A 251,209-nucleotide genomic window follows, 5' to 3' on the forward strand; every position below is an offset into this window, starting at 1 on the left:
GACCCACCGCCTTGCTGCTGTTGGAGTTAGGGGGACAGCTTTAAACTGGCTGTCCTCCTTTCTTCACAACCGTGGACAGCGAGTGGAGAGGGGAGGCCTGGTCTCTGAGAGGTCCCCTCTATCTTGTGGGGTTCCTCAGGGGGCCATTCTCTCCCCTCTGTTGTTTAACACCTATATGCGACCACTTGCTCAGCTGGTTCAAGGTTTTGGACTGGAGTGTTACCAGTATGCTGATGACACTCAGCTAGTGCTGAGGATGGAGGGCAGACCTGACTCTGTACCCAATTATTTTCATCAATGCCTCGAGGCCGTTATTGGATGGCTGCGTGCCAGCAGGTTGAGGGTGAATCCAGCAAAGACGGAGATCCTATAGTTGGGTCAACCAGGCAGTGGGGACATCCAGCTGCCTACCCTGGATGGCGAGGCACTACGCCCGTCATCATTGAGAAAGAGTCTGGGAGTCCTTTTGGACCCTCTGCTGACGATGGAGGCCCAGGTCTCCGCCGTTAGCAGAACCGCCTTTTTTCATCTGCGGCAGGCTAGACGGCTGGCCCCCTACCTGTCCAGGGACGACCTAGCTACGGGGATCCAGGCCACGGTCATCTCAAGACTGGACTACTGTAATGCCTTCTACATTGGCCTTCCTCTGTCGGTGATCCAGAAGCTCAAGTTGGTACAAAACGCAGCTGCTCGGCTTCTTGCGGGAATTCCGATGAGATGCCACATAACACCAATCTTACTGCAGCTGCATTGGTTACCAATTGAGCACCAGATCACTTTCAAAGTGATGGTACTCACCTTTAAGGCCTTGCATGGTCTGGGGCCGATGTATCTGAGGGACCGCCTCAGCCCCTACCAACCCCAGAGATCCCTCTGTTCTGAGGACCAAGATCTAATGGAATTTCCCAGTGTCAAGACCTTGCATCTAACAGCAACCAGATGCAGAGCCTTTACAGCAGTGGCACCATCACTCTGGAATACTCTGCCACCTGAAGTCTGTGCCTTGCAGGACTTATCAGCTTTCCGCAGGGCGTGTAAGACATATCTGTTTCGACAGGCTTTTGATCTCTGATATTGTTGTTTTTAAATTGTTTTAAATTGTTTTTAAATTGTGTTAGATTTTAGCCTGTTCTTTTAAGTTGCTCCGAGCCCCAGGGGAGTGGCGGCATATAAGTTTGAATTATAAATAAATAAATAAATATTTCTCCACGCCAAGGGCAGGGATTTTGTGGATGGCTGCTTAATAAAAGTTACTGATGGAGCTAGGGCAGGATTACTTGGGCTCAATGATTACCATTGCCTTGGCTTCCAGGGCTCAGCACAAGAGTGAGTCCAGCATCTGGGTTGATCTCTCTAAGACCTTGATCCTCAACACATTATGTGGAAGTAATGTTCATTTCAACTTAATTTATTTCCATGTAACTTGGCTTGGGATTCAGTTCCACACCTGGCACCAAAGCAAACTTTCTGGCTCAAAGAGAGAGAAAAAGGAAGGTAATTGTACAGTACTTTTCCATGCAACTAATTTGGTTACAAGCCAGCTTCTAAGGAAGTCTACTCTGTTTCACTCAGCTCAGGAGTGAGCAAGTTATGACTCTCCAAAATCTGTATTTACTGTAGTCCCTATTGGCTCTCCCTAGTTTTAACTGTGTCATGATGTTATTGTTTAATGTTTTATTGTTTATTGCTTAATGCTTATTGGTTTGCATGAGTTTTATTATGTATTTGTTATGCTGTTGTTTTATTGAGTGCCTTAGCCTATGTAAGCCACACTGAGTCCTTCAGGAGATGTTAGCGGGGTACAAATAAAGTTAATAATAATAATAATAATAATAATAATAATAACAATAATAATAAGCTTTGATTGTGCTTTTTTAAAAAATCTAGGTGATGGTTAGAGTTTTTACATAGGTATTTGCCCTGAGTCCTCTCGGAGAGAGAGGGCGGGTTATTTAAAAAATATTATTATTATTATCGTTATCTATCAGTGCACGTGGTTTTTCAGTAAACTGTGTGGCCCAATTATTGATTTGGTTTGAGAATAACTAGAACATCTAAAAATACTAGTTTTTCTTGGGTTTTTTTTTCCGTAGTAAATTGGATGTTTGGATGGATGTTGTCAATGTGGTCCAGGAATGTGTTCAGTTCTTCTTCTCCATGGCTCCAAATGATGATGGTGTCATCCACATATCTGAACCATATAGTGGACTTTTTGTTGCTCTTTCCAGGGCTTAATTATCACAGGGACAGAAAGTGAGGTGAAATATTCTGACAGGGGCACAGAAAGCCAAGCAAACACCACAGGGGAATTAACCCTTCCCTATGCTATCCAAAGCTATGTATGTGTGTTAGGCTTGTTTGATTTTTTAAAAATGGTTCAAAACTCATTTCGGATGTAGGGGGTGCTGGTGGTTCAATTCTAAAGTCAATTCGGATTTTCACAGGAAAAAATGTTCAAAACTTTTCAAAACTTCTGAGACTTCCGAATTCTTCCTTAATGGTTTGAAAGTGTTATTTCCTGTTTCATTGGGTGCTCTTTACTTTGAAAGTAGTTGTTTTACTCCAGAAGGGGGGAGGGGAGAAGCAAAGAGACGAAAGTCATCCACTCTGTTTAAAACGCTTCCCAGACTTGAGACACAAGTGAGGGGAGAGGAGAGGGAGGAAATTCATCAATTCTGATTTAAAATGGCTTCCCAGGCTTTAGCTGTGGCCAGGGACCAGAAGCGAGGAAACACTGAATCATTTCTGACTCACTTACTGCTTCATAACAGAAATGGCGGAAAATGCTTCGGAAGGGCAAAGGGACTTCCAGTTTCCTTAAAAACTTTGAAATCGCTTCAAAAAGCAAATCTTTCCAAATTTATTCCGAATTACGAAGATTCCGACTGAACCTAACCATGCCTAACATGTATGTGTGTGTGTGTGTGGCTGGAGTTAAATGTGTCTGTTCTGATTTACAAACAAATCCAACTTAGGAGCAAACTTACAGAACCCATCTTGTTCATAACTTGGGGACTTCCTGTACTCACAATGTTTGGAAATAGAGTTAACCTACTAATGCATAGGATGAATAAGGATTCTTCTGCTCTACCTTCCACCAGTACCACTGTTCACCCAAGAGGCATGATTGAAGCTGGCCTCCTTCCTAGTTCCATCAGAGGTCTCCTGACAGTAGATGGAGCTTTTATTCAACGAAGGCCCTTTCACACTAAATAATTATTACAATATGATCCGGCTAACTGCCATGATCCAATCCTATAGAATCCTAGTATGTACTAGGTTATCCACAAACTCCAAACTCCATAGGGTTCCATAGGACTGGATAGGAAATGTCCTACGATGGGGAAATTTCTCAATGTGATAAGGTGGTCTAATCTGTTTGGAGGCTATCTTTTAGGTTTACCTTCTTTACTATTTAAAAGCAGTGTTGTGTAATCTCTACTAGCTTTAAGGAATGTCATCAAAAGCCAGCACATGAGACTGAACAACACACAGGTGAATGGACATCCGCTTTCTAAATTCTTCAGAGAAACAAAGAGTGCAGAAATCTAGAAGGAGATGAAAGGGGTGAGTTTATACTCACCAGGCTGGAACACTTCCAGAGTTCATTTAGCTGACCAGATTGTAAGACTTTAGGGTTATTTGCCCTGCTACTTCTTAACCATACAGGAACTGGCACTGGTATTTTGTCATCAGGAGCAAAACATGGAGGAATCAGAAGCTATGTGAAAGGGTTTGTGCCATTCTTGAAGTCTATACGTTCAAAGAGCAGCATCCTATGCTTCCATCATAATATGTTGGGTCAGTTTGAAACTTAATTATCACAGCAACCATATAAACCCACCGGATGCGGACCAAAAGGTCATGGGTTCGAAGCCAGCCTGGGCCGGAGTGAGCTTCCAACCAATTTGTGTAGCTTGCTGTCGACTTTTGCAGCCCAAAAGACAGTTGCATCTGTCATGTAGGAAATTTAGGTACTACTTATGTGGGGAGGCTAATTTACGACGCCATAAAAATCTCCAGCAAGCATGCAAAGAATGAGGAAGTACTTCATCAGTGTCACAAATGGATGGTGAAGTGATAGCTCCCATGCTGGCATGAATACTCTCATGAAAAAGCTGGAATGTTAAATAGCCTCTGCATGTCTATTTGTGTGTTGTGTATCTATGGCATTGAATGTTTGCCATGAATATGTATATGGACAGCGTGAGCCAGCCAAGGGCAGCTGCCCCGGGCGAAGCTCCGTGTCTGGCAAGGACAGGCTGCGCGGGGCTGCTCCTGTTATCCTGAATCTATAGGAAATCTAAGTCTTTCTTTATTAAATTTGCATATTTAATTTGGACAAAGCCCTAAACGATTCCGGCCCAGCTTACCTGTCCGAACGTATCTCCTCCTATGAACCATCTAGGACAGTGGTTCTCAACCATCCTAATGCCACAACCCCTTAATACAGTTCCTCATGTTGTGGTGACTCCCAACCATAACATTATTTTCATTGCTACTTCATATCTGTAATTTTGCTTCTGTTGTAAATCGTCATGTAAATATCTGATATGCAGGATGTCTTTTAATTTGCTGGACCTAATTTGGCACAAATACCCAATACACCCAAGTTTGAATACTGGTGGAGTTGGAGGGGATGGATGTTGCCATTTGGGAGTTATAGTTGCTGGGATTTATAGTTCGCCAACAATCAAAAAGCATTCTGAATGCCACCAATGGTGGAAACTGAACCAACCTTGGCACACAGAACTCCCAGGAGGAAGTAGAAAATACTGGAAGGGTTTGGTGGGCATTGACCTTGAGTTTTGGAGTTGTAGTTCACCTACATCCAGAGAGCACTGTGGACTCAAACAATGACGGATATGGACCAAACTCAGCACAGATACTCAATATGCCCAAATGTGGACACTGGTGGAGTTTGGGGAAAACAGATCTTGACATTTGGGAGTTGTAGTTGCTGGGATTTATGTTTGCACTACAAATAAGATATGTGCAATGCACATAGGAATTCATTCATTTTTTTTCCAAATTATAATCCGGCCCTCCAACAGTTTGAGGAACTGTCATCTGGCCCTCTGTTTAAAAAGTTTGAGGACCCCTGCTCTATAGTTTTGGCAGCCTATCAGAACATGAGTCCTGCCACATTTACTTGTTTATATTTCCTTCATGTCTTCATTTGTTGCACACACTTGCCTATCTACACACACACCCATATACTGAATGATGGGCACTGCTATGCTTTGAACATGCTGATATTTGTTTTCTTTGCCTTGGACCTGCGGGGAAAGCTCTCACTAGTTAAGAAATGTTTAACTAAGCTTGGCAGATTTATTATACAGCTGCAACAAGGAGTATTTTTGCCAACCCACCGTCAAGGTCATTCTCACGAGAGAAAAGAATGAGGGGTAGACTAGGAGATGCTTGGGTTTCAGAACCAATGAGGATAAATAAATAATAAATACAAAAACCTGCAGATTGCAAATCACAATTTTTATATTACAGGAAATTCTTCATTAAACGTAACGTGGGAACAGTAACACAACTGATTACTAACTGTTTATAAATGAAAGGTTGCTTATCAATATTCTGTAAACACAATGAAATTTAAGCTTCCAAAATGACAATTACTATATACCAGGAGATTCTTTATTAGTTCATGACCTCAAGAATGGTAACTCAATTATTGTTAAACTAGCTGTACCCGCCACACATTGCTGTGGCCAACCTTCCCTCCCTCTTTCTCTCCTTCCTTCCCTCTTCCCTTCCTTTCCTCTTTTTCTTTCCCTATCTCTCATCTTTCTTCCATCCCTACCTGTTTCTTTCCTCCCTTTCTTTGCTCTTTGGTTACATCCTTCCTTCCCTCCTTCCCTATCTTTTGTTCCTTCTCTCCTTCCTTCCCTTTCTTTTTCCTTTCACTTTTTTATTTCCTTCTCTCCTTCCTTGCTTCTCTTTCTTTCTTTCCCTCCCTGCTTCTCTCCTTCCTTCCTTCCCTTTCCTCCCCTTCTCTCGTTACTTCTTGACTATCCCTTCCAATTAATATTGTATTTATATCTTAGAAAGAAGGAAAGGAAGAAGGAAGGAAGGAAGGAAGGAAGGAAGGAGGGACAGGAAGGAAGGAAAAGAAAGAAGAAAGGACAGGGAGGGAGGGAGGGAGGGAGGTAGGGAGGAGGGAAAGAAAGGAGGGGAGTGAAGAAAGGAGGGAGGGAAGGAAATGAAGGGAAGGAAATGAAGCAAGGGAAAGAAGGAGGAAAGGGAGGGAGGGAGGAAGGAAAAGAAGGAAAGGAAAAAGGAAGGAGGGACAGAAAGGAGGGGAAGGAGGGAGGGAAAGAAGGAAAGGAAGGAGAAGGAAGGAAGGAAGGAAGGAAGGAAGGGAAGGGAGGAAAGAAGGGAAGGGAGGGAGAGAAGGAAGGTCCTTCATTCAAGCACTGTGGACCTTCCTCGCCTCCACCCCTCTCCCCCTCCTCCTCCTCCTCCTCCTCGCCTTCTTCCTTGTGTGGATGCTCCGTTGCTGCTGCCGTTGCTGCTGCTTTCCCAACAGGGAAAGGAGGAGGAGGAGGAGACTACTCTCCTGACATAGGAGGGAAAGAGAAGGGGCTGCATGTGGTGCACCTCCACCTCCACTCGACTCGCTTGTGTGTGTGTGTGTGGCTATGCACATGCGCCTGGCTTTAACGGCTGGCTGTTTCCCCGCGAGGAGCGGGGGGGGGAGGGCGTGGCCATGGGTCTCTGTAGATATGCAGTTTCTCCTTTGTGGACATGCAGTTTAGAAGTCCTTTCTGCTTTTGGTTTTCGTTGGGGTTTTTTGAGTGGAGAACATACATTGGGTTGCTAGGGACATAGTGTCCAAATTTGGTGTCAATTCCCCCAGTGGTTTTTGAGTTCTGATGGTATCACAAATGAACATTACATTTTTATTTATATAGATGCAAGGTTGCTTGTCAATCTTTTTAGAATATAAAGAGATTTCAGTTTCCAAAGTAACAACTATGTTGTAGAAAGTTCTTCATCAATACATAACATCAGGACTAGTAACACAACAAGGTCTCCTGGGTTGTTTCCCTTGTTTCGTAATATCTTCTTCAGATGTCATTCTTATATATGATGCTTGCATTCCCTAAATAAGAAATAAAGCAACATACAGACAATATGGGGACAAGAGAGAGAGCCTTCTCGGTGGTGGCCCCCCGGCTGTGGAACACCATCCCTGTTGACATCAGGCAGGCGCCCTCCCTTATGTCTTTTCGTAAGAGCCTAAAGACATGGCTATTTGAGAAGGCATTTAACTGAGTGTACATCAACTGGTAATGACAACTGGAACGGAATATGGATTACGAGTTTGGTTATGATTCTACGATAAGACGGAGCGGATTATTTTAGTGTAATTATATTAGAGTGTATTAGTGATATGTTGATTTTTCGTTGTGCTTTATTGTAAACTGTCTTTTATATGTTGTACACCGCCGTGAGTCGCCCTAGGGCTGAGAACGGCGGTCAACAAATGCAGCAAATAAATAAATAAATAAATAAATAAATAGATATACTAAAATCCCCAAATTGACAAAGTTTTGAAAAGGTTGTTGATGTACACACTTGACTACTTACATTCTAGTTAGTAGCTATTGGCTCTGTTGTAAATGCCTATCTATCTTTATAGACTTCGGATTCATTAGATAGGAAATAAAACAATATACAAACACAAAATGAAGAATTTCCTGTAATATAGAAATTGTGAATTGCAATCTGCAGTTTTTTGTATTTGTTGTTATAGATATCTGTGCATGTTACACCAATGAGGAGAAAGCCTAGCACAAGAGGGACTGACGTTGCATATGTCAGGGGACATCCCTCTACTCAGAAAAAAGGATGGTTCCCTTTTTTGAAAACAGTTAAGGTACAATGTATTGTCGAAGGCTTTCATGGCTGGAATCACTAAGTTCTTGTGGGTTTTTTCGGGCTATATGGCCATGTTCTAGAGGCATTTCTCCTGACGTTTCGCCTGCATCTATGGCAAGCATCCTCAGAGGTGAGGTGAGGATGCTTGCCATAGATGCAGGCGAAACGTCAGGAGAAATGCCTCTAGAACATGGCCATATAGCCCGAAAAAACCCACAAGAACTTAGTTAAGGTACAGTACTTACATTGATCTGTGTATAAGTCAGCTTAAGTTTTCTGGGTAATTATTTTACTAACATTTCTAGATGTATACATGAGTATATAGAGTAATTGCTTACATTTCTACATTATACAGTTAAATACAGATCTAAACCTTAGCACCAAATAGAATAGAGCCATTGAACCAACTAATAATAATAATAATAATAATAATAATAATAATCTATATAAATAAAAATGTAATGTTAGTTCGTGCTACCATCAGAACTCAAAAACCACTGGGGGAATTGACACCAAATTTGGACACAAGACACCTAACATTCCAATTTATGTCCACCACTAAAAAAAAATTGATTTTGTCATTTGGGAATTGTCGTTGCTGGGATTTATAGTTTACCTACAATCAAAGAGCATTCTGAACTCCACCAATGATGGAATTGGGCCAAACTTAGCACACAGGGCTCCCATGACCAACAGAAAAAACTGGAAGGGTTTGGTGGGCATTGACCTTGAGTTTGGGAGTTGTAGTTCACCTACATCCAGAGAGCACTGTGGACTCAAACAATGATGGATCTGGATCAAACTAGACACAAATATTCCATATGCCCAAATATGAACACAGATGGAGTTCAAGGGAAATAGACCTTGACATTTGGGAGTTGTAGTTGCTGGGATTTATAGTTCAACTACAATCAAAGAGCATTCTGAACTCCACCAATGATGGAATTCAACCAAACATGGCATACAGTACTTCCATGACCAACATAACTCACTGGAAGGGTTTGGTGGGCATTGACCTTGAGTTTGGGAGTTGTAGATCACCTACATCCAGAGAGCACTGTGGACTCAAACAATGATGGATCTAGACCAAACTTGACACAAAAATTCCATATGCCTAAATATGAACACAGATGGAGTTTGGAGGAAATAGACCTTGACGTTTGGGATTTGTAGTTACTGGGATTTATAGTTCACTACAATTAAAGAGCATTCTGAAACCCACAAACGACAGAAATGGGGCAAACTTCCCACACAGAACCCCCCCCCGACCAACAGAAAATACTTAAGGCCATCCAGTCCAACTCTCTTCACCAGGGCAAGAAAATGTAATCAGAGCCCTCCTGACAAAGAGCCATCCAGTCATAAATATAGATAGATAGATAGATAGATAGATAGATAGATAGATAGATATGATTCTCTCTCTCTCACACACACAGATATAGTATCACAGATTTGAAAGAGACCCTTAAAGAAGGACTGTGATGTGTTGCATATTCCAGAGTAGGCAAACCAGACACTCTCCACATCAACACTGACAAAGAAACAATAAGAAATACTGTTTACTCACAAGCATAAAGGAATTACATATATTAGAAACCAACACTTTCTCGTTACTTTATTTTCCAGATCACCAGACTGGGCCACAGCTACGCGTGGCAGGGGACAGCTAGTAGTAGTAGTAATAATAATAATAATAATAATAATAATAATAATAACTTTATATTTATACCCGGCCAACCATCTCCCCTAGGGGACTCGGGGCGGCTTACAAGGGACAAGCCCAAAAATTACAGTTAAAACACAGCTATCAATCAACAATTAAAACACTGAATAAAAACAATACAACACAATTATAAACAACATAGGAACAATATGGCTGAGAAAAAACATAGCTGAGGTGCAATGCAATGAGTGCAATACATTTTAAAGCAGTGCAAGAAAAGTTCAACAGACCAGTAGATTAGGTGAGAAGTGCTGTCATAAAACATGTTGAGGTAGGCCATTTGAGGGTCGAAATAAAGTGCAGAAACTCAATAGGGACAGGAAAATTACTGGTGAGCTGCTCAATCGAATGCACACCGGAACATCCAGGTTTTTAGTTGATTCTGGAGCCCCCGGTGGTGCAGTGGGTTAAACCCTTGTGCCGGCAGACTGAAGACTGACAAGTCACAGGTTCGAATCCGGGGAGAGCACGGATGAGCTCCCTCTATCAGCTCCAGCTCAACATGTGGGGTCATGAGAGAAGCCTCCCACTGATTACATGGATTGACACTCCCCCTCGATGGACTGCCACCTTTTCTAGCATATTTCCGAATGAAGCAGAGAGTGTTTGAGGACCGGGACATCCATAGGGAGACCAAGGTGCTTGTTTATAAAGCTATTGTCCTTCCAACCCTGCTATATGCCTGTGAGATGTGGTCTACAGATGTCACATGCAACTCCTGGAACGATTCCATCAGCGCTGCCTCTGGAAAATCCTGCAAATCTCTTGGGAAGGCAGGCAGACAAACGTCAGCGTGCTGGAAGAAGCAAAGACCACCAGCATTTGGTGGTCTTTGATGGTCCTCCGCCATCAACTCCACTGAACCGGCCACGTTGTCTGGATGCCTGACCACCGTCTCCCAAAGCAGTTGCTCTACTCCGAACTCAAGAATGGAAAACGGAATGTTGGTGGGCAGGAAAAGAGATTTAAAGATGGACTCAAAGTCAACCTTAAAAACTCCGGCATATACACTGAGGACTGGGAAGCCCTGACCCTTGAGTGCTTCAGCTGGAGGTCAGCTGTGACCAGCAGTGCTGCAGAATTTGAAGAGGCACGAATGGAGGGCGAAAGGGAGAAGCGTGCCAAGAGGAAGGCGCGTCAAGCCAACCCCGACCGAGACTGCCTCCCACCTGGAAACCAATGCCCTCACTGCGGAAGAAGATGCAGAGCAAGAATAGGGCTCCACAGTCACCTACGGACCCACAAGAACACTGGAAGACAATCATCCTCGGAAAATGAGGGATCGCCTAAGAAAGAAAGAAGGGATCGACACTAATTAGGATTAACCAACAGGATCACTGCCATACTTTCATTATGTTAGATTAGTACAAAAACAAAAAAGGGAGAAGTGTGAGATCAAATAGAACTCAAATATATCATCACTCCTACAGTGATACTATCATTCCTTACCTGAAGGATCTTTCCTTCATTATGACCTTGCTAGTCTTTGAGATTTTCCAGGCTCTTTCTTTTGTCATGCCAGGATCTGACATGTGTTTGGCAGGGGCCTGGGAGAGGGTTTTATCTGTAGTTCCATCTGGGCTCTGAAGCTTCCTTCCCAGGGAAGCTAATATATCCTCCCCTCTCTTTGATGTCCTCCTTCTGCCAATGAGTACAGTTAAGTTGGCTTGCTTTTTGCTGCTTCTTTTGAATAGGTTTTAATTAGCTATTCAATTTGCATACCATGATAAGTTTTAATATGATTATTCTATTGTATTATGCATATTGCTGTTTGGTCGCTGTGTGGAAAGGCAATATTTATTTCATTTATTTATTTACAATATTTATAGCCCGCCTTTCTCAGCCATACGGCAACTCTAGTTCGGTTATAGATTGGCACAATTCGATGTCAGGCATTCATAATAGTGCTATTAAAAACAATCAACATTACAATATAAAACATATATAAAAACCATTACAGCATATAATCATTGGTGTCATCCTGTTCTGGTACGACTGTATCAGGAGCTCCAACTTTATTTGCTTTGTATTAAATGTTTGCTTGCAGCCCTAGGTTTCAGGGACTCTGCAGATAGGTAGCTTCCTTTGGTTGCAGTCATAGGGCAAGTCACCTGTCCATCATTGTTTAGTTTTGGTCCCGCCCCTTGCTCAGGGCAATTGGGAAGGGAAGGAAGCCATTTTTAGTTAGTCTCAGCAAGGAAAGCTAATGTACAGGACGTGTGCAAGCTTCCCCTGTACAAAAGCTTCAATCCTCAAGATTTCCGGGGGGGTGGAGGGGGAAACAGTTTAAAGAGCATCTAAGACTTTCCGCAGGAAAACAGCCCTAAAGAACTCCAGCTGGAGAACATCTAAGCCTTTACTGGTAGGTCCACTCGGCATTCGAGAAGCAGTTCGACCCGGTAGCGGAGCCCACATCAGTAAGGCTAGATTACAGTCAGCCTGGGAGAAGTTAAAAAGGGGATTTTCCATTTAAAGTAAAGAAGAAGTTATTGAAGACAGTTGCCTGTCCTTTGTGGGCAAGTTTAGGAAGCTACCAGTTGCATAAAAGCTTGGAATTCATTTGTTTATCTTTACTGAAGACAAGAGAAGTTTCTGTTTGTTTGTTCATTAATAAAGAACTTTGTTATACTTCACAAGCCATCTAAAGATCATTTGTGGTGGAAAACCTCTGAGAACTTCTCCTTGGGCCCCCTCGCTGGGCAAAGGTTACACGTCCTGTTCTAAAGGAAATTCTTTACAGGCCCAGTGCGCGACAGAATATATACTGTTAAAAATGTTATCCTAGTAACATCATCTGACCATTCCATGTTCATCATTCATAGTTCGGGACCTGCTTATCTTCGCGATCGCATCCTTCCCTATGAACCAGTGCGTACCTTGAGATCTTCTGGGGAGGCACTGCTCTCTCTCCCCCCACCGTCACATGCACGGTTGATGGGGACGAAGGAGAGATCCTTCTCGGTGGTGGCCCCCCCAGCTCTGTAACTCCCTCCCTAGGGAGGTCAGACAGGCCCCCACCTTGTCCTCCTTTTGTAGTCAACTAAAAACCTGGATATTCCGGTGCGCTTTTGACTAAGCAGCTCATCAGTAACTTTCTTGTCCCTACTTGAAGTTCCGCACTTTACACCGGCTCGCATTTTACACTGGTATACGTCCTACCTCAACATCTGTTTGATAGTATTTCCTGCCCAGTTTACTGTATTGTTGCATTTTCCTGTGCTCCTGTAAAAATGTATTACTCATTGATTCTGTACCTCAGCTAAGTTTCATTCAGCCGTATTGTTTTTATATTGCTTTCAATTGTGTTGTTATTTGTTTTATCTGATATTTTAATAGGTTAAAGTGTTTTACATGTGTGTTTTAATTGTAATCATGGCCGTGTCCCTTGTAAGCCGCCCCAAGTCTCCTAGGGGAGATGGTTGGTGGGGTATAAAAATGAAGTTGTTGTTGTTGTTGTTATTATTATTATCTATTCCGCTCCATTCTCAAAAGCTTGCTCAAAGAGCCAGGTCTTTACTTTTTTTTGGAAAGTCAGGAGGGAGGGGGCTGATCTAATATCCCTGGGGAGGGAGTTCCATATCCAGGGGGCCACCACTGAGAAGGCCCTGTCCTTCGTCTCTGCCAATCACACTTGCGAGGCAGGCAGGATCGAGAGCAGAGCCTCCCCAGATGGTCTTAAGCTCCTAGATGGTTCATAGGAGGAGATACGTTCAGACAGGTAAGCTGGTCTGGAATCGTTTAGGGCTTTGTGCAAATTAAATATGCAAATTTAATAAAGAAAGCCTTAGATTTCCTATAGATTCAGGACAACAGAAGATTTTGATGCTTTTTCATTAAGTGGTAGTTTAAAAGGAAACATCAAAGCAAAGCAAGTTTGTGCTGGTACAGCTGTACCAGGAGCTCCAAATTTATTTGCTTTGTATTATATGTTTGCTTGCAGCCCTGGGTTTCAGGGACTCTGCAGATAGGTGGCTTCGTTTGGTTGCAGTCATAGGGCAAGTCACCTGTCCATCATCATTAAGATTTGGTCCCGCCCCTTGCTCAGGGCAATTGGGAAGGGAAGGGAGCCATTTTTAGTTAGTCTCAGCAAGGAAAGTTAATGTACAGGACATGTGCAAGCTTCCTCTGTACAAAAGCTTCAACCCTTAGGATTTTCCGGGGGGGAAACAGTCTTAAGAGCATTAAGACTTTCCGGGGGGAAACAGTCTTAAGAGTCTCCAAAGATTTCCAGGAAAACAGTCCTAAAGACCAAAGAACTCCAGCTGGAGAATATCTAAGCCTCTACTGATAGGTCCTCTCGGTGCTTCGAGACGCAGTTCGACCTGGTAGCGGAGCCCACATCAGTAAGGGTTAGATTACAGTCAGCCTGGGAGAAGTTAAAAAGGGGATTTTCCATTTAAAGTAAAGAAGTTATTGAAGACAGTTGCCTGTCCTTCGTGGGCAAGATTAAGAAGTCACCAGTTGCATAAAGCTTGGAAGCATTTGATTAGCTTTATTGAAGACAAGAGAAGTTACTGTTTGATTGTTCATAAATAAAAGACTTTGTTATACTTCACAAGCCATCTAAAGATCATTTGTGGTGGAAAACCTCTGAGAACTTCTCCTTGGGCCCCCTGGCTTCCCGCTGGGCAAAGGTTGCACGTCCTGTTCTAAAGGAAATTATTTACAGGCCCAGCGCGCGACAGAACAAAGTTGATTCTCAGTTCCTCTCAAACTGCTCAACCATTGTACATTGGACAATCTATGTTTTAATATTCTTGTTATGGTTTTATATTATGTGTTAATGTTTTAAAATGTTTTATGGTGATTTTGGGCATCGAATCATTGCCATTGTAAATCTGCCCTGAGTCGCCTGAGGGCTGAGAACTGAGGTATACAAATTTAGTAAATAAAATAAATAATAAAATAAATAAAGTTATGTCTTATTAGGTCTTTTGACCCCAGAGGTGATTTTTTAACATACATCCGACCCCATTTTTCAATTTTCTGAAAAGCAGCATAGCTATTCCACAGCAGAATAGCTTGTTGCTATAGGAATGGAATCGGATTCATGTTAGTACTGCCTAAGAAATAACATCTAGTCCATGTGTGTTTGAATCACCTGGAAAGTTTAACACAGACTCAAATATGGTCAGAGTATTTTTGAAAGAATTAAACAATTATAATAGCTTGTTTTACAACAGCAGCTAGTTTTTCTTATTTTGTATGAAACAGAGCCAGTTGTCTTCCTAGTAACATCTGTATTTTCAATTACAAGGACTGGAATGAGGAAGAAGCGACAAAAAACATGATTGACAGCTCCCCTGTGATGCATTGCTACAATGCATAGCTAATAATTGTCTCACACTGAGGCCAAATACTCAATGTCTCAATGATTCCCTCCAGATGAGAATATGAGACAGCAGGTGTTCCTCTGTTATGTTGTCCCACTTCTTAGAACATTGTAACATGACTGCCAATTTATTTAGATCCAAGAATAATGAGTAAGAACATGTTCAACTATGTCATTTTTAGTGAAACAGGAAAAAGCTACAGCGAAAAAATGAAAAAATAAAATAAAAAAAGATCTAGAAAACTGGAAGAATTTGAAACTATCCCTACTCGGAAGAATAGCGACGATGAAGATGACTATACTCCCGAAATTGATATTTTTATTCTAAAACATACCAATAATTAGAAACCATTATTATTATTATTATTTATTATTTGCTGCATTTGTTGACCGCTGTTCTCAGCCCTAGGGTGACTCACGGCGGTGTACAACATATAAAAGACAATTTACAATAAAGCAATAACGAAAAATCAACATATCACTAATACACAATAATATAATTACACTAAAATAATCCGCTCCGTCTTATCGTAGAATCATAACCTTAATATATTAAACGAATGGAAAAGAGACATAATGAAATTTATTTGGCAGAAAAAGAAACCTAGAATAAATTACAGAAACATGATAGAAGGGAAAAACAGAGGCAGATTAACAACACCAGATTTCAAAACATACCATGACTCATGTGCTCTCATTTGGATAAGAAATTGGGCAAAATTGGAAAAAGAAACAATTCTAAATGTAGAAGGGACAGGATTAAGATTGGGCTGGGACTCGTACATATGGTATGTGCTGGTACGGCTGTACCAGGAGCTCCAACTTTATTTTCTTTCTGTTGTCTGTTTGCAGTCATAGGGCAGGCCATCTGTCCATCATAATTAAGCTTTGGTTCCATCCCTTGTTCAGGGCTCTGGGAGGGAAAGGAGCCATTTTTGGGGCTGTCTCACATAAGGAAGCTAAACTATAGGACGTAGACCAGCTCATCCCGTAGAAAAGCTTCTTTTCTCAAGAACATACGGGGAAACAGAAACAGAAATTCCAGGGGAAAGGTCCCAAGGCTCTGGCTGAGAGCTCACAGCCTCTCAGCCTCACAGCAATCAGAGGGAAAACAGCCCTGAAGTTTTAAAGAATTCTCGGAGGGAGGACAGCATTACAGATCCACGGAACTCCAGCTGAAATATCTACAAACCTTGGCTGGTAGGTCTACTTGATATCCAGACGCATTTGGAATCTGTAGTAGGACCCACACCGATGAGGCATAGATAGTAAACAGCCTGGGAGAGGTTAAATAGGGGTTTTTTTCTTACAGAGAAAGTACAGTTAATCAAAGTCAGGTACCAGTCCATTGAGGACTAGACTAAGAAAGCCTTGAAGTGTTGTTTGAACCATTGAAGATTTGTTGTTTGTTCCATAATAAAGACTTTGTTGTATCATTAAAGACTCTAAAGACCATCACTTCAGAAAAATCCCTGAGAACCTCTCTTTGAGGCCCCCTGGCTTGCTGCTGGCCTTAAAGTATACGTCCTATAGAAATAACAGCTGTTACAGGCCCAGCGTGCGACAGAACATGGTACGAGAAGGCCAAGGCTGAGAAAAATTTCGGAAACCACTTTATTCGATCTTCTCTACTGAGAGTATGGGAAAGATACAAGGACAGTTTCTATAAGAAAACACCAATGTGGCTATCCCACTTGAGGTCTCTCAAAGAAGGATAACAGGCTGGAACATCTGGCCAAAATATAAAGACATATTGAAAAAAGAAGGAGAAATCAGATTTAAAACACAACAGGAATTAAATGAAATAAATAAAATGATATCTTGGTACCAATATTGGCAGATAAAAGAACATTTCAAAAAAGACAAAGAAAAAAGATTCCAAGACAAGGAAAATTTCTGGGACAAAATAATGCAAACGGAGAACAAATTGATTTCTAAATTATATAAAAAAAACTTCTAGAAGAGACAAGAAGCAAAGAAGAAGAGAAAACTTACATGAAGAGATGGAGAGAAAATATAGGAAGAACAATAAAAAAGAGGAATCGGAAGAGATATGGAACAGGAAATTAAAATACACAAGCGCAAAGGGATTAAGAGAAAACTGGATTAAAGTGGCCCACAGATGGCATATAACTCCAAATAAGCTAGGAAAATATTATAAAAATATCTATACGAAGTGTTGGAAATGTGGAGAAATTGAAGGAACATACTACCATCTATGGTGGACATGTAATAAAGCAATAAACTTTTGGACGAAGATCCAAAAAGCGCTGCAAGAAATGTTGGAAATAGATATTCCTAGAAAACCAGAAACCTTCCTACTTGGAATTCATGAATATGAAATTTAAAAAAAGAATATGAAAATATACAACTTATTAAAGGTTTAGGTATTATATAGTTCACAGAGTACAGCTGCTGCTGATCTTCTAAAGCTTTGAACCTGCGTAATGCTGGACCACCAGGAAAACATCATATATTTATATGTAGTCTTTTAAGTGAACTATAAATCATTTGGGGGGAAGAGGTAAAGGTGGTACTCCTCACTATTCACCCCTGTAGAGGAGGGAAATAGCTGATAGAGGAGGGAAGAGATAGATCCAGGATAGGACTACCTGTACTGCTTTAGAATTACTGTCAGAGAAGCAATCCTGTTAGTATTCCTGTTAGTATTTCCGTGGAGGGTATTTCTTGTGTAACTATGTAACTATGTAACTATGTCTGAACTGCTTTATGTAACCACACATTTTTAAGTCAGTATTTTTGAAACAGCTAAGCTTTATACCTGAATTGTTCCTGTTCTTTTAAATAAACATTATTAATTTGTTGTTCACAACAACTGCCTCACGTGTACCTCTGTGGGTGAAGTTTTAAAAGCAGATTCCTGCAGTAATCAAGAGCTTAATGGTGGCAGCATGGATTTTAAAGAACAATCTTTAGTGTTACCTCAGAATATAAGCCTGAGGGCTAACCCAACACACTCTTGCCTAAGATTCCTCGAGTAAGCCAAGGGCTTACCAGTATTTTTAAGTTGGTGGCGGCCAGTGGGCTTTTAAAAAGAGGTTTTCGGCCAGAAGAAAGTTCCAGCTTTCTTTAAATCTTTTTAAAGAAGGGGGGAGGGGGGAGGCTTTTAATCACTGAAGCCAAATCCAATCTTAAGTGGTGTTCGGTTGGGTTTGGGGATTTTTATTATCAAATAATTCCCTATTTGTTATACTTCCTTTCTTAACTATGAATCATATGTAAGATGGATATTTGTGACCTGGGGACTGCCTGTATTCAGGTAAGAATATGAATCACTACATACTACACAAAACACTAGTAGTGCTTTAGTGTGCTTCTCAGCAAACATATAACATGTAAAGGATAAGGTGTGCTTTAACTCCCAAAACATTTGGGATCTCGGGCAGATACATTCCCCTGGACTGCATCTGTTTGTATTCAAAGATGAGTCCTTCTGTGACACTATCTGAACAAGGAGGGAAACATCAGAGTCAACTTGCAGCTGCCAGAGCTGCTGAGGGCTATTTCACATATTTTCGGATGGGAATATGTGAACCACGAACAGATTAAACATGCCTGCATCAGCGGGAAGATATGACTGATTACAACAGTCTGTTGAAACCAGATTCCAGACCAGAAGACTGGAGGTTATTTTGGATTAATGGTTTCCGACTCAGGGTGACCATAAGGCCATCATGGGGTTATTGTTTTTTTTTTGGTGCAAGATTTGCTCAGAGAAGATTTGCCTTTGCCTTCTTCTGGATGTATGCTTCCAGAATCCCCCAGACCAGAACTTTCCAAACTGTGTGTTGCGACGTGTTAAGTGTGTTGGCTGCAGTGTGTAGATGTAGCATGAATGTAATGAGAAATCTCTAGTCTAAATAAAATAAACAATATATCATTGTTTTTTAAAAAAAATATGAAAGGTTTCCACGAGATATTTTATGTCCCCATGAAGGGGCAAGTTTAGGAGTCCCCTTAACGGCCCAATGTAGCCATGCAAGGAGGAAGCCATAAATTGGATTCTTACTACAAATACGTATCAATATTGACAAACAAACATACAGGAATGCAATCAGTTTACTTGCAACCCCCAAATGGGGCTCCAGCGTTTTTATTATTTCTGGCAGTAAATTGAATACACCTTCTCATTGGTTTCCAAAGACAAATCATTTCATTGGTCTAAGCTAGCTGTACAGTTGCTCATTGGTTGTTTATGATTTTGATTGACATTATAGCACACGTGGGACCCTAACAATGGCATAACTATAACACAACTGCTTCCTCTCTGTTGTTGTGCTGTTGCAATTTTAGAGTTTTTAAAATACTGGTAGCCAGATTTTGTTCATTTTCATGGTTTTCTCCTTTCTGTTGAAATTGTCCACATGCTTGTGTATTTCAATGGCTTCTCTAAAATTGCAACAGCACAGCAGAGAGGAAGCAGGCAGGGACATCTAATTACCTCTCAACAAAAGTTTGCTCCAGGCACAGTCAGCCCATTGTATGCTAATCAAGGTGGTCAGTTGAAACATTCACACCTAGCTCCAGCAGAGTCCTTTGTCTCACCCTGGTCATTCCACAGATATATAAACCCATTTTCCTAGTTCCAACAGACCTCACTACCTCTGAGGATGCTTGCCATAGATGCAGGCAAAACGTCAGGAGTGAATGCCTCTAGTCTAGACCATGGCCATACAGCCTGAAAAAACCTACAACAGCTCTGTGATTCCGGCCATGAAAGCCTTCGACAATACACTACTTAGATTGTTTTGTTGATAGCAGGGACCACAAGGTTCAAGAATTAGAGATCAGAACTGCCCCCTCCCTCATGACGTTCAGGAAACTAACAAAGACCTGGTTGTGGAACGCGGCATTTGACAACTGATTTAATTCTTTGCCCACATGAAAGGAGGATGATGAATGGGATTGTGATGGTGTCGGACGATTTGGCTCTTTTAACTGGGATGATAATGTTTTAATGTGTATGGTGCTGATATTTTAATCGTGTAATGAAGTGGCATTGTGTTGTTATTGTATATTTTTTGTATGTTAACACATGTTGTGAACCGGTCCGAATCCCTCTTTGAAGGTGAGAGGGTTGGTATATAAAACATTTTAACAACATTTTAACAACATTTTAAATAGAAAATTAAATACTGTTTGCATCAATGGGATTTTGAGCTTGCATCTTCTTTACAAGTTGGGTAAGACTGGGGCTCAGTCTGGTGATCTGGAAAATAAAATAACGAGAAAGTGTTGGTTTCTAATATATGTAATTTCTTGATGCTTGTGGGTAAACAGTATTTCTTGTTATTTCTGGTGTGAGAGAATTAGCCACCTGCAAGGGCGTTGCCCAGGGGACGCCAGGATGATTTGATGTTTTTATCATCCTTGTGGGAGGTTTCTCTCATGTCCCCGCATGAGGAGCTGGAGCTGATAGAGGGAGCTTTTCCGCCTGTCCTCGGATTCGAACCTGAGACCTGTCGGTCTTCAGTCCTGCCGGGACCCACTGCACCCTGGGGGCTCACATCCGTAGGTGACTACAGGGAATACCATGGCTTTGACTATGCGGATCTTTGTTGCCAGTGTGATGTCTCTACTCTTTACTATTTTATCGAGACTGGACATTGCTCTCCTCCCAAGAAGTAAGCGTCTCCTGATTTCCTGGCCACAGTCTGCATCTGCAGTAATCTTTGCACCTAGAAATACAAAGTCTGTCACGGCCTCCGCGTTTTCTCCCTCTATTTCCCAGTTGTCAATCATTCTTGTTGCCATAATCTTGGTTTTTTTGATGTTTAGCTGCAACCCGGCTTTTGCGCTTTCTTCTTTCACCTTGATTAGAAGGCTCCTCAGCTCCTCCTCGCTTTCGGCCATCAAAGTGGTATCATCTGCACATCTAAGGTTGTTAATATTTCGTCTAGCAATTTTCACCCCAGCCTTGCATTCCTCAAGCCGCGTACATCGCATACAAGTTTAATAGATTGGGTGAGTATACAACCCTGCCGTACGTCTTTCCCAATCTTGAACCAGGTAGATATTTGAACCAGATAGATAATTTTTTTAAATTTGCTTTAGGTATTGTATTGTTGTATTGTGTTTTGAGGCCTTGGCCGATGTAAGCCGCATCGAGTCCTTCAGGAGATATAAATAAAGTTATAATAATAATAATAATTTAAAATTGCCTATATTGAGAAGAAAAAAACAGTTGTGTTTTGTAAGATAATAAGTACTTCTTTCTCTAGCTCTGGGCATCAAATCCATGCAATTCACTTCCATTATGTGCTCAAATAAGTAGGAAGAAACAGCGCCTAACTCGCGCAACACTTTCAGAGATATTATACTGGAACTATTTTATATCCGAGGCGGAAGAAGACAGGCGGTAACGAGCCTCCTGAAGGGTTAGCGGCGCTTTGTGACGCGCACGGCGCGCGCCCTACCGCCGCCCCCATTGGCCGCATGAGACAGGCCAAGAAGTAGTCCCTGGAGCGGATGGAGACGTACTTTTTAAGGGACCGCGTGTCTGCGGCGAGGTGCAAAAAGGCGCGCGCGTGGCTGAGGCGATGGCGTCGAGCGGCGCTGAGGCGAAAGAAGAGGCGCCCGGCCCGAATGGTCCGCCTCGAAGCGCAAGGCCTCGCAGCCTCTCTGTCGCGGGCGCCGCGGAGGGCAGCGGGGTGGAGGAAGAGGCCGGCCCTCTGCCAGACCAGTTCCCGTCCTACCTGGCAGCCCTGACCGGCCGGGAGAAGGTGGCGCTGTACTGCGACGGGCTCCTCAAGGACTGCAAGGTGGGCCCCTGAGCGCAGAGAAGGCCTGAAGGGAGTTGACGTCACAGCCCGGGAGGGGGGAAGGGAGGAAGGAGGAGGAAGAAGTAGTAATAATGTATTGTCAAAGGCTTTCATGGCCGGAATCACTGGGTTGTTGTAGGTTTCTCCAGCCTATAGGGCCATGGTCTAGAGGCATTCTCTCCTGACGTTTCTCCTGCATCTATGGCAAGCATCCTCAGAAGTAGTGAGGTCTGTTGGAACTAGGAAAATCGGGTTTATATATCTGTGGAATGACCAGGGTGAGACAAAGGACTCTTGTCTGCTGGAGCTAGGTGTGAATGTTTCAACTAACCATCGTAATTAGCATTTGATGACTTGGCAGTGCCTGGGGGAATCTTTTGTTGAGAGATGATTAGATGTGCCTGATTGTTTCCTCTCTGTTGTTTTGCTGTTGTAATTTTACAGTTTTTTAATACTGGTAGCCAGATCAGATCAGATGGAGACTGTGGCCAGGAAATCAGAAGAGACTTACTTCTTGGGAGGAGAGCAATGTCCAAACTCGATAAAATAGTAAAGAGCAGAGACATCACACTGGCAACAAAGATCCGCCTAGTCAAAGCCATGGTATTCCCTGTGGTAACCTACGGATGTGAGAGCTGCACCTTAGGGAAGGCTGAGCGAAGGAAGATTGAAGCTTTTGAACTGTGGTGTTGGAGGAAAGTTCTGAGAGTGCCTTGGACTGCGAGAAGATCCAACCAGTCCATCCTCCAGGAAATAAAGCCCGACTGCTCACTGGAGGGAAGGATACTAGAGACAAAGTTGAAGTACTTTGGCCACATCATGAGGAGACAGCAAAGCCTAGAGAAGACAATTATGCTGGGGAAAGTGGAAGGCAAAAGGAAGAGGGGCCAACCAAGGGCAAGATGGATGGATGGTATCCTTGAAGTGACTGGACTGACCTTGAAGGAGCTGGGGGTGGTGACGGCCGACAGGGAGCTCTGGTATGGGCTGGTCCATGAGGTCACGAAGAGTCAGAGACGACTGAATGAATGAACAACAAGCCAGATTTTGTTCATTTTCATGGTTTCCTCCTTTCTGTTGAAATTGTCCACATGGATATTTCAGTGGCTTCTCTGTGTAGTCTGACATGGTGGTTGTGAGAGTGGTCCAGCATTTCTGTGTTCTCAAATAAAATGCTGTGTCCAGGTTGGTTCATCAGGTGCTCTGCTATGGCTGACTTCTCTGGTTGAAGTAGTCTGCAGTAGCTTTCAAACTATCTACAGACCCACCAAGAAAATCCAACAATTGCTACGTTCAGCAAAGGACAAGAGGGATCCTCTCGCTTCTACAGGAGTCTACCGTATACCATGCAGCTGTGGACAAGTCTACATAGGGACCACCAAACGCAGCGTTGCCCAAACACAAATCAAGGGACATGAAAGGCACTGCAGACTACTTCAACCAGAGAAGTCAGCCGTAGCAGAGCACCTGATGAACCAGCCTGGACACAGCATATTATTTGAGAACACAGAAATGCTGGACCACTCTCACAACCACCATGTCAGACTACACAGAGAAGCCACTGAAATATACAACCATGTGGACAATTGCAAGGGTCTGGAGAACAAGCCCTATGAGGAGCGGCTTAAGGAGCTGGGCATGTTTAGCCTGAAGAAGAGAAGGCTGAGAGAAGATATGATAGCCATGTATAAATATGTGAGAGGAAGCCACAGGGAAGAGGGAGCAAGCTTGTTTTCTGCTTCCTAGGAGACTAGGACGCAAAACAATGGCTTCAAACTACAAGAAAGGAGATTCCATCTGAACATGAGGAAGAACTTCCTGACTGTGAGAGCCGTTCAGCAGTGGAACTCTCTGCCCCGGAGTGTGGTGGAGGCTCCTTCTTTGGAGGTTTTTAAACAGAGGCTGGATGACCATCTGTCAGGGGTGCTTTGAATGCAATATTCCTGCTTCTTGGCAGGGGGTTAGACTTGATAGCCCATGAGGTCTCTTCCAACTCTTTGATTCTATGATACTATGAACAATGAAATTGAACCAAACTTGGTACACAGAACTCCCATGATCAACAAAATACTGGAAGGGTTTGGTGGGCATTGACCTTGAGTTTTGGAATTGTAGTTCACCTCCATCCAGAGAACACTGTAGTCTCAAACAGTGATGGATCTGGACCAAAATTGGCCAAATGTGAACACAGATGGAGTTAGTCCTTGATATTTAGGAGTTGTTGTTACTAGGATGTATAGTTCACCTACAATAAAAGAGCATTCCGGGTTTTAACCTGCCACTTTTGAACTCTCGCTTGCAGAGGTGTTTTTGCGAGTATCTCCGTAGATCTTAGGAAGCTGTTTCTTGATTTAAGTCGTTGGTATGCTGGCTGAAGTCTGAACAGAGATGGGCGAGAGAGATGTCACTGCCTTGGTCCTTTCCTTACAGGCTGCTACTTCCCAGCGGATATCAGGTGGTGCAATACTGGCTGAACAATATAATTTCTCCAATAGTGTGGGGTGTAGGTATCCTGTGATAATGCAGCATGTCTCATTAAGAGCCACATTCACTGTTTTAATGTGGTGAGATGTATTCCATATTGGGCATGCGTACTCGACAGTAGAGCAGCAAAGCATAAGGGCAGACGACTTCACTGTATCTGGTTGTGATCCCTAGGTTGTGACAGTCAGCTTTCGTATATTATTTGTAACACCCACTTTTTGCTTGATAGTCAAGCAATGGTTCTTGTAAGTCAGAGTACATTCCAGAGTGACTCCCAGGTATTTTGGTGTGGTGCAAAGCTCCAGTGTGATTCCTTCCCAGGTAATCCTCAGAGCTGGAGATGCTTGCTTGTTCTTAAGATGAAAAGCACATGTCTGCATTTTAGATGGATTAGGAATTTGTTGATTTTCCTTGTAATAGGCAGTAAGTGCGCCTAAAGCTTCGGAGAGCTTCTGTTCAACCATTTCAAAGCTTCCTGCTTGAGCAGTGTATGGCACGGTCATCAGCATAGATAAAACTCTCTGTCCCTTCTGGCAGTGGCTGATCATTTGTGTTAAACACTGATAGACCACGCTTCGCTGAGGCAGGCTGTTCTGTTTTCTCCATCTTTTCTGATTCTGGAACTCACCAGAAAAGTTTGGAAGGATTGTTCCGAACTGTGTTTGTGTCATATCTGCTTTTAGACTTCCATGTTTAGCACAGTTATTCATTGGGATTTTGAAGAAAAAGTGGACAAGTTGAACATAAGCCAACAGTGTAATGCAGCTGCTAAAAAAGCCAACGGGATCAGAAGGAGTCTAGTGTCTAGATTGAGGAAAGTCATGGTTCCTCGCCATTCTTTGAACTTTGAATATGTTCTGATGCATTTTAACTATTCTTTAGTGCTGTTTGTGTTTAATTCTGTTTTAATTAACATATGTTTGTATGTTTTAAATTCACTACTAATGCTTTTATGTTAAGCCACTTTGAGTCCCCTTTGGGGAGATAAAGTAGGGTATAAATAAATATATTATGCTTATACTGACACAAAAACACAGTATGACACAGCAAACGATACATATGTGCTGGATTTTGTATCACAAAATAACAAGTCAAACACCTCCCAAGCGTTTAGGACTGTGTGATGTATTTATTATTATTAATTATTTATTATTATTATTATTATTATTATTATTATTTATCCCACTTTTCTCCCATGAGTGGAATTCAAAGCGGGGCACAAGGCTAAAAACAGCAAAAATAAACATAACATAAAACTCAACAAAAAATCATGAACCACATAAACAGATTTCTCGAGGATGAAAGGAGTGTTAGCTTGTTTGGTTTGTTGCTTTTGAGCCCCAAGCTTCAGAGAGCTTCAGTTCAATTATTTCAAAGCTCTCTCCTTGAGCGGTGATGGCACTGTCATAAGCATAGATAAAACTCTGTCCCTTCTGGCAGTGGCTGATCATTTGTGTTAAACACTGATAGAGCACACACTCTCCTCTGAGGCAGGCTGCTCTGTTTTCTCCATCTTCTTCTCTGACCCTCGAACTCAACAGAAAAGCTCAGAAGCATCTGAAATGAATTGAGAGATTGCAGCAACAATATGAGAGCTACACCATTGTGTTCCTTCCCCTGTTGCATTGCCATTTTGTGTTTTTGTACAACTCTTCAGTTTTTGCCACCTCACTTAAATTAGGAAGCCAGTCCATTCTCGTGCCATTCAGAAAAAACTTTATTGAGTACTATAATCTGACAATTTTGAATATCACAGCACTTTAAAAAAAAACACTAGAGAAAAGGTAGGCAAGTTGGGCACCACTTACCCAAAATGCTTGGGACCAGAAGCATTTTGGATTTCAGATTTTTGGGGGATTTTGGAATACCATATTTCTATGTAGATATGATATGGAGATGGGACCCAGGTCTAAACATAAAATTCATTTATGTTTCATAAACATGCTACTATTATGCACCTAGCCTGAAGGTAATTTAAGGGAATTTTTAAATAATTATGTACATGAAACAAAATATTGTACATTGAACCATCAGTAAGCAAAGGTTTCATTATAGTCTCATCTACTCTGAGCATTTAATGCAGTTCAAAACTAGTTCAAACTGGCAGCTAGACAACAAAAGCACTCAAAAGAAAATCCTGCAATGTGCATCAGTACTCTGTGGTTTGCGTGATCACCATTCAGTTCTCAAATTGATTCCAGGATTTCCTGTATATCCTGTATATCTGTGTAGCAAAAATGCTTTCTTCAGAGCCGATTTGGAACTGCATTAAATGGTCAGTGTGGATGACCCCTGTCTCAGCAACCCTTATGGATGCAGTATTTCAGAGTTCCTGATGTGGGATATGTAACCTGTATTTGACACAAAGTATGCCTTCCACAATCAAAAGGAATGACTATTTAGCCAGATGCATTTATAATTCAGGGGAAGAAAAAAAAAGCAATGGGACCCTGGCAACTTAGATCATACAATTTAGCATATTGAGCCTAGCTAATAGTATAAATCCCCTTTTGAATTTATTCCTTTTACCTGAAAAATATCTTAAGTAATTTCTAAACCTGAATAAAGCGGCTAATTTGGATATTGTACATTCCTCCCTTCTATCCTGCAAAAGGCAGAAGATGTCAATGAAGCCATTAGCAAATACCTTTTGGAAAAATTGAAGCAGAAGGAAAAATGGTTTGGAATCTGGAAGACTAATCCAGACTTTTTTTTTGTCAGTTCTGAAGAAATTCCCATACCATATGTCGGTGTGTTCGTTGAGGTAACTAAACTGATGTTTACCATTAATTTCATTACTAAGATCAATAACAAATGTGTTATTTTTAAAAATATATTCGTCTAGAATTTTGGAAAATAATTTTAAATATTGCAAAGAATAGTAGTGCTAATTTTCTGTCCCCTTTTATTTGAAAACTTGTTGGCAGCCTTTGTTTTGGAATGTTGCAGTAGATAGATCTCTTTCTACTTGTAATTTGTGGCTCATTTTATGTTTTGATTTAGGCACTTTGAGCCATCTGTAAGCCGCCTTGAGAATAAAGAATAAAATTATTGTTGTTATTATTAGTCCACTAACAATATCAACAATAAAAGACAAAAATACACAAATAGACACCAATCACAATCCTAACACCCCTGTAATAGTTAACTAAAATAAATTAAAACACAATAAAACTTGATTAAATTATACACTTGGTAAAATGGGATTAAATTATAAGATGAAAGCAGAGGGAAATAGAGTGACAAGGGTAAAAGAATCAGTAGGAGAATTTACGTAAGTTCATGACAAGGGATTCGATTTTGTGAGATAAAAGAGCTCTCTCATGTTCCAGTATTTTCATTACTGAGCTCAGCATGTAGTAGGATGGTTGTTAAATTCTCCAGTGGTCTAACTAAGCAAGCTTAATTGTCAATACCCAAACCTAATTATGAGTAAACCATGATATTATTACATTATATGTATTTTGTTTTTATTAACAGAATTCAGATCTGAACTTACTTACAAAGCTTTCTTATCTGTAAAATTCAAAGTATGTATGTTTTGTTGATCTTTTGTCTGTTTGCACTACAAAAGCTCCTAAACGGTTGGATGGATCTGGACCAAACTTACCACACATATCCTTCATTCTCTAACTTGAAATAATTGAGGGATTTAAACCCATCCCTTTTGGCCCCAGAGTTGAGGGAAACCGGATTTACTCTGGCAAGGTTAAGGGGTCCTCTATGATGTTACTGGGAAATAAAGGGAATGAGGTAGTTTGACATTTAGCTGTTCCTAGGTGGTGGCCCTTTGTGATGTCACTGAGAAAGGGAGTGTACTGGCTTGACTGGTGCTAGGTGACATGTATGAGGGAAGGAAGGCATGAAGGAGGAAAGGGAGGGGAAAAAGGGAAATGAAGGGAGGAAGAAAAAGGAGGGAAGGAAGAGAAAGAAAATTTTATAAGGGGAAGGAAAGAAAGAAGGGATGAAGGGAGAAGGTGTATGGGGAAAGGGGAGAAGGGAAGAAAGAAAAGAGGGGGGAAGGTATGTGAGTGAAGTTGAGAATGTAAAGGAGAGTTGGCAGACAGTTGCCATGGAGGCATTGTGAGGGAAGCAAGGGGGCAGAAGCCCCTGAACAATGCCAGGTACTATATAAAATGCTCTGTGACTCAACAATCTTGCTTGCCATGGTGGCGCAATGTGCTTCTGAGGTGCTGACCTGAAGGGTGGCAGTTCAAATCCGCAGGATGGAGTGAGCTCCCATTGTTAGCACTAGCTCCTGCCAACCTAGCACTTCGAAAACATGCAAATGTGAATAGATAAATAGGTACCACCTCGGTGGGAAAGGCATAAGACGCTCCAAGCAGTCATACTAGTCACATGACCAGGAGGCGACAACCAGGCTTCTCGGCTTGGAAATGGACAACAGCACATCACCCAGCGCTGAGCAAAACCTCCAAAGCTGGAAATGAAAGGAGAATCCTTTGCTTTTGTTTGAATTTGTGTGTTTCATTGCATTGTTAACAAGGCATTGAATGTTTGCCAGTATTTCGACAAGGTCCTCCATGACCTTCTGGCAAGCAAACTAGTCCAATGTGGGCTAGGCAAAACTATGGTTAGGTGGATCTGTAATTGGTTAAGCAGTGCTCGCCAATGCTTCCTCTTCAAACTGGAAAGAAGTGACGAGCGGAGTGCTGCAAGGTTTCGTCTTGGGCCCGGTCCTGTTCAACATCTTTATTAATGACTTAGATGAAGGGTTAAAAGGTGTGATCATCAAGTTTGCAGATGACACCAAATTGGGAGGGATAGCCAATACTCCAGAAGATAGGAGCAGAATTCAAAACGATCTTGACAGATTAGAGAGAGGGACCAAAACTAACAAAATGAAGTTCAACAGTGACAAATGCAAGATACTCCACTGAGGCAGAAAAAAATGAAATGCAAAGATACAGAATGGGAGCCACATGGCTCGAGAGCAGTACATGTGAAAAAGATCTTGGAGTCCTCGTGGACAACAAGTTAAACATGAGCCAACAATGTGATGCGGCGGCAAAAAAAGGCAATGGGGTTTTGGCCTGCATCAATAGGAGTATAGTGTTTAGATCCAGAGAAGTCATGCTTCCCCTCTATTCTGCCTTGGTTAGACCACACCTGGAATACTGTGCCCAATTCTGGGCACCACAATTGAAGAGAGATATTGACAAGCTGGAATGTGTCCAGAGGAGGGCGACTAAAATGATCAAGGGTCTGGAGAACAAGCCCTATGAGGAGCGGCTTAAAGAGCTGGGCGTGTTTAGCCTTCAGAAGAGAAACTGAGAGGAGACATGATAGTCATGTATAAAATGCGCGAGAGGAAGTCACAGGGAGGAGGGAGCAAGCTTGTTTTCTGTTTCCCTGGAGACTAGGACGCGGAACAATGGCTTCAAACTACAAGAGAGGAGATTCCATCTGAACATGAGGAAGAACTTCCTGACTGTGAGAGCCGTTCAGCGGTGGTGCTCTCTGCCCCGAAGTGTGATAGAGGCTCCTTCTTTGGAAGCTTTTAAACAGAGGCTGGATGGCCATCTGTCAGGAGTGCTTTGAATGCAGTTTTCCTGCTTCTTGGCAGAGGGTCGGACTGGATGGCCCATGAGGTCTCTTCCAACTCTATGATTCTATGATCCTATGATTCTATCTGTTTACACTGACTCCCCATGGCAGAAGGATGGAATATAAATAAAGTGTAATTATTATTATCCTGTTTGCATTTTGAGAAGAAGTACTCTTGAACTCCTAAAGCAAGATGGAATTTGCACGGCACTCCAGAAGTTGTTGATGTGGCACTCCCTGAATTCTTCATCATTAGCTATTGTAGTGTATGTAGCACAGTAATATTGAATGAAACCTCTGTCCAGTTGTGGTCATATTTATCATGATGCTCTCAAATTGCAGAACTGACATTTTAGGTTTCCACATAACAGAGTGTTTCATGAGATTAGTCCAGTCATGTGGCTTTTAATTGGTAAATTTGGCAGTGTCATAAATAGCATAATCTCAAAGGCTGGCATCCTATTCGTGACAAAATGCGGGCATAAGTCTGCTTCTTGCCTGCAGATGCCTTTTCTTTTGTCATTGCAGAGGTCTGTATTCTATATTTCCCTTCACAACCATAACTGCCTGAAAACCCACTTTTTTATACTTTCTGTAACCACACAATAGTTGGAGCTAAGTGGTAGGAGGGCCGGAAACCATTTGGCTATGTGCCTAGAGCCAGATGTACAGTGCTGAAGGTATTTTCATAAGTGTCCTCCAGAAATCCTGGCAAATGCTGTAGTCACAGAGCCAAATGTTGTTTAGTCATCTTCCACTGGCTGCTACATGGCAATGAAAGTGACAGGCACAGAAAAAAGATAGGAGAAAAAGCAATGTATCATAGTTCTTCAGAAATAGTTTTTAATCAATATTCTTGTTTTTAAAGTTTTCAATACAAAATAAATGATGTTGTCTCACTAATTTTATCTCATGCTAAGAATCATATCTTGTGATGGTTCCAAGAAATTGCAATTTTCACCCAGTGGTCACTATCTGTAGGATAACTTGCTCTAATGTAGAATCGCATGCTTAATATTGTAATTATATCTGTTCATTAAGGAGCCCCCGGTGGCGCAGTGGGTTAAAGTACTGAGCTGCTGAACTTGCTGACCGAAAGGTTGCAGGTTTGAATCCGGGGAGCGGCGTGAGCTCTCGCTGTTAGCCTCAGCTTCTTCCAACCTAGCAGTTCGAAAACATGCAAATGTGAGTAGATCAATAGGTACCGCTCTGGCGGGAAGGTAACAGCACTCCATGAATTCATGCTGGCCACATGATGTTGGAAGTGTCTATGGACAACGCTGGCTCTTCGGCTTAGAAATGGAGATGAGCACCAACCCCCAGTCGGACACGACTGGACTTAATGTCAGGGGAAAACCTTTACCTTTACCTATCTATTCATTATTAGAATAAATATTACAAAACCACAGATTTTTAGAAATATATTTTTTTCTGTTCAATAATAATACCCACTTATATATAACCTTTTCTCTTAAAGAGACTTAAAGCAGTAATTAAGATTTTTAGTTTTTCATATAGCAAGTAAAACGGTGCTGAATATACTGACTAATACACATTTTCATTGTAATGTTTCTTTCTTTGTAACATTTTTAGGTTACTTTCAAACTACTTGAGAATCCCTCTGCTAACTTTAAAGTTTCTGTTTCTGTTGCTGAACCCTTCTCCTCTAATATTGCCAATATTCCAAGACCTTTAGTTGATGAAGTTCTGAAGGAAATGGATCATTGTGTGCCTCTTTTGGAAATCTATCCTGTAGAGGGGCAGGATACTGTAGTGTCTGATATAGCCAGTGCTTTAGAAATTGTGAGGTAAGCTTTTAAAAAAAGTAATATTCAACAGAGTAATAATGTTGAAGAATCTCTTTCAAAATAGAAACAACTCAGGTACATAACTAAATGTCAAAAAATGATTTTGATTAATGGTTGAAGATATTTCAGGGGAATTCAAATACTATGCATACTCAGTTACTACACTTTGGGAGGAATAATAGCTCTGCGAGAAAGCATATATTTTCACCCTTCTTTCTGTTGGGAAATGCCCAAGCCTTTGCTGATCTGATGTCTAGGCTGACCAGGGCTTTGAAACTCCCAAGTGAAGAAGGTGGAAGAACCATTAAGTGATCCTATCTATAATGCTATATCTTCCACTGCTTCGGTGACAGCATTCTTGTCATGTTTCCTCTGGATGCCTCATATACGCTGGGCTAATCCATCATTGGTGCCTCTGAGTCATGCAAGTTGGGCACCTGTTACAGCATCCAGGAGGATGGAGGAGCTCCCTTAGTTTACACATCATCCTAAGGCAAATTCGGCTTTTGTCGAGAATGCTCAATCCAAGGCCTCTTAAAGAATTGAATTCTCTTCTTCCGAGAAAGAAGGACGGATGCAGCCTATACAAAGATTTATTCCACCTATAGCCACATAAAGAATAACCTGTTTCTGAAATGTTATATTTATTTTCCCTATTTTTCTCTCTCCTACTAAGTTGTTAGTCTTTTAACAATTAATGCTTGCAAACTGAGTTACAGTCTATATATTATTTGATACATTAAAATAACAAACACATCAAGGTCATGTTATTTTAAATCCCATTTAGGTTTTTCTATGATTTCCTTTGGAGAGATTGGGATGATGATGAAACTAGCGAGACTTATGCTGCACTGATAGAAGAAAGAATTAAAATGTAAGTGTACTTGTCAGGCTTCGTTTTTATAAGAAGTAGAGCAAATGGAAATTCTATGGCCGATTGCTCAAATGCTGGAATATTTCCAACAAAACAAAAACAAAGTCACCAAATAACATCATCACTGCTTTGAGTCACCTGAAGGCTGAGAAAAGCGGTATATAAAGTAAATAAATAATCATAATAATTTTATTTCTTACCTGCCTCTCCTTATGATTTGAGGCAGGTTCCAACATAGCTAAAACACATAATCATCTTAAACATTCTATAAAATGCATATTAAAATACATAGAACAAAGATTACAACACTAAATGCGAATTTAAAAATCATGATCAAACCTGATTGGGTAGGCCCGCTGGAAGAAATAGGTCTTCTGGCAGCTCATTTAGCCGTTGGAGCTCTTCTGGCAGGTCATTCCACAGTCTTGGGGCAGCCGATGAAAAGGTCCTCTAGGTGACATTACCTTGAGTGCTAACATGATGGTTAGGCTAGAAGCCTGCTTCCTGACGTTCTTATATTGTGTGTGTGTGTATATATGTATATTCATAGAAGAACAACATATTATGTGGATTTTAAGTTTGAAGTACAGTTCAAAGTCAGGATTAGGATCTCAGAGAAATGTGGAAGCCTGTGGGGGAAAAAACCCTTGGAAAATGGAAAAGGATGGGTTGGTATTGTTCTGAAGCCTTTTCCTGAAAAGTTGAAAATCTTCTTGTTTAGAATTATGATAAATATTTAAGACACAGTTTTCATACATTTACTGTCACAAATCACTTCTTAAAACCATGTAAGAAGTATTTTATGTAAGATTTTGTGCATTTGAGAAAAATGCAACTCCTTGTCTAGGTTTGCTTTTCTCATGGTATTTGTGGCTATAATTGTCTTTGTTTGACATTATTACGAAGAACCAGTAGAGAGAACTACTTTTGTGAGGTTGACTTTTGAGGATTTCATTATTTGTAGATTTTATTAAAATGGTTTCTCTAGGAATCCTTAGGGCCTCCAGTGTGACTCTGTTGCCAAATTAATCATAGAGTCACACTGGAGGACCGAGATTTCTAGAGAGCTGTTCTCATGTAAACAAAATAGTGTTGTTTTTTGTGTGTGATTTTTGCTAAGGTCCTGCACTCCTAATCCCAGCTAATGTGGAAGGCTGACTGTAATTTACTTTGTGTTGGCAGTTTCTTCTGCTTTTTGGGGATTCTTTGCTTGCCTTTCATGAATTGGCAAAACCAAGGAATCAAGTGATTTTCAGTCTTTAAAGGTGCTGGTATTGTACTGGTTTTCCTCCTCATCAGTTTCTTTGAAATCACTGTCCCTTTCTCTGGGGAAAAAAGTATTTTTCCCCATAGCTTCTACATTGCAATACATTTTACATTTGGGCCACCTCATCTGCAGTTAGTGAGAACAAAGGCTCAATTTTCTTATATTCAGCTTCAAAAGGAAATGTTCTAATTTTCTTAACTCTTCATAGTTGGTGTGATATTCAAAATGGGATTATTCCTCCGCCAATTGCGCATCGTTTTAGAAGACATCTGGAAAAGTACAAGAGCATGCATTTAGAATTGATTAATTACCAAAGCAATATTAAGGAAGAACCCACAGCAGAAGAAGCAATTGAATGTTGGAAAAAATACTATGAATTAATAATGTTGTGTGGATTGTTAAAAATATGGGAAGATTTACGCCTAAGGTAATATCATTTGTCATGTGTTTTTTTAAAAAAGTCTCTGAAAGGAAAATGATGTTGGCTGTTAATCAGCTATTTGCTTTTAATATCTATCATTTTGCTAATATTGTAACTATAGTCACCTTGGTACTGAATTATATCGCAGTCCTATGTATGTGTTCACTTGTAGTTAATGAAGTTAATTCCAAGGTAAATGTCTACGATTGCAGCCTTGTATCTTATATGTGTTAAGATTAGAATCATAGCATTAGGTTCTGAGAGTAATATATACTTAAATAACTGTTTCCTTCTGATGCTTTCCAAATCAATATATGGAAAGATCATACTTTAAATTTCACTTTAAGCTGAAAATGTATTAAAATGTATTTGAAATAACATCTGCTTTGTTGTGTCTGTAACTCAACAAATGCATTCTCTACACTGCATTATTTGAAACCTTCTAGAACTATTTACATAAGCCTTATAGTGATTACTCTTCCCAATCCTGGGGATTTTATCCCCTCACCTCCCACCTAAACACTCCACCCGTGTTGACCTTCCCTTTGGTTGCCAATTCTTTATACTGGTGGCTTCCTCCAGTTCTTTTAAGAAATATTTAGCCTGTGGGGGCCAAAATTCGTGAGCGGGATGAACATACACAATTCCTTTTGTACCTTGGCGAAGGCTATGAATGGGACCTAATGTCCATTGCAAAGTTTCACCCCAGGCAAAAGAACACAGTGTTATTATACCAGCAAATCTTGGTGTCTAGTAAGCTGTCCATTTTGGGCCCTGAATCTTGATCATCCTTTGCTCTGATTGCACCTGGCTCATTGATTCGGGTTAAATGATTTTTGCAAGAGGTTGGAAATCAAAAGAAAACAACCCAGGGGCACCTTGAAACACCCCGCTTCCACCTCAGTCTCTCAATCCAAGACCTTTTTTGTGTCTACCTCTAAGCACTGGGGTGAGAAATGACAGCATAAGGAAAAGATGTCAAGACATGCAAAGGTTTCAGAAAGGGTGCCATTTTCCTCATGTCAGAACCACAATTGACCCAGGTTGACTGTGTGCCTGACAGAGGCCATGACTATTGAGCTGATTCAGTTAATTCTTCCCCTGCACATCAAGAACAAGCTTGGCCTTCCCAAGTATCCTACTAAGTTGTTTCCGCTTCTATGGCAAGCATCTTCAGAGGTTGTGAGGTCTGTTGAAAACGAGGAAATTTGAGTTTATATCTGTGGAATGTCCAGGGTGGGAGAAAGAACTCTTATCTGTTGGAGCTAGGCGTGACTGTTTCAGTTGGCCACTTTGATTAGCATTTGATGGCCTGGAAGTTTTTAGGTGTGGCTTGTTAGTGCCTGGGGGAATCTTTTGTTGAGAAATGATTTGCTGTCCTTGAATGTTTCCCCTCTGATGTTCTCCTGTGTTTGAGTGTTGTTTTACTGTTATAATTTTAGAGTTTTTTGAAATACTGGTAGCCAGATTTTGTTCATTTTCATGCTTTCCTCCTTTCTGTTGAAATTGTCCACATGCTTATGGATTTCAATGGCTTCTCTGTGTAGTCTGACATGGTGGTTGTTAGAGTAGTCCAGCATTTCCCTGTACTCAAATAGTAGGCTGTATCCAGGTTGGTTCATCAGGTGTTCTGCTATGGCTGACTTCTCTGGTTGAAGTAGTCTGCAGTGCCTTGCATGTTCCTTGATTCGTGTTTGGGCAATGCTGCGTTTGGTGGTCCCTATGTAGACTTGCCCACCACAGCTGCATGGATACGGTAGACTCTTGCAAAGGTGAGAGGATCCCTCTTGTCCTTTGCTGAACGTAGCATTTGTTGGATTTTCTTAGTGGCTTGTTCTTAGTCTTGCAGCTCTTCTGATGTCTGAGGTGGAGCAAGACAGAGAACAAGCCACGAGAGTAAAGACAAAGATCCACCCAGAGGGAAAAGTGTTCTTGCCATACATCAAGGAAACCACTGACTGCATGGGGAACCTAATGAGGAAACACAACATACAAACTATCTACAGACCCACTAAGAAAATCCAATAAATGCTACTTTCAGCAAAGGACAAGAGGGATCCTCTCACCTTTGCAGGAGAATGCTTCTAGAACATGGCCATATAACCCAATACACGCATATGTTCTCAGTTTGACCTTGTGTTGGTGAGGAATCACTTCCTGCTCTGACTTATTTACAGGCGTAGTGTCACTGTGCTCTCCTTAACAACATTCATCAGGGCAAAGTGATGCATCTGGTGTTCCCCTGCTCCTTTTCCTCTTCGGATTCTGCAGACTTCACATATTTGACACTCTTCCACATCTGAATTCTCAGATTCTGACACTCCTCATATGTACTCTTCCTCGAAAGTCTTGAGTGAGTGTGACTTAAGGCCTATCTATACATATCCCAAATTGAACTAGAAGTAACATCTGGATGTCCACATGACATTCAGGGACTTCCAGCCCCTAGGGTCATATAAAAGTGGTCAGCAGTGATGGCCAGGAGCTTGTCCAGAGCTCCATGGTCATTGCTGTGATGACAAACAACAGAAAAGTTAAAGGTGACAATCCAGTGAGATAGGGGTGGGTCAGATAGCTGCCTGGACACCTAATCAGAGTATGGTCTCCATTTTGTGGCCCATGTAACTAGACCCTCAGACTGTGATCAATGATGTTCATGTCTTTGCACATGCCTTGGACCTGGAGTGTAAGCAACCTTAGGCTGAGCCAGTTGATCTGGTGTAATGACAGGATTCAAAACATGATGCTCCGCATGCATAATGCAGGATTTAGCTTACATGTGTATATCTTATATTTGTGGGATTAAAATTGACCTTACATGTATAATATATTTTGTAAAAAATTAAGGTGAATGAATTAGTTGAGGACATGGAACATAAGAACTGAGATAAGTTACTTACTAACTACTTTAAAATTTAAGTGTGATAATTCTAATAACCTAATTTTCTAGGCTCTGTCTTTGAAGAATTCAGCTCTTCTTGTGGTTTGTAGAATGCTGCTTAAAAGCTTCATCACATTATCCTTTACATGTTTTAAACTTTTTAAAATACTGTTTAAAGCTAAATAATTGCAACTCACCTTTTTTCTTCTCAAGGCGTCAAATCAAAAATCATGATTGATGACATGGTTCTTTGATGTCTACAATACATTGTTTCAGTTACTGTATAAGAGAATTGTCTTGGAAAAAGTAAAAACTAGTGAATACAGACAGTTCCCAAGTTACAATTTCATCTCATTTTCTGTCCCTGCTATAAGATTTGGATTTTGAGAAACGTGGCTTGTCGTGGATACAAGGATTGGTAACAAAGCTTTAGTGGAGATACCTTTTCGGGGACTGCCCGTACTTCATATTTTGTTTGCTTTACATTTTTAAAGGGTTAATAGTATCACACATTTCTAGCATAATCATTTTGCCTATAGATATTGTTCAGGACTAAATATCCACATTGAATTAAAACTGAAACAAATAATATGTATACTTTAAGTCAGTATGGTTAACATGCATCCAGAGAATGCTTTGTTTAATAATAATTGTAGTTCACTTTCGATTTCAGGGCTCATGGACCTCTGACACCACGAATATTGAAACGAAGGAAAGGATACAGAGAAGACAGAAAAAGTGTAACTTATATTATTGCCAAAACAGTTACACCAGAAATGGTAAGGAAATATTCATTTGTCTGTTTGGCCCTTCTCTTCACTGTTGCAGCTTCTTCAAGTCTTTATTTCTATTTCTTCCGTCTTCAAATCCATATGCTGCCTCTGTTTCTTAAGCTAAACTGTGCAGAATTGTTCTATCTTACTTTAATGTAGACTCAGTTAATTTATTCTCCCCATGTGTTTTTGGGTGTGTTAGTAGTAAGGCTATATTTACATTGTTCAACTGTCTAGCAAATGATATAAATATCAATATTTTTGTGTTTTGTTGCCACAATCAGTGATTTCAAAATGTCTTTATTTCTGACTCACTTTTGCTTGTTTTTGAAGACTTAGATTAATTTTTCATTTAATTGTATTTGTTTTTAAAATAACTCTCTTTCATTCATTCTTTATGATGGGAATTGCAACAGTTGCAGCAATTGATGTTGACCCACTTCCTATTTTTCATACTGTGCTTCTCTCATTTCCAGGTTAAAGACTTATCTTCTAACACGCTTATTCAACAACATGATAACTTAAACTCTGCTTTAGGCAGCTGTTACAGTGGAGATAATGTGCTTCTCTTTCCTGGAGAATATAAGGCAGCAAACCTTGCAATGCTAACTGAAGATATTATTATTAAAGGTAATTAGAATATGTATCCTCTTCTTTTGTGTTTACAATTCCCAGATTAGAAGCAAGATATAAGATTTAATAACTGGATTACCAAAATGTAAAAGAAAATTTAACAGACTAGAAATGGATTAAAATAGGAATATTTCTCTGATTTTCAGAATTTACAGAATAATGATTTGTTTATATAGTTTTCTATCAAGGCAGTTCTTTTTAAAGAGAAATATCACTCAAATGGTAGAAATGGTAGATATGCACAGTTCATGGGGCAATTATATGCATGTGCAGCATTGGTGAATCATTTATAACATCACCTAATTATTTGGAGTGGGGTGCAGACTTGTCTTTAATAACGAAAATATCCTATTTTATTTAGGAGTTGGAAGACCAGAGGAAACAGTAATTGTTTCAGAGCCTGCCCACGAGAGCTTTGTAGTATCCAGGGCCCAAAATGTGAAATTAATGAATATTACCTTACTACAGGAAGGGACTGTTGATGGTATTGTTGTAGTTGAATCCGGACACACAGTTTTGGAGAATTGTATTCTGAAATGTGAAGGAACTGGCATCTGTGTACTTGTTGGAGCTTCTTTGACAGTTATAAACAGTGAGATTACTGGAGCACAGGTACTTTTTCGGTTCAGGTTGTGATGCAATATATATATATGTGTGTGTGTGTGAATGTAAAGTATTTGCATGAAAACAGGATATTTACAAAGAAATGCCTGTTCTCGAAGTCTATTTAGAAGCAGGTCCTATTTTGTCGAAGGCTTTCATGGCCGGAATCACTGGGGTGTTGTAGGTTTTTTCGGGCTATATGACCATGTTCTAGTTCCAACAGACCTCACTACCTCTGAGGATGCTTGCCATAGATGCAGGCGAAACGTCAGGAGAAATGCCTCTAGAACATAGCCATATAGCCCGAAAAAACCTACAACAACCCAGGTCCTATTTTATTCCAAGTAAGTATAGATGTTATATTTATTTCCCACTTTTTTCCTCAAAAAAGCAAGCCAAAGTGCCAACAACACTAAAAACAATATACAATTTAAAACCTAAAAACAATTAAACATGGAAGCTACTAAAATAGTTACTACGATTAAAAACCTATATGAAAATATAAATATATAAATAACATATAACTAAATGCTAAACCCTACACAGCACCCCTGGCTCAGCTTTTGAAAGTTTCTTCTTTAAAACCCTTCCTGAATAAAAGCTTCAATCTGCTGCTGTAATGACATCTTGGTTCCCTAGACAGAGAAGGGAGTTCGAGATGAGAAGGCCCTCTCTTGTCTTCTCAACAACCGAGCTTGTGATATGGGTGGTACCGAGAGAAGGGTGTCTCCTGAGAATCTCTGTACCTTGGAAATGCGATCTGCCAAATTACTTAATTAGTTAGGTGATCCCTCGTCTGAGTAGGATAAGCCTCCAGGGTGGGTCCATAGGCGACTATGGAGCCCTATTCTTGATCTGCATCGTCTCCCACAGTGAGGGCATTGGTTTCCAGTTGGCTTGACAGGCCTTCCTCTTGGCACATTTCTCTCTTTTGCCCTCCATTTGTGCCTCTTTGAATTCTGCAGCACTGCTGGTCACAGCTGACCTCCAACTGGAGCGCTCACAGGCCAGGGCTTCCCTGTTCTCAGTGTCTATGCCAGAGTTTTTAAGGTTGGCTTTGAGCCCATCTTTAAATCTCTTTTCCTGCCCACAAACATTCTGTTTTCCATTCCTGAGTTCAGAGTAGAGCAACTGCTTTGGGAGACGGTGGTCGGGCATCCAGACAACGTGGTTGGTCCAGCGGAGTTGATGGCAGAGGACCATCACTTCAATGCTGGTGGTCTTTGCTTCTTCCAAATAGCCTCAACCTGAGCCATATAGGAGTTTGTGTCATAATAAGCACTTCAAATTGTTCTTAGAAAACAAACTGGCAGTCAGTTTGCAACAGGAAAGTTGTGTTGTTTCCCAGTGGAGATTTTGTTACTGCTGTAATGTTATACACTTAATTAATATAGGGATCCATTTTACCTTTTCCACCCTCCTTAAAGCTTTTGAGTTTTTAAAATTTGATTATCACATTTTTTTTCTGGTAAGTTGTGCCTTTTTTCTTCCTTTTTCTTTCCATTTACTATTACTTTTGTGTCCACTTCTTTGCTCTTGCTCAATCTTATACTCTTCTAAAATTACTTTCCAAAACTCACTGGTTTATGACTATCCAGATATTTGTTTTGTTTTTTTTCCCATTTTACATGGGCCTCATGTAAGCCTCCTCTGTCAAGCAGTCGTCTTTAACTTCCATGTTTTTGGCTTCAAATTCATTTCTACTAGTTTACTTTGTTAAGTCTAAACTAATTGTTTTGCCTACTTCTTTCTAGAAAGCAAAAACAAAACAAACACGTGTCTGGTTTGTTAGAATCATAGAATCAAAGAGTTGCAAGAGACCTCATGGGCCATCCAGTCCAACCCCCTGCCAAGAAGCAGGAATATTGCATTCAAATCACCCCTGACAGATGGCCATCCAGCCCCTGTTTAAAAGCTTCAAAAGAAGGAGCCTCCACCACACTCCGGGGCAGAGAGTTCCACTGCTGAACGGCTCTCACAGTCAGGAAGTTCTTCATGTTCAGATGGAATCTCCTCTCTTGAAGTTTGAAGCCATTGTTCTGCGTCCTAGTCTCCAAGGAAGCAGAAAGCAAGCTTGCTCCCTCCTCCCTGTGGCTTCCTCTCACATATTTATACATGGCTATCATATCTCCTCTCAGCCTTCTCTTCTTCAGGCTAAACATGCCCAGCTCCTTAAGCCGCTCCTCATAGGGCTTGTTCTCCAGATCCTTGATCATTTTAGTCGCCCTCCTCGGGACACATCCCAGCTTGTCAATATCTCTTGAATTGTGGTGCCCAGAATTTTAAAAACTGCTAGGACAGTAAAGGCTCAGTGGGAAAAAATGAAAAAGGAACATGTGCTCCAGACATTGTGGATTGGTCCTCCCATACATCCCAAGAATGGTGACTGTTAAAGTCCACTTTGCACCTTGACAGTGAAGATCAATCTCTGTGCTTAAAGGAAGCCATTTTCTAAGGTGTTAATCACAGTGCTAAATGTGTTTCTTTTTATTCATGCAAAACTTTGATATACTGTAGTGAACAAATTATTCTTGGCTTTCATGTGAACATTAAACTAAACGTTTTGTTTTGTTTTGTTTGCATTCAGGGCGCTGGCGTTGAATTATATCCAGGAAGCACAGCTGTTTTGGAGGGTAATAAAATTCATCACTGCAACAACTTAAGAACCATTGACTCCTCACGAGGTAGTCTTGGTGGGATTAACATTAAGGTAAATCATTGCCACACTTAATAATGTTTTAGAGGGTAAGTGGAAGCAGGAAATGTTTTTAAGATTAATCACTTCCGAGTAAAGAATTGAATAAATATTCTGACTAAAGACTAAATTCATAAACAAAATGTTGATTCCCAAACAGGTACTTCCTGCTCCTAAATTAAGGATGAAAAACAATCATATCCACAGTAACAATGGCTATGGAGTGACTATTATTAAGCCTTCTTCTGAACAGCTCGGTGCCACAACTGAAGGAACAGTGGAAAGTGCTGCAGCAGGAGATGGAGAAGATTCGGTTTCCAAACTAATGCAGGAACTGAGTCTTGAGATAAAAACGAATATACTAGAAGACAGTGATAAAGGCATCAGCATAGTAAACTGAACTTGCAGTTTGCTTTGATAAATTTAGTACTGTATTAAATAAGACCCGACTACATGTTTTTTTTTAAAACTGGGGATACTGTTAAAACATGGAATGTTTGCATCATACTTTCTGATTCTAAGTAAAGAGAAAGCTCTATAACTCACTGTGTTTAGAGAACGTAATTTTCATTAGCAGATATCTGCACTATAAACTAAAATTATACTTTCTAATTATATTCATTTATTTAATCTCAAGAGTGGGTGTTAATTACACATTGGCCACCCCAGAGTATTCTCTGGATGGCTGAAGGAGTAAACATCTATTGTTGGAATGTTCCTCAAGCCTCAATATTGGGGTGTGTGTTTAAAGAAAAATCCATTACTGTTCTCCCCAAATCTGCATATTTTTCTTGCTTGTATCTTACAAATGTTGTTCAATCCTTCCGTTGGCGTGCAGCCTTGCAAACATCTTTGAAATAATTAAGACATCTCATGCTGCTGTTGTTGACACTGACCTTATCAAATTGGCCACACATCATGTGGATGAAGCTGATTTAATAAACCATTACATAAACTAATATGCTTTTAACCATTTGCTATGACCTCTTTGGATGCTCTTTGTCCCAAATGTTCCAGGGTTATAAGAAATAAACAAGGCTTTGGTCCTCCTTATTTTACTTGTTCTCTATATATACAGGGTGTTTCAAAATGATGGGCCCAGTTTTAAATCTATTACAATTAGACGAAGAGTTACAAATGGTTTAAAAGAAAGTAAAAACATGGCTATGGGACCAAGCCTTTGGCAAGTTGTACAATGCATTAGATGAAGTTGGAATATGTATAATAACTGGAACGGCTTTTGACTACGACTTCGGATTGCGTGGTTTTGATAAATGATGGTTGCTTACCTGTAACCATGTTTCTTGGAGTGGTGATCTGTGAAATTAGCACATATGGTAGTTGATGCATCTGTGCAGCAATTATTGGAAATCTCTGTAAAGCTGTAAAGCTTGTGGCTATGGCTCAACTCACGTTTCCCAGAAGGCATATATGCTGTGTGAGGCCCGAGGCATGATTTGTGGGGAGGATGGCTGGGATATGCTAATTTCAGATTGCCACTCAAAGAAACATGTTTACAGGTAAGCAACCATCATTTCTCCCTTGTGGTGTGTGGTGAAGTAAGTGCATATGGTAGAGTAGCAAGCCACAAACCTTGGCTGATGGGCATAGGCTGCACACCTCGCTGGCATGTGAATACGGAGAAGTGATTCCATTTAGCTTAATAAGAATTCTGCGTTGATGGCTGATTCGCAGCATCAAGGAAGTCCGTAACTTTGTGGGAGAAGTGCAGCTAGACCCACCACACCATGAGGTGCAAGAGGCTGAGGTCCAGGTGGCATACACAGGTATCTTGAGTCATGAGATTTGACTGGCTACCAAGCGGAAGACACTCCCCTGGGGCCATTGCCTTGAGGAGGGTGAACCACAGCTGCCTTGGCCACTGTGGTGTTATGAGAATGCTGTGTCATCTGCATCTGCCTTGGCAACTACTCTGTTGAGAGACGCCCGCAGATGTACAATGGGCTCATGCCAACTATATAGGAAAGCATTGCCGAGGCAGCCCTGACTCATGTCCACTGGCATCTTGGCACAGTAGCGATTACACTTGGCATTAGATGGTGCTACAAACAGGTTGATGTCTGGATGTCCCCACCTCCGGAACAGGTGAGCCGCGTCATGGGGATGCAGAGACCACTTGTGGTTGGTGGGCTCTGTCCTGCTGAGGTGGCTGCCACTGTATTCTGGCCAGGAAGATGTAATGCAACAAGGTGTATTCCCCTAGGGATGCACCAATGCCAAGTGTCGAGCGTCAGGTGGAGAAGTGAGTGGGACTGCGTGCCTCCCTGTTATCTGTACATATCTGGACTATGCGGCGTCGGAGGGAGTGCTTGAATGACCAAAAGGTGTTCTGAATCACTGTGAGCTCCAGGACATTGATGTGGAGCTTGGCCTCGACCAGCAACTACAAACCCTGCACTGCCATGGGGCCAGAGTGGGTTCCCCAGTCTTGGGAGGAAAGCATCAGTGGTGACAACTGCTGAGGGCCCTGGGGGGCGGAACAGCACGCCACTTCAATGACCGACAGATTGCCAGCAAATGACCGTTGTGAAGGTCATATGCCTGAATGTGGACTGGACATGCCTGGCCTGCACAGATGGTGCAGGCAAAATGTGCTGAACTGCTCTATGGAGGCCGATTCGTGAAATCTGTCCTCGTTGCAAATGGGGGGTCCTGACCACCAACCTATCAATGTAAGGGAACACGGTGATTCCCTGTAACCTCAAGTGAGCCACCACCACTGCTAAAGGATGAGGTGCAGTGCAGAATCCAAAATAGAGGGCCCTGAAAAAAAACTACCCTCTTCCCTATCTTAAAGGACAAGTACTTGTGGTGTGGTGCGATGGCTATGTGGAAATAGGCATCTTTCAAATCTAGTGCAGTGAACCATGCCCCAGGGGGGAGAGGGAGGATAGTTTGAAGGGTTAACATCCAGAATCTACATGGCCAGATATATCGATTAAAACCCCGATGAAAACAGGGACAGATGAAAACTGGGAGGGGTTGAGTCGTATGATTGCTCCTTTCTGGAGGAGGGTGCAAACCTCATCCAAAAGAACAGCCAAAAGTGGCGTTCTGATAGACCCAAGGTGCAGCGGCCTCTCACACATGAATTAGCTGTGATGAACCATGTCAAGCGACCATCTGTTGGTGGTGATAGGCTGCCATGCCACATAAAGCACGTGCCAAAATGAACGAGTGGTGTTTGCTGGGTGGAAGGTAGCCCAGGGAGTGACATTGGCTTGTCTACCAGACCATGGTGGAGTGAGGGAACACCATGAAGGAGTGGAGGAGTCACCTATGCAGGAGAGGGAGTGGAGGTGTCACTAAAAGCGAAGCTTTGTCTTGGCCTGATACTTCCCCTACGCTGCTGACGTGTTGTAGACTGCATCTGCTGCTTCGGAGACTAGGCCTCTGCTGAGCAGTAGCACATGACGAAGGGATGTATGACTTGCAAGAGTAGGAAGATGCCTGCTGGCCTCTTGGCCAAGATCAATAGCTGGGCTGCTATAGATCACCAAGGCACAGTTCTATCATACCCTGACAGCTCTGCTGTTAGTGAACTTCATTTTCCCTCCTCTACATCCCTTATACTGTTTTGCACATGAGGAAGCGCTGAGGCAGGTGTGTCTTAAGCATGAACATTGGAGATGTACAGATGGAGCTCCAATTAAAGGTTATTCAGCTCTAAAATTTCCCAGCATTGCTTTTCATTGCACAAGACAAATATATACGTAAATCAAAAATTAACCTGTTTGCTTTTGTAAAGGACTGCAAGAGCTAACCTTTTCATTGGCTTTTGAATTGATTGGCTATTGCAAAATCTGCAGGTATCTACTAAAAAGCATTTTTTTGAAAAGTCATTTCACAATTTTATTTAAGTCCTAACTTCTGGTCAAATACAGAAGGCTTAATCAAGATCATACAGATTGAAAAGAACAGACCAAACTCACTGAAGTCTCAGCTGAGTGATTTATAACATTTTCTATAAGTTTTAAAATAACAGCATTTAAATCACTGTCAAAATAAAGCATGGTCCCAGTGCATTATCAATCCATGAAAAAAATGTGTATTACTAGGATCAAAATGAAGACATGGAACACCATTTTAAGAATTGAAATATTTTACATACATAGCAAAATTTAAATAAATGCTTCAATCTACTGTTAACTCTAGGACTATGCATAGTTGCACAATACAAGCAAAGGAAATATATGGGGAAAATTAACTCATACATCATGTTATACTGGAGTACTGTTTGTTTTTTCAGTAGCCACCTCTACCACCCCAACCACCTCCAAAACCACCACCTCTGTTTCCACCACTTTGAAATCCACCACCAGAACCTTGAAAGCCTCCAGCACCCTGAAAACCACCACCTCTTCCTGAATAACCCCCTCCCCCAGAGCCGCCGCGATAAGAATTATATCCGCTTCCATAACCACTTCCATATCCACTTCCATAGCCACCTCCATAACCACTTCCGTATCCCCCCCTTCCATATCCACCCCTGTAGCCACCGCCACCTCTTCCTCTGTAGCCGCCGCCGCCTCCATTGTCATATCTGGCCATCTTGGGTGGACGAGGTCCATCTCCATACCTAGGGATAGAAATTATTTTAAACAAGCAATAAATGTAATCTCTAAAATATACAATAATAGCCTTTAAAAAGCCTGACAACACAGGTAATTTGAAGTAACAAATCTTAAAATTTTAAGCGTTAAAGATGAAAAATAACTTGTTTTCTAAAATCTATTTTGTTTCTTCGTCTAAGAGCGTTGTTATAAAGTGAGAATAACACAACTGCCTTGTTGGTTATTTTCTCCTGTTTTTTTGAATTGGGGTAATAAGTACCGTATATACTCGAATATAAGCCGAGGTTTTCAGCCTTTTTTTCAGGTTGAAAAACCTCCCCTCGGCTTATATTTGGGTCAGGGAACGACGGAGGAGGAGGGAAAGGCAAGCCTTCCTCGGCGGTGGCAAAGAAAAAGAAAGCCCCTGTGGCAGGCTTTTCCGCAGGCTTGCTCTCCTTCTTCCTGGTCCCATGCACGGCCCCGCGGTGGTGGGGGCAGCGGCGGGAGGAAGCAGAAAAGCCGCGCATGGGTGAGGGGAAAGTGCTCACTGCTCCCCTTCCTCTCTTGCCGTACACACACCTTCTTCCTTGTCCCATGCGCAGCCACGGTGGCGGGGGGGGGGGGCAGCGGTGGGAGGATGCAGGAAAGCCGCGTATGGGGCGAGGGGGGCGGGGCAAGTGTGCGCCACTCCCCTTCCTCTCTTGCCGCGCACACACCTTCAGCGGCGGAGGCAGGGAAGATGCACGAGGGAGAAGGGAAAGGTACGCGCCTTTCTCTCCTCCCTTGCCCTGTGTGCGCCTTTACCACCACTGCGTCTTCCTCGGCAGCGGCGGTAAAGGCGCGCCTTCAGTTGAATGTTTCAACTGACCACCTTGATTAACATTTAATGGCTTGGAAGTGCCTGGGGAAATCTTTCTTTGAGAGGTGATTTGATGTGCCTGATTGTTTACTCTCTGTTGTTTTGCTGTTGTAATTTTTGAGTTTTTTAATACTGGTAGCCAGATTTTGTACCCCTCCTCCTGTCTCAGAGGTAAGGCAGTTAATTTTTTTTTTAAAAAAAACAGAATCAAAAGCAGATTTTTTTTTCATTGTGTAATAGTCACACACCCCTTTGATTTAAAAAGGGGGGGGGAGTGGGACTATTATGCGATGAAATATAGTATTTGCTTACCGAAAAAGACTATCAGATTACTGATGAAATACATTCAGTAGTTTATACACTGGAAATGCAAGATTTATTTCCCGTGAAGACTACGTTCACATCTTAAATTAACCTGCTAAGTAAGACACCATGATCACTAGAGCATCTCTGATTTTTTAAAAGTAATTACTCATCACTCAGGTAACAAACGAAGGAAAGCAAGCTTTTCATTCTCAATCAAAAATTAAGGCACAGCACAAACCTCATATTGCCCACTGTGAGATTGATGCCAGCTGCTTCTGGCTTTGAGATTTCCCCAATAACATTCAGCATATTTTTGTTCACTGGATCTAGGTCACTAATGATTTCTGGATTTTTGGTTACTTCCACCACAAGGGCTTCCATTGCTGCTCGCAGGGCAGCAATACAGGCAGCGGAATTGTGAGGTATCTGTAGTTTGATCCTAAAAGAGACAAATCAAGTTTATTAAATACATCCCACATATATAACATGGTTCTGTTCTAGAAAAGAGGTTGCTACAGAATATGTGGAATGTTTTGTGTTGTATTCAATGTGAGTGCTATTTAAGAAACCAATTGTATTAGAACAGGGGTCCTCAAACTAAGGCCCAGGGGCCGGATACGGCCCTCCAAGGTCATTTGCCCGGCCCTCGCTCAGGGTCAACCTAAGTCTGAAACGACTTGGAAGCACACAACAACAATAATCCTATCTCATCAGCCAAAAGCAGGCCCACACTTTCCATTGAAATACTAATAAGTTTATATTTGTTAAAATTGTTCATTTTAATTATTGTATTGTTCTAAAGGAGTGGTCCTCAACCTCCCTAATGCTGCGACCCCTTAAAACAGTTCCACATGTTGTGGTGACCCCCAAACATAACTTTATCTTTGTTGGGTTGTTGTAGGTTTTCCGGGCTATATGGCCATGTTCTAGAGGCATTTTCTCCTGACGTTTTGCCTGCATCTATGGCAAGCATCCACCACCTCTGAGGAGAAAATGCCTCTAGAACATGGCCATATAGCCCGGAAAACCTACAACAACCCAGTGATTCCGGCCATGAAAGCCTTCGACAATACATTTATCTTCGTTGCTAATTGATCACTAATTTTGCTACTATTATGAATCGTCATGATATGCAGGATGTCTTTTCATTCACTGGACTGAATTTGGCACAAATACACAATGCGCCCAAATTTGAATACTGGTGGGGTTGGGAGGGGGGATTGATTTTGTCATTTGGGAGTTAGTTGCTGGGATTTATAGTTCATCTAGAGTCTAAAAGCATTCTGAACTCCACCAACAATGGAATTGGGCCAAACTTCCCGCACCAAACTCTCATGACCAACAGAAAGTACTGGAAGGGTTTTGTGGGCATTGATCTCGAGTTTTGGAGTTGTAGTTCACCCACATCCAGAGAGCATTGTGGACTGAAACAATGAAAGATGTGGACCAAACTTGGCACAAATACTCAATATGCCACACCTGGATTATGGCACAAATACTCAATATGCCACACCGGGATTGTGGCGCAGCTGCCTGAGTGTCAGACGCATTAAGATCACCCTGACCAAAAGGTCATGAGTTCGAAGCCAGCCCGGGTTGGAGTGGGTTTCCAACCAATTGTGTGTAGCCTGTTGTCTACCTTTGCAACCCAAAAGACAGTTGCATCTGTCAAGTAGGAAAATTAGGTACCACCTTAAAGTGTGGGGAGGCTAAATTAACTGATTTATGAGGCTCCAGCAAAGCATTCCAGCGGGGAAGCATGCGGGGAATGCGGAAGTGCTTCATCAGCGTTGCAGATGGACGATGAAAGCGACAGCTCCCCTGGCGGCCAGAAAAAGTTAAATAGCCTCTGTCTATGTCTGTATATGTTTGTATGTCAAAAATTGGGGCATTGAGTATTTGCCATATATGTACACTGTAATCTACCCTGAGTCCCCTGCAGGGTGAGAAGGGTGGAATATAAAAGCTGCAAATAAAAATAAATAAATAAATAAATAAGAGTGCTGGAGTTTGGGGGAAATAGACTTTGACATTTGGGAGTTACAGTTGCTGGGATTTGTAGTTCATCTACAATAAAAGCGCATTCTGAACCCCATCCATGATAGAATTGGGCAAACTTCCCATATAGAACCCCCATGACCAATAGAAAATACTGTGTTTTCTGATGGTCTTTGGTGACCCCTCTGACACCACCACACGACCCCTCCAGGGGTCCTGACCCCCAGATTGAGAAACACTGTTTTAAAGTGATTTCTCGCACTATTCCCTTCCACTGGAGATCAGAACTGCCCCTTCTATCTTAACGTTCAGGAAACAGGTGAAAACTTGGATTTGGGGATTGGCATTCGACGAATGAGCAATGATCCTGTGATATGGATGGATGACGATGAATAATGATTTTTGATGATGACTGACCACTGCAATTATATGATTGTATTTTGCTATTTTTATGTTTTAGTGTGATTTAGAATATGATGTTTTAATGACTGTCTGTAATATTCATGTTGGAAACCGGCCTGTAATATTCATGTTGGAACCCTCTAATGGAGGTGAGAAGACCGGTATACAAAACTGCTAAATAAATAAATATGTGCAGTGTGCATAGGAATTCATTCATTTTTTTTTTCAAATTATAATCCGGCCCTCCAACAGTTTGAGGGACTGTGACCTGGCCCTCTGTTTAAAAGTTTGAGGACCCCTGTATTAGAACATGAAGAACAGGAACTTTTAGGCATCCTTTTTCCTATGGAACTCTAGTAACTGTAACTGCAAAAAAAAAAAAAAATACCATGCATCTACAGGAAGAATCATAGAATCTAAAAAACTACAAAGTCACCCCCAAGATCGGAGCATAATTGCTCTTGATAAGTCTCTTCCTATATTTCATTACCCCCCCCCCAATATATATATATATATATATATATATATATATATATATATATATATATATATTGTATCCCTATGATCATTTTCTTACAAACATGTGCTTTGTTTACACTTGAGGGACTGCTTCCAACTCTGGCCATGAGAATTCCCAAGCATCATGCATGGCCTTAAGATTTGGAGGGTGCAAAATAAAAAAGCAATAGGTCTTAAAGGAGAACGTTTTGAGCAGTAGGGCAATGGATTTGGCTTTATATGTTACACCTAAAAGAGAAAAATGGGACAAATTGTGCCTACAACTCTTCAAAGTTTTCATAGAATGAATTAACACTTGCAGATTAACAAGGTTACATATACACAGAAAAGTAACAAAATAAAAAATCATTTTACTTTTAACACAGAATTCTAATCCTAACAACTCACTTCAGCCCTTTCCAGCTACAAAATCAGTTGTATCTCAAAATCCTTTCTCTATGCATTTAATATCTAGTTAGCCAAATGTTCATACCAGTCATCCAACATAATAATCTCTCCATCAGACGTAACTTTCTTGGAGCCAAAGAGAAGCAGCTGCAAAGGGCTCACTAAGGTCATTGCTTTGGCAGAAATTGCTCGTGTCCGGATCTGCAAAGAGAAAAATGTCCAGAGGATAGTGTGGATCAAGCTGACATAGTATCTGATATATTAAACAAAATCAAGTTTTAAAAAATGCACATTTCTGGTTCCTATGCAGTAACAAAGTACTGAACATCACCCAATACTGCTTAAATGTTTAGAAAGCAAAGAAGAATAGAAGCAAAGTCTACAGTGTATTTTGCATTGTTTTATTGTATTCTTATGTTTTATTTATTTTTTATTTTGTGTTTTTATTTTATTTTGTTGTAATGTATCGCTGGGCTTGGCCTCATGTAAGTTGCCCTGAGTCCCCTTTGGGGAGATGGTGGTGGGGTATAAATAAAGTTTTATTATAATATTATTATTATTACATGCTAAAGGCAATTCTCCTTTACAATTATCATTGTGATTGTGCCTATTGTAATTTTATATTGCTATGTATTCACATGTTTTATGTAATTATGTTGTTGTTTATTGTTTGCGTTTTCAGTTTTACTTTATTGTAAACTAGCCGTCCCCTGCCACGTGTTGCTGTGGCTCACATGGGGGTTTTGTGTGGGAGGTTTGGCCCAATTCTATCATTGGTGGAGGTTTGGCCCAATTCTATCATTGGTGGGAGAAAAGCCTCCCACAAAGATGGTAAAAAATCAAAACATCCGGGCGTCCCTGGGCAACGTCCTTGCAGACGGCCAGTTCTCTCACACAAGAAGCGACTTGCAGTTTCTTGTCACTCCTGACCAAAAAAAAAAAAAAACTTTCAGAAGGTGGTCAGTAGTGCTGAATTATGGAAACTGTAGTCCCAAATATTGAGAGGATATATGACTACAACAACCAGCATTACATGTTAAGAAAGAAATGGTGATCACAAAAAATGTTGGTTTTTTTTTCCGTGTCAGGAGTGACTTGAGAAACTGCAAGTCTTTTCTGGTGTGAGGTAATTGGCTGTCTGCAAGGATATGTGGGAGGCTTTTCTCATGTCCTCATATGGGGAGCTGGAGCTGACAGAGAAAGCTCAACCTGCTCTCCCCGGATTCAAACTGCTGACCTATTGGTCAGCAGTCCTGGCAGTACAAAGTTTTAACCCACTGCTCCACCAAGGGCTCCGCATTTCTGTGTACGAACCCACATGATCTCTTCGATCATCTGGAGAGGCCCTGCTCGCGTTCCCACCTCCTTCGCAAGCGCGATTGGTGGGGACGAGGGAGAGAGCCTTCTTGGTGGTGGCCCCCCGACTCTGGAACTCACTTCTCAAGGACATCAGACATGCCCCAATGCTGGCAGTCTTTAGGAGGAGCCTGAAAACATGGTTGCTCCAGTGTGCCTTCCCAGAATAAGGAAAACTCAGCAATATTCCCTCAGAATGCACTTTACCATTGATTTAGGATTGACTGCGTTCCCTCATCTCTTTTTGAAAAACCCTATCCCAGTTATATCCTACCTTGTTCATGCCCAGCATTATTTTTTAAATTTTAAATTATTACATTTGGCCCGGCCATAGGTTTTTTTTAAATGCTTGTGTGTTACTGTTATTGTTTATTTTTGTTTATTTTATTTATATTAATTGTTTTGTATTGATTGTTTTTGTTATTGCCTTTGTTTACTGATGTGCTGTGGGCTTGACCTCATGTAAGCCGCACCGAGTCCCTTGGGGAGATGGTAGCGGGATATAAATAAAGTTTTTATAATAATAATAATTATTATTATAACAGCTGGATCACAAAAAATGGGGCTCCAACTATACTGCTCAGCTATACAAATATAGATTTTTCTGTTACACAAAGCAAGTCTTCTAAGCATAAGAAAAGAGATAGAATTATAGAATCAAAGAGTTGGAAGAGACCTCATGGGCCATCCAGTCCAACCCCATTCTGCCAAGAAGCAGGAATATTGCATTCAAATCAGCCCTGACAGATGGCCATCCAGCCTCTGTTTAAAACCTTCCGAAGAAGGAGCCTCCACCACACTCTGGGGCAGAGAGTTCCACTGCTGAACAGCTCTCACAGTCAGGAAGTTCTTCCTCATGTTCAGATGGAACCTCCTTTCTTGTAGTTTGAAGCCATTGTTTTGCGTCCTAGTCTCCAGGGAAGCAGAAAACAAGCTTGCTCTCTCCTCCCTGTGGCTTCCTCTCACATATTTATACATGGCTATCATATCTCCTCTCAGCCTTCTCTTCTTCAGGCTAAACATGCCCAGCTCCTTAAGCCGCTCCTCATAGGGCTTGTTCTCCAGACCCTTGATCATTTTAGTCGCCCTCCTCTGGACACATTCTAGCTTGTCAATATCTCTCTTGAATTGTGGTGCCCAGAATTGGACACAATATTCCAGGTGTGGTCTAACCAAAGCGGAATAGAGGGGTAGCATGACTTCCCTAGATCTAGACACTATGCTCCTATTGATGCAGGCCAAAATCCCATTGGCTTTTTTTGCCGCCACATCACATTGTTGGCTCATGTTTAACTTGTTGTCCAAGAGGACTCCAAGATCTTTTTCACACGTACTGCTCTCAGTACGTGAGATAGCAGAGTGTCACGTTCTTAAATTAGAACAGCAACATTTTTGGTTAAAAAAGCCCCCATGAATTAGTATCTTAGACTTGAAAAGGTAATTTGGTAACCAAATATTTATTCTACCCTGAAGCGTGATAGAGGCTCCTATGGAGGCTTTTAAACAGAGGCTGGATGCTCATCTGTTGGGGGTGCTTTGAAAAGATTTTCCTGCTTCTTGGCAGGGGGTTGGATTTAATGGCCCACAAGGTCTCTTCCAACTCTGTGAGTCTAACGTGCTTACCTTTTCACCAAAAACGAAGAATGGACAGGGGTATTTCATGTCCTGATTGCTGAAAGGGCAGTTAACAGAAGACTTGTGAATAAGTGCGTTGCGTCCCTCCGTGGTAAGAATCTTCCTTTTCTCCTTGTGGAAACAGACATTTGGATACAAGCCAAAGGCCAGCAGGGAGATAACGATATCCAGACTGTTGTCTGGTCCACTGTTGTTAAAATTCTGTGTCGCCAAACACTCTGGGAAGAAAACAGAAGGCTATGTATGCTGCAAACGGGGAAGCTATGTACATTTCATGGACCACCCATTCAGTATATAGCCACAAGTTTACAACTCAAGGCCCACAGGCCGACTTCAGTCCGCCATGTCATCTTATGAGGCCCTCCAGGTGCTGAATTACAACTCCTGTATTCCACATTATTAGACATCATGACTAGAGCTAATGGGAGGTGTGATATATAGTAGGGTTCGAATTTAGATAAAATGTCCTGTAATCTTTTTCCCAACCTCAGAGGCACAAGTGATGTTGGACTGTTATTCCCATCATCCCCACTCCGCATGACGGATAACACTATGTAACACAAATTTTGTTCCTGGGTTATGAATGTCATTTCCTAATTGGTGCCATCATAAAAACATGGGGAAAGTTTATTAAACTGCAAAAACTTTTGTTTCTGCAAACATCCTGCAGCACCTATTGCTACAGTTCAGGGGTCCTCAAACTTTTTAAACAGAGGGCCAGATCACAGTCCCTCAAACTGTTGGAGGGCCGGATTATAATTTGAAAAAAAAACCCATGAATTCGTATGCACACTGTACATACCTTATTTGTAGTGCAAAAAACACTTTAAAACAATACAATAATTAAATATAAACTTATTAGTATTTCAATGGGAAGTGTGGAACTGCTTTTGGCTGATGAGATAGGGTTGTTGTTGTTTGTTTGTTTATTTATTTATTTATTTATTGAACTTATATGCCGCCACTCCCCTGGGGCTCAGAGCGGCTTACAAGAATGGCTAAAATCTAACACAATTTAAAAACAGCAATATCAAAAGTCAAAGGCCTGTCGAAACAGATATGTCTTACATGCCCTGCGGAAAGCTGGTAAGTCCCACAAGGCACGGACTTCAGGTGGCAGAATATTTCAGAGTGATGGTGCCACTGCTGTAAAGGCTCTGCGTCTGGTTGCTGTTAGACGCAAGGTCTTGACATTGGGAATTTCCAACAAATCTTGGTCCTCAGAATGGAGGGATCTCTGGGGTTGGTAAGGGGTGAGGCGGTCCCTCAGATACATCGGCCCCAGACCATGCAAGGCCTTAAAGGTGAGTACCATTACTTTGAAAGTGATCCGGTGCTAAATTGGTAACCAATGCAGCTGTAGTAAGATTGGTGTCATGTGGCATCTCATCAGAATTCCCGCAAGAAGCCGAGCAACTACAAGGTTGATGTGGCCCTTGAGAAAAATGAGTTTGACACCCCGATCTAGCTCTTATAATGTGACAAATACATTCACGGGGCATTTTACCTTCTGGGAATCCAGAGTTAACAAGAATGTCTTTCAACTGCACTTTGGCTTCCCAGGTCATTCTGAGTGTTGCCATGTTGAGTCGTTTATGCTCACAAAAACGTATCTCCGCAGTTTCCCCACCAACTCTGCCAAAAGAAAAAGGGCAACACTGACTTCCTGTGTTTTTCACAGGAAACATCCAGGTGTAAAAATAGTCAACTTTAAGTCCAACATGTTGTCTTGAATCCATTTACCTTGCATGATCCCAGGCTTGAAAAACAGACAGCAGGGCCACATGATCAGAAAACCGGTTACCAGCAAAATTTCTGTGGACATACCCCAACCTCCTTCCTTCACTGATGAAGGGCTCAGGGAAGCAGGTAGCTGCAGAGATGGTACACACAGCATCTCCCACACTACAATACAAAAGAACGACTCACCGATTAAATGGGCTGCCTATGCTATTACCACAGATGAAAAAAATTCATTTCAAGTGCATATTAAGAAGCTGTATGTTGGTGGAAGCAGCTATTATTTTCACCAAACATAGGTAAAAACAATACCTCCACCTTTCAAGTACATATACGTAAGTCAAATTTAATTCATGTTTTCTTAAATTTATTACCAAACCTAAGAGGTCATATCTCCACCATTATCAGTCTCAAAAGTACCCATTTCTAGTCTTATTAAAATGCACTTACTAGAAAATGCATCCCATTATCATCATCTTCCCAAGACGAGGTTCAATGGGGAGTCTTGCTAAAATTCTCCCAAGAGGTGTTAGCTCATCATTGCAGTCGAGTGCATCAAGCTCTGAAATAGAAGCAACATATCACCAAAATCTATCAGGGTTTAATACAGTAAAAATACCATATTTCATTGCAGAATAGTCGCACTCTTTTTATCCCCTTTTTGGATAAAAAGGTGAAATATGGGTTGCTTACCTGTAACTGTAGTTCCCTGAGTGGTCACCTGTGAATTCGCACATATGGTAGTTTCTGTGCCTGAGTTCTCTTCATCCGAAGCTGTTTGCTCAGGCACAGAAACTACCATGTGTGCAATTCACAGGGACCACGATGGGGAACTGCCTTACCGGTGACAGGATGAGGAGGAGGGAAGATCCAGCCTCAAACAAGTCAAATTCTGTTTGTTTTTCAAAGCTGCTTTGACTTTCTCCAAAGGCAAGGTATTTTTTACAAAATCTAAAATGGAGCTTTACTGAGGAAGGAGGGAAGAGCAGAGCTCTAGATAACTCTATTTATTTTATTTTTTTAAACTGCCTTCCTTTGGGAAAAAAAGGGGGAATCAGTTCCAAATGGCACTGTGACTATTATGTGAGGAACACAAATATATGTATTTGTATATTTGTATACATATATGTATTTATTTATTTATTGTTCTTATACCCCGCTACCATTTCCTGCATGACTCGGTGCGGCTTACAAAAATACCAATTCTGCCATCCCAAAAATGGGGGTCCAATTATTGTGTGGTGGTGACTATTGTGAGATGAAATATGGTATCAACAGCCACTGTGGTAAATTACCAGAAGCACAGGTTAACCAAAATCCATCTAGATCAGTGGTTCTCAACCTGGGGTCCCCAGATGTTTTTGGCCTTCAACTCCCAGAAATCCTAACAGCTGACTCGGATTTCTGGGAGTTGTAGGCCAAAAACATCTAGGGACCCCAAATTGAGAACCACTGATCTAGATGGTACCAATCATCCAATTTCAGACCCGCTCTAACTGTTGTTCCCCATATAAGTTGGAAGTGAATTACGTGAGGTTCTGTTAACAACCTGGCACTGGTGTTACAAATCAACAATATTTTTCAGAGGCAGAACCATGTATCAACTGATTGCAGAAATCAAGTTACACATACTGTAATTATGAAAATCTTTTCCTTTCACCAAACAAACTATTCCTTTTTCTTAATACATACCCTCATTCATCTGCAATGTAGATACATACAGACCATTAATTAATCATGCTGTTTTTTAATGCTTATGTATGTGTATTTTTTGGAGCCCAGTGGGTTAAAGCACTGAGCTGCTGTACTTGTTGACCGAAAGGTCACAGGTTCAAACCCGGGGAGCGGGCATGAGCACCCGCTGTCAGCCCCAGCTTCTGCCAACCTAGCAATTCAAAAACATGCAAATGTGAGTAGATCAATAGGTACCGCTCCGGCGGGAAGGTAACGGCACTCCTTGCAGTCATGTTGGCCACATGACCTTGGAGGTGTCTACAGACAACGCCGGCTCTTCAGTTTAGAAATGGAGATGATCATCACACCTCAGAGTTGGACACCTTTACCTATGTGTATATTTATGTCACAGCATTGAATGTCTGCCGTTTGTATGTTGTGCTCCACCCTAAGTCCCCTTCAGGGTGTAAAGGGCAGAATATACAGTTATATAAATAAAAATGTAATGTTCGTTTGAGGGATTAACATAACTCAAAAACCACTGGGCGAATTGACACCAAATTTGGACACAAGACACCTCTCAGGACAACAAGTGACCACCCCTCATAAAAACAGTGGAAGAGACTTAAAAAGACAAGAAATAAAAAATACATTGCAACACATGCACAAAACCATATATATATACACACACACACACACACGCAAACACATACACACACACATGCACACATATACACAGACTGGGCCACAGCAACATGTAGCAGGGGACGGCTAGTGCTTTAAACAAATAAATAAAAGTGTCCCAAGTACCTCTGAGGGTGTGTTCTGCTTCAATGACTGCATCCAGGGGAGGTGGCTCTATAGCTTTCGCAAGGAACTGCCCAATTCCTCCCAGACGAAGCAGTTTGATGCTCAAAGCAATTTCGTGCAGTGGGGTTCGGAACATCTCCGGAGTCATATGAGTCTCAAGCCTGGAGAGATAATGAAGGGAGGACGGGAAATGTTTTGAACATCTTCAGCTCCTCTGCAAGGATATCACTACTCCTGCCAGCTGCGTCACCAAGGCACTCTACAATCACACTACACATGCTCACATTCAAGCTTCAGTTGTTCAATGGATGTTCTTAGGCTCCTCCCAAAATCTGAAAATTCGATCTCTTTTTCTAACTTACTCTTCTGCTGTTCTTGTCCTAGGAGTTCACCCCCCCCCCCCACCCTTGTACAAAGGTCTGTTTGGGTTGTAGGTTTTTTCGGGCTATATGGCCATGTTCTAGAGGCATTCTCTCCTGACATTTCGCTTGCATCTATGGCAAGCATCCTCAGAGGTAGTGAGGTCTGTTGGAACTAGGAAAATGGGTTTATATATCTGTGGAATAACCAGGGTGGGACAAAGGACTCTTGTCTGTTGGAGCTAGGTGTGAATGTTTCAACTGACCACCTTGATTAGCATTTGATGGCCTGGCAGTGCTTGGGTCAATCTTTTGTTGAGGGGTGATTAGATGTGCCTGATTGTTTCCTCTCTGTTGTGTTGTTGTTGTAATTTTAGAGTTTTTTAAAAAATACTGGTAGCCAGATTTTGTTCATTTTCATGGTTTCCTGCTTTTTGTTGAAAGCCTTCGACAATACATCAAAAGGCTTTTTGCCTCAATTGTATTGTAGATTTTTTTTATAACACTGGGGGGAAAAAGAGGACAAACAGCTTTCCTGAAGTTAGATGGAAAGAAGAAATAAAGTCAGGTGCCAGCAGCATAAATGGGCCCTTAGATTAGCCAGTCTGCACTCTCTGATGGGAATGCAAAAGTTCCTATTAAAAATGGAACAGAATTGATCAAGTTCTTATTAAAAAAGAAGGTAGTGGAGGCAAGGAGCCACAGTCCCGTACCTAATATTATTGTTGCCTGACATAGCATTGCACTTAATTCTCGGGCCCCCTATAATTTTTCGGCTTGCACCAAACTTGGCCCGGCCTTGTAAATTTTTTAATTGCCTTGAACCTGCAGGATTACTTTTAATATATGTGTGTTATGGCGACAATTTTTATGCTTATATTGTTTTGTTAATCTTATGGTTATGTTGTTTTGCTTTGTATGTTTTGTGATGTTACCTGGGAACTGCTCTGAGTCCCCTTGGGGAGATAGATATAAATAACAATATAAATTATATTATTATTATTATTATTATTATTATTATTATTATTATTATTATTATTAGGAGCTCCATGGCTGCAGCTTGCTATGTCCTTGAAGTAAAGCAGAGCATTGCCCTGCGACTGGCAGCAGCATTCCTGCTTGTTCTTTCACCAATCACATGGTGGCAAGCAGCTTCCACAGGGAAATACTGAGCAACAGAAGAGGCGCTCCAAAATGTGTTGAATCTGCAGATAGGACTCCTACAAATACTGTTGCTGGCAGATCAAATCTTTTCCAGCAGTTTCATATATACATTAAATGGCATAGCGAACAAATCCTTCAGCTCTGAGGGAAGCAAAACAGCACTACCTTCTCTGTTCCCAGTACTTCAGGAAAGAAGAGAGACTTTGGAAAGGGACGCCCCCAAGTCCCAACCCAGCAAAACGACCAGGCGTATATCAGCAGTAGTAGTACTGAAACCACTGAAAAATTCAACCCGCAGAGACACTGTCCATTTCTCAGTGCAGGTGAACCACTAAATAGCAGCAGAGTTCAAGCTACCTATCAAATCGAGCTCTGCTGCAGAGGTGGAAGCAGAACCCAGCGCGAACACGGCCCGCTCGTCCTTTCCGCTGCTCCAAGTTTGTTTTCGAGGCCCAGACGGTGGCATAGTTGGTCATGTTGTTGTGAGCAGTGAACAGCTTCACTTTTTGTCTGCAAAGTAAATTGGGGAAATGGCTATTAAAACCATTTGCATTCAATGGTGGTATCAAATTGTTCCAAGCTCTCAAATGTTGGGAGTGAGGATAGGAAGGGGGTAGCAAAAGGATAATATCTCGAAGGAGGATTAGAAAGCAATACAAAACCAATTTTGCAGCTCAATAAACAAGAGAATCAAGAACTCACTTGCAAGAATCAATAACATAGACGACATCATTGATGGTAATGCTGGTCTCTGCAATGTTGGTGGATAAAATTACCTGGAAGAGAACCATAATTCTTTCCTGAATACAATGATGGACTTTAACAAAACCAAATACCATATTTAAAGACACAATTGATTGTAACCACCACCAACAAAAATATATAAGGTACACCTGCAATTCTAAGATGCACCCCATTTTAAAAGATGTTTATATATGGGGGAGGGGGAGTGCATCTTAGAATTGAAGCGATACAATATTAGGTAAAGACTGTCCCCTGACATTAAGTCCAGTTATGTCTGACTCTGGGATGTGGTGCTCATCTCCATTTCTAAGCCGAAGAGCCGGCACTGTCCATAGACATATCCAAAGTCATGCGGCCGGCATGACTGCATGGAGCGCTGTTACAGTATCACATCTGTTATATTTCACTGAATTAACAGTTGCCACTGCACCAGTACTGTGGCACAGCTGGCTGGGAGTCAGCTGCATTAAGATCACTACTGACCGAAAGGTCGAGTTCGAAGCCAGCCAGGGTCAGAGTGAGCTTTCAACCAAAATTGTGTAGCTTATTGTCGACCTTTGTAGCCCGAAAGACAGTTGCATCTGTCAAGTAGGAAATTTATGTATCACTTATGCAGGGAGGCTATTTTAACTGATTTATGAGGCCATAAAAATCTCCAGGAAGTATGCAAAGAATGAGGAAGTGCTGGTGTTGACCTATAAAGCCCTAAACTACTCCGGCCCAATTTACCTGTCCGAACCATCAAGGTTATTAAGATCTTCTGGAGGGGCCCTACTCTCGGTCCCACCACCCTCACAATCGCGTCTGGTGGGGACGAGGGACAGGGCCTTCTCCATGGTGGCCCCTCGGCTCTGGAACTCTCTCCCACTGGAGATTAGAACTGCCCCTTCTCTCCTAACTTTTAGAAAGCTGGTGAAAACTTGGCTCTGGAATTTAGCATTCGATGAGTGAGTCAATAACTCTTGACCACACGCACAGATGGTGATGAATTGTGATTTCATTCTGATGACTTGGCCTTATGTAATGATATGATTGTATTTTAAGTATTAGTGCATTATGTGATTGTGATGTGATATTTTAAACTATTGTTTATGAATTTTTTGTTGTGAACCAGCCTGAGTCCCTCTGCGGAGGTTGAGAAGACCGGTATATAAAAGTTCTAAATAAATAATAAATAAATTCATCATATGTATATTGTAATCTGCCATGAGTCCCCTGTGGGGTGAGAAGGTCTGAATATAAATACTCTAAATAAATAAAAATAAATAAATAATCATCACATCTCCTTTTTGGGGTCGCCAAAAGTTTTTTCCTCATGTCATCACAGGGCTCCCCCCCCCCCCCCCAAAAAAAAACAAACCAGTTTAAACAAATGTGGAGCTTTTCTTACTCCTCCTCATCTCTGAGATAAGTCATGGTTGTTTTGGTTTTTTTAAAAATAGAAACTGGCAAACATAAGGCACCCATTTTATTTCACTGTGTAAAGCAGGGGTCCTCAAACTTTTAAAACAGAGGGCCAGGTCAGAGTCCCTCAAACTGTTGGAGGGCCGGATTATAATTTGAAAAAAATATATGAATGAATTCCTATGCACACTGCACATACCTTATTTGTAGTGCAAATAAAACACTTTAAAACAATACAATAATTAAAATGAAGAACAATTTTAACAAAAATAAACCTATTAGTATTTCAGTAGGAAGCGTGGGCCTGCTTTTGGCTGATGAGATAGGATTGTTGTTGTTGTTATGTGCTTTCAAGTAGTTTCAGACTTAGGTTGATCCTGAGCGAGGGTCAGGTATATGGGCTTGGAGGGCCGTATCCGGCCCCCGGGCCTTAGTTTGAGGACCCCTGGTGTAAAGCTTGGACTAATCTAAAAATGGGGGAGGGGGATATAATAAAAAGAGCTAGCCTTCTACAGTGATATATAGTATTCTTCTACTTGCCAAAAGGTACAGAAGCAACGCTCACCTTGGTAATTCCAGGTGGAACTGGATCAAACACTTTGCGTTGCTCTTCACGGGGAATCTGGGAATGCAGAGGAAGAATCCTGTATCGCTGACATCCTACAATAAGAACAAAGAAATGAAAAGTCAACTAAGGGAGGCTCTCTTCCTCTTATGCACACTTTACAAAAGGAGGCAAAGATGGAAAGTACTTGTACCAAAGTGCGGATTCATTTCCAGGTACTTCTGCATCGTGTAGATCAGATTCCAGCCAGGCAAGAAGACAAGGACTGCCCCCGGGACATTCAAGGTCTCAATATACTTCAGGAGGGCCTCAATGAGTTCAAAGGGTGTTTCTTTCTCATTCAGCTGGGCCATGTGACGCTTTGTGTCTGGGCCATATTCATTGGTACAGATAAGGTTACAATTGGTCTGCAAAAGAAAATGTAGCCCATGGAAAACGTGTTTTCCAAAAATGGAAAATACACAGATTGCCATCAAGACATTGGCTAAACACATTAACACAAATAGGAAAGACTGCAGTAATTGGCTCAGATCTCACTCCTAAGAATCAGAAACCTACTTTGACTCAATTTTCTCTGTGGCTGGACTCCAACACCTATCATTCTTTATCAAGGCCCCACAAACAGCATCAGTATTTTGAGTGGGATCCTGGCGGGTATATGTCCCAAGTTTAGTCCAGATCATCTTGAGTGGGAACTACACAGCTCTCTGGTTGTGGCCAGGACTACAACTCCCGCCATTCTCTATTAGTCCCACCCAAACCCTAACCAGTATTTTTCTTTGGATCATGGTCTTGGTCCAGAGCCATCAAGCCGTGTAGGAGTCTTTGTGAATCATATAAAGATGCATACTATCTATAAAAATAAAAATGTAATGTTCGTTTGTGGGATTAACATAACCAAACCACTGGATGAATTGACACCAAATTTGGACACAATACACCCATCAGGCCAACGGGTGACCATCACTCAAAAACACTGAAAAACAGCAGAAGAGACTTAAAAAGCCAAAACATAAAAAATATATTACAACGTATGCACAAAACCACACACACACACACATATATATGCAAACATACATACACATATACACAAATATATACACACACACATATATACACAGACTGGGCCACAGCAACACATGGTAGGGGACGGTTAGTCTATATAAATAAAAATGGGACTAACATAACTCAAAAACCCCTGGATGAATTGACACCAAATTTGGACACAATACACCTATCAGGCCAACAAGTGACCATCACTCATAAAAAACACTGAAAAACACAGCAGAAGAGGTTTAAAAAGTCAAATATGAAAATAATACATTACAATGCATACACAAAACCACATATATACACATATACACAAAAATATACACACACAGAACCCCCATGACCAACAGAAAATACTTAAGGCCATCCAGTCCAACTCCCTTCACAAGAGCAAGAAAACGTAATCAAAGCCCTCACACAGAGAGAGGTATAATAGATTTGAAAGGGACCCCTAGAGAAGGACAATTATATATTGCATGTTCCAGAGTAGGCAAACCAGACAATCTCCACATCAACACTGACAAAGAAACAGCAAGAAAGTGTGCTTACCCACAAGCATAAAGACATTACATATATTAGAAACCAACACTTTCTAATTACTTTATTTTCCAGATCACCAGACTGGGCCATAGCAACGCGTGGCAGGGGATGGCTAGTTATTTAATAAAATCAAAACTGAAAAACACAATCCATTTAATATCCTTCTTATTCATTCAAATAATACTATAAAGAAAGTGTTATTTATCAATGCATCACCACAATTAGCTTGTTTCTTATTAGCACTCATGAAATTTTATATGAGGGAGAACCCCAGCCTACATACATCTTCATCTTCACCACCTTCTTCATCCTTATCTTTTTTCTTCTTGTCCTTCGGCGGAGGAATGAATTTAGTCATCTGGATGCAATCTTCCAGAAAATACTCTGAAACAGAGAGAACAGATTACTGTGGGAATTATTTTATCAACTGACCATTTAAAAATAACCTAGCAGGATGACCCATTAAATCAGGGTTCCTCAAACTAAGGCCCGAGGGCCAGATACGGCCCTTCAAGGTCATTTACTTGGCCCTCGCTCAGGGTCAAGCTAAGTCTGAAATGACTTGAAATCACACAGTAACAACAACAATCCTATCTCATCAGCCACACACTTCCCATTAAAATACTAATAAGTTTATATTTGTTAAAATTGTTCTTCATTTTAATTATTGTATTGTTTGTGTTTTTTGCACAACAAATAAGATATGTGCAGTGTGCATAGGAATTCATTCATGTTTTTTTTTCAAATTATAATCCGATCCTCCAATCGTTTGAGGGACTGTGACCTCGCCCTCTGTTTAAAAAGTTTGAGGACCCCTGCTCTAGATCTTAAAGATCAATTCCTAAAAGGACTAGAAAAAGCTGTAAAAGTGATATTCCAAAAACTCAAGTCTGTGGTGTGTCCCCCCCCCACAACAAACCCCCTAAAAAGTGCCACGAGAGTCATGCCACAAATATTTAGATGTGTCATTATTGTTTTCAACACAGATACAATCTTTCTTGCTCTTTTCTGGCATTAGTAACACAACAATACAACTCTTTTAATTCATGTCAGTGTAGAATACTGCAATAAGATCTGAACAAGAAATGACAGTGTCTTTTCAGTCACCTTGAACAGGAAACGTTCTGCCAAAGACCTCAATGATGGGACAATTAAAGTAGTATTCACAGAACATGCTGGTATCAATAGTTGCAGACATGAGAATGACTCTAACTTCAGGGTAGGCCTGAACTACATCCCGCAGAACCACCAACAGGAAGTCAGTCTGTAGAGAAAAAGACAATCCTTTGAAAAATACTATTCAGATTCAACAATTATACTTAGGACAGTTATGGACTTGGGAAAATGTTACATTATTGTACTTTGGGATCCTGCTGTGATTTGCCATCAATTCAACTTTGACTTATAGTGGTCCACAAATGAAGGACCTCCAAGACTCCTGGTTATGAACAAGTTTGATCACTAAAGCAGACACGTAGCTAACACAATAATTTTACAATGGTTCCAATTACTTTGAATTGTTATCTTAAAATAACAGAGATTAAGATCTTCTGGGGAGGACCTGCTCACCTACTAACCCAAGAAGTGACCATCACTCAAAAAATTGATTTTGTCATTTGGGAGTTGTAGTTGCTGGGATTTATAGTTCACCTGCAATCAAAGAGCATTCTGAACTCCACAAATGATGGAACCGAACCAAATGTGACACACAGGACTCCCATGACCAACAGAAAAATACTAGAAGGGTTTGGTGGGCACCGACGTTGAGTTTGGGAGTCGTAGTGCATCTATATCCAGAGAGCACTGTGGACTCAAACAATGATGGATCTGGATCAACCTTGGCACGAATATTCCATATGCCCAACTAGGAACACAGAGGGAGCAACTAGGAACACAGAGGGAGCAAGGAAATAAATCTTGACATTTGGGAGTTGTAGTTCACCTACAATCAAACAGCATTCTGAACCCCATGAATGATAGAATTGGGGCAAACGTCTCACACAGAACCCCTATGACCAATAGAAAATACTTAAGGCCCACCAGTCCAACTCCCTTCACCAGGGCAAGAAAATGTAATCAAATATTGTATATCCAAAAATAAAGAAATTACATATATTAGAAACCAAAACTTTCTTATTACTTTATTTTCCAGATCACCAGACTGGGCCACAGCAACACGTGGCAGGGGACAGCCAGTGTTTTAAATAAATAAATAAGTGCTTCACTGGTATCGAACCCAGATGTTGGAATTACACAGACATATAGACCCAAGTAAATTCACTGCCAATGTTTCAGCTAAGTAGTGTACGGTGACCCAAAACCCTAAAATTGTACTAAATATTAAGCCACAGACTTGTCCACACAAATAAAGATTAAGTGTTAAGTGTATTCAACTCACATTGATGTCTCTCTCATGGATTTCATCCACAATGACATGACTGATTCCACGAATGCCAGCTTCCAGCTTCCTCAGGAGAACACCTTGAAAAAAAAAGTCCACATCAATGCAGATGATGTGCTATGCCAGGAGTACTACAGGGTTAGTTCCCTGATGGTGCTTTGGTATCAATTAAGACAGATTATTTGCTGGAATTATCGTGCATATGTGTATTAGCATATATACTCAGTGTTGCCTGGGTGTTTGAGGGATCATTGTCCCCCACTTCCATTTTCCCTGTCTTTCTCTTTCCCTCCCCTCATCCTTTTCCTCTTCCTTCCTTCCTTCTTCCTCTACCACATTTCCTTTCGTCCCCACATTTCCTTCCTGCCAAGAAGGCATTTCGTCCTCTTCTCTTGCTCTCCCTGCCAAGGCAGGATAGAGCCAATGAGGAGCTTCTGTCGCTGCCATTTTCCTGCCTCCGTATTTGAAAAGTACAAAAGCAGTGCTGTAGCAGACAAAGGTGCCACAATGACCCCTGTATAAGTCAACTTGGATTTTAGGGTTCTTTTCTGGCATATTTTGACTTACAGACATACATGGCAATACCGAATTTAGTGACATCTGGGGTTATATTGTGCATTTTAAAAGTTTTCCCCTTTTAAAACTTTATTTTCATCTTTTACAAAAATGTGCACCACTCAAAATCTTCTTGGGAGTCTATTACCCCTTATCATGTATAAGCATAGAAATTTTAAGTACACTGTCTGCTCCACTGGCTGCCAGTCCATCTCCGAGCCCAATTCAAAGTGCTGGTTTTGACCTATAAAGCTCTATGTGGTTCTGGCCCAGCTTACTTGTCCGAATGCATCCACCCCTACATCCCACCTTGTAATTTCACATCATCCGGGGAGGCTCTGCTCTCGCTCCTGTCAACATCACAAATGCGTCTGGCAGGGACGAGAGACAGGGCCTTCTCGGCGGTGGCCCCCCGTCTATGGAACACACTCCCAAATGAAATAAGATCGGCTTCTTCCTTCCTGGCTTTCAGGAAGAAATTAAAATCGCGGTTTTGGAACCAGGCTTTTGGTCAGCAGACGTAAGAAGCCCTTAAATGGACATTAACTGGAACAGCAACAAGACTAATGAGACTGTTCTTACTGGTTTTTTAACTGTTTTTAATTACTGCTTATGTACTGTTTTAATTATGACTTATGTTTAATTGTGGTTGTCATGTATCGGCATCATATTGGTGCCGTCCTGAGTCTCCCCTTGGGTTTAGAGAAGTGTCCAAGGTCAGGGTAGGAGAAGGTTGCGTTGTCAAAAGGGAAACAGTCCAAGTCAAATTAGTCAGAGATAGAAGTTCGTCTTGCTGCTGTCGCGCGGAAAAAGGAACTGAGTTGAAGCCCTGCCCGGGCTTATATATCCTGCGGGAGGATGGGTGGGGCTTCCATCAAAAATTGATTAAATAAACTCTAGAATGTTCTGATTTGCTGCGCATGCACAGGAAAGTACCCATATGTGCACATTTCACGGAGGACACGACGAAGAAATGAATAAATAAAACTTATTCACAGATCACTGTGAGTACTGCACTTTTTATCAAAAAACCCCGAAAACATCCCCTTTCCGAGAAGAGTGGCAAAGGGCAAGAGAAGCACGGCCATACAGCCCAGAAAATTCACAGCAACCCAGTGATTCTGGCCATGAAAGCCTTCAACAACACCAAAGGCAAGAGCTTAGTTCATCTCCAGAGAACCTAAAAGAAGCACCTACCCCTTCTACTATCATCTGCCATAGTGCGAATTCTGGCCTTTTCAAATGCCTGGGAAGGGAAATAACAGCACAGCCAGGAGTGGCCCTGAGAGAGGGGAAAGCACTGGTGCTTTCTAGGCCCGTAGCCAGGATTTTGATTCGGGGGGGGGGGGGGGGGGGCTGAGTCTGAGTGAAAGAGGGTCTACCCTAGCAAACCTTTTGTATCGTTACCCCAACACCCCCATGCATATGGGATATATTGAGCATGGTGATCAGTTCGTGATATGAATAAACATAACAATTTAAATAATGTTCGAGTAAGGCCTTTTCACAGACCATCATGAGAATTTCGGGGGGGGGGGTTAAGCCCCCAAAGCCCCCCCACGCCCCTGGGCTACATGCCTGGTGCTTTCCTATCACAGCAGAAAGACTCCTAACCTATCATATAAAAATACAAAATCTGTCCTAGATGTATACATGCATACATAAGATAAGTTCTGTAAATAATTAAACAATTTAAACAAAATAAATGTCTATATAGGGTTCCAACAGAGGAAAACTGTCCAATGTTTCAAATGTTCTCCTATTCTCTGAAATACTACTGTAGGAAAGAACCCTCTATTTTTGCTTAGACCAGGTTCATTCTCTTCTGTTTCCAATCTCGCATAGGAATTAGCAACTTATAACCAGCACACACCTACAGTGCAGAACAGCATACTGGCATGGGGCCGGGGAAGCACTGATTCAAAGCGGACACTGTAGCCACAGCTATTCCCAGGTTCTTCTCCTCTCTCGTAGGCGACTCTTTCTGCCACCGAAACAGCACTGATCCTCCTGGGCTATATGGAAAAGAAACTGGTTAGAGTTCAAATGTAAATTGAGAAGGGGTCGTATACCATTTTGAAATTATTTTATTTTGTGTTTCTTTTATTCTTAGATGTTTAATTTTTTGGCTTTTATCGATCCAGGAGTTTACTAAGTTTTCATTGAAGTTTATATCCTATTTCCAGGCCTCCACTAAAGTATGTTTTGTATTATAGGATAAGGCTATTAGTTCCTTATATATTTCCCCTATAATGCCTTTCTCTTTTTCTATTTTCCAGCCAGTTATTCTATCCAATGGGGCATCTGATGTTTCTTTTTTATTTCCTGTGCTCTTTGTGACAAGCCTAACTAAGCTATCCAATACTTTAAGCCACATTGGTCCTTTATCTTATCCCATTTTTTAATATCTCCATTAGGTTCCAAGAGGTCTCCTACCTTCTTTACTCCATTCTCTTTCAGGGACCTGATTAAATTCTTAAATGTTTTATCTTTATTTTCCATTTCTAACAAATGCTGGCATAAATGCGGGGAGATTAGTACTTTTTCGCACATGTGGTGGGACTGTTCTGAAATTCAAAAATACTATAATACTGTTAGAGAAGTAATAGAGGAAATAACAGAGCAAAAACTACATTGGAATAAAGCTCAATTTTTGACCCTCAACATAGAGGTCAAGGAGGGGAACAACGAATATTAAAATTTATGATAGCCGCTATACATGCCACAATCGCCAGAGGTTGGAAAGATAAAACAAGGTGGGACCTGAAAACCTGGTGGTCGTATCTTTCTGACTATTTGATTAATGATTTCATCCATGAAAAGAAAAATAAATATTTGAATATTCAGTCAAGACAAGATTGGTTTAGGAAATGGTCTTGTTTAATCGACAAAATGGAAGGAAAAGATAGGTACAGAACTTTAAATCAGGCCTTCCGTACAATTAAATCAATGAACTGATTCAAATAACCCAGATAGGGGGTGGGAGGGAGGTGGGAAGAGGGTGGTAAGGGTGGGTGGGTGGGGTTTAAAGGGGTAATTAATTAAGATATACGGTAAAGGGAGTCACAACTGGAACCTGTATCCTAGCCATAAAGATTGTAAACAGTTTTTATGTTATCTTTTAAGTGGCTAAGGTTCATATTGTATTGTTTTGTTATCTGTATGAAGAAATTAATTAAAAAAAAAGAGAACAAATGTAAATGTAGCATCACCAGATCCACAACAGTGGAGAAAAATCCCTACCATTTTGTCCACAACCTCAGCCGGTCTGGATGAGCTAAGCACCACTTCTTGTCTGCTGACTCCCCAACGGACTCATAGACCTAGTAAAAAAATACTCTTCAGAGAAGGTGGCTTTCATGTTTCTTCACATTCAGAAGTCATCTTGTCTGCATGAGTCTTTTTTACTAAGTCTATGGGCCTGTTGGGGGAGGCAGAAGCAGGAAGTGGCACTTAGCTTAGTTAAACTGGCTGAGGACAAAAGGTGAGGGGCTGCAGAGTTGTTGGGGATGGGGCCTTCCCTCCTCCTCTCTTGGAGGCAAGACCATTGGTAAGACAAATGGTATTTGGACTTATAAAAACTTTAAGAAAATTCTTTAAAAAAACAACAACAAAGTTTTAAAAGGCATTAATTCATGCTGCTTTACATTTGATGTAATACAGTTTTCATTCTTTTAATTTCATTATTTCTATTTCAAATACACTCTACTTCAAACCTCTTTAAAAGAAAAACTAATGGTAATAATAATAATAATACTAGGTTCTTGTGGGTTTTTTCGGGCTATATGGCCATGTTCTAGAGGCATTTCTCCTGACGTTTCGCCTGCATCTATGGCAAGCATCTTCAGAGGTAGTGAGGTCTGTTGAAATAATAATAATAATAATACTGTTTATGCTTGAAGCAATATTCACTATTATAAAGAGCTGGCAACAAATTTTAGATGGAATCCTTGTACAGAAGAGGGAAAGTTCAAAAATTACCACAAACAATATGCATGTTCAGTTCTTGTGGGTTTTTTCGGGCTATATGGCCATGTTCTAGAGGCATTTCTCCTGACGTTTCGCCTGCATCTATGGCAAGCTTCCTCAGAGGTGAGGAAGCTTGCCATAGATGCAGGCGAAACGTCAGGAGAAATGCCTCTAGAACATGGCCATATAGCCCGAAAAAACCCACAAGAACTGAGTGATTCCGGCCATGAAAGCCTTCGACAATACAATATGCATGTTATCTGCAACAGAACAAATAGGAAACTATTTGTACTAAGGTTTGGTCAACCAACTTTTGGGCATTGCCACAAAGAAAGATATTGGCAAGTGGAACATGTCCAGAGAGGGGCAATCTAAATGATCCAAGATGTGGAAGCAAAGGCCCATGAGGAGCGGCTGAGGGAGCTGAGCATGTTCAGCCTGGTGCAAAGAAGGCCAAGAGGAGATGTGATAGCCAAGTTTAAATATCTGAAAAGACCTCACACTGAGGAGGGTGCAAGCTTGTTTTCTGCTGCTCTGGAGACTAAGACAAGAAGCAATGCATTCACCAATTCATATAATTTTGTGAATGTTAGTTGGCCCCTGTAAATCTATTGCAGTTGTTTTATATTCAATTTTATGTCAATAGATAATTTTTGTTTTTATTATTATTCAAATGGCAGGAAAAGAGATTCCACTTTAAGATTAGAAAAAAAACCTTCCTGATAATAAGAGTTAATCAACTGTGGAACTCTGACTTAAGAGTGTGGTGGAAGGGCCTTCTTTGGAGATTTTAAGTAGATGCTGGCTAGCTATCTGCCAGGGATACTTTGATTGTGTATTCCTACATGGCAGGGGTTGGACTGGATGGCCCATGGGGTCTCCTCCAGTCTCCAATTAAATATAATCCTCCTTTAGGATTATATTTAATTATCTCTAAAGTGTATCTATGGACATCAGACTGGCAACAAAGATCCGCCTAGTCAAAGCCATGGTACTCCCTGTAGTAACCTACAGATGTGAGAGCTGGACCTTAGGGAAGGCTGAGCAAAGGAAGATCGATCCTTTTGAACTGTGGTGTTGGAGGAAAGTGCTGAGAGTGCCTTGGACTGTGAGAAGATCCAACCAGTCCATCCTCCAGGAAATAAAGCCCGACTGCTCATTGGAGGGAAGGATACTAGAGACAAAGTTGAAGTACTTTGGCTACATCATGAGGAGACAGGAAAGCCTAAAGAAGACAATTATGCTGGGGAAAGTGGAAGGCAAAAGGAAGAGGGGCCGACCAAGGGCAAGATGGATGGATGGCATCCTTGAAGTGACTGGACTGACCTTGAAGGAGCTGGGGTGGTGACGGCCGACAGGGAGCTCTGGCGTGGGCTGGTCCATGAGGTCACGAAGAGTCGGAGGCGACTGAACGAATGAACAACAACAAAGTGTATCTAAAACAAATGCTGTTACAATCATTCACCTGAGTCACAACAATGTTACATTCAGCAGCTCTTCCACTGTGAATGAATTCATCCAGGATGTATTGTGGAACCTGAGTGGTTTTGCCACAGCCTGTGGCCCCACGGATTATAACAACAGAATTTCTATGGATGGCATCCATAATGGTTTGTTCAAATCCCTTCACAGGCAGAGTCTCTCTCTCTTGAAGAATCTAGGACAGAAAGAAGTTCACTATCAATACCTCAATCAATGGCTGATACCAAATGAGAGACTCCCCCCTGGGCACACAGAAAACTGGGCGACTTGGAAGGCACTGAACAGACTGCGCTCTGGCACCACGAGCCAATCTTAAGAAATGGGGCTACAAAGTGGAATCCACGACATGCGAGTGTGGAGAAGAGCAAACCACAGACCACCTGCTGCAATGCAACCTGAGCCCTGCCACATGCACAATGGAGGACCTTCCTGCGGCAACACCAGAGGCACTCCAAATGGCCAGCTACTGGTCAAAGGACATTTAATAGAATACCAAGTCTGCAAACTTTGTGGTTTGTTTGTTTGTCTGTTTTTTAATGCAATACAACTGTTTTGGTTTGCTCCTGCCATGATAAAAAAAAAAACTATCAATATTCCGCAATTATATCCAGCTTAACTGCTAACAATTGGCAGTTTCATAGCTAAAATTATCTCTTTAGAAAATAGGTCATTATCCAGCCACTGATTTCTGTACTCTAAGGGCCCTCCCACACAGCCATATAACCCAGAGTATCAAGGCAGATAATCCACAATATCTACTTTGAATGGGACTGTCTGAGTCCACACTGCCTTATAATCCAATTGAATGAGGATTTTATACAGCTGTGTGGATCAAGAGTTTGAAATAAATCTAAATGTGCCTTTCACTGCTTCTCTTTTACTGACATTCTTTGTATGTATGAAAATGAACACGCACATAGATCATACTAGTGGATGGACTTCAGTTACATCACAGATGAAATTGACATCCATCCATTTACTGAATATACTCGAGTATAAGCCTAGTTTTTCAGCTCTTTTTTTAGGCTGAAAAAGTCCCCCTCAGCTTATACTCGAGTCAAGGTTATTTATTATTTTACTCTCTTATTATTATTATTTGTACTACATTTATTATTTTACTTTATTATTGTGATTACATCTATTATTTACATTTATTATTTTACTCTATTATAACTCTTATTACTATATTTCCATTACTTTAATCAATAATAATAATAATAATAATAATAATAAATGTAATAATTTATTTTTAGTAATAAATTATTACATTTATTATCTTATTCTCTTTATTATTATTGCAAGGATACATAAGCACATTTACAATGAAGAAGATGAAAATAATGGTTTCATCCGAGTTGGACAGTTATGTTAAATTACAGTTTTATGTAAATATTCAAAAACATTGGACCTACTGATACCTCAATTAATGTAATTTTATTGGTATCTATTTTCATTTTGAAATTGACCAGTACATGCTTCATTTCCCACCCTCGGCTTATACTTGAGTCAACACGTTTTCCCAGTTTTTTGGGGTAAAATTAGATACCTCGGCTTATATTCGGGTTGGCTTATACTTGAGTATATACAGTATTTATTTATTTATGACATTTATATGCCGCCCTTCTCACCCCGAAGGGGACTCAGAGCGGCTTGCAAGATATATATACACATACAATATATTATTAGTCTAGTACAATATCAGTATTATATATTACTATATTGTAATATGGATATTGGACTGACCTTGAGGGAGCTGGGGGTGGTAACGGCCGACAGGGAGCTCTGGTGTGGGCTGGTCCATGAGGTCACGAAGAGTCGGAGACGACTGAACGAATGAACAACAACAACAATATGGATATGCAATATATTATATTTATATTATATTACTAAAATAGCACAGGAGACAAGGTGAAACTGTCCCCTGGCCCCCTCTTTCTTCACTCTGACCCAGAGCAGAAGTTGGTACTGGGGGAGAGGCGGGTCACCAACTGATGCCCACCCTTGCCCCCCCCCCCAACCTCACTCTGGCCCAGAAAGAAGATTGGCTCTAGGGAAGAAATGTCTAAATACACCTTCAGACAAATCTATCTCCCAATATGTTCTCTAATAAATTGAAAAAGAGTATCCAGTACAGCAATGGGAGATGTAGTAAAGACAGAAGGCGCTGCATAAGGAATATGGCCCTCTGTCCCACCATTATCTAGGTCTTTTGGCATGCTGGCATCAAATATTCAATATGCACACTGCTGTGCCATCAAGTCAACACATATTCTAACAATCACCCTTCACAACCTTCTACAAAATAAAAGTCCAGCAGACTTACCTTCTGCAGCCCCTGATCATTCTCCATCTGATACATGAGATTGCTTTTTATGTCCAGGCTTATCTGCTCTGGTGTGGCCTTGAATAAAGAACACAGGATTTGAAGACACACCTTTCTTTAACATTGCTACGACTAAATCCAATAAGCTAAAACTAAGGCAGTTAACATGTTTCATGTGAAAATTCTATAAAAAGGGAAACTAATTTAAATTAAATTAAAGGGTAAGAATCAAAACATAATGTACAACTATTTGAAAACTGCAGACTTACATATGCCAAAGGACCCTCGTCAATATTGGAGCTGGTCCATGGATTCCAGTTTGACTGTGGCGGTGACCATGGCACAACTCCCATTTGATTTGGGCATTGGGATGGCTCAAAGTGGGCCAGCTTCCCAAGATTGAGTACAACGGGAACGCTGGGATCTTCAGGCTGCAAATTAGGAAAATAAGAAGTTGCTTTGTGAAAATAAAAGAAATAATCCATCCAAGAAAGAAAGAATGAAAGCTTATATATACTCACTGGTGGAATGACTTCAAGACCCATCTCGTCTACAATACTGTGAAGCTCATTTTCCAATTGAGAAGTGAGTTTGACTTCATAAGCCTCTATCTGTGGATAATTCCAATGTTCGCAAGTAAGAATCCAAAACCACCTCAAAAGCAAAGGCTCAGAGTAAACAAGTAAACTGGTGCTTCAAAATATATACTGGATTAGTGAAATCCCATTTGCACAAAAGAAAGTTATGAAATATTTTTGGCTTAAAAAATGAAATTAAGCAAGATCAAATTTATTGTCGAAGGCTTTCATGGCCAGAATCACTGGGTTGTTGTAAGTTTTTTCGGGCTGTATGGCCATGTTCTAGAGGCATTCTCTCCTGACTTTTCGCCTGCATCTATGGCAAGCATCCTCAGAGGTAGTGAGGTCTGTTGGAACTAGGAAAAAGGGTTTATATGTCTGTGGAATGACCAGGGTGAGACAAAGGACTCTTGTCTGCTGCTGGAGCTAGGTGTGAATGTTTCAACTGACCACCTTGATTAGCATTGTCAGCCCATTGTTATTATTATTACTATTACTATTATTATTATGGCCACGTTCCAGAAGCCTGCCCAAATCTATGTGAAGATGCCTGGCATAGATGTGGGCGAAACATCAGGCGATAACACTTCTGGAACATGGCCATATAGTCCGGAAAGCTCACAGCAACCCAGTGATTCCGGCCATGAAAGCCTTCGGCAACACACAGTCCTTGTTCTGTTTTCAAGCTAACAACATCTCCTGTGTCCAAATCAACATGAAATCTGCTGGATGTTAAGACTGCAAGTTATTGCAGTTCTAATTATGACTAGATATGATGATCTTCTAGAAGAAATCACTAACTAAATAATCTAACTGTTTTATGCACTGAGATAAATCTATTTAAACACATTAACATATTGCAAAGTTCAGCAAGGATCTCAGACTGAAATCAAAAGAAACACGTAGTGCATAATTTTTACAGAGTAATAATCATAATAACACTTTATTTGTACCCCGCTACCATCTCCTCAAGGGACTCGGTGCGGCTTACATGAGGCCGAGCCCAAATACAACAATACAAGCAATAAAACAACAATACAAATAATTAAAATAAAAAACACAGACAATAAAATATACAACATTATCAATGAGACAGCACACAATTAAAAACAGTGGGAAGGCCAAATGTAGAATTAAAATTGGAAGTGATGCTGAGACACGGACGAAAAGGAGATAGTGGTGTTTGTGGAAAGGCATACGAGCAGACCTAAAGAAATGTAAAGTGCTTTGGAGGACAAAGTGCTTGTTGTTGTTGTTCATTCGTTCAGTCGTCTCCGACTCTTCGTGACCTCATGGACCAGCCCACGCCAGAGCTCCCTGTCGGCCGTCACTACCCCCAGCTCCTTCAAGGTCAGTCCAGTCACTTAAAGGATGCCATCCATCCATCTTGCCCTTGGTCGGCCCCTCTTCCTTTTGCCTTCCACTTTCCCCAGCATAATTGTCTTCTCTAGGCTTTCCTGTCTCCTCATGATGTGACCAAAGTACTTCAACTTTGTCTCTAGTATCTTTCCCTCCAGTGAGCAGTCGGGCTTTATTTCCTGGAGGATGGACTGGTTGGATCTTCTCGCAGTCCAAGGCACTCTCAGAACTTTCCTCCAGCACCACAGTTCAAAAGCATCTATCTTCCTTCGTTCAGCCTTCCCTAAGGTCCAGCTCTCACATCCGTAGGTTACTACAGGGAATACCATGGCTTTGACTAGGCGGATCTTTGTTGCCATTCTGATGTCTCTACTCTTTACTATTTTATCGAGATTGGACATTGCTCTCCTCCCAAGAAGTAAGCGTCTTCTGATTTCCTGGCCACAGTCTGCATCTGCAGTAATCTTTGCGCCTAGAAATACAAAGTCTGTCACGGCCTCCACGGTTTCTCCCTCTATTTTCCAGTTGTCAATCATTCTTGTTGCCATAATCTTAGTTTTTTTGACATTTAGCTGCAACCCGGCTTTTGCGCTTTCTTCTTTCACCTTGATTAGAAGGCTCCTCAGCTCCTCCTCGCTTTCGGCCATCAGAGTGGTGTCATCTGCATATCTGAGGTTGTTAATGTTTCTTCCAGCAATTTTCACCCCAGCTTTGCATTCATCAAGCCCCGCACATCGCATGATGTATTCTGCATACAAGTTAAAAAGGTTGGGTGAGAGGATGCAGCCTTGCCGTACGCCTTTCCCAATCTTGAACCAGTCTGTTGTTCCGTGGTCAGTTCTTACTGTTGCTACTTGGTCCTTGTACAGATTCCTCAGGAGAGAGACAAGGTGGCTTGGGATGCCCATCCCACCAAGAACTTGCCACAATTTATTATGATCCACACAGTCAAAGGCTTTAGAATAGTCAATGAAGCAGAAGTAGATGTTTTTCTGAAACTCCCTGCCTTTCTCCATTATCCAGCGGATATTGGCAATTTGGTCTCTCGTTCCTCTGCCTTTTCTAAACCCAGCTTGAACATCTGGCAACTCTCGCTCCATGTATTGCTGGAGTCTTCCTTGCAGGATCTTGAGCATTACCTTGCTGGCATGAGAAATAAGGGCCACTGTACGGAAGTTGGAGCAGTCTTTCGCATTTCCCTTTTTTGGTATGGGGATATAAGTTGATTTTTTCCAGTCTGATGGCCATTCTTGTGTTTTCCATATTTGTAAAGTGCTTTGGAGGACAAAGTGCTATGGGATCATTATTCCGGGAAGGCACACTGGAACAGCCACGTCTTCAAGCTCCTTCTGAAGACTGCCAGAGTTGGGGCCTGTCTGATGTCTTTAGGGAGTGAGTTCCAGAGTCGAGGGGCCACCACCGACAAGGCCCTCTTTCTCGTCCCCACCAACCGTGCCTGCGATGCTGGTGGGATCGAGAGCAGGGCCTCCCCGGAAGATCGAAGGGATCGTGTGGGTTCGTATAGAGATGCGGTCATGCAGGTAGGCGGGTCCCAAACCGTTCAGGGCTTTGTAGGTAAGATCCTGCACCTTGAATTGGGTCCGGTAAATGAATGGCAGCCAGTGGAGCTCCTTGAACAGGAGGGTTGACTGCTCCCTACAGGAGGGATGAGTAACCTCTTCAATTGATTTAAGGGCAAAAATCCATATTAATTTTTGCTGGCGAGTATGAGCTCTCAGATGCTCCCCTACTTCTGGAAGTTGCTCACCTTTACTTTTAACACAGTTGCTCAAGTGTCCAAATAAAAATCACTTCCCAGAAGATCAAAACAGCATAGCAAAGTCTTGGCTCTTAAACAAATACGATCTTACAATTATTTTTCTAAGACTGTGAAGGCAGGTCTATGATGAAGAAATTACAGGACATTTCTCACAGACTTACCGATTCACCTTCCTTCTTCTTGGTCTGCCCAGAGAAAGCCTCAATGACGTTCAGATGATAGAGCTGCCTGACCAAAGACAAAGCACAGGACTGTGCGGCCAGCTTTTTATTTGAGCCATGCTCACGAGCAAAGATCCCTGAAACAAAGAAATACAAAATCTGCCAGTGGCCAATGAAAGTTTTCCTGCTCTTTTACTGTAGGATGTTTTAAATACACACTTACAAACACAATAATCAACTACCAGAAAATCACCCATATCCCTGTGAAATTACTTCTGGAGGCCCCTGGCACAACTAAAGTAAGGGAACTGTAATCTCATTAAACAGACCCCTGGTTTCTGGTACAGAAAGCCTGCGGGTACATAAATAAGTTAATGCTTAACAAACTACATGGTAGGATTTTTGTGTGTGTGTGTGTGTGTCAGGAGTGACTCCTGGTGTGAGAGAATTGGCCTTCTGCAAGGACGTTGCCCAGGGGACGCCTGGATGATTTGATGTTTTTATCATCCTTGAGGGAGGCTTCTCTCATGTCCCCGCATGAGGAGCTGGAACTGATAGAAGGAGCTCATCCGCCTCTCCCCGGATTCGAACCTGCAACCTGTCAGTCTTCAGTCCTGCCGGCACAGGTTTTAACCCACTGCGCCACCGGGGGCTCCTCATGGTAGGATGCAATCTGGTTACTGCTGGGGCATCTTGTATCATCCTGACTTGAAATCAGATTTTATGATCCAAAGCATGAAATATATTTTACAAAATGGGAATCCCTGGAATCCTGTTATTAGAATTATTTCTAGAGGGGAAGAATATTCTGAAATGTTTGACTATTCTGAAACCTTCATAACTTTTCTTTCTATCTTGGTTTTGTTTGTTTAAGGTGAACTCATGTCAGTAAGATTAGCTCAAATGGCTGCCCCTCATTAGTTCATATAATAATAATTGAAACCTTTTGTAATGCCCTAATTCTGCCATAAGGATCACCTCCTATAAGACACTTACTTCGGGCCAGTTGCTTGACATAAATAGTCATTTCTGCAATAAAGCTCCTGCAATACATACAGAAAAAGAAGTATTGGTGTTTGATACTCCTATACAGTCAAGGTTTCATGCAAAGCCCATAAATCATTTGAATTTTCAAAAAGTGAACAAAATCCACATTTAAAACATGGTTACTAGTAAATCAGCAGATCTTTTCAAAGCACTTATTCTCGCATTATGTATTTAAAGTGAATATATTTTTCAGAGGTAGTATGTCATCATCCATACCTCTTGAGAGGAATGGAAAAAATATATATATTAGGATGACGTTCCCAAATGAGCAAGAACAACAAAAGGATCCAGACAACAAAAATGTACAATGATCTCAAAATTTAATCTGTAAAGTAGAACCACATTTTAAGTAATCTAACCAAAACAAATTCACACTATAGATTTTCTATATATGCCTTTTCCTTCTTTATCCTTAAAACATCTGTTTAAGTATAGATTTCTGTCCCAAAGGGAGCAAATACTCACTAATACTAGCAAGAGGAGTAAAATACATACCTCTCTTTCAACAAGTGAATCACTTCTGTGAACATAGCTAAGAAAAAATGTCCAAGTTTGCGAATAACCTCAAAGAAATGAATAATACAAAAACAACTCCAAATATCCTCTTTAGTATTCCTAATACTTTGTTTGGTGATAATATTTGGTTTCTCAGTGATATGACCAAAGAAGAAGACTACAGGATGCCTAAATGATAATCCCCTTCAATATCATCAATGAGATTTAAGTCATCATGCAGAAAGCAATGCATAAGAACAGACTTCAAACTATTTCTAATGGAAATTACATAAATTTATTGCAAGAGCTCATGAATTGGGTTTTTATAGAAGCACTGGATTTTAAAACTTTATTATCTAAATAATAATAATAATAATAATCTTTATTTATACCCCGCCACCATCTCCCAAGTGGGGACTTGGAGCGGCTTACATGGGGCCAACATATTACAGCAGAATAAAACCAAAAACATAAAAACAAACAACATCATCAAAATTACATAGAAAAACAAAAACAAAAAAAATATTCCAATAAACACAGTCACGATAACAGTGGGCGGGCCACATGTACAGGATAAAACAATTAAAAGACTCAATGAGATAAAAAAGGAGCAGGTTATTTGCAGGGAACTCATAAAAACAAACAGAGTTGTGAAACTAAACTTCCCATTTGGAGGGTGTGTACTCCAGTGGCAGAAGCGTTGAGGGGAGCAATTGTAGCATGTTATACACCTACTCGCCAAAGGCGCAGCGGAAGAGCCAGGTTTTAAGGTTCTTCTTTAATGTTTCTAGTGAAGGGGCTTTCCTGATCTCTCCAGGTAATGAGTTCCAGAGTCAGGGGGCCACAGAGAAGAAGGCTCTCTCCCTTGTGCCTACAAGATGAGCTTGTGAGATTGGTAGGGGCGAAAGGAGGGCCTACCCCGAAGATCGAAGGGCCCGGGTTGATACATGGAGAGAGATACGGTCACAAAGGTAGGCGGGTCTCAAACTGTTTAGGACTTTGTAGGTGATAACCTGTACCTTGAATTGGGACCGGAAAATAAATGACACCTTAAGTGTCACCTTAGATTTCAACAGGTCAAAATCCCCTTCAATAATTATGCCTTTAATATTTCTGCAATGCTGTAAAAAAACACATTAGAACTGCAACAAGGTCATGGTGATGATGACTCCACTGTAAATAAAAAGGTATTATGATGCTAAAAGCTTTTTCTTAGGCTCCTTCCTAAACCACCAGTGAACTGACCTTCAGGCACAACGGCTTCATGGGTCAAAAGGCCACTGGCTCTCAGGGACACAACAGCCACCCTTTCATTAATGACATCGATGTCAGTATGTTTCTCAGCCAGGCTTATAGTCAGCACTCAATTCATTCTCCTCCACCTGAGGGGGAACAGCGACACCAGAAATTAATTTACAATAGATTCCCATGTGATTGCTTAGTACAGCCTAAGCAGCAGCACATGTGTGAACGAGCAAAAATCTCTGGTGTTGCTGTTGACCATCTCTTTTGACACAGAATTTAAACTACACTGCTGCTTTTGTGTCACTCTCTCATCCCACCATGGACAAAGCACAGGAAAAATCTGTTTAGACATATATATCTTTATTTTAGGTACAAAAATACCTATGTGGTTCTTCAGATGTGTTAAAATTGTCATGTCAGTTTGCAGTGCTTACATTTAAGCAAATGTAAACCATGAACTAAAGATAATGTTGAAAGGGTATTGTAGCGCTTGCACAACAGGACTGCCTCGCCCTGCCCTCTCTGCAGCTCTGGGTAATTCTCTGAAATGGCCCCCAAATGGTTTCTCTGACAGCCAGAGTTGGGTATGGGGACACACTACAGTTAGGAGAACAGCTAAAAGCAATTTCCTCCTAGTTCCACCAAAAGATGCAGTTACACATCTCCTGATTCCACTGAAAGATGCAGTTACACAAAGACAGCTTCCATCTGGATTCTGGCCAGTGAGCTAATATATTATAATTATATATTTATATTACATGTAGTATTACTAATAATATCACAATATAATAGTATAGTACAATACAGTAATATTTAATACTGATATTGTACACTGTTCTACAATAGTTTTTCTCAGTTGCGGAAACGAAATGTGTCGTTTCTTAATAAATTTAACATGTTGAATTCAAATATAATAATTAAATGTTTTAATTGGCTCTGGTTTTTATGCAACAGCTATTTCAATTTTCTCCACAATAGGTAATTCGTTAATATTATGATAATGCGCCTAACCTTACTGCATGTATATAAACCGTGAATATTTACTAAATTTTAGTCAAATTATATTGCCAATAGTTTATACATGAGAAATATTTATTTAATTAGTCTATTGTTTATGTTTGTGCAGCAAGAAACTATATTAGTAGGCCTAATGCAGTTGAAAAGTCTGAAAGTTTAAATGTCGCTTTAATCGTGACTTTAGATTATATCCTGTTTGCTTCTCTTGACTTTTCTTTTGCATTCAAGGAAAGGATTGTCTCTTCCAATGCTCCAGCAGTAGTCTGACAGCATTGACGGAGTCCATTTACCTTGATATCTTTTTTCCATAGTGCTTTATTTACACACGTGCGAGGCATAACTGCAGTAAAAAGAACAATGTAAAACGATGTTTAACGATACTGTCTCAGTCTTCAACTGACTGACCTTCACCGTTCAAAAGTCTGGCCTTATATAGGGCTTTCTGGCTTTTGCACACGGCACTAATACTGCGTCATCAAACTTTCTAGAGTATTCTAGAATCTTCCATAGTGTAAGTCGCAACATGCATTTATTCAACCATACGTGATCACGTGATTGCTTATATCATAAAAACTAGAGCCAATATACATTTTTAAATGTCATTTTCATTTTCAGCACCCCAAAATCATAAAAGAACAACTATTTTCAGGTCCGCAACTTTTTCTCCATTGAACAGTGTAATACATAATGTATGTATATATACCTTGTAAGCAGCTCGGAGTCCCCTTCGGGGTGAGAAGGGCGGCAGAAATGTCATAAATAAAGAAATAAATCCTCTTGTACACCAGAGGAAGTTAAAACACTTTCTTCTCATCTGATAAGAATGTCTTACTAATCTAAAATCAATTGTTCCTTCTAAAGAAACTTGATCAAATCAAGATTTCTATCTGTTCTGCTGATTCAGTTGATACCCTGTAGTTGAAACTATCAATTGGATTTAAGCTATGATATGTCAGCTCTTGACATCTTAAGTACAGGCCCATTTTGACATAATTACAAGTCAGAATTTTGGCTTATCATTGATATGTTATTTTAAATTGTGTTAGACTCGAGTTTGTTCTGTAAGCCGCTCCGAGCCCTAGTGGAATGGCAGCATATAAGTTCGAATAATAAATAAATAAATAAATGTATATTTCTGGGTTTGGGTGCCAAAACAAGCAAACTATAGATACACAGCAGGCCTTGGTCACTCCTAGTTGAAATGGAACATGATAGTGTGCCCAAAAAAAGGATGGGCTCACTTAGCAGCAATTTCAAGAACACCTGAACCATTAGAATTCATCGAAACATTATACCCTATGTCGCCTCAGAAAGTGACATCTGAGATCACCTTGCAACAAATGGCTGCAAGTGAACAGATTACACCAAGTGTGCATCTTAACTTTTTAGTTACTAAGCAATTTTGGAGAAGTATAAACCGTAGGATATACCACTGCATTTTCTTCTTTGAAAACACAAGTAATCCATTTGAGCGTTTCTGGGAATAATAAGTCTTATACCCTGGAATGCTCTCTGGAAAACAGCAAGCAGGCTGAGAAACATACTGTCACCCATCCCTCCCTTCTACAGTTTCTATGATTTCTATTGTAAAGAAGCACCATTTTGAAAACACGCAATTTCTACACCTGCAGGGAAAAGGCTTTATAGTTAATGTTTTCCAGAACATTCTTAATCAGGGCTGCCAGCTTTATTTTACCAGCCTGCTCGTGTATATTTGTGCACAAATCAAGAAGGGGAAGCTTTTTCCTGGTAGAAAGGATGACAAAATCACCAGCTCTTTGTGCACTACCAATCAGGCTGAAGATACAAAGGAAAATGACCAATTTTTTAATAAAAAGATGGCAGTCCTGACCAATGCCTTTCATATTGAAAGAAACGCACACAAAAGTATCTTCAATGGCAGCTGAAAGAAAAGGAAATGACATGAAGAACATGTAAATCCAGATATTAGAACCATCTCTATTAAATGGCACAACTGAGATATAAAATGTCTAAGAAACCATGGGTTGGTGAAGCTGAAACGGTGATGAGTTCAAGCTCTTATTCTGATTCCCTTATCTCCCCTCCCTCCTGTATCCTGGCTGTAGTGAAGACCTACCAGATCACCAAATGAAAACCTCCCTGCAATGTGTGCATTGCAAAGTTATGGTTTGTTGGATTGGAAACATAATGTCTGCATAAAAGCCAGTGAGCACATAAAGTACAAGTAGTGAGCAAGGTTGGTAACTAACCTACAGGTGGAAACAACCCACTCCAACAAGGAATGGCACTAAAGCTACTTTGCTGTCCTGCCAAGACTATGGTTCAGTGTTTTCCTGTCTGTCTCCTGGTGTTGTAGTAGAGCCTGTAAGTAACGTTGCAAGTGGTAGTATGGGTGCCAGAAGGGGGAAAAGGGGTGTTTGTGAGCAGGAGTCAGATGAGGAACAGCAAAGGAAAAGGATCTGGGATATACTTATGGCACCTACCTATGAAGACTCATTCGAAGGGTTCTCTGGTGACGAAGGGTCAGTGAGTGAGGGAGAGGAAGGAGATACAATGGATGGCAATCAGGGAACTAAGAGGGTTACTCAGGAGCAAGAATCAGATGAGGAGAGTCAAAGGAAGAGGATCTGGGATATACTTACTGCTCCCACAGAGGAAGAATCATTTGAGGGTTTCACTGGGAGCGATGGGTCTGGGAGTGATGATGATGGGGATGACACATTCGACTAAACTAAGGTACAGGAGGTTCAGGATGTATGTGCGGCGCCGACATCTAGTGACACATTTATGGGGTTCTCGGGTAATGAGGATTGGCAACCGGAAGATACGTCTGAGTCTTGGGGGGATCTAAGTCTTGACAGAAGATGGTGAAGTTGGAGGGATGGAAGCCGAGGTTCACGTGTGGAATCAAGTACAGCTGCAAGAGTTAATGACGGGGCGGGGGTCAGCTCATCTTCGGATGATGATGTGTAAGATAAAAGTAGGCTCTGAAATGGGGACTCTTTGCAGAAGGCAAAGTGTCGGGTACGTTCGTGTATCGTGTGGATTTGTCGCTGCCTGTTTTCGTGTTGGGCTTTGGGTCCGGGTTCTGCAGCCTGGAGTTCCTGTTCCTGTGTGTTTTGATTTGGATTGACTTCTTGTGAGTGCGGATTTCCCCCTTCCTGAATCTTGGACTGACTTGACGCCGCCGCTGCTTAACGGACTTGGAAACGATGCTTCTTTGGACTACTCCTACAACGACTTCTGGACTTGGACTGGCTTTGGTTTCTCTTCCTGTGGTTTCTATTTACTGTTAACTGTTTGAGTGCAGCGCAGTTTGTTTGCTGCTAAGTACTTTGCTTTAATCCGGATAGTTTTTTGAGTTTTGGCCAGAGACACTGAAGTTTAAGTGTTTCTAAGCTTCTGTTTTTGTTGCAATAAACTTTACTTTGGAACTTATACTGTGTGTGGCCCTTTAAGGCGTCTGTGTCTCGACACCTGGTCTGTGATACTTTTAAAAACAGAAAGCCTAAATTCATCTGCCATGAGAAATAGCCTGCATATAATCTATCTATCTACATCCATCCACGCTTCTGGCATTAAAATGAGCCAAGACTAGAAATTAAAGTTCCTCCTGTGAATGCATCACTGAATTATCATGGGCAAAAAAGTTGCAAAAATGGAAGATGCATAAGAGTACAGGAACAGGCAGGTAAGTGGAACAAGAGAAAAATGACCACTATCTGCTCATTTCTTTTTCAGACTATTTATTCTATGTTATCATACTGACATAATTCTTGCTTTCCAAAATGATGCCCAAGTAAACATGTTTCTGTATGACAGAATTACATTTCTCTAGCTAACATTATTGGAAACTAGCCTACAGTAGACTAGACCACAGTTCCTTAAAATCTGGGTCAAGACTTGAAATGTGGTCGCAAAAACTTGTCAACAATAAATGATTCCTGGCTGCCATCCATTTACACAAATCTTTTGGCACTGTTTACGGTGACTCTGCAAAAAATGCTCATCTGTACGCCACCAAAAATAGTTTATCAAATATAAGGGTTTCATGTCTTATTCTAGAGATTATAGCTTCTTGCAAGCAGAGTTTTTAGAACTCTTCTACAGTCCAAGAACCCAACAAGAACATATTAAATTTCCCCAAAGGTTGGCCAGGTTTAGAAAATATGCACCACTGAGCTGCATTTTTATAGTAGAGTATTAAAAACACTCTTCTTGAACTCTGAAAACTTTAACTGTTGCATAAGGAGTTTTTATCCACCAGAAAGTTACATGTAACGGAAGTCTTGTTATAAAAAGGATAGCAGAGGCAGTTTTAGTCTAAACATAGTGAGCAATAAATAGACAAATAAAGGGAACTAGCCTTCAGATTTACATGATTTTGATCACTTATGCTAAACACTTCTCTAAGGGCCCTTCCACACAGCCACATAACCCAGAATATAAAGTTAGATAATCCACCATATCTACTTTGAAATGGATTATCTGAGTACACACTGCCATATATTCCAGTTCAATGTGGATTTTATACAGCTGTGTGGAAGGGGTCTAACTTCTCTTATCCCAATAATGTATTAAGGACACAATATTTTCCATTTCGAAGTACAGACCAACAACTTCAGAGTGCACAAAGGGATTTCAATATAATCAGCAACTCCAGAGAAGAAAATGTGCAAACCTGTTGTGATCAGGACCCACTTGAGTGTATTTATACTCTCCCTGGATCTTCTCCTTTTGAAAAAACTGGTTCAAGCGTGCTTTGGCATTCTCCAAGGTCCAATTCCCATGAAGCCCAGCATTTAAGTCTACTTCTTCTGACTCCAAAGTCTAGTGGTAAAAAACAATCCATCTTGCAATTAATATGTGCAAGTGCCACGCTTAACTTCGTCACATTTTGATATATGGTAAACAATATTTATGATTATTAGATAATTTTGTCTGTCAACTCAATGAGATGAACTTTAAAAAATGCAGTCACCAAACCACTAGATCAGTGGTTCTCAACCTGGGGTCCCCAGATGTTTTTGGCCTACAACTTTTAGAAATCCTAACAGCTGATAAACTGGCTGAGATTTCCGGGAGTTGTAGGCCAAAAACATCTGGGGACCCCAGGTTGAGAACCACTGCACTAGATGATGATGATGGTTGTTGTCAAGAACAAGTTAAATTATTCTCAACGACAGAAAATGGAATACTGGTGGACATCAAAAGGTATTTAAATATGGTCTTAAAGGTGACCTTGATATGGAATAAACACTAAGAGCTGGGAAGCCTTGGCACTCAAGCATTGTAATGGGAAGTCAGCTGTTACCAACAGTACTATGGATTTTGAAGAGGCACAAATAGAGGGCAAAAGGGAGAAATGTGCCAAGAGGAAGGTGTGTCAGGCAAACCCATGTCGTGATTGCATTCTATCTGGAAATCTATGTTCTCATTATGACAGACCATGTCAACCTAGAACAGGGCTCTACTCTACACTTAGGACCATAGAATCAGAGTTGGAAGAGACCACATAGGCCACCTAGCCTAACCTCCTGCCATGCAGGATGACATATGGCCATCCAACTCTGTTTTAAAAACTTCCAATAAAGGAGGTTCCACCACACTCTGAGGCAGAAGACAATCATACTTGGCCACGAGTGATCATCTATGACCATTATTATTATTATCATCCCACTTTCTCGCTCCCAAGTGGGACTAAATGGATAACACTAAAAATAGATCTGTTTACTATGGAAACATAGAAGGATAGGTGTTTTATAGAATGCACAGAATTATTTCACCACTCTCCAAATATACTATTATAGAATATTTTGGGAAAAGGCAACATTAACTAAAGGGTGCAGCAGCATAACTTCCTTTTTTCAAAACTTAATAAAACCCATTGTATGAATCAGATTTTTTTTTTATAATGTAGGCGCATACCTAAAAATTTGTTTTACGTAGTTTTGAAGATCAAATTACGTAGGCGATGTCCCCCATTCTCCATACACTGAGTAAACCGATTTCTGGCGTTTGTCATGACTCTTGCCAGCATAGCCGGCGTGACGTTGGCAATTTCTTCCTGGATGTTGGTCTTCAAATCTTGTAGGGTCCTTGGACGGTTCACATAAACACGGCATTTCAAAAAACACCATAGAAAAAATCACAAGGGACCAAATCTGGAGAGCGGGCTGGCCACTTCAAATCCCCCCTAATTGAGATGAGGCACTCTGGGAAGTGTTCCCTCAAAACAGCCATCGATGCTCTTGAAGTGTGTGCAGTTGCACCATCTTGTTAGAACCAAATGTCCCCTAAAGTCCAACCCATCTAGCAGTTGGAAAAAAAATCCTGTAACATGTTTACATACTGGTCCAAATTCACTGTCACTGCGACTTCATTTTCCTCAAAGAACCAGGGACCAATAATTCCAGCTGAGGAAATTGCACACAACACTGTGATTTTAGGTGAATGCAAAGGCCTTTGATGCAATTCTCGAGGATTGTTGTCAGCCCAATAGTGTATGCTTTGTTTGTTGACAGATCCACACAAATAAAAATGGGCTTCATCACTAAAAAAAAAAGCGTCCTCAGGAAAGACTTCGAGAAGAACCTCACACACGTTCCTCCGAGAATTGAAGTCACGTTCAGAAAGTTCCTGCACAATCGTCATCTTGTAAAGATGGAAATGAAGATCATGAAGAATTCTCTTCACAGAATGATCAGAAAGTTCAAAGGCAGGGGCATGTTTGCGTGCAGAACGCCATGGTGATCTCAACATTGAAGCTCTCGCTGCCTCAATGTTCTCAGGTGATCTAATGGGCCGAGGGACTCCAATTCTTCGTCTTGTTGCACTTGCAGTTTGTCTGAATGTATTGACCCATGTCACAATTGATTTCCGGTCCAGGACAGGGGCCAATGGGACTAAATTAAAGCGATTCCGAAAGGTGCGCTGGGTTGCGATTATAGAAGATCTGCTCGAAAAGTAGGCCTCAACAGCAAAAGCATGCTCCTCACTGTTCCAACGCATGATGGCGACTGAACTGTGTCAGAACAAAACTTTATACTCCCGCCTCTCGAACGAGACCACTAGCGCTCCGTTACATCTTCTACCAACTGAATGGCGCGCATTTTAAAAAAGGAAGTTATGCTGCCGCACCCTGTACTAAGTACTTTGCAAGCTAATTGAGAAAAGAAAGCATAAAATTTGCTTGCCTCTAAAGCACCTCATACACAACCTTCCTAAGAAGCATGCATAAATATCTTTGAACCAAGAGGCACCAATCTGATTACAATCCAAATCTAGAATTATAAAGGCCACAAGCTTTTAACTAACTGGAGGTAAAAAAAATAATTTCAAAAACTTACTGCCTGTGCTTCCTGTTCCTCTTTCCTGGAATAGTAATCCTTCAGATTAGCTCCACGATCCCACTGTGCTCCAGCATACCCTGAGATGCCAGTTCCAGAAGACTGAGCATCATCCAGCACTAAGGGAAAGAAAAGTAAATGTTTCCCAGTAGATATAGAACATACACTATGAATAAGGGGAACAAAACTCGCTTGAACTCTTCCCTCATATTGATATATAAAGCAGATCAGTACAATACCCCCTTTATAATCAACAGTGGAATTATGATCACACCAAATAAACTGGACGCACAACCCAGATTATGTAGATTTATAGGTACACTGGTATTTTGCAGTCTTTTCATATCTACAGAAGGCAAGGGTAGTATTTAAAATGTTACTAATTTTAAATGTTATTAAAATAAAATAAAGTATTTATTTTTCCCCGATATTGTTTGTTTTACAGCAGATACATATTATTCGATACAACCTACCATACTTTTGGCATCTAGTGTTATTTTTCTGCTTATACATATTATCTTTCCCTCATCGCTGTGCTCCCCCCCCCTCCCAAGCCATAGCTTTTACATATCATCTGTCCAAAATTTCAATTCTTCTTGTGGATGTAACTTTCCTTCTTTATTTTTTAATCCTTTTTCGATAAATTTTCTCCATACATCATCAAAATCACTGTTTCCATATACCTCTTTTAACTTTTAATATACACACCAGCTTATCATTTATTGCCAATTTCTATACTTCCTTATAACACTCCTCTATTTGTATATTTATTTCTTTTTTCCAATACCTTGCTATAAACAGTCTTGTTATTGTTAATAAATTTGTTATCGCGTCTTTATCCTCTTTTTTCAATTGTTTATTATTATATAATGATAATAAAGCTATATTAGGACTTCTTTCTATTTTAATATTCATTGTATCTTCTATTTCTCTAAATACTTTCCCCCAAAATTATTTACATATTTACATTGCCACCACATATGTATATATGTTTCTGATTCTTGACATCCTCTCCAGCAAATTTTTGAATAGTTTTTATTTATATTTGTGACATCCTCTCCAGCAAATTTTTGAATAGTTTTTATTTATATTTGTTATTCTTACTGGTGTTAGGTACCATTTCCATATTCACTTATAATAATTTTCTTTGACCCGTATTGATAAGTTTTTTAGATGTCTTTGTCTCCATAATTGTTGCCACTCTGTTTCAATTATTTTTATCCCTAAATCTTCTTCTCAGACCTCCTTGAGGGTGTTATTTTTTGTTTTTCTTTCCTTTGTTTCAATTATTATCTTATATATTTTACTAGTTATTCCTTTCAAATGTTCATGCTCCTCTACAATCGTTCCATTTTGTATTATTTGTTCAAATTGGTTAATCTTACTTCCGTTTTTATTATTATTTTCCCAATTTTTAAACCATTGTTCTAATTGTATACAATGGAACCATGTCAATTTTATTTCTCTAAATTCTTCCATAATAGTTTCCTTCTTCATTCCAACCTTTATCCAACCCCCTATTTTGTCTAAATTTTCCATTAATCTTTTATCCATTACTTTTTTTAGATTTTTTTGAAATTTCTTTTCCATTACAATTGGGGTTATCACTGAACCATCCGTTAATAATTTGTTCCATACTTCTAATATATTGCTCAACATTGGGTTTCTAATTTCCCTAGTTTCTTTTCTCGTAAACTATTTAAAAAATATGTTCCAAATTTCTTCCTCCACTTTTTGCGAATCCTTTCTTAGCCAATCTACTCCCTCTTTAGGTTCTTGTGGGTTTTTTCGGGCTATAGGGCCATGTTCTTGAGGCATTTCTCCTGACGTTTCGCCTGCATCTATGGCAAGCATCCTCAGAGGTAGTGAGGACCTCACTACCTCTGAGGATGCTTGCCATAGATGCAGGCGAAACGTCAGGAGAAATGCCTCTAGAACATGGCCCTATAGCCCAAAAAAACCCCACACGAACCTAGTGATTCCAGCCATGAAAGCCTTCGACAATACTCCCTCTTTTTTTTAATCATTCCTTCTATAACCAATCTTAATCTGCTCGCTTCGTAATAATCCTGTGCTAATCCTCCCTCTTTTTGCGATCTGTACCATAACTGTTTGTTTAATCTATTTCTTTTACTACCATTACAATATTTATTTATCATTTCTTGTCATCTATTTAGCTCTTCTGTAATTTGAAGCGGCAGCATCCTAAATATAAAATTTATCTTCGAAAGTATTTTCATTTTTACTAATGCTATCTTTCCAAAGATATTAGAGAAAAATAGTCAAACATGGAATTAATCTTGGGTTAAAAGTTAAGAAAAACCATAACAGTCTATATAAAACTTAAAACCATACATGTTTATACATGCAGATGATGTCTCTGTATTATCATGGTAAGGCTGGTTTTTACATATATAAATGAATGCCTGGCTACCTTGTCCAGTTATTCTGACAATATACAGCATATAATGAGACTGCAGAGGTTTGAAGTCTTACCTGTTTCTGTTTTGATTGCCAGATGTGGAGGAATTGGTCCTCCCAATGCAACATTATCTCCCTCTCCTGTGCCTCCTCCTTCATTCAAACCTTCACTGGGAGCACCCATGGGTCCTTTCTAAAGAAGAAGCAGCATTCTTAGATTTGCAATACTGCATTTCCAACCCATTCTCCAAACGTTAAGAAATCATTTATAGGCAAGCTATGATTATTTATTTTATATCTACTTTTTCCTGCACGGTACTACTTACTGCTAAAGCTGGAATTTCTTCACTCTTGATTTCATTCACCCGAACAAGATAATTGAGGAAGTCTCTTGCAGCATTGGTCTGTGCATCCTTTTTGTTAGTGGAGTTGCCCATGCCAATATAGTTGAAGCCTGTCACTCGAACCTGTAACACGAAGATAAATATAGTCTCAGAAAATCTATATAAATAAAAATGTAATGTTCGTTTGTGGGATTAACATAACTCAAAAACCACTGGACGAATTGCCACCAAATTTGGACACAATAGACCTACTACCCCAAGGAGTGACCATCAGTAAAAAAATGGATTTTGTCATTTGGGGTGTGTAGTTGCTGGGATTTACAGATCACCTACAATCAAAGAGTATACTGAACCCCACCAACGATTGAATTGAACCAAACATGGCACACAGGACTCCCACGACCAACAGAAAAAACCAGAAGGGTTTGGTGGGCATAGACCTTGAGTTTGGAAGTTGCAGATCACCTTCATCCAGAGAGCACTGTGGACTCAAACAATGAAGGATCGAGACCAAACTTGGCACAAATACTCCATATGCCCAAATGTGAACACTGGTGGAGTTTTGGAGAAATAGAACTTGACATTTGGGAGTTGTAGTTGCTGGGATTTACAGTTCACCAACAATCAAAGAGCTTTCAGAACCCCACCAACGATAGAATTGGGCCAAACCTCCCACACAGAACCCCACAACCAACAGAAAATACTTTATTTTCTGGTAATCTTTGGCAACCCTTCTGACACCCCCTTGTGACCTCCCCCAGGGATCCTGATCCCCAGGTTGAGAAATGCTGCCTGAAGGCCATCCAGTCCACTTCCCTTCACCAGGGCAAGACAACATAATCATAGCCCTCCTGACAAAGAGCCATCCAGCCATAGATATAGATAGATATATCTGATTCGCAAACACACATGTATATGACAGATATTATATCATAGATTTGAAAGGGACCCCTAAAGAAGAACAATATGTTGTATGTTCTAGAGTAGGCAAACCAGACAATCTCTACATCAACACTGACAAAGGAACAACAAGAAGGACTGTTTACCCACAAGCATAAAGAAATTATATATATTTGAAACCAACTGTGAAGAAGCCACCAGTTTGTAACGGTTTTGTAAAGGAGCCACCACTTTGCAAGAGCTTATTTAATTGATAGCGTAGCTAATAGCTAATAATATTGATTTGGTCTTTCTTCAATGTGTAGCGTGGCTTAACTTAGAAAATGTAACAAGTTTATTGAAATGTAGCAGAAGATTGATAGTTTCAATGTTTCTCGACTCTTAGAGGCACATATCTTCAAAGGTTACATTTATAACATTCCTTAAAACAACTCTGGAAAGGACTCTTCCTTCTAGCAAGCGAAGTTTATTGATTAGTCCATTGACCGCATCAACATTAAAAACAAAAACAGAAACATGCACAAACAGGCAACAATCACCATCCCAAGACCCCCACAACAGCGAACCAACACACATTCAAACCTGATTAGGTTAAAAGATAACTAAAAATATCATCATTAAAATGCCAAGATAAAATTTCATACCACAAAAATTAAAAATGAAGGTTAAAATGAAGGTTAAAATAGACCAGCGATTACACAATCCCAAGCCACTTCAGATATCTGCGTCACCCCTACAGTTTACCCCAATCGCCTCCAGATACACAGTTCTCAGCTGCGTTGCTTTATGAAGGAAAAGAGCTGTTTGGTGTGTTATCTTAGCATTCTGGCCAGCCATTAAGAATGTAGTTTTGATATGGGGATCCCAGTGAGTCTTCTGTATGATGAATGGTCCGAGGTATTGATTTCTCTCTTTGTTGTACAAAATACAATTAAATAGTACACGTGAAATATCCTCTACCTCTGTCCCCCCACAGAGACAGAAACGTTCATTATATGAAACTTGGTTAAACCTTCCAGGTTTAAATGCATGAAATGCCATTTAATTGTTGAATATTTTTACTTAATCAAATATACAGATATTCTTATAGGACATTTTCTAGAGACTGGATAGGATAGTTATGCAACACTGTGATATCCCATCTAATGTAGATTAATTGTCTGGCTCTGTTAATTTAAATTAGATATCTAAACATGCATTTAATGCTCTCTCTTTGTAATGTATGAATCCAATCTTGAGCCAACCACATCCTGAACAAATAAAACACAAAATCAAGCTCTTTTATAGTGATATCAAGCCAAATAGTCCTGTGCTTCTTCCCATTACACCAGTGTTTCCCAAAACTTGGGTGCCTATTTGTTGGATTTCAGCTTCCAGTCTGTATGATCAATTGTCTCAGATTCTGAATACTGTAGTGTACTAATATTTGGGCTCCAAGGCTGGGAAACACTTGGGTTTTTTTTCCTAAGAATGTCCATGAAATAGTAACTCTATGTTAGATCCACCACCTATGCTCAACAGGAGCAGATGTATTCAGTAATTCAGCAAATGATAGAACAGGTTGACTCAAACAGAGACCAAAATTGGATGTGGCCCTTGAGTTATATCTAGTTTCTCACCTCACACATAAACTTCTGCCGATTCTTGTTGCCCACAGCACGGATGTCGTACGCTGGACTGAGTTTCCGTTTGCCACACCAGGCATATAGGAAATTCTTCACGTCCTCCATGGTAGGACTATTCTATGAACAAAAATAAAGACTTAAGACTCTTCGTACAACTACTTTCAAAGTAAGCACTGCACAATTAAACAGGAATAACACTTTCAAAACAGTAATAGATTTTTTTTCAAATTTTGCTGCATACTGTAATTGTCCAGACAGGTGCCTGAAGCAGTAACAGCTTTGCTTTCCAGTAGTTCAATATGCACAAACTGTGTTTCTTTTAAAATGTTGTATACATTAACCTTTAAGCATTGTATATGTGTATAAGGTACATTAAGGTACCCTGCATTTCAGGGCCCTTCCACATGGCCATTTAACCAAGAATATCAATGCAGATAATCCACAATATCTGCTTCGAACTGGGTTATTTGAGTCCACACTGCCATATAATTCAGTTCAAAGTGGATTTATACAGCTGTATGGAAGGGGCTTCAGAGAAGGGATACTCTGTCTGCAATAACCCTATAGTATAATATTTGGAAATACAGCTAGAAGAGAATAACTAGGATTGAAGTGTACTTTGGGAAATATAATATAAAATGAGGAAATTGTGGCCCTTAGATGGCTAGGAAATTTAGGCTGGATCTACACTGCCATATAATCCAGATTTTCAAATCAGATAATCCTCATTCTCTCTTTGAACTGGATTATATGAATATACTGCCACATAATCCAGTTCAAAGAAGATAATCTGAATTTTATATGGCAGTGTAGATGGGACCTTAGGATTCAAATACAACAGTCAGCAAAAGATTTGTATTAAAAAACCACACTTATTGGACTGAAACACAGGTGCTTATAATTAAAATGCCTTCTCCATTGCCTTCCCCATCCAATACAAAGCCAACAGCAAACGACTGAAAGGAGGCACGCTTGTCTCTTCTACTCATACCCCTTTTACACGACCATATAACCCACGTTAACTGCTTTGAACTGGATTACATTTTTTTTACACTGCCATATAACCCAGTTCAAAGCAGATAATCTCAATTTTATATGGCAGTGTAGAAGGATTCCCAGATAAATGATACTTTGCTCTTCTCTAAATGCAAAACAGGAAGCCTCACATCAATACAGTAAAACCAAGTATCACTGTTTCCCTCCCAGGCCCCTTCTACACATCTGTATAAAATTCTGATTATCTTTGAACTGGATTATATGGCAATGTAGACTCAAGATAATCCAGTTCAAAGCAGATAATGTGGATTATATATTTTATATTAAATGTAATATTACTAATAATATTACAGGATAATGTTACCGTGCAATGTAATATATAATATTAATATTGTGCTATGATAGCAATATAATATATTGTATTTACTTTTTACTTGTAAGCCATTCTGAGTCCCCTTCGGGGTGAGAAGGGCAACATATAAATGTTGCAAATAAATAAATATTCTGGATTATATGGCAGTGTAGAAGGGCCCCCTCCAAATGTGTCCTATGAGGGGACTTCTTGTCACGCAGTGTCTCCACACAGCCATATAAGCCAGAATATCAAGGCAGAAAATCCCACAATATCTGCTTTGAACTGGGTTCTACACTGCCATATAATCCAGTTCAAAGCACAAAATATGGGATTTTATTCAGTTGTGTGGAAGGGGCCTTTGTGACTTGGTTTTTCTGTCCTGACAGAGCAAACAAGAAAAGCATCCAGGGCCTTTCCACACAGCCATATAATCCAGAAAAATCCACAATATCGGCTTTGAACTGGGTTATTAATCCTCAAGGCCTTTCCACACATAATAATAATAATAATAATAATAATAATAATAAACCTTTATTTGTACCCCGCTACCAAATTAAACATGAGCCAACAATGTGATGTGGTGGCACAGAAAGCCAATGGGATTTTGGCCTGCATCAATAGCATAATGACTAGGTCCAGGGAAGTAATGCTACCCTTCTATTCTGCTTTGGTTAGACCACACCTGCAATATTTTGTCCAATTCTGGGCACCACAATTCAAGGGAGATATTGACAAGCTGGAATGTGTCCAGAGGAGGGTGACTAAAATGATCAAGGGTCTGGAGAACAAGCCCTATGAGGAGCGGCTTAAGGAGCACCCCTGACAGATGGCCATCCAGCCTCTGTTTAAAAGCTTCCAAAGAAGGAGCCTCCACCACACTTCGGGGCAGAGAGTTCCACTGATGAACAGCTCTCACAGTCAGGAAGTTCTTCCTCATGTTCAGATGGAATCTCCTTTCTTGTAGTTTGAAGCCATTGCTTTGCGTCCTAGTCTCCAGGGAAGCAGAAAACAAGCTTGCTCCCTCCTCCCTGTGGCTTCCTCTCACATATTTATACATGGCTATCATATTTATTTATTTATTTCAGTTTTGTATACCAAGCTTCTCAACCTCGTTGAAGGACTCAGCCCTGTTTACAGCCATAAAAACATATACATTCATTAAAATATCATATATCACAAATTACAAAACAACTTTAGAAACACTAAATATAAAACTACAGTGGTCAGTCGTCCTAATAAGATGGATCTATATCCACTTCCATCCAGAGTCCTATGGTGTTGTCTCTTTCCTCGAAGGCCTGACTCCACAGCCACGTCTTCACCCGTTTCCTAATGTTAGGATGGATGGGGCGGTTCTGGCCTCCACAGGGAGAGAGTTCCAGAGTCGTGGGGCCTTCCTCTCAGCCTTCTCTTCTTTAGGCTAAACATGCCCAGCTCCTTAAGCCGCTCCTCATAGGGTTTGTTCTCCAGACCCTTGATCATTTTAGGTTTATTAGTCCTCAGGGCCTTTCCACACAGCCATATAATCCAGAATAATCCACAATGTCGGCTTTGCACAGGGTTATTAGTCCATACGACCATATATTCAAGTTCAATATGGATTTTCTACAGCTGTGTGGAAGGGGTCACAGTTAGGGAAATCCACCCTCTGAGGAAACCTGAGGCCGGCGTATAAAAACCCAGCATGCACAGCTCCAGCCTCCCTCAACTTCTGCGCCTGCGTGTTTTTGCCATAGTCCCTTTACCGGCTCCCTAGTTTCACGCGCATGCGCACTAGCTAAGGCGGGCCGCACTCTGGCGCATGCGCACATTCTCCCCGGCCTTTTCATTCCCCTGCGCCCCTCGTTCCCTCCCTCCTGCTAAGGCTCTGCACCCCAAATATCAACACACCAGAGGCACGCCCGCCACCTAGTCCTGCTGGGGAGAGCTTTGCTTCAAGCGCAAGCCAGCTCCGCAGCCTTCCACCTCGAGCAGCTCTCTTCTTGCCGACGCCAGCTCTCACAGAGTGGCAAGATGGCGGCAACCGCTTCGCGCATGCGTACACCTCACTGCGCCTAGGAAGGCGTGTCTGCACTCAGGGAGGAAAGCGCGCCCCGGGTGGACGGAGGTGGAACTACACTGGTCTCTTCTGCACAACCACTCAGAGATGTAGAATCATAGAATCAAAGAGTTGGAAGAGACCTCATGGGCCATCCAGCCCAACCCCCTGCCAAGAAGCAGAAATATTGCATTCAAATCACGCCTGACAGATGGCCATCCAGCCTCTGTTAAGTCCTGTCTTGTTTCCACAGTGGCCATCCTACTGTTAGTCTCCTGTAGCACGAACAATAGCCAGAAAAGTGCCATAACACTTAACAGTTCTGTACATTTTTAGTGTTTACTAGCCATCCCCTGCGACGCGTAGCTGTGGCCCATATGGGGGTTCTATGTGGGAGGTTTGGCCCAATTCTATCATTGGTGGGGTTCAGAATATTCTGTGATTGTAGATGAACTATAAATCTCAGCAACTACAACTCCCAAATGTCAAGATTCTATTTTCCCCAAACTCCACCAGTGTTCACATTTGGGAATATTGAGTATTCGTGTAGAGTTTGGTCCTGATCCACCATTGTTTGAGTCCACAGTGATCTCTGGATGTAAGTGAACTACAACTCCAAAACCAAAGGACACTGCCCACCAAACCCTTCTGTTGGTCATGGGAGAACTGTGTGCCAAGTTTGGTTCAATTCCATAGTTGGTGGAGTTCAGAATGCTCTTTGATTGTAGGTGAACTATAAATCCCAACAACTACAACTCCCAAATCTCAACATTCTATTTCCCCCAAACTCCACCAGTGTTCACATTTGGGCATATTGAGTATTCGTGTAGAGTTTGGTCCTGATCAATCATTGTTTGAGTCCACAATGATCTCTGGATGTAGGTGAACTACAACTCCAAAACCAAAGGACACTGCCCACTAAACCCTTCTGTTCGTCATGGGAGAACTGTGTGCCAAGTTTGGCTCAATTCCATAGCTGATGGTGTTCAGAATGCTCTTTAACTGTAGGTGAACTATAAATCCCAGCAAAGGCACTGCAGACTACTTCAACCAGAGAAATCAGCCATAGCAGAGCACCTGATGAACCAACAGTATCCAACCTGGACACAGCATTTTATTTGAGAACACAGAACACAGAAATGCTGGACCACTCTCACAACCACCATGTCAGGGTACACAGAGAAGCCATTGAAATCCACAAGCATGTGGACAATTTCAACAGCAAGGAAGAAACCATGAAAATGAACAAAATCTGGCTACCAGTATTAAAAAACTCAAAAATTACAACAGCAAAACAACAGAGAGTAAACAATCAGGCACATCTTAACACCTCTCAACAAAAGATTTTTCCAGGCTCAGCCAGGCCTTCAAATGCTAATGAAGGTGGTCAGTTGAAACATTCACACCTAGCTCCAGCAGGGAAGAGCTCCTTGCCCCACCCCAGCCATTCCACAGATATATTAACCCACTTTCCTATTTCCAACAGACCTCACTACCTCTGAGGATGCTTGCCATAGATGCAGGCGAAACGTCAGGAGAAGTGCCTCTGGAACATGGCCCTATAGCCCGAAAAAACCCACAAGAACCTAGTGCCATAACACTTAACAGTTCTGTATATTTTTAGAGTTTACTAGCCATCTTCTGCCACACGTTGCTGTGGCCCACATGGGTGTTCTGTGTGGGAGGTTTGGTCCAATTGTATCATTGGGGGGTTCAGAACGCTCTGTGATTGTAGGTGAGCTACAACAACTACAACTCCCAAATGTCAAGATTCTATTTTCCCAAAATGGCAAAATAAACTCCCAGTAAATAAAATAGACAAGCTCCCAATAGGTTCCTTAGACAACAGAAAACCCCAGCTATATCGCAACATGCTAAAGAAACTGGAACAAAACGGAATAACAAAGATTGAGGACTTACTAAAACCAGACGGGACTGTAATTCAATGGGAGGAAATAAAAGATAAATGCGGGCATGGAAATTGGTTACAATGGGGAGGGCTGTCTAAAAAGCTAATAGAATTGAAGAATAAGGAAACCTCAGAAACAAATCTCGACAAAATAATAAAATGGAAAGTAGAGAGGGAGAAAGGAATCATGGGATTTATATATAACACAATCACCGAAATACAATACAACACAAAATCTACCCTAATGGAAGTCTGGAAGGAGGAATTAAATTGCAGTGAGAGAGAAATAGACAATTGGATTAATTCAATCAATAAAATAAAACACCTAAAGATTAAAGAAATGCAACGAAAAATATTGACAAAATGGTACAGAACTCCTGTGCAACTGGCGCATATCACAAAAACATGCCCAAAATTATGTTGGCACAACTGTGGTAAAATAGGAACATATGCCCACATGTGGTGGGAATGTGAAAAAATCCAAAAGTTCCAAGAAATAATCAGGAAAGAAATGGAGGAGCTATTAGGGATCAAGATAGAATGGAATAAGGCCCAATTTTTCACTCAGAAATTCGAAAATAAAGAGGAATATAAGGAAAGTGAGGAAATAATAAAACATATGATAGAGGGAATTAAAGCCTCAGTGGCCCTGGGCTGGAAAGACCACAAGAAATGGGATACAAAAACCTGGTACAAATATTTAGCAGATTACCTTCTTCAAGATGATATTAGCGAAAGGAAAAGTTACTATATGACGGGTCAAAGCAAAAAGACATGGAAAGCAAAATGGAAGGGTCTCATATATAGAATAAAGGGGAAAGATAAATATACGGTGTTGAACAAAACTATTCTCATGATTGAACAATTGTAATAAACACAGCTAAAGTATCTATTTGTTCCGGGGGGGGGGGGGGTGTGCTGGTGGCGGGATTGGGGAAAAAACTGGTATTATGAATGTTATTTTCAAAGATGGAATGTTTCTATGTATTATACAATAGTAATTTTGAATGTTATTTTCAAAGATGGAATGTTTCTATGTATTATACAATAGTAATAACAAAATTAAAAAAAAACCTTAAAAAAAATAAAAAAAAACATCTTAAAAAAAAAAAAGATTCTATTTTCCCCAAACTCCACCAGTGTTCACATTTGGGCATATTGAGTATTCGTGTAGAGTTTGGTCCTGATCCATCATTGTTTGAGTCCACAGTGATCTCTGGATGTAGGTGAACTACAACTCCAAAACCAAAGGACACTGCCCACCAAACCCTTCTGTTGGTCATGGGAGAACTGTGTGCTAAGTTTGGTTCAATTCCAGAGTTGGTGGAGTTCAGAATGCTCTTTGATTGTAGGCGAACTATAAATCCCAGCAACTACAACTCCCAAATGACAAAATCAATTTTTTTTAGTGAAGGACATACATTGGATTGTTCGGTGTCTTGTGTCCAAAGTTGGTGTCGATTCGTCCAGTGGTTTTTGAGTACTGTTAATCCCACAAACGAACATTACATTTTTATTTATATAGATTAGATACCATACTTTGAGTAACTTTCCAATGAGGATTGGAAGGAAAAAATGTAGGCAAAGGCATTCGACACAGTGAATTGCAGTGCTATCTCGACCATCCTCCAAAAAATCCGGTGCCCTAACAAATTTGTGAACATCCTGTGGCTCCTCCATGGTTTTTTTTTTCCGTGTCAGGAGCGACTTGAGAAACTGCAAGTCGATTCTGGTTTGAGAGAATTGGCCGTCTGCAAGGACGTTGCCCAGGGGACGCCCAGATGATTTGATGTTTTTGGCTCAGTGGATTAAACCCCTGTGCCAGCAGGTCGCAGGTTCGAATCCGGGGAGAGGTGGATGAGCTCCCTCTGTCAGCTCCAGCTCCCCATGCTGGGACATACATCCTTGCCGCCCTACATGAGAGCCATGTATGACTTAGGGCCTTTTACTCAAGCACTTAAGACCTGGCTTTTTACTAGAGCATTCGATCCCTGTTAATTTTTAATTTTTGTATGTATTTTATCTTTTACAATTTAGCTGTAAATCGCCCAGAGCATTCTTGGATGGAGGGCGATTAATAAGTAATTAAATGATGATGATGATAACATGAGAGAAGCCTCCTCCATGATGACATGATGGCAACAGTCTTGGATAGCAATGGCTCCCAAAGTGACCCATTTAAGGTAGAATCAGGTGTCAAACAGGGATGTGTTATTGCCCCAACCTTATTTTCCATTTTCAATGCTATAATACTTCTTCTTGTTGACGGAAAGCTTCCCACCTGAGTAGAAATCATCTATCGGACAGATGGTAAGCTACAGGTTCTTGTGGGTTTTTTCGGGCTATATGGCCATGTTCTAGAGGCATTTTCTCCTGACGTTTCGCCTGCATCTATGGCAAGCATCCTCAGAGATGGTAAGCTATTTAACCTCAGCAGACTGAAAGCTAAAACCAAGGTTACAACAACATCTGCTATAGAACTTCAATATACTGATGACAACATCATCTGTGCACATTCAGAAGAAGACCTACAAGCCACTCTAACACCTACGCAGAAGCATACAAGAAGCTCGTCTTGTCATTGAACATCGAGAAAACCAAAGTGCTCTTCCAGCAGTCACCAGCCAATCCCTCTCCAATGCCAGAAATACAGCTTAATGGTGTAACATTATATTGCTTTCAATTGTGTTGTTGTTTTATCTGATGTTTTAATTGGTTAAAGTGTTTTACATGTGTGTTTTAATTGTAATCTTGGGGGTGTCCCTTGTAAGCCACACCGAGTCCCCTAGGGGAGATGGTTGGCGGGGTATAAAAATAAAGTTATTATTATTATTATTATTATTATTATATTATAACATTAGAAAATGTTGATCATTTCCGCTACCTTGGCAGCCACCTCTCCACAAACGTCAACATTGACACTGAAATACAACACCGCCTGAGTTCTGCTAGTGCAGCTTTTTTCCAAATAAAGCAGAGTGTTTGAGGACCAGGACATCCGTAGGGATACCAAGGTGCTTGTCTATAAAGCTATTGTCCTCCCAACTCTGTTATACGCCTCCGGGACGTGGATTATCTACAGACATCACATGCAACTCCTAGAATGATTCCATCAGCGTTGCCCCTGAAAAATCCTTCAAATCTCTTGGGAAGACAAGCGGACAAATGTCAGCATGCTAGAAGAAGCAAAGACCACCAGCACTGAAGCAATAGTCCTCTGCCATCAATTCCACTGGGCCGGTTACATTGTCCGGATGCTGGACCACTGTCCCCCTAAGCAGTTGCTCTACTCCGAACTCAAGAATGGAAAACAGATTGTTGGTGGACAGGAAAAGAGATTTAAAGATGGGCTCAAAGCCAACCTTAAAAACTCTGGCATAGACACCGAGAACTGGGAAGCCCTGGCCCTTGAGCACTCCAGCTGGAGGTCAGCTGTGACTAGCAGTGCTGTAGAATTTGAAGAGACACGAATGGAGGGTGAAAGAAACATGCCAAGAGGAAGGCGCGTCAAGCCAACTTCGACCGGGACCGCCTTCCACCTGGAAACTAATGCCCTCACTGCGGGAGAACATACAGGTCAAGAATAGGGCTCCACAGTGACCTGCAGACCCACCACCAGTACACTGATCTTGGAAGACTATCCTACTTGGACAATGAGGGATCGCCTAAGTAAGTAAGCCTGCTGTAGCACAAGCAATAGCCGCTTTCCCCACTACTCTTTACTTTGCCTACCTGCTTGCTCCTTGCTTTCCGCCACCTATCCGGTTGCTTGCTCCATCTGCCAACTGCACCCCAATCCCTCTTAAGGTCTAACTGCATACATGTGCTTACTACTAAAGTGGGCCTTCCATCTTAATATTAAATGGGTCAGAATATGCTGTGTTTATTCAGTGGAAAGGAGGGAAGAGATATTCTATGGATTTCCAATGCTATTTCTATGAGAATTGCATTTTCCAGGACTTGAGCCGTGATATAAACAGCACAATTGAAGCCTGAGCAATGGCATGTATTAAGCCATGGCTGGGGACTATTCCATCCTAGTTAGACTATGTGATGTTAATTGCAAAACAGCTTTTACTACTTGTGTTTTTCTTTCAAGATAGGAACCAAATGCTTGGAATTAAAAGGAGTTTCGATCCGGATTGTATAGACAAGTTAATGTGCTCATGAAAATGTAACGGTCAAGATGTACTTGGCAAGCTAGAGCCACCATTCATACACAACTTCCCATTTTCATATCAGATTAGTGCCGGAAGAAATTTGCCAGAAATAACTATGGCCTATTCAAATACATTCGTAACGGTCAGTAGTTTTAATTGTCTGAGTTGGCAGACATGCTAGATTTTGTTCTAGTTGAATTCAAGTGGGAGAGGAAAAAATGGGCAAATTGCCTTCTGGATCTTAAACCTCACTATGTAAGAACTCAGCACTTCTATACAGCTGTTCTCCTTGCAAAAGGGGCAACGGTATGGCCTTTTCTGCTGGAAGTAAAGAGGAGAAAAACAGCACTGAATGCCAGGTTCCAAGACAAGTCATTGGAAATTACTTAACACCTTGTATCAATGGAAGAGAATGTACTTATTCAATAGAAACCAAAAAACAACATTCAATAGTGGAGAGTACATGTACAAAACATTTAATCAAAAAGCAAAGTGGATATTTGCTGTTCTTTATAGTTTCAAAAAGACATAGAAATTCCCACGAAAGAATAGCAAGAGTAGAAAAAATTGTGCACATTTTTTGTTGAGAGGTGATTAACTGTCTCTGATTGTTTCCTCTCTGTTGTTTTGCTGTTGTAATTTTAGTGTTTTTTTTAATACTAGTAGCCAGATTTTGTTCATTTTCATGGTTTCCTCCTTTCTGTTGAAATTGTCCACATGCTTATGGATTTCCATGGCTTCTCTGTGTAGTCTGACCTGATGAACCAACCTGAACACAGCATATTATTTGAGAACACAGAAATGCTGGACCACTCCAACAACCACCATGTCAGACTACACAGAGATTGCCCCAGGCACCAACAAGCCACACCAAACAATTGCCAGGCCACCAAATGCTAATCAAAGTGGTCAGTTGAAACATTCACACCTAGCTCCAGCAGACAAGAGTTCTTTGTCCCACCTTGGTCATGCCAGAGATATATAAACCCATTATCCTAGTTCCAACAGACCTCACTACCTCTGAGGATGTTTGCCATAGATGCAGGTGAAACATCAGGAGAGAATAGAGCAGTATGTGTGAAAAAGATGTTGGAGTCCTTGTGGACAACAAGTTAAACATGTGGCGGCAAAAAAAGCCAATGGGATTTTGGCCTGCATCAATAGGAGCATCGTATCTAGATCTAGGGAAGTAATGCTACCCCTCTATTCCGCTTTGGTTAGACCACACCTGGAATATTGTGTCCAATTCTGGGCACCACAATTGAAGAGAGATATTGACAGGCTGGAATGTGTCCCGAGGAGGGCGACTAAAATGATAAAGGGTCTGGAGAACAAGCCCTATGAGGAGTGGCTTAAGGAGCTGGGCAATTTTAGCCTGAAGAAGAGAAGGCTGAGAGGAGATATGATAGCCATGTATAAATATGTGAGAGGAAACCACAGGGAGGGGGGAGCAAGCTTGTTTACTGCTTCCATGGAGATTAGGACAAGGAACAATGGCTTCAAACTACAAGAAAGGAGATTCCATCTGAACATTAAGAACTTCCTGACTGTGAGAGCTGTTCAGCAGTGGAACTCTCTTCCCTGGAGTGTAGTGGAGGCTCCTTCTTTGGAAGCTTTTAAACAGAGGCTGGATGGCCATCTGTCAGGGGTGATTTGAATACAATATTCCAGCTTCTTGGCAGGGGGTTGGACTGGATGGCCCATGAGGTCTCTTCCAACTCTTTGATTCTATGAATGCCTCTAAAACATGGCCATATAGCCTGAAAAAAACCTATAACAACTCAAAAGAGCCATGTGATGGCTATTGGGACAATCATCTGGCACTTTGATGATAAGGCCCATGTGGCTTCTATAGGGCTTCATCCACCATGCTTTCTTTAACAAGGGAAGGTATTAGGTGGGTTTGTTGTGCACAGGTTTCCTCAGCTGGGAACTGTATGGCCATGTCTCTTAATGTCATCTAGCCCTTTGCTTGATGCCCAAGAAACCAACCTCTGCTTCCTACTGTAGTCTCACACATGTGGAGGGTTGTCAAGCTAAGGAAAAAACTATGATACACTATCTATAGTAGAAATAGGCATTAAAATCTTTATTTCCAAAAGGCTAAAAATCTAAGTTAACAATGAACTAAATTTCCTTTAGAAAATGTTACATTTTGTCTATGCATGCATAGAACGAAAGGTTGAGAAGAAATTTCATGTTGAAGATTCCCTCTTCATTAGAAACATACTGGTTCTGGAGTGTGCCATGAAGTTTATATTTTCCTATATAAAAATATGTAGGATCTGCTGGCAGTCACGGAGAACAACAACGCTTGGTCCTGTGGGATGTTGGCTGCTTCACTTTGCAAATTTCGAGAACTTGTATAATTGAAACAATACTAGAAGCTAGACCTTGAGTTTGTCAGGATTATTGAGATATGTATGTGTGTTTTTCAATGTGTTTCTATGTAATTCAAGATGGATTAAGATGTATTTCAAGATGGATTCTATTTTGCTCAATTGTGTATTAGAAATACTGTGAGAGGCAGAGAAAATGTAACCTTCACAGAAATGGCTGGGAAGAAATGGGAGGATCTGGTCTCAGCCAGAAGTGAGATAAGCAGATGTTCAGAAACAGTTGTGTTGTGCTTTGTCGTTCCTGTCTGATGCCTGCTGTGAATAGACGTGTGTAGATGTACTTAGTAAACTTAGTTTTCTGTTGTAACTAAAAGCTTGCAGAGTCCTGATTTCTGAAACACAGTGTCTGCTGATCTAGCAATCCTTCCGCTTGCAAACGTCAATACTCTGACAGAGTTTTCTATAATTATGAAAAAAGGAAGAGCGAACAAATCCAGTTATTGTGATCTTCATCTTGCTTTGTGTGAAAGGATCAAGAATATCACACGGAAGGAGAAATTCTTCATTTGGTCCAGTTTTCTCAGATTTTCAAAATTAAGTTGGTTTCTTCCTGATTTCCACATAGAAATTGTTACAGAACATTGTTTTATAATTCCCAATAAGAAGCTAGTCATCCCAGACTTATTGCAAGTATTCCATTTCAAAAGGTAACAGACCACCAAGTCAAATAGGACCCTGCTGGGATGTAGCGGCTTAATGCAAAGTGTAGAGACAGTTCTTTAGGCTTTCTAGTTTGGCTTTCACTTTAAGAACAAACTCCTCTGAGGCACTTGAGAGTGGAAGCCGTGGTGGGCCCATCGGTATCCCTGAAATCAAACTCATAACCGCTTTGATCTGTGGAACACCAAATCCTATAAAAATAAAAATAGAGAACATAAATATATTTCTTAAAAACATGACCTTCTCTGATATTGTTTCTGCAGTTGATTATATAAAGTAATACCTGTTTAAAAATATGTTTTACCATTATGAACCTACAAGCCCACAATTTTTACACTGGAGGAGTGAGGAACATGTAGCCATTCAAGTGTTGGGCTGGAACTCACAGCAGTCCTAACACAGTAGAGATAATAATAATAATAATAATAATAATAATAATAATACTTTTTGTACCCCGCTACCACCGAGGGACTCGATGCGGCTTACATGAGGCCGAGCCCAAACACAACAATACAAGCAATTTAAAAACATAGACAATAAAATACACAACATTATCAATAAAACAATACATAATTAAAAACAGTGGGAAGGCTGAATGTAGAGTTAAAATTGGAAATAATGCTGGGACATGGACGAAAGGTGATACTGGTGTTTGTGGAAGGGCATATGAGTAGACCTAAAGAAATGTAAAGGGCTTTGGAGGACAAAGTGCTATGGGATCATTATTCCAGGAAGGCACACTGGAACAGCCACGTCTTCAAGCTCCTCCTGAAGACTGCCAGAGTTGGGGCCTGTCTGATGTCTTTAGGGAGTGAGTTCCAGAGTTGAGGGGCCACCACCGAAAAGGCCCTCTCTCTCGTCCCCACCAATCGCGCCTGCGATGCTGGTGGGATCGAGAGCAGGGCCTCTCTGGATGATCGAAGGGATCGTGTGGGTTCGTATACAGATATAAGGTCACGCAGGTAGGCAGGTCCCAAACCGTTTAGGGCTTTGTAGGTAAGCACCTGCACCTTGAATTGGGTCCGGTAAATGAACGGCAGCCAATGGAGCTCCTTAAACAGGAGGGTTGACTGCTCCCTGTAAGGAGCTCGTTAGCAACTTGGCCGCCGCTCGTTGAACCAGTTGGAATTTCCGGGCCATTTTCAAGGGTAGCCCCACGTAGAGTGCATTACGGTATGGTAAGGGATGATGAGAACTTCAATCCATCAGCTGAGGGAACAACATGCCATGTTCCCAAAATAATATTTTCAAAGTTTCTAAGCCTTTCATATTCATTTTATAATGTAAATATTCATTATAATCCCATGTTGCTAATGGGAGTGGCGCACAGGGAACACACAACTCCTCTGCTGCGCCAGCTCCACTGGCTGCTAGTCTGCTACCAGGCACAATACAAAGTGCTGGCTTTGCCTATAAAGCCCTAAACGGTTCTGGTACAGCTTACCTATCTGAACATATCTGTCCTAGAAAAGTAGATTCATTCTAGGTATTAGCCAGTTCATAGTTATGACAACACACTACAGTATACCTCTATAAACAAAGTGGAATATGTTCCTGGATATGACTACTTTAAAAGGGAATTTGGTACCAGAGACAAAAATAACATGAAAAGTACCAGGATAGATTCCTAACCCACAAAAAAGATTGGCTTTACATGTTTCAGCAAAGTTTTCCTTCAAAACTTACATTATCTATATGTGAATGGAAACAATGAAATCAGGAAAGTCTTCTATAAGTAAAAAAATATTCTGAATCTTCTAGAGACTGAGTTGTAGGTTTTTTTGGGCTATATGGCCACGTTCTAGAGGCATTCTCTCCTGACGTTTCGCCTGCATCTATGGCAAGCATCCTCAGAGGTAGAGAGGTCTGTTGGAAGTAGGAAAATGGGTTTATATATCTGTGGAATGACCAGGGTGGGACAAAGGACTCTTGTCCGTTGGAGCTAGGTGTGAATGTTTCAACTGACCACCTTGATTAGCATTTGATGGCCTGGCAGTTGTTTGGTGTGACTTGTTAGTACCTGGGGCAATCTTTTGTTGAGAGGTGATTAGATTTCCCTGATTGTTTCCTCTCTGTTGTTTTGCTATTGTAATTTTAGAGTTTTTTTTAATACCGGTAGCCAGATTTTGTTCATATTCATGGTTTCTTCCTTTCTGTTGAAACTTCTAGAGACTACCTGAAGGCTTCTTCCAAAATGCTTCCAGCGACATCTTTTTTCCCCTTTCACTAGCCTCCACTTTTTTAATAATTTGCATTTTGATAGCAAGATTTATAACCTAAATTTTCTTAATTTGCTCTCCTCTTTTGCCATTCACTAATGTTTAGTCAGGGATGCTGGATGCAGCTACAGTAGAATCTAGAGAAGAACCACATTCTTTCCCAAATGAAGCTTTATTGCATTGTTAACTGCAGAACATGCTGCTGCAACTCAGCATTGGAGGTCTGTGTTTCTTAAGCCCTTCTTTGCCATTCTCCTAATGCTGATGCTGCTAAAAAAACTTCCGGCAAGATAGCGGACAAAGAAGAAAAGGGACCTGGGTCAACATAAAAATACCTGACAATATTTTCTAGATCCTCCAGGTGATTTTTTGGTGTGCTTCTGCCAAAAGCTATCATAAGTTGCATTGGAGGACCTATCAAATACCAAGAGAGAATATCTATCTCCAACATGACTCGATTGCCACTTCTGGCTGGTATCATTAATTTCAAATGGGTTTGCTAGTATCCACAGTTTCCTGTTTACACTGTAAGTTCCCTATGAAGAGCGGCTTAAAGAGCCTGGATAAGGCTGCGAGGAGCCATGATAGCCATGTATAAATACGTGAGAGGAAGTCATAGGGAGGAGGGAGGGAGCGTGTTTTCTGCTGCCCTGAAGACTAGTACACGGAACAATGGCTTCAAACTACAAGAAAGGAGATTCCATCTGAACATTAGGAAGAACTTCCTGATCATGAGGGCTGTTCAGCAGTGGAACTCTCTGCCCTGGAGTGTGGTACAGGCTCCTTCTTTGGAAGCTTTTAAACAGAGACTGGATGGCCATCTGGCAGGGGTGCTTTGAATGCAATGTTCCTGCTTCTTGGCAGGGGGTTGGACTGGATGGCCCATGAGGTCTATTCCAACTTTATGATTCTATAGGTTCCCTTCTACCATGCCATATAAAATCCAGATCATCTGTTTTGAACTGGATTATATGGCAGTATGGACTCATATAATTCAGTGCTTTGAATGTGATTTTCCTGCTTCTTGGCAGGGAATTGGACTGGATGGCCCACGAGGGCTCTTCCAACTCTATGATTCTATGATTCAAGAACGTATCCCCCCAAACATAAGGGGATACAGTACATGGGAAGAGACAATATTCTGACAGTTAAAATGGATGTACAAATTACTTGCATGCTCACAAGTTGCTTGCTAAATTGGCTCTAATACATAAATCAATATTTAGTGTTTAATGTTATTGTTGTTAATGCTACAATAATCATTCCATAAAATTTTAATCAGTAAACAAATTAATGCATTTCAAAAATGAAATCAAGAGTCTGAATGAACAGAAGTCTGACTGTATTTCTTGAACCAATGAGATCAAGCTCCACAACAATGCAGAAAAAAATGTATCTGAAGAAAATTTACAAAGGAAGAGCGGGTTAAACGATTAAATTGAGCCTTTCACATCATATGTGGGTAATTAAACTGAAACTTGCACAGAATTCAGAATTATTCAGTTCAGAAGGGGAAGAAAAACTTTCACGATACTGTTGTACCTACCCTGAGCAATAACAAAGCCGAGGAATTCCTGAACACAGAACTAGGAGAGATAACAAGGAATGTTAAGGTTTTTTTACATGACTTATTTTACTGAAACTGATGGTATTACATGAATTGTGTAACTAGAGGATTCCAGATAAATGTAACTGCAGCAAAGCCCCATCAGTCCTGGTCAGCACAGCCAACGAACAAATTTATTTATTTATTTATTTACTTACTTCATTTATGTACCGCTTTTCTCAGCCCTCAGGTGACTCAAAGCGATTAACAACAGCAAAATTCAATGCAAAACATCATAAAATGATTATGGGACAGTTAAAACAATAACATCATCAACAATTAAACATCAATATAACAATCATTAGCATCTCATCAGTAAAATCAGAATCCAATCTCATCATTCGTTAATCCGTGTACCTATATTCATTGCACCGCTTAATCGAATGCTTGTTCGAACAGCCAGGTCTTCACTTTCCTCCAAAATGCCAATAGGGATGGGGTCGATCTGATATCTATAGGAAGAGCATTCCACAGCCAAGGGGCCACCACTAAGAAGGCCCTGTCTCTCGTTCGCGCCAGGCGTGCCTGTGATGCAGGCGGGACAGAGAGCAGGGCCTCCCCAGATGATCTTAATGTTCTAGTTGGTTCATAGGAGGAGATGCGTTGGGAGAGGTAAATAGGGCCAGAACTGTTTAGGGCTTTATAGGCTAATGCCAGCACTTTGAATTGTGCCCGGTAGCAAACTGGCAGCCAGTGGAGCTGGCGCAACAGAGGAGTTGTATGCTCCCTGAGTGCCGCTCCTGTTAGTAACCTGGCTGCCAAGCGTTGGACCATTTGAAGCTTCCGAGCAGTCTTCAAAGGCAACCCCACGTAGAGAGCATTGCAGTAATCTATACGGGATGTAACCAGAGCGTTGACTACCATGGCCAAGTCACACTTCCCAAGGTACGGGCACAGCTGGCGCACAAGTTTTAACTGTGCAAATGCTCCCCTGGTCACCGCTGAACCCTGAGGTTCCAGGCTCAGCGATGACTCCAAGATCACACCCAAGCTGCGAACCTGCGTCTTCAGGGGGAGTGTAACCCCGTCCAACACAGGCTGTAACCCTATGCCCTGTTCGACCTTGCGACTGACCAGGAGTACCTCTGTCTTGTCTGGATTCAATTTCAATTTGTTCGCCCTCATCCAGACCGTTACAGCGGCCAAACACCAGTTCAGGACCTGAACAGCCTCCTTAGTAGCAGGTGGAAAGGAGTGACAGAGTTGGACATCATCCGCGTACAAATGACATCGTATCCCGAAGCTCTGGATGATCTCCCCCAGCGGCTTCATGTAGATGCTAAACAACATGGGAGACAATATTGAACCCTGTGGAACCCCACAAGACAATGGTTGTGGGGTAGAACAGGTGTCCCCCAATAACACCTTCTGAGAACGACTCTCTAGGAAGGACTGGAGCCACTGCAAAACAGTACCTCCAAGGCCCATTCCCGCGAGGCGTCTCAGAAAGATACTGTGGTCGATGGTATCGAAGGCCGCTGTGAGGTCCAGCAGAACTAACAGGGACACACTCCCTCTGTCTAGCTCCCGGCGTAGATCATCCACTAAGGTGACCAAGACTGTTTCAGTTCCATGTCCCGACCTAAAGCCAGACTGTGCCGAATCCAGATAATCCATGTCTTCCAAGAATACCTGGAGTTGTGAAGCCAACACGTTCCAGGACTTTGCCCAAAAAGGGAGATTGGAAACTGGCCGATAGTTGTCGAATTGAGTGGGGTCCAGTGATGGACAAACAGTCTCACCAGCAACTGCCGTGTCAAATGAACTGAGATATTGTTCAACCATTTGCATACTTCTGTCTTTGAGCTGTCTTCCAAATGCTACCACTCTCTAAAGTAATGTCACTGACAATGGGAACTGGATAATACATGCCTGTAGGCTGCATATATAGTTAGGAAAGCTTCCTGCAAGAGGATAACTTGGTGCAAATTCTGTTTCAATGCAAGTGAAAAACTTGCCCTATTTTTCAAGCCCTTTAAAACTGTCATCAACTTTACTTCCTCCACTCCTCTCTTTGTGTGATAGTTTTATTGTTACCTTAAGATTTTTATTTTGACAGTATCACTTTTATTTTACATATTTTGTGAACCTCTCTGGAAACCTTTGTGTACAGTTACTAAATATAAAAAAGAAAGCAAAAGTGGAGCAGCTCAGAACAGAAGCCCTCATCTGGAATGTGTCCAGAGGAGGGCGACTAAAATGATCAAGGGTCTGGAGAACAAGTCCTATGAGGAACGGCATAAAGAGCTGGGCATGTTTAGCCTGAAAAAGAGAAGGCTGAGAGGAGATATGATAGCCATGTGTAAATATGTGAGAGGAAGCCACAGGGAGGAGGGAACAATCTTGTTTTCTGCTTCCCTGGGGACTAGGGCGCGGAACAATGGCTTCAAACTACAAGAAAGGAGATTCCATCTGAACATGAGGAAGGACTTCCTGACTGTGAGAGCCGTTCAGCAGTGGAACTCTCTGCCCCGGAGTGTGGTGGAGGCTCCTTCTTTGGAAGCTTTTAAACAGAGGCTGGATGGCCATCTGTCAGGAGTGCTTTGAATGCAATATTCCTGCTTCTTGGCAGGGGGTTGGACTGGATGGCCATGAGGTCTCTTTCAACTCTATCCTTCCTGAACTTTAGGACATCCTTTGGGAAGGTTATACTGTACACTCGTGCTCTTTACTGTTTTACAAATACACAGATCGAGTGGCAGAATACAACCAAAAAATAAATGGGCAGCACTTTGGTGATTGTTAATTTTATGCCATCTAAACATAAGAAATGGTTGAATAGTTAATGTGTACTAGGACACGGAACAATGGCTTCAAACTACAAGAAAGGAGATTTCATCTGAACATGAGGAAGAACTTCCTGACTGTGAGAGCCATTCAGCAGTGGAACTCTCTGCCACAAAGTGTGGTGGAGGCTCCTTCTTTGGAAGCTTTTAAACAGAGGCTGGATGGCCATCTGTCAGGGATGCTTTGAATATTCCTGCTTCCAACTCTATGATTCTATGATCTTAAGAGAGTTGGGGCCTGAGCACAATGAATTAATTAGTTAATTGGTGCAAGAGCAGAATTCGTATCTTTTCCAATAATGAACAAAGATAGATTTCAGGGTTTTTTTTAGTAGCTTCATAATCTGTATCAGAGAATTCTATATAATATTTTTCTACACTAAATAGCTAGAATCCTCTTGGTGAATGATGTGTACATATAGGAGAGCCCCTTTGCATCATCGGTCCATCAGATCACCAGCATCAAATGGGATCTCGACCAGTGTCTTGTAATAAATGCAGAAAATAACACTATCTTGTTATAAATGCAGAGTATACAGAAAGGTGGCTCTTATCTAACAAGTTACATATACAGGCAGTCCCCAAGCTACAAACAAGATAGGTTCTGTAGGTTTGTTGAATTTCTATGTAAGCTGAAACACATACTTTTAATACTCTTAAAAAGTGTTATTCTAGACATAGACAGAGAGAGAGAGGGATAAAGAGAGAGAGCTAGCTTTGGATAACATAGAGAGCTAGCTTTGGAAAACATTTGGATAACATGTGGTGTTTGTTTTGCTGTCAGTACCCCTGTTCAGAAGATTTCACTTCACCTTCTGTACCTGTGATAATTGGATTTTGAAAAATTGATAATTCTTCTAGGAGTGAATTTCCGTCTGTAGGATGTTTGTAACTTGGGGACTGCCTGTATACCTAGAAGTCTGTGTTTCAGTGTTTCCATGCCCATGATGTGTTTCCCGGTTTGGAATCAAAACTTAAAGTTACTAAAACATTATTGCTGAGTGCCTTCAAGTAATGTCTACCTTATGACAACCCCGAAGTAAAACATTCATGAGGCTTTCTTAGCATTATGTATTCATAGGGTGTTGCTATTGCTTTCCTCGGAAGCTGAGAAAGTGTGACTTGCCAAAGGTCATCTAGTAGGTTTTGATCGCTAAGCACAACCTGGGGATCACAACCAGATACAGTGAAGACATCTGCCTTTGCGCTGTGCTACTCTGCTGCTGAGTATGCATGCCCAGTGTGGAACACATCACACCACACTAAACAGTGGATGTGGCTCTTAATGAAACATGCCGCATTATCACAGGGTGTCTGCGCCCTACACCACTGGAGAAATTACACTGCTTAGCCAGTATTGCACCACCTGACATCTGCTGGGAAGTAGCAGCCAATAGTGAAAGGACCAAGGCAGAGACATCTCCAGCTCATCCCTTGTTTGGGTATCAGCCAGCACGCCAATCTAGACATAGTTTTCTAAGATCTACAGAGACACTCGCTGGAACACCTCAGCAAGTGAGAGTCCAAAAGTGGCAGGCCCAAACCCAGCACCTCAACCAATGGCTGATACCCAATGAGAGACTCCCTCCTGGGCACACAGAAGACTGGGCGACTTGGAAGGCACTGAACAGACTGCGCTCTGGCACCACGAGATACAGAGCCAACCTTCAGAAATGGGGCTACAAAGTGGAATCCTCGGCATGCGAGTGTGGAGAAAAGCAAACCACTGACCACCTGCTGCAATGCAACCTGAGCCCTGCCACATGCACCATGGAGGACCTTCTTGCAGCAACACCGGAAGCACTCCAAGTGGCCAGATACTGGTCAAAGGACATTTAACCAGCTACCAAACTCACAAGATGTGTATTTTTCTGTCTGTTTGCTTTGTTCTGTTAGAAATGTAATATATAATGGACTGGTTGCTCTGACACGACAAATAAATAAATAAATCGCAAAGCATGGCTTCTAGCCCTGGCCATCCTGAGTTGCCTTCGGGCTGAAATGGGCAGGATTAAAATGATGTAAATAAATAAATAAGTCAAATGTTAAAATTATTATAGCACACTGGTTCTCAACCAATGCATTAATGTTAATACTGGATGTGATTTTGGTGCTGCACTATTTGAAACAGAGAAACATCCAAAATCTGCCCCAAATTGCTCTTTAAGATATTTTAAAAATAAATTTCATTCAATATTATTATTCACATGTAGTTTCAACGTTCCTGTATAGAAGTACTTGCAAGTTAAGGAGGATGCTATATGTACTATATACAAAGAGGAGTGGGAGGAAGAATCTGCGCATCTTATGTTACAGAGATCAGCTTGAGTCAGACACAGCCTACCTGATATTTTTGTGCAGAATGAAGATCTCCACTGGCAAAAGCTTCCAGCATCAAGTTGTTTATCTTGCCCAAATAGTTATATGTACTGTAAAAAAAACAAACAGCCCAACACATGGATAGAATTTAGCATTAAAGAAATGTCCGCACACTGAAATTAAAACAGAGCAAGCAGAACAACAGTTCTGATCTTACCCATCAAGAGTAGATGTCACATGCGATAACCCAATATTGTTACCCAACCCAAGATTGCATCACTTAGATTGCCCTTTGGAAGCCCATACATTTCGTATGCCAATCAGAAAGCTCCAGTTTTGAAATCTTGTGCATTCTGTTTAAGTTTTAGACTTTTCCCCACAAAGTTACTCATCCCAGCTGCAATACTGATATCAAAGTTAATTCATACTAGTTGTAAAAAAAGAGGGGAAAAGTAGTTTCAGTTACCAACAAATGAGGGAGCAATTTGAACATGCATATGCAAACTTTCTTTTAATCATACAGGGTGAGGCAGCATAACTTCCATTTTTAAAATGCGTGCCATTCAGTCGGTTGAAGAAGTAGCGGAGCGCTAGTGGTCTCGTTCGAGAGGCAGGAGTATAAAGTTTTGTCCGGACACAGTTCAGTCGCCATCATATGTTGGAATAGTGAGGAGCGTGCTTTGGTCGTCGAGGCATACTTTTCGAGCGGATTTGGAGTGGCCGGCCCGCTCTCCAGATTTGGCCCCTTGTGATTTTTTTCTATGGGGTTTTTTGAAATCCTGTGTTCATGTGAACCGTCCAAGGACCCTACAAGATTTGAAGACCAACATCCAGGAAGAAATTGCCAACGTAACGCCTGCTATGCTGGCAAGAGTCATGACAAATGCCAGAAATTGGTTTACTCAATGTATGGAGAATGGGGGACGTCACCTACATAATTTGATCTTCAAAACTACGTAAAAGAAATTGCCAACATAACGCCTGCTATGCTGGCAAGAATCATAGATTCATAGAATCAAAGAGTTGGGTCATCCAGTCCAACCCCCTGCCAAGAAGCAGGAATATTACATTCAAATCACCCCTGACAGATGGCCATCCAGCCTTTGTTTAAAAGCTTCCAAAGAAGGAGCCTCTACCACACTCCGGGGCAGAGAGTTCCACTGCTGAACAGCTCTCACAGTCAGGAAGTTCTTCCTCATGTTCAGATGGAATCTCCTTTCTTGTAGTTTGAAGCCATTGTTCCGCGTCCTAGTCTCCAAGGAAGCAGAAACAAGCCTGCTCCCTCCTCCCTGTGGCTTCCTCTCACATATTTATACATGGCTATCATATCTCCTCTCAGCCTTCTCTTCTTCAGGATAAACATGCCCAGCTCCTTAAGAGTCATGACAAACGCCAGAAATCGGTTTACTCAGTGTATGGAGAATGGAGAATGGGGGAAATCACCTACCCAATTTGATCTTCAAAACTACGTAAAACAAAACATTATAAAAAAAATTCTGATTCATACAATGGGTTTTATTAAGTTTTGAAAAAAGGAAGTTATGCTGCCTCACCCTGTAATATCTACTCCAACTGGAGAGAACAGAAGGAATAAAAAGCAAAACATAGAATAACAGAAAACGATATAAATAGGTTGGGGTCGAAAGACAAAATCTGACAGATGCTAGAGTTTGCATATTTCTCAAACGACATTTCTCATAATTGGTACTAAACTGTACAAAGGGTCAAAGAGCAGAAGGTACGAATTAAATGTGTATCTTCCTTTCTACAGGAGATTTTAACACTTCTGGTCACTTTAATCTATGTGGGGAAAAATGAGGGAAAGTGACTGACCTTCCAACTGCCCCTGTTGCTCCCATTGCAAGCGCACACAGGAGCTGCTACTTAGGGAAAACAAGAAAGCCAGGTTTTAGTTTCCTTGCAGCAGAAATATTCCTATTATTTCACTTATTGGATAGAAATCATTCAAAAAATATCATGGGAAAGTCGAAGGAAAAAGAAAGAGGGGCCGACTAAGGGCAAGATGGATGGATGGCATCCTTGAAGTTACTGGACTGACCTTGAAGGAGCTGGGGGTGGTGACGGCCGACAGGGAGCTCTGGCGTGGGCTGGTCCATGAGGTCACGAAGAGTCGGAGACGACTGAACGAATGAACAACAACAAAAACTCATTCTTTGGCAACAGAGGACAGAAGATGGAGAAAATAATACTTTGGAACTACTTATAGGATACCCTAGAAAGCAGGGGCAATAACCCTAATGGTAAAAAGATTCTGGGAGCTCATGCCTTTGGAGAGTGACCATTTATCCCATTTCTGTTTGCTCCATCTATAGTGTTGTCCCTATGATGCACTTTCCCCTGTCCTAAACTTAAAGCCTACCTCACTGTTTATCTCCCCTCAATTACATAATTGTTTTATTCCTACCTCATCCAGGATGTGATCTATTGTTTCATCTGCTTCCTTGCAGAGTCTACATTTGGGATCTGTTGTCGACTTTTCAATTCTGGCTTTGATAGCATTGGTTCGAATTATTATTATTATTAATTAATGTTTTATTATTATTATTATTATTATTATTATTATTATTATTATTAGGCCAAAAATGGAATATTGACCAGCTCCATAAAGGATCTTTGGCAATACCAAACTTTGTGTACAGATGTCTGGCAACTTGCCTCTTACAATTCCCCTCCTATTCCACCAAATCCACTGCATACATCTACCTCATCTTTTTCTTTGCGCTCTTCTTAGCCCACTCCTTTGAGACTCCCCAGGATTTATTCTCTCCATTCCCTGTGTTGCTCTGATCACCAGACCACTGTCTTTGCTTCCTTTTTCCACCCGGCTGGTAACAAGCTCTTCAAATAGAACATCCTTCTAAATTTGGAACACATCAACTGCTTAACTGTCTGAGAAATGAGCTAGTAAGATCCACTTTGCAAGGAATATCCTTAGTAAGATCTAGCACAGTGGTTCTCAACCTTTTAAATTTTGAGAACCACCAATGTTCACCCCTTAATAGAGCTCCTCATGTTGTGGTGACCTCCAACCATAAAATTATTTTTGTTGATACTTCATAAATGTAATTTTGCTCCTGTAATGAATCGTAATATAAATATCTGATATGCAGGATGTATTTTCATTGTTATAAATTAAACATAATTCTTGGTAGACACGGATTATCTGGATCCGGCACAGTCTGGCTTTAGGCCGGGGCATGGTACCGAGACAGCCTTGGTCGCCTTAGTGGATGATCTCCGTTGGGAGCTCGACAGGGGGAGTGTGTCCCTGTTGGTGCTCCTCGACCTCTCAGCGGCCTTCGATACCGTCGACCACGGTATCCTTCTGGGACGCCTCGCGGGAATGGGTCTCGGAGGTACTGCTTTGCAGTGGCTCCGGTCATTCCTCGAGGGCCGGTCTCAGAAGGTGTTACTGGGGGACTCCTGTTCTACCCCACAACCTTTGTTTTGTGGGGTTCCTCAGGGTTCAATACTATCCCCCATGTTGTTTAACATCTACATGAAACCGCTGGGCGAGATCATCCGGAGTTTCGGGGTGCGGTGTCATCTGTACGCAGATGATGTCCAACTCTGTCCTTCCCACCTGCTACTAAGGAGGCTGTCGAGGTCCTGAACCGGTGCTTGGCCGCTGTGACGGTCTGGATGGGGGCGAACAAATTGAAATTGAATCCAAACAAGACAGAGGTACTCCTGGTCAGTCGCAGGGCCGAACAGGGTATAGGGTTACAGCCTGTGTTAGACGGGGTTGCACTCCCCCTGAAGACACAGGTTCGCAGTTTGGGTGTGATCCTGGACTCATCGCTGAGCCTGGATCCCCAGGTTTCGGCAGTGACCAGGGGAGCATTCGCACAGTTAAGACTCGTGCGCCAACTGCGACCGTACCTTGGGAAGTCTGACTTGGCCACGGTAGTCCACGCTCTGGTTACATCCCGCCTTGACTACTGCAACGCTCTCTACGTGGGGTTGCCTTTGAAGACGGCCTGGAAGCTCCAACTAGTCCAACGGGCGGCAGCCATGGTATTAACAGGAGCAGGGCGCAGGGAGCATACAACTCCTCTGCTGTACCAGCTCCACTGGCTACCGATTAGCTACCGGGCCCAATTCAAAGTGCTGGCTTTGGCCTTTAAAGCCCTAAACGGTTCTGGCCCTACATATCTATCCGAACGTATCTCGGCCTATCAGCCCACCAGGACCCTAAGATCTTCGGGAGAGGCCCTTCTCTCCATCCCGCCTGCTTCACAGGTGCGGCTCGCGGGAACGAGAGACAGGGCCTTTTCTGTGGTGGCCCCGCGGCTTTGGAATGCCCTCCCTATAGAGATAAGATCAGCCCCCTCGCTGATGGCATTTCGGAAAAAACTGAAAACATGGATGTTTGAGCAAGCATTCGGCTAATCCGATGCGATGAAGTTTTTGATCAAGGACTGGCAATCATAGACAACGAAATTGGATTATGATTTTAATTAAGAGATGCATTGGTCTGTATTGGTGGCCCAATACTGTGTATTGTATATGTATGTGTTTTATATTTTTAATCGGAATTATTGTTGTTTTTAAATGCTGTAAACCGCAATGAGTCGCCGTTTTAGGCTGAGATATTAGCGGTATACAAGTGTACTAAATAAATAAATAAATAAATAAATAATTAAAGCATAGTGATTAATCACAAAAATAATATGTTTGGGGGAGGATGAGCAATGGATGATCGGATTTGCTCTGACTTCCACAGACCACTAAGACCCTCATGAATGACAGATCTGGATCCCACTTGGCATACAGACCCTCCATGAGCAATTGAAGATACTGGAGGGGTTTGGGAAGAATTCACAGTAATAGAATCCTAGGGTTGCAAGACACCTCCAGGGGTCATCCATTCCAACCTCCTTCTGCCATAAGGGAAAAACACTCCTGACAGATGGTCATTCAGACTCTTCATAATAATAATAATAATAATAATAATAATAATAGAATCCTAGGGTTGCAAGAGATCTCCAAGGGTCATCCAGTCCAACCCCTTTCTGCCATAAGGGAAAAGCACAATCAAAACACTCCTGAGAGATGGTCATTCACGCTCTTAACAATAATAATAATAATAATAATAATAATAATAATAATAGAATCCTAGGGTTGCAAGAGACCTCCAAGGGTCATCCATTCTAACCTCCTTTTGCCATAAGGGAAAAGCACAATCAAAGCACTTCTGACGGTCATTCAGACTCTCCTTTAATAATAATAATAATAATAATAATAATAATAATAATAGAATCCTAGGGTTGCAAGAGACCTCCAAGGGTCATCCATTCTAACCTCCTTCTGCCACAAGGGAAAGCACAATCAAAACACTCCTGACAGATGGTCATTCAGAATCTCCTTTAATAATAATAATAATAATAATAATAATAATAGAATCCTAGGGTTGCAAGAGACCTCCAAGGATCATTCATTCTAACCTCCTTCTGCCATAAGGGAAAAGCATAATCAAAGCACTCCTGACAGATGGTCATTCAGACTCTCCTTTAATAATAATAATAATAATAATAATAATAATAATAATAATAGAATCCTAGGGTTGCAAGGGACCTCCAAGGGTCATCCATTCTAACCTCCTTCTGCCATAAGGGAAAAGCACAATAAAAGCACTCCTGACAGATGGTCATTCAGACTCTTTTTAATAATAATTATAATAATAATAGAATCCTAGGGTTGCAAGAGATCTCCAAGGGTCATCCAGTCCAACCTCTTTCAGGCCATAAGGGAAAAGCACAATCAAAACACTCCTGAGAGATGGTCATTCACGCTCTTAATAATAATAATAATAATAATAATAATAATAATAATAATAGAATCCTAGGGTTGCAAGAGACCTCCAAGGGTCATCCATTCTAACCCCCTTCTGCCATAAGGGAAAAGCACAATCAAAACACTCCTGACAGATGGTCATTCAGGCTCTCCTATAATAATAATAATAATAATAATAATAATAATAATAGTAATAGAATCCTATGGACGCAAGAGATCTCCAAGGGTTATCCAGTCCAACCTCCTTCTGCCATAAGGGAAAAGCACAATCAAAACACTCCTGAGAGATGGTCATTCAGACTCTTCTTAATAATAATAATAATAATAATAATAATAATAGTAATAATAGTAATAGAATCCTAGGGACACAAGAGATCTCCAAGGGTCATCCATTCTAACCTCCTTCTGCCATAAGGGAAAAGCACAATCACAAACTGGTGAAACTTTATGTTCCACTAGGACCAAATACGATCTTGATGACAGCCTGTAGGTTTCAGGTATTCCTCCCCGCTTTTACGGCATAATCACTTGCAAAGAAAGGGCTTACCTCATCCACACCATAGAGAAGAGCGAACTGGCCTTTATCGTTTTTCTTTGTACACCGTCCAAAATCCAAGAGGTCTGTGGAACTGAACTTCACTCCCGCAAAGCTGGGAATCTGCTGTATCATCCCATCTAGCAGCTCTTCAACACAAACTGCATGGAAAGGTCACAACAACAAAAAACTAGATCTCCTTAGGGAAGGTACATGTATTATTGCTCACAACATTATGGCATAAGAGATGGCAGTTCTATTCTGCAAGACCTGGGAAAATACCAGGAAGTCAAGTTGTGGAAGGCACATAATAATAATAATTATCATCATCATCATCATCTTTGTATTGTCGAAGGCTTTCATGGCCGGAATCACTAGGTTGTTGTAGGTTTTTCCAGGCAATATGGCCATGTTCTGGAGGCCTTTTTCTCCTGACATTTTGCCTGCATCTATGGAAAGCATCCTCAGAGGTAGTGAGGTCTGTTGGAAGTAGGAAAATGGGTTTATATATCTGTGGAATGACCAGGGTGGGACAAAGGACTCTTGTCTGCTGGAGCCAGGTGTGAATGTTTCAACTGACCACCTTGATTAGCATTTAATGGCTTGGAAGTGCCTGGGGCAATCTTTTGTTGAGAGTGATTTGATGTGCCTGATTGTTTACTCTCTGTTGTTTTGCTGTTGTTTTTGAGTTTTTTTAATACTGGTAGCCAGATGTTGTTCATTTTCATGGCTTCCTCCTTTCTGTTGAAATTGTCCACATGCCCATGTACTTCAATGGCCTCTCTGTGTAGTCCGACATGGCGGCCGTGAGAGTGGTCCAGCACCTCCGCACTCCCAAACAATATGCTGTGTCCAGGTTGGTCCACCAGGTGCTCCACTATGGCTGATCTCCCTGGTTGAACAAAATCTGGCTACCAGTATTAAAAAACTCAAAAATTACAACAGCAAAACAACAGAGAGTAAACAATCAGGCACATCAAATCACTCTCAACAAAAGATTCCCCCCAGGCACTTCCAAGCCATTAAATGCTAATAATTTTAGACTGTAAGTTGCTTGGAGCACCTTGGTGGAGAGCGACTAATTAAGAAATAAAGTGAAGTGAAGTGAAATGCTAATCAAGGTGGTTAGTTGAAACTAACCACCATGCTAATCAAGGTGGTTAGTTGAAACTTCACACCTAGCTCCAGCAGACAAAAGTCCTTTGTCTCACCCTGGTCATTCCACAGATATATAAATCCATTTTCCTACTTCCAACAGACCTCACTACCTCTGAGGATGCTTGCCATAAAAAATGCCTTCAGAACATGGCCATATAGCCCGGAAAAACCTACAACAACCCAAAAAATGTAATGTTAGTTTGTGGGATGAACAGAACTCAAAAGTCACTGGACACATTGACACCAAATTTGGACACACTATACCTCTCAGGCCAACAAGTAACTATCACCCATAAAAACACAAAAACACAGCAGAAGAGAATTAAAAAGCAATATATATATATATATATATATATATATATATATACACACATACATTACAATGCATGCGCAAAACCACACACACACACACACATATACACACACATATACAGAAATACACACACACACATATATACACACACAAAACACATATACACAGACTGGGTCACAGCAATGCGTGGCAGGGAATGGCTAGTAAACAAATATAAATGTAATAAACAGATTTGAAAAGTCTGGTTTTGGTACATCTCTGAGACAAACTAGAATAATCTGAATGAGCAGCACTTACTGTTTATTCCAGTCAAGTGAGGGATGTGGTAATAATAGAATGGGATATCAGGAGCTTCAGCTGCAATATCCCGCAGGAAGGCAACCAGGGCATCTAAAAGAGAAAAGACAAAGAAAACACTTAAATTGAATGCCCAGGCAGTTTTGAAGAACAGGCAGAGAGGAAGAAGCAGGCCCAATTCAGTCTGCAAACACTAGGATCTCATTTGCCCCACTCTTACTTAGCAGTTATTATTATTATTATTATTAACTTTATTTGTACCCCGCTAGCATCTCCCGGAGGATTCGATGCGGCTTACACAGGCCGAAGCCACAAAACACAATACAATAGAGAACATAGCATCACAATAACAAAGCAAATCAACAATAAGCAAAATAACATAGCACCACAATAGCTAAGCAAATCAAACAGTAAACAAAATAACGACAATGGCAGTACATCAAAACATTATTAAAAACTGGTTCGGCCGGCGCACTGGGGTACAAGGGTTAAAAGTGCTGAAATGGCAGGAGGCACGTAGGGTAAAAAGTGCGGTGTGCAACGACAATTAGTTATGCTAAGGTGCTACTAGGTCTTGAGATGGGGATTCCTAGTCTGAGAAGGCACAACGGAACAGCCAAGTTTTTAAATTCCTTCTGAAAACGGCTAGAGTGGGGGCCTGTCTGAGATCTTTTGGGAGGGCGTTCCAGAGTCGGGGGGCCGCCACAGAAAAGGCCCTGTCCCGTGTCTCCACCAAGCGCGCTTGCGACGTGGGTGGGATCACGAGCAGGGCCTCTCCAGATGACCGTAGCGAGCGTGTGGGTTCGTAGATGGTGATGCGGTCACGCAGGTAGGGTGGTCCCAAACCGTTTAGGGCTTTGTAGGTAAGCACCTGCACCTTGAATTGGGCTCGGAAAATAAATGGCAGCCAATGGAGCTCCTTAAACAGAGGGGTAGACCTCTCTTGATAATGAGCCCCAGTTAGCATCCTGGCTGCTGCCCGCTGGACCAATTGAAGTTTCCGAGCCGTCTTCAAGGGCAGCCCCACGTAGAGCGCATTGCAGTAATCCATTCTAGAGGTGACCAAGGCATGGACCACCCCAGCCAGATCAGCCTTCACGAGGTATGGTCGCAGTTGGCGCACAAGTCTCAGTTGCGCAAAGGCCCTCCCGGATACCGCCGACACCTGAGCCTCAAGTGTAAGCAAAGAATCCAAGAGGACGCCCAAACTGCGGACCTGTGGCTTCAGGGGGAGTGTAACCCCGTCCAACACAGGTGACCACCCTATACCCCGATCCGGTTTACGATCGACCAGGAGGACCTCTGTCTTGTCGGGATTGATCTTCAGCTTGTTCCTCCTCATCCAGATAGACACAGCGGCCAGGCACTCGTCTAGCACCCGAGAAGCCTCCTTGGAATTAGGTGGAAAAGAGTAGTAGAGTTGTGTGTCATCCGCGTAGAGATGGCACCCAACTCCAAAACTCCGGATGACCTCTCCCAGGGGTTTCATGTAGATGTTAAAAAGCATGGGCGACAAAATAGAGCCTTGCGGGACCCCACAGGTCAAAGGCCAGGGGTCAGAGCAGGCGTCCCCCAGCTTCACCATCTGAGTTCGTTCCCTCCAGGAAGGACTGGAGCCACGACAGAACCGTGCCCCCAAGGCCCATCCCGGAGAGACGACCCAGAAGGATACCATGATCGATGGTATCGAAAGCCGCTGAGATGTCCAAGAGAACCAGCAGAGTCACACTCCCCCTGTCTAGCTCTCTGCGGAGGTCATCCACCAAGGCGACCAAGGCTGTCTCAGTGCCATGACCAGGCCTGAAACCAGACTGTGACTGATCTAGGTAGTTGGTATCGTCTAGGAAACCCTGGAGCTGAGAGGCGACCACCCTCTCCAGCACCTTACCCAAAAAGGGGAGGTTGGAGATCGGCCTGTAGTTATTCAGCACCGTGGAGTCAAGGGAAGCTTTTTTGATAAGATGGAAAAATTCCTTGCTCCAACGATGCATTGACAATCAGTACAAACCAGTCAAGCAACCCCCCTCTGGCTGATTTAATGAGCCAGGATGGGCATGGGTCTAGAGATGAGGTGGTCGCTCTCACAGCCCCAAGAATCTCCTCCACGGTTTCAGGAAGAACATGCCTAAAAGAATCCCACAAAATTGGACAAGCAGGTACCTCCGTCACCTCTTCAGGCACTGCGATGGAATTGGAGTCGAGCTCGAGGCGTATCTGGGCGACTTTATCTGCAAAATGGTGTGCGAAATTGCGACACCGAGCTGCGGGGTCGTCAGGGACCTCCTCCACCACAGGTGGGTGGAGGAGTTCTCCCACGACCCGAAACAGCTCCGATGATCTATTTGCTGCAGATGCTATACGAGCGGTCGTGAATGACTTCCTGGCCGCCCGTGTGGCCACGGAGTATGCCTTAAGAGAGGCTCTAGCCCGTGTTCGATCAGATACATCTCGAGATTTCCTCCATTTGCGCTCTAGCCCCCTCTCGTGTGCTTCATCACAGCCTGTCACGACGCAACGAGATGGGGCGTTCGGGTGCGATCATATCTAACGCCCTGGCCATCTCCCCGTTATAGAGAGTTACCAAGGCGTCGATAGAATCGCCAGGCTCCAAGGCAGGAAGAACCCTAAGATTCCTCAGGAATCCATCCGGATCCATCAGTCTCCTAGGGCGGACCATCTTAATTTGTCCTCCACCCCTGCGGAGGTTTAGGGTCGCAGTAAGTCTAAATGTGATCAGATGATGGTCAGACCATGACACTGGAAGGATGTTTTGATCTTCCACTCTGATCAATTCGTTGTCCGCCACAAAGACAAGGTCGAGAGTATGTCCAGCTTGATGCGTGGGGCCGGATATTATCTGTGACAGTCCTATGGCCATCATGGTGGCCATAAAGTCCTGAGCTGCGCCAGATAAAGTGGTCTCGGCGTGGATGTTAAAGTCTCCCAGCACCACCAGGCGCTGGGAGAGCAAGGCCGAATTAGAGACCACCTCCGCTAGCTCAGACAGGGAAACTGCTGGATCTCGGGGTGGGCGATATACCAACAGGAACCCCACACTGTCACGGCTCCCCACCTTCAAGTGGACACATTCAAACCCAGAAGCTTGCGGGACAACGCATCTGGTCACGGCGATGGATTGCCGGAAGACCACTGCGACCCCTCCTCCCCGCCCCCCTTGTCTGGCCTGCTGATGCACTCCGAAACCAGGTGGACACAACTGGGTGAGATTTACTCCCCCCAGCTCATCCAACCAGGTCTCGGTGATGCATGCCAGATCCGCCCTCTCATCCGTGATCAAGTCCTGGATGGCCGCGGTCTTACCATTAATGGATCTGGCATTAATCAGCAGGACCTTGAGGCCAAGGGGGCTGCCATGGAGCCTACCACTACCTACCTTCTCCAGGGTCGCAAGAACTCTGTTGCGCTTCTCCCTGGGATGTTGGTGACCCGCTATTCTCCTCCCCCACACGACTTGGATGGCACCCCCTTCCTCTGGAGCCCTCCCCCCCCCTACATGGGCAGGATCTATGACTAGTCAGCTCTCAGAGGAAGATGTCGGGCTGGGGAATAATCTCCCTTGGGCGTTAGGTAAGGATGTTTCTGATGATGAGGTAGATAGTGAAACATCCAGGGAGCTGAGTGGGCTGAATAAGGGGAGTGTTCTCGAGCGAAGGAGTGTGGCTGGTTGAGCGGGGGCGACCGGGGCAGATGGGGTCTCAAAATGGTATAAACCAGGAGGGGGAGAGGGGGAGGCCCTAACCGGGGAGCTAATTGTGGAATTCACACGAGGACCTGATGGTGTATGGCGAGAAGGAACCCCGGAGGCAAATAAGGGGCGTATCTGGGGGTCCACAACTACCCTCCTAATGGTAATGCCCCATTTCTTTAAGACAGAGCGCTTTGCCATAAGCTCTCCGAGCCATGAATTGTCTTCTGGTGTTATTTGAAGACGGGAGGAACGGTCAGATGATTGGTAGTCCCTCCATAACCACACTATGGCTTCTAGTCTTATATCCTGTTGTCTTTTACCCAGGATTTGGGCCAAGGAATTACAAACTGCCCTCTTAGAGGTCCATCTGCCTCTGTTTATCAATTGGTCAGCAATGTCCACCGCGAACATGTCAGTTTGTAGATGATGATCCTGAGTGTAGGCTGCGGTTGGCTGAACCAAAAGATCTGTTGTTATATTATTGATCGTCCTCTGAGCGGCCATCATAGACCGCTGCCACTCCACAATGTTCTTAATCCTATGACTGCCCAAAGATTCTCTCCTTCCCTCAGTCGACTCATCATTCAATCCTCGTTCAGCCCCCATGAATTAAGAACTATGACTTCTTTCTCTTAGCAGTTAAAGAAGGCATGTAAATTGAGAAAACACTTGCCAAAATATTGGTTTTGCACTAATTAGGAAAAGCTTGTTGCTACTAAGGGTTTGCAACGTACTTTTCCTAAGTTTGGGAAAGGATCAGGGCTGTTTCTATTGCAGCTGACACAGTTAAATGATGGGTCAATTGAGTGTATTATTATCTCATATATATATAAAAAAATTGTTTTGTCAGGAGCGACCTGAGAAACTGCAAGTCGCTTCTGGTGTGAGAGAATTGGCCGTCTGCAAGGACGTTGCCCAGGGGATGCCAGATGATTTGATGTTTTAACAACCTTGTGGGAGGCTTCTCTCATGTCCCCGCATGAGGAGCTGGAGCTGATAGAGGAAACTCATCTGCCTCTTCCCGGATTCGAATCTGCGAACCTTCAGTCCTGCCGACACAGGGTGTGTTTGAGTATTGCATTCTATGTTTTGCTTGAGGGCTTGTTCTGAGCTGAAAAAAACTTTTTTTTTGGTGCCGGGATCAGTTTTGCAAGTGTCCTGAAGATAAAGTTTGTTGACGGCAATTCAGTGGAACTAGGTGGGCTACTAACCTTTATTCACCTGTTTGAAGAAGGAAGGAGCAATAACTGCTATGCCATCTGCTCCTATTTCTGCTGCATGTCTGGCCTGTAAAGGGAGAAATAGAAGGAAAGGAAGGCTCACATTTATATTGCTAAAAATCCTTATCATGATGATGCTCCAGAAAAAGAAACGGATAAAATGGCAACAACCATATCTTTATGGACATAGGCATAAACTGAATAATACAGAATGCTTATCGAGTCTTAGATGTTTTATCTAGAATCATAGAATTGGAAGAGACCTCATGGGCCATTCAGTCCAACCCCCTGCCAAGAAGCAGGAAAATTGCATTCAAAGCACCCCTGACAGATGGCCATCCAGCATCTGTTTAAAAGAAGGAGCCTCCACCACATTCCAGGGTAGAGAGTTCCATTGCTGAACGGCTCTCACAGTCAGGAAGTTCTTCCTCATGTTCAGATGGAATCTCCTTTCTTGTAGTTTGAAGCCATTGTTCCGCATCCTAGTACACACTAACTATTCAACCATTTCTTATGTTTAGATGGCATAAAATTAACAATCACCAAAGTGCTGCCCATTTATTTTTGGTTGTATTCTGCCACTCAATCTGTGTATTTACAAACCAGTAAAGAGCACAAGTGTACAGTATAACCTTCCCAAAGGATGTCCTAAAGTTCAGGAAGGATACGAGACTGAAAGAACATAACTAGGGAAAATCGTAGCATGTGGACCATCCTTGCCTAGACCACAGCTTGTAAATATCACTTTTAAGGTCTATAACTCCCAGAATCTGAAGAATTCTATAATCTGTAGTGTAAACAAATTAATATATTTCCAAAACCTGTATTACAGGGCCTTCTCTGTGGTTGCCCTCCGACTCTGGAACACCCTCCCCAAAGACATTAGACTAGCATCCACGTTGGCAGTCTTTAGGAAGAATCTGAAGACCTGGCTATTCCGATGTGCCTTTCTGGAATAGGATAATCTCCAGCACTACGTCCCAGAAGCACTTTATTAAAGTTTAAGACTCTCTGCACATTGCACTTGCCCGGAAATCCAACATACCACCTGCCACACCCAGCACTTTTTAACCTGTACCCATCACTGGCCCGGCCCTGGTTTTATTGCATAATGATATAATGTTTTGTTATTGCTTATGTTTTTAATATGCTTTAAATTGTATTGTTATCGTTTTGTTGTTGTTGTGTTGAGGCCTTGGCCTTTGTAAGCCGCATCGAGTCCTGAGGGAGATGCTAGCGGGGTACAAATAAAGTTTAATAATAATAATAATAATACCCCGAGGATTCAGGCTCTTTCCATTTGGCTCCCCTGCATTTACAGAGAGGCCTCAAGGCAGACTTTTGGTGTTATTTTTTTAAAAACTGAATATGTGGTACTAGATATTGAGATTAATTTGGAAATAATTGGGATGAAGTGGCATACTAGGACTGTACCACTTATTCCCCTTAAACGCGACCTTTCAGTGGCCAGATAAGTTGTCTCCAGATGAATCAGTATTCTCCTCTGCAAACATAAAAGGTGTCCCAAGGAAGAAAACAAACAAGCTGACTCACCAGTCCCTTTGCTTCTGGTAAACTTAGTGCTCCAACATGAACTATCACATGATCAAGCCTGCAGAAAAAGAAAAGGAATTATGCTTTTGATTGACAGATGGTAGAAATCATGACAGAAAGAAAGGAATAATGTAGGAAAAAGTCAGACCATGTTTACACAAAGGATCACTTTGTGAACAAAGCTAATGAACAGATTAATGAACAAGCCAGATGTTAACAGCAATTCTAGGAAGGGGTTTTTTTGTTTGCAGACTTCCACTACACAGAAGGTTATAGGAACTTCAGACAATACCATCCTCTGCTTTTAGTCAATGATGATGATGATTGTACAGGAGTTGATTATAAATTGTATGATTTTAACTGTGTTTGTGTTTAGATTGGCTGCAGTAATGCTGGAACGGCCTAAGTCAGAGGAGTCCTCCATGTGTGTTGCCATGGAGACCGATGCAGGAGAGAGGGAAATGGGAGGAGCTTAGAGGGGAGAGTTTGAAAAAACGACAGTTAAAAATCAGTTAGGGTTTAGGTTTAGAGGTGTGAGCAGTCCGGGTTTAGGTTCAGGGGAGTCAGGAGTTAGGGTCAGAGGAGTGAGGAGTTAGGAGTTGGGAGAGAAGGAAAGAAAAGGTGGCGGAGTGACTTGTGAAGCAAAACCTTGAGGCTTTGAAAAGCTGGGTTTGGCTATTGGAAGTTTCACAGGCTAGTGCAGCCGAATGATGAAACATAGCTGGTATTATTTAGTCTAAGGAGAGGCTAAAGAATAGGTTACTTAGTATTTGATCTAGGGAGGATCAACTAAGGGAAACATCCCTGTATTGAAACTTTGTCTGAAACAAGTGCTCTACGTCAGAAAGATACTGTGTTACTTGAAAGAATGAACTGTTAAAGTTACAAGTATTATTCCAAGTGCAACAAGGAAAAGTTACATCTTGCAACCACACGCTGTGTACTTAATAAAATTGTTAACTTTTATTTGAAGATCACCTCAGTTCCGTCTATTCTGGGTATAAAGTGCCATTTCTCACAATATTACAACTTACCTCACGTGGTGGCAGAAACGCAGGGAAAAGTAACCAAATAAATCTACATTCTTCTCTCCAGTCACGCTACAGTATATACAGTGTAATTGCTATTAAGTTATTACTTTCTTAATAAAGGAGGAGGTGCAATTGAACAGCCTCCCTTCCAACTTGATGGTAAATTTGGTTCCTAATCGGCAACCTACATTGCAAATCGGCCAGTTCTTTTTAAAATTGGGAACTGGGGTAAAATCTCCTGAATACTAGTTCCTTTCAAATTGGTGGCAACAATAAATCATCCTGCTCCCTTGCTTCTTTTCAATGATGATAATGATAATAATACTTTATTTGTAGAGCACCCTATCTCCCTGAAGGGACTCAAGCTAGGAGGCCAAATGCAAAATAGCACAAAGACCCAGGAGGAGAGATGACAGGAGCCATGGAGTGTCATGACCAACTTCTATATACGCCTGGAATATTGTGTCCAGTTCTGGGCATCACATTTGAAGAGAGATATTGACAAGCTGGAATGTGTCCAGAGGAGGGTGACTAAAATGATCAAGGGTCTGGAGAACAAGTCCTATGAGGAGCAGCTTAAGAAGCTGGGCATGTTTAGCCTGAAGAAGCGAAGGCAGAGAGGAGACATGATAGCCATGTATAAATATGTGAGAGGAAGTCATAGGGAGGAGGGAACGAACTTGTTTTCTGCTGCCCTGGAGACTAAGACGTGAAACAATGGCTTCAAACTATAAGAAAGGAGATTCCATCTGAACATTAGGAAGAGCTTCCTGACTGTGCGAACCGTTCAGCAGTGGAAGTCTCTGCCCTGAAATGTGGTAGAGGCTCCTTCTTTGGAAGCTTTTAAACAGAGACTGGATGGCCATCTGTTGGTGCTTTGAATGCAATTTTCCTGCTTCTTGGCTGGGGGTTGGACTGGATGGCCCATGAGGTCTCTTCCAACTCTATGATTTTATTCTATATCTTCATAAATCTCTCTTCTGCACAAGAGCCCTGTCTTCTTTTGACTGACTATGCTACTAAGAATCCTCTCTTTCCTACTAAGGAGTTTATATTCCCTCTCACCATGGAAATTTTTAAAACAGAAAACAGAAACAGACAACAGTTGCATAACCTCTTATTGAGTAAGAAATTATCCATTTGGAAACGGCCTAACTTACATGCAAACTTTCAGTTCTTTATTTTTTAAAAAGCAAGGGAGGGGGGGACTGAAAAGACCGATTGCACAATGTGTTTGCTTAGACAGGCCATTCTATTTCTTATTTTGCATAAGACAGCAATTATTTTCTCTGAGTTACTCACTTATCTTTGCCCCTGGTCACCCATTCCTCCGCCAGCTGCTTCCTCTCCTGGATGCTCAGGGACAGGCCTTCCCCCGTGGTCCCGTTCACTGTTTCCAAAGTTGTAAAAAAAGGATTTTACATGCTCAGAAAGGATGGAATATATCTTTCTGCAGTTCAGATAAAGCCCTTCCTCACATCCTATTGCTTACCAAGGCACATAACAGAACTATTTTCATTTGTGAAACATGCTTGTGAAAAGTCTGTTTGGCAACTTCCTTTGAGATTATTTCAGAGTTTTTTTCCCAGTAGCTGGACATTTATTAGTAAGTAGCAGCTGGGATCTGGGATATGTTCATTTTTGTCAAGCCACTTTGTAATTTAGGTGTTTGTATTGTTGTAGTGTTTGCTTAACTATATAGGAAACAAAATGGAAAAATGAATTAACAAAGTACGAGGGGTATTTTTTAAGTAAGGTCCGTTTTGTTGTAGACACTAGTAGTTCGCACGCATACCACAACGAGCGCGTGCGTCGTGTACCGGCATGCCTCGGGAACAACTGTGCTCAGTTTCCGCTCTGTAGCTAACCTGTACGGTTCTGTTCTGTGCTTTAAAAATGTTTAAGACTATCAACTCACCCGCCGCATGTGAGGTTCGCTCAGTTATACGGTTTTTGTCAGCAAGGAACCTGCCTGCTGCAGAAATTCATCGACAGATTTGTGAAGTGTACGGTGATACTGTTATGAGTGAAAGCAAAGTGCGTAAGTGGGTACGACAATTCAAAGATGGCCGTGACAACGTCCATGATGAGGACCGCTCCAGTCGCCCTTTTTTGATTACAGACGATTTGGTTATCGGAGCAGGCGGCAAGTTTTTATGAAGAGGGTATTTTAAAATTGGTTCAGAGGTATGATAAGTGTTTGAACAAACTTGGCAACTATGTCGAAAAATAGAGTGAAGTATGTACTTTCTGAAAATAAATTTACTTTTTTGAAATAAACTTTCGTTGTGTACTTATGCTCAAACGGACCTTACTTAAAAAATACCCCTCGTATTTCAGCTACATCAGTGGTTCACATTTGGTCCTTCAAATACTTTGGACTTCAAGTCCCAGAAATCCCAGATAACTTACCAACTGTTAGGAATTGTGGGAGCTGGAATCCAAAACACCTGGAGGACCAAAAGTTGAAAACCACGGATTATACTAACAGCTTAACATCTTAGGGACATAAACATAAGGGACATAACATCTTAGGGACATAAGACAGAGGTCCTCCTGGTCAGTTGCAAGGCCGAACAGGGTATAGGGTCACAACCTGTGCTGGATGGAGTTACACTCCCCTTGAAGGCACAGATTCGCAGCTTGGGGGTCCTCCTGGACTCATCACTGAACCTGGAATCCCAGGTTACAGTGGTGGCCAGGGGAACTTTCACACAATTAAAACTTGTGTGCCAGCTGCGCCCATACCTTGGGAAGTCAGGTGGTCCACGCTCTTGTTACATCTAGAATAGACTACTGCAGGGGTCCTCAAACTAAGGCCCGGGACCCTCCATTTACCTGGCCCTCGCTCAGGGTCAACTTAAGTCTGAAATGACTTGAAAGCACACAACAACAACAATCCTATCTAATCTCATCAGCCCAAAGCAAGCCCACAATTCCCATTGAAATACTAATAATTTTATATTTGTTAAAATTGTTCTTCATTTTAATTATTGTATTGTTTTAAATATGTTTGTACTACAAATAAGATATGTGCAGTGTGCATAGGAATTCATTCATGTTTTTTCAAATTATAGTCTGGCCCTCCAAGAGTTTGAGGAACCGTGACCTGGCCCTCGGTTTAAAAAGTTTGAGGACCCCTGGACTACTGCAACGCACTCTACGTGGGGTTGCCTTTGAAGACTGCTCGGAAGCTTCAAATAGTCCAACGAGAAGCAGCGAGGTTAATAACTGGGGCGGCATACAGGGAGCATACAACTCCCATGTTACGCCAGCTCCACTGGCTGCCAGTTTGCTACCGGGCACAATTCAAAGTGCTGGCTTTGGCCTATAAAGCCCTAAACAGCCCCGGCCCAATTTACCTGTCCGAACGTATCTCCCCCTATGAACCATTGCAGACATTAAGATCCTCCGAGGAGGCCCTGCTTTCTGTCCCGCCATTGTCACAGGCACAATTGGTGGGGATGAGAGACAGGTCGGCCCCCTCTCTCCTGTCCTTTAGCAGGATGGTAAAAACTTGGCTGTGGGACCAAGCTTTCGGGACAGGGCAATAAAGCAAGATGACCAGGCCAATTAGATTTGACGTGGATGACTAGGACGGTTTCTAAATGGTATATTTTAATATTGAGATAAATATTTTTAATATTTATGTATATATATATATATATAAGAATTTGTGTCCCGGCATTGAATGTTTGCTGTATATATGCTGTGCTCCGCCCTGAGCCCCCTTCGGGGTGAGAAGGGCAGAATATAAATGTTTTAAATCTATATAAATAAATAAATAAATAAATAACAATAATTTAATAGTATGCTACTGAAAGTCCTTCAAGAGAATTGAGCCCTGAGTCCTTTTCTGGAGCCATTACCTGTCAAGATTTCTGATAATTGGGGTTGGATCTACAGTGCCAGATAATTTAGGATTTGATCCCCCAGATTTGAACTGGATTATATGATCATACTAGATTATATGAGTCTACACTGCCATATAATCCAGTTCAAAGCAGATAATCTGAGATCAGATACTGGATTATATGGCAGTGTGGATGGGGGCTGGGAACATTTTCCATAGTATTTCATGCGTCATGGAATTCTGGCATGTGGTACCATGTTTAGGGTCATGGGCCACAATGTACACTCTATTTGTGACATGCACTGCCCTAGTTTTTCAGTGGCCTCCTGGTTGGGTCACTTGAGCCAAGGAGAGTTGACCTGTGTTATCTCACAGAACCAGCAAGGTGTAGTAGTTTGAGTGTTGGACTACGACTTGGAAGACCATAGAAACCCACTGGGTAACCTCGGGTAAGTCACAGATGTAAAATCTCTCTCAACAAATCTTGCCAAGAACACCCCATCATAGGTTTGCTTTAGGATCGCCATAAGTTGGAAACAATTTGAAGGCATACGACAATAACAAAATGTTATAACCATATCAACACAGATGTAATCCATTGAGCCTTTGATTGGATGTATTTATAACTAGCCGTCCCCTGCTACGCTTTGCTGTGGCCCACATGGGGGTTCTGTGTGGGAGGTTTGGCCCAATTCTATCATTTGTGGGGTTCAGAATGCTCTTTGACTGTAGGTGAACTATAAATCCCAGTAACTACAACTCCCAAGTGTCAAGATTCTATTTCCCCCAAACTCCACCAGTTTTCACATTTGGGCATATTAAGTATTCTTGTAGAGTTTGGTGCAGATCCATCATTGTTTGAGCTCACCATGATCTCTGAACTACAGGTGAACTACAACTCCAAAACCAAAGGACGTTGCCCACCAAACCCTTCCAGTATTTTCTGTTGGTCATGGGAGAACTGTGTGCCAAATTTGGTTCAATTCCATCACTGGTGGGGTTCAGAATGTTCTTTGACTGTAGGTGAACTATAAATCCCAGTAACTACAACTCCCAAGTGTCAAGATTCTATTTCCCCCAAACTCCACCAGTTTTCACATTTGGGCATATTAAGTATTCTTGTAGAGTTTGGTGCAGATCCATCATTGTTTGAGCTCCCCATGATCTCTGAACTACAGGTGAACTACAACTACAAAACCAAAGGACGTTGCCCACCAAACCCTTCCAGTATTTTCTGTTGGTCATGGGAAAACTGTGTGCCAAATTTGGTTCAATTCCATCGTTGGTGGGGTTCAGAATGCTCTGTGATTGTAGGTGAACTATAAATCCCAGCAATTATAACTCCCAAATGACAAAGTCAATTTTTTTAGTGAAGGACATACATTGTGTTTTTAGGTGCATTGTGTCCAATTTGGTGTCAATTGGTCAATTTGGTGTCAGTGGTTCTAGAGTTCTGTTAATCCCACAAACGAACTAGATTTTTTATTTATATAGATATTCCTTCAAACAATTAATTATTGCTTCATAAATTTAATAAATGAATTTATTCACACTAATTTTGCCCATTCCTCATGGGGGAAAAACAAGGAGGGACTTTGCATGATGCTCAAACCCAGGATTACTTCTTTATTACATCTAAACAATCCAAGATTTCAAGCCATTTTTGAAGCAGAGCTGACAACTTGCAGGTAGTTTCTTTGGGTTCGGACATCACACAAAAGTCTTATTCTTTCCCCAAGTTTAGTTCACCCATTCATGCAAAGGGAGGACAGAAATAAGAGTAAGTTGACTTCATGTACTAGCACACTGTTTATTCACATTCTATTGTATTAAATTATTGATGCATTGTGTACCTATTTCTGGACAGGAGCAATGGGTACACAATGCCCATTTCTCCTGTCCAGGAGACATCTAAGGGGTATGCCATTTACACAAAAGCAAATGGGACTATTTAGACAATGTTATAAAGGCAATCTTTATAACATTAACCTGCTTGCTAAATATCAAAATGCCAGTGAGGTCTTGGCACTTTAGGAATGTCTGCAGAAATGGCATCAGTGAAGACAGAGGAGAGCAGAAGACATTTCCATCGTGTCTTTACTAATAATTATTGGGAAGTCTGATCTGGCCACAGTGGTCCACGCTCTTGTTACATCCCGCATAGACTACTGCAACGCACTCTACGTGGGGTTGCCCTTGAAGACTGTTCAGAAACTTCAATTAGTCCAGCGAGCGGCAGCCAGATTGCTTACTGGAGCGACATACAGAGAGCACACCACCCCCCTTCTGTGTCAGCTCCACTGGCTGCCAGTTCAATTCCGAGCACAATTCAAGGTGCTGGTTTTGACCTATAAAACCCTTTACGGTTCCGGTCCAGTGTATCTGTCCGAACGTTTCTCCCTCTACGTCCCACCCCGGAATTTGAGATCATCTAGGGAGGCCCTGCTCTCGACCCCACCGCTATCACAAGTGAGGTTGGGGGGACGAGGAGCAGGGCCTTCTCAGTGGTGGCCCCTTACCTGTGGAACTCACTCCCGGGGGAAATTAGGGCATCAACATCCCTCCTCTCCTTCAGGAGGAAGGTGAAGATGTGGTTGTGGGACCAGGCCTTTGGGCAATCTAACAATTAGATATGGATAACCGGATGGATAGGACTGGCAGGACCATTGTGGAATTGGAATTGGAACTATGAGATTGTGAAACGCTGACTGTCAATGAGGTTTGTATTGGTTTTATTGCTTTTATTGGTTTTATGGTTGTTTTTGCCTATAGTAATTATTGTTTTCTGTTAATTGTTGTTATTGCTAGAATTGCTGTCTCTGTTAACTGATCTTATTGTCTTTTGCTGTTATGTGATGCAGGCATCGAATTGTGCCTCGCTTTTGTAAGCCGCTCTGAATCCCCCCCGGGGTGAGAAGGGCGGGGTAGAAGCAACCGAAATAAATAAATAAATAAAATAGTATATTGTATATACATATAATATTTATAATATTATAATGTAATACAATATAAAACTATTAATAATAATACAATATTATAATTATAATTATATATTTACATTACATGTAATATTACTAATAATATTACAATATAATAGTATAGTGCAATATAGTAATATATAATACTGATATTGTACTATGCTAATAATATATTGTACGAAAATATATGTTGTAAGCTGCTCTGAGTCCCCTTCGGGGTGAGAAGGGCGGCATATAAATGCCATAAATAAATAAATAATCTTACCAAACACATTTCGAACACCTTGCTTGTTTATCAGGTAGTCAACATACTGGCCAATCACAGAGAGATTGATTTCCCTGAAAGAAAGAAATACAAGACATAAGAAAATTGTATTTATAAGTAACATCTCACAAACTGGTCTTAAGAGATGTAAAGCACACAGTAATTAAGGAAAGCTCTGATTAACTTCTAATATCCCCCTAATATAAAGACTTTACTAAAACAAGAATATAAAAATTCAAATTAAACTACAAGCATTCTTTTAAATTTTAGATTTTAGATTCTTTTAAATTTTAGATTTTAAAATTTCAGTAGCTGTTTCTATCAGAGAAAATATGTATAAAATGTTTTATATTTTATTTATCATGTCAGGAGCGAAACAAAACAGTTGTATTGCATTAAAAAAATACAAGCAAGCAAACAAACAATACACAAAGTTTGCAGACTTGATATTCTATTAAATGTCCTTTGACCTGTATCTGGCCACTTGGAGTGTCTCTGATGTTGTTGCAAGAAGGTCCTCCATTGTGCATGTGGCAGGGCTCAGATTGCATTGCAGCAGGTGGTCTGTGGTTTGCTCTTCTCCACATTCGCATGTCGTGGATTCCACTTTGTAGCCCCATTTCTTAAGGTTGGCTCTGCATCTCGTGGTGCCAGAGCGCAGTCTGTTCAGCGCCTTCCAAGTCGCCCAGTTTTCTGTGTGCCCAGGGGGGAGTCTCTCATTTGGTATCAGCCATTGATTGAGGTTCTGGGTTTGAGCCTGCCACTTTTGGACTCTTGCTTGCTGGGGTGTTCCAGCGAGTGTCTCTGTAGATCTTAGAAAACTATTTCTTGATTTAAGTTGTTGGCGTGCTGGCTGATACCCAAACGGGATGAGCTGGAGATGTCACTGCCTTGGTCCTTTCACTATTGGTTTCTACTCCCCAGCGAATGTCAGGAGGTGCAATGCTGGCTAAGCAGTGTAATTTCTCCAGTGGTGTAGGGCGCAGACACCCCGTGATAATGCGGCATGTCTCATTGAGAGCCACATCCACTGTTTTAGCGTGGTGAGATGTGTTCCACACTGGGCATGCACAATCAGCAGCAGAGTAGCAAAGCGCAAGGGCAGATGTCTTCACTGTGTCTGGTTGCGATCCCCAGGCTGTGCCAGTCAGCTTTCATATGATATCGTTTCTAGTGCCAACTTTTTGCTTGATATTCAGGCAGTGCTTCTTGTAAGTCAGAGCACGGTCCAGAGTAACTCCCAGGTATTTGGGTGCGCTGCAATGCTCCAGTGGGATTCCTTCCCAGGTAATCCTCAGTGCTCGAGATGCTTGTCTGTTCTTAAGGTGAAAGGCACATGTCAGTGTTTTAGATGGATTAGGGATCAGTTGGTTTTCCCTGTAATAGGCAGGAAGAGCACCTAGAGCTTCGGAGAGCTTCTGTTCAACCATCTCAAAGCTCCCTGCTTGAGTGGTAATGGCACGATCATCAGCATAGATGAAACTCTCTGTCCCTTCTGGCAGTGGCTGGTCATTTGTGTAAATGTTGAACATGGATGGAGCAAGCACGCTCCCCTGAGGCAGGCCGTTCTTCTGTTTCCGCCATCTGCTTCTTTGGCCCTGGAACTCAACAAAAAACCTCCTGTTTTGTAGAAGATTTCCTATGAGGCGGGTGAGTTGGCAGTCCTTTGTGATCTTATACATTTTACTCTGGAGGAAGTAGTGGTTTGCAGTATCATAAGCTGCTGACAGGTCTGTGAAAACAGCTCCTGAATTAATGGCTAAAATTGATAAATCCTGATGGGGGAAAATGTTGGAGATGCAAAACGCAGAAAGGCCCTTCTTCCATGTTTGGTGGACCTGTATGGTGGCAAAAAAAAGTTCTGGAAAAAGGTGACTAAAGAAACCAACAAAATGATTACTAATAAGGTTAAGAAAAACTCAGAAATGTGCTTGTTGGGTTTGTTTCAGGAGAGAATTGACAAAGATGGTGTAGAAATTTTCCAATATAGTTTTGTGACAGCGAGAATGATTAGAGCAAAATCATGGAAGGGGGGAAAAGAACTACTTATTAAGGACTGGAGAAGAAAATTAGTAGAGTATAGTCAAATGGTCAAGATATCCAAAAGCATAAGGGGAGGAACAAAGAAGAATTTGCTCGAAAATGGAGACTGCCTTTGGGTATTTAAAATAGATTTTGAAATAGCTGAACAAGGGATTTATTAGTGTAATGATAAGGACTGATTTTGTTAGATACTAGTCCTACTTGGTGTGGTGTCATAGGTCATGGGTGATGGTTTTTTAAAAAAAATATATTTATTTATCATGTCAGGAGCGAACCAAAACAGTTGTATTGCATTAAAAACAAACAAACACAACACAAAGTTTGCAAGCTTGGTAGTTGACCAGTAGTTGGCCACTTGGAGTGCCTCTGGTGTTGCCGCAAGGGGGTCCTCTATTGTGCATGTAGCAGGGCTCAGGTTGCATTGCAGCAGGTGGTCAGTGGTTTGCTCCTCTCCGCACTCGCATGTCATGGATTCCACTTTGTAGCCCCATTTCTTAAGGTTGGCTCTGCATCTCGTGGTGCCAGAGCGCAGTCTGTTCAGCGACTTCCAAGTCGCCCAGTCTTCTGTGTGCCCAGGGGGAGTCTCTCATTTGGTATCAGCCACTGATTGAGGTTCTGGGTTTGAGCCTGCCACTTTTGAACTCTCGCTTGCTGAGGTGTTCCAGTGAGTGTCTCTGTAGATCTTAGAAAACTATTTCTTGATTTAAGTCATTGGCATGCTGGTTGATACACAAACAGGGGGTGGGCCGGATATATCACTGCCTTGGTCCTTTCAGTATTGGTTGCTACTCCCCAGCGGATGTCAGGTGGTACAATACTGGCTAAACAGTGTAATTTCTCCAGTGGTGTAGGGCACAGACACCCTGTGATAATGCGGCATGTCTCATTAAGAGCCATATCCACTGTTTTGGTTGTTTGGTTGCATGCTGTAAGTCGCTTCTGGTCGCTTCTGGAGTGAGAGAATCAGCCGTCTACGAAAACGTTGCCCAGGGGATGCCCGGATGTCTTGCAATCCTGCGGGGAGGCTTACCTCATGTCCCCCATGGGTAGGAATGGGGAGGTGGCAGGACAGGGGAAATAATACTTGTATTTTGATTGTTGAATCTCTAAGATTGTATGCTGCTGTTTTTTATCTCCTATATCACAATAAAAATTATACAAAAAAAGAGTAGGATTTGTACCTCTTGCTGACCAAAGCAAACTAGTTAAACTGGGAAAAACAATCTTCTCTTGCAGAGGAACTACGAGACTATCATCACTTCAGGAGAGAGAGAAAATACTTAGAGGCATGTTTTTGAGAATGACTCAAAATGTTGCTATTTCCTTCCCTTAAATGACCTACCCTTTTCAGTCCTTGATCTTAGCTCTTTGTATTGTGCAAGACCTCAAGAAGAAGTTGCAGATAATGCAGGAATCAGAGTGAATACGCTTTTTTTTGTTAACCAGGAGGGCCTATCTTGTGCAATTATTATTTTTTCTGTTGTTAGATTAATCGCCTAGAGCATCTTGGATGGAGGGCGATTAATAAGTAATTAAATGATGAATCTGATGATATATTAGAAACCAACACTTTCTCATTACTTTATTTTCCAGATCACAAGACTGGGCCACAGCAATGCGTGGCAGGGGACAGCTAGTTATTATTATTATTATTATTATTATTATTATTATTATTAAAGATATAATGCATGGAACCCACTTGCCTTGAACAAGCCTGAGAAATAAGCTATGGTAAATTTCCTCTGAATAAATCTTGCCAAGAAAACCCAGTGACAGGGTTGATATGTCCACAAGGCAAATAAGTGTGTGTGTGTCAGATCCCTCCTTTGAGAAACCTAGCATCATATTAATTCAGTGTTTCTCAACCTGGGGGTCAGGACCCCCATGGGGGTCGCGAGGGAGTGTCAGAAGGGTCGCCAAAGACCATCAGAAAACATAGTATTTTCTGTTGGTCATGGGGGTTCTGTGTGGAAAGTTTGGTCCAATTCTATCGTTGCTGGTGTTCAGAATGCTATTTTATTGTGGGTGAACTATAAATCCCAACAATTACTACTCCCAAATGGCAAGGCCTATTTTCTCCAAACTCTACCAGTGTTCACATTTGGGCATATTGAGTATTTGTGCCAAGTTTGATCCAGATCCATCATTGCTTGAGTCTACAGTGTTCTCTGGATGTAGGTAAACCACAACTCCAAAAAACTCAAGGTCAATGTCCACCAGACCTTCCCAGTATTTTCTCTTGGTCATGGGAATTCTGTGTGCCCAGTTTGATTCATTTCCATTATTGGTGGAGTTCAGAAGGCTCTTTGATTTTAGGTGAACTATAAATCCCAGCAACTCCAGCATTACCAAGTGACCAAATCAATCACCCCCAACCTCACCAGTATTCAAATTTGGGAGTATTGGGTATTTGTGCCAGATTTGGTCCAGTGACTGAAAATACATCCTGCATATCAGATATTTAGATTACCATTCATAACAGCAGCAAAATTGCAGTTGTGAAGTAGCAACGAAAATAATATTATGGTTGGGGGGTCACCACAACATGAGGACCTGTACGAAGGGGTCGCGGCATTAGGAAGGTTGAGAACCACTGTATTAGTTCATTGCCAGTTTAAAGGACATTTTCTTCTTAAAAAAAAAACAGATTTGCATCTGCAATTAAAGATATGATATAATGACTCCTGATTTCAATATGTAATCAGCTTGGGAGCCCACCGATCAATACTGCCGTTGCTTGAGGAATGCTATTGCCAAGGAAATATTTACCCGTCCTGCGTCATCGGAGTGATGGTGGCTGCCACAAGGCCCTCCAATTTCTTTTGGGGTGACATGTCATCACTGGGTTGAAGACACACGAAGAGGATGAACCTTGGAGAGACAAGAAAATTGAGCAAGCTCTGTTAATACGAAAACCTTACAGACAAAGTCCACAAAAAACAGAATACTTAAGCGTCTCAAATGGAAAGTTTAGATTTTACAATCATTCACAGCAACCCCCTGTAGTTGTCATGTGCCTTCTAGTTGTTTCTGATTTACGGTAATCCTAGTGCTTTGTTTTCATTACAATTTTAAAGAGGGGGCTTGCCATTGCCTTCCCCCGAGGCTAAGAGATTGTGTCATCCACTGGGACCCCTTCTACACTGCCATACAATCCAGATTATCAAAACAGATAATCCACATTATATCATATGAATCTACATTGTCATATAATCCAGTTCAAAGCAGACTGATTTCATATGGCAGTGTAGAAGGGGCCCCAGTGGGTTTTCCAGGCCAAATGAGTCCTAATTTAACATTCAAACCGCTATGCCACACTTCCAATACAAAGTATAAATAAAATGTAGGTTGTTGTAGGTTTTTCGGGCTATATGGCCATGTTCTAGAGGCATTTTCTCTTGATGTTTCACCTGCATCTATGGCAAGCATCCTCAGAGGTTGTGAGGACCTCCCCTGCTTTTAGGGGTACCTAATATCTCTAATCATAGCTAAAGCTGTTTTTGAATTCCTTAGGTAAACAATGAGCTTGGCTGACAGTTGGCAGCTCATGCCAACCTAGGGTTTTGAACTTGCAACCTTTCGGTTGATAGATTTTATAATTGCTGATGATTTCCCAGCTGTGCTAAACCTACGACCTAAAGACTAAATGCTGGCCTCCACATTTTCCAAAGGGTGAGTAGGCATGGCTTCCTGACTATCACATAAGATCTGATGGCAAGGCCATCCCAAAACCCATTTGCTGTTAAAGGCAAAATGGGATGACATTCCACTTCAAGAGCTTTCGAAACCGTGTGTCGTGACACAGTTGTATGTCATCTGTTGTGTGTCATGTCAACGTAATGAGAAACCTCTGAGTCCATGAAATGAGCAATAAATCATATTTATGAAGATATAAATGAAGGTTTTTCATGAGCTATGTTATTACTACAATTTATGTATGCGTTTATATTTCTTATAAGGGGTTGGTTTAGCCTCTGGTTTGATAGGAAAACTGAATTACTGTGTTGTGTAACGATCCATGTCAATAAACATGAAATGTTTGGAAAGCTCTGCTCTACTTGCTCCATAAAAAACATACAAATTAACTGGAATGAGTGTTGAACCTTACTCCAGCAGTGGATATGTGGTGTGCTCCTCCCCAACACACCAGAGGACATCCGGCTAGTTGAAGGAATACTGGGAAATGTTTGAGAGGCACTATAAGGAATGGCTGAAGCCACTACTTCATCCTGCCTAATTGTGGATGGATCTACACTGCCAAATAATCCAGATTGTCAAAGCAGATAACCTGCATTATCTGATTTGAACTGGATTATATGAGTCTAAAGATAAAGGTTTTCCCCTGACATGAAGTCCAGTCGTGTCCGACTCTGAGGTGTGGTGCTCATCTCCATTTCTAAGCCGAAGAGCCGGCATTGTCCGTAGACACCTCCTAGCTTATGTGGCCAGCATGACTGCATGCAGCACCGTTACTTTCCCACCGGAGCAGTACCTATTGATTTACTCACATTTGCATGTTTTCAAACTGCTAGGTTGGCAGAAGCTGGGGCTGACAGCGGAAGCTCATGTCACTCCCCGGATTCGAACCTGCGACCTTTTGGTCAAGAAGCTCAACAGCTCAGCGCTTTAACCCACTGCGCCACCAGGGCTCCTATATGGGTTTACACTGCCAAATAATCCAGTTCAAATCAGATAATCTGGATTTTATATGGCAGTGTAGAAGGGGCCTGTGAGCAGGCAGACAATCAATCTGCAACCAAGCATTCCTGATTCACTTTTAAATTTCAAATATTATTATTATTATTATTATTAACTTTATTTGTACCCCGCGAGCATCTCCCGAAGGACTCGATGCGGCTTACACAGGCCGAAGCCATAAACACAATACAATAGAAAACATAACAAACAATAAATAAAGCAAATTAAAAAGCAAAAACAAATCAAATCAAAATTAGCAATACAACAGTAACTATACATCAGGACATATTAAAAACTGGTTCGGCCGGCGAGAGGTACAAGGTCACTTTGAGCCCTTCCACTTAGCCCTATATCCCAGAATATGAAGGCAGGAAATCCCATAATATATGCTTTGAAGTGGGTTATCTGAGTATGCACTCAGATAATGTGGGATTTCTTGCCTTGATATTCTGAGATATAGGGCTGTGTGGAAGGATCCTCAGATAACCCAGTTCAAATAAGCTATTGTGGAATTTTCTGCCTTTATATTCTGGGATATAGGGCTGTGTGGAAGGGCCCAAAGTGTGTTTCCATCTCTCTCTTTCTTCCTATAACTTCCTATAATTCCCATCTATATAAATAAAAATGTAATCTTCGTTTGTGGGCTTAACATAACTCAAAAACTACTGCACGTATTGAGACCAAATTTGGGTACAAGACACCTCTCAGGCCAACGAGTGACCATCACTCAGAAAAACACTGAAAAACACAGCAGAAGAGACTTAAAAAGCCAAAAAGCACAACTCATGCACAAAACCACACACATATATATGCCAACATGCATATATACACACAAATACACAAACATATACATACACATATACACATACAGTATATACACACGAAAATGCATATACACAGACTGGGCCACAGCAAAGCATGGCAGAGGACGGCTAGTTTAAAAAGAAAGGCACCATAACCATGTAGCTTGAGTCGTATGAAATTTAAAGATATGCTCCCGATTTTGTGTCTTTTCTCGGGCATTTCAAAGAGCGCGGTTTGCATCTCCCCCTCTCCTTCCCTTGGAAATGCCAACTATTTTGCATTCTCTGCACAAGCTCATTCCTTGGGACTTTTGGATTACTATGGAAACACTTGGGCATACTTATAAGACCAGCCATTATCAACCACTCTGTTGCTACCCTGTTGATATAGCAAAAGAAGAAGAAGCAGGAGATTTATGGCATTTTGAGGAAGAACTCATTTATTGCTGCTTAAGGTTGCATTTACACTGTGGAATATTTTAACTTGCTCATTTTATTTTCCATACCCAGAGATTTTTGTTGTTGTTGTTTATTCGTTCTGTTGCTTCCAACTCTTCATGACTTCATGGACCAGCCCACGCCACAGCTCCCTGTCAGCCGTCACCACCCCCAGCTCATTCAGAGTTAAGCCAGTCACTTCAAGGATCCCATCCATCCATCTTGCCTTTGTTCGGCCCCTCTTCCTTTTCCCTTCCATTTCCCCAGCATCATTGTCTTCTCCAAGCTTTCCTGTCTTCTCATGATGTGGCCAAAGTACTTCATCTTGGCCTCTACTATTCTTCCCTCCAATGAGCAGTCGGGCTTTATTTCCTCAAGTATGGACTGGTTGGATTTTCTCATAGTCCAAGGCACTCTCAGAACTTTCCTCCAACACCACAGCTCAAAAGCATCGATCTTCCTTGCTCAGTCTTCCCTATGGTCCAGCCTCCACATTCGTAGGTTGCTACGGGGAATACCATTGTTTTAACTATGTGGATCTTGGTTGCCAGTGTGATGTCTGTATTCGTCACTATTTTATCGAGATTGGTCATTGCTCTAAGCGTCATTGTATATTGGTCATTGTATAAGCGTCAAATATGAAGTCGTGCAGGTCAACTCCATAGCGTGGACTATCTGTTTTAAATCCCTGGTCTTAATGTTAATGCTTTAAAAAGTTCTACACTCCTGGTCTGTGATTGCAATAATCAAATGCATCCATTCATCTGGGATGTTTAGTTTGGCGAAGAAAGCTAAAGACAACTCCCAATTTGACAGTGCTATAGAACTGAGAAATGACAGTTCTAGAGCACTGAGCCAAGGCAGTCAAAGTGGTGTCATCCCTCCTGTTCAAGGAGCTCCACTGGCTGCCATTCATCTACCGGACCAATTCAAGGTGCAGGTTCTTCCCTTCAAAGCCCTGAACGGTTTGGGACCTGCCTACCTGCGTGACCGCATCTCTGTATACGAACCCACATGATCTCTTTGTTCATCTGGAGAGGCCCTGCTCTCGATCCCACCAGCATCGCAGGCACGATTGGTGGGGACGAGGGAGAGGGCCTTCTCGGTGGTGGCCCCTCGACTCAGGAACTCACTCCCTAAGGCCATCAGGCTGGCCCCAACTCTGGCAGTCTTCAGGAGGAACTTGAAGACGTGGTTGTTCCAGTGTGCCTTCCCGGAATAATGATCCCTTAGCACTTTGTCCCTCCAAAGCACTTTACACTTTTAGGTCTGCTTGTATGTCTTCCACAAATGCCACTATCACCTTTTTGTCCATGCCTCAGCACTATTCCAAAATTAATTTAATTTTAATTTTTAGATTTGGTCTTCCCACAGTTTTAACTGCATGTTGTCTTATTGATCATTTATGTTCTATTTTAATTGCTTGTATTGTTGTGATTATAGCCTGTATTGTTGTGTTTGGGCTCGGCCTCATGTAAGCCGCATCGAGTCCCTTGGGGAGATGGTAGCGGGGTACAAATAAAGTGTTATTATTATTATTATTATAGAAGGGACCTCAGGCTGGATCTACACTGTCCTATATCCCGGGATCTGATCCCAGATTGTCTGTTTATCCCAGATGATCTGGCAGTGTAGACTGCCAGGATGAAGAGGAAGAGGGTACTTCCTCTTCGTCCTGGAAAGAAGTGATGAGTGGAGTGCCGCAGGGTTTGGTCCTGGGCCCGGTCCTGTTCAGCATCTTTATTAACGACTTAGATGAAGGGCTAGAAGGCAGGATCATCAAGTTTGCAGACGACACCAAATTGGGAGGGATAGCCAATACTCCAAAGGACAGGAGCAGGATTCAAAACGATCTTGACAGATTAGAGAGATGGGCCAAAACTAACAAAATGAAGTTCAACAGTGACAAATGCAAGATACTCCACTTTGGCAGGAAAAACAAAATGCAAAGATACAGAATGGGGGACAATGCCTGGCTTGAGAGCAGGACGTGGGAAAAAGATATTGGAGTCCTCGTGTGAAAAAGATATTGGAGTCCTCGAGTTAAACATGAGCCAACAATGTGATGTGGCGGCAAAAAAAGCCAATGGGATTTTGGCCTGCATCAATAGGAGCATAGTGTCTAGATCTAGGAAAGTCATGCTACCCCTCTATTCTGCCTTGGTTAGACCACATCTGGAATATTGTGTCCAATTCTGGGCACCACAATTGAAGAGAGATATTGACAAGCTGGAATGTGTCCAGAGGAGGGCGACTAAAAGGATCAAGGGTCTGGAGAACAAGCCCTATGAGGAGCGGCTTAAGGAGATGGGCATGTTCAGCCTGAAGAAGAGAAGGCTGAGAGGAGATATGATAGCCATGTATAAATATGTGAGAGGAAGCCACAGGGAGCAGGGAGCAAGCTTGTTTTCTGCTTCCCTGGAGACTAGGATGCGGAACAATGGCTTCAAACTACAAGAGAGGAGATTCCACCTGAACATGAGGAAGAACTTCCTGATTGTGAGAGCCATTCAGCAGTGGAACTCTCTGCCCCGGAGGGTGGTGGAGGCTCCTTCTTTGGAAGCTTTTAAACAGAGGCTGGATGGCCATCTGTCAGAGGTGATTTGAATTCAATATTCCTGCTTCTTGGCAGGGGGTTGGACTGGATGGCCCATGAGGTCTCTTCCAACTCTATGATTCTATGAAGAACTTCCTGACTGCGAGAGCTGTTCAGCAGTGGAACTCTCTGCCTCGGAGTGTGGTGGAGGCTCCTTCTTTGGAAGCTTTTAAACAGAGGCTGGATGGCCATCTGTCAGGGGTGATTTGAATGCAATATTCCTGCTTCTTGGCAGGGGGTTGGACTGGATGGCCCATGAGGTCTCTTCCAACTCTTTGATTCTATGATTCTATGTCTGTAGATCCTTCAGAACAAGGGGACTGCAGTGCAAAAAAACTTCTGCTGGAACTATTATTCTTATATTGAAGGACTCTGCAAATTACAGCAATCAGATCATCTCTTGGTATTTTTTTTTCTGCTGAAAAAAAAAAAACCAAAACAGTTTACCTGGCCATCCCCCTTTAGCAATGCATTTCTCACTTTTCTCAATTCACACAGATCCCCAGCAGGGCATTCAACAAACTTACCTGCTTGCAGGCTGCTTCCTAGCACTTCTGGAGCGGCTGCCTTAGCCTTATATTTACCTTGAATGAATCACCGAGCAAACCCGGCTGTTCTGAGCATGCGCAGAAGGGACGCGTGACTCCCTTTGGCTGGAACTGGGGCGGTCCTCTTTTCCTCAGCCACTGAAAAACACAGACCGTCCTTAGCAGGGAGCTTTGGAGGTTGCCTTCAGAAATGTAGACACCCTTAAACAGCTGAAAGTAGCTAGGATGATCATTTTAAAAGGTAAATATAAAAGACTAGCTGTCCCCTGGCAGGCGTTGCTGTGGCCCAGTCTGATGATCTGGAAAATAAAGTAACTAGAAAGTGTTGGTTTCTAATATATGTAATTTATTTATGCTTGTGGGTAAACAGTATTTCTTGCTGTTTCTTTGTCAGTGTGGATGTGGAGATTGTCTGGTTTGCCCACTCTGGAATAGGCAACATATCATTGTCCTTCTTTAGGGGTCCCTTTCAAATCTATGATACTATATCTCTCTGTGTGTGAGTCATATCTATCTATATCTATCATAGAATCAAAGAGTTGGAAGAGACCTCATGGGCCATCCAGTCCAACCCCCTGCCAAGAAGCAGGAATGTTGCATTCAAATCACCCCTGACAGATGGCCATCCAGCCATCTGGTTTAAAAGCTTCCAAAGAAGGAGCCTCCACCACACTCCAGGGCAGAGAGTTCCACTGCTGAACGGCTCTCACAGTCAGGAAGTTCTTCCTATGAGCCCACGAGGACTTTGAGATCTTCCGGGGAGGCCCTGCTCTTGATCCCGCCTGCGTCACAGGCACGGCTGGCGGGGACGAGAGATAGGGCCTTCTCGGTGGTGGCTCCTCGGCTGTGGAACACCCTTCCCGTAGACATCAGGCTAGCCCCCTCCCTGCTGACATTCCGCAGGAAGCTAAAGACCTGGCTGTTTAAGAAGGCATTTGAATAAGAAGTGCAAGAACTGGTAATTTGACCATAGGAATGGAACAACGGAAATGATATCGGATTGTGGGTTTGACGATGAGACGACTCGGAATTAGCTGTTGTATTAATGTTGATGTTAATGTTGATGTTTTGATGAGTTGTTTTTTGATAATGACGAATTGTGTGTTTTTTACACTATGTCTTGTATTTTGCACCTGTTTTTCTATGTTGTACACCGCAATGAGTCGCCCTTGGGCTGAGAATTGCGGTATATAAGCATAGTAAATAAATAAATAAATAAATAAATGTTCAGATGGAATCTCCTTTCTTGTAGTTTGAAGCCACCACACTCTCTGCCCCGGAGTGTAGTGGAGGCTCCTTCTTTGGAAGCTTTTAAGCAGAGGCTGGATGGCCATCTGTCAGGGGTGATTTGAATGCAATATTCCTGCTTCTTGGCACGGGGTTGGACTGGATGGCCCAGGAGGTCTCTTCCAACTCTTTGATTCTTTGTTTTGTGTCCTAGTCTCCAGGGAAGCAGAAAAAAAGCTTGCTCCTTCCTCCCTGTGGCTTCCTCTCACATATTTATACATGGCTATCATATCTCCTCTATGGCCGGATGGCTCTTTGTCAGGAGGGCTTTGATTATGTTTTCTTGCTTTGTTGAAGGGAATTGGACTGAATGGCCTTAAGTATTTTCTGGGGTTTCTGTGTGGGAAGTTTGCCCCAATTCTGTCATTCGTAGGGTTCAGACTGCTTTTTGTTTGTAGGTGAACTATACATCCCAGGAACTACAACCCCCAAATGTCAAGGTCTATTTCTCCCAAACTCCATCTCTGCTCATATTTGGATATATGGAATATTCATGCCAAGTTTGGTAGATCCATCATTGTTTGAGTCCACAGTGCTCTCTGGATGTAGGTGAACTACAACTCCAAAACTCATACTGAGGCTGGAGCTACACTGTCCTATGTCATTGCCCACCAACCCCTTCCAGTATTTTCTGTTGGTCATGGGAGTCCTGTGTGCCAAGTTTGGTTCAATTCCACCGTTGGTGGACTTCAGAATGTTCCAATACGTGAACTATAAATCACAGCAACTACAACTCCCAAATGTCAAGGGCTATTTCCCCCAAACTTCATCAGTGTTCATATTTGGACATATGGAATATTCATGCCAAGTTTGGTCCAGATCCATCATTGTTTGAGTCCACAGTGCTCTCTGGATGTAGGTGAACTACAACTCCCAAACTGAAGGTCAGTGCCCACCAAACCCTTCCAATGGTTTCTTTTGGTCATGGGAGTCCTGTGTGTCACCTTTGGTTCAATTCCATCATTGGTGGAGTTCAGAATGCTCTTTGATTTTAGGTGAACTATAAATCCCAAGAACTACAACTCCCAAATGACAAAATCAAAAAAATATATTGAGTGAAGGACATACATTGGGTTGTTAGGTGTATGCTCTCCAAACTTGATGTCAATTAGCCCACTGGTTTTTGAGTTCTGTTAATCCCACAAACAAACATTATATTTTTATTTATATAGATTATTATTACTGTTAGGTAGGTAGATACTAGATCTAAGGAAAAAGGAAGAGGGGCCAACCAAGGGCAAGATGGATGGATGGCATCCTTGAAGTGACTGGATTGACCTTGAAGGAGCTGGGAGTGGTGACGGCCGACAGGGAGCTCTGGCGTGGACTGGTCCATGAAGTCACGAAGAGTTGGAAATGACTGAACGAATGAACAACAACAAAGAAATGTGTGGATTTTCTTCATGGCAAAAAAACACTTCCTTTTTGCGCAATAGGGCCCTTCCACACAGCCATATATAACCCAGAATATCAAGGTAGAAAAGCACAATGGGTTATCTGAGTCCACACTGTCATATATTCCAGTTCAAAGCAGATAATGTGGGATTTTATTCAGTTGTGTGGCCCTGAATTATATGGCACCGTAGATTTATATAATGTAGTTCAAAGCAAATAATGTTGTGCTGTCACGCACTGGGCCTGTGAAAGAATCTGTAGACAGGACGTGTTTTCTGAATGCCCAACGGGACGCCGGGGGTACCTCGGCTGAGAGGCCTTTCGGATTTCCCCACACAAAGTTCTTTTAGAGACTTAGAAAGTTCAACAAAGTTTTTATTGTTGCTTAAATCTTTTATAAATCAAACAAATACTTCAAGGCTTTGAATCAACTGGTGGTTTGCTTAAATCTTGTCCACAAGGGACAGGCAACTTTCTTCATAAACTGTTTCTTCCTTCTACAAGGGAAATCCTCTACCCCTCCTTGGCAGGCATGTAGTTGGGGGGGGGGGGGCTTTGGGGGGTTCAGCCCCCCCCCCTGAAATTTTCATGGTGGTCTGCGAAAAGGCCTTACTGGTACATTATTTAAACTGTTATGTTTATTCATATCAGGATCTGATCAGCCAGCCGTGCTCAATATATCTCATATGCATGGGGGTATTGGGGTAACGATACAAAAAGTTTGCTAGGGTAGATCCTCTTTCACTCAGACTCAGCCCCCCCCCCCCCTGAATCAAAGTCAGCCCCCCCCTCCCTGAATCAAAATCCTGGCTACAGGCCTGCTCCTTGGGAAATCTATATTTAGGCTTTGCTGGCGTGGGGCTCCTACACCCGGTTCCAATTTGCGTTATGGCTGCCGTGAGAGGTCCTTACCAGGCCAAAGTCTCTGTAGATTTCCAAAAGGAAAGAAGTCCTTTGTTTCCCAGCGAAGGCTGGCTGAAAAACCGTGGAGCTGTATTTCTCCAGCAAAGAGCTGGCTGTAGAGTTGTGGACCTAAATTCCCCAACAAAGGCTATGCTGTAGTTCTCTGTAGAGCTGTGGGACTGGATCCCCCAGCAAAGCTGTAAAAGACTATGCTTTCTACAGGTGGAACTGATTCACGTCCTTACTAAAGGCATCTCTGTGTGAATTGAGATAGAAGTCCCCTCCCCCCCCTTAACCCAGAAATATTTATTTATTTATTTATTTACTTTGCTTATATACCGCAGTTCTCAGCCCAGGGGCGACTCACTGCGGTGTACAACATAGCAAAAACAAGGTGCAAAATATAAGACACAGTAGAAAATAATCCACAATTCAACATTATCAGAAAACATCCTCATCAAAAACATCATCATTACTACAAAAGCCACTCCATGTCGTCTCATCGCCAAAACCACAATCCAGTATCAATTTCCGTTGTTCATTCCTATGGTCAATTACCAATCATTGCACTTCTTGTTCAAACGCCTTCTTAAACAGCCAGGTCTTTAATTTCCTGCGGAATATCAGCAGGGAGGGAGCTAGTCTGATGTCCACGGGGAGGGTGTTCCACAGCTGAGGAGCCACCACCGAGAAGGCCCTATCTCTCATCCCCGCCAGCCGTGCCTGTGAAGCATGCGGGATCGAGAGCAGAGCCTCCCTGGAAAATCTCAAAGTCCTCGTGGGCTCACAGGTCGAGAGGCGGTCAGTTAGGTATCTTGGGCCGGAACCGTTTAGGGCTTTATAGGCCAATGCCAGCACCTTGAATTGAGCCCGGTAGCAGATCGGCAGCCAGTGGAGTTGGCGCAACAGGGGGGTTGTATGCTCCCTGCATCCTGCTCCTGTTAGTATCATGGCTGCCGCACGTTGGACCAGTTGGAGCTTCTGGGCCGTCTTCAAAGGCAACCCCACGTAGAGAGCGTTGCAGTAGTCTAAACAGGATGTAACCAGAGCGTGGACTACCGTGGCCAAGTCAGACTTCCCAAGGTACGGGCGCAGCTGGCGCACGAGCCTAAGCTGTGCAAATGCTCCCCTGGTCACCGCCGAGACCTGGGGCTCCAGGCTCAGCGATGAATCCAGGATCACACCCAAGCTGCGAACCTGCGCCTTCAGGGGGAGTGCGACCCCATCCAGCACAGGCTGTAACCCTATACCCTGTTCGGCCTTGCGACTGACCAGGAGTACCTCTGTCTTGTCTGGATTTAGTTTCAATCTGTTGGCCCTCATCCAGACCGTTACAGCGGCCAGGCACCGGTTCAGGACCTCGACAGCCTCCTTAGTAGCAGGTGGAAAGGAGTGACAGAGTTGGACATCATCTGCGTACAGATGACACCGCACCCCGAAACTCCGGATGATCTCTCCCAGCGGCTTCATGTAGATGTTAAACAACATGGGAGACAGTATTGAGCCCTGAGGAACCCCACAAGACAAAGATTGTGGGGTTGAACAGGGTCGGAACTAAAGAACATAATGATAATTGATGGGTCATTGGCCCTATGATTGCAAACCAAGGGAAGCCACTTTATTGCAAAATGCATGGAACATTGGAATACATGCAAACACTCAATAGGAAAAAAAGAAGTTGGAGCTCCTGATAAAGCCGTACCAGCACAAATGTGAATTTTATATGGCAGTGTGGAAGGGGCCTCGGACTCCTTTGGAGGTGTGTTGGGGAGGAACGTTGCAATGTCCATCTGAACATTAGGAAGAACTTCCTGACTGTGAGAGCCGTTCAGCAGTGGAACTCTCTGCCCCGGAGTGTGGTGGAGGCTCCTTCTTTGGAAGCTTTTAAGCAGAGGCTGGATGGCCATCTGTCAGGGTGATTTGAATGCAATATTCCTGCTTCTTGGCAGGGGGTTGGACTGGATGGCCCATGAGGTCTCTTCCAACTCTTTGATTCTATGATTCTATGATTCTAATAGCTACTGAACAATTGCAGCAATTCATGGAGTTAGAAAGCTGATCCCCAAAAGGAATCTTTATTTGTGGATTTTGGATGGCACTAATCGTTTGCAGAAGCATAGTTCTGACACTAGAGGGTAGTGATTCAACATAAAAAGAAAGTTTGCTAAAAGCTTAAATTGTACGCTTTGCTTTTAACAACATATATAAGGCATGCTTAGGACTGGGGTAAACAGCAGGTCATGATGGTGACCTTTGGAAGAGAAGCAGTATGTACAGAAAGGCGTGCTTAGGACCCAAATGTCACAACAGATTTTGTTAGGAAAGACACATTTCTGAGCCCAAATACGAGGGGTATTTTTAAAGTAAGGTCTGTTTTGTTGTAGACACTAGTAGTTCGCGCACATACCGCAACGAGCGCGTGCGTCGTGTACCGGCATGCCTCGGGAACAACTGTGCTCAGTTTCCGCTCTGTAGCTAACCTGTACGGTTCTGTTCTGTGCTTTAAAAATGTTTAAGACTATCAACTCACCCTCCGCATGTGAGGTTCACTCAGTGATACGGTTTTTGTCAGCAAGGAACCTGCCTGCTGCAGAAATTCATCGACAGATTTGTGAAGTGTACGGTGATACTGTTATGAGTGAAAGCAAAGTGCGTAAGTGGGTACGACAATTCAAAGATGGCCGTGACAACGTCCATGATGAGGACCGCTCCAGTCGCCCTCCTTTGATTACAGACGATTTGATTTGATTGCACACTCAAATCTTTGGTTTTTGTGGTCCTCTGTTAGGAGTTTCGGGACCCAACAGGAGCACAGTTTCCTAAACTTTAGGTGTTCAGAAACAATGTTGTAAAGCACTGATCTCGACACGTCAGGAAATTCATTTGAGAGACTTGTTATTGTGAAGCGCCTGTTCTCACGAATCCTTGCTTCAACTGAAGCCACCACATTGTCTGTAATCAAAGAAGAGCGACCGGATGTTGTCACGGCCATCTTTGAATTGTTGTACCCACTTACGCACTTTGCTTTCACTCATAACAGTATCACCGTACACTTCACAAATCTGTCGATGAATTTCTGCAGCAGGCAGGTTCCTTGCTGACAAAAACCGTATCACTGAGCGAACCTCACATGCAGAAGGTGAGTTGATAGTCTTAAACATTTTTAAAGCACAGAACAGAACCGTACAGGATAGCTACAGAGCGGAAACTGAGCACAGTTGTTCCCGAGGCATGCCGGTACACGACGCACGCGCTCGTTGCGGTATGCGTGCAAACTACTAGTGTCTACAACAAAACAGACCTTATTTAAAAAATACCCCTTGTATATTTGAACGCACTCTTAGATGTGTAATTTAGCCCCAAGACAGGGGTGGAAATTGTGTGGTTCTTCAGCTGTTAGATTGCAACCCAACAGCCTTGGACAGCATAGCCCTTGCTAAGAGTTCATAGGAGTTGCAGTTGAACAACATCTGAAGGCCGCATGATTCCTATAATTGCTCTAAGAATTCAGTCTTTTTGATTTTTAAAAATTCTACCTGGTAGGGCCAAGATGACAAAAATAAAGTCTGCGGAAGTCAGGAAGGCGTTTTAAATCATCCCCGTTGCACAGATGCTCTGAACCAAAGCCCTTCCCTCTTCTTGCTTTAGCTCTTTTGCAAATCTCCCCCACCATACTTTTTAAAGATGGAAATTACATAAGACGTTCCAGTCCTGCTGACTCCAGCTTCGTGTACTTTGGCAATAAATCTTGCAGGCTAAAGATTCTATTTTAACCGCTTTTGTAAATAAATATTTTCTCTTAACATTCGAACGCACATTTCAAGCCCAACTAGAAATCTTGAATGACAACTATGAATAGCTAGTAAATCAAAACATTTCAGAGACATTGCTACGTATATTTATGTTTCACATCCGTATGCCTCCCCCTTAAAAAAGGTTCAGAGAGAGTGAACGGCTTTACATAATCCCCCACCCTCTTTAAGAATGGGTATTATTTTTTTTAATTTAAAACATTTATATTCCTCCCTTCTCACCCCGCAGGGAACTCAGGCCGGAGCACAACATATATACGGCAAACATTGAATGCTGGGACATAAAACCATAACTATATACAAACATTAAAATCACTTATATTCACATTTAAAGTTGCTTAAAAACCAACTCAGGACACTGTATTGTTGAAGGCTTTCATGGCCGGAATCACTGGGTTGTAGGTTTTTTCGGGCTCTATGGCCATGGTCTAGAGGCATTCTCTCCTGACGTTTCGCCTGCATCTATGGCACCATTTTGCCTCATTGCACTGCCCCAAAGGCTTGGTCCCACAGCCAGGCCTTCACCAGGAGGGACGGGTCTGATCTAATATTGCCAGGAAGGGAGTTACATAACTGGGGGGCAATCACTGAGAAGGCCCTGTCTCTCGTCCCCGCCAAACGCGCCTGTGATGGTGGTAAGACCGAGAGCAAGGCCTCCTCAGAAGATCTTAGTTTTCGCAGTGGTTCGTAAATGGAGATGCATTCAGACAGGTAAACTGGGCCAGGGCCGTTTAGGGCTTTATAGGCCAAAGTCAGCACTTCGAATTATGCTGGTAGCAAACAGGCAGCCAGTTGAACTGACGTAACATGGGAGTTGTGTGCTCCCTGTATACTGCCCCAGTTATTAACCTGGCTGCCTCTCGTTGGACTATTTGAAGCTTCCGAACCATCTTCAAAGGCAACCCCACATAGAGCGCATTGCAGTAGTCTATCCTGCATGTAACGAGAGCATGGACCACCGTGGCCAAGTCTGACTTCCCAAGGTACGGGCGCAGCTGGAGCAAAAGTTTTAATTGTGCATAAGCCCCCCTGGCCACCGTTTCAGCCTGATGATCCAGGCTCAGCGATGAGTCCAAGAGGACTCCCAAGCTGCGAACCTGAGCCTTCAAGGGGAGTGTAACCCCATCCAGCACAGGCTGTAACCCTATGCCCTGTTCGGCCTTGCAACTGACCAGGAGGACCTCTGTCTTGTCAGGATTTAACTTCAGTTTGTTTGCCCTTGTCCAGATTGTCAAGTTTGTGTGCGCAACCCAGAATGCAAGCTTGCATCTTGGATATGTATACTAACGACCATTCTGGTGTCTCTGGATCCATCTACACTGCCATTATAATGCAGATTGAACTGCATTTATATATATATATAGAGAGAGAGAGAGACGTGTCAGGAGTGACTTGAGAAACTGCAAGTCGCTTCTGGTGGGAGAAAATTGGCTGTCTGCAAGGACGTTGCCCAGGGGATGCCCGGATGATTTGATGTTTTTATCATCCTTGTGGGAGGCTTCTCTCATGTCCCCGCATGAGTCGCTGGAGTTGATAGAGGGAGCTCATCCGCCTCTCCCCGGATTCGAACCGGGGAGAGACGGATAAGCTCCCTCTATCAACTCCAGCTCCTCATGTGGGGACATGAGATGGTCATTATAGATTCATATAATTCAATTCAATGCAGTTACGTAAACTTCATTATATGCGTCTACGCAAATAGGACATTCAAGAGGTCACACTCATAAATAGAGATTGTTAAAAAGGTGAATGAATAAGGTAAATGAAAATTGATCACAGTGAAAGGAATGCTGTCACTATCACATAGTTATTAAAGAAGCCTGTTGCACTCCAAGACAAGAATAAGCCTCTGACTTTAGACACCACATGTTGAATACTTCCTTTTATTGAAGATAAGTGAAAAAACAGCAAAGTAAAAAAGCACTTTAAGGAAATAAGTAGATCCAATTAGGTAAGAAGATAAGCAGGAACAAATTAGTCCAAGGTAGAGTCCAGCAAAGTCCATAAAAGCAAAGTCCACACAACTCCAATACAATCCAGGAAGTCAGGAATATATTGATCCAAGGCTTGGATAAACAATCATGAAATCCAGGAATCAACACCATGAAACAAGAAATACCTTAGCATGAATCTTCAAAGGAAGGCTTCCATGAAAACAAGGATGAGAACTTGGCGTGATTCTAAATGATGCTTCATCTGACTACACATCCCAAACTTGAGACTTTTATCTCCTCGTTAGCTAGGTCACAAGCAGTCAGAAATTGGTTTCTCTTTTTTCCCCTCTCTTTTCTTCTTTTTTTCCCTTTTCTCTCTCTCTGTTTTATATGTATATATATATTTTATTCATTTCATTTTCTTGCTCTCTTTTCTCCATTTCTGATCTCTCTGTTTTCTCCCCTCTTTTCTTCTTCTCTCTCATACCCATTCTTTCTCTTGCTTCCTCTATTCTAATTTTTTTCTTTTATTATCACTATTATCTTATTTGTACCTTTTAAGAAAATCTCAATAAAGATTATTATTATTTAAAAAATTGGTTTCTCTTTAATTGAGGCTTTGTTATTGTTTTCTCTCGAAGCCTGGCAGAGCGCCGAAGCCATTGCTCAGCTCTTCTGTTTTAACTTACCTCTTCTCGTCTGCCTCTTGGTTCGTTATCTACTTACTCCTTAATTTTTGCAGCTGGGACAAGTGCCGAGCTATTTTCATGTTCTCTCTCATGAGAACTCTCTGGTACTAATTCAGAAAGCACAGCATCATCCCCACATCCCTCAGGGACATTTTCATGGAAAACTACAGAGATCATCTGGTCATTCTCTGCATCAATATCACTGACTGTGCTGGTACGGCTGTACCAGGAGCTCCAACTTTATTTGCTTTGTATTAAATGTTTGCTTGCAGTCCAAAATCTTTTGGGATTCTGCAGAAAGGTGGCTTCCTTTGGTTGCAGTTGTAGGGCAAGTCACCTATCCATCATCATTAAGTTTTGGTTCCGCCCCTTGTTCAGGGCAATTGGGAAGGGAAGGGAGCCATTTTTAGTTAGCCTCAGTAAGGAAAGCTAATTTAGAGGACGTGTACAAGCTTCTCCTGTACAAAAGCTTCAACCCTTAAGACTTTCTGGGGGGAAAACAGTCTTAAGAGCATCCAAAGATTTCCAGGGAAACAGCCCTAAAGCTTTGAGGAGTTTTGGAGGACCAAAGAACTCCAGCTGGAGAATCTACTGGCCTTACTGGTAGGTCCACTCGGTGCTCGAGATGCAGTTTGACCCGGTAGCGAAGCCCACATCAGTAAGGCTTAGATTACAGTCAGCCTGGGAGAAGTTAAAAAGGGATTTTCCTTAAAGTAAAGAAACAGTTATTGAAGACAATTGCCTGTCCCTCGTGCCAAGATTAGGAAGCCATCAGTTGCATAAAAGCCTGGAAGCATTTGTTTAACTTTATTGAAAACAAGAGAAGTTTCTGTTTGATTGTTCATTAATAAAGAACTTTGTTATACTTCACAAGCCATCTAAAGACCATTTGTGGTGGACAATCCTTGAGAACTTCTCTTCGGGGCTCCCTGGCTTCCCGCTGGGCTCAAGTTGCACATCCTATTCTAAAGGCAATTCTTTACAGGCCCAGCGCGTGACAGAACAATGACCAAACCATTGCCATCTTGAAACTCATCTTGGACCTCATTAACATCATTCCTCACATCCAAAGCACCTTGATCCTGAAACACAATCCGCCAGACCGCCGGCTGAATTCCAACAAAGCCTTTCAAAGCTAAGCAAGCGGAGGGATATAACTGCTAGATATAGTCCAATTATTTGCTGAAGGGAAGGAAATAGAAAGCCCCCCCCTCCCTTGCTCGGCTTTCAAATGTTGTGTTGTTGTTCATTCGTTCAGTCGTCTCCGACTCTTCGTGACCTCATGGACCAGTCCACGCCAGAGCTCCCTGTCGGCCGTCACCACCCCCAGCTCCTTCAAGGTCAGTCATAACTAAATCAGATCTAACTCTGGTGATTTCCATACCGGTGGAAAGCTTCCTATCAACAAGCTATGTAATCATAGCTATGAAGATGGAAAATAAGGTTGGGGCAATAATGCCTCCCTGTTTGACACCTGATCTTGTCTTAAATGGGTCACTTTGGGAGCCATTGCTGACCAAAGCTGTTGGCATCATGTCACCATGGAGGAACCACAGGATGTTCACAAATTTATCAGAGCATCATAGACCACTGACCAAGTATCAGGATATGGCATTAGCACTACAATGAGGAATTATAGAGTGAACAATGCAAAAAAACAAAACAAAAACAAAATAACAACCCCAAATGTCACCAACTGTGTCATGGATTATTGGTTCTGGAAGGTGCATTAGTCACATTTTAATCACTGCATAGTGGTATTACAATTCCATTTACAATTGGACGAATCACTAAATGCCAGGTATGCTTCCAGATGAAGGTCTTCTGACATTTCCAGTTAGAAAACAAAAGCTGCTATTCCTCTTTCCCTCCTTTTTATTTTGTTTTGTTTGGGATGGCAAGCTAAAAGAGGTGGGTTAGACCACAATTGAAGAGAGATATTGACAAGCTGGAATGTTTCCAGCGGAGGGTGACTAAAATGATCAAGGGTCTGGAGAACAAGCCCTATGAGGAGCGGCTTAAAGAGCTGGGCATGTTTAGCCTGATGTTTCCAGGGCCAGAAAAGCAGATGGCGGAAACAGAAGAACGGCCTGCCTCAGGGAAGCGTGCTTGCCCTATCCATGTTCAACATTTACACAAATGGCCAGCCATTGCCAGAAGGGACAGAGAGCTTCATCTATGCTGATGATCATGTCATTACTGCTCAAGCAGGGAGCTTTGAGATGGTTGAACAGAAGCTATACAAAGCTCTAGGTGCTCTTACTGCCTACTACAGGGAAAACCAGCTGATCCCTAATCCATCTAAAACACAGACATGAGCTTTTCATCTCAAGAACAGACAAGCATCCCGAGCTCTGAGGATCACCTGAGAAGGAATCCCACTGGAGCATTGCAGCGCTCCCAAATACCTGGGAGTCACTCTGGACCGTGCCCTGACCTACAAGAAGCACTGCCTGAATATCAAGCAAAAAGTGGGTGCTAGAAACAATATCATACGAAAGCTGACTGGCACAACCTGAGGATCACAACCAGACACAGTGAAGACATCCGCCCTTGCTCTATGCTACTCTGCGCCCTACACCACTGGAGAAATTACACTGTTTAGCCGGTATTGCACCACCTGACATCCGTTGGGAAGTAGCAGCCAATAGTGAAAGGACCAAGGCAGAGACATCTCCAGCTCTTTCCTTGTTTGGGCATCAGCCAGCACGACTTAAATCAAGAAATAGTTTTCTAAGATCTACAGAGACACTCGCTGGAACACCTCAGCAAGCGAGAATCCAAAAGTGGCAGGCTCAAACCCAGAGCCTCAACCAATGGCTGATACCCAATAGGAGACTCCCCCCTGGGCACAGAGAAGACTGGGCGACTTGGAAGGCGCTGAACAGACTGCTCTCTGGCACCATGAGATGCAGAGCCAACCTTCAGAAATGGGGCTACAAAGTGGAATCCACAACATGCGAGTGTGGAGAGGAGCAAACCACTGACCACCTGCTGCAATGCACCCTGAGCCCTACCACATGCACAATGGAGGACCTTCTTGCAGCAACACCAGAGGCACTCCAAGTGGCCAGACACAGTGAAGACATCTGCCCTTGCGCTGTGCTACTCTGCTGCTGAGTATGCATGCCCAGTGTGGAACACATCTCACCACACTAAAACAGTGGATGTGGCTCTTAAGGAGACATGCCACATTATCACGGGGTGTCTGCACCCTACACCATTGGAGAAATTACACTGTCTAGCTGATATTGCACCACCTGACATCCGCCGGGAAGTGGCATCCAATAGTGAAAGGATTAAGGCAGAGACATCTCCAGCTCATCCCTTGTTTGGGCATCAGCCAGCACGTCAACAACTTAAATCAAGAAATAGTTTTCTAAGATCTACAGAGACACTCGCTGGAACACCTCAGCAAGCGAGAGTCCAAAAGTGGCACGCTCAAACCCAGAACCTCAATCCATGGCTGATACCAAACGAGAGACTCCCTCCTGGGCACGCAGAAAACTGGGTGACTTGGAAGGTGCTGAACAGACTGCGCTCTGGCACCATGAGATGCAGAGCCAATCTTAAGAAATGGGGCTACAAAATGGAATCCACAACATGCGAGTGTGGAGAAGAGCAAACCACAGACCACCTGCTGCAATGCAACCTGAGCCCTGCCACATGCACAATGGAGGACCTCCTTGCGGCAACACCAGAGACACTTCAAGTGGCCAAATACTGGTCAAAGGACATTTAATCAACTACCAAACTCTGTGTCTTTTATATGTTTGTTTGTTTGTTCTGTCAAAAATATAATACAACTGTTTGCCTGACACGATAAATAAATAAATAAGCCTGAAGAAGACAAGGCTGAGAGGAGATATGATAGCCATGTATAAATACGTGAGAGGAAGTCATAGGGAAGAGGGAGCGAGCTTGTTTTCTGCTTCCCTGGAGACAAGGATGCAGAACAATGGCTTCAAACTACAAGAAAGGAGATTCCGTCTCAATATGAGGAAGAACTGCCTGACTGTGAGAGTCGTTCAGCAATGGAACTCTCTGCCCTGGAGTGTGGTGGAGGCACCTTTGGAAGCTTTTAACAGAGGCTGGATGGCCATCTGTCGGGGGTGATTTGAATGAAATTTTCCTGCTTCTTGGCAGGGGGTTGGACTGAATGGCCCATGAGGTCTCTTCCAACTCTTTGATTCTATGATTCTATGATTATATTTAGCTTTTAGGGGCATTTTAAGTCGCCTCTGCTGTGTTTTTCAGTGTTTTTATGGTTGAAGGACATATTTTGGGTTGTTAGGTGTATTGTGTCCAAATTTGGTGTCAATTCCCCCAGTCATTTTTGAGTTCTGTTAATCCCACAAACGAACATTACATTTTTATTTATATAGATGATAAGGGCACAAGATCCAGTGGGTTGCAAATGAATGACTCTGATCCTTCACAAAATTCTGTGAACATTGCAGAGAGACTATGCAGTCAAAGCCTGATCTGGGAGCATACTTTGTCTTTAAACTGATGGGAGAATGTCACAGAAAAGACTGGAAGGCAATAATAATTCAGCTGCATTGCTGCAAAAACTGTGTAAATTAATGATGCCTATCTCAGAGTCAGCAGCCAGTATGGAAAGTGCCACAATTGAGGCGTTGGGCTGTCTGAGCCTCGGCAGTCTGTCATGAAATGCCAGTCTTTCTGAGGCTGTGCATATCAATTAGGCACTCTAATTGCCTAAGTCGGTGGTTTAGATTTTAAACTGGAATATAGTTATTCCATTTAATCGTTCTAGGGATATACATTTTCCTTAATAGCGTTGTCAAGATTTAGCAACTCTGGGGAATCTGTTATTATATGAAAGAAGGGGAGTGGGTGGCGGAGCAGAGATGAGGTAGCTCATCGTTATGAGATTGCGGAAATAATTTCACCACCAGCACCCCAATTCTGCCTACCAGTAACATAATGGCAATTTTTTTTAAAGTGCAGGCTCTCATTCCTATAGTAATAGTTCAAAAATATAAACAGGAACAAGGTAGGGTTGTTGTTTTTTTTTTTTGGGGGGGGGGGGGGAGGAAGCTTACTTATGGAAGACCAAAGATGCAATTATTTTGCAGAATTCAGTTTGGCACCACTATAGCTGTCAGAGCTCAGTTATATCATACGAAAGCTGACTGGCACAACCTGGGGATCACAACCAGACACAGTGAAGACATCTGCCCTTGCGCTTTGCTTCTCTGCTGTTGAGTACGAATGCCCAGTGTGGAACACATCTCACCACGCTAAAACAGTGGATGTGGCTCTTAATGAGACATGCCTCATTATCACATGGTGTCTGCGCCCTACACCACTGGAGAAAATACACTGTTTAGCCGGTATTGCACCACCTGACATCCGCCGGGAAGTAGCAGCCAATAGTGAAAGGACCAAGGCAGTGACATCTCCAGCTCATCCCCTGTTTGGGTATCAGCCAGCACGTCAACGACTTAAATCAAGAAATAGTTTTCTAAGATCTATAGAGACACTCGCTGGAACACCTCAGCAAGCGAGAGTCCAAAAGTGGCAGGCTCAAACCCAGAACCTCAATCAATTGCTGATACCAAATGAGAAACTCCCTCCTGGGCACATAGAAAACTGGGTGACTTGGAAGGCGCTGAACAGACTGCGCTCTGGCACCACGAGATGCAGAGCCAACCTTAGGAAATAGGACTACAAAGTGGAATCCACGACATGCGAGTGTGGAGAAGAGCAAACTACAGACCATCTGCTGCAATGTAACCTGAGCCCTGCTACATGCACAATGGAGGACCTTGCTATGGGTGTTGCACTCCAGGACAGGAAAAGCCCTCTGACTGTAAACACCACACCATTGATTGGAAAACAATCCTTTTATTGAAGATAGTTAAAAAGTAGCAAGTGAAAAGCATTCTAAAGAAATAAGTAAATCCAATTAGGTAAGAAGATAAGCAGGAGAAAAATAGTCCAGGGTAAAGTTCAGCAAAGTCCACACTTCTCTAATATAATTCGGCAAACCAGGAAACATTAATCCAAGGCATGAGTAGGCATTCATTTGTTGTTGTTCATTCATTCAGTCGTCTCCAACTCTTCGTGACCTCATGGGCCAGCCCACGCCAGAGCTCCCTGTCGGCCAGCACCACCCCCAGCTCCCTCAAGGTCAGTCCAGTCACTTCAAGGATGCCATCCATCCATCTTGCCCTTGGTCGGCCCCTCTTCCTTTTTCCTTCCACTTTCCCCAGCATAATTGTCTTCTCTAGGCTTTGTTGTCTCCTCATGATGTGGCCAAAGTACTGTCTCTAGTATCCTTCCCTCCAGTGAGCAGCCGGGCTTTATTTCCTGGAGGATGGACTGGTTGGATCTTCTCGCAGTCCAAGGCACTCTCAGAACTTTCCTCCAACACCACAGCTCAAACGCATGGATCTTCCTTCGCTCAGCCTTCCCTAAGGTCCAGCTCTCACATCCATAGGTTACTACAGGGAATACCATGGCTTTGACTAGGCGGATCTTTGTTGCCAGTCTGATGTCTCTTTACTATTTTATCGAGACTGGACATTGCTCTCCTCCCAAGAAGTAAGCGTCTTCTGATTTCCTGGCCACAGTCTGCATCTGCAGTAATCTTTGCACCTAGAAATACAAAGTCTGTCACGGCCTCCACAGTTTCTCCCTCTATTTCCCAGTTGTCAATCATTCTTGTTGCCATAATCTTTGTTTTTTTGATGTTTAGCTGCAACCCAGCTTTTGCGCTTTCTTCTTTCACCTTGATTAGAAGGCTCCTCAGCTCCTCCTCGCTTTTGGCCATCAGAGTGGTGTCATCTGCATATCTGAGGTTGTTAATGTTTCTTCCAGCAATTTTTACCCCAGCTTTGCATTCATTAAGCCCCGCACATCGCATGATGTGTTCTGCATACAAGTTAAAAAGGTTGGGTGAGATTATGCAGCCTTGCCGGACGCCTTTCCCAATCTTGAACCAGTCTGTTGTTCCGTGGTCAGTTCTGACTGTTGCTACTTGGTCCTTGTACAGATTCCTCAGGAGAGAGACAAGGTGGCTTGGGATGCCCATCCCACTAAGAACTTGCCACAATTTATTATGATCCACACAGTCAAAGGCTTTAGAATAGTCAATGAAGCAGAAGTAGATGTTTTTCTGAAACTCCCTGCCTTTCTCCATTATCCAGCGGATATTGGCAATCTGGTCTCTCGTTCCTGTGCCTTTTCTAAACCCAGCTTGAACATCTGGCAACTCTCGCTCCATGTATTGCTGGAGTCTTCCTTGCAGGATCTTGAGCATTACCTTACTGGCATGAGAAATAAGGGCCACTGTACGGAAGTTTGAGCAGTCTTTTGCATTTCCCTTTTTTGGTATGGGGATATAAGCTGATTTTTTCCAGTCTGATGGCCATTCTTGTGTTTTCCATATTTGCTGGCAAATGGCATGCATCACCTTGACAGCATCATCTTTTAAGATTTTAAACAGTTCAGCTGGGATCCCGTCGTCTCCTGCTGCCTTGTTGTTAGCAATGCTTCTTAAGGCCCATTCAACCTCACTCCTCAGGATGTTTGGTTCTAATTCATTCACCACACCGTCATAACTATCCTCGATATTATTATCCTTCCTATACAGATCTTCTGTATAGTCTCGCCACCTTCTCTTGATCTCTTCAGCTTCTGTTAGGTCCCTGCCATCTTTGTTTCTTATCATACCAATTTTTGCCTGAAATTTACCTCCAATGTTTCTAATTTTCTGGAAGAGGTCTCTTGTCCTTCCTATTCTGTTGTCTTCTTCCACTTCCATGCATTGCTTATTTAAAAATAGTTCCTTATCTCTTCTGGCTAACCTCTGGAATTGCGCATTTAACTGGGCATATCTCCCCTTTTCACTGTTTCCTTTTGCTTTCCTCCTTTCTTGGGCTAGTTCCAGTGTCTCAACAGACAACCATTTTGCCTTCTTGGTTTTCTTTTTCTTTGGAACGTACTTTGTTGCATTCATACAATCCAAGAATCCAAATCATGAAACAAGAAATACTTAGACAATATATTGTCGAAGGCTTTCATGGCTGGAATCACTAGGTTCTTGTGGGTTTTTTCGGGCTATAGAGCCATGTTCTAGAGGCATTTCTCCTGATGTTTCGCCTGCATCTATGGCAAGCATCCTCAGAGGTAGAGGTCTGTTGGAATTAGGACAATGGGTTTATATATATCTGTGGAATGGCTGGGGTGGGGCAAGGAGCTCTTCCCTGCTGCAGTTAGGTGTGAATGTTCAGCTGATCACCTTCATTAGCATTTGAAGGCCTGCCTGTGCCTGGGAAAATCTGTTGCTGGGAGGTGTTAATCTGTGCCTGGTTTTTTCCTCTCTGTTGTTAGCAATGCTTAGACAATAATCTTCACAGCAATGCTTTCATGAACAGGAACAAGAACGTCCCTTGATTCCAAACGATGTTTCATCTGACTATATTTCCCATACTTGGAACTTTTATCCCCTCGTTAAGCTATCCCAAGTGGTCTCCAGCCTTCTGGGAGTTGTAGTCCAAAAAGAGAGAAGCAGAATAATGTAGTGGTTTAAATTCTGGACTATAGTTTTGGAGACTAGGGTTTGAATCTCTGGTCAGTCATAGAAAACGATTAGGTGACCTTTGGAGAAGTGCATACACTCAGTGCCTACAGAAAAACCATGATAGAGTCACCTTGGGACCACTATAAGTTGGTAATTACTTGAAGACACACTATAACAAGTCCCCAAAGTTATGTTACTGAGCACTGAGTTATGAACCTTAGGGTCATAGAGCAATATAAAAAGTGTAATAGTCAAGCATAATTCCCCCCTCCTCCCCAAATCTCTCTTTCTTTCCATTTCCATATTTAGTGACAAGTTCCAGGAGATGCCATCTCCAATTAGTTTACTTAACTGGCATTGTACAGGAATCATGTAATTGGGCGCCTGACTGTAGTCAAGCACCAAAGTTTGCAGACACGCTGGGGACTGGGAAAGTGAATCACATTTTAAATAGATACCTTGCTCACTGCTTACTGTGGCACAGATAGATTAATTGCTGTTCTTTCATTGTATTAATTATTAGTTGGGCTCCTCTAATGAGATGAAATGAGCAAACATTGTGGTGTGTCAATGTATTTTAACGAGTGCACAAAAATAAATATCAGAACTAATGTGCCGGTTCAAGTGATACGATGACAGATAGGGTTCATTTGAAGTGGAGATGTAGGAAATGCAGAAAAGCCTTGCGTGGAAATGTCATATAATTCAATACAGAAAAGGCAACATTTTCTGTAGGCATTTTGCTTTTTGGTCAACTGAAAGCTTTTGAGGATGTGCAAAAGAAAAGGTCAGCCGACATACAATATATGTCCTTATTCCGGAAAATTCATGGTAAGTCTGGATTTTAAAAACATAAGAAAAAAAAAGAAAAGCTCTACTAAATGATACCCAGGACCTATCTAACCCCTCCCTCAAGCACCAACTGCCGCTCTGGACCAGAGTGAAGAGAGAGGGGACCAGGGGACAGTTCCACCTTGTCTCCTGCATATGTCATCAGTTGGGGACCCCTCCCTCCTACCCCAACTGCCACTCTGGGCCATGGTGAAGAGAAAAAGGACAGGAGACAGTTCCACCTTGTCTCCGGCATATGTCATCAGTTGGGGACCCCTCCCCCCTGCACCAACTGCTGCGGCGGGCCAGAGTGAAGAGAGAGGGAGCCAGGGGACAGTTCCATGTTGTCTCCTGCATATGTCATCAGTTGGGGACCCCTCCCCCCTGCACCAACTGCTGCGGCGGGCCAGAGTGAAGAGAGAGGGAGCCAGGGGACAGTTCCATGTTGTCTCCTGCATATGTCATCAGTTGGGGACCCCTCCCCCCTGCACCAACTGCTGCGGCGGGCCAGAGTGAAGAGAGAGGGAGCCAGGGGACAGTTCCATGTTGTCTCCTGCATATGTCATCAGTTGGGGACCCCTCCCTCCTGCACCAACTGCCGCTCTGGGCCAGAGTGAAGAGAGAGGGGGCCAGGGGACAGTTCCATCTTGTCTCCTGCATATGACATCAATTGGGGACCCTTTCCACCTGCACCATCTGCTGCTCTGGGCCAGAGTGAAGAGAGAGGGAGCCAGGGGACAGTTCCACCTTGTCTCCTGCATATGTCATCAGTTGGGGACCCCTCCCTCCTACACCAACTGCCGCTCTGGGCCAGAGTGAAGAGAGAGGGGGCCAGGGGACAGTTCCATGTTGTCTCCTGCATATGTCATCAGTTGGGGACCCTTCCCACCTGCACCATCTGCTGCTCTGGGCCAGAGTGAAGAGAGAGAGAGGGCCAGGGGACGGTTCCATCTTGTCTCGTGTGCTATGCCAATAATATAATATAATATAATATAATATAATATAATATAATATAATATAATGTAATGTAATGTAATACGGGAGCCCCTGGTGGCGCAGCGAGTTAAACCCTTGTGCCAGCAGGGTAATATTACTAATAATATTAAATGTAATATAGTATAATATAGTAATATTTAATACTGATATTGTACTATGCTAATAACATAATATATTGTATGTATATATATCTTGTAAGCCGTTCTGAGTTCCCTGCGGGGTGAGAAGGGTGGCATATAAATGTCGCAAATAAATAAATAATAAATAACTCAGTCTTTTGTTCATAAAATGGCCAATCAATAGCCTATGAGAATTCACCAGCTGGAGTTTGCAGTAAATAACATTTTCCTGAAGAGCTAATACACAGAGGCTTTCTGTTTCTGATACTGGCGCTGTGTATCTAAGGATGTATCTACACTGGAGAATGTCAAGGTCTATTTCACCCAAACTCCATATGTGTTCATATATGGACATATTGAGTGCTTGTGCCAAGTTTGGTCCAGATCCATTATTGTTTGAGTCCACAGTGCTCTCTGACTGTAGGTGAACTACAACTCCCAAACTGAAGGTCAATGCCCATCAAAACCCTTCCAGTATTTTCTGTTGGTCATGGGAGTTCTGTGTGCCAATTTTGGTTTAATTCCATCGTTGATGGAGTTCAGAATTCTCCTTGATTGTAGGTGAACTATAAATTCCAGCAACTACAACTCCCAAATGACAAAATCATAATTTTTTGAGTGATGGTCACTGCTTGTGTTGTGATACGTTTTGTTGCCAAATTTGGTGTGATTTCATTAATTGGTTCTTTTGTTTTTAAGGTACTCATTATGCACAGAGCATTTATATATAGATAGATATGTTTTATACTTTAATGCTATGTTGTTTATTTTATTGTAATTTGTATCTTATTTTATTGTAATTTGTTGATTGAGCTTGGCCTCATGTAAGCCGCCCTGAGTCCCCGTTGGGGGAGATGGTGGCGGGGTATAAATAAAGTTGTTTATTATTGTTATTATTATTATTATTATTATTATTATTTAATGTATTATGTTGTTGTTTGTGCTTTGATTTCATTTATTGTGTTGCGTTATTGGGCTTGGCCTCGTGTAAGCCGCCCCGAGTCCCCGTTGGGGGAGATAGTGGCAGGGGCAGGGGCGGCTCGTCCATTACGCGAAGTAAGCAGTCGCAGTACACTTTTTTTTGCCAGGGGCGCAGAGGTGCCTCTGTGAATGCCCCTCGACTGCCACTTGAGGAGTGCCCTCTGGGCTCACAATAGCCATAGCAGTCCGGGGGGAGCCTCGACTTCCTTGCCTCGCTGCCGGGCGATCCTTTTCCCGAAGGGGCCGGGCCCTTGAGCCTCGCCTAGCCCCTCTCGTTCCTGCTCAACCCAGCTGCTGGGTGCATGCACAGAGCTGGTGCTCAATCCTTCTCTGCATTCGATCCCTTCCGCATGACCGGCTCCGTTTCCTGAGCCCCCGGCACTCCACCCTCCTCCTCTCCTCTCTCCAATCCACGGGTGGGCCAAGTGGCAGAGCTGCCGTGCCGCACTTGCTCCCTTGCCTGGCTCGCTTTGGGTCCAGAGGCGTGTCTGAAGACCCTGGAGTGCACACCAAAAGTCGCCTCTTCTCCTGACTTTCTCCTCAGCCATTGGGACCAAGAGAGAGAGAGAGAGAGAGCCCCTCCGGCTGGAGGTATCTCCCACCTCCGCTCCCTCCTTTGTTTTTGCGCCTACCTTCAGGAAAGGTGGGCATCTCCGCCTCTCTCTCTCTCACTTGGTTCCAATGGCTGAGGAGAAAGTCAAGAGAAGAGGCGACTTTTGGTGTGCACGTTGCGAGTTGTAGTTACTGGGATGTATAGTTCATGTACAATCAAAGAGCATTCTGAACTCCACCAATGATGGAATTGAACCAAATATGTCATACAGAACTCCCACGACGAACAGAAAATATATATAAATGATTGGTTGGGGAGGGGGGCAAAATACTGTTTGCTTACCATTGAAAATTACCTAGGGCCGCCTCTGGTGGCAGGGTATAAATAAAGTTGTTTATTATTTATTATTTTATTATTTACTTTATTATTTACTTTGCTTATATACCGCTGTTCTCAGCCCGGGGGCGACTCACAGCGGTGTACAACATATAAGGAACAAGGTTCAAAATTCAAGACACAATCTAAAATATCAATCTAGCAATATCCAAAAACATCGTCATCAAAAACATCAACAATATCAATAATACAAAAGCCATTCACGTCGTCTCATCGTTTAAACCACAATCCAGTGTCATTTTCCGTTGTTCCATTCCTGTCGTCATTACCAATTATTGCACTTCTTGTTCGAACGCCTTCTTGAACAGCCAAGACTTTAATTTCCTGCGGAATATCATCAGGGAAGGAGCCAGTCTGATGTCCACGGGAAAGGTGTTCCACAGCCAAGGAGCCACCACCGAGAAGGCCCTGTCTCTCATCCCCACCAGGCGTGCCTGCGAGGCAGGCGGGATCGAGAGCAGGGCCTCCCCGGACGATCTCAAAGTCCTGGTGGGCTCGTAGGCCGAGATGCGGTCAGATAGGTATCTTGGGCCGGAACCATTTAGGGCTTTATAGGCCAACGCCAGCACCTTGAATTGAGCCCGTAGTTAGTAGTAGTAGTAGTATTTTTATGTAATGTATTATGTTGTTTGTGCTTTGATTTCATTTATTGCATTGCGTTGTTGGGCTTGGCCTCATGTAAGCTGCCCCGAGTCCCGATCGGGGAGATGGGGGCGGGGTATAAGTAACGTTTATTATTATTACTTATTAATATTATTATTACTTACAGTATTAAAATGTCTCCCTCGCGATTCACGGATAAGATTTCGGTAATGCTTATGGGGGGGAAATGACACTACGTTATATAATATATTTTCGGAGACATGATAAAACCTTGGTTATGACTGTCTTCATGAATCCATGTTGTTGTTCATTCGTTCAGTCGTCTCCGACTCTTCGTGACCTTATGGACCAGCCCACGCCAGAGCTCCCTGTCGGCCGTTACCACCCCCAGCTCCCTCAAGGTCAGTCCAGTCACTTCAAGGATGCCATCCATCCATCTTGCCCTTGGTCGGCCCCTCTTCCTTTTGCCTTCCACTTTCCCCAGCATCATTGTCTTCTCGTTGTACTGGTCCATTTAGTTTTCTTGGCAAGGATACTGGAGTAGTTTGCCATTGCCTTCCCCAGGGATCATGCTTGGTCTGACCTCTCTGCCACAACCGTCCCGTCTTGGGTGGCCCTTCACGGTTTCGCTCATGACATCATTGAGGTGCTCAAGCTCCAGCGCCCCGACAAGGCGGTGATCCTTTGCTGGAGTCATGAATCCATATTTTTAGAAAAATTGGCATCCTTGTCCTCAGCCATAAAGATGGCAGGTTGCATGCATTTCAACGATCCTTTCCCAAGTCACAATGTATAATTTAAAGCCTCTTTCTCCCCCAACATCTTTAATCACTGTTTTCTTTTCCCCTTCTGCCTGCTCGCCCCTTTTATCTGTCAATGCTCCCTGATGGAATGAAAAGTGACAAGCTGTAATTTGGTTTTTTTCCTTGAAATTCTGGTTCTGAAATGATAGAAAAGATTTAGTTCCAAGGGCTCCTCGGGATTAAGAAATGACTCATTTGGAAAGCTGCATTTAAAAATGGAAAGAGGGGGAAAAAAATCTCTTTTTTGGAGCATTGCTGCCTCGGGGATGTAATATCAAAGGCTCTTGCAGCAGCTGAAACCATGGCCGCCTTTGTTTTGGAAATAATGATTTTAAACCGTCAGAATTTGGTGCAATTTCTCAATAGGAAGCAAACCTGTTTTTGTTCCCAGGCTTACGTGCAGGGAATTCAGACACTTGAACGTCTGACAAACACTCAGCATTTCAGTTTCTGTTAACTTGATTTCAATAATCCCTTCCCGGAGGGGAAGGAAAAGGGTTCAGAATCGCAACCCTAGGACCAAAGATAAAAATTTCCAAGGTAAGACAGAGGGCAGCCATCACTTTTGAAACACTGATGGCCCTAATTGCCTTGAAATTGCCCTATAGTGCTCTATTTTATTTGAACTGGCACTGCTTAACTGGCTTTACACTATAGAATTAATGAAATTTGACAGCACTTTAACTGCCATGGCTCAATGCTATGCTATTCTGAGAGAAGTAGTTTTTCAAAGTCTTTAGCCATCTCTATCTGATGGTGCCTCATCAGATCTCCAGGATTCCATAGGATTGAGCCATGGCCACTGTGCAGAAGTTATTAATACTTCGCATGTTTTAAACTGTATATATATTTGTTTGGGTTAGCTACAGTAACACTTGAGCAACCTATTTCAGAGATCCTCAGTTAGTGTTACCATGGAGACCAAGGCAAGCTGGCAGAAGGAGAAGTGGGAGGAGCCAAGTGGAGAGAGTTTTGAAAACAGACAGTTTGAGAGTTGATTTTGTATCTGAGAGGAGTAAAAGAGTGGAAGTGAAGAGTAGAGTGGGAGAGTGAAGTGTGAAGCAAAGAATTGTGGCTTTGGGAAGCCTGAATAGCTACTGGAGGTTCTCTGAAAGGAGAAACATAGCAGTTTTCTTTAGTCAAGGGAAAGGCTAAAGGATAAGCTTGGTAATTTATTTGATCAAGGAAAGATCAAATAGGCAAGATATTCCTGTGCTGAAACATTGTTTAGTAATAAGAGCTTCACCTCAGTAAGATACTGTGTAACCTGGAAGAGTGAAATGTTTAACTAACCAAGTATTATTCAAAGTTCTATAAAATAAGTTACAATCTTGCAACCACATGCTTTGTACTCAATAAACCAGTTATCTTTTGTTGAAGACAGTCTCATCTCCATCTATTCTGCGTCTGTATTGCCATATCTCACAGTAATACCTCATATCTCACGTTGGTGGCAGTTACCATAGATTACATATAACAATTGGCCTCCACTATACCAGTTGATGGCAGAATTCAGAGAAATAAACAATAAATCTCCCTCTACTCTCCTGCCACACGACAGCACGTGTGCTTTCTCTCCACTCTGATCCCCTCCTCGCAGCCACTAAAATGGGTGCTGAACTGTATTAATTTTACAGTTTAGATGCATTCCAAGACCTTATGGGATCCTGGGGCTTGAATTTCAGGGAGGCGTTCGGCTCTTTGCTGAGAGTTCTTGGCATTCCCCACTAAACTGCAAATCCCAGGATGCCATAGGATAGAACAGTGGCAGTTCCAAGTGGAATCATAGCCCTGGTCCAGGCTTATTTATTTATGTACTAGCTGTACCCGCCACACGTTGCTGTGACCAACCTTCCCTCCCTCTTTCTCTCCTTCCTTCCCTCTTTCCTTCCTTTCCTCTTTTTCTTTCCCTATCTCTCTTCTATCTTTCATCTCTGTTTCCTTCTTCCCTTTCTTTGCTCTTTGGTTACATCCTTCCTTCCCTATCTTTTGTTCCTTCTCTCCTTCCTTCCCTCTCTTTTTCCTTTCACTTTTTTTATTTCCTTCTCTCCTTCCGTCCTCCCCTCTTTCCTTCCTTCTCTCGTTACTTCTTGACTGTCCCTTCCATTTAATATTGTATTTATATCTTACATAGAAAGAAGGAAAGGAAGAAGGAAGGAAGGACATGAAGGAAGGAAAAAGGAAGGAAGGGAGGAAGGAAAAGAAAGAAGGAGCGACAGGGAGGGACGGAGGGAGGAGAAGGAAGGAAGGAGGGAAAGGAAGGAGGGGGGTGAAGAAAGGAGGGAGGGAAGGAAATGAAGGGGAAGGAAATGAAGAAAGGGAAAGAAGGAGGAGAGGGAGAGAGGGAGGAAAAGAAGGAAAAGAAGAAGGAAGGAGGGACAGGAAGGAAGGGAAGGAGGGAAAGAAGGAAAGGAAGGAGAAGGAAGGAAGAAAAGGAAAGAAAGGAAGGAAGGAAAGGGAGGAAAGAAGGGAAGGGAGGGAGAGAAGGAAAGTCCTTCATTCAAGCACCGTGGACCTTCCTCGCCTCCTCCTCCTCCCCTTCTTCCTTGCTCCATTGCTGCTGCTAGCACTCATTCGCCCTTTCCTCTTCCAACAGGGAAAGGAGGAGGAGACTGCCTCTATCTCCTCCACTCCACTCGCTTGTGTGTGTGGCCGTGCATGTGCGCCTGGCTTTAACGGCCGTCTGTTTCCCCGCGAGGAGGAGTAGGGGGTGTGGCCATGGGTCTCTGTAGACATGCAGTTTCTCCTTTGTGGACATGCAGTTTAGAAGTCCTGTCTGCTTTTGGTTTTCATTATTTTTTTGAGTGGAGAACATACATTGGGTTGTTAGGGACATAGTGTCCAAATTTGGTGTCAATTGCCCCAGTGGTTTCTGAGATCTGTGAATAGCACAAACGAACATTACATTTTTATTTATATAGATTTATTTACCACATTTTTATACTGCTCTTCTCAGCCCTCAGGGCGACTCAGAGCGGTTCATAACCACAATACAATACATAAAACATGATAAAAACAGTTAAGAAGCATTTAAAAGGATAAACACTTATAACAGTCAATAAGCATCAGCATCTCATCGTCTCATAGTTAAAATCAAGATCCAGTCTCATCATCCAATTCTTCCATATTTCTATATTAGTTACACTGCCTATTCAAATGCCTGCTCAAACAACCAGGTCTTCAATTTCCTACAAAATGCTAGCAGGGAGGGGGCCGATCTAATTTCTGTAGGGAGGGCATTCCACAGCCGAGGGGCCACCACTGAGAAGGCCCTGTCTCTCGTCCCCGCCAATTGTATTGTGATGCAGGCAGGACCAAGAGCAGGGCCTCCCCAGATGATCTTAACGTCCTAGCTGGTTCATAGAAGGAGATGCGTTTGGACAGGTAAGTTGGGCCAGAACCGTTTAGGGCTTTATAGGCTAAAGCCAGCACTTTGAATTGTGCCCGGTAGCAAACTGGCAGCCAGTGGAGCTGGCGCAACAGAGGAGTTGTATGCTCCCTGAGTGCCGCTCCTGTTAACAACCTGGCTGCCGAGTGTTGAACCATTTGAAGCTTCCGGACAGTCTTCAAAGGCAACACCATGTAGAGAGCGTTGCAGTAGTCTATACGGGATGTAAATAGAGCATGGACTACCGTGGCCAAGTCAGACAGGCGCAGCTGGGGCACAAGTTTTAACTGTGCAAATGCTCCCCTGGTCACCCCTGAGACCTGGGGTTCCAGGCTCAACGATGAATCCAAGATCACACCCAAACTGTTAACCTGTGTCTTCAGGGGGACTGTGACCCCATCCAACACAGGCTGTAACCCTATGCCCTGTTTGGCCTTGCGACTGACCAGGAGCATCTCTGTCTTGTCTGGATTCAATTTCAATTTGTTCGCCCTCATCCAGACCATCACAGCGGCCAAGCACCGGTTCAGGACCTGAACAGCCTCCTTATAACGCCCATATTACATCTTGTTACATCCCGATTAGACTACTGCAACATGCTCTGCATGGGGCTGCCTTTGAAGACTGCCTGGAAGCTTCAATTAGTCCAACAGTCAGACCTGTTGGTACTGGTATGTAAAGAGTATGAGAAATGAGGTATTTTACTGTGTAATAAGGTCTTTGTGGTCCCATCAGGCATATGTTATTGCCCCAACCTTATTTTCCATCTTAATCACTATGATACTGTACCTTGTTGATGGGAAGCTCCCCACTCGTGTGGAAATCATCTGTCGGACAGATGGCAAGCTATTTAACCTCAGCAGGCTGAAAGCTGAAACCAAGGTCACAACAACATCTGTTACAACAACATACATTGCTGATGATGTAGCCTGTACTCACTCAGAAGAAGCCTCCGGTGGCGCAGTGGGTTAAACCCCTGTGCTGGCAGGACTGAAGACCGACAGGTCGCAGGTTCGAATCCGGGAAGGGGCAGATGAGCTCCCTCTATCAGCTCCAGCTCCTCATGCGGGGACATGAGAGAAGCCTCCCACAAGGATGATAAAAATATCAATTCATCCGGGCGTCCCCTGGGCAACGTCCTTGCAGATGGCCAATTCTCTCACACCAGAAGCGATTTGCAGTTTCTTAAGTCGCTCCTGACACAACAAAAACAACAAAAAAACGCAGAAGACCTACAAGCCACTCTTAACACCTTTGCAGAAGCATACACAAAGCTTGGACTCTCACTGAACATCGAGAAAACCAAAGTGCTCTTTTAGCAGGCACCAGCCAATCCCTCCACTATGCCAGAGATACAGCTTAATGGTGTAAGGTTGAAAATGCTGACCATTTGCGCTACCTTGGCAGCCACCTCTCCACCAAAGTCAACATCGACACCGAAATACAACACCGCCTGAGCTCTGCGAATGCAGCATTTTTCCAAATGAAGCAGAGAGTCCTAATGGACAACAAGTTAAAAACGAGCCAACAATGTCATGTGGTGGCATTAAAAAGCCAATAGGATTCTTGGTTCTTTTGTTTTTAAGGTACTCATTATGCATAGAGCATTTATAGGAAGAGGAAAGTTCTGAGAGTGCCTTGGACTGCGAGAAGATCCAACCAGTCCATCCTCCAGGAAATAAAGCCCGGCTGCTCATTGGAGGGAAGGATACTAGAGACAAAGTTGAAGTACTTTGGCCACATCATGAGGAGACAGCAAAGCCTGGAGAAGACAATTATGCTGGGGAAAGTGGAAGGCAAAAGGAAGAGGGGCCGACCAAGGGCAAGATGGATGGATGGCATCCTTGAAGTGACTGGACTGACCTTGAAGGAGCTGGGGGTGGTGACGGCTGACAGGGAGCTCTAGTGTGGACTGGTCCATGAGGTCACGAAGAGTCGGAGACGACTGAACGAATGAACAACATATATATATATATATATATATATATATATATATATATAATTTTCAGTGGTTTTAAGTTGAAACAGTTTAAAAGTAGTTTAATGCGACTTTGAATTATATTTTGAATATTTTATCTACATGGGTTTTTCTCTTTCTGTGTGTGTGTCTTATAATCCATCTTGAATTTTAACCTTGTATAAATGTATTGATGTGCCTACAGGTTGAGTATCTCTCCTCTGGAATTCTGAAATATGCTAAAATCCAGAATTGTCCACTTCGGTGGCTGAGACAAAGACTGTTCCTTTCTGATAGTTCTGTGCACACAAACTTTGTTTCATGCACAAAATTACGAAAACCCTTTTTATTCCAACAGGAATGTTGTATTAAATTAACCATCGGCAATATGCCCCTTTCATGAGGTCCTTGCGGATCCAAAGAAATTTCCCTCTTGCAAAAGGAAACTGCAGCCTTGTAAATCCATCCTTTGATTTTGTCTCCAAGGGTTTATCAAAAAACAGGGCCACCGATACATCAAACTAGTTACTAGCTACTGTTTAATTATGCTACATTAAATTTAATCTTATTCCTCCTTCAGGAGCAAATGTTTCTCCAAGGAATAGTGCATATTGTGCTCTCTAGCAGGTCTGGGTAGTACATTCATGTATAGATTTTGTGTCATCGGCATTATCAAGATGACGGATGGCATTAGCAGCTTTCCTCTAACTCAAAATTTGGTCTCAGATGAGATATGCTGAACGGTGTAGGGATTTGTGAAACGAGGGCAATGGATTATTGAGCATTTATTATGTGGAACATCTGTTAATAACCAAATACAAATATCCACATCTACGCAAAACCCAGAACAACAGCATCTTAAAGCCACTTACATTTATGTTAGCAAACCCAGCAGCTAAAAAACAGATGGCTTAGTAGATTAAAATGTTATTTCTTACTAGCATTAATTTAAGAAGTTCTATTGAAGTTCCATTTTAATCAGGAATTGGGAATAGGCAGCCTTTTAAATATGATTTTTAAAAATGCAGTTGAGAATAATAACTGGATATAGTAGTAGTACATGATTCACAAAGGTCTTTAATAGCTCGGATAACTTTTGACCTGAATTCTTTGATCTTGAAGTTTGACCACTCATGTCCACATCCCCAATAATGTATATCTCTCAGGTATATATTCTACTACATTTCTTTGAAGAAAGATACGTATGATGGTATTCTACAACACTGCCTGAGCTCTGCGAGTGCAGCATTTTTCCAAATGAAGCAGAGAGCGTTTGAGGACCGGGACATCCGTAGGGATACCAAGGTGCTTGTTTATAAAGCTATTGTCCTCCCTGTCAGAGACGATGCCCAGCGGAAGGAATGCTAGATCAGCAGACACTGAGTTGCAAAATAAGGACTCTGCAGACTTCGAGTTACAAAAGAAACTAAGTTTACTAAGAACATACATCAGACACGTCTTACTACAGCGAGCTACAATTCAGGAACTAGTCAAAACGAAAGCCTCTTCACATCTGCTTATCTTTTCTTGCTGAGACTGGTTACTCCCTTCTGTTCCCAGCAAGAGCAAACCTTATCTTACTTTTTCAAGTTCACTTAATCACAGCCTCATAGAATAAACATTCTGCACACCATTTCTAATTCACAGTGGCATCCATATTTGCAATACATAGAAGCACATTTAAAACACATACATAACTAAATTAATCCTGACACTCCCAACCCTGCTATATGCCTGCGAATCGTAGACTGTCTACAGACGTCATATGCAACTCCTGGAACGATTCCATCAGCACTGCCTCCGGAAAATCCTGCAAATCTCTTTGGAAGACAAGCGGACAAATGTCAGCGTGCTAGAAGAAGCAAAGACCACCAGTATTAAAGTGATGGACCGGCCACGTTGTCCGGATGCCTGACCACTGTCTCCCAAAGCAGTTGCTCTACTCCGAACTCAAGAACGGTAAACGGAATGTGAGTGGTCAGGAAAAGAGATTTAAAGATGGGCTCAAACCAACCTTATAAACTCTGGCATAGACACTGAGAACTGGGAAGCCCTGGCCCTTGAGCGCTCCAGCTGGAGGTCAGCTGTGACCAGCAGCTCTGCAGAATTTGAAGAGGAAGGAATGGAGGGTGAAAGAGAGAAACGTGCCAAGAGGAAGGCACGTCAAGCCAACCCCGACCGAGACCGCCTTCCACCTGGAAACCAATGCCCTCACTGCGGGAGAAGATGCAGGTCAAGAATAGGGCTCCACAGTCATCTACAGATCCACAAGAATACTGATCCTGGAAGACTATCCTACTCGGCCAACGAGGGATCGCCTAAGTAAGTAAGTAAGTACGTCTGATAGTGAGAAAAATCAATCAGAAGAAAACTAGGGACAAGATTCTGTATCAGACTACAATTTGTAACTTCAGAGTGTTGTAGTTACATCCCTGACAGGACACACAGCCCTAGTGAATTGCAATGATGTGCTGCTCTGTGTCCTGTTGCACAATTAAAATTCCCTTTCTATAACGAGGCCCCATAGCAGTCCAGTACCAACTGTGTTATAGGTCCCATAGTGCTCTGATGCTCATTATGCAATAGGACATAGTATTAAACAGTCGTGTTGTGCACCTCCATTTCGGCAATGATCCCAGAGATGTTGCTACATTCTCCTTTTTCCCTGAGACTAAGAGCCTTGTGCAACATCACAGTTCACATTTTCTTGATCACAAGTCAGTTTATAGGACATAAATTCACAAGAGGATGTATTGTATTGTTTTAATTATGATTTATGTTTAATTGACCGTTACTCAAAAAGGCATCCCTAGATTCCTTGGTCCTAAATAACTACCGGCCAATTTCTAACCTCCCTTTCTTGGGCAAGGTTCTAGAGCGGGTGGTTGCCTCCCAACTCCAGGAATTTCTGGATGACACCGACTATCTAGATCCATCACAGTCTGGTTTTAGACCTGGCCATGGGACTGAGATGGCTTTGGTCGCCTTGGTGGATGACCTCCGAAGAGAGCTTGACAGGGGGAATGTGTCCCTGATGGTTCTCCTAGATATCTCAACGGCATTCAATACCATTGACCATTGTTATCCTTCTGGGACGGCTCTCCGGAATGGGTCTTGGGGGCATTGCACTGCAGTGGCTCTGTTCCTTCCTGGAGGGTCACTCCCAGTTGGTGAAACTGGGGGATACCTGCTCAAACCTGTGGCCTTTGACCTGTGGGGTCCCGCAAGGTTCCATTCTATCCCCCAGGTTTTTCAATATCTACATAAAACCGCTGGGTGAGGTTATCCGGAGTTTTGGAGTTGGGTGCCATCTGTACACAGATGACACCCAACTCTACTACTCATTTCCACCAAATTCCAAGGAAGCCTCCCAGACCTTGAACCAGAATAAATGCTTGCAAGAAAATCAGAAGGTTCCAAAAAGTATAGTCCATAAACAGTAGTAAACCAAAGCAATGCCCACACAAGAAATACAGGCAATCCAAGACAGCATTAATCCAGACAGGAATCAAGCAGGATGCAACGACAATCCAAAAGGCTAAAAACTCCACAGAAACAAGATCCCTTGAACAAGACTTCAATGGCACAAGAACTTGGTTTCCAAACGATGCCTGATCTGACAAGATTTTCTACAGGCAAACCTTAAATCCCCAAAACTGGTTTCGTTTACCCCCAGTCTTTGACTTTAATTGATGAATTCTTTCGGATGTACATAAACTTTGGGCCTCTTGTTGATTCTGGCTAATCTCCAGCCGCCGACTCTGCTTATCTGACTCCTCATTAACTTTACCAGGTACCAGTCTGTTTTCCAAACTAGAATCTGGAGAGTTCACAGACTGAGGAAGTAAACCTTTCTCCTAAGGCCTGACAGAAACATTCTCATGAGAATCTGCCCTTTGCACTGAAACCTCTCTGTCAGTGTCTGCATGAAACTCATTGACCAAAGTGTCTCCATCTTGCACATCAGAGTCAGTCCCAGCATCCCCCACATCAGAAGCAACAGGGGACTGATTTCCCTCCTCATTACCCATATCAGACACAGAAACATCAGGAGACTGAAACACATTCACACATTCAAGCACAGGCTCAGGTTCAATCACAGGCTGAATCCCAAGAAGCATTTCAAAGTGCTGATTCTTACCTTTAAGGAGTACCTGAGGGACCGCCTCACCCCCTACCAACCCTCGAGATCACTCCGTTCAGATGATCAGAATCTCCTTGAAGTTCCCAATTTTAGGACCTTTCACCTGATGTCTACTAAGTGTAGAGCATTTACGGTGGTGGCTTCTTACCTGTGGAATGCCTTGCCAGTGGAAACACGAGCTCTCCGAGAATTACTATCTTTTCATAGAGCTTGTAAAACTTATTTATTTAGGCTGGCATTTGAATCTGGTTGATTGAATTTTTTCTTTGTTTTTAAATGTAATGTGTGAAGTCTCGGCCTAGTTTTACGCCTCTGTTTATTTCCCTGTTTGCTCTCTGGAGGTGGACTGTTCCATTCTGCTAAGTTTTAGAGTAGGAGCTTAGGATCCCCCTAGAGGCTGAGCTCAGTTGGTTCAGCCCTTTCTGGCCTCAGAGCTTGGTGGAAGGACCTTTTCCCTCCATTCTTCTTTGACCGAGTTTTTAGTAGTTAGCCAGAAAGTGTCTGGTCTGGCTTGGCGATCTGGAACAGGCAATCCCTAGCATGTATTTGCCTCAGAGACCAAAGTTTATAGATGTACATGCCAAAGACCTAAGCAGCACATGTCCCAGAGTTTATAGATGTGCTTTCCATAGAATATAGATGTATATGCCTCCATAGAGTGAATTGTACCATCATAGAGAGTACTTGTTGTTGTTCATTCGTTCAGTCGTCTCCGACTCTTCGTGACCTCATGGACCAGCCCACGCCAGAGCTCCCTGTCGGCCGTCACCACCCCCAGCTCCTTCAAAGTCAGTCCAGTCACTTCAAGGATGCCATCCATCCATTTTGCCCTTGGTCGGCCCCTCTTCCTTTTGCCTTCCACTTTCTCCAGCATAATTGTCTTTTCTAGGCTTTGCTGTCTCCTCATGATGTGGCCAAAGTACTTCAACTTTGTCTCTAGTATCCTTCCCTCCAATGAGCAGTCGGGCTTTATTTCCTGGAGGATGGACTGGTTGGATCTTCTCGCAGTCCAAGGCACTCTCAGCACTTTCCTCCAACATCACAGCTCAAAAGCATCGATCTTCCTTCGCTCAGCCTTCCCTAAGGTCCAGCTCTCACATCCGTAGGTTACTACAGAGAATACCATGGCTTTGACTAGGCGGATCTTTGTTGCCAGTCTGATGTCTCTACTCTTTACTATTTTATCGAGACTGGACATTGCTCTCCTCCCAAGAAGTAAGTGTCTTCTGATTTCCTGGCCACAGTCTGCGTCTGCAGTAATCGTTGCGCCTAGAAATACAAAGTCTGTCATGGCCTCCACATTTTCTCCCTCTATTTCCCAGTTGTCAATCATTCTTGTTGCCATAATCTTGGTTTTTTTTATGTTTAGCTGCAACCCGGCTTTTGCACTTTCTTCTTTCACCTTGATTAGAAGGCTCCTCAGCTCCTCCTCGCTTTCGGCCATCAGAGTGGTGTCATCTGCATATCTGAGGTTGTTAATGTTTCTTCCAGCAATTTCACTTACCTCATAGAATATAGTTTTGTTCTTTACCTCAGAGTTGTACCTTATACCTGTACCTTACTATTCTAATTCTATACCATCAAGAATCAAACTACACTTTTGTATACCTTGTTTTGATTCACCTTGATTATTCAGTAAACTTACTTGGTTAAATTTAGTCTTGTCTCTAGAGTCTTATTTTGGAGGTATTAAAGTACATATAGGGCATACTGATGGTCACTGGGAAAATAGCCGGACACGTATAGTTTTCTTATCAATCTTCCCGGCGTGCCATCACATAATGTATGCATATGTATGTTGTAAACCGCTCCGAGCCTTCGGGGAGTAGCGGTATATAAATTCAATAAATAAATAAATAAAAATTAACAAAATACATCAGTATACAAATTTAAAAAGCATTTAAAGTGCTTAATTCAATTCATCTGTATCTTTGAAAGCATCCTTTCTAGCCAAATAGGAAAATCCTCTATGGCTCTTCTTCACCCTGGTGAGTGACTTCTCTGTCCCGGTCTGTTTCAGTTTAGCCTGAATGCTTCCCGGGCACGGATCCTCTTATCTGTGGCCCTAGCTCTAAATTCAACTACAAAATCAGTGGCAATTACAAGCAAAGCAATTGCAATTATCATGGCATTTCTTTGAATGTCTTTCATACTAAGATAATAATCTCAAACCTGAATGTCTCTAGACACTTTGGACTTCAGCTCCCATTAGTCTCAGCCAGCATAGCTAATGTTCAGTGATAACAGGGCACAAAATTGGAGAAGCCTGCTCCAAATACGACCTCTATCTTTAAGGAGCAATGCATTTTAAAGCCAAATGCGACTTCCCTTTCCAATCCCTTCACACTTGAAAAGTGGGCCAGATAACTCTGGGCTGGAGCTCAAGAGGCTATTAAAACTACTGTCAGCTGAGACCTCACTGCAGAAGATGCGCTCCGTTTTGAGACAGTCTGAGTTGTCACATGCAGCTATAGATGACATCAGTATTTCTTCCCTTTCCAGTGGGTGACACTAGTAACCATTGTCTGAGCTTGTGATCTAGAAGAGTCATTATAGTTTCCATATTTTCAGAGAAGTATCATGTTTGCTTCTCAGACGTATCTTTTCTGTCTCTGTAGGGACTCTCTAAAATCAATTCAAAGCAAATTTTGAAAAGAAGACTATGTTAAGAATTTCAACAGAAGGCTTTTTTGTCAGAAGTATCTGGTAATTTAAATGTCTTCTAAGCCTGGAGTTGCCTAGTATTGTAATACACTGGTCCAGTAATCAGCACAAATTACTGGACCGGCTAGTTGCTATTAAAATCCTAAATATTTTTACTCTGATCCACTATATGCACTGCATAGATGAAAAAATGCATTTATTCCTTTGCTCAATAGCCATTTGCATGTACAAACTAGATACAACCACGCATTTGGAAGAGCCACATTGCAATCTTTATGAGCACCACATTATGTGACTTACGTACTTAGGCGATCCCTCGTTGTCCAAGTAGGATAATCTTCCAGGGTGGGTCCGTAGGTGACTATGGAGCCCTCTTCTTGATCTGCAACTTTTCCCCCAGTGAGGGCATTGGTTTCCAGGTGGAATGCGGTCCCGGCTGGGGTTGGCTTGACGCGCCTTCCTCTTGGCATGCTTCTCTCTTTCGCCCTCCATTCCTGCCTCTTCAAATTCTGCAGCACTGCTGGTCACAGCTGACCTCCAGCTGGAGTGCTCACAAGCCAGGGCTTCCCTGCTCTCATTGTCTATGCCAGAGTTTTTAAGGTTGGCTTTGAGCCCATCTTTAAATCTCTTTTCCGGCCCACCAACATTCCCTTTTCCATTCTTGAGTTCAGAGTAGAGCAACTGCTTTTGGGAGATGGTGGTCAAGCATCCGGACAACGTGGCTGGTCCAGCAGAGTTGATGGTGGTGGACCATCGCTTCAACGCTGGTGGTCCTTGCTTCTTCCCGCACACTGACATTTGTCCGCTTGTCTTCCCAAAAGATTTGCAGGATTTTTCGGAGGCCACACTGATGGAATTGTTCCATAAGTTGCATGTGACGTCTGTAGACAGTCCACGTTTTGCAGGCATATAGCACGGTTGGAAGGGCAATAGCTTTATAAACAAGCACCTCGGTATCCCTACGGATGTCCCAGTCCTCAAACACTCTCTGCTTCATTCGGAAAAATGCTGAGCTCAGGCGGTGTTTTATCTTGGTGTCAATGTTGACTTTGGTGGAGAGGTGGCTGCCAAGGTAGCGAAAATGGACAACATTTTCTAATGTTACACCATTGAGCTGTATCTCTGGCATTGGAGAGGGATTGGCTGGTGACTGCTGGAAGAGGACTTTGGTTTTCTCGATTTTCAATGACAGGCCGAGCTTCTCGTATCTAAACCATGTTTGTAAGAGGCCTCCGGGCAAGATCAGTTGAAGTGAATGATGGTCACATGAGAGTGCCATATTGCTAATGTTGCTCTTGTTTGCTGCTTGTGTCCTTGTTTTCCTTAAGCAACATCTCACCCTTCATTTCTCCATTTCCCCATTGGGTATTGTCACATTGCCAAGGCTCTGCCAATATTTAGGCAGAGATGAACCAAACAAAAACCCAGTTTGTATAAAACAATTTAATTAAAACAGCACTTACTTTCTGGCTGTTTTAATAGTCCAAAATATAAAACAAAGATTGCACTCAGCTACAGAATATAAAACAAAAACAGCAAACACTGTGGCAGGTTCAAGATAACTCCATAGAAATCCTAAAATATATGACAGTCACAATACAGGCCACAATAGCCAGGGGATGGAGAGACGATAAAAATGGGATTTGGAAACCTGGTGGGCCTATCTATCAGAATATAGAACAAAACTGGTTTAGGAAATGGTCTGTGTTAATTGACAAAATAGACAGAGACGACAGATACAGCATTTTGAACCAGGCTTTCCACATGGTTGAATTGATGCAATGACATGATTTAGAATTGCTGTTCCAGGGGGGTGTTGGGCAAAAAAAAAAAAAAAAAAAAAAAAAAAGAGAAAGGAAAAAAAAGAAAAAAAGGAAAAAAAGATAACTCCATAGTCAAAAGGTCCAGTCCAGTGGTCAAACGGCGAGAGAAGACCACTACCCCACCTCCATCTCCCTGAAGAGACACGGGGCGGCTTACATGGGGCCCAAGTCCAAGGCAGAATACAATTAAAAACAATTAAGACAGCATAAAACAGCGTAAAACAACATAACAATAATAGCTAGCAACAGCAATAAAAGCAGACTAATTTTGGAGGGGGGAAAGGAAAACCACTACGTGAACTGGTTAAAGGATAAAGTGGTTTAGTAAGGTGGATAACAATGTATAACAGCATAGGAAATATCATGGAAACAGAGCAAATTAACAGGATCAGTTAATGTAATATAGGACATCAGATTGAATGACAATTCAAGTCATGATACAGCCCATTTGTCATAGGAGTCATCAATCGAAAGCAGGACGAAAGCTCAATAAACAAAGTCCAGGGATGAAGGCCAGTCCAATATTCAAGGTTCCAGGATTCCAAAGGTTCAGGACATCAAAAATCCACAAACCTGGAGGGAAACCAGCAGCATCTACCACCAAGATATCATAAATACTTCTTTCCCCAAAGATCAGTCCCAAGGCTAGCTCTTTATATTCAGAAAAAACCTAGCTGCAACCCATCTCTTGCATACCTCCACCCTTAATTGCTTTCACCCATGAACTCTTACTTACAAATTACTCAACCCTTTAGAACTAAGACTTACATTAACCCTTCTATCACCAACAGCTAGGCCTGCCACCACCAACTACCCTCAACTACAGAACATGAAACATGAGAGGTATCTGCCGCCCTGGTTTCCAAAATCACAAATGCACAGAGGTGCTCAATCCTGCATATGAAGATGTTCATTTGGAAAACAGTCCCACTCTTCCCTTACCACTAAACAACATGTTCCTGTCACTCCGTGGCTGTCACTTTGACATGTTACTGTTTTCAAACCAAGTAGGATTGGCTTCTTGTTTACAACACATTACAAAGTAATTGGCATTTATATTTTTAACAAGTAACATTGAGAACATGGCAGACCTCTCTCAAATTGCTAATAATTGTGGGGTGTCATTGCTGCTAATGGAGTTAAAACATTGTTTGGCTATGTAAAAGGCTGGAACAAACTCCCTTGCTTTAGCTGCATAAAATATGAGACAGACTGTCTCAGAATTTTAATATTTCCTAGCGTTTGGTCTTTCCTTTCAGGGAGAGACCAAAACTTCATTCTGACAGGGAAGCAGATTTTGTTCCTCTGCAAACTATGGTGCATATAAATTCTGGGCACATGAAGTTGGGACTTCCACAAGCACTTCCTGGCATAAAATAATTATCAAGTACTGTCCCCTATGTTGCTTAACATATACATGAAGCTGTTGGGAGAGATCATCCGGAGTTTCGGGGTGCGGTGTCATCTGTACGCAGATGATGTCCAACTCTGTTACTCCTTCCCATCTGCTACTAAGAAGGCTGTTCAAGTCCTGAACCAGTGCTTGGCCGCTGTAACGGACTGGATGAGGGCCAACAGATTGAAACTAAATCCAGACAAGACAGAGATACTCCTGGTCAGTCGAAAGGCCAAACAGGGCATAGGGTTACAGCCTGTGCTCGATGGGGTTACACTCCCCCTGAAGGCGCAGGTGTGAAGAAGACCGTTTTAATGCCACCGAATGCCACCAAATGTGAAGGTGCGAGTGGTAAAACACCCACTGCCACCTAATCTATGAGGGAAGCCAGGCAACGATCAATATCAACCTAGGAGCTATTTTATAAAGGGACTGTTAATTACAGAAGGCTTTATTTATTTGATAGCATAGCATTTACTTTCCTGGCTTGACTTTACTATTGCAGGCTGTTCAACTTAGGAGAAACTGTATAAGGCAAGGCTTGAGGAGAACAGTAACAAGTTTATTTTAACCGGAGTATAACATGTTTAACTGTTTCTTCAAAAGAGGCACAAGTCTTGATGGCACAAGTCTTGGAAAGGTTTCATGAGTAATCTCAGACACAGACTTCAAAACGTTTTACAGCAGGCACAGCAGGCTTAAACCCAGCCAAACCTTGATTCTTAATTTAGAATCAACAACCCCCTGTAGCTCTCTCACTACCGGGTCCTTCTCTGCAACTACTTTGGTCACCAATTGATTCCCTGAATCCCCACCCTGAGATTCAGTCTTTCCTATAGCACACCGGCTACAGACACATTCCCTGAATCTCCACCCAGAGACTCAGTCCTCTCAGTAGCTCACTGGCGTACTGACTGACTTTTAAAAACAGCTGCCTCCTCAAGAGGCAGTTGGCTCCGCCCCTGTTCTTATGGCAACTCAGCTAACGCCAAGCCACCATCTCCCACAAAACATAATCTCCCATACTTACCATCCCTAAACCACTGTCCAAACTACACATAACCAAAGAAATAAAACTTACACATCATCACAGCAGGTTCGCAGCTTGAGAGTTATCCTGGACTCATCGTGGAGCCTGGAACCCCAGGTCTCGGCGGTGGTCAGGGGAGCTTTTGCACAATTAAAACTTGTGCGCCAGCTGCACCCCTACCTTGGCTACAGTGGTCCACGCTCTGGTTACATCCCGTTTAGATTACTGCAACGCTCTCTACGTGGGGTTGCCTCTGAAGACTGCTCCAATTAGTCCAACAAGTGGCAGCCAGATTACTAACAGGAGCAGGGTACAGGGAGCATACTACTCCTCTGTTGCGCCAGCTCCACAGGCTGCCAATTAGCTTCCGAGCACAATTCAAAGAGCTGGTGTTAACCTATAAATCCCTAAATGACTCCAGGCCAGTTTACCTGTCCGAACAGATTCTCCCCTATGAACCATCAAGATTGTTAAGATCTTCTGGAGGAGCCCTGCTCTCGGTCCCACCATCCTCGCAATCACGTCTGGTGGGTACGAGGGACAGGGCCTTCTCAGTGGTGGCCCCTCGGCTCTGGAACTCCTTCCCACTGGAGATTAGAACTGCCCCTTCTCTCCTGACTTTTAGAAAACAGGTGAAAACCTGGCTCTGGAAACTGGCATTTGACGAGTGAGTCAATAACTCGTGACTACACAGACGGATGGTGACGAACTACGATTTCATTTTGACGACTTGGCCTATGTAATTATATGATTGTATTTTAGTATTTTAATGTTTTAGTGTATTATGGGATGTGATGTTTTTAAACGATTGTCTGTGATGTTGTTGTTGTGAACCGGCCTGGGTCCCTCTGCGGAGGTGAGAAGACCTTATATCTGAACGTATCTCTGCCTATCAGCCCGCCAGGACCCTAAGATCTTCTGGGGAGGCCCTGCTCTCTATCCCACCTGCTTCACAGGTGCGGCTGGCGGGGACGAGAGACAGGGCCTTTTCTGTGGTGGCCCCCCGGCTGTGGAACGCCCTTCCTATGGAGGTAAGATCAGCCCCCTCGCTAATGGTGTTCTGAAGAAGATTAAAAACTTGGATGTTTGAACGGGCATTCGGTTAAACAGTGCAATGAATGTGATGATTACAGGAATGGAAATTTGGACGACGGATTGGATCACGACTCTAGTTATGAGATGCATTGTGTTGTCTATTGTTGTGTCAATATTGTATAGTATGCTTTTATGGTTTTAAATTGTATATCGTTGATTGATTCTTATCCTTGTTGTAAACCGCGTTGAGTCGCCTGTTGGGCTGAGAAACTGCGGTATACAAGTAAAGTAAAGTAAATAAATAAATAAATAAAAGTTCTAAATAAATAAATATTAGCCATTTGCTGATCATGATAGCCAAAGTGGTCCCCTTACTCTGCCTAATGTAAGCACTGGCCCTACTTGATCTTGGTTATTGGGCGGTGTGCATGTTCTGCTCAAATACTAAGATTTTGAATCCAGATCTGAAATCCATCTTAGTTGCACAGATCTGTATAATTCTCCTAGGCATAAGGAAGGCCATGATGGAAACCCCATTGGGTGATCTTGATCAAGTCATGCTTTTTTTAGCCTCAGAGGAAGACAGACGCAAATCCTACTATAACAACTTTGTCATAGGTTCATTTCAGGGTTATCATAGGTCAGAAATGACTTGAAGACACACAACAGTGACAACAGGAACAGCTGGAGGAGATCCAGCAGCTGCTGGGAAATGTATTGATTGATGTCTCTGGACACCAAGTGCTTGTTGAGCTAGTGATGTCGAGCACCCTCCCCCCCCAAATAAGGGATAGTGACTTATAGTTCTCTAAGGACAAGGGCAGCATTGGGCCAGCAGGAGCGCAGGGCTCCTGGGAACCTTCCTGAAAGTCTCTTATGAACCTAGGGACAATACTTTTGTGGATTTATCATTTGATTCTTACGGATTTGCCATTTACTATGAATTCCTTTCTGTCCCCTGCATGGATTACCTTTATAAAATTCTATCCTTTTGGGTTTTTTATATGTATAAAAATTATATTTCTGGTTCTTTCATGGCCAGAACCCCTTTCCCTCCTCCTGGCCTTTGTTTCCCCTCAAACCCATGAAGAAATCCCACCAGAAAAGAGCTATTGAGCTGCAAATCATTCAGAATGTTTATCAATCATTTCCCTTTGCATGGATAATAGATCCGGCCAGCTGTTTTGCCCCTCGGAGGACAGCCCAGGCATTTCAGCTTGCCCTTTAGCAGAAATATCATTTTCCTACCAGGAGGACAAAGAGTTCCCTTTTGCCCTCCCCTTGATTTACTCAATTGCACCTTCACGACAACACAATTGTATCAGTCTCATCTCCACAAACGCCCTGTTTGCCAGCCTGGAAAACAACCGGACTTCCTCATATATGGTGATTTACACCACTCAAAGGACAATAAGCTGCATCGGTTGGAGACATTTTTCCTTTGTTTCGCTGAGCACATGGCCAGTTTCCATTGACCCATTCATGAACTCTCTTTGTGTTCTGTCGTCCCGCCACCCCTCTTTTGATTCGCTGGCCGGTGGGCAACAGGAGCCCTCCCCCTTGGATCCAGCACACCCCTGAAGCTCCCTGATTGGTCCAGGAGTCCAGGGGGTGGGAGGCTCCTCCCCAGCTGCTCGCCCTGCTGCCCAATCACAGCGGGGAATGTCAGAGGAGCCAGGGCGGGAAGTTTGAACTCTGGGTTTTCAAAAATTGTATAAATATGCCTGCATCACTGTGCTCCTGCATGCTTGTGGTGGAACTATTCCCACTTGCATCCGATCTCAGCTGAATCGCTAATAAACACCTCGATGCCTCTTCTTCGCTTTGGCAAGGGTCTCATTTCAATTATTAATATGAAATAAAATTGCTGGAATCAGGCTTCTCTGAAGGCTTGCCAAGGTAGCGTTCCCTCTTTGGTGGGAACTAAGGGTCATCTCTCCTTGGAGTTGACCCCCCTAAAGTCTAGTTTGGCTTCATTAGCAAATGGTTCTTATGAACTTTCTCCTTCTCTCATCACTGGACCTCAAAGAGTGGAGAGAGGATGTCATTTCAGTATCGGTCAAGTCTTCTGAAGAAGGAACCCTCAGCTGCTTTATCTGTCAGCTTCTCAGATCTAGGGAGTGAGTCCTCTTGTCAAATATGATACCCCGCACCCCGCACAGTGATTTATAGTTTCTCTAAGGGTGCAAGAACAAAAACATAATTGGGTTGTTGTAGGTTTTTTCGGGCTATATGACCATGTCCTAGAGCAGTGGTTCTCAACCTTCCTAATGCCACGGCCCCTTAATATGCTTCCTCATGTTATGGTGACCCCCAACCATAAATTTAGTTTCGTTGCTACTTCATAACTGCCATTTTGCTGCTGTTATGAATAGTAATGTAAATATCTGATATGCAGGATGTATTTTCATTCACTGCACCAAATTTGGCACAAATACTCAATACACCCAAATCTGAATACTGGTGGGATTGGGGAAGGGTATTGATTTTGTCCTGTGGGTGTTGTAGTTGTTGGGATTTATAGTTCACCTACAATCAAAGAGCATCCCGAACTCCACCAACAATGGAATTGAGTCAAACTTGGCACGCAGAACTCTCATGACCAACAGAAAATCTTGGAAGGTTTTGGTGGGCATTGACCTTGAGTTTTGGAGTTGTAGTTCACCTACATCCAGAGATCACTGTGGACTCAAACAATGATGGATCTGGACCTAACTTGGCACAAATTCTCAATATGCCCAAATGTGAACACTGGTGGAGTTTGGGGAAAATAGATCTTGACATTTGGGAGTTGTAGTTGCTGAGATTTATAGTTCACCTAAAATCAAAGAGCATTCTGAACCCTACCAACGATTGAATTGGGCCAAACTTCCCACACAGAACCTCCATGACCAACAAAAAATACTGTGTTTTCTGATGGTCTTTGGCGACCCCTTGGACACCCTCTGGCGACTCCTCGAGGGGTCCCGACCCCCAGGTTGAGAAACACTGTTCTAGATGCATTTTCTCCTGACGTTTCGCTTGCATCTATGGCAAGCATCCTCATAGGTAGTGAGGTCTGTTGGAACTAGGAAAAAGGGTTTATATATCTGTGTAATGACCAGGGTGGGACAAAGGAGTCTTGTCTTCTGGAGCTAGGTGTGAATGTTTCAACTGATCGCCTTGATTAGCATTTGATTGCCTGGCAGTGCCTGGAGCAATTTTTTGTTGAGAGGTAATTAGATGTCCTTGTTTGTTTCCTCTCTGTTGTTTTGCTGTTCTAATTTTAGACTTTTTTAAATACTGGTAGCCAGATTTTGTTCATTTTCATGGTTTCCTCCTTTCTGTTGAAATTGTCCACATGCTTGTGGATTTCAATGGCTTCTCTGTGTGGAAAACGAAAATGAAGGAAGACTGCCTTTTCTAGATGTCCTAGTCATCCGTAAACCAGATCAACAATGGGGTCACACCGTTTACAGAAAACACACACACACAGATAGATATCTACATAAAAACTCCAACCATCACCCACATCAAAAAAAGAAGCACCATTAAAGCCTTGGCAGACCTGTGCAAAAAGAATCTGCGAACCCCTCCTGCTCCAAGATGAACTGAACCACCTCAACTGGGCTCTCCAGGCCAATGGATATTTATTTATTTATTATTTACTTTGCTTATATACCACTGTTCTCAGCCCGGGGGCGATTCACAGTGGTGTACAACATAGAAAGAACAAGGTTCAAAATTCAAGACACAATCTAAAATAATCAGTCCAGCATTAACCAAAAACATCATCATCAAAAAACATCATCAATACTACAAAAGCCATTCCACATCGTCTCATCGTCTAAACCACAATCCAGTATCATTTTCCGTTGTTCAGTTCCTGTCGTCATTACCAATTATTGCACTTCTTGTTCGAACGCCTTCTTGAACAGCCAAGTCTTTAGTTTCCTGCGGAATATCACCAGGGAAGGAGCCAGTCTGATGTCCACGGGAAGGGTGTTCCACAGCCGAGGAGCCACCACCGAGAAGGCCCTATCTCTCGTCCCCGCCAGGCATGCCTGTGAGGCAGGCGGGATCAAGAGCAGGGCCTCCTCGGACGATCTCAAAGTCCTGGTGGGCTCGTAGGTCGAGATGCGGTCGGATAGGTATCTTGGGCCGGAACCGTTTAGGGCTTTATAGGCCAACGCCAGCACCTTGAATTGAGCGCGGTAGCAAATCGGCAGCCAGTAGAGCTGGTACAACAAGGGCGTTGTATGCTCCCTGCGTCCTGCTCCTGTTAGTATCATGGCTGCCGCACGCTGGACCAATTGAAGCTTCCGGGCCGTCTTCAAGGGCAACCCCACGTAGAGAGCGTTGCAGTAGTCTAAATGGGATGTAACCAGAGCGTGGACTACCGTGGCCAAGTCAGACTTCCCGAGGTACGGCCGCAGCTGGCGCACGAGCCTAAGCTGTGCAAATGCTCTCCTGGTCACCGCCGAGACCTGGGGCTTCAGGCTCAGCGATGAGTCCAGGATCACACCCAAGCTGCGAACCTGCGCCTGGATACTCCACCTCGGACATCAGAAGAGCTGCAAGACCAAGAACAAGCCACGAGAGTAAAGACAAAGATCCACCCAGAGAAAAATTGTTCTTGGCTGTTTAAAAAAACAAAACAAATACAGATCAAAGCGGTTCAGATATATTTAGAAACATACCAAACTTTTCTGTTAAAATGCCATTAAACTATCTACAAAATTAAAACATATCAATCAAAATGGCAAGAAATAAAAACAGCTCAGCACGCTATTAGAAGCCTTTTCCTTGGAAACAGTTCCCGATAATCTGCTGAAATATTAAAAAAAAATCTTTACCTGAAAATGGAAGAGCAACAAGAAGTGGAGGAAATGAATATTCCAGACAGTGGAATTTAGATTCCCGTTAGCACGAATATGGCAGGAGAAGAAGTGACAATCCTTCAAAAGAAAAATGACAGTCTGCTATTTTCAGAATCATATCTAGAGTCAGGGTAAATCCGGATGTTTTTGTGACTTGTTTGTTCTACTTGGAAAACGGTGGCCATATTTATAAAGGAAATGGAAACAGGTCATAAGTGTTACTAGCAGAGCCAGCAGCCTTATTAGATGTTGCCATAAAGATATATATTCCAAGGGATTGCAGAAATGGAAGAGGAAAAGGGAATGGACACGAAAATGGATTCAGTCACATTAGAAAGGTTGTGTCAGAAACATCTTGTGCCTTGCTTCTGGTAAATTGCTGATATCCAATGTAAGAAATGAACATGGCATTCAATTTATTTTTAATTGTATGTATATGTGTGTGAGCCCCCGGTGGTGCAGTGGGTTAAAGCTGAGCTTGTTGATCGAAAGGTTGCAGGTTCGATTCCGGGGAGCGGCGTGAGCTTCCGCTGTCAGCCCTAGCTTCTGCCAACCTAGCAGTTCGAAAACATGCAAATGTGAGTAGATCAATAGGTACCGTTCCGGCGGGAAGGTAACAGCGCTCCATGCAGTCATGCCGGCCACGACCTTGGAGGTGTCTACGGACAACGCTGGCTTCAGCCCCCCCCTCCCAATTCTCATGCTGGTCCGTGAGAAGGCCTTACTTCAGTGTTTCTCAACCTGGGGGTTCGGACCCCTGGGGGGGGGGTCGCGAGAAGGTGTCCAAGGGGTCGGCGAAGACCATCAGAAAACACAGTATTTTCTCTTGGTCATCTGGGTTATGTGTGGAAAGATAGGTCCAATTCTATTGTTGGTGGGGTTCAGAATGCGCTTTGATTGTAGGTGAACTATAAATCCCAGTAACTACAACTCCCAAATGTCAAGGTCTATTTTCCCCAGACTCCACCAGTGTTCACATTTGGGCATATTGAGTATTCGTGCCAAGTTTGGTCCAGATCCATCATTGCGTGAATCCACAGTGCTCCTCTGGATATAGGTGAACTACAACTCCCAATCTCGAGGTCAGTGCCCACCAAACACTTCCAGTGTTTTCTGTTGGTCATGGGAGTTCTGTGTACCAAGTTTGGTTCAATTCCATCATTGATGAAGTTCAGGATGCTCTTTGATTGTATGTGAACTATAAATCCCAGCAATTACAACTCCCAGATCAACCCCTCCCCCACCCCCAACCCCACCAGTATTCAGAATTGGGCGTATTGTGTATTTGTGCCCAGTTTGGTCCAGTGTTTTCTGTTAGTTGTGGGAGCTCTGTGTGCCAAGTTCGGTTCAAATTCATTGCTGGTGGAGTTCAGAATGCTCTTTGATCATAAGTGAACTATAAATCCCAGCAACTACAACTCCCAAATTACAAACTCAATCCTCCCCAACCCCACTAGCATCCACCTTTGGGAATATTGGGTCAATTTGGTCCTGTGGATGAAAATACATCCTGCATATTGGATATTTACAACTTATAACAGTAGTTACATGACAGATATCAAGTAGCGATGAAAACAATATTATGGTTGGGGGTCACCATAACATGAGTAACTGTATTAAGGGGTCACAGCATTAGGAAGGTTGAGAAACACTGCCTTACTGGTACATTATTTAAACTGTTATGCAGTTATTGTGGTTTTTTTTGGGCTATATGGCCATGTTCTAGAGGCATTTCTCCTGACGTTTCGCCTGCATCTATGGCAAGCATCCTCAGAGGTGAGGTCCTCACCCACAAAACCCACAAGAACTGAGTGATTCCAGCCATGAAAGCCTTCGACAATACATTAAACTGTTATGCTTATTCATATCATGATCTGATCTCCATGCTCAATATATCCCATATGCATGGGTGTATTAGGGGTAATGATACAAAAGGTTTGCTAGGGTAGACCCTCTTTCACTCAGACTCAGCCCCCCCCCCCCCCGAATCAAACTCAGCCCCTCCTGAATCAAAATCCTGGCTACGGGCCTGCTTAACTGTTTTAATGTTGAATAAAGCGTACAGTTTCTTTAAGCAGTTCAAAACTTAGTTGCACATAACACTCCTCTCTCCCCTCAGAAACTATTGACAGGATTCCTCTCTGCCTAGTTTTCCTGAACTCCCCACAGACATTCCTTTCCTTTTGGGACCTTTCTCTCCACCCCCCAACTATCCTTCCCAATAGCTGTAAATCTTCTCACTAACTAGTTCTGCTGGTTAACTGACCGACTTCAGGCTTCCCTAACTCTCCTTTTCTTTACACTAAACACTAATCTTCCTTCTCTGATACCAAGACTAAATCTGAGCTGTCAGTGTTTTAAAACACACCCTTAAAGTCATTTTTTTCTTTTCTCCAGTTAAGTTCCCCCCACTCTCTCCCAGCCAATCACAAACTCCCCTCATTTCCCTCCAAGCTGCTCCTAAGCACGCCCCCTCGAGCAAATGAGATTCTAAAGTCACAGGTCCGCAGTTTGGGAGTCCTCTTGGATTCAACGCTTACGCTTAAGGCTCAGGTGTCAGCGGTGTCTGGGAGGGCTTTCGCACAACTGAGACTCATGCACCAACTGCGACAGTACCTCGCGAAGGCTGATCTGGCCGGAGTGGTCCATGCCTTGGTCACCTCCAGATTGGATTACTGCAATATGCTCTACGTGGGGCTGCCCTTGAAGACGGCTCGGAAGCTCCAACTGGTCCAACCATCAGCAGCCAGGATGCTAACTGGGGCCCCTTACAGAGAGAGGTCAACCCTCCTGTTCAAGGAGCTCCACTGGCTGCCATTTATTTTCCGAGCCCAATTCAAGGTGCAGGTGCTTACCTACAAAGCCCTGAACGGTTTGGGACCAGCCTACCTGCGTGACCGCATCTCCATCTACGAACCCACGCGTTCTCTTCGGTCATCTGGAGAGGTCCTGCTCGTGATCCCACCGGCGTCGCAAGCACGCTTGGTGGGGATGCGGGACAGGGCCTTTTCCGTGGTGGCCCCCCGACTCTGGAACACCCTCCCCAAAGACCTTAGACAGGCCCCTACATTGGCTGTCTTCAGAAAGAACTTGAAGACCTGGCTTTTCCGATGCGCCTTCCCAGATTAGGAAATCTCCACTACCAAGTCCCATAAGCACTTTATCAGAACCAATGATTGCTGCACATCGCACATCGCACTTGCCCTGGAAGCCCTATATACACCTCCTGTCACATCAGCACTTTTAATCTTGTACCCACTGCTCTGGCCCGGCCCAGTTTTATTGTGTTTTAGTGTATTGTGCCTGTTGTTTATTTTGCTTTATTCTGTTTTTAATTGTTTGATTTGCTTAGATTGTATTGTTGTGTTGTGTGTTGAGGCCTCGGCCTGTGTAAGCCGCATCGAATCCTTCGGGAGATGCTAGCGGGGTACAAATAAAGTTTAATAATAATAATAATAATAATAATAATAATAATAATAAGGTGGATGCCCCCAGGCATCTTTCTAAAATGGCTGCTGAACTTCCTGGGCCTACTCTTCTGAGCTTACTCTGACCCAGGGCCGTAGCCAGAAAAAAAATTCGGGAGGGGTTGAAATTTCCAGGGGGGGGGGGTTGAAAATTTTGCGGGGGGGGGGGGGGGGTTGAAACCGGCCTTCTAGCTCACACTGAAGCAAAGAGCACAGCAGGGAGCAGAGCAGCCTTCAATAGCTTGGGAGTGATCCTGGACTCATCGCTGAGCCTGGAACCCCAGGTCTCAGCGGTGGCTGGGAGAGATTTTGCGCAATTAAAACTTGCGCCCGTACCTCGGGAAGTCTGATCTGGCCACGGTGGTCCATGCTCTTGTTACATCCCGAATAGACTACTGCAACGCTCTCTACGTGGGGTTGCCCTTGAAGACTGTTCGGAAACTTCAACTAGTCCAGCGAGCGGCAGCCAGATTGCTCACCGGAGCGACATACAGGGAGCATACCACCCCCCTGCTGTGCCAGCTCCACTGGCTGCCGATTCAGTTCCGAGCACAATTCAAGGTGCTGGTTTTGACCTACAAAACCCTATACGGTTCCGGTCCAGTGTATCTGTCCGAACGTATCTCCCTCTACGTCCCACCCCGGAGTCTGAGATCGTCTGGGGAGGCCCTGCTCTCGACCCCACCACTGTCACAAGTGAGGCTGGTGGGGACGAGGAGCAGGGCTTTCTCAGTGGTGGCCCCCCACCTGTGGAACTCACTCCCTGGGGAAATCAGGGCATCATCATCCCTCCTCGCCTTCAGGAGGAGGGTGAAGACTTGGTTATGGGACCAGGCCTTTGGGCACTCTGGCAATTAAATCAGACAATCAGGCAAGTAAGACCAGCAGGATTGAGGAAGTGGAACGTAAAATTAGATCTATGAGTTGACGAACGCTGACCATGTATGAGGAGAAATTGGGTTTGTAGTTAGTTTTTATTGATTTTACTGATTTTATGATTATAATGCATGAATTGTTGTCAATTGTGAATTGATGTGATTTTGTGTATGATTGTTTTATGATGCAGGCATCAAATTGTGCCTTTGCTTTTGTAAGCCGTCCTGAGTCCCCTTCGGGGTGAGAAGGGCGGGGTAAAAGAACCCCAAATAAATAAATAAATAAATACATAAATAAATAGCCTGCAGCTCCGCCCCTGTCAACCACCTCCACCAAGTCTGGCCTCCTTAATGAGAGCATTCAACACACACACACACAACTTGGTTGCTTCACTACATCGGCTACTGCTGCAAGTAATGACAGTGTGAATAAATTGTCAATATTTAAGGCCTTGCATGGTCTGGGGCCGATGTACCTGAGGGACCGCCTCACCCCCTACCATCCCCAGAGATCCCTCTGTTCTGAGGACCAAGATCTATTGGAAATTCCCAGTGTCAAGACCTTGCGTCTAACAGCAACCAGATGCAGAGCCTTTACAGCAGTGGCACCATCACTCTGGAATACTCTGCCACCTGAAGTCCGTGCCTTGCGGGACTTATCAGCCTTCCGCAGGGCATGTAAGACATATCTGTTTCAACGGGCCTTTGATCTCTGATATTGCTTTTTAAAAATTGTTTTAAATTGTTTTTAAATTGTGTTCGATTTTAGCCTGTTCTTGTAAGCCGCTCCAAGCCCCAGGGGAGTGGTGGCATATAAGTTCGAATAATAAATAAATAAATAAATATTTGCTTGAGATAGTGCTTGTAGTTCTGGAGGGACTCTTCATTTTTTGCATCTCATAGACTTAGCATGGGGATTAGGTTAACCAGTTAAAATTCATGAGTATACTGGTTTGTTTTTTTTAAAAAATCTGAAACATTTCGGGGTGGGGGTTGAACCCCTAACCCCCCCCCCTCGCTACAGGCCTGCTCTGACCTTACAAGTGGGGAATTCAGCACACCAAGGAACACCACTTTGCAGTTAAAAATACATGTTCCAATGTATCTGGCTGCTTGATTCACAGATCAGGAATTTATTGACAGGAAAGATCTGTTAGTCACAATTCTCTGCTCCCGCTTCTATTTGCCTTTGGATGTTTTGCACACTATTAGGGTTGGTATTAGCATCTCAGATGCTCAGACAAATGTCAAGACCCATCAGAGTAAGGACGTCCAAAAGGTCAACTTCTGAATAATTAATATTATTTTTAAATCTTAAAATGTTGCCAGATTGATTTATGATTGAAACTATATGGTTGGAGGAGTTAAAGCACAGATATATATATAGGAGGAACAAGATGACACCCACTACACAGCCATTTGATGTTTCTCTTTGCCTGCAAGACTTGCAAAGAAGAAGAAAAAGGAGTGTGCCGGTATAGGTCAGCATGCCTCCCTAACCCCACCTTTGAAAAACCTAGACTTTCAAGAACTCCCAGGTAAGTGTATCTATAAGTGTTCCTACTGTGCATAGTTGAAAAGCATTGTGAAGCTATTCCCTCTTTTTTTTCCTGAACAAAATTTTCTTTAAGGAGGAAAAAAACTGCACTAAAGAACCAAATGGAAAAGTCTGTCAATCAAAGTTAATGGTGCCTGGAGTTCCTTTAAACTTTCATGAATGAGGTAGTGGGGTTACACAGAGAAATTGCAGGCAGTAAAGACTATAAGACTATAAAGACTATAACAGCGCTCCATGCAGTCATGCCGGCCACATGACCTTGGAAGTGTCTACGGACAACGCTGGCTCTTCGGCTTAGAAATGGAGATGAGCACCACACCCCAGAGTCAGACATGACTGGACTTAATGTCAGGGGACTACCTTTACCTTTACCTTTACCTAAAGACTATAAGACCTAAAATAACTGATACTTGATCTGTGCCTACTTTCAAGTTGCCTGTTGATTTATGAAAGACCCCATGCATTTCATAGGGCAGTGGTTCTCAATCTTTCTAATGCCATGACCTCTAAATACCTCATGTTCCTCATGTTGTGGTGACCCCCAAACATATTTTTGTTGCTACGTCATAACTGTACTGTTATGAATTGTAATGTAAATATCTGATATGCAGGATGTATTTCCATTAGGTTCTTGTAGGTTTTTTCGGCCTATAGGGCCATGTTCTAGAGGCATTTCTCCTGACGTTTCGCCTGCATCTATGGCAAGCATCCTCAGAGGTAGTGAGGTCTGTTGGAAATAGGAAAATGGGTTTATATATCTGTGGAATGACTGGGGTGGGGCAAAGAGCTCTGCTGAAGCTAGGTGTGAATGTTTCAGCTGACCACCTTCATTAGCATTTGAAGGCCTGGCTGAGCCTGGGAAAATGTTATGTTGAGAGGTGTTAAGATGTGCCTGGTTGTTTCCTCTCTGCTGTTTTGCTGTTGTAATTTTAGAGTTTTTTAATACTGGTAGCCAGATTTTGTTCATTTTCATGGTCTCCTCCTTTCTGTTGAAATTGACCTCACTACCTCTGAGGATGCTTGCCATAGATGCAGGCGAAACGTCAGGAGAAATGCCTCTAGAACATGGCCCTATAGCCCGAAAAAACCTACAAGAACCTAGTGATTCCAGCCATGAAAGCCTTCGACAATACATTGTATTTCCATTGTTACAAATTGAACATAATTAAAACATAGTGGTTAATGATAAAAACAATATGTTTGGGGGAGTATGGACAGTGGATGAAGGGATTAGAATTACCGCCAACCGATTCAACTCTGACTTTTTGGGAATTGCATTTGTGTGGATTTATAGTTCACCAGGCACCAAAGAGCATTTTGAACTCCACCAACAATAGAATTGAACCAAACTTGGCATACAGGACTTCCATGGCCAACAGAAAATACTGGAGGGGTTTGGGAAAAAGAGACCCTGACATTTGGGAATTGCATTTGTATGGATTTATAGTACACCAGGCACCAAAGAGCATTCTGAACTTCACCAACAATATAATTGAACCAAACTTGGCATACACTACTTCCATGACCAATGGAAAATACTGGAGGGGTTTAGGAAAAAGAGACCCTGACATTTGGGAATTGCATTTGTGTGGATTTATAGTACACCAGGCACCAAAGAGCATTCTGAACTCTACCAGCAATAGAATTGACCAAACTTGGCATACAGGACTTCCATGAACAACAGAAAATACTGGAGGGGTTTGGGAAAAATAGACCCTGACATTTGGGAATTGCATTTGTGTGGATTTATAGTACACCAGGCACCAAAGAGCATTCTGAACTCCACCAACAATAGAATCGAACCAAACTTGGCATACAGGACTTCCATGACCAACAGAAAATACTGGAGGGGTTTGGGGGAGGCATGTACAATAGATAAGATTTGCAGTAGCTTCAATCCCTTCCATTTTTGAAGAGGCCTCCTTGCTGCCCTGAGGGGTCCAGGCACAGCTGCCTGGAGAGGCCTGGGAGAAGAGGCCCTGTGCTCTTCCAGAGTAGGGGGACTGGGAGTGTGAGTGTAAGAGAGGGAGGCAGGGAAGGAAAGGAAAGAGAGAAAGAGCCTGGCTGAGTGCCTCCTTGCCCCTGGAGGGCTTCCCTCTTGCCTAGTGGGCAGGGCCTGTGCTTCTCCATTAGCGGGCTGTGCTTCCGCCCCTCAGTCCTCTCCCTCTCTCTGGCCCTCCATGCTTGTTTCTTTCTCCTGCACGTGTGGCGAGGTCTCCCGGCTCCATGCGGCTGCTTTCCCTCCCTGGAGGGCCCAAGAAGAGCGAGTAGGGGAAGAGGCCCTGGGAGCATGCACGCAGGAGCTGTGAGCCTGGAACCCCAGGTCTCGGCGGTGGTCAGGGAAGCTTTTGCACAATTAAAACTTGTGCGCCAGCTGCACCCATACCTTGGGAAGTATGACTTGGCCACGGTGGTCCACGCTCTGGTTACATCCCGTTTAGATGACTGCAACACTCTCTACGTGGGGTTGCCTCTGAAGACTGCCCGGAAGCTCCAACTAGTCCAACGAGCGGCAGCCGGATTACTAACAGGAGCGGGGTACAGGGAGCATACTACTCCTCTGTTGCGCCAGCTCCACTGGCTGCCAATTAGCTTCCGAGCACAATCCAAAGTGCTGGTGTAAACCTATAAATCTCTAAACGACTCCGGCCCAGTTTACCTGTCCGAACGGATTCTCCTCTATGAACCATCAAGATTGTTAAGATCGTCTGGAGGGACCCTGCTCTCGGTCCCACCATCCTCGCAAGCGCGCCTGGTGGGGACGAGGGACAGAGACTTCTCGGTGGTGGCTCCTCGGCTCTGGAACTCCTTCCCACTGGAGATTAGAACTGCCCCTTCTCTCCTGACTTTTAGAAAACAGGTGAAAACCTGGCTCTGGAAACTGGCATTTGATGAGTGAGTCAATAACTCGTGGCTATATGGATGGATGGTGATGAACAACGATTTTATTGTGACAACTTGGCCATTGTAATTATATGATTGTATTTTTGGTATTTTAATGTGTTAGTGTATTACGGAATGTGATGTTTTTAAAGGATTGTTTGTGATACTATTGTTGGAAACCGGCCTGAGTCCTTCCACGGAGGTGAGAAGACTGGTATACAAATAAATAAATAAATAAATCCTTCCATCGTCCCCTGGGTGCATGCTCCCTGCACGAGGCCCCTTCCCCTGTGTGCTTGCCAACGCCGGAGCGCGTCCCTCTCCCAGCATTGCCAAGCCCGCGGGGAAGAGGACCTGGGAGCATGTATCCAGGGACCATGCTCCATCGGCCCCTGGGTGTGCACTCCCAGGGACTCTTCCCCCACTTGCTCTTCTTGGGCCCTCCAGCCAGGAAGGGAAGGCAGCCGCATGGAGCTGGGAGGCCTCACCACACGTGCAGGAGAAAGAGACAAGCACGGAAGGCGAGAGAGACGGGGGGCGCGGAGGCACAGGCCGCTAATGGAGAAGCGCAGCCCTGCTCGCTAGGTGAGAGGGAAGCCCAGGTGCAAAGCCAGGCTCTTTCTCTCCCCTCTTTCCTTTCCTTCCCTGCCCCTCTCTCTTCCAGTAGCTTCTGCAAAGGCCTCAGTATCTGTTTGGCGCGCTATTGAGGGCGCATGTGGCCTGCAGGAGGAGGCGTGGCCTAACGAGACTATGCCGCAACCCCTCCAGAATTGCCAAACGACCCCTCCGGGGGTTGCGATCCCCAGGTTGAGAACCTCTGTCATAGGGTTTTCTTAGGCAAGGAATAATCTGGGGAGATTTTGCCATTTTCTTCCCCTCAAACATAGTTTACAGTACCAGCTCTTCACTGGTGATCTCCCATTCAAGTACCGGGTAAATGACCTTGGAGGGCTGTATTCGGCCCTCAGGCCTTAGTTTGAGGACCCCTGATGTAGACAAATAATCCTTGCTGTTTCTAATGCTACTAATTAGAAACAGCAATTAGTACTAATTCTGCTACTAATTCTTGCACTCTTCCTAACCTTATGGGCAACCATAAGCAAAGATATGGACACATTTAGCATCCTGAATAGCTTCATAGAATCATAGAATCATAGAATCAAAGAGTTGGAAGAGACCTCATGGGCCATCCAGTCCAACCCCCTGCCAAGAAGCAGGAATATTGCATTCAAATCACCCCTGACAAATGGCCATCCAGCCTCTGCTTAAAAGCTTCCAAAGAAGGAGCCTCCACCACACTCCGGGGCAGAGAGTTCCACTGCTGAACGGCTCTCACAGTCAGGAAGTTCTTCCTAATGTTCAGATGGAATCTCCTCTCTTGTAGTTTGAAGCCATTGTTCCGCGTCCTATTCTCCAAGGAAGCAGAAAACAAGCTTGCTCCCTCCTCCCTGTGGCTTCCTCTCACATATTTATACATGGCTATCATATCTCCTCTCAGACTTCTCTTCTTCAGGCTAAACATGCCCAGTTCCCTAATAAAAGATGTGCACACTGGCAAATGGCTAATGAACCTCACATGAATTGTGTTAATCAAAATTGATTATGATTATGTGTTTTCAGAAAACCGCAGGCATGTGATTTTTGTGGTCTGTGTTGGGTCTCCTTTATGATTTTCCCACACTTTCTGGCAACCAGGCATGTTGTACAACACCCTGTCAATGCAGTGAACTGGATGCTGTGTAAACTTGTCAGTTAAACCGCCAATCTCTACGGTTTGCACTTAAGGAAGGATAGCTAGCACCTAGCTGGGATCAATTTCAAATTTCATTCAGTGTAGAAAGAAAAGAGCAACAGACTTCCTCAAACTAAATTCTTCTTCCAATCAAGATGCTTCATTTGTTTTTCCACCCTTCCAGCCTCAATCCCACCCTTGATTGACAGCACTGGAGGGAACAAAAAAATAATATCTCCAAACTTTCCTCATACACAGAGTTATTATTAAAAACACCAATTAAAAGCCTTCCTGAAGAAGAGAAGGCTGAGAGGGGATATGATAGCCATGTATAAATATGTGAGAGGAAGCCACAGGGAGGAGGGAGCAAGCTTGTTTTCTGCTTCCTTGGAGACTAGGACGCGGAACAATGGCTTCAAACTACAAGAGAGAATATTCCATCTGAACATGAGGAAGAACTTCCTGACTGTGAGAGCCGTTCAGCAGTGGAACTCTCTGCCCCTGAGAGTGGTGGAGGCTCCTTCTTTGGAAGCTTTTAAACAGAGGCTGGATGGCCATCTGTCAGGGGTGATTTGAATGCAATATTCCTGCTTCTTGGCAGGGGGTTGGACTGGATGGCCCATGAGGTCTCTTCCAACTCTTTGATTCTATGATTCTGTGATTCCTTTCCATGCATATGGATTTGATAGACCACAAGAGAATAACAATGAGTTAAGTTGGGCTCATCCTTTCAAATCAGTTACATATGCAGGACCTGCCCTGAATTTCACAACTTACAGCTCTTTATCAAAATTACTCCCAAAGTTCTGGAATCTTTCCTATCTTCCAAGGTCTGTCTCCATCTCCATCTCTTGAAAAATTAGTTACTTAGGTGATCCCTCGTTGTCTGAATAGGATAATCTTCCAGGGGGAGTCCGTAGGTGACTGTGGAGCCCTATTCTTGTTCTGCAGTGAGGGCATTGGTTTCCAGGTGGAAGGCGGTCCCAGTCGGGGTTGGCTTGATGCACCTCCCTCTTGGCACGTTTCTCTTTTTCGCCCTCCATTCCTGCCCTTCAAATTCCTTCAAATTCTGCAGTACTGCTGGTCACAGCTGACCTCCAACTGGAGTTTTTAAGGTTGGCTTTGAGCCCATCTTTAAATCTCTTTTCCTGTCCACCAACATTCCATTTTCCATTCCTGAGTTCGGAGTAGAGGAACTGCTTTGGGAGACGGTGTTCAGGCATCCGGACAACGTGGCTGGTCCAGCAGAGTTGATGGCGGAGGACCATCGCTTCAACGCTGGTGGTCCTTGCTTCTTCCAGCACACTGACATTTGTCCGCTTGCCTTCCCAAGAGATTTGCAGGATTTTCCAGAGGCAGCGCTAATGGAATTGTTCCAGAAGTTGCATGTGACGTCTGTAGACAGTCCACGTTTTGCAGGCATATAGCAGGGTTGGGAAGACAATAGCTTTGTAAACAAGCACCTTGGTATCCCTACGGATGTCCCGGTCCTCAAGCACTCTCTGCTTCATTCGGAAAAATGCTGCACTCACAGAGCTCACACGGTGTTGTATTTCGGTGTCGATGTTGACTTTGATGGAGAGGTGGCTGCCAAGGTAGCGGAAATGGTCAACTGTATCTCTGGCCTTGGAGAGGGTTTGGCTGGTGACTGCTGGAAGAAGACTTTGGTTTTCTCGATGTTCAGTGACAGGCCGAGCTTCTTGTATGCTTCTGCAAAGGTGTTTAGAGTGGCTGGTAGGTCTTCTTCTGAATGTGCACAGACGATGTTGTCATCAGCATATTGGAGTTCTATAACAAATGTTGTTGTAACCTTGGTTTTGGCTTTCAGTCTGCTGAGCTTAAATAGCTTGCCATCTGTCCAATAGATGATTTCCACTCCGGTGGGAAGCTTCCCGTCAACAAGATGAAGTATCATAGCAATGAAGATGGAGAGTAAAGTTGGGGCAATAACGCATCCCTGTTTGACACCTGATTCCACCTTAAATTGGTCACTTTGGGAGACTGTTGCCATCATGTCATCATGGAAGAGCCGCAGGATGTTCACAAATTTGTTAGGGCACCCGATTTTCTTGAAATATACAGATTGAATAAAGTTAACCATATGGGTTAAAACAAAACAAAACAAAACAGTAATTCCAGATATTGAGCCTGCAATGTTTTGCATGTAAAGCCTATGCTCTAGCCCAGTGTTTCTCAAACTCTGCTCCCCCAGAAATTTTGGACTTTCTAACAGGTGATAAGCTGGCTGGGATTTCTGGGAACTGAAGACCAAAAAAACTGGAGGAGCAGAGTTTGAGAAACACTGCTAGCCCAAGGTTTTTAGCCTTTTCCTACTTGCAACCCCTTTCTGCTTGAGAATTTTTTCTCAACTGCTTTCTGCCTGAGAATATTTAATGCAACCCCAAGTATATGGACATGTAAAATGGGTATAAAAATCAAACATTTTATGATAAATCAGCATTTGTAAAGCTTGCTAATCAAGGTGATTTTCCTTTTTATGAAACACAGAAGAAGCAATTTCTGCAGAGTCCTCTGTAAACACTGCCCGTTGTTGTTAACAGATTAGTGTATCTAGTTGGCATTCAAAAACCTTATATAACGTATTGTCGAAGGCTTTCATGGCCGGAATCACTGGGTTATTGTAGGTTTTTTCAGGCTATATGGCCATGTTCTAGAGGCATTCTCTCCTGACGTTTTGCCTGCATCTATGGAAAGCATCCTCAGAGGTAGTGAGGTCCTGTGCTCTCCCCCGTCTTGAGGATCTCAATGTGATGAGGTCCTTACTGTTCATGCCCAGTGTTTATTTTTTTAAATTTTAAATTATTACATTTGGCCCAGCCATAGGTTTTTTAACTCCTTGCGTGTTATTGTTTATATGTGAGTTATATTAATTGTATTGTTTTTGCTTATTGTATTTTGTTTTATTGATGTGTTGTTGGGCTTGGCCTCATGTAAGCCGCTCCAAGTCCCCTTGGGGAGATGGTGGCGGGGTATAAATAAAGTTTGATTATATTATTATTATTATTATTACTTTTGCCAATTTTTTCTTAACCCCAACATTGAGCGAAGGGGACCCCATTTGCAGCCGGGACCCACAGCTGGCTTTTGCCAATTAATTACTAGCCAACTCCTTCGTGGTTTTAAGAAATGAATGTGGTCTAAGCTCCAGTGTACAACTACTCTTGATAGCTCCATATTTGGGGGCAAAAGTCCTGCAAATTTAACAGAATGTTGCCTTGCAGATGGTTCTGTCGCGCCCTGGGCCTGTAATAGCTGTACTTTTCTATAGGACATATACTTTAAGCCGAGCGGGAAGCCAGGAGCACCTCAAAGAGAGGTTCTCAGGGATTTTTTGAAGTGATGGTCTTTAGAGTCTTTAATGATGCAACAAAGTCTTTATTTTGGAACAAACAACAAATCTTCGATGGTTCAAACAATATTTCAAGGTTTTCTTAGTCTGGTCCTCAATGGACTGGCACCTGACTTTGATTAACTAAACTTTCTCTGTAGGAAAAACCCTTTTTAACCTCTCCCAGGCTGCTTTCTATCTATGCCTCATCGGTGTGGGACCTACTACCGATTCCAAGTGCGTCTGGGTATCGAGTAGACCTACTAGCCGAGGCTTGAAAATATTTCAGCTGGAGTTCCGTGGATCTGTAATGCTGTTCTCCCTTCGGGAATTCTTAGAAACTTCAGGGCTGTTCCCTCTGATGCCGTGAGGCTGTGTGCTCTCAGCCAGAGCTTTTGGGACCTTTCTCCTGGAATTTCTGCTTCTCTATCCCCGGATGTTACCTTTTCCCTGGATGGTTATTGAGAAAGGAAGCTTTTCTATGGGACGAGCTGGTCTACGTCCTATAGCTTAGCTACCTTGTGTGAGACTGCCCAAAAAATGGCTCCTTTCCCTCCCAGAGCCCAGAACAAGGGGCGGAACCAAAGCTTAATTATGATGGACAGGAGGCCTGTCCTATGACTGCAAAACAGATAACAGAAAGAAAATAAAGTTGGACCTCCTGGTACAGCCGTACCAGCACAAGATAGATTACTGCTGTTCAAAATCTAATTAATTTCAGCCCATCTCTGTTTTCCTCCAGCCCTTCATCTTCTTTCCATTTTATTTATTGCATTTTTAGGTTGAAGCCTAACCAAGTGGTCTGTAACTACTAAATATACTCAGTCTTCATTGAACGTCTTTGCAAATTCGGAAATTTTCTACCCCCTAGACATCTGCTGAGGTTGCCTTTTCAGTGTGGGTAGTCTCACTAAAGTATTTTAGAAGAAAATCAGCCTGTGCTTTATAGAACCTTTGATTGTGTAGATTGAAAAGACATGGGTGTGACACCACATTAGATTGTCCTGATACATAACCTGGACAAGGAATACAGGGAGACAGAATGGTTTACAGATGACACGAGGGCGAGGCTGGCAGAACGGGCAAGATCACCCTATCTTTTCAAATTGTATGCAGAACATATCGTATGTAAAGCAGAATTAGCATCAAAGGAAGGAGGCGTGAAAACTGGAGGAAGAACATCAACCATTTCGGATAGGCAGATGACACCATATCACTAGCAAAAAATAGCAAAGGCTTCAAATAATTACTGAAGAAAGTGAAGGAAGAAAGTGTAAAGGCAAGTTTATAGTTAAAGAAAATGAAAATCATGACTATAGGTAAATGTTTCCCCCTGACATGAAGTCCAGTCGTGCCCAACTCTGGGATGTGGTGTTCATCTCCATTTCTAAGCCGAAGAGTCGGCGTTGTCCGTAGACACCTCCAAGGTCATGTGGCTGGCATGACTGTATGGAGCACCGTTACCTTCCCGACGGAGCAGTACCTATTGATCTACTCACATTTGCATGTTTTCAAACTACTAGGTTGGCAGAAACTGGGGCTACGCTGATGTATATAACTTGAAATCAGATAATGAATCAAGATCAGAATTAGAACAGCTTTATTTGTCACTGTGACATTTCACAGTGAAATTACAGAAGGAACTCTTGTCTGCCTTTGGAGTTACAGCTATTTCTCTAACACAATACAATTGGCCCTCCACATTTGCATGTGCATACACCACAAAACAACACATCCGTCCCTCCACACACACCCCTCACCACATCAATGCGAAATCCCAAAAATGGATTTGCGCCCTCACTGAAAGCCAGGATATGAAACAGGTCAAGGTTTACCCAGATTGCACAAGCCTATGGTCCAACATTTGTCCTCAATCTTATCCTTGTCAACTTTCTTATCCTTATCTGCTGTATCTAGACCAGGACTCTGTTGCAAATTCTACTGCCACAAATCACATTTTAATGGGGGGGGGGGGGGGGAACCAAACAAGCCCAAAGACATTGGTTCTATCTTTTGCAGAAAACCTTTGGAGTTGGAATACCAATAGTAGGACTCTTAATATTTCACAACTCAACATAATGTTTGGCTAGCTAGTATGGCCAGTGTCAAAGAAGTCTGCCTTACAAAATATTAAAAGAAGACAAGTTTACAATATTTGCCAAACTTTACTGTTTGAAACAACACCAAGAAGGAACAACCAAATACTTCCAGTGTGCGATGAGGAAATACCAAATACCTTACAAACATGTATTATTTGACAGGGAGAAAGATGGCTGATCAACTCTTTCAAGTTTAGATCCTTCTGAGTTTCTTCTTACATTTATAAAAACATGCCACATTATCACAAGCTGTCTGTACCCTACACCACTGGAGAAATTACATGGTCTAACTGGTATTGCACCACCTGACATCCACCAGGAAGTAGCAGCCAATAATGAAATAACTAAGACATTGACATCTCCAGCCCACCCCCTGTTTGGATATCAACCAGCATGCCAATGCCTTAAATCAATAAATAGTTTTCTAAGATCTACATACACCTCAGCAAGCGAGAGTCCAAAAATGGCAGGCTAAAATCCAGCAACTCAATCCATGGCTGATACCAAATGAGCCCCCGGTGGCGCAGTGGGTTAAACCCCTGTGCCGGCAGGACTGAAGACCGACAGGTCGCAGGTTCGAATCCGGGGAGAGGCGTTTGAGCTCCCTCTATCAACTCCAGCTTCTCATGTGGGGACATAAGAGAAGCCTCCCGCAAGGATGATAAAAACATCAAATCATCCAGGCGTCCCCTGGGCAACGTCCTCGCAGACGGCCAATTCTCTCACACCAGAAGTGACTTGCAGTTTCTCAAGTTGCTCCTGACATGACAAAAACAAAACAAAACAAAAAACAAAAACAATTGAAAGACTCCCTCCTGGATACACAGAAAACTGGACAACTTGGAAGGCACTGAACAGATGGTGTTCTTGCACCACGAGATGCAGAGCCAACCTTGAGTGCGGAGAAGAGCAAACCACAGGCCACTTACTACAATGAAATCTGAGCCTTGCCACATTGCCACATGCACAATGGAGGACCTTCTTATAGAGGCACCAGAGGCACTCCAAGTGGCCAGCTACTGGTCAAAGGACATTTCATAGAATGCCAAGTTTTTAAACTTTGTGTTTTCTCAAATAGATTGGTTTGCTCCTGATATGATAAATAAATACATGTATAAAACACTAGCCGTCCCTTGCCACGCATTGCTGTGGCCGTCTGGTGATCTGGAAAATAAAGTAATGAGAAAGTGTTGGTTTCTAACATATGTAATTTCTTTATGTATGTGGGTAAACAGTATTTCTTGCTGGTTCTTTGTCAGTGTTGATGTGGAGATTGTCTAGTTTGCCAACTCTGGAACATGCAACATATAATTGTCCTTCTTTAGCGGTCCCTTTTAAATCTATATCTCTCTGTGTGTGAATCATATCTATCTATCTATCTATCTATCTATCTATCTATCTATCTATCTATCTATCTATATCTATGGCTGGATGGCTCTTTGTCAGGAGGGAGTTGATTATGTTTTCTTGTCCTGGAGAAGGGAGTTGGACTGGATGGCCTTAAGTATTTTCTGTTGATCATGGGGATTTTGTGTGGGAAGTTTGCCCCAATTCTGTCGTTGGTGGGGTTCAGAATGCTCACTGATTGTAGGTGAACTATAAATCCCAGTAACTACAACTCTCAAAGGTGAATGTCTATTTTTCCCAAACTCCATCTGTGTTAATATTTGGGCATATGGAATATTTATGCCAAGTTTGGTCCAGATCCATCATTATTTGAGTCCACAGTGCTCTCTGGATGTAGGTGAACTACAACTCCCAGACTCAAGGTCAATGCCCACCAAACCCTTCTGGTGTTTTCTGTTGGTCATGGGAGTCCTGTGTACCATGTTTGGTTCAATTCCATCACTGGTGGAGTTCAGAATGCTCTTTGATTGTAGGTAAACTATAAATCCCAGCAACTACAACTCCCAAATGACAAAATTAATTTTTGAGTGATGGTCACTCCTTGGGTAAGTAGGTATCTTGTGGCCAAATTTGGCGGCAATTCCCCCGGTGGTTTTTGAGTTCTGTTAATCCTACAAACAAACATTACATATTTATTTATATAGATGACTGGCAACAAAAATATTGTTAGAATTGTTGATTATTCCTTGTGTGGCTTTGAACCTCTCTATATAGGTAAAGTAAGGGTCAAGGTAAGATTAAAGCTTATCCAATGTTTCATATTTGTATATGGATTATCCCATGTGGGTTCTTCATATCAAACTAAAGCTCCTTCTGTATGGCAAACTATTTGCACGCCCTCTGCATTTATTTATATGAGATCCCCCCGCAGTGCTATAAGGAACAAAAGCTAAAGCATCTCTTGCCTGACTTACTGGTTGCTTTTTATGATTCAAAGAATGGGCAAATATGGAACCGAGGCTAAAAAGGATGAAGTATCAGTGTAAATCTCTCTCTCTGTGCACAGTTGGTATGTGCAATTGAAGTTTAGAGAGGCCGAAAGCTTAAACACTAGAAGAAAAATTCACAAATCAGGCAAGAAGGGGGAGAAATCTTTAAAAGCACTTTTAACTCAAATCTAGGGCAGAGATTTGCAGCTGAGTTATTCTAGAGTTTTGTACAGCCAAACAGAAAGGTTTCTTTAACACACACACAGAATCAGATGTTGCAATTAAAATTACAATTCATGAGTGACACAAAATATTTTTGGCGGTCAATGTTGAATTTCTACTGATCATTAAAAGAAAAAAACATCGAGCTATCAACCACAGCTTTTGGGGAATAGCACCAACTCAACTCAGGGAGTCAAAACAACAAGATTTTGAATTTAATATTAAACAGATGTGGTATTGCTTTCCAAATTAGGCAAGGTCCTTCCCCTCTAATAAGTTTGACTGGTAGCAATCTATTTTAATATAAATCATGCTTGCGTTAAACTTTAATGCAGCGTACAATGACAGAGGAGCCTTCTAATGACAGAGGAGCCTTCTAATCAAGGTGAAAGAAGAAAGCGCAAAAGCCAGGTTGCAGCTAAACATAAAAAAACCCAAGATTATGGCAACAAGAATGATTGACAACTGGAAGATAGAGGGAGAAATCGTGGAGGCCGTCACAGACTTTGTATTTCTAGGTGCAAAGATTACTGCAGATGCAGACTGTGGCCAGGAAATCAGGAGACGCTTACTTCTTGGGAGGAGAGCAATGTCCAGTCTCGATAAAATAGTAAAGAGTAGAGACATCACACTAGTAACAAAGATCTGCATAGTCAAAGCCATGGTATTCCCTGTAGTAACCTACGGATGTGAGAGCTGGACCTTAGGGAAGGCTGAGTGAAGGAAGATAGATGCTTTTGAACTATGGTGTTGGAGGAAAGTGCTGAGAGTGCCTTGGACTGCGAGAAGATCCAACCAGTCCATCTTCCAGGAAATAAAGCCCGACTGCTCACTGGAAGGAAGGATACTAGTGACAAAGTTGAAGTACTTTGGCCACATCATGAGGAGACAGCAAAGCCTAGAGAAGACAATCATGCTGGGGAAAGTGGAAGGCAAAAGGAAGAGGGGCCGACCAAGGGCAAGATGGATGGATGGCATCCTTGAAGTGACTGGACTGACCTTGAAGGAGCTGGGAGTGGTGACGGCCGACAGGGAGCTTTGGCGTGGGCTGGTCCATGAGGTCACGAAGAGTCGGAGACGACTGAACGAATGAACAACAACAACACAATGACAGACCTTCTTTGTTTATTCTTTACTGATTTCTCTAATGAGACTTACTTAAGCTATTTTTATGATACAGTAATGGTACTGACTCTCAGATATTAATGATACAGTGGAACCTCTACTTCATCATCATCATCATCACTTTATTTCTTAATTAGTCGCTCTCCACCAAAGTGCTCCGAGCGACTTACAATTTAAAACAGTTTATACACAATATAAAACATTCAATATAAAAACATAAAAACATTCAACATAAAAACATTCAGCAGTGATTATGGCAAAATTTGATCCGGTTACTTAAATGCACAACCAAACAGCCAAGTCTTGAGCGCCTTTGCAAAAGGTCGCAACTCCGACATTGCTCTAATGTATGGAGGCAATGAGTTCCACAGAATTGGAGCATAGATCGAAAAAGCTCTACGCCTTGTAGCTTCCAGGTGTACCTCCCTAGGACCTAGTATGTAGAGGAGATTTTCCTGGGTGGATCGAGGTGACCACTGATGGAGAAAAGGAATGAGGCGGTCCCTAAGATATAAAGGTCCTTGGCCATTTTGAGCTCTAAATGTCAGGATCAGTATCTTGTAAGAGATCCGATGTTCTATTGGTAGCCAATGCAGTTGTTGCAGAATCGGTGTAATATGGGATCTTATAGATGATCCCGCTAGCAGCCTGGCTGCTGCATTTTGGACCATCCGAATCTTCTGGGTCGTTGACTTCGGAAGACCAGCATATAAGGCATTGCAATAGTCCAACCTCGTGGTGACTGTTGTGTGGATTACCGTTGCCAATGCTTCTACCGAAAGGTAGGATGCCAATTTCCTTGCCTGGCGAAGATGAAAAAAGGCCTGCTTACTTATGGCAGTGATCTGGGCCTCCTTCGTCAGCGATGAGTCCAACACAACCCCAAGGCTTTTAACAGTGGCAGACGGAACTAGAGCTTCCCCATCGAAATCAGGCAGAGACTGGGTTAATTCTGGTGGCTGGCCGGGCCATAGTATCTCAGTTTTTGCAGGATTCACTTTTAGTCTGCTTGCTCGTAGCCAACTCATCACTGCTTCCAAACACAGCCTAAAGTTCTCAGGAATCGCAGTTGTTCCAGGTTCGAGACGCAAGAGTAGCTGGGTATCATCTGCATACTGGTAGCTCTCTATGCCAAAGCTCCGCACCAGTCCAGCAAGTGGTCGGACGTAGATGTTAAATAACAGGGGCGAGAGGATAGCACCCTGGGGAACTCCACAGCAAAGGCAGGAGCTCTCAGAGCTTTGGCCTGACCACTCCACCTTCTGTCTCCGGTCTCGGAGGAATGAACTGAACAATTTGAGGGCTAAACCTCATACACCAGACAGACTTAAGAGTGTCCCAACTTAAGGGCATTTTGAATTAAGAGCTGTTGCTTGGCCCAAGTTTCATTTAACCATAAGAGCACCATTTTGAGTTAAGAGCTAGCACCAGAGGGAGAGCTAAGGTAAGAATACAGAGCTTTAGGGCTTCAGGGAGCAGCCTCTGTGCCTTGTGCTCTTGTCCGCTTTTGGAGATTGCTGTTTACTTTGCTCTTGTCCACTTTGAGGAACTTTAGGTTAGTGAATTTTGTGTGACTTTTATTCCTGGTATGTTTGGTTTCATGAAGAGAGAGAGGGAGAGAGAACAACAGATAATAATAATAACAACAACAACAACAACAACAACAACAACAACACTTTATTTGTACCCTGCTACCATCTCCCCATGGGACTCGGTGCGGCTTACATGAGGCCAAGCCCAAACACAACAATACAAGCAATAACAGCACAGTACAAGCAATTAAAAACACATAGACAATAAAATGCACAACATTATCAATAAAACAACACATAATTAAAACAGTGGGAAGGCCAAATGTAGGGTTAACATTGGAAATATTGCTGGGACATGAACGGAAGGTGATACTGGTGTTTGTGGAAGGGCATATGAACAGACTTAGAGAAAGGTAAAGTGCTTTGGAGGACAAAGTGCTATGGGTCATTTATTCCGGGAAGACACACTGGAACAGCCACGTCTTCAAGTTCCTCCTGAAGACTGCCAAAGTTGGAGCCTGTCTGATGTCTTTAGGGAGTGAGTTCCAGAGTTAAGGGACCACCACCGAAAAGGCCCTCTCTCTCGTCTCCCAGCTTCACCATCTGGGATCAACCCTCCAGGAAAGACCAGAGCCACGACAAAGCCATACCTCCAAGGCCCATCTCGGAAAGGCATCCCAGAAGGATACCATGATTGATGGTATCGAAAGCCGCTGAGATGTCCAAGAGAACCAACAGGGTCACATTCCCCCTGTCCAATTCCCTACAGAAAATGTTGATGGACAAAAAAAGAGATTTAAAGATGGGCTCAAAGCCAACCTTAAAAACTCTGGCATAGACACTGAGAACTGGGAAGCCCTGGCCCTTGAGCGCTCCAGCTGGAGGTTAGCTGTGACCAGCAGTGCTGTAGAATCTGAAGAGGCATGAATGGAGGGAAAAAAAGGAAGGCGCGTCAAGCCAACCCCGACCGAGACCGCCTTCCACGTGGAAACCAATGCCCTCACTGCAGGAGAAGAATACAGATCAAGAATAGGGCTCCACAGTCACCTACGGACCCACCAGTACACTTATCTTGGAAGACTATCCTACTCGGACAATGAGGGGATCTCCTAACAAGGTCTCCAATCTTCAATTGACTCATGATTTGTGATAGGAATTACACTTTGAATGAGGTATGGTTGTTTTTATTTTATTTTTTATCGTGTCAGGCAACCGAACAATTGTATTACATTTTTGACAGAACAAACAAACAAACATATAAAAGACACAGAGTTTGCAAGCTTGGTAGTTGATTAAATATCCTTTGACCAGTATCTGGCCACTTGGAGTGCCTCTGGTGTTGCCGCAAGAAGGTCTTCCATTGTGCATGTAGCAGGGCTCAGGTTGCATTGCAGCAGGTGGTCAGTGGTTTGCTTTTCTCCACACTTGCATGTCGTGGATTCCACTTTGTGGCCCCATTTCTTGAGGTTGGCTCTGCATCTCGTGGTGCCAGAGCGCAGTCTGTTCAGCGCCTTCCAATTGCCCAGTTTTCTGTGTGCCCAGGAGGGGAGTTTCTCATTGGGTATGAGCCATTGATTGAGGCTCTGGGTTTGAGCCTGCCACTTTTGGACTCTCGCTTGCTGAGGTGTTCCAGCGAGTGTCTCTGTAGATCTTAGAAAACTATTTCTTGATTTAAGTCGTTGACGTGCTGACTGATGCCCAAACAAGGGATGAGCTGGAGATGTCTCTGCCTTGGTCCTTTCACTATTGGCTGCTACTTCCTGGAGGATGTCAGGTGGTGCAATACCAGCTAGACAGTGTAATTTCTCCAGTGGTGTGGGGCGCAGACACCCCGTGATAATGCGGCATGTCTCCTTAAGAGCCACATCCACTGTTTTAGTGTGGTGAGATGTGTTCCACACTGGGCATGCGTACTCAGCAGCAGAGTAGCATAGCACAAGGGCGGATGTCTTCACTGTGTCTGGTTGTGATCCCCAGGTTGTGCCAGTAAGCTTCCGTATGATATTGTTTCTAGCACCCACTTTTTGCTTGATATTCAGGCAGTGCTTCTTGTAGGTCAGGGCACGGTCCAGCGTGACTTCCAGGTATTTGGGTGTGCTGCAATGCTCCAGTGGGATTCCTTCCCAGGTGATCCACAGAGCTCGGGATGCTTGTCTGTTCTTGAGATGAAAAGCACATGTCTGTGTTTTAGATGGGTTAGGGATCAGCTGGTTTTCTTTGTAATAGGCAGTAAGAGCACCCAGAGCTTTGGAGAGTTTCAGTTCAACCATCTCATAGCTCCCTGCTTGAGCAGTAATGGCACGATCATCAGCATAGATGAAGCTCTCTGTCCCATCTGGCAGTGGCTGGTCATTTCTGTAGATGCTGAACATGGATGGAGCAAGCACGCTCCCCTGAGGCAGGCCATTCTTCTGTTTCTGCCATCTGCTTCTCTGGCCCTGGAACTCAACAAAAAAGCTCCTGTTTTGTTGCAGGTTTCCTATGAGGCGGGTGAGATGGTAGTCCTTTGTGATATTATACATTTTTCTCAGGAGGAGGCAGTGGTTTACAGTATCATAAGCTGCCGACAGGTCTATGAAGACAGCTCCTGTGATCTGCTGCCTTTCAAAGCCATCTTCTATGTGCTGAGTCAGGTTCAGCACTTGCAATGTGCAGCTTTTGTCTTTCCTGAAGCCAGCTTGCTGTGGAATCAGACATGGGTCTATTTTTCCTGTAATTCTATGCAAAATAAGTCTCTTCAGAACTTTGTAAATATGGCACAACAGGGAGATTGGCCTGTAGCTTTTTGGGTCATTACGGTCTTTGCCTGGCTTCAAGATGGCAATGACTCTTGCTTTCCTCCAGATTTTGGGGATCTGACAGGATGCAGTGCAGTTGTTCATCAGCTCCAGCAGCCAGCGTCTTGCTTTTGGACCAAAGTTCTTGATTTGTTCCATCCGTAGGTCATCCAGGCCAGCTACGTTACCATTTTTACATTTATTGAGAGCCATGTCCAATTCGGTAGATGTAAATGGTTCGTGAAGGTTGTTGTTGTCTGGCTATTGGTTTCTTTCCTACTTTGGTGGCAAAGTTGGGTTTCCCATTCTTCAAGAGTTGGTGTGCTATCTGATCTGCCTTTATGTTGGCATGGGTATTAGTTTGTGAGGGGTCGTTGCTCAGCCGTCTCAGCAGCCTCCACGCCTTCTGGCTGCTCCTGCCCATGTCGACCTCTGTGATCAACTTGATCCACTGTTCTTTCTTGGCTTCAGAGATGGAGGACACAATGCTCTGCGCTGCCTGAAGGGTTTGCTCACTAAATGGGTCTTCGTTGTGGAGCCTATAATAGTTTTCCAACAAGGCAGCTGTTTCAGGAGTAATTCCCTGAAGGTAGTTGGTTCTGCAGCCTCTCGGTATGGAGGCCCGTGAGCAGGTTTTCACTATTTCAATAAAATGCTCGTATTCCTCAGGGATAGGCACGACCGATGTGATCATGTCATCTAACATGTCTGAGAATTTAGTCCAATCTGCCTTTCTGAAGTTGTATCTTCATTTAAATCGAACTTCCTGAGGCCTTATTGTTGGGAACAGTTGGCATATTATTGATCGGTGCTGTGTGTTTGGAATTGGTGGTCCCACTGATTTAGTGCATTGCTGTACGATGCTGTCGCTCACAAATAAGAGGTCTGGGTTATAACCTCGGTGCCATCTCCCACTGTTGTAGGATGGTGGGAGCTTGCTATCATGGATGAGTGATAGTTTGTGCAGTTCAGATCAGGACTGGACAGCCTCTCCATTTTTATCCTCTTGAGCATAGCCCCATACGTGGCTATGGCTGTTGAAGTCCCCAATTACTACCGCCCTTTGGTGCCTATCACAATTCTCGGAGGAGGAGAAGCAGAACTCTTCATTTGGGGGTTTGTACACAGAGGTGTCCATGAGGTCACGAAGAGTCGGAGACGACTGAACGAATGAACAACACAACACACAGAGGTGATGGTGATGTTATTAAGCTCTACTGTTAGAACCTTGATATTGTTTTCTTCAGTATTGTGGGCACTGCTGACTTGGAGGCCTGGTTTGACAAAGACAGCGCTTCCATACTGCGCATGTGGTCTTTCCGCTACTAAGACCATTCCTGGGACTTTGGGTCGTTTCTGTCGTTCAATCCTGTGTGTTTCTTGGGCACACAGCACGTCACATTTCTTATCTCGGCACAGTTCACAGAGCAGTTGTTCTTTGGCAGCTGACATGCCTTCGATGTTGATTGAGATTATTGTCATGGTTGGTCCTGAAAAGGACCGTTGGTTGTTTTGCTTTCTTGTTTGCATGCTGCAAGTCGTCTCTGGTTGCTTCTGGATCGAGAGAATCGGCCGTCTACGAAGACGTTGCCCAGGGGACGCCCGGATGTCTTGCAATCCTGCAAGGAGGCTTCTCTCATGTCCCCCACCAGTACACTTATCTTGGAAGACTATCCTACTCGGACAATGAGGGATCTCCTAACAAGGTCTCCAATCTGCAATGGATCTCATGATTTGTGATAGGAATTACACTTTGAATGAGAGATGGTTGTTGACCACACCTGAAGGCTGTCGGCTACTTACTCAGGGCAGGTTTCATGACATACGCACAGCTACAACTGAGTTCGTGAGGCACACCTTGGAAAATGCCAGCCAAGTGAGTCATTTTTCCTCTTAAAGCCACTACAAAGCTAAGAGTCCTTCTTGTAACCCAGCAGGGGTCATTCCCTCTCCCCTCCACCCACATGAAGTGGGCACAGCTGTGTTTTTTAAAGCCATTTCGAGAAGGGTCGGCAAATGGCGCAAGAATCAGAAAGCTGTTTTCCTTCAGATAAATCTCTTCTGGAGCTGCTATTAATAGGCTTTTGGGGCTCTGATGCGAGGGAGGGGGGTATTTGTAGTAAAAATAAGCACTGTTGTTGCTAGGTAACCAATGGTGCCACCGCACTGAGGATGAGCTGAAAACTGCCTTGAGGAAATGGCTCACTCCGCAGCTTTGATCAGTGACTCACAGGGAAGGAACAAAGGACGCAAGACAAAAGGCAAAGCCAAAATGGGAGGAAATACATCTGCAAATGTAAAAGGGGGGAAGAAGATAATGTTTTGTTTTCTAAATACGTATGGACCAGGGGAGAACAAAGTGCACCACATGGATCACAAATGGGCCGACCCCACTTTTTTTGAAACCCCCCAAAGACCCACTCCCAGACACCCATCACCAAGATCCTACACTTATTTATTTATTAAGGTCATGAGTTCGAAGCCAGCCCGGGTTGGAGTGGGTTTCCAACCAATTGTGTGTAGCCTGATGTCGACCTTTGCAACCCGAAAGACAGTTGCATCTGTCAAGTAGGAAAATTAGGTACCACCTTAAAGTGTGGGGAGGCTAAATTTATTTATTTATTTACCTTACTTATATACTAGACCTGGGTAACAACGGAAAAATTTGTTTCTAAAATCGATTCGTTTTTTGGGGTTTTTTGCGTTTCGATATTTAAAAGAATTCCGAAATTTTCCTTAAAAAAAGTTCGATATTTACGAAATTTTGTAAATGGTAAAAAATTACAAAACAATAACGAAACAATAACGAATCGATTCGTTAATGGCAGCCGCGATTGCGCAATACGCTAAAAAAACTTCTGAAGCTTCCCTCTCCCTCTGTTGTTGACTGTTGGTGTGATATTATAATTTTTTTTCACTAATTAAACAAAAAACAACTATAAAACTTGCCCCAGACATGCGGAAATAATAACGAAACGACCTCAAACCAATAACGAAACAAATACATAACGAAATACGAAGCATTTACGAAACGAATTGAAAAATTCGTTTCGTTTTTAAGCTGCTCCAGAATGGTTCGTTATCGCTTCGTTAACAAAAAAAATAACGAATTTTTAACGAATTACGAATTAACGAAACGAAACCGCCCAGCCCTATTATATACTACTGTTCTCAGCCCGAAGGCGACTCACAGCGGTGTACAACAAACAACAACAGCAAGAATTCAATGCTAAGTATAAAAACAATTAACAGCCTACACATTACACAGTTAATAAACAATTACTACAGAAGCCATTCACTATCATCTCATCATCAGAAACATGATCCAAATTCGTCATCCATTGTTCCATTCCATTGTTCGTTAACCAAGCATTGCACTAATTATTCGAACGCCTGCTCAAACAGCCAGGTCTTTAGTTTTCTACGGAATACCATTAGGGATGGTGCTAATCTAATGTCTGCAGGAAGGGCGTTCCACAGCCAAGGGGCCACCACCGAGAAGGCCCTATCTCTCGTCCCCGCCAGCCGTGCCTGAGAAGCAGGCGGGATCGAGAGCAGGGCCTCCCCGGAAGATCTCAAAGTCCTGGTGGGTTCATAGGCAGAGATGCGGTCAGATAGGTAGCTTGGGCCGGAACCATTTAGGGCTTAACTAAACCGTTTAGGGCTTAATTAACTAATTTATGAGGCCATAAAGAAGACTCCAGCAAAGCATTCCAGCGGGGAAGCATGCGGGGAATGCGGAAATACTTCATCAGCGTCGCAGATGGACGATGAAAGCGACGGCTCCCCTGGTGGCCAGAAAAAGTTAAATAGCCTCTGTGTATGTCTGTATATGTTTGTATGTCAAAAATTGGCATTGAATGTTTCCCATATATGTGTACACTGTAATCCGCCCTGAGTCCCTTGCGGGGTGAGAAGGGCGGAATATAAAAGCTGTAAATAAATAAATAAATAATATTTATTTTCCATACTAGCTGTCCCCTGCCATACACTGCTGTGGCCCGGTCTGTGAATATGTGATTTGTGTGTGTGTATATATATATATATATGTGTGTGTGTGTGTGGTTTTGCACATGCACTATAGCATCTTTTTCCTTTTTTGGCTTTTTAAGACTCTTCCGCTGTGTTTTTAAAGTGTTTTTATGAGTGATGGTCACTTGTTGGCCTTACAGGTGCATTGTGTCCAAAATTGGTGTCAATTCGTCCAGTGGTTTTTGAGTTATGTTAATCCCACAAACAAATATTACATTTTTATTTATATAGACTAGCCGTCCCCTGCCTCACGTTGCTGTGGCCCACATGGGGGTTCTGTGTGGGAGGTTTGGTCCAATTCTATCATTGGAGGGGTTCAGAATGCTCTGTGATTGTAGGTGAACTATAAATCCCAGCAACTACAACTCCCAAATGTCAAGACTCTATTTTCCCCAAACTCCACCAGTGTTCACATTTGGGCATATTGAGTATTCGTGTAGAGTTTGGTCCAGATCCATCATTGTTTGAGTCCACGGTGATCTCTGGATGTAGGTGAACTACAACTCCAAAACCAAAGGACACTGCCCACCAAACCCTTCCAGTATTTTCTGTCGATCACGGGAGAACTGTGTGCCAAGTTTGGTTCAATTCCATCGTAGGTGGGGTTCAGAATGCTCTTTGATTGTAGGTGAACTATAAATCTCAGCAACTACAACTCCCAAATGACAAAATCAATTTTTTGAGTGAAGGACATATCTTGGGTTGTTAGGTGTCTTGTGTCCAAATTTGGTGTCAATTCGTCCAGTGGTTTTTGAGTTCTATTAATCCCACAAACGAACATTACATTTTTATTTATATACTGCCCCTCTCAACCCTGAGGCGACTCGAGGCGGTTTACAGTCGGTACTCAATGCTCTCAAACAACATAAATACAGTTAAGAACATTACATATAATATAAACCATATAAAAGTAATAAAACAATAAAAACCATAAAACACAAGGCCTCAGCATCTCATCACTAAAATCATTTTTCCGTCACATCGTCCAATCATTCCGTGGATCTCAATTAGTCTGTTACACTATATCTGCAAATGCCTGCTCAAACAGCCAGGTTTTGACTCTCTTTCGAAATGTTGGGGGGGGGGCAATCTAATATCCCTAGGGAGGGCATTCCATAGCCAAGGGACCACCACTGAGAAGGCCCTGTCTCTCGTTCTCGCCAATTGCATCTGCGGAGGGGGTGGGACTGAGAGCAGGCCTCACCAGACGATCTTAAGCACCTAGATGGTTCATAGTGAGAGATGCATTTGGACAGGTAAACTGGGCCGGAACCATTTAGGGCTTTATAGGCTAAAGCCAGCACTTTGAATTGTGCCCGGTAGCAAAGTGGCAACCAGTGGAGATGGCGCAACAGAGGAGTTGTGTGCTTCCTGAGCCCCACTTCTGTTAACAACCTGGCTGCCATCCGTTGGACCATTTGAAGCTTCTGAACAGTCTTCAAAGGCAGTCCCTTGTAGAACACGTAGCAGTAGTCTATACGGGAAGTAACCAGGATTGGGAGGACAATACCTTTATAAACAAGCACTTTGGTATCCCTATGGATGTCCTGGTCCTCAAACACTCTCTGCTTCATTCAGAAAAATGTTGCACAAGCAGAACTCAGTCGGTGTTGTATTTCGGTGTCAATGTTAGTTGAATCCCCTTTTCCAGCAATGGGTTCAAATTACAGGAAAGGAGACTCCACCTGAACATTAGGAAGAACTTCCTGACTATAATAGCTGTTCAACAGTGGAACTCTCTGCCTCGGAGTGTGGTGGAAGCTCATTCCTTGAGGCTTTTAAACAGAGGTTGGATGGCAGTCGGTGGTGTTTTGACTGTACCTTTCCTGCATGGCAAGCGGTTGGACTAGGTGGCCCATATGGTCTCTTCTAACTATTCTATGATTCTATTATTCATCTGCTCCAAAATCTTGCTAAAAATGAAAGTGTTTCTAACACTGCAGTAGTTAAGATTTTAAGGATGGCTATTTTAGGAACCACGAACTCTTTTAAGGGCAGGAGGCATAATTCCCATCCTGAAAGATGTACTTTATGACTTCTGAAATTGAGTAATTCAGATTTCCTGCCCTAGAGAGTTTTAAAAGTCAGTAAACACACGGCATGCCTCAGTCGTCTAAGAACCTTATTAAAGTTGTCAGGTTGTGAAAGCTCAAAAGTATCCATAACAACATGACTAGACTGTATCCTAGCTACATCTATCTTTAGTTCTGTCAAATATGGCATCTGAGATGGCATAGAAGTAAATTCAAGACTAAATGGTCCCAACAATCTTTTAAAGGTTCAATGTATATTCAACCAGGATATATATCAAACTAGCGGTCCCCTGCCACGCGTTGCTGTGGCCCAGTCTGGTGATCTGGAAAATAAAGTAATGAGAAAGTGCTGGTTTCTCATGTATGTAATGACTTTCTGCTTGTGGGTAAACAGTATTTCTTGCTGTTTCTTTGCCAGTGTTGATGTGGAAATTGTCTGGTTTGCCTATTCTGGAAAATGCAACATATCATTGTCCTTCTTTAGGGGGTCCCTTTCAAATCTTCGATACTGCATCTGTCATATACATGTGTGTGTGTGTATGTGTGTGAATGGCTGGATGGTCCTTTGTCAGGAGGGCTTTGATTATGTTTTTTTGCCCTGGTGAAGGGAGTTGGACTGGGTGGCCTTAAGGCAGCATTTCTCAACCTGGGAACTCAAGACCCCGGGGGGGGGGGGGGTTGCCAGAGGGGTGTCAGAAGGGTCACCAAAGACCACCAGAAAAAAAGTATTTTCTGTTGGTCATTATTTATTTATTATTTATTTAAAAGTTTTGTATATTGACCTTCTCACCTCTCTTGAGGGACTCAGACCGGTTTCCAACCATAATATCACATACAATCAATAAAACATCATAATACATATTACAGTAAAACATTAAAACAGCAATTACAATCAATAACTATAATGGTCAGTCAACATACTAAAATCGTTGCTCATCATCCTCCATCCATATCTCAGGGTGTTGGCTCACTCGTCGAATGCCTGTCTCCATAACCAAGTCTTCACCTGTTTCCTAAATGTCAGGATAGAAGGGGCGGTTCATGGGGGATCTGTGTGGGATGTTTGGCCCAATTCCATCGTTGATGGAGTTCGGAATGCTTTTCGATTGTAGGTGAACTATACATCCTAGTAACTACAACTCCCAAATGTCAAGGTCTATTTCCCCCCAAACTCCATCTGAGTTCACATTTGGGCATACTGAGTATTCCTGTCAAGTTTGGTCCAGATCCATCATTGTTTGAGTCTACAGTGTTCTCTGGATGGAGGTGAACTACAACTCCAAAATTCAAGGTCAATGCCCATCAAACCCTTTCAGTATTTCCTGTTGGTCGTGGGAGTCCTGTGTGCCAAGTTTGGTTCAATTCCATTGTTGGTGGAGTTCAGAATGCTCTTTGATTATAGGTGAACTATAAATCCCAGCAACTACAACTCCCAAACGACAAAATCACAATTTTTTGAGTGATGGCAACTCCTTGTGTTGTGAGACATTTTGTTGCCAAATTTGGTGTGATTTCGTTTATTGGTTCTTTTGTTTTTAAGGTACTCATTACGCACAGAGCATTTATATATATATAGATTGCTTACCTGACCAACACTGTGCTAAGAAGCAGGAACATGAAGTAAAGTTGGCTTCTTCATCCTGCCAAAAATGGTTGAAAGTTCAGAACAAATTCCTTTCGTACATATAAGTTGTACCATTGTTATAAGCATAGTTTGCTTGGGAAATCCTTCCTTCCTTCCTTCTTTCCTTCCTTCCTTCCTTCCTTCCTTCCTTCCTTCCTTCCTTCTCAGCTTCTTTCTTTCCTCAACTGAATCATAGAACCATAGAGTTGGAAAAGATCTCAAGTGCCATCCAGTCCAACCCCCTGCCAAGAAGCAGGAAAATTGCATTCAAATCACCCCCGACAGATGGCCATCCAGCCTCTATTTAAAAGCTTTCAAAGAAGGAGCCTCCACCACACTCCGGGGCAGAGAGTTCCACTGCTGAACAGTTCTCACAGTCAGGAAGTTCTTCCTCATGTTCAGATGGAATCTCTTTTCTTGTAATTTGAAGCAATTTTTCCACATCCTAGTCTCCAGGGAAGCAGAAAACAAGCTTGCTCCCTTCTCCCTATGACTTCCTCTCACATATTTATACATGGCTATCATGTCTCCTCTCAGCCTTCTCTTCTTCAGGCTAAACATGCCCAGCTCTTTAAGCCACTCCTCATAGGGCTTGTTCTCCAGACCCTTGATCATTTTAGTCGCCCTCCTCTGGACACCTTCCAGCTTGTCAATATTTCTTTTCAATTGTGGTGCCCAGAATTGGACACAATATTCCAGGTGTGGTCTAACCAAGGCGGAATAGAGGCGTAGCATGACTTCCTTGGATCTAGACACTATACTCCTATTGATGCAGACCAAAATACCATTGGCTTTTTTTTGCCGCCGCATCACATTGTTGGCTCATGTTTAACTTGTTGTCCACGAGGACCCCAAAATATTCTTCACACGTACTGCTCTCGAGCCATGCGTCCCCCATTCTGTATCTGATGAATACATGTTTTCTTTTCTTTCGTTTCTCTTCTCCTTTTATCTCCCGCTGCAGTACTTTTGCTGCCTCTCCCCTCCCTTCATCCTTTCTACTTCTCCAACTCTCTTTCTATTTATCTTCCTTTTTTCCATCCCTTTTTTGCTCACTCTTATCCTTCTTCTCATTCTGCCTATGTCTCCTGACTTCACTCATCTTCACCACCACTCAGTTTTTTTCTCTTTTGTTCACACTCACAAAACAAACCTTGACTATCATGACCAGTATCTTTCAGATTATCAACATATTAAAGTTGTAAACCAATTAAATGCAGCAGTGCTTGCTTCTGAATAGAAATTATAGACACTTTGCCCTGTTGGATCTAAATCAAGAAACTCATATACTTCTCCTTTGTGAAATATTTGGTGATCATGAGTAAAATTATTTTCAGCATAATTTTGGACACGATAGGGGATTCCATAACCTGACTATTAAAAAAAAGAAAATAAAGATAAGATATGAGCATGGTTAATGAGGAAAATCTGGTGAAAGGATATTTGGAAACCTTTCTGTTTGCATGGAAAAATTCTGTGAACAAAAGCTGCTATGTTTAGAATCATAGAATCATAGAGTTGGAAGAGGCCTCATGGGCCATCCAGTCCAACCCCCTGCCAAGAACTAGGAAAATTGCATTCAAAGCACCCCCGACAGATGGCCATCCAGCCTCTATTTAAAAGCTTCCAAAGAAGGAGTCTCCACCACACTCTGGGGCACAGAGTTCCACTGCTGAACAGTTCTCACAGTCAGGAAGTTCTTCCTAATGTTTAGATGGAATCTCCTTTTTTGTAGTTTGAAGCCATTTTTCTGCGTCCTAGTCTCCAGGGCAGCAGAAAACAAGCTTGCTTCCTCCTCCCTATGCTTTCCTCTCACATATTTATACATGGCTATCATGTCTTCTCTCAGTCTTCTCTTCTCTCAGCCAGCTCTTTAAGCCACTCCTCATAGGGCTTGTTCTCAAGACCCTTGATCATTTTAGTCACCCTCCTCTGGACACATTCCAGCTTGTCAATATCTCTCTTGAATTGTGGTGCCCAGAATTGGACACAATATTCCAGGTGTGGTCTAACCAAGGTGGAATAGAGGGGTAGCATTACTTCCTTGGATCTAGACACTATACTCCAATTGATGCAGACCAAAATCCCATTGGCTTTTTTTTTTGCTGCCGCATCACATTGTTGGCTCATGTTTAACTTGTTGTCCACAAGGACTCCAAGATCTTTTTCACACGTACTGCTCTCGAGCCATGCGTCCCTTATTCTGTATCTTTGCATTTCATTTTTTCTGCCAAAGTGGAGTATCTTGCATTTGTCACTGTTGAACTTCATTTTGTTAGTTTTGGCCAATCATCTCTCTAATCTCTTAAGATTGTCTGAATTCTGTTCCTGTCTTCTGGAGTTTTGGGTATCCCTCCCAATTTGGTGTCGTTTCTAAGAAATTTCTGAAACGTGCTAAAAGAACTGTTGGGAGGACGGGGAGAGAAGAAGAGGAATAGATTTTCTGTCCAATTTTCAGTTGGGTTACAACATTGATGTGTTGTTATAAAAGCAGTGTTCGTGAAGGAGTGAAAAGTAAGTTGAGAACATTTTTTTTTTTTTGCTTTCTCTTCAGGACAGATCTTGGAAATTGTACTTCCGAAACAGAAAAAAATTGTATTTTTTTTAATTCGTCAGACTTTGTGTTTTCTATTTGAATGGCAACTAGAAGCAGCTATGCTGATGCTTAATGTACCATGACTAATGACATCATTGTGCCCCCCAGCTGTATGACATCATCATCATCTGTTCTCTTGTTTTGATTGTGAAATCTCAGGACCTAGGATGCTCCTGACTTGGTAATCCAAGAAGCATTAATGGAGAGCGTAATTTGTGACTCCTGATGGAGATCACCATGTTTATGGGCCCCTCTGCTTCTCCTTTCCAAAAGCCTGTGTGGTCATCTCGCCATGTAAGTGCTGACAATCACTTGGCTCTTGGATATTATTTTTCAGACCCATTTCTTTGGAAATTGGTTGGGCTACTACCAAAGTCAGAAGGCTCAATCTGTACATACTGCCGCTTTCCGCTTTGCTGAAATTGAATAAATGTTTTTGTTTTTAAAATGCCCTTGCTGTTCAAGGGGACATTGTCATAACACTCATCATAAGATTTTATTTATTTATTATTTATTTATTTACTTTGCTTATATACCGCTGTATCTCAAGCCCGAAGGCGACTCACAGCGGTTCACAAACAGTAAAAACAGTAGAAACAGCAGTGGTTCCATACAACATATAACAATTGACTTAACACATTATCCATAAATTACCAATAAGCAATTACAATGCACAATTATTACAAAAAACAACCGTACCCAATCTTCTCATCATCCAAGCGTAGTCCAGGTTCGTCGTCCATTGTTCCATTCCTATGTTCCATTACCAGATTGGACTAAATTACTCAAACGCCTGCCCAAACATCCAGGTCTTCACCTTTTTGCGGAATACCATTAGAGATGGTGCTAGTCTAATGTCCGTAGGAAGGGCGTTCCACAGCTGAGGAGCCACCACCGAGAAGGCCCTATCTCTTGTCCTCGCCAGCCGAGCTTGAGAAGCAGGCGGGATCGAGAGCAGGGTCTCCCCGGAAGATCTCAAACTCCTGGTGGGTTCATAGGCAGAGATGCGGTCAGATAGGTAGCTTGGGCCGGAACCGTTTAGGGCTTTAAAGGCCAACGCCAGCACTTTGAATTCAGCCCGGTAGCAGATCGGTAGCCAGTGGAGTTGGCGCAACAGGGGGGTTGTATGCTCCCTGCGCTCCGCTCCTGTTAAAATCATGGCTGCCGAGCGTTGGACTAGTTGGAGCTTCCGAGCTGTCTTCAAAGGCAACCCCACGTAGAGAGCGTTGCAGTAGTCTGGGCGGGATGTAACCAGAGCGTGGACTACCGTGGCCAAGTCAGACTTCCCAAGGTACGGGCGCAGCTGGCGCACAAGTTTTAACTGTGCAAATGCTCCCCTGGTCACTGCCAAAATCTGGGGTTCCAGGCTCAGCGATGAGTCCAGGATCACACCCAAGCTGCGAACCTGCGTCTTCAGGGGGAGTGCGACCCCATCCAACACAGGCTGTAACCCTATGCCCTGTTCGGCCTTGCGACTGACCAGGAGTACCTCTGTCTTGTCTAGATTCAATTTCAATTTGTTCGCCATCATCCAGACTGTTACAGCGGCCAGGCACCGGTTCAGGACCTTGACAGCCCCCTTAGTAGCAGGTGAAAAGGAGTGACAGAGTTGGACATCATCTGCGTACAGATGACACCGTACCCCGAAACTCCGGATGATCTCTCTATAGTTGCTCAGTGGGAAAGGAGGCATACACATAGGCTTTTAAACTAAACTTTGCATCTCAGATTTTTAAGCAATAGAAGACTTTCCAGACATACTGTCGCTTTCCGCTTTGCTGTGAGTAAAGTACTCTGAAATTGAATAAATGTTTTTGTTTTTAAAATGCCCTTGTTGTTCAAGGGGACATTGTCATAACACTCATCATAAGATTTTCTTGGAAAGAGAGAACTACTTGCCCAAGGATACCCAATTTTTTTATGGCTAAGTGGGAATTCATATCCTGGCCTCCCAGAATACAGTCAAATTGTGAAACCATGATATCATGCTTTCTCTCGTTCACATGCTAGCATAGGACATGCCCCCTAATCCTGCAGCTTCTTCATAGCATCATTCTAAAGTATTGTGACATCCACACAAATTTCCCAAACAATACAGTGGCCTTCATAGGAGTCAGTCTTTCCTTTGTTTCCTAGATATCAAGTGTTCTTGTAACACTCTTCATCTTCTCTGGGAGCCAGGTATACAATAATACATATAATCAAATGGAAAAACACCACAGAGAAAACACTTGAAAAAGCAACTTCAGAGAATCAGTAGAAGCAATTTACTATGAAGAAATCAGAGACTGGAAACATTACTTCTCTGGTTTGCAATTCTCAGAATCCTCCCACTAATGTCCATCCTGCTTGCGGTGTGTGTGTGTGTAAACTGTAGCCCAAAAGTTACTTTGCTGGCTATGGAACAAATGTTGTAATATGTCTTTGGATAAAACTCCTTCTGTACTTACTCTATCTATCTATCTATCTATCTACTTTATTTATATACTGCTTTCCTCAGCCCTCAGGCGACTCAAAGCAGTGAACAACATCGATACAAAACATCACAAGACAAGTATAGGGCAATTAAAAACAATTGTAACATAAATCATTAAACATCAGTACTCTATCTATCATGTTAGGAGCGAACCAAACAATTGTATTGCATTAAAAAAACCACAAAGTTTGCAAACTTGGCATTCTATTAAATGTCCTTTGACCAGTAGCTGGCCACTTGGAGTGCCTCTGGTGTTGCTATAAGAAGGTCCTCCATCATGTATGTGCCAGTGCTCAGACAGCATTGTAATAGGTGGTCTGTGGTTTGCCCTTCTCCACACTCGCATGTCATGGATTCCACTTTGCAGCCCCATTTCTTAAGGTTGGCTCTACATCTCGTAGTGCCAGTCTGTTCAGTGCCTTCCAAATCGCCAGTTTTCTGTGTGCCCAGGAGGGAGTATCTCATTTGGTATCAGCCATTGATTGGGTTTGAGCCTGCCACTTTTGGACACTCGCTTGCTGAGGTGTTCCATCAAGTGTCTCTGTAGATCTTAGAAAACTATTTCTTGATTTAAGGCATTAGCGTGCTGGCTGATATCCAAATAGGGGATGGGACAGAGATGTCACTTCCTTAGTCATTTCATTATCGGCTGCTACTTCCTGGCGGATGTCAGGTGGTGCAATACCAGCTAGACCAGGGGTCCTCAAACTATGGCCCGCGGGCCACTTCTGGCCCGCCAAGGGCACTTATCCGGCCCACAGAGGAGAAATGCCCCCCCCCACAGTGCCCTCTCAGGCCACCTTCGCAGTGCTCCTCCCTTGGCTGTCTCATGCTACCCATCAGGCCTGATGGGCAGCGTTAGCCAGCCAAGGGCAGCTGCCCTGCATGGCTTATTCTCGCGCTAAGCTCTGTGCCTGGTGAGGGACTTTGCACGAAGACAGGTCATGCAGTGCTGCGTCCCCCTTGGCTGGCTCACGATCAGGCCCGATGGGCAGCGTGAGCCAGCCAAGGGAGGCTGCCCCGGCGCTCCATGCAGTAATGCTGGCCACATGACCTTGGAGGTGTCTACGGAGAACGTTGGCTCTTCGACTTAGAAATGCAAATGAGCACCACACCTAATCAATGAAAAAGTAACAAAATTTCATCATTCAATTTCATCATTGTAGTATTCACTAACAATACTTTAGAAACACTTTAGAAATGAAATGCCAGCACCTCCTAATTTTGTAATGAGTTTTGATACATTTTTTCATCGATTGCACAGACATATTAGCCTCGATCCGAAGTCTGTAAGTACCCAAATGGTACCATGTCTTGTCTGATCTTTGAAGGTAGGCTAGGCAGCAGGCATGTAGCCGGGGGGGGGGGGGGCTTGGGGGGCTTCAACCCCCCCCCCCCCAAATTCTCATGGTGGTCTGCGAAAAGGCCTTACTGGTACATTATTTAAACTGTTATGTTTATTCATATCATGATCTCATCACCATGCTCAATATATCTCATATGCATGGGGGTATATTGCTAGGGTAGACCCTCTTTCACTCAGATTCACCCCCCCCCCCCCCCGAATCAAAATCCTGGCTACGGGCCTGCTAGGCAGTGTTAGGTCTGGTGAGTACTTGGATGGGAGACCACCAATAATTGTCAGGTGCTGTAGGCTGTATTCCAGAGGAAAGAACTGGGAAAACCACCTGCCTTGCTGCAGTTAACCCTGTGAAATTCATAAGATTTCTGTAATTGGGTGGGTGACTTGAAAACACACACATCATAAACACACACACACACACACAGAATCATAGAATCATAGAGTTGGAAGAGACCTCATGGGCTATCCATTCCAACCCCCTACCAAGAAGCAGGAAAATCGCATTCAAAGCACACACACACAGAGTAGTGTTTTAAGATGCCCTCTGTAACATTCCAAGTCAAATCTATTGAGGGCAGCCAGCATAGTTTAATGGAGAGCAAATGAAGCGTGATCGTTGTAAATAAATTATTAAGTAGGCTCCACATTTGTCACCAGGAATGGAATTAGCAGGGCAAGCCTATGTCTGGAAAAGTAGTTGCCAGTCTGCCCCTGTTCTGGGATAGCCTGTTTTGGGCTGGCTGATCTTCTATGCTTTCCCCCCTACTTTCATACCAATGTGCCTCTATTTGCATGTCAACGTTATGCCAGTCCATGTCTCCATTTTTGTCAATGTATAAAAACTCTCCACTGTCTGGAATTTTGGCAAAACATAAAGAACCTAGTAAATTTATAATTCAGAAATCCATATTACTTACTTACATACTGTACTTAGGTGATCCCTCGTTGCCCGTGGATGATGGTACTCCAAGGGCAGTGTTTTGGTGGTGGAGCCCTATCCTTATTTATTTACTTTATTTACTTTATTTATATAGCGCTTTTCTCAGCCCTCAGGCGACTCAAAGCGGTAAACAACATCGATACAAAACATCACGAGACAAGTATAGGGCAATGAAAAACAATTGTAACATAAATCATTAAACATATAACAATCATTAGCGCCTCAACTGTAAAATCAGAATCCAGTCTCATCATCCATTATTCCGTATTCCTATGTTCAGTTACACTGTTTAATCAAATGCTTGTTCGAACAGTCAGGTCTTCACTTTCCTCTGAAACGCCAGCAGGGAGGGGGCCGATCTGATATCTACAAGCAGGGCGTTCCACAGCCGAGGGGCCACCACTGAGAAGGCCCTGTCTCTCATCCTGTGATGCACGCGGGACAGAGAGCAGGACCTCCCCAGATGATCTTAGTGTCCTAGTCGGTTCTTAGGAGGAGATGCGTTCGGAGAGGTTAGTAGGGCCAGAACCATTTAGGGCTTTATAGGCTAATGCCAGCACTTTGAATTGTGCCCGGTAGCAAATTGGCAGCCAGTGGAGCTGGCGCAACAGAGGAGTAGTATGCTCCCTGAGTGCAGCTCCCGTTAGCAACCTGGCTGCTGAACGCTGGACCATTTAAGCTTCCGAGCAGTCTTCAAAGGCAACCCCATGTAGAGAGCGTTGCAGTAGTCTATACGGGATGTAACCAGAGCGTGGACTACTGTGGCCAAGTCAGACTTCCCAAGCTACGGGCGCAGCTGGCGCACAAGTTTTACCTATGCGAATGCTCCCCTGGTCACCGCTGAAACCTGGGGTTCCAGGCTCAGCGACGAGTCCAAGATCACACCCAAGCTGCGAACCTGCGTCTTCAGGGGGAGTGTGACCCCGTCCAACACAGGCTGTAACCCTATGCCCTGTTCGGCCTTGCGACTGACCAGGAGTACCTCTGTCTTGTCTGGATTCAATTTCAATTTGTTCGCCCTCATCCAGACCATTACAGCGGCCAAGCACCGGTTCAGGACCTGAACAGCCTCCTTAGTAGAAGGTGGAAAGGAGTGACAGAGTTGGACATCATCTGCGTACAGATGATCTGCATGTTCTCCCGCAGTGGAAGGTGGTCCTGTTCAGGGTTGGCTTGATGCGCCTTCCTCTTGACACGTTTCTCCCTTTCTCCCTCCACTCGTGACTCTTTGTATTCTGCAGCACTGCTGGTCACAGTTGATCTCCAGTTAGTGCGCTCAAGGGCCAGGGCTTTTCAGTTCTCAGTGTCTATGCTACAGTTTTTAAGGTTAGCTTTAAGCCCATCTTTAAATCTCTTTTCCTGTCCATCAACATTACATTTCCCATTCTAGAGTTGAAGTCTGCTGGGATTTTCTCGGTCCCCCACACTTTTTCAATGAGTTGGTGGAGTTGTTGTGTCAGCACAGGTCCACCCTCTTTAAAGATATATCAGAAACAGAATTCCTAGCCACAGCATTTTCAAATATTTAATCTACAATTTGGTCATGGATCTGGGCATTGTATGTTTTTACCCTGTTTCCCCTTCCCTTCTGCTCCCTCACCCATATTGTGCTTCAGTAGTTATATTTATATTTTTAATGTACCAAACATACTAAGTTTGTATGAAAATGTGACTATTTCCTGTGCTGGCCAATGACCGAAATAAATGATTTGATTTGATTTGAATATTTAATCTTATCATAGCGCAAGATGCTATGCTACTCTGCTGCTGAGTATGCATGCCCAGTGTGGAACACATCTCACCACACCAAAACAGTGGATGTGGCTCTTAATGAGACATGCCGCATTATCACGGGGTGTCTGCGCCCTACACCACTGGAGAAATTACACTGCTTAGCCAGTATTTCACCACCTGACATCCGCTGGGAAGTAGCAGCCAATAGTGAAAGGACCAAGGCAGAGACATCTCCAGCTCTTCCCCTGTTTGGGTATCAGCCAGCACGTCAATGACTTAAATCAAGAAATAGTTTTCTAAGATCTACAGAGATACCCGCTGGAACACCTCAGCAAGTGAGAGTCCAAAAGTGGCAGGCTCAAACCTAGAACCTCAATCAATGGCTGATACCCAATGAGAGACTCCTCCCTGGGCACACAGAAAACTGGGCAACTTGGAAGGCGCTGAACAGACTGCGCTCTGGTATCACGAGATGCAGAGACAACGTTCAGAAATGGGGCCACAAAGTGGAATCCACGACATGCGAGTGTGGAGAAGAGCAAACTACAGACCACCTGCTGCAATACAACCTGAGCCCTGCCACATGCACAATGGAGGACCTTCTTGCGGCAACACCAGAGGCACTCCAAGTGGCCAGATACTGGTCAAAGGACATTTAATCAACTACCAAGCTTGCAAACTCTGTGTCTTTTGTATGTTTGTTTGTTTGTTCTGTCAAAAATGTAATACAACTGCTCGGTTGCCTTAGCATGGCAGCCAGCTCTGAATTCAAAAGAGCCCAACTTCAGATCTGTACAGAATTATCCCAAATGTTTCAGGAAGCAAGAAGTAATAAGGCTTGATCATTCACTGAGTCAAAATTATGACTTTTTTTTAAAAAAAGGAAAATAGGCCAACATAGAAGCAGTTTTTCTTTAGGAGGAAAAGACTCCAAATGCTGCCAAGTGCATTTCCCCAAGAGGCTCTCTAATGCGAAGGCGTTTTGCCCATAAGGCATTTCCCAGAAAGATGCTGCATCAGAAGACTTGTGATTTAGGGAAATCTTCTATGGACACAATTATCATAAATGTTGTCATTTGCAGTCATTATTTTAAACCCTCGAATACATTTTAAGGTTGGTTTCCCTAGGGGAGATAGGGTGGGTTATTAACACAGATTATTATTATTATTATTATTAGTAGTAGTAGTAGTATTTGAAACACAACAAGATGAGTCCACAGCAGACACTCTGCTGGCTGTTGAATTGGATCACATGTCGGACACTTCCCAAGTGTCTAGGGCTGTGTGATGTATTGGTGAATAATGCGTGCAGATCCCAATAAGGTGGCCTTCTGCAGCTGGAATTTTGTCAATGCCGATTGTGTTTAAGTGCAGGCCAAGGTCTTTAGACACTGCACCCAGTGTGCCAATCACCACTGGGACCACCTTTACTGGCTTGTGCCAGAGTCTTTGCAGTTCGATCTTTAAATCCTCATATCGTGTCAGCTTTTCCAGTTGTTTCTCTTCAATCCTGCTGTCACCTGGGATTGCAACATTGACGATCCATACGTTGTTTTTTAACACGATTGTGAGGTCAGGAGTATTATGCTCTAAAACTCTGTCTGTCTGAATTCGGAAGTCCTAGAGGAGTTTGGCATGTCCATTTTCTGTAACTTTTTTTCCGGCTTGTGATCCTACCAGTTCTTTGTCGCAGGCAGATGGTATTTCTGGTACAAGTTCCAATGAAATATCGTGGTATCAATATAGACAAATAAAGGAATATTACAAGAAAGACAAAGAAAAAGGCTTTTAAGAACAAGATAACTTCTGGGACACTGTAATGAAGCTGGAAAGTAAAGTAATAGCAAAGATATATAGGACATTATTGGAATGTAACTCAGAACTGAAGGGAGAGAAAAAATATATGAAAAGATGGAAAGAAAATATTAGAAAAACAATCAAAAAAGAGGATTGGAAAAAAAAATTGGAAAACAAAGATTAAATATACATATGCAACAGACTTAAAAGAAAATTGGATTAAAGTAGCACCAGGGGCAGCTCAACCCATTACGCAAAATAAGCATTTGCAGTATAGTTGATTTTGCCCAGGGGTGCTCCTGAGGGAAAATAGACCTTGACATGTTGTAGTTACTGGGATGTATAGTTCACCTACAATCAAAGAGCATTCTGAACTCCACCAATGATGGAATTGAACCAAATATGGCACACAGAACTCCCACGATGAACAGAAAATATATATCAGTGATTGGCTGGGGGTCGCCAAAATACTGTTTGCTTACCATGGAAAATTACCTAGGTAGCACATAGGTGGTACATGACCCTCCAAAAACTTGGGAAATGTTATAAAATTATAAACCCAAAATGCTGGAAATGTGGAAATACAGAGGGAACATGTGGTGGTCATGTGCCAGATCCAAAATATACTAGAAAAAAATTCATAAGACACAGCAGGAAATGTTAAATATAAGAATCCCATTCAAACCCGAGATATTCTTACTAGGGATAATAGTCAAAAAATTAGAAAAAAATACAGATAAACTCCTTTTTTTATTAAATACTGCAGCAAGAATTTGCTACGTGAAAATATGGAAAAAAGAAGAGATCCCAGAAATTAGTGACTGGATGGAAAAAATAGTAGATATTAAAAATATGGATAGGTTAACATACCTAATATCAAAAAACAAAGGGACCCCAATAAAAGAAACGGATTGGACAAAAGTGACAAATTATTTGAAACAGAAAAACAAAAATATAATAATATAAAAGGAAGAGGAAACAAGACGGAAGAAAAGCTAAGACAAAAGAAAGAAGAGGAAAAAACACTTGGAAGATATTCAGGAAGTCAACTAAGGAGATGCATACAACCCTGCTCCAGATGATGATGATGATGATGATGATGATGATGATGATGATGATGATGCTTCTTCTTTTTCTTCTTCTAAACACTATCTGCAATACTGTGTTTTTTCATTTCATTTTTTTCTTCTTTCCCTTCGGGGTATTGTATTGTTCGTTCGATGTTTTTATATTGCTCTTTTTCTGGTGTTTCGATTTTTTCTTTTTTCTTTTTTTCTCTCTTAAAAAAAGAAACTTTCAATAAATATTATTTAAAAAAAAGTTCCAATGAATCATCTGAGCAATGGTGTTATGCCTCTTCTTCTTCTTCTTCTTCTTCTTCTTCTTCTTCTTCTTATTATTATTATTATTATTATTATTATTATTTTCTCAACAACCTATTAATAATTTGCCTGGTCACTGCTCATCAATACAACCAATGTTGTGGAGCACTTACAATTCTCACTTCCTGCATTTGTAGGTGATTAATTCACAGCACTTTCACAGCTTTCTTCTGAAATGTGTCCTTTCTGTTTACAAACTCTGAGAACACAGAAATGCTGGACCACTCTAACAACCACCATGTCAGAATACACAGAGAAACCACTGAAATCCATAAGCATGTGGACAATGTCAACAGAAAGGAGGAAACCATGAACAAAATCTGGCTACCAGTCTAAAATTATGACAGTAAAACAACACTCAAACACAGGAAACTCCAGAGAGGAAACAATCAGGGACAGTGAATCACCTCTCAACAAAAGATTCCCCCAGGCACTAACAAGTCACACCTAAAAACTGCCATGCCATTAATTGCTAATCAAGGTGGCCAATTGAAACATTCACACCTAGCTCCAATGGACAAGAGTTCTTTCTCCCACCCTGAACATTCCACAGATATATAAACCCAAATTTCCTAGTTTCCAACAGACCTCACAACCTCTGAGGATGCCTGCCATAGATGCAGGTGAAACGTCAGGAGAGAATGCTTCTAGAACATGGACATACAGCCCGAAAAACCTGCAACAACCCAATGGATATGTAGTTCTCCCTATAGCTCCTGTGGGTAAGGTAGTCAGCTTTAAAGGCAATGCAGCCCATTAACATCTAAAGTTCTACATTGTCCGCATCAGGTCTGTGGGTCATGCATTGCATCTAATGTCTTTTCCCACACCCGGCTTTCAGATCAAACACGAGGGGTATTTTTTAAGTAAGGTCCGTTTTGTTGTAGACACTAGTAGTTCGTGTGCATACCGCAACGAGCGCATGCGTCGTGTACCGGCATGCCTCGGGAACAACTGTGCTCAGTTTCCGCGCTGTAGCTAACCTGTACAGTTCTGTTCTGTGCTTTAAAAATGTTTAAGACTATCAACTCACCCTCCGCATGTGAGGTTTGCTCAGTGATACGGTTTTTGTCAGCAAGGAACCTGCCTGCTGCAGAAATTCATCGACAGATTTGTGAAGTGTACTGTTATGAGTGAAAGCAAAATGCGTAAGTGGGTACGACAGTTCAAAGATGACCGTGACAACGTCCATGATGAGGACCGCTCCAGTCGCCCTTCTTTGATTACCGTTACAATGATGACGACGTGAAAACGGCAGTGAACTCTTGGTTATCGGAGCAGGCGGCAAGCTTTTATGAAGAGGGTATTTTAAAATTGGTTCAGAGGTATGAGAACTGTTTGAACAAACTTGGCAACTATGTCGAAAAATAGAGTGAAGTATGTACTTTCTGTAAATAAATTTACTTTTTTGAAATAAACTTTCGTTGTGTACTTATGTTCAAACGGACCTTACTTAAAAAATACCCTCGTATTACCCATCAACCAGTCACCTGCCACATTAGATTCAAACTCCTCACATATGCAGAAGCTGATTTCAGGAGGCTGAAATGTACCTGACAACAGATACTACTTGGGCAAATCAGAGAGGTCCACCGTTCAGCATTTTTTCACATAACTATGTCCCACACAGTTACTTGCACAGTGACAGTAACTCACAAGAGGGATTGACAATACGCTAAGAGCAGTTTGAACAAAGGGTATTACTGTGCCATTCACTTAATTTAACAGGGGCTTTAGAAAATGTCATTCGCCATTTGTAGCTTTTGCTTATTTTTTTCCGTTGCTACTTCTGCCTTCTTCCTTACTGCAGAAAATCTCTTGGGGAGCGGAGGAAGAATAACCACATGGCGCTTTATAGCTGCGAGTGTGCTTCTCCCTCTGGAAATGCGCTTGAGATTCATTGATGCAGTTCATAGTCTAGCTGAAAGCCACAGGGAGCTCCCAGAAGTATTACCATTACCCAGGAGGCATGGTTTTATCTTCAGTCCCCCTCGGCTGGATGAGAGGAAAGTAGGACATTGGGGAGAACATATTAAGAACAGTGCTTTGCACTCACAGAGAAAATACCCCCAGTTGATTGAGATAGCACATGTGCCCCTTGGAGGGTGGTCGGGAAGACCTCCACATTTAATTCAGCCAAAAACAAAACAAAACATCCCCAAACATACTTTCTGTTTCATACAAGAAGGAAAACACTATTCTGTGGTCATTCAGTTTGAATTCACAAATAAGGTGAAAGGCAGGAAGCCTCTCTAAAGTGGTCGTGGCTACCAATAAGTTTCCAGTCCCAATTCAAGATCCAGGTTATCTATATATATATAAATGCTCTGTGCATAATTAGTACCTTAAAACCAAAAGAACCAATGAATGAAATCACACTAAATTTGGCAACAAAACGTCTCACAACACAAAGAGTGACCATCACTCAAAAAATTATGATTTTGTCATTTGGGAGTTGTAGTTGCTGGGATTTATATTTCACCTACAATCAAAGAGCATTCTGAACTCCATCAATGATGGAATTGAACCAAACTTGGCACACAGAACTCCCATGACCAACAGAAAATACTGGAAGGGTTTGGTGGGCATTGACCTTGAGTGTGGGAGTTGTAGTTCACCTACATCCAGAGAGCACTGTGGACTCAAACAATGATGGATCTGGACCAATCTTGGCACAAGCACTCAATACGCCCAAATATGAATACAGATGGAGTTTGGAGAAAATAGACCTTGTCATTTGGGAGTTGTAGTCACTAGGATTCACAGTTCACCTACAATCAAAAAGCATTCTGAACCCCATGAATGACAGAATTGGGGCAAACTTCCCACACAGAACCCCCATGACCAACAGAAAATACTTAAGGCGACCTAGTCCAACTCCCTTCATCAGGGCAAGAAAACGTAATCAAAGTTCTCCTGACAAAGAGCCATCCAGCCATCGATATAGATAGATAGATAGATAGATAGATAGATAGATATGATTCACAAACAGAGAGATATAGTATTATTGATTTGAAAGGGACCCTTAAAGAAGGACAATGATATGTGGTATGTTCCAGAGTAGGCAAACCAGATAATCTCGACATCAACACTGACAAAGAAACAGCAAGAAATACTGTTTACCCACAAGCATCAAGACATTACATATATTGGAAACTAACACTTTCTCATTACTTTATTTCCCAGATCAACAGACTGGTCCACAACAACGCATGGCAGGGGACCGTTAGTTACCTATAAAACTCTAAACGGTTCAGGACCTGCCTATCTTCGTGACCGCATCCTCCCCTACGAGCCCACATGGTCCTTAAGATCTTCTGGGGATGCTTTTCTCTCGCTCCCACCCCCGTCTCAGGCGCAGTTGGTGGGGATGAGAGAAAGGGCATTCTCGGTGGTGGCCCCCCATCTCTGGAACTTCCTCCCCAGAGAGATTAGACTGGCACCCTCCCTACCCACATTCCGCAAGGAATTAAAGACGTGGATGTTTCATTGTGCATTCATAGAATCATAGAGTTGGAAGAGACCTCATGGGCCATCCAGTCCAACCCCCTGCCAAGAAGCAGGAATCTTGCATTCAAAGCACCCCTGATAGATGGCCATCCAGCCTCTGTTTAAATGCCTCCAAAGAAGGAGCCTCCGCCACACTCCGGGGCAGAGAGTTCCATTGCTGAACAGCTCTCACAGTCAGGAAGCTCTTCCTCATGTTCAGATGAAATCTCCTTTCTTGTAGTTTGAAGTCATTGTTCCGTGTCCTAGTCTCCAGGGAAGCAGAAAACAAGCTTGATCCCTCATCCCTGTGACTTCCTTTCACATATTTATACATGGCTATCATATCTCCTCTCAGTCTTCTCTTCTTCAGGCTAAACATGCCCAGCTCTTTAAGCCGCTCTTCATTGGGTTTGTTCTCCAGACCCTTGATCATTTTAGTCGCCCTCCTCTGGACACATTCCAGTTTGTCAATATCTCTCTTCATTCGACTGACAACTCCTGTGACAGATGACCTGTATCATGACCTGAATCTGAATTCCTATATCTATATAACTAAAAATGTAATGTTCGTTTGTGGGATTAACATAACTCAAAAACCACTGGATGAATTGACATGAAATTTTGACACAATACACCTAACAGTCCAACAAGTGTTATCACCCCTAAAAACACCCCCCCCCCCAGCAGAACAGACTTAAACCCCCCAAAATACACCATATATATATACACATACACACATATATACCCAAGCACACACAAATACACACACATATATACATATACACACGTACACACAAATATACACATGCACACATACATACATACACACATATACACACAAATATGCATATAGACAAGCACACACTTATACACAATATACATGTACACATATAAACACACAAATATATACACATCTACACACACAAATGCACACACATATATACAGTCAGATATCACTGAAAGGGGTTTTGGCCAATCTTATTAGTGGCTCCATTATGCATAATATTCTGTACTATTGGTGGGGACAAGGGAGAGGGCCTTCTCTATGGTGGCTCCCCAACTCTGGAATGTTTGAAGGACACAATTTACAGGTGACAATTTAGGGCACCCTGACACCAGCCCAGGGCATTGCAAGTTTTACTCAACCATAATCTCCGCTATTTTCATTAGGATTAAAGATTTTTTATATATATAAATAAAGTTCACAGGGCCATTCACCTTTTTATCTGCATGTGTGCACAGAATGGGAAAATGTTGCTTTTACAATCCCAATATTAGTTCCCCCCTCCTAAAAGGAAACATTTCTCTCTTTATGGAGGTACAGCTTTTGCTGTGACTTTTCACAGTTACATAAGCATCATGATCCTCTTTTGAAAATCTTCCTGAATTAACATCTTGCTGCAAACTTATGGCTTCACACATAAAGTAAACTGACAAAGTGGATTTTTTTTTCACTCTCATAGAAGAAAATGCATTTGAAAAAGATGAGCATTTATATAGTCGGTAATCCAGCGTAGCCTATATACACAAGTGTAAGTCTAGAAATTGAGTCAAAATCAATCCAAGAAACTGAGAGTGATTCGCCCACAGATTAAAGTCAGTACTGCGCCTTAACTCTTATATAAAAACTAGCCGTCCCCTGCCACGTGTTGCTGTGGCCCAGTCGGTGTATATGTGTTTTGTGTGTGTGTATATATGTGTATAGGTGTGTGTATATATTTGTGTATATGTGTACATATGGGTGTTTGCATATAAGAGAGGACTACAAGAGAGGAGATTCCATCTGAACATTAGGAAGAACTTCCTAACTGTGAGAGCCGTTCAGCAGTGGAACTCTCTGCCCCGGAGTGTGGTGGAGGCTCCTTCTTTGGAAGCTTTTAAGCAGAGGCTGGATGGCCATCTGTCAGGGGTGATTTGAATGCAATATTCCTGCTTCTTGGCAGGAGGTTGGACTGGATGGCCCATGAGGTCTCTTCCAACTCTTTGACTCTATGATTCTATGAACCAATGAACGAAATCACACCAAATTTGGCAAAAAAACATCTCACAACACAAGGAGTGACTATCACTCAAAAATTATGATTTTGCCATTTGGGAGTTGTAGTTGCTGGGATTTATAGTTCACCTACAATCAAAGAGCATCCTGAACTCCACCAACATTGGAATTGAACCAAACTTGGCACACAGGACTCCCATGACCAACAGAAAACACTAGAAGGGTTTGGTGGGCATTGACCTTGAGTTTTGGAGTTTAGTTCACCTACATCCAGAGAGCACTGTGGACTCAAACAATGATGGATCTGGACCAAACTTGGCACAAGCACTCAATACGCCCAAATATGAACACAGATGGAGTTTGGGGCAAATAGACCTTGACATTTGGGAGTTGTAGTTACTGGGATTTATAGTTCACCTACAATGAAAGAGCATTCTGAACCTCACCAACAACAGAATCGGGGCAAACTTCCCACACAGAACCCCCATGACCAACAGGAAATACTTAAGGCCAGAAAATACTTAACTCCCTTCATCAGGGCAAGAACACGTAATCAAAGTCCTCCTGACAAAGAGCCATCCAGCCATAGATAGATATAGATAGATAGATAGATAGATAGATAGATATGATTCACACAGAGAGAGATATAGTATCATAGATTTGAAAGGGACCCTTAAAGAAGGACAATGATATGTTGCATGTTCCGGGTGGGCAAACCAGACACTCTCCACATCAAGAAACAGCAAGAAATACTGTTTACCTACAAGCACAAAGAAATTCCATATATTAGAAACTAACACTTTCTCATTACTTTATTTTCCAGAGCAACAGACTGGGCCACAGCAATGCGTGGCAGGGGACAGCTTATATATATGTTTTGCACATATGTTGTGTTGTTATTCATTTGTTCAGTCATTTCTGACTCTTCGTGACCTCGTGGACCAGCCCCCGCCAGAGCTCCCTGTTGGCCGTCACCACCCCCAGATCCTTCAAGGTCAATCCAGTCACTTCAAGGATGCCATCCATCCATCTTGCCTTTGGTTGGCCCCTCTTCCTTTTTCCTTCCATTTTCCCCATCATCATTGTCTTCTCTAAGCTTTCCTGTCTTCTCATTATGTGGCCAAAGTATTTCATCTTTGCCTCTACTATTCTTCCCTCCAATGAGCAATTGGGCTTTATTTCCTGGAGTATGGACTGGTTGAATCTTCTCGCAGTCCAAGGCACTCTCAGAACTTTCCTCCAACACCACAGTTCAAAAGCATCTATCTTCCTTCGCTCAGCCTTCCCTATGGTCCAGCTGTCACATCTGTAGGTCATAACGGGGAATACCATTGCTTTGACTATGTGGATCTTTGTTGCCAGTGTGATGTCGCTCTGCCATGGCATCATTTTTGGCCTTTTTGAATACCTGGGAGAGGAATGGGAGATGACAGTCAGGGACAACTGGGCTCTGGCAATAGTATTGGTGCTTTCTTCTATTTACCCATGTTTCAAATCAAAATCCATAAATTAGGCTCCAGAGTCTGACCTCAAACTATATGTGAGGTTGACTTGTGTATATGTGATACTCTAGGATAAAGGCAGTCAGTTCTGTAAGGTTTGTCTAATTTGGGATTATTCTTTATTTATTTGCTTCATTCTCACCCTGCAGGGCACTCAAAGCAGCGTACATCACACACCTAGCTAGGTAAACGTTCAATGCCTCAATTATACAAACAATTAAAACATAACATAAAATCAATAAAACAACAACATAAAATACCAACTAAAACCATAAAACATATTAACATGACAAAGCCAATACACCAACAACACATTGCACCAATCCTTTTTTTCCCAAATAGTTTTTTATTGTGTTAAAAGTAAGGTTTTACAGTGAAAGTGAAGGAACACATTATAATAGTATAGTGGGAGAAAGGAAAAGACCATGAACGAGCAGGAAGAGTGGGAGAGAAAGAAACAAAAACAAACAAAAAATAAACAAAGAAAGAAGAAAAAAATAAAATAATTAAAAATACGACTTCCCATTGCACCAATACTTAATCAAAGCTCAGCTGCTTCATTTCTAACTATGTCATGACAAGATGATTGCATTTCCATCACTCACCGAATGCCTGTTCGAATAGCCAAGTTTTAACTTGTTTCTTAAATGTTATAAGGGAGGGGGCCAATCTGATCTCACTAGGGAGCAAGTTTCATAGTTGAGGAGCCAACACTGAGAAGGCCCTGTCTCTTGTCCCTACCAATCGTGCCTGCGAAGGCGGTGGGATCAAAAGAAGAACCTCCCTGGTAGATCTTAGTTCTCAAACTGGTTCACAAAGGAAAATACATTCAGACAGGTAAGCTAGAATGGAACTGTTTAGGGATTTATAGGCCAAAGCCAGGCTGCCAGTTCGGTAGTTGACTGGCAGCCTGTGGAGCTGATGCAACAGGGGGGTTGTATGATCCCTGTGCACCGCTCTGGTGAGCAATCTGGTTGCCGACCATTGGATAACTTGAAGCTTCTGAGCAGTCTTCAAAGGCAACCCCATGAAGAGTGCATTGCAGTAGTCTATCTAAGATGTGACAAGAGCGTGGACCACCATAGCCAAGTCTGACTTTCCAAGGTACGGGTAAAGCTGGTGTGCAAGTTTGCATTTGCAAAGGTTCCCCTGGCTACCGCTGAGTCCTAGTAAAATGTATTTGGCAAGTTAGAAATGAAGCAATTTAGGTCAGTAAAACAGTGCAAGTATAAATATGAGTAAAATTAATTAGATCCCAAAGGTTTTAATAAAAATCCATGCTTTTACTCAACTCTGGAATGACTTCGGCATTGGGCCATGAAGGGGAAGATAAAATCATAGAGTTGGAAGCGACCTCATGGGCCATCCAATCCAACTCCCTGCCAAGAAGCAGGAATATTGTATTCAAAGCACCCCTGACAGATGGCCATCCAGCCTCTGTTTAAAAGCTTCCAAAGAAGGAGTCTCCACCACACTCCGCGGCAGAAAGTTCCACTGCTGAATGTCTCTCACAATCAGGAAGTTCTTCCTCATGTTCAGATGGAATCTCCTTTCTTGTCGTTTGAAGCCATTGTTCCACGTCCTAGTCTCCAGGGCAGCAGAAAACAAGATTGCTCCCTCCTCCCGATGACTTCCTCTCATGTATTTAGACATGACTATCATTTCTCCTCTCAGCCTTCTCTTCTTCAGGCTAAACATGTCCAGCTCTTTAAGCCACTCCTCATAGGGCTTGTTCTCCCGACCCTTGATCATTTTTGTCGCCATCCTCTGGACACATTTCAGCTTGTCAATATTTCTCTTCAATCGTGGTGCCCAGAATTGGATGGGATTTCACAACTATGGAATCTCATAGGACAGTGGTTCTCAACCAGAGGGTCCTCAGCTGTTTTGGCCTTCAGCTCCTGGAAATCCTAACTGCTGGTAAACTGGCTGGTATTTCTGGGAGTTGTAGACCTGGGGACCCATAGGTTGAGAACCACTGTGCTATGGGATTTCATGGTTGTGAAATCCCATCCAATTCTGGGCACCACGATTGAAGAGAGAACCTGGGGACCCACAGGTTGAGAACCACTGCCGTAGGATATCTTTGTTATGTGGCAGATAGGAATACTCTTAACAATAAATCAAATGACCCAGTAGACTGTGACTGTGTTGCACACTGCCCAGAATAATCAGCGTGTGATAAAGTCTCTGCAGTGCAATCTCTGCCACGGCAGATATTACCCTAAAATCACAACTGTTTTTAAATATATATAACTAGCAATCTATTAATATTTCCTCAATGTTGGTGGTCATTAATTATTCATTTTCTGTTAGCAAGCTGCCACTTCTGCTCTAAAGCGAGAGATATCCATCCATCTCACCCTTGGTCAGCCCCTTTTCCCTTTTCCTTCCATTTTCCCCAGCATCATTGTCTTCTCTAAGCTTTCCTGTCTCTTCATTATGTGGCCAAAATACTTCAACTTTGTCTCTAATATCCTTCCCTCCAATGAGCAGTCGGGCGTTATTTCCTGAAGTTTGGATTAGTTGGATCTTCTCGCAGTCCAAGGCACTCTCAGAACTTTCCTCCAACACCAAAAGCATCTATCTTCCTTTGCTCAGCCTTCCCTATGGTCCAGCTCTCACATCCATAGGTGACTATGGGGAATAACATTGTTTTAACTATGCGGATCTTCGTTGCCAATGTGATGTCTCTACTCTTCACTGTCTTATCGAGATTGGACATTGCTCTCCTCCCAAGAAGTAAGTGTCTCCTGATTTCCTGGCTGCAGTCTGCATCTGCAGTAATCTTTGCACCTAGAAATACAAAGTCTGTCACTGCCTCCACGTTTTCTCCCTCTGTTTCCCAGTTGTCAATCATTCTTGTTGTCATAATCTTGGTTTTTTTTTTAAAGTTTAGCAGCAACCCAGCTTTTGGGTTTTCTTCTTTCACCTTGATTAGAAGGCTCCTCAGCTCCTCCTTGCTTTCAGCCATCAAAGTGGTATCATCTGCATATCTAATGTTTCTTCCAGCAATTTTCACCCCAGCCTTGCATTCATCAAGCCCCGCACATCGCATGATGTGTTCTGCATACAGTGAAGAGCCTATTTCTCTGCAAATGGAGCAGACCCGTGGCTTGCAAAATGCTCAAGTTTGAATTGTAAGAGGGACAGAACACTTAACCCTTTATTAGCTTACCCTAATGCTTGCTTTTCTTGCTAGGAAGTAGTAGCTACTGCTGAAGGGTCTTCTGCAATAACCAAGGCCCCTTATATACTGCCATATAATCCAGATTATCAATTTATTTACATTATTTATTTATTTATTTATTTATTTGCTGTATTTGTATACCGCCTTTCTCAGCCTATCGGCGATTCAAGGCGGTTTCCAACAAAACAATATACACAGTATCATAGAACAATTTAAAACATTACAATTACATAAACCACAACAACAATAAAAACAACATCATTAGCGTCTCCTTATTGTCAAGCATTGTCCAGTTCCATCGTCAATCGTCCATTCCTATATCATTTATCCATATCTGTTACTAAAACGTATCTATCTATCTATCTATCTATCTATCTATCATCTATCATATCTGTTACTCTGTGTTTGAGAATGCTTGCTCAAACAGCCATGTTTTGACTTGCTTCCGAAATGTGAGGAGGGAGGGAGCAGATCTAATCTCTCTAGGGGGGGGGGAGGGGGCATTCCATAGCCGGGGAGCCACCGCTGAGAAGGCCCTGTCTCTCGTCCCCGCCAAACGTACCTGAGACGAAGGCGGGACCGAGAGCAGTGCCTCCCTGGACGATCTCAAGGTCCTTGATGGTTCATAAGGGGAGATACGTTCGGACAGGTAAGTTGGGCCAGAACCGTTTAGGGCTTTATAGGCCAAGACCAGCACTTTGAATTGGGCCCGGTAGCACACCGGCAAACAGCCACATTATTTATATCCCGCCCATATCAGCCCCAAGGCACATTATCTGCTTTGAA

At 42.7% G+C, this 251,209-nt stretch overlaps 3 protein-coding genes across 7 annotated transcripts; 1 reads left to right on the forward strand and 2 right to left on the reverse strand.

Moving 5' to 3' along the window:
* Positions 1 to 21,435: 21,435 nt before the first annotated feature.
* Positions 21,436 to 42,280, forward strand: SHCBP1L (SHC binding and spindle associated 1 like). Its single transcript, XM_060774485.2, has 10 exons — positions 21,436 to 21,733; positions 26,832 to 26,981; positions 31,379 to 31,593; positions 32,381 to 32,467; positions 33,943 to 34,161; positions 37,710 to 37,815; positions 38,286 to 38,439; positions 38,804 to 39,054; positions 41,633 to 41,755; positions 41,901 to 42,280. The coding sequence occupies exons 1-10, from the start codon at positions 21,512 to 21,514 to the stop codon at positions 42,138 to 42,140; spliced, it is 1,767 nt and encodes a 588-aa protein (XP_060630468.2). The 5' UTR covers positions 21,436 to 21,511; the 3' UTR covers positions 42,141 to 42,280.
* A 3,307-nt stretch (positions 42,281 to 45,587) lies between these two features.
* On the reverse strand, positions 45,588 to 98,249 carry DHX9 (DExH-box helicase 9). 3 transcript variants are annotated; one of them, XM_067467619.1, is made up of 28 exons: positions 98,101 to 98,249; positions 94,854 to 94,971; positions 92,317 to 92,457; positions 92,066 to 92,183; positions 89,570 to 89,688; positions 86,902 to 87,050; positions 79,431 to 79,477; positions 78,435 to 78,571; positions 75,078 to 75,167; positions 74,826 to 74,987; positions 74,557 to 74,634; positions 72,217 to 72,408; positions 68,656 to 68,797; positions 66,225 to 66,307; positions 64,934 to 65,090; positions 64,110 to 64,210; positions 62,430 to 62,643; positions 62,237 to 62,331; positions 60,226 to 60,299; positions 59,881 to 60,033; positions 58,001 to 58,161; positions 55,967 to 56,078; positions 55,520 to 55,681; positions 55,284 to 55,411; positions 53,765 to 53,994; positions 50,871 to 50,986; positions 47,718 to 47,918; positions 45,588 to 46,340 (listed from the first exon to the last, which is right to left on the reverse strand). In XM_067467619.1, the coding sequence occupies exons 2-28, from the start codon at positions 94,962 to 94,964 to the stop codon at positions 46,007 to 46,009; spliced, it is 3,807 nt and encodes a 1,268-aa protein (XP_067323720.1). In that variant the 5' UTR covers positions 94,965 to 94,971; positions 98,101 to 98,249; the 3' UTR covers positions 45,588 to 46,006. The 3 variants fall into 3 exon arrangements, with proteins under 3 accessions (XP_067323720.1, XP_067323719.1, XP_067323721.1); XM_067467618.1 differs by having other exon boundaries at positions 94,854 to 94,976; XM_067467620.1 differs by lacking the exons at positions 86,902 to 87,050; positions 89,570 to 89,688; positions 92,066 to 92,183; ... (1 more) ...; positions 94,854 to 94,971; positions 98,101 to 98,249 and adding an exon at positions 81,222 to 81,335.
* Positions 98,250 to 104,777: 6,528 nt separating this feature from the next.
* On the reverse strand, positions 104,778 to 150,272 carry NPL (N-acetylneuraminate pyruvate lyase). 3 transcript variants are annotated; one of them, XM_060774482.2, is made up of 12 exons: positions 150,199 to 150,272; positions 143,849 to 143,950; positions 139,037 to 139,110; positions 133,243 to 133,330; positions 130,910 to 130,967; positions 129,347 to 129,422; positions 124,427 to 124,519; positions 122,671 to 122,819; positions 118,140 to 118,186; positions 116,332 to 116,416; positions 111,142 to 111,181; positions 104,778 to 107,567 (listed from the first exon to the last, which is right to left on the reverse strand). In XM_060774482.2, exons 2-12 carry the CDS (start codon positions 143,911 to 143,913, stop codon positions 107,410 to 107,412), a joined length of 933 nt encoding a protein of 310 aa, XP_060630465.2. In that variant the 5' UTR covers positions 143,914 to 143,950; positions 150,199 to 150,272; the 3' UTR covers positions 104,778 to 107,409. The 3 variants fall into 3 exon arrangements, with proteins under 3 accessions (XP_060630465.2, XP_060630464.2, XP_060630466.2); XM_060774481.2 differs by having other exon boundaries at positions 150,142 to 150,235; XM_060774483.2 differs by lacking the exon at positions 111,142 to 111,181 and having other exon boundaries at positions 107,439 to 107,567; positions 150,142 to 150,236.
* Between the last annotated feature and the right edge of the window lie 100,937 nt (positions 150,273 to 251,209).

This window comes from Anolis sagrei, chromosome 4 (genome assembly GCF_037176765.1).
Source record: "Anolis sagrei isolate rAnoSag1 chromosome 4, rAnoSag1.mat, whole genome shotgun sequence".
NCBI lineage: Eukaryota > Metazoa > Chordata > Lepidosauria > Squamata > Dactyloidae > Anolis > Anolis sagrei.

Bases quoted from the DNA above. Each gene is read 5' to 3' on its own strand.
- SHCBP1L (XM_060774485.2), top strand. From the start codon at position 21,512: ATGGCGTCGAGCGGCGCTGAGGCGAAAGAAGAGGCGCCCGGCCCGAAT. The intron at 31,594-32,380 runs GTAAGCTTTTAA...AATCCCATTTAG, and splicing joins AGTGCTTTAGAAATTGTGAG to GTTTTTCTATGATTTCCTTT. The intron at 41,756-41,900 runs GTAAATCATTGC...ATTCCCAAACAG, and splicing joins TTGGTGGGATTAACATTAAG to GTACTTCCTGCTCCTAAATT.
- NPL (XM_060774482.2), bottom strand. From the start codon at position 143,913: ATGTCACCCCAAAAGAAATTGGAGGGCCTTGTGGCAGCCACCATCACT. The intron at 133,331-139,036 runs GTAAGATTATTT...CTTTGGAAACAG, and splicing joins AGGTGTTCGAAATGTGTTTG to TGAACGGGACCACGGGGGAA. The intron at 129,423-130,909 runs GTGAGTCAGCTT...CTCCCTTTACAG, and splicing joins TACCAGAAGCAAAGGGACTG to GCCAGACATGCAGCAGAAAT.
- DHX9 (XM_067467619.1), bottom strand. From the start codon at position 94,964: ATGGAGGACGTGAAGAATTTCCTATATGCCTGGTGTGGCAAACGGAAA. The intron at 68,798-72,216 runs GTGAATGATTGT...TTTTCCATATAG, and splicing joins GTAACATTGTTGTGACTCAG to CCCAGGAGGATCAGTGCTGT. The intron at 62,332-62,429 runs GTACAAGTACTT...TTCTTATTGTAG, and splicing joins GGAAATGAATCCGCACTTTG to GATGTCAGCGATACAGGATT.